The 262,944-nt window shown below is 52.8% G+C and overlaps 11 protein-coding genes and 2 long non-coding RNA genes across 35 annotated transcripts; 6 read left to right on the forward strand and 7 right to left on the reverse strand.

Moving 5' to 3' along the window:
- Window positions 1–8,361: 8,361 nt before the first annotated feature.
- Window positions 8,362–11,946, reverse strand: CRYBB2 (crystallin beta B2). 2 transcript variants are annotated; one of them, XM_038152930.1, is made up of 6 exons: window positions 11,863–11,946; window positions 11,060–11,135; window positions 10,228–10,346; window positions 9,326–9,500; window positions 8,799–8,941; window positions 8,362–8,677 (listed from the first exon to the last, which is right to left on the reverse strand). In XM_038152930.1, the coding sequence occupies exons 2-6, from the start codon at window positions 11,114–11,116 to the stop codon at window positions 8,509–8,511; spliced, it is 663 nt and encodes a 220-aa protein (XP_038008858.1). In that variant the 5' UTR covers window positions 11,117–11,135; window positions 11,863–11,946; the 3' UTR covers window positions 8,362–8,508. The 2 variants fall into 2 exon arrangements, with proteins under 2 accessions (XP_038008858.1, XP_038008859.1); XM_038152931.1 differs by having other exon boundaries at window positions 9,368–9,500; window positions 11,863–11,945.
- A 2,229-nt stretch (window positions 11,947–14,175) lies between these two features.
- Window positions 14,176–17,947, reverse strand: CRYBB3 (crystallin beta B3). Of its 4 annotated transcripts, none has more exons than XM_038152934.1 (6): window positions 17,486–17,947; window positions 16,766–16,845; window positions 15,381–15,499; window positions 15,170–15,302; window positions 14,950–15,092; window positions 14,176–14,443 (listed from the first exon to the last, which is right to left on the reverse strand). In XM_038152934.1, exons 2-6 carry the CDS (start codon window positions 16,838–16,840, stop codon window positions 14,278–14,280), a joined length of 636 nt encoding a protein of 211 aa, XP_038008862.1. In that variant the 5' UTR covers window positions 16,841–16,845; window positions 17,486–17,947; the 3' UTR covers window positions 14,176–14,277. The 4 variants fall into 4 exon arrangements, with proteins under 4 accessions (XP_038008862.1, XP_038008863.1, XP_038008860.1 ...); XM_038152935.1 differs by having other exon boundaries at window positions 17,527–17,946; XM_038152932.1 differs by lacking the exon at window positions 17,486–17,947 and adding an exon at window positions 17,231–17,458.
- A 3,042-nt stretch (window positions 17,948–20,989) lies between these two features.
- On the reverse strand, window positions 20,990–86,021 carry KIAA1671 (KIAA1671 ortholog). 4 transcript variants are annotated; one of them, XM_038152065.1, is made up of 13 exons: window positions 85,740–86,021; window positions 65,531–65,659; window positions 63,627–65,265; window positions 62,968–63,061; window positions 58,352–61,552; window positions 57,484–57,606; window positions 30,632–30,750; window positions 26,392–26,644; window positions 24,738–24,912; window positions 24,420–24,547; window positions 24,133–24,266; window positions 23,900–23,982; window positions 20,990–23,488 (listed from the first exon to the last, which is right to left on the reverse strand). In XM_038152065.1, exons 3-12 carry the CDS (start codon window positions 65,210–65,212, stop codon window positions 23,904–23,906), a joined length of 5,892 nt encoding a protein of 1,963 aa, XP_038007993.1. In that variant the 5' UTR covers window positions 65,213–65,265; window positions 65,531–65,659; window positions 85,740–86,021; the 3' UTR covers window positions 20,990–23,488; window positions 23,900–23,903. The 4 variants fall into 4 exon arrangements, with proteins under 4 accessions (XP_038007993.1, XP_038007995.1, XP_038007994.1 ...); XM_038152067.1 differs by lacking the exons at window positions 57,484–57,606; window positions 58,352–61,552; window positions 62,968–63,061; ... (1 more) ...; window positions 65,531–65,659; window positions 85,740–86,021 and adding an exon at window positions 52,935–53,404; XM_038152066.1 differs by lacking the exons at window positions 57,484–57,606; window positions 58,352–61,552; window positions 62,968–63,061; ... (1 more) ...; window positions 65,531–65,659; window positions 85,740–86,021 and adding an exon at window positions 41,576–42,089.
- An 8,146-nt stretch (window positions 86,022–94,167) lies between these two features.
- On the reverse strand, window positions 94,168–130,453 carry SGSM1 (small G protein signaling modulator 1). 4 transcript variants are annotated; one of them, XM_038152652.1, is made up of 27 exons: window positions 130,404–130,453; window positions 130,256–130,299; window positions 120,439–120,514; window positions 116,880–117,042; window positions 115,972–116,124; window positions 115,434–115,501; window positions 115,150–115,295; window positions 114,600–114,731; window positions 113,954–114,078; window positions 113,346–113,408; window positions 112,475–112,542; window positions 111,942–112,105; window positions 111,447–111,576; window positions 109,967–110,137; window positions 108,967–109,105; window positions 108,641–108,705; window positions 108,186–108,331; window positions 107,110–107,238; window positions 106,398–106,580; window positions 104,664–104,735; window positions 103,579–104,160; window positions 102,776–102,900; window positions 101,546–101,628; window positions 101,214–101,323; window positions 100,892–100,988; window positions 100,369–100,536; window positions 94,168–100,072 (listed from the first exon to the last, which is right to left on the reverse strand). In XM_038152652.1, exons 1-27 carry the CDS (start codon window positions 130,420–130,422, stop codon window positions 99,984–99,986), a joined length of 3,510 nt encoding a protein of 1,169 aa, XP_038008580.1. In that variant the 5' UTR covers window positions 130,423–130,453; the 3' UTR covers window positions 94,168–99,983. The 4 variants fall into 4 exon arrangements, with proteins under 4 accessions (XP_038008580.1, XP_038008581.1, XP_038008582.1 ...); XM_038152653.1 differs by lacking the exon at window positions 113,346–113,408; XM_038152654.1 differs by lacking the exon at window positions 109,967–110,137.
- A 4,741-nt stretch (window positions 130,454–135,194) lies between these two features.
- LOC119707627 (sodium-dependent serotonin transporter-like) lies at window positions 135,195–143,339 on the forward strand. Its single transcript, XM_038152883.1, has 13 exons — window positions 135,195–135,369; window positions 137,026–137,160; window positions 137,251–137,470; window positions 137,607–137,745; window positions 137,940–138,074; window positions 138,767–138,870; window positions 139,479–139,606; window positions 139,687–139,799; window positions 140,001–140,132; window positions 140,223–140,322; window positions 140,534–140,634; window positions 142,004–142,171; window positions 142,380–143,339. The coding sequence occupies exons 1-13, from the start codon at window positions 135,195–135,197 to the stop codon at window positions 142,458–142,460; spliced, it is 1,731 nt and encodes a 576-aa protein (XP_038008811.1). The 3' UTR covers window positions 142,461–143,339.
- Window positions 143,340–143,485: 146 nt separating this feature from the next.
- LOC119707339 lies at window positions 143,486–145,471 on the forward strand. Its single transcript, XR_005258750.1, has 2 exons — window positions 143,486–143,646; window positions 143,765–145,471. It is a non-coding gene; the product is annotated as an uncharacterized LOC119707339 (long non-coding RNA).
- Window positions 145,472–146,472: 1,001 nt separating this feature from the next.
- ANKRD13A (ankyrin repeat domain 13A) lies at window positions 146,473–159,805 on the reverse strand. 3 transcript variants are annotated; one of them, XM_038152118.1, is made up of 16 exons: window positions 159,509–159,647; window positions 159,008–159,160; window positions 156,813–156,945; window positions 156,570–156,694; window positions 156,075–156,120; window positions 155,348–155,491; window positions 153,954–154,149; window positions 153,310–153,376; window positions 152,301–152,382; window positions 151,572–151,630; window positions 150,844–150,980; window positions 150,390–150,547; window positions 149,895–149,999; window positions 149,558–149,709; window positions 149,305–149,369; window positions 146,473–148,543 (listed from the first exon to the last, which is right to left on the reverse strand). In XM_038152118.1, exons 2-16 carry the CDS (start codon window positions 159,101–159,103, stop codon window positions 148,345–148,347), a joined length of 1,764 nt encoding a protein of 587 aa, XP_038008046.1. In that variant the 5' UTR covers window positions 159,104–159,160; window positions 159,509–159,647; the 3' UTR covers window positions 146,473–148,344. The 3 variants fall into 3 exon arrangements, with proteins under 3 accessions (XP_038008046.1, XP_038008047.1, XP_038008045.1); XM_038152119.1 differs by lacking the exon at window positions 159,509–159,647 and adding an exon at window positions 157,504–157,557 and having other exon boundaries at window positions 159,008–159,428; XM_038152117.1 differs by lacking the exon at window positions 159,008–159,160 and having other exon boundaries at window positions 159,509–159,805.
- A 77-nt stretch (window positions 159,806–159,882) lies between these two features.
- Window positions 159,883–184,522, forward strand: GIT2 (GIT ArfGAP 2). Of its 10 annotated transcripts, none has more exons than XM_038152105.1 (22): window positions 159,883–160,082; window positions 164,429–164,562; window positions 165,075–165,187; window positions 165,874–165,979; window positions 166,295–166,381; window positions 166,525–166,655; window positions 167,087–167,181; window positions 167,724–167,769; window positions 168,202–168,207; window positions 168,553–168,601; window positions 169,071–169,143; window positions 169,463–169,560; window positions 169,841–169,952; window positions 170,414–170,556; window positions 171,277–171,426; window positions 172,865–173,113; window positions 174,481–174,570; window positions 176,877–176,959; window positions 177,046–177,228; window positions 179,179–179,298; window positions 181,453–181,516; window positions 182,292–184,522. In XM_038152105.1, exons 1-22 carry the CDS (start codon window positions 159,917–159,919, stop codon window positions 182,502–182,504), a joined length of 2,511 nt encoding a protein of 836 aa, XP_038008033.1. In that variant the 5' UTR covers window positions 159,883–159,916; the 3' UTR covers window positions 182,505–184,522. The 10 variants fall into 10 exon arrangements, with proteins under 10 accessions (XP_038008033.1, XP_038008034.1, XP_038008037.1 ...); XM_038152106.1 differs by having other exon boundaries at window positions 159,884–160,082; window positions 168,550–168,601; window positions 179,182–179,298; XM_038152109.1 differs by lacking the exon at window positions 168,202–168,207 and having other exon boundaries at window positions 159,889–160,082.
- LOC119707338 (trichoplein keratin filament binding) lies at window positions 184,414–189,633 on the reverse strand. Its single transcript, XM_038152121.1, has 11 exons — window positions 189,269–189,633; window positions 189,020–189,200; window positions 188,767–188,823; window positions 188,123–188,191; window positions 187,759–187,923; window positions 187,426–187,538; window positions 187,055–187,121; window positions 186,622–186,794; window positions 186,328–186,409; window positions 185,961–186,146; window positions 184,414–185,313 (listed from the first exon to the last, which is right to left on the reverse strand). The coding sequence occupies exons 1-11, from the start codon at window positions 189,439–189,441 to the stop codon at window positions 185,281–185,283; spliced, it is 1,299 nt and encodes a 432-aa protein (XP_038008049.1). The 5' UTR covers window positions 189,442–189,633; the 3' UTR covers window positions 184,414–185,280.
- A 912-nt stretch (window positions 189,634–190,545) lies between these two features.
- On the forward strand, window positions 190,546–193,378 carry LOC119707337 (glycolipid transfer protein). Its single transcript, XM_038152120.1, has 5 exons — window positions 190,546–190,743; window positions 191,430–191,491; window positions 191,686–191,819; window positions 192,314–192,464; window positions 192,628–193,378. Exons 1-5 carry the CDS (start codon window positions 190,641–190,643, stop codon window positions 192,808–192,810), a joined length of 633 nt encoding a protein of 210 aa, XP_038008048.1. The 5' UTR covers window positions 190,546–190,640; the 3' UTR covers window positions 192,811–193,378.
- A 293-nt stretch (window positions 193,379–193,671) lies between these two features.
- Window positions 193,672–203,059, forward strand: TRPV4 (transient receptor potential cation channel subfamily V member 4). The gene is made up of 16 exons (XM_038152922.1): window positions 193,672–196,013; window positions 196,109–196,551; window positions 197,682–197,854; window positions 198,017–198,169; window positions 198,304–198,444; window positions 198,545–198,843; window positions 199,289–199,468; window positions 199,553–199,711; window positions 199,825–199,917; window positions 200,081–200,154; window positions 200,240–200,405; window positions 200,605–200,671; window positions 200,886–201,199; window positions 201,331–201,458; window positions 201,658–201,779; window positions 201,915–203,059. The coding sequence occupies exons 2-16, from the start codon at window positions 196,187–196,189 to the stop codon at window positions 202,055–202,057; spliced, it is 2,577 nt and encodes an 858-aa protein (XP_038008850.1). The 5' UTR covers window positions 193,672–196,013; window positions 196,109–196,186; the 3' UTR covers window positions 202,058–203,059.
- Window positions 203,060–207,023: 3,964 nt separating this feature from the next.
- Window positions 207,024–236,659, reverse strand: FAM222A (family with sequence similarity 222 member A). 2 transcript variants are annotated; one of them, XM_038152632.1, is made up of 3 exons: window positions 236,239–236,659; window positions 220,710–220,828; window positions 207,024–209,652 (listed from the first exon to the last, which is right to left on the reverse strand). In XM_038152632.1, exons 2-3 carry the CDS (start codon window positions 220,789–220,791, stop codon window positions 208,445–208,447), a joined length of 1,290 nt encoding a protein of 429 aa, XP_038008560.1. In that variant the 5' UTR covers window positions 220,792–220,828; window positions 236,239–236,659; the 3' UTR covers window positions 207,024–208,444. The 2 variants fall into 2 exon arrangements, with proteins under 2 accessions (XP_038008560.1, XP_038008559.1); XM_038152631.1 differs by lacking the exon at window positions 236,239–236,659 and adding an exon at window positions 235,063–235,849.
- On the forward strand, window positions 235,529–236,037 carry LOC119707517. Its single transcript, XR_005258776.1, has 2 exons — window positions 235,529–235,668; window positions 235,844–236,037. It is a non-coding gene; the product is annotated as an uncharacterized LOC119707517 (long non-coding RNA).
- Window positions 236,660–262,944: the final 26,285 nt, after the last annotated feature.

Raw genomic sequence — 262,944 nt, forward strand, 5'->3', positions numbered from 1 at the left:
GGCACCTTCCCCGTGTCCCCCAGCCTGTGACATCCCATGCCCAGCTCAGAACTGACCCATCCTCAAGAACTCCCCGGTTTAAAATCAGTAGAGTGTGTTGTTACAAGCTAAAGCAAATAAACCCAATGAGGATGGAAGAGCAAATGTCTCAAAGCCCCACAAAGAGTCAAAGTGTCCCTGTTCAGCGCTGTGGTGGGATCAGACACTGCAGGAGCATTTTCCCTGCACAGATTGATCAGACAAACAGATGTCAAGAGGGACCCATTGAGCATTTGCTGTTCCACAGGCTGGCTTGAATGTAACTTGATAAAGAGAAAAAAAAAAATCAATAATTGCCTAATTTGGCTATAAATTCTGAGGGACAGAAGGAGAAAAACCAACAACTGTGCAGATATTGAAGCAGTAGAAGGTAATTCAGATTCTGTCACGGCATCTATGAAAGGTAAATTGTGCAGTGCTGGGAATGAGAGCCTTTCTCCCCTGGGAGGTTCTGCTGGGTGGATCAGGATCACAGGGGTGGATCAGGACAGGGTCAGTGCTGGAGGTGCTGGGAGGGCTCAGAGCTCACTCCAGCCACAGCAGTGCCAGACCAGGCACAGGGAGAGGGGGTCAGCAGCCAGAGGATGTGGGGCTGAAATCCCCCCAGAGCTCTGGAGAGGCTGTCTCTGCTCCTTGGAAACGAATCTGGTTGTGTGGGAAATGCTTTCCAGTTATTTCTCTTCCCTGGCTCTTTGTGCTCCAGGTCTGTTTACACACAAATTGGCATTTGCTGCCCTGGCTGATCATTCACCCGCAGCCGACCTCACCCCTCTGGTCTCAGCGCTGGCCCCGGGCTCCTGATGTCACCACAGACAGGGGCAGTGACAGCTGAAAGGGGCACCACAGGCTGCTCCTCCACCTTGGCTGCCTGGCCCTGGAGCTGCCAGGAGCTGCTGGTTCAGCCCTCAGCCAGGCAAAGCCAGCAGAACATGGGAATGCACTGCCTGCTTGGGAGCGAAATGGCACGGGGTTTATTTGTACTTCTGTCACATCAAAGGGGCCCTTGTTTGAATTCTTCTGCCTTTAGCCTGGAGAAGAGAGAAGGGGAAAGATTGGGTCCTATTAATAGCCTCGCATCCCACAAGATCCGAGCCTCACAAGAAGCCATGAAAGACTGCGGCATCTGATTCCCTGAATAAATGAGGTAATTTAGGGAGAAGTGCGTGCTCAGCAGCCTTCATTACTGCCTTCTGCAGCTCAGTGGGAGATGACACTGACAACTCACTTCAGTATCAGCAGCACCCAGGTCCCGGAAGAGCTGTGCTGTGCCCAAAAGTATGGGCAAGGCTGCTGGGTGCCACCTCTCCCACAGAATTCCTGATGCTGCAGCAAAAATCTCCAGGACTGGCACGGAACGAGTGGAAGGAGCACTCCAGCAAGCTGAAGGGGGGCACAGCTTCCTGCACGGATGCCAAGAGACTGGTGCAGGTGGCAGGGCACAGGGATGTTTGGGAATTCACTGCGCTGGGAAGGAGCCAGCAGGGAGCAGGGCTGTATGTGAGGCTCCAGTCCTGCATCCCCAGGGACTGAGGAGGCAAAGCCACTGGGGACAAAGAATTGCTTTTTTCCTTCCAGGGAAGGGCTGGGAGCTGTAGATGGGCTTGGCACGGCAGGGACATCTGCTGCAGGCCCCTGACATCATCCCACACCAGGAATTTTCACTCGAGGGCGGTGGGATGTGTGGATCGCAGCTGTGGGTGACACCCGCTGGGGCACCAACCTCGGATCAGCCGGAGTGCAGGGAGACTCCTGACCCTGCTCCACAGCACAGCTCCTGGCAGCGCTGAGGTTTGTGTCAGCTTTCCCTTAAGCAGATTTTCGGGCTCTAAGTGTCAAGTTTAATCCCCACTCTGAAGGTCCGTGTCGCAGCCGGTGCCTCCAGCTGCGTCACCGCCCCGCACGCAGGTGCTGGGGACTGAGCTGCCCTGTGCATGTCGTGCTGAGGTCACCAGAGCCACCAGCCGTGCTGTCCCCAGGCTGCTGCATCTGCCCTTGTGCCAGCTCCCAAATCCGTGGCCAGCTGGTCTGGAGGGAGGCTGGGGAAAGGAGCCCTGATCCCAGCGGTGCCTTGCAAGCAGCAAAACAGAAGGATTTGAGGATCATAGCCCGTCCTATCTGCAGCCCCATATGCCGAACAATTAATCTTCCCTCTCGGTGCCCTTGTAAAGCAGAGCAGTAAATTGCCTTCCTTTCACAGCCGAGGGGACCAGTGAGGCCACAGCCCGGGCGAGTGGCCGCGGGGGCTCTCCGGAGGGGCTCAGTGCCACATCCACACCGGTGGGTGGCCGCAGCCCCCCAGGACAGCCTTCCCTGGGGCAACAGGGACTATCCTCAGAGAGATTTACACGTCAGAGAGCACAGTGAATAAACCCTCAGTGACCTCAAAAGCATCCTGCTGCTAAAATGCATCCCCATGGTCTCAGCATCGGCAGCTCAGCTCGGCCCTGTGGCCGGGAAGAGGCACCTCCAACGGGAGGTCTGGCAACAGCCAGTGCCAGGTGATCCATAAGGGAATTAGGGCAAATTCGGGCACCAAAATCCCATGACAGGGGGAAGGGGCCTGCTGTGGTCCTGATGCCACCATGCCTGGAGCGGCCACTGTCCCCACGGCGGGGTGAGGGTTAAAGCGCCCCACTTCCCGTTCCGCATGGCCTCTGCCTGGGCGGCTCATCGGGGCAGATAATGGACTTTGCCTTCTGACTTAATCTGCTGTAAATCTCTCCCGTAATTGCTCATCATCCGGAAACCTGGAGAGAACCCGGACGGACATTCCCTGCGAGACAGCCATCCTCTCCCTCGCTGCCCTCCTCCTGCTGCCAGCCTGTGCCCAGAGCCCCCGGCACATCCAGCACATCAGGGCACCCGCACCTCCATCCAGGGGGGGATCTCCCGGTGGGAAATGAAACGCAGCTCTCTCTTTTATCCCCCACAACCAAAGGGCTCTGTCCCCCCCACCCTGCCTCAGCTTCTTGCACCCCTAAAAGAGCCGAGGCTCCACGGGCAGGGGCAGCTCAGGAGCTCACAGCACCCAAACCCTGCCCAGAACAGGGGCACAAGCCCAGCTCGGCAGCTGGGTGTTGATGGGGGCTGCTCACAGCACCCAAACCCTGCCCAGAACAGGGGCACAAGCCCACCTCAGCAGCTGGGTGTTGGTAGGGGCTGCTCACAGCACCCGAACCCTACACCTCAGCATCTGGGAGCTGCTCCCAGCCCAAAGCGCCTCTCCCGGCAGCTGCGAGCAGCGTTTTTGTTCTCTGCGGCTGCCGAAGGAGCAATCCCGTCCTGCAGAGGAACACCAGACGTCACACGCGGGAAGGTTGCTAAGTGAGCTGGTCCCTCCTCATGATGCACGACTTCATTACGCGGCTCCCTAAATGGATCTTGCACACAAATGACATTTGCCTTGGAGCATATGAGCTCCCAAAATAGCGGGCGGCTCCCGGCGTTATTGCTTTGCTTTGCCCAAGAATGTCCCCATTGTCTGCGGGGCCGCTGTGCCCATGCCTGGCACGGCCCTCCGGGGTTGTGGTGTAGGGTACAAAGGGATGGAGACCCCCAAACCGGCCCAGCTGTGCCCGGGGTGGCCCCCTGGCCAGGATGGGGCGAGTAAGCTGAGCAATAAATATCAGAATAAATGCAGGCCCCTTTGTTGTTCCTACCTGAAACTTCTTTCCTGATGCTTCACTCAGGGTTTTTCTGCAGCCTGGGTGTTTCCCCTGAGGGAAAAGAGCCCCGGGGATGCTCCAGACAGAGCCCTGCTCCTGCATGAGCCTCCCACCACCCCAAAGGGACCGAACCCGGCTCGTGACACACCTCCCAACACCTACAGAGGTGACAGAGGGGACAGGCCACCGTGTCATACCCCGGGCTCCCAGCTTAAACCACTTCTCCCGGCCTGTGGCCACGGCTGTGGTGGCAGCACCAGGACTGGCTGCTCACATGGCCATTTCATCTAAAATCGCTTAAACTCAGCCCCAGCTTCCTTTGAGATGAGCTGAACCGTGCAGAGAGAAGGTCTGGCTCCAGCTCTGCTCCGTGCATGAGGTACAAATAAAAAAAGAAACATAAAGGTTATGTCCGTGGCGAAGAGAGAAATTTGCTTTTCCTTTTTTTTTCCCCCAAGAACATCCAGGGCAGCTGATCTGTGCAGTGCTGCCCTAAGCCGGTGATACATTTTAATCCCATTACGTTGCCATGCGCTCGCCCGCAGCCCGGGCTGGGAGGAACAGATGTTTCCTAATTGCCACTTGTGCTGCCCAGGGGTTTCCAGCTCGGACAGCGTTCCTCGGCCTCTGCTGGCACTGACAGGACTCCCTGCAGCTGCATTTGCAGGAGGTGACAGCGCTGGCTGCTGCTGTGCCAGTGCCCCACCTGGAGCTGCTCTTCTCCGTGGTGTCCCCGTGGAGGGGTCACAGTGTCACTGCTGGTTGTCCCCGAGGGTGAACCCGGAGCAATCGGGGCTCATCCAGAGGGAAACGCAACATTTGCTTTTTTCTATTTGTTTGGAAAAGGTGTCGGACGTGGAGGGAGCCCCGTCCCAGGGCAGCACAGCTCCTCGCTGGAGGATGTGCTCCCCAGCTCCTCGCTGGAAGATGAGCTCCCCAGCTCCTCACCGGAGGATGCGCTCCCCAGCTCCTCACAGGAGGATGTGCTCCCCAGCTCCTCAGTGGAGGATGCACTCCCCAGCTCCTCCCTGGAGGATGCACTCCCCAGCTCCTCCCTGGAGGATGTGCTCCCCAGCTCCTCACAGGAGGATGTGCTCCCCAGCTCCTCACTGGAGAACGTGTTCCCCAGCTCCTCACTGGAGGATGTGCTCCCCAGCTCCTCACTGGAGGATGTGCTCCCCAGCTCCTCACTGGAGAACGTGTTCCCCAGCTCCTCACTGGAGAACGTGTTCCCCAGCTCCTCACTGGAGGATGTGCTCCCCAGCTCCTCGCTGGAGGATGTGCTCCCCAGCTCCTCGCTGGAGGATGTGCTCCCCAGCTCCTCGCTGGAGGATGTGCTCCCCAGCTCCTCACTGGAGGATGTGCTCCCCAGCTCCTCGCTGGAGGATGTGCTCCCCAGCTCATCCCCTCGTGTTAGTGTGGAGTTTTGGGCTGGTCCTGAGGGTTTCATCATCGCAGGGCCGCAGCGTGGACGGCTGCAATCCCCTGATCCCCGGTAATCCCATTATGTCTCCACGAGGCTGCTTCCAATTCTGGCCGCTGGAGAAGCCATGTTTCTTAATTAGCTTTTCAACCGGACAGGGATTTTGCTGGCTGTAAGGAGCTGAAGAGGTTTCATTGCTTCCTTTCTCTGCCTCATCACACTGATGTCAGGAACAAAAACAAGGAGCAGAAAGCAAATGGGAGCCTGGCACTGAGGACAAGAATGCCCGTTCTTGGGGACAGCCAGAGCCAAAGCTCCTCTCTCTCTCTCTCTCTCTCTCTCTCTCTCTCTCTCTCTCTCTCCGGGATGTTTCACTCCTGCCTCAGCCCTCGCATTAATCAGAGCAGAGATTACTTTTCCACATGCCAGAGCTGAACATTGATAAATCACAAAATCTGCCCTGAAAACCACAAGGCTTTAATAATACATGCTGGGTTCCTGCTTGGTTTTCCTTCCTTAAACCTCCAGTGTTTGTGGCTGGGTCTGTGCATGGAGGCACAAACATGAGCCTGGAGGCTCCATTTAATGCGAAGAAGAAGAGCAAAAAAAAACCTGAAGCTAGGAATCTCATGTAATCACGTGGCTCCTGAAGATGGAGAATTAAACATAACAATAATTTTCAGAGGATAAAAATCTGTGAAACCCACAGTAAAGCCCTCACAGCTGGCAAGGCACTTTAGGTACCAAAGCACCCAGGCTGCAGGTGCGGCTGAGCTCAGTCGGCTGTATTTTAGTAAAAAACAATTCATATTTTTCAAGAGTGTTGTTTTTTTTAGCCCGTGATTCTCCAACCTGGGGTGTCCCGAGGGGGAGACCACCCGGCTTCCGCTGGCAAAGGCAAAGGCAAAGCCAGGGCACATCTTCATCTCTTCTCTGCTTTTGCCTCCTCCTCCTCACCAGCCCATCCCGCATCTCCCACGGTCGTGAAGGAGGCACTTCCCGAGGACAGCCAGCGGCTGCTGCTCCAGTTGGGAAAGAAAACAGGAAGGAAAAGACACCTCGGTGTCGGATTTAGCCAAGGTTTGCATCATTCTTACTCTTCCATTAATTTCTCCGCGGCAAATTGCTGCTGCTCCCCTGCAGGCAGCCCCTCCCGTGTGGGGTTCACCTGCCGGGGGTCGCGGGGATCCCCCCGCCCACCCCAGCACCGCAGGAACCGGGGGCTGGAACCGGCACGGCTCGCAGCGATGGGGTCTGAACCCCCCCCCGTTCTTTTCGCTGGGTGAAAAATAAATTAATAAATAAATCCCTTCCCCAGCCTGCAGAACAGCTTCAGCTCTGCCGGCTGTTGGCACGACGGCAAAACCACCCACCCGCACCCGTGGCACCGCTGACATCGCCCCGGCCCCGGCAGCCCCGCGGTCCCCGCAGCCCCGGCGGCAGCGGGGGACCGTGGCCAGCGGGAGGGAGGGCACAGGGACACGGCTGGGGTGGCCGGGGGGCTCCGGGCTGCTGAGGCGACGAGCGCAGTAGCAGCGAGCCAGATGGCAGCGGGCGTGGGACGGAGGCGATCTTTTCTGCTTCTGAATAAAAATTTAAAAAAAACCAAATTATTCTCTCAGCACATTTCCCCTGAGCCAGCGAGGGAAAAACCCTCCTCGGCAGAGCTGAAGCTGCTTCCAGGTGACCCGAGGGCGCCCACCTGGGTGCACCCAGCCACCAGATGAGGAATTTCCCCCAGCGGGTCCCACGGGAGCTGCTCTGGGCTCGTTCACATTTCCCACTTCTGCTTTCGGTGTTTTTTCCCCCAGAACTCTCCCAGCCCACCCAGAGCCAGCCTCCGGTGTCCCCGGGGAGCTGCCCTGGCCCCCGACTGTCAGCTTGGACAGGGCTTGGGGCAACCTGGGCTAGTGGAAGGTGGCCCTGCTCATGGCAGGGGAGCCGAAGGAGATGAGCTCTAAAGTCCCTTCCAGCCCAAACCGTTCCAGGGTTCCACGGCTGGGAATCTCTGACTCCGTGATTTGGGGTCTCTGCTCCCCACCCCGCTGCTCCTTCAGCAGTTTGCCCCCAGCAGCCGCCGTTTCCCAGCGGCTCTCCCGGCACGCACAGAGCACCGCCAGCACTGCCGCTAAAACCCCATCTTCCACAAAAACGTTCGGGTCTGGGACGATCCTGAATCCTCCCTGGCGAAGGAAAGGCGCAGCTTTCCGCAGGGACGCAGCGCGGTGGCTGCCGAAGCCTCGCCGAGGAGCTGGAAATTCACAGCAGCGTGTGGCGAGTGACACATCGGGCTGGTCGCCCGTGGGCTGGGCTGTGCCCGCCGGGGGCTCCTCCGGAGCGCAGGGAAAAGCCTCTGGCACACGGTGGATTCGGGGGCAAACCCCACTCTGCGCGGGAGCTGACGGGGAGGATGCTGTGCATCCCTGACTCCCTGAGATTCCCGGGTTTGCGGGGATTCACACCCAAACCCCGCAGCCGGGCAGGTCCCTGCGCGGCCAGGAGAGCGGCAGGAGCCGCGGGGTGCCCGGAGTGTCCCGTCAGGTGCCCCTCACCTGTGCCGCGGGGTGCCCGGAGTGTCCCGTCAGGTGCCCCTCACCTGTGCCCCGGAGTGTCCCGTCAGGTGCCCCTCACCGGTGCCCCCCGCGCCCACACACTGCCGCAGTGACACGGAGCGGCTGCCACGGCCACGTCCTGCCGCCCCCGCCACCGCGTCTGTCACCGCCACCGCCGCTGCCGCCACCCGGAGCCGCCGGCCAGGCAGGTGCGGCTGCGCTCCTCCGCTTCCTCTGCCCGATTTATGACATGCTCCTAAAAGCGTCCTCTAGCACCGTGACTGCTAAATTAAAGCATTGTTACTAATTAAAGCTTTCAGAGGCAATAACGAACGGCTTATTCGGCTCGGAGGTGCCCCGACCGAGAGGGCGATTCCTCCCCTGGCCCCTCCAGCACCTGTGGCATCCGCCCCGGTGCTCAGGGGACACCTTAGTCCCCGCAGCAGGATGCGACCCGCGGCCTTGGCCGTGCACCCAGCACAGGGCTGAGCCCCAGAGCCCCCAGGTCACCTCCCTCACCCCGGACACTCGGGTGACCCGCCAGCACCGGCGCTGGGTGGCACTGAGAGCATCGGGGGCGCGGCGATGAGCCCCCTCCCCACCCAGGAGCACGGAGGGCAGGGCGGGCATGCCATCCCGCCCAGCGGGGTCCCTCCGCACGCCGCGGATGAAAGGGCAGAGCTGGGACTTTGAAACTCCAAGCTTTATTGAGTTGCTTCGGCAGCGTGTGCATCACACGGGGGGAGGCGGGAGGCGAGGCCGCGGGGGCACAGCGGCGGCCGGGGGAACGCTTGCTCCGCTCCCCGCGCCCCGGCACGGGCCGGGGGCTTTAGTTGGTGGGGTGGTAGGCACCGCGCTGGTGCCACTGCATGTCCCGGATGCGCCTGACCGACTGGATCTGGGGGTGCTGAGCGCCGAAGTCTGAGCTGTCCTTGTAGTCCCCCTTTTCAAACAGGTACTGGTAGCCCCGGTAGCCAGGGTACTGGTATCCCACCCACCTGGCAAGGCAAGCGGAGGAGGAGGGGAGGGTCATACAACACGCGCGCCGCAAGCATCGCCCGAGCCCCGCGGGGATGACGGGCCCCGGCCGGGAGCCGCCCCCGCGGCCCCGGTACTCACGTTCCGCTCTGCACCCGCACGGATGAGACCTTCTCCTGGTAGCCGTGTGCGTGGAAGCTGGGCACATCGTCGTCTATGATTTCGATCTTCTTGCCGGTGAAGCTGGGGTTTTCGTACAGCACGATCTTGTGCTCCTGGCTGTCCTGCAGCCGGGAGAGCAGAGACGGCGGTCAGCGGCTGCCGGCCCCGCGGGGCTGGGCAGGGGGGCAGAGCCCAGGGCTTGGGGGGATCCCGAGGCCGGGGCCGACACCGTGTGCCGCCGCTCCCACCGGTGCCGGGGGTGCTCCGCGCCCCTCCATCCATCCGGCTCACAGAGCCGCTGCCTGCGCGGGCACTGCCAGACTTACCCGCAGACGTCCTCCGCTCTGGGGTCACCTGCCACTGCCCCCGTCCCCGCGCCCCCTCCGACCCCCCCACGGCTCCCCGGGCCCCGAGGGCTGGGGCGAGGGTGCGCAGGAGGGGGTGCCCCTCGGCCCGCGGGGCTGGGGAGGGCGGGGGAAGGCTGGGGAAGACTTCTGGCTGCAGACCTTGGTCTGGCGGGTGGGTAGTGGCTGTCTGGGTGCTCTCACCACTTTGATGGGTCTCAGGGAAGTGATGCTGTCGCTTCTCCGGCTGTTGGTCCAGGAGTCCCAGCGGGGGTACTCCCCCTTCTCAAACACAAACTGCTCCCCTTTGCAGCTTGCCTGCTCGTAGCCCACCCAGCTGGAAGAGAGCAGGGGACGCGCTTCAGAGGGGGCAGCGGAGTGGGGATCGGCCCCTGGCACCGCCCCGGCGAGCGCCCGGGCTGAGCCCCAGCCGTGTCCCCTGCTCCCTGCCAGCACGGGAGAGGTGCCAGCGAGGTGCCAGCGAGGTGCCAGGCGGGACTGCGGTGCCTCCGGCCGCAGGGCTTCCCGCTGGGGATGCTCCGACGTGGTGGCCACCCATCCTTGGTCCCTGGGGACTCACGGGGTCACCCAAATGTCCCAGCTGGGGTTGTGCTCCTACCCGCTGCCCCGTGGTTCTGGGAGCAGCACTGCTGGGGACACTGCAGGGGCTTTTCGGGGGCTCTCCCTTGCCCGGAGCCCGTGGCTTGGAGAGCACGCTCAGGGCCAGCAGGTGGGGAGAGGGCACCAGGCGGGTCCCAGTCTCACCTGTCCCTGCACCCAGAGGGAGGGAAACCAAACTGGGGGTAACGCTGTGATCTCTGCCCACGCCCACACCCCTCCACTCTCCTGCCTGTCCAGGTGGCAGTGTCACCCCCGCGGTCACCCGCTGTGTCCCCTGCTCACCTGCTGGCACCGGGCACTCACTGGGCTGAGCTGGGCGAGCAGCTCAGCGGCGTTGGAAATCCGCAGGAAATCCGCGGTGCGGTGCGGGTGTGGCAGCGGGGAGACCCTTCCTCCCCAGCCCACTCCCTCCCGGCCCCGCAGGCCCCCGGTCCCTCACGTACGGTCCGGAGTGCACCAGGATGGAGCCCACTTTGTCCACGCCGGCTTCCTTCAGGTTGGGGCAGGCCCCGCTGAGCTCATGGCAGCGGCCCTGGAAGTTCTCCTGCTCGAAGATGGCAATCTGCAAGAGAGCAGGGCCTCAGCACGGGTGTCGCCCGCCCCTGCTGTCACTGCGGGGGGCACACGCTGTCCCCAGCCACGGGGCAGCACATCTGCAGCAGTCCCGACCTCTCCCTCTCCCAAAACTGCACTCCAGGGGCTTTTCTAAAGGAGCTTGCAAGTGCAAGCCACCGCTGCCACCCCTCTGAGGATGCAGGTGTCACTCACGGGTGCCCAGGAGGCCCTGCCAGCTCTGTCCCAGTGCCCCCGTGCTCCTGGCAGAGGGATGCTCATGCTCAAACAGCATCAAACAGCTGAGGGGCTCGGGCTGTGGCCGGAGCACCGCAGCCAGCAGAGGGACACGGCGACCCAGGCACCCGGGGACAGCTCGGGGACAGCCCCGGGGCCACCAGCCCAGCACAGGTCTCAGGGGTCAGCGGAGGTGGGGACAGATCTGCTGTGTCTGCAGAGGTGGTGGGAGATCAGCACTTGATCTGTTCCCAACCACCTGCCGCGAGGCTGCGGGATGCCAATAAAATCCCATTCCCCATCCCCTGGTCCTGCTGCAAAGGCTCAGCAGCGCTGCCGGCCGTGCTTGGCACCAGCCAGGAGTGCTGGGGATGCTGGCAAGCGCAGCTCAGCTGCTCCCAGCAGTGCCTCCGGGTATGATTTGGGCACCCAGAGAGGCTGAGGGTGCCCTGGCCCCCCTGCAGGGCTGGGCAGCATCCCACTGACCTTGGAGCTGGCTTGCTGCTGCTTGGAGGCTGGCATTTGGTGCTCGGAAGCCATCATCAGCTGGGTTGTCTGCTGCCTTGGGAGGGAAACTCAGCACGTTAAACTCTGCTCCTGAGGACGTGCTGGGGACCCTGCTCAGAGCCCCGTGCCCCGTGTCCGTGCCCCCATCCATACCCTGCAGTCTGCCCAGGGAAGAGGGTGGTGGGACCAGGGCTTGTAGCAGGATGGGCTCAGCCTGGGGGTGCCAGGGACAAACTCTGCTGAGGATGCTCAGCACCCCAAACCTCCCCAGGCTCAGAGCACAGGCAGTGGTCCTTAGGACCTGCCCAGGGTCTCCAGCGCAGGGAACTGTGAGCCCAGGGAATTCCTAAATCATTCCCAGTGGAGCCCAGGCCCTGTGGTGGAGGATTTCCTGCTGTCCCTGTCCAGCTGAGCATCCCGGTGCCACGTGGGCGCTGGAAGGGGTGATGGAGAGAAGCACTGGGGCTCCCCCCGCCAGCCCCAGGAGCCTGTGCCGAGCCCTCCCGCCCCAGCCTGGCACTGCCACTCCTGGGAAGGAGCCCCGTCCTCAAGCCCAGAGGGACCCTCAGTGTCTGAGCAGCTCCAAAGCAGGTGAAAATTCACTCCTGACAAAAAGAAACGCAGCGTGGCCGGTGCTGATATCCTGCTCCGGGCTGCGGGGACGGGACCGTCCCCGGCTCCGCCGCTGCGTGCCCACAGCCGGTGGCACCGGGAAGGGACCCGGCCCGGGGGTCGGGAGGAGGCTTCGGCAAGAGAGAGGACAGTAAGTAGCAAAGTCTTACCAGTTGTACCAGTACCCGCTTGAGCCAGTGACGGGCCGGGGCCGGGAGGTGGAATTTATACCGAGCCGCAGCAGAGAGGTGCCAAAACTATTTACAAGATAGTTAAAGCCTGATTCAAAGCGAGAATGCTGGATTAAACCCCAATGAAAACCAGGGTCAGCTGATCCGCCGCAGCCTTTGTCTGCCCGAGCACCGAGCCCGAGTTATTTCATTACCTGTCACATTCGAGTCACCCGCTTTGTCGGGTTGGTGGCGAGGAGATTTGGACTTTGCAAGCATCAGCCGAACGCGTGCCAAGAGCCGGGGCGGGCCGGGCCAACAAAGCCCCGCCAGCCCCGCTTCAGGCGTTTCGGGGCCAGAGAGCTGATCCCCCCGACAGCCCGGCAGCCGCCGCCGGAGCTGCTGAGCTCGGCTCTTTCCATGCGCGATAAAACGCCTCAAAGAGCCGGTGAAGCTGGCTTTGCCCGTCTGCAGCCCGGGCAGGGAGCGCCCGCGGCCGTGCCAGCACCGGGGGCACCGGGGGAGCCGCCCCGACCCCGGCCCGGGGCCTCGGGGATGGGCAGGGGCTGCGGGGGCAGTTCAGCGGGGTAGCACCCTGGGGCTGGGGTGCACTCGGTGCTGGGGTCCTCCCGTGTTACCCCCGTGCTTTTGGGGTCCCCGAGAAGCACCCCAGGGGTCCCCCGGTGACAGCAGGACAAAGCTGAGGTCATGAGGGGATCACAGTCCGCAGGGCTGGGATGGGCAGCACAGGGCTGGGCTGGGGGGCGAGGGCAGCAGCAGGGTCCCTTTGCTGGCATTGTCCCTTTGCTGGCATTGTCCCTTTGCTGGCATTGTCCCTGCAGCTGAGCCAGGAGGCTGCACGGGGCTGGGGGCTGCAGCAAAGGAGGTTTCGCAGACAGGGGACACTGCTGCAGCACCCACAGCCCCACAGAGGAGCTGGATCCCCCCTGTCACCCCAGCAAGTGTCACCCAGCATGAACAGACCCCTCACCTGCCCCTTCCCCCTACAGGGTCCCGCAGCAGGAGATGGGCTGCAGCCCCCCCCGGGTCACCTCTGCCCCATGCCCTGCCCCAGGATGGCTGCACACAGGGTCACCCACAGCGTGTTGTCACCAGAGCCTACCCTGGTAGTGATTTTGGGGGGGTCAGTCCCCCAGGTCAGCAGCTGTCCCAGCTCCAGGTGCTGGAGTTTCCAGGTGCCAGAGGGGCCAAGGTGACCTTGCAGCTCTGCAGGGAACCCATCAGGGCATGGACAGGCCAGGGTGTGATCCGGAGTTTCCAGCATGCCCAGCCCTGGAGTCCTCCTTTCTTGCCTGTGTCTCCTGCTGCAGCTGAGATGGACCCAGTATCGCCCTCCCCATCTCCTGGGTTAATCCATTCAGGTAATCCCGAGCCCTGGACCCTCATGGACCCGTCCCAGGTCCCAGTGCAGCCCTGCAGCCACATCCCATCCCCTCAGCAGGGTGCTGTCACAGTGCTCAGCACGGCCCCAGTGATCCCCTCCCTTGGCTGGGCTGCTTTAGCTCATCCCAGCCCAGCCGTGGCAGCCTCGGGGACTGTTCTGGAAGCAGCTTTTGCCTCTTGGGGCCAGGCACTCGCCTTCCACAGCCACAAACTGCCCCCCCCAAAAAAGGAAAAACCTCCAGGGGGGTGCTCAGGGACCTGCACAAACCCCTCGGGTGGACTCAAGCCCATCTCCCATCTCTGCCCCAGCCCAGTGGGTCCCCAAGCGTGGCCACAGATGCCCCTGAAGGGCATTGCCAGGGCAGCTCAGTGTCCCACCAGCACCCTGTGGCACCCCTGAACCCCCCACCTCTACCCCCAGGACAGCCCCCCCGTGTCAGAGCTCATTCCCGTGGGAGAAACACCCCAGGACTGTGGGAAACTTCCTTGGGGACAGGCTGGGGACCCTTCAGGACGCTGAGGTTGGGCACAGCCATCCCGCCACGGGATGAGCCCCCCTTGGAGTGCACAGGGCCTGGCAGCACCCAGGGATGGCTGCTCCACATCCCCCCCGGCCCCCTCCCTGCCCTGGGACTGGCTAGCAGCCCTGGGAGCGGGCAGTAGATGCTGTGAAAAGGGACAGAGGCGCTGGAAAAACCCTGACACGGCAGCACCAGGGGTTATTTTTGGAAAGCTGCAGCCTTTATGTAACACTGCAAACACTGGCACGTCCCCCTCGGCCCTGTGGGGGGGTGCTGGGCACGGCCATAGCCCCATCCCCATCCCCATCCCCATCCCCATGCCCCTGCCCCCCTCCCTGCCCCCCTCCCTGCCCTCCCCCAGCCCAGGACCAGGCAGGCCCCGGCAGCCTCCAGCTCAGAGCTTTATTGAGGTTTTTGCACAGAAAACACCACCACGGTCACGGCAGCAGCCGGGGGAGCCCGCGAGCGGCCCCGGGGGGCTGGGGGGCCCTCAGCTGTTCTCGAAGCAGCCCCGCTGGTGCCACTGCTGGTCCCTGACGCGGCGCACGGACTGGATCAGGGGCTGGTTGGCGTCCCACTCGTTCCAGTGCCGGTACTCGCCCTTCTCAAAGACGTGCTGGCGGCCCCGGTACCCGGGGTACTCGTAGCCCACCCACCTGTGGGGACCAAGGCAGTGCTCAGCGGTGCCCACCCCACACCCCCACAGCCCCTGGAGCTGGGGCAGTGTCCCCATCCCCATCCCGGTGTCCCCGTCCCGGTGTCCCCATCTACTGGCCTGCCACAGCCAGGTGATGCTGCCCAGGGCCACCCCTGTGTCACCAAGTGCCACAGCACAGGCTGCAGCGCCCCGGTGGGAAATGCCACGTGCCAGGAGGGGATGGAGAGTTCATGGAGAAGGGACCGCAGCTCGGGTGGTGGGTTAGGGCAAGGAGCCATCAGCCAGCCCCAGGGACACTGCCATGGTCCCCGTTACTCCCTGGGGGCCAGGGAAAAGGTGGCAGCAGGGAGGGAACAAGGGGCACGACGGGCAGGAGCAGCACCATGGGAGCGGCCTCCCCTCTGCAGCGGCTGCGCCGGGTGCCCCAGCCACCACCCTGGGGGGACCAACCACAGTGCCACGGGCAGGAAGCTGTCGGGGTGTCCCCTGCGTCCCCATCCTTACGTTCCGTTCAGGGCCTTGACGCTGGCCACGCGGTCCTGGAAGCCGTGGGCCCAGAGGCTGGGCACGTCGTCATCCACGATCTCCATCTTGCGCCCGGTGTAGCCCGCGTTCTCAAACAGGTGGATCTTGTGGTCAGCGCTGTCCTGGGGGAAAGGGCGGGTCAGGGGCTGTCCCCTGGCGGTCCCCAGCGCCGTGGCCACCCCAGCGCAGCCCTACTCACAATCTGGAGGGGCCGGAGGGACATCAGGCTGTCGCTGCTGTGGCTGTTGGACCACGAGTCCCAGCGGGGGTAGTCGCCCTTCTCCAGCACGAACTGCTCCCCGGCGTAGGCCTGGCGCTCGAAGCCCAGCCACCTGCAGGAGCCCAGGGTCAGGGGGATGCTCTCCCTGCCACCCCCCGGGGCTGCTCCGCCTTCCCCACCCCAGACTTACGGGCCAGACTCCACCTGGATGGAGCCCACCTTCTCCATCTCCTTCTCGGTGATGTTGGGCAGCTCCTCTGTCAGCTCACACCTTTTCCCCTGGAAATTCTCCAGCTCGTAGATCGTGATCTAAGGTGGGGAGAGATGCTGTCAGCCACCGCAGCACGAGAACACCCCAGGAAATGGGGGCAGCAAAGGGCTCTGGCAGTGTCCCCCCATCCCGGCCATCCTGTGCCAGTGTCACTCCTGGCCCAGCAGAGCCGGGTCCTGCCAGTGCCTCTGCCCTGACAGAGCTCCAAGGGTGTTTGTTTGGTAAAGCACAAGCTGGAATTTTGTCCGTGACAGGCTGAAAACCAGATCAAACACAGCACTGCAAACATGAAAGGTTTGGGCTAAGAGAATTCCTGAGCCGTGGGCTGCCTCTCCTACCCCCAGCCTGGTCATTGTCCATCATCATTTTCTTATCACTGCTCCCTCCAGCTCCAACCATCCCCTTGACCTGGCCTGGCACGAGCTCTTCGTTCAGTGTTTCCTTCTAAGCCCTCTTAGGGGCAGAGGCCCCAGTGCCTCCCCAGGCTGCCCTGTCCTCAGCAGAGCCTCGAGGCTGAGCTGGATGGCTGGAGCCAGTCCCAGCAGCCAGTGCATGGCATGGGGCAGGGCCCAGGGTGCCCAGCGCCACTCAGGGACCAGAGGGTCAGTGGGGTGACCAGGCACCCCTGTCACTGTCCCAAAGGGGTCCCAGCTGCAACACCTGAGTCTGGGACAAGGGCAGAGCCTCCTGCACACACCACATAATGGGGGGCTCAAGGGACAGAGGTGACACCCACATTCCTCAGAAGCCTCTGTGCATCCCAAAGCAACAAACAGCCCCAGCTCCTGGCGCCCCTCTCCCACTGGCAGGATCTGCCCCCACCTCCAGCCTTCCCTGTCCAGCTTTGTGGGAAGCTCTGCACCCACCCCATCTCTCCAGCTGATTTACCTTCAACCACCCTACGAGCTGAATCCCAGCCTACAAACACACCCGGGGAGCTTCAGTGCCTGGGCCCACAGCTGATCCTGCTGTGCTGGGATGCTTCGTGTCCCGGATTAAACCCCTGGGTAGCTGCACGCCAGCCTGGCCAGCCAATGGCCTCGGCAGCCACGCGGGCAGGGAGCAGTGTCCCTCCTGCAGGCAGCAGCAGCAGATTCCCAGCCCCAGCTGCTTCCCAACCTGCAGCCCCCCCTGGGCTCAGCACCAGAGCGGGGCCACCACCCACTGCTGCTGTGGGAGAGCTGGGGGCCACTCCTGTCCCCAGCAGCACCTGCAGTGCTGGCACTGGTTCCAGCCTGGTGCCTCCACACCGCATCCCACGGCTCCACCCAGCATCCAGTTGTCCCCAGTATAGCCCAGTATACCTTGTAGTTGCCACCTCGCTCGCCAGCACCCTCCCCAGTCGCCATCTGCTCGGGGGGACTTTGCTGCTCGGTCATTGTGCCTGGAAAACCCAAATTGCAGGAGGTTAAGGCTGGAGCCACCAGGACTTACAGCTGATAAGGAAACAGAGGATGAAGCTGGCATGGAGCAGGCAGCAGGGGTTAGCCCAGACCCCGATGCAGCAGCTGTAAATCCCCAGGGATGTCCAGGCTGGGAGCAAGCTCCGTTATCTCTCCTCCTCTCCCTCCTGCACACAGGCCCCAGATCCTCACCCTGGCACACACAGGACTGAACTGAGCCACGTCCCAGGCGACACGGAGCCCTCTGCCCAGGGCAGCTCGCCCAGTTGCCACTAAGCTCCCATCTCACAGCCCCGCCTTTGTTCCCAGCAGGAATTTCTCAGCTTCCAGCTGCTGACATCTTTCCCCACAACATAAACCTGACACCTCTCCCTTGCTCCAGCATCCCGGGGGACACCAAACCCGGCAGCTGGAGCTGCTGCCGCCGCCTTGGCCGGGGGGGATGGCGGTGAGAGCCCCCTCTTCACTGTCCAGGAACATCCACAAAACTCTGCTCCAACATTGGAACACGCCACGCTGACGAGGGGCTTAAGAGACGAATAAAGGAGTTGGATAACGTCCTGAATCAAACCCTGCAGCTTCACTTCTCGCCAAACCCTTCGCTGGGGGCCTCAGACACACCAAGTCTTTGTGCAAGCCCCTTGCAGTCCCAGCAGTGCTACCTCTCGGCGCGGTTCCGCTGTGCCGGGCGGCGCGGGCGGCCCCGCTATTTATGGGTTGCTTCTGAACAGAACAGCAGAATTCCCCGGGCGCTGATACAGCAGCTGCGTCCACGGAATTCCAGCCATGAGATTTCCTCTCAATAGCGCGGGCGCGCAGCGAGCTATGGAAACGTCACGCAGATTTCTCCCGGCTGTCCCTCGCACACGGGCCGCCCGCTTCACAGAAGATTAACGTGGAAATTCACATCAGCACGTTCACGCTGCTTCTTGCCAGGTTCTCTGGAAAACTCTGCCGTCAGCAGTTCACGGGAGGGTTTAGCCTGGAAACCGAGCGCAGCGCGAAGCAAAAACCGGGCAGAATATCCCCGTTTGTGAGGGCTGCAGGCAAGGCGTGATGCGGGGCCGACCCCTGTCACCACGACGTTTGAACGAAAATCCTTTGCTGGGATTTTCTTCTCCTGAGAAGCTGAGGAGCCTCAGGAAAGAAATGCAAACAATAACTATCGGCTGCTGTGGAATGCAGCAGGTGCATCCTTGATTGGTTATTAAGTAGAAACACCTCACATGGACCAATCCCAGATGCACCTGCTGCATTCCACAGCAGCCGATAGTTATTGTTTGCATTTCTTTCCTGAGGCTCCTCAGCTTCTCAGGAGAAGAAAATCCCAGCAAAGGATTTTCGTTCAAACGTCGTGGTGACAGGGGTCGGCTCTGAGAGCTCGGCGGGAAGCTGCAGCAGCTCAGCAATTCCAGATTGGTGCTCTTGCTTTCACTTTGGCCCTAAGCAGGTTCTCTCCATCGAGCTCCTTTTCTTTCTCTGCCTCCAGTCTGGCTCCCTGCCCGGCATTTCCCAGGAACAAGCTGGGAACACATCCTGGGGTGTGTGATGAGGCATTTCTGGAGCCTGGCACGAGGGTTTGTCCATCTTCACAGGCACAGGGTGATGTAAGGCGTCAAACTGGGAGCATTTCACACCAAGCACCAAACTGGGAGCAGGCCTGACTCCCTCTTCACCTCTGAGAGTCTCTTCAGACCCAAACCATCCTGATTCCTCAGGGAACATTTTATTCAGCTGCACATATCCCCGTTTACTACAGCCCTTGCAGGTTTTTCTACCTGCTCTGAGTGTGGCTCATCTTGAAACCAAGAGACACACACAAAACCTTAATGGAAATTGCCAGGAAAGTGAATTCCCTGGGCCAGGCTGGACAAACTGAATGGGAGAGGGATGGAAACCTCTCCTGCTGTGCATGTCAGAACGGGGTCCTTCAGCCCTACCCCATCCCTGCCTCGCTGGGTGATGCTCCAGGCCTGGTGGGACAGGGATGACCCAGGGATGTCCAGCTGACTCTTCCTCACTCTGCCCATCCTGTGGCTCCTGATGAAGATTTGCTGTTCCCAGCAGAGCTGTCTCACAGCTCCAACAGGCACAGACTGAGGAGGAACGGATTCATTTCTGTCTCACCAAACACAACATCAGCCGTCCTCAACAAATCAGAAACACAGAATTCCTCGTGCCAGTCCCTTCCTTCCCAGCAGCCTCATTCACTGAGCTCCGCCACAGCCTCAGGGCCCTGGATCTGCCTCTCCCAGCTCTCCACACTGACAAGGCAACTCCAAAAACATGACAGAAGGGGCACTGGATCTCCTTGATGCCTTTCCCAAACCGACCTCAATTTCCTCTCGCTGTCAGCCTCTTAAATCCCTTTGAAAAATGACTGCTAGAAAATAGATTTTTTTTTCCTTAATACCTGGCAAAGCTAAACTGGAACTGTAATGGTACAGAACAAAATACAGCCAGAATATCTTTATTCCCTAGGAAACTGTGTAACACAAAGTACAGGATTTTGATCACACTATCTGTGTGATTTCTATCTGTGTATTTATTGTGACCCACATTGACAGACTCTATAAGGTTATGTGGAGCAACACAGAAGCTTAATCTCCACAAGAGCTCCTTCAAAACCAGATTTGATACCAGTTTGTTTAATATGGAATGAGAAAAACCCATAAACCACCAGACCTTGGCTCTCCCTCTCCTCCTCTGCCAATCCCACCAGAGGAACCAGAAGTTATTTCAGATTGTATTTTTGCAAGACATTTCTACTTGAGTGAACAGGACAGCCATGGAACAGCTCACCACCAGCTGGGGAAGGATCCCCACCCTCCACCCTCTCCACTCCCAGGGGGAGCAGAACTAGGCCTGGACTCTGCAGTCCCTGCCAGAACACCCCAAATCCCTTTAAAGCTCCATGGAGGTGGTTTCATAGAATCACAGGATTATTTGGGTTGGAAGGGACCTCAAAGCTCATCTCATTCTGTCCCCCTGCTCCCCCAACCTTCCACTAGACCAGGCTGCTCCGAGCCCTGTCCAACCTGGCCCCAAAGGTCTTCACCTCCTAAAAGTCCATTTTTAAAAGGAATTAAAGCAAATACCTGTTTTTCCCTCTCAGCACTGGGCTGAAGGGATGGATCCAGCACTTCCCTCACTTGGCTGCAGCTGCTCTTGCACCAGTGTCCTTCAGGGAGGTGCAGACAGTGACCTGGGGCTGACAGGGAGCACAGTTATGGTGACAGCTCTGGATTTCACTGGAATAGTTTGTTTTGTCCCCAAAGCTGGCTTGGGGACAGCAGTGACAGCTCTGGGAACTGGCCCCAGAGGTTCTGTACCTGGATACACCTTGTGGGGCACAGCCACACCCTGTGGCAGCACCCCAGAACTGCCCACCTGCCCCTGAAACACAGCACCCCTGCAGAAATCAGGGATGTGCTGCTCCAAACCTTCCACAGGCCACGCTCTGTATTCCCAAATCTGCCCCACGTGCATTTCAGCGTGCAAACAAGGAACAGGGTGAATCTAACTTCTGTGGGAGTGGAAAGGGGATGGTGCGTGGGGGTTAAGTCCTGTGGAAAGGCTGGGGATGTCAAAGGCTGGAGAAGCAAGCATTGCTCCTTTCTCTGCAGGAAGTGAAAGGCTCTGGTGGACGAGGACCAAATTGATTTACAGATGTTAAAAAGGTGAATTTGAAAACAGAAAAATAAAAAGGAAGAAATCCACAACTGGGAATTCCAATAAAAAGCAACGGAGCAGCCGTGCAAGTCCCTGACACACCACCTGGAGCAGGGATTGCTGGGGATCAAGAGAGGAGGGCAGTCAGAAAGTGTTCCTGAATTCCACAACACACATCATCCCACCTGCAAAACCCAACATTGACGTGGCTTTTTAAGCAAGGAGAAACAGCTGAGGAGCTGTCAGGGGAGAAAGGACATGAGAGGGCCTCCATCACCTTCAGCATCATTTTTTGGACAAGAGCTGAACCTGATCCAGGGCAGGATCCAGGAGTGAAGGAAGCAGCACATCTGAAGGAACCTTAAAGCTCACTTCCATCTCCAATAAAGAGTCAGAAAAGCACATGGCAACAAAAGTGAAAGCACAAAAAATTCCAAGAAGCATTATTTGGAATTAAAATAGAATTATATAAAGTGTATTACAGTCTGTTCTATCATTTAAGAAGTAATAACATATTTATATATCTTTTATTACAGAGCGATAACCCGAAGAGAAGGAAGTCGATATTTAATCCATGTACAATATAAAGAAATAACAGAGCAGAAAAAAACACTTTCCCATTCAACGACATTCTAAAGATGCTCTTTAATTAGACATTTAAGCATTAAACATTTCTCAGTAGTAGGTTAAACTACTCAATACAGTAATTTCAGTGCATTGTCCAAGCAGATGTGGAAATGCAAACACATTCAAGGGCTGTGTGGAAACCTCGTGTCAATCCCCTCAGTTTCCTCAACACAAACAGTCACAGAATTCCTGGCCTCGACCAAGAACCAGCAAATCCTCCAACTGCTGGGAACACAACACTGTCACCTGTGGAAGTGGGAAACGCAGCCTGTGTGGATGTTCCTGTGAGCAGGGACTGATTTCTGGACGTGGGAGGCCCCACTTGTTGTGAGTGAGAACAGGCACCATCATCCTCCTCACCTGCACCTGCTGCTCAGGCTGGCCCAGGTGAGCGTCACACACCACGGCACCCTTGGGTGCTGCCACAGGAACACATCCCAAAAAAACCACGCCAAGAGTCACCTTTCCCACCATCATCTAAAGGAGAGGGAGGGAAATCTGTGCAAGGTTTTCAAAGGAGCTGGTCAATGGTGGTGGCTGCACCGACACGGCCCATCCCAAAATTCCATCAGAATCCTGGGGATCACTGCTCCGTGGGGAGCAGAGGGGCTGCCAAACTAACAGTGGCAGCAGCTCCCACGAGAAACGGGGCAAAGCAACAGGGAAAAGACTTTTACATCAGACAGACATCTCCATCTCATCTCCAGGGAGCACAGGGAGCTGCCACCGGAATAAAATCCGCGAGCGAGAGATGTGCAGATGGGACTTGTCTCCTGCCATCCTGCTGCTATTTCATCCTGCTGCTACTTCCTGCAGGCTGGGACTGCAAATCCTTCCCCTGTGACTCCTCCAGGAGGTGAATTGGCACATGGTTTTGGCAGCTCCAAGCCTGACAGACACTGGCCTGGGCAGGCCCCGCGGGAGCCGCGCTCCCGAAACGCTGATTGGGAATAAAAAAAAGACAAAAAGGAAAAGGAGCTGAAGTGCTGGTGCTTTATGGTTTGTATCCAGAGGAGCCCCTCAGCAGGACGTGGGAATGCAGCCCAAGGAGCTCTGCCAGGTGAGGAGAGCTCTCCACTCTCCTTTTCCCTCTTCCACGTTTTCCTGGTTGAGCCTGAGGAACACCCGGAGTCACCTCCCTCCCTGGGCTACGACACTTTGAAAGGCCACTGAAAGAGCACTTATCTGGGGCAAGAATGGAGTCTGTCTTCCATGGCCATGGCGGTTGGTGTTTCAGAATGAGTGTCCAGAGACAGGGAATATCTGAGAATTAGGGATACCCAAACACCCGTGTGGTCCAGGAGATCTCTACTCTGCTATCAGCACATCTTGCCAAAGGAAAGACAGGAAATCATCTGAGAAACTGAAGATCACATTTAGGTTATCCCACAAAATCGGCATAAAAATAAAAACTTAAACCTGGTATTTACAGATTAACAAATAAAAATATGAAGTGGGACTATCTGAACTGCTATTAAAGTGACATTCAACAATTAACTGGAACCCTGATATGAGTGTAACATCCTCCCTCTTCCCTTCCTTTTTGTTATAAAAACAGTATTTACATATTTTTACTTTTTTTTTTTTTTTTAAAGAGAACTGGTTGACATTATTGCTTGATCCTTTTTAGGAAAGACATTCCAATGAAGCAATTATTCCACATGCTGACAAAACACAGAGTATACCACTTCAAGAGTGACAAAAGTTAACATTTTGTTCATCTAAAAATTATCTCCATCTGCCAGGTCAGCAGATCACATGTAAATACAAGCCAATCAAAAATACATTTTACAAAAAATAATCAAGTTTCCTTTTTCAATATGGCAGTAAACATGATTTGTTCTTCCACTCTCACCTTCCACAAATTTCATTCTAAATAGGAGCTTACTATTTGTTCACCAAAAAAAAAAAAAAAAGGATAAATTTGATTAAAATTATTATTTTCATAAACAAACACAAAGCCCAGCCAGACACAACTCCCAGAGGTGAACACCTACAGAGTCTGTTCCACAGCGAGGGGAGTTCCCTGGATCACTGCACTCCCAAATATCTCTGTTTTCCAAGACTTTCTGAAGTGCTAAGCGTGACCCAGGGGGGTTCTCCTGGCAGGCAGCTCTGAAGTGCCACTGTCCCCCCCGACCTGACAGACACAGCTTTGTATTTGACTATGAATTGAAGCAGCTTTTCTCCACAAAACAGGAAGGCACCATGCACAGAGCAGTTGAGGCAGGAAGCAAACAGCAGCAACATGACATGGGGGTTTAGGTTCAGATGAGTTAAGGCTTCTGTTAAACTTCTTTATCTTCTCCTAGTCAGAATCACTGTCTGGAAAGGAAAACAGAAGGAAGGGTGTGATATGGTCAGCTGGAACAGGAAAACCTTACAATGTGTTTTCTGTTGTAGTGCCACCTTGGTCGTGTCTATTTAATGCATTAAATGTTTAAGAGCCACCCAGAACTGTGCTGAAACCACACCAAGCTTTGGGAAACCCCAAACTTCAAACTTCAAACTTTGGGAAACCCCAACAGAGTGAGCATTATGGAAATCAAATCATGTGCAGAGAATCAGTGAACTGGGACTGGGAGTGGAGGGGCACCAGTCCCTACAGCCCTGGTGCACAGGGCAGGGTAAGGCAGTGTTGGTGGGGGCACAGTGGTGACACCAACACATCTAAGGAAATGTGAGTTTGTCACTGCACACCTGCACCCAGCCAAGCCCCCCTTCCTACCCAAGTACCTTTTCAAACCTGATTCTCATAATGGCTCTGTCTCTTCTTTGATTTCAGCTCCTTCAGCCACTGAGGAGACTTTTCTTCTGACCTAAGATATGAAAAAGAAAAAAACTCTTTATTCTTTCATTATAAAAACTCCTGCCAGAAACAACAAAAAAGGAATGTACAGCTTGCTGCATTATTTTTCCCTTCCACTAAGAAGAGCATGAGGCTTTTCCTGACGCTGGGATTCTCTCACCTGTCCTCCTTTTCCACACTGGAGGGCAGCACTCTGCTGCCGGGAGTGCCGAGCTGTGCTTTGGGGGACTTGAAGAGCTGAGCAGAGCCGATGTCACCAGTGCTCTCAGACTCCTGTCTTTTCCGCAGCTGGGCCTAAAGATCAAAATAAAGAAAGCCTTTCAAGCCAGCATCCAGGCTTTATAACAACAAAAAAATGTCCTGAAATGAGTGAGGGGATTCCTTATAAAGCACCTGCTGGTACTGAATTGGTTCATCTCCCACCTGCTGGGCTCTGCCTGAGCTCACCTTGAGAGCAGAGTGATCCATCCCTGGGAACACGGGCAGTCTCTGGGCTTGCACAGAAGATGACCTCGGAGTGTGCTGGATCTTGTCTTCCTCCTCAGAATCTTCCTGTTGCATAGTTTTCTTCTCCTCTAATTAATTGTTTAAAAAAAAAGGCAAAGGGAGAAACCATGAGCTGGCTTTTCATCTCTGCCTTGTTCAACACCTCTTCCTGCACTCAAGCAGGAATGAAGGGCAGTATTTAAAAAACACCTTTCACAAACTCCTGCCCTTGCACCCAGGCTGACCACAACCAACTATTCCAGCTAGCTGAGGGGTTACCTGTGGAATCTTTGAACATCCAGCCATTATCTGACTCTTCTGTCAAGGAAAACCTGTTCTCCAGGTCCAGCCCTCTGCTCCTGCGCAGCGAGTGCGACGCGGGCGCCCGGCACCGGCGCTTCTTGCTCAGCTGCACCCGAGTCTTCAGAGCACTGGAGTCCAGGACAGCTGTGTGCTGCAGAAACACACACCTGGCAATGAGCCCCCAGCTGCTCCACAGTGAAATCCCAACCCACTTGATTGCATTCACCAATTCAAATGAGTATTTGCCTGATTGTTATTATTGTAGTCATTTAAAATCATATTAAAGAGAGCGTATGATGAGGACATGGCACTTCGTGGCTAACTGGGTGTAATCCTTTGATCTCTCTAGGCTGTGGATACCTGAGTTGCATGAATAATTTGCACTAAATTAATATAAAAAATAACTGCAATAATCAGGAGTTTAGTTCCTAGAGTGTTTTATAAATACAGGCCTTACTAGCTGGTGGCAGCTGAAGGCAAATCCCAAGACTGGGATCTAAAAAGAACTACTACACAAAATTCCCTTGGAGAGCAGAGCTGCAGCTTCCCTGCCAGCCACAAACACTCAAAGCCACTCACCAGCAACAAGGACACCCCAAGTTTAGTGTCCCAGCATTCAGAAACCTTCTGTGATCAGTCACTTCCAACACATCCCATCAGCAGTAACATTTACAGAGCAAAATAAGGAGCTGTAATTTATTTACTTGCTTAAAGCAATGTGCTGTCACGGATTTGCCTGTAACCACCAAATATCCTTGAGCCTCCCCTTCTCCAGAAGATGTGGATTTGCTCCTTTTTTCAAAAGATTTCAGGTCAGGAATAAACTACTCATCACACAGCATTTGCCAGCTGCATTTAGAGCTATTAATGTTTTACAGACACACCTTTAGTGGCCCAGGGAGAAAACAAAACCTTCTGGAAGTGTTAAAACACCATGTGGATGTGGCCCTCGGGGACATGGTAGGGGTGGCTTTGGCAGTGCTGGGGGAACAGTTGGACTCAATGATCTTAGAGGGGTTTTCCAAACTAAACAAAGTTCTTTCAGCACTAGACCTCATTAACTGTGTATGGTCAGAAACTCCTGGTCTTACACCAACTGCAAGACTCTTCAATTAAAAAAAATCCTTTAAAATGCAACTGTGGAAAGAAACCAATTGTTAATAAGCAAAATATTAGTGAAGGTCCTTATAGTCTTAAATCTGCATGGCTGACAGCACAGCAGTCACTGACTGTTTGTGTTATTTACTTATATAATATTTAATTATGCTTCCAATATTCATCTCTGGAAGTGTCCAAGGCCAGGTTAGATGGGGCTTGGAGAAAATCTGGTTGAGTGGAAAGTGTCCCTGCCCATGGCAGAGGGTGGAACTGAATGAGCTTTAGGATCCCTCCAACCCAAACCAGTCTGGGATTCCATGATTGATTATCCAAGGCCAGCAGCTCTATGCAATCTCTCAGAACCTAAACACCATAGAGAATTAAAGAACTCTGTAGTTCTGATCCTAAACTTTTCAGGCAGGAAAGCACCTGGGAAAATTCAGTGTGGGAAAGGCAAAAAAAAAACTGGTTGCAAAGTTTCCAGAAGGAACTGGGGAGGGCTTAAGTGAGGGAACACGCGAAGGCAACTTACATCAATGAAGGAGAAATAACTCTTGTCCTCAGGGAGCGTGTCCCCCGGAGGAGGCACATCAGTGCCATCAGTGGAGTCCATGTCTGTGCTGGAACGGTCCAGGCTGGTGCTCCTTGGCTCTTTGGAGAAGTCATGGTGCTCAGGCAGGGAGGGAGGCTCCGTCTGCGAGGACAGCGAGGATGGGTGGCTGCCCGCGGGCGCCTTCCGCCCTGACACGCCCTCATTGTCCAGGGAAGGAGATTCTCCCACAAAGCTGCAAGTGGAGCAAATGGAATCTGTGAGAGCTCAGGGCAAACAGAGACCTGCAAGGCCAGGCTGGATCACACCTGGTCAGCAGGGGTTAAATAAAAGTGGAACAGACGGTTTGAGTACCAGCAGCAGGGTGGGGATCCCTTCCACTGGCACAGCCCTCACCCCTGGGATTCTGTGTGTTGGGGATTGGGGTGGATTCCAGCCAGCCAGAGGATTTTTTCCTTCAGGAATGCTGGAGCTGAAGAGAGCTGGGCACCAGGTGGCAGCCTAAGGCAGGGCTCCGCGGGCAGAGCTTCTCCTGCCTCACAAAGGAGGGCAGCAGCACCTGCTCCCTGCTGCTGGGATGCTCCCAGTGTATTCCTGGAATTCCTCCCGTGGCCTGAACTGACAGGAATGAGCTGCAGGGTCAGGACTGAAAGCTGGACACAGTTGTGTCTGCCTTTGTCACAAAGGCTGGAGTATTCCTTGAAATAGGAACACTCTACTATCAGTGAAAATTGGGCTGTCTTGCTTCTAACTCCCAGTTTGAAAAAAACCAAAACCTAAAGGATTTAGTTCTGATTTTTTTTCTCCTCTTGATAGAAGTCTTTTGCCACTAAGCAGCATTTCTTGGGCACATATCTAGGAAAACTGTTCTAAACCTAAAAAACTCCCATATATATCAACATATGCACATCTTTTATGCAATAAACCTCAGTATTTGGTACAGCAATCCCAGGAGAAAACCCCTCAGGAGTTTACTGCTGGATAACAGCATTCCATCAGCACCAGCACACGGTACAGTGTCCAGTCTGGCAGAGCAGACACTGCCCAGAGGGTTTCCAGCACACAAGCAGAGGGAATGCTGCTTCCCTCCTTCACCAGTGGGCCCCAGGATAATTAAGAATGGCACTAATGAGCTCTGGGGGAAAGTTTTTGTCTGGGGTTTTTGCTTCAAATGACATTTGGTATCTGCAGAATGGAAGAATGGGGAGAGGAGGGACAATCTGCAGGACCTTTCATGGAAATTAAAGTGTGTGTTGAAAGGATCCTGTTGGATTTGCACATCTCCAAAAAGTCTCTTCCCTGCTACATGCCAGGGCTGCAGCTGATACAATTCACTGAGGTTTTTAAAACTGAAATATCTGAGAGCAAGATGTAATAGAAATCCAGCTGAATTAGCACTGATTTGTGGTGCCTCGTTCCCAAACCTTCCCAATGGATTTTCCTTTGGAGTTTCTGCACAATTACAGCCCCATACACCAACCCCTGTGGCACAGCTCATCCTCAAATGTGGGAGGGATTCCTGGAGTCCAAACCCAGTTAAGTGCAGTGGATTTTTTCCAGTGAACAGCTAATTAGGGGGAAAATTCCCTTCAGAAAAATGAAATCGAAAACATATTTTCAGTTCTCATTACTGAGATGCATCATGCACCTCTGTCTGTTACTTCATTAGGATTTCAGGGTTTGTGAGCATATCCATGAGCTGCCCCTGATGCTCCACAGGTACATTTATAGACACTTCTCTGAGAAATCATCCCTCATGTGGAGCACACAAACCCAGCAGGATGGTTATCACAATGGAAAACAAACTGACAGCAATCCTCACTTTCAGCTGCAATTAAATTTAATTAGTTTTAGCAAGACAGTGTGTAGAGGCCATAAAAAGGTGTTGCTTCAGCCTGTGAAATGAAGAGTCAGAGCTGTATGGCTCCACTGTCTAAAACCAATTCCTTTCCTGTAAAAAACATTAATTTTCCTTATGAAGATTGTTCTAACCTAAAAGAGTTTTCTACAGTGCCAAATTGGAAAAGCTTATTCAAGCACTTGAGAAAAATTAAGGTAAAATATTTTAGATAAACTATGAAAAATCCAATTCCTGCCTCCAAATGGGAGGAGATGGTTTCATCCCTGTCCATCCCAAGGAGTTACTGGCCAAAGCCCACTGGAACCAGCCCAGAGGAGCTCCCTATGCTAATTCCTGCAGGGACTCAGTTCTAGAAGAAAATCTGCCTTCACCTTCCGAAAGCTCATCTAGGAAAAGGACAGTGCTCATCCTGTTGCCATCAAGTTATGGCTTTTGATTTCAAAATTCCCTTCCTCTCCCAGAGTAGCAGTGGGGTCACCACCCCTGGAAATGTCCAAATGCCAAGCAGAGGTGGCACTGCTTGGTTTAATGGCCACAGTGGGATTCAGGTGAAGGCTGGACTCAGTCATCTTGGAGGTCTTTTCCAACCTTAAGGACTCTGTGATTCCATGCAGATGACGTCATTCACTAATGGAACACTCCTAAAATAATCCCTCCGTGGCTGCAATAGTGGGAAATGCCCCAGCCTGGAGGTTCCCCCAGCACAGCAGGAGGCTGTGACACCGTTTTGTCCCCGCGGGATGTGACACCGTGGGGCTGGCAGTGGGAATGCTCCGAGGGAAGGCAGCCAGGCCAAACAGGAAAACTGAACCAGCAACATCTCCTGTGAGTTCCTGCCTCCAGCTGGGGGGAGGAGGAGGCACCAAAGGCAGAGCCCTGCTCAGAGCACCCACAGCAACGTGAGGAGAATGTCTGCACTGCTCCTGGCAGGGACTTCACCCAAAATAAACTGCAGACAAAATGCACGTTCAATACATTCCAGGAAGACTTCCATTATTTTAAAGTACATTAATCCCATTTCTCTTCAAGTGCCTGAATTAATACAGCAGTAATTCCCCTGCAATGAGCTGTAAGTCAAAATAAAGCAGAGCAATGGGGTGGCAAAATGCTGAAGAGTCTCTACACTGTCACCATTATACTGTAAAAAAGGCAACAGCTAAACATTTCTTGCAGTGCAAACAAAATTCCAGCACATGGGATTGAGTCCAATCCTTCAGTGAACTGGAATGTTTAGGTGGAGCTGTTCTAATCAGGATGGATGGATTGAAATAACTCTCCAGTACTGTCTGCTGTGAAGCTGAGACAAGCACCTTTGTTAAGAAACTGATCTCAGAAATGTCTGTACCATCCTGGAATCCAAGTTAATTTTACAGCAGCCTGACTGACACTGTTGGCACTCACTTGGCTGCTGAACCTCGAGCTGGTCCTTACCCTGATTTCATACGCAATAAAAATATTCATAACACACAGTTCTCAAGTGCAGAACAAACCGAACGTAACTGACATTAATGTCTGCTGTAAGATCCCAACAAGCATAGCATTAAAAACCAAATAAAATGCTATTTTCATACCACACTGAGCAGACATGATACAAGTTCAGGGTAGATCAAGCTGCAATTTACACAACAGGTGTGAACTATAAAAAACCTCACACTTTGCTGCTCTAGGTTTATTTCACTAAATCAGTCTAAGAGCAGAAAAGCATCAGCAATACTCAAGATCAGTTTCACTCAGCTGATATTCCATTTCATCCTCCACTTCATCACCAATAAAACACTTGAGAGTCTGAGACGTGGGCATGGAGAGATGCACGCTGTGTCACCCCACCTGAGCCCCAGAGTCCCTGCTCCAGAGGGATTTTGCCACTCTGCTATTCCAGAGGGATTTTGCCATTCAGCCCACCTGGCAGTATTTTTAAAGGAAAGGCAGAATGACAGAAAATCAGACTTAAAAACAAAGAAAACAAATAGAAGTGTGTTAGAATGTTGGGGGATGCAAGACAGACGATGGACTTTGGACTTGGTGAACGTAAGAGATTTGATAACAGGATGCTTTGGCAAAAGCAAACGAAACTTTGAAAATTAGACTTAGATTGCAAGAAGATTAATTTAAACAGGTTTACTGGAAAAAGAAATCTCATTAAACTTTGCAAGAGATGTTATATGCATAAATTTGTGTACGTGATTTTAACTTAATCATTGTAGTTCACCAACAGAACTGTCCAAGAACAGAGCTAGGAGCAACCCGCTCTAGCAGAAGGTGTCCCACGGCCAAGGGCTGGAATGAGAAGACCTTTAAGGCCATTCCAGCATGAAATCACTCTGGGATGGTGGCATTGCAGCATTCCCCTCCTCCCCTCACCTGTCTCCGCTGTGCCGCTGCTCGTTCCAGGTGCCGTACTGGCTGTCGGGCTCCTGCACCAGCGTGTCCGTGTCCTTCGCCCCCGGCGGCTGCCTGGAGAAGCATTGCCTCAGCTGGTCCTGCAAAAACACCTCCAAGTCAGTGCTCCAGCCCCTGGCTGAGGCATTGACAGGTTTTACTGGCAATAACAGCTTGGAATCTGAGAGTTAAACTCGGCCGACTGGGAATGAACCTAAACACGAAGAGCTGCTGTGCAGTCAGAGCGACAATTCTCTGCGCAGTACTTCTCTGTACAATAATTACAATAATTGTTTTCCTGGGCAAATAAAGGATTCCAGGGGCTGGAGATGACTCCCCGGGTTCAGGAACTCCATGCTGCTTTAATATTGTTCTTATGTCAGGTTGCACAGAGCTTCTCAAAGCACCTATGCAAGCACAAGGAATTGTGCTGGGAATGATATTTCATCTCCTCAAGCACAGCAGGCAAACACTGACTCCACTGCTCTTTTCCCGGGTTTAATAAAATGATCCCTTTTTTTTTTAAGCTTTCTTTGGAAGGCATTAAAAATAAAATGCAGAAATACATAAATAAATAAATAAGCACAGGGCCAGACACAAAAAGCCTTCTACAAACTGGTGTAACATCCAAACCCAACCCAGGACAGACCACGGTGGGTTTGTTTTACCCTGACCTCTCCTTTCCTGACTGTGTTTCTTTCACGGATCTGCTGCTTTCCTAAGAAGGAATGAGTGGATCCCAGGCCCTGAGCTTCCCAGAGAGAGAAGTGGGTCAGTGCTGGCATCCCAGATTTGCAGCACACCAATGTCAACCCAGCCCTGCAGTTGTGCAGAGTTATTCAGGGAGCTTCAAGAGTTCCTGAAATCCTACAGCGAGAGCAGATAATTAACTGTTGGTCTCTTTCACCTTCATTACCCCGAACAAATACAAACATGGCTTTCAGCTCCAGATCAGTTTTGCTTATCAAGATTTTATCTGACAGCAAATTACATGGTTTTCCACCTGCCCTTGGAAAAATGCAAGGATTTTTCTCTCTTTGCAAGTACCCCCTGCCTCCAACTCACTGAACAGAACATGCTGCTGGACTAGAACACATCCCTTCTCCTTCAGGCAGCACACACAAAGAAGCAATAATTAAGAAATCCCATATTTAATACGTAGAATTCCTTCATATTATTGGGGGGAAAAAAGTGAGATTGCACATTTACTTATTTCCTTAATTTTGTACACCTAAAGAATGCTGCCCTAAGACTATAAAACCATTAAGAACAATTCAGCAGTGCTGACACCTGGCTACTGAAGAAGTCCCACAACACTTCCAGTTGTCATAACCACTTCTTATTTCCCAGTGGCCACAGCCACTCTCCAGCCCTGTTGTTCTCTTTGCTGCTGACAAAGTGTTTGTGTTTTAATGCAAAGAAAATACAAGAGGCTCCACCATTTATTCCAACCATCAACTTGCATTTCAAAGTTAAAGACCAAGTTAAATTCTGTTTGCAATACTCAAGTCAAACAGGCTTGGTGTCTGAGTTACATGGAACAGACGTTTCCTGCTTTTCATACTCCAGATGTTCCTGCAGCCCCAGAATTCGCTGGTTCTTACACTTTATGCAATCATAGGATCTTAAGGTTGGAAAAAACCCTCAAAGAGATGGAGTCCAACCTATCCTACATAGATATCTAAATAGAGATAAGTACATGAATGCCTGGAGGCGAGTTGAGCTCTTACATCTCCCAGTCCATGCCAGGTACAAGATTCCAAATGCGAGCCAGGCACACGCTGCTTCCAACACAGGAGACAGTCTGCTATTTCCTAGAAACCACAGGGCATTTCCTCCTGCTTGGCTTGGCTGTATGTTTTGCCTTCCACAAATTCCCTCTGCAGCTTCCCAATCCCATGATTTGCTCCAGGGACTCCTGGGCTCAGCTCTCACCCAGTGGCCACGCTACCTTTGGCCGGTGGCTGCCCTTCTAGGAAAGGCACTAACAAATACCAGTGGCTCTTCTCACTTCCCTCCCAACTGTCCGTGCTCTTTCAGGGTTGTTTTTTTTTTCCACCTTGATGCTTATTATGAATTTTTTTCAATGCCAATCCCACATCATGAGTTACCTTATTCTTATAATCAATTTGTACAGTGTTTTCAACTGGTTACAACCAAAGCCCATTAGCTCTACACAAGGCACCATTTTATTTGTAATCACTCATGCTGTTCCTGCTAGAAATTAAGACTATGAAGCTTAGAAGCAGGACCAGGAGAGCAGAGGAGCAGCTTTTGTCGTGCTGCAGTGGGGAGCCCTTGTTTACACAGCAGTGAGTTATCGGGGCCCTGGGGGCTGTGCAGGAGGGGTGTGGACAGCCCAGATAACAACGGCTCAGCAGCCACAGGGGTCAAGTTTAGATGCAAAAGACACCACTCCTGTGAAGGCTCAGCAATACCTAACAACATTTTACACTGCTGCCCAGAATCACACCATTAGCAGAGTTATTTCTGTGCGCTGAACCCAAAACAAGCCTGAAAAAAAAATAAAATTACTGCTTCTGAAGGCACTGTGAAGTTGAGTTCAATACAACAAACAAAGTCTAAATGTCAGGAATAAAACACTCCAAACTCTAGGAAATCTAGAGTTCTCTGCATTCTAAAGACTTTGTTATATTCAGAATCATTATTTCATTTTGCTTCTGGAGGAAGCTGCTGATTTCAAGACGATTGTGTCCTTCCCTGACAGGCCCCTTCAACACGTACTTTTTAAGGTGCCAAATGATTAATTGGAAAAAAAATAAATGCTCTCTAGGTACCAAGCAGAAAAATAAGGAGTGGGAAGAGGAGCTGATCCTCTCCTTGGCTGGTGGAGGAGGTGTTGGCTGGGGCCACTGAGAGCAGTGCAGAAAAGCAATTTATAGCCTGTGCAGCAGCTCAGGGGAGAGGGGGGGCTGAGGAAGGAAGTGACAACAAACCAGGAAGATTTTCCTTGCCAGAAGGTGATTTTTAGCAAGAATGAAGAGTTTCAGCTTTTCTTTTGAAGATCTCTTTTCTATTATTGTCATCACACTCCTGAAAGACTCAAGGCAGTCAACGCATGAAGCCAGGCAAGGTACAGACGTTTCCTCCATGAACAGAATACTCAGGAAACTGGAAAAACCAATAATTCCAAAGGAAAAAGCAGTAGAGAGGGGTCTGGTGTCTTTTTAGCGCACAAGATAAACTCAAATTAGAACTTTTCTAATTTATGATGACAGAAAAATCTCCCAAATCAAATAAAACCTACGCCTGACCCACGTTTCAAATGCTGTAATTCTCCAAGCTTTCATCTTTAACTTCCCAATTCTTACACCAGGAGCTAGGGAAAAAAAACTACTTAATTTTTCTATAAAATTAAGCAGCTGAGCTGTGTCCTGCTTTGCCTCTGGTTCTTCTAAAATGAGCCATTATGATTATGCCTCTTTCAGTCCTCCCTTGGAATGAAGCTGGGCTTGGCTACAGTCCAGGGCTGATTACTCCTGCAATTTCCCGTTCCTGAAAACGATGCACACGCAGCATTGGTCCCACCAGCCCCAAAATTACCCCGAACTCTGGGTCAATGCAGACATTTATGTGCAAAACGCTCCTGCACTGATGGGAAATGAAGAACCTGGCACAGGAGGAACACCAGCTCTGAGAGATCTCCTGAGTCAGAAGCTGCACAGACAGTTTCAAAAATATCTTTGTTTGCCAAGGAGCCCGAGACATCAGCCAGCCAAAGTGACAGCCCACAGCTTGAGTGTGAATGTTCAGAGCTAAATTCCACTGGCATGGATTGGGTATGAAGAGGAACTGCACAATGGAAGGAAGTTTTGACCATCTGCCTTGTTAATATACAACTCAGAGAAAAAAAATCTGCTGAGTTCTTGAAAAAGGCTGCTTTTTATTTTTTTTCCATTTCTCCCTCTCCTTGCTTTAATTAAAGAAGTAAAAAATGTGGTTAAATTGCCCCTTAAGTGTGACAATGCATTTTAGCAGAGCTCACAAGTTCTTACAAATCCCAAAAAGTATTCCAGCTGTTCCCCTGCAGCACGCCATGAAGACAGCAACAGACTCCACCTATTCATATCTTAGGGTATTATTTTGTAGTGGACTCTGCTTTGAATGGGATGCTGGGCTTGTGAGCACAAGAAGTCCTTTATAACCTAAATTATTCCACAATTCCTCTAAGAATTCAAAGGACTAAGAGGTGAATTATATATTTTGGAGCACTAACAGAATTATCAGAACATTAACATCAGATTGAAACCAACCAACACTGAAAACCCCACCACAATATGAGGGCTTGTGGGTCACAGCCCACAGATTTTAATTTGGAAGGACCCAAATGCCAAGACAGCAAGTGGGAAGGGGATCCCAGGATTTCCATTGTACTTACTATCCATCCAATGAATGCTGCCCATAAGGAGTAAGTCATGGCTCCAGCTCCTCTCAATTCCCAGCAATCAGGTGGGATTCAGACTGGTGAGATCAGCCAGCTCTGTGCTTTAATTAATTGCTGAATGGAGTCAGTGCCTAGGGGAGTGCTCCAGGCTGAGGCAGAACCTTCTGCCCCCACCCTCCCTGCTGCAGCCCCAGATAAAGAGTTCCAGGAACTGCCCAGCTGAGCTCAGGGATGAGCTCCAGACCTCCCCAGCTCTCCCCAACACTCCTGCCAGCACAACAGCCCCAAACAGGGCAGCACTGCCCCATCCCTGAGACCAGCCCCAGGAGCAGGGACAGAATTAAGGGAATTAATCCATCTCAGAACCTCCAGGGCTTCCCACCCTGCCCCAGCCACCTCCAGGGTGGTCAGCAGGTAAGGAGGTGGCAGTGGGTGGCTGTGGTGTCTGCTCAGGTGGAGCATCCCTCTGGGGGGTGTCCAGCTCTGGGGTCCCAGCACAGGGAGGACGTGGAGATGTTGGAGTGAGTCCAGAGGAGGCCGTGAAGATGATTAGAGGGATGGAGCAGCTCTCCCGTGAGGAAAGGCTGAGAATTGGGGTTGCTCAGCCTGGAGAAGAGAAGGCTCCAGAGATAGCTTACTATGGCCTTGCAGTATCTAAAGGGGCTCCAAGAGAGCTGGGGAGGGACTTTGGACAAGGGGGAATGGCTTCCCACTGACAGAGAGCAGGTTCAGATTCATGTCAGGAAGAAATGCTTCCCTGCCCTGCAAGTGTCCCAGGCCAGGCTGGAGCAGCCTGGGACAGTGGAAGGGGTCCCTGCTCATGGCAGGGGCTGGAATGGGATGAGCTTTAAGGTCCCTCCCAGCCCAGACCATTCCGTGATCCCTCTGGCCCCGGTGCATCCTGGGCTGAGCAGCACAAGCTGGTTTTATGTGAAAAAATTGGAGCTGCTGCTGCTGCTGAATGCACAAACAGTGCCTGGAGAAACACACGTGTGCCCCATGTGACTGAGAGCACTCACACAGCACATTCAGCTCTCTCAGATCCTAAGGAGCTCCACTGCTCTGCTCAAAAATCCTTTAAATAATGGATGTTTCCCTCTCCCATGGGCAGTGGAGTACGTTCCAGTCCCACAGTACCAAGCATCTCATAAATGCCAGCAGGCCCAACAGCCTCCCTGTTGCTATGCAACCCTGGGCTGCCTTTCCATGCTCTTCCACAGGGATATGATACCCAACCACCAATTGCATCCCTGATGCTAAAGGCTGACAGCATCCCCCTTACGAAACAAGAGTTGTTTTTAGAGGGTGACTGGTCTGATTCTCCACCTTCCCATTGCTTCCCCATCGCTGCACAGGGCTGGATCCCGAGCCTTCCTCCCTGGAAAGGCACAGCAAAAATTACAGCTGTACTAAAGGAGCTCCAAGAGAGCTGGGGAGGGACTTTGGACAGGGACGTGGAGGGGAATGGTTTTAAACTGGCACAGGGCAGGTTCAGATCAGATATTAGGAAGAAATTCTTGCCTGTGAGGGTGGTGAAGCCCTGGCACTGGCTGCAGCACCAAAGAGAGAGCCAGAGTCTGCCCTGCATTGATTCTGGCCACAGCAGAGAACGTGGTCAGATGAATGCAGCTGAAGCTGGGTTTGCCAGGGATCTGGTTATGATCACGCAGTGACACCAGCTCCCTGCTCCTGCAGGGACTCCTGCATCCTCCTCTTTCCACCGAGGATTTCAAAGACATTTGAGAGTTTGTCATTTTTTTCTACTCTGCAAATCGAGCTGCTCTGCCTGGCTGTGAACACTCACCACACACAGGTCAGGAGGTTCAGGCCAAGGCTGAAGATGGAGCAGAGGTTGACCCGATGTGCAAAAAGCAGACGAGAATCTAATTCTAAATATAAGCCCTGCAAGGGCTGAGTGAGCCACAACAGCACTTCCTCTGAGAGGTGGGAGTGTACAACACCACAGCAGAGGAACCAGCTTTAAATCTTTAAAACCTCTCCTATATCATCAGATCACATTTCCTTTTCAGCCCCAGGCAGCCAAGCTGATAAGGAATGAACCCCTAAGAAAGCCAAAGCAGCAGGAAGGAGCCGGGGCTCGGTCAGGAAGATCCTGAGCAGTGAGAGGGAATCCAGGCTCTCCCCAGGGCACGTGTAACTCCCATCAGAGTTAATAAAACCTGGAACAGGATCCCTCTCTTCAACACTGCAGGAGGCACAAGCCAGAACAAGGCAATTTCATTCTGGGATGCCAAGGAGGGAATAGATTTGCTTTTTTTTTGAAAAGCTGCATAGTTGAAATCAACACCTCCTACTCCAAATGCTGCATTTCACAGCTCTTCTACACAGTTAAAAGTCTCTCCACATGAGACACAAGTTAAACTTCAAACAAACATTCCTGGGAAAAAAAGCTCTCCTTAGCTTAAAGCCTGGAATTAAAGATGTAGAGAAAGTGATAGGATTTCCTGACAACAAGTGAATAACAAACATGCTCGTTTCAACACACAGCTCAGGAGATGTTTTAGGAGACAGCAGTCAAAACACACACACAGTCACCCCCCAGAGAATGCCAGGAGTGTTTCCCAAAACTTTCACAATATTACCAATTTCAATAAAAATGGATTGCCAGGATAGGGAGGCTGTGAGGGTGGGCAGGCCCTGGCTCAGGGTGCCCAGGGAAGCTGTGGCTGCCCCTGGAGCCCTGGAAGTGTCCAAGGCCAGGCTGGAAAAACCTGGGATACCACAAGGTGTCCCAGCCCATGGCATGAGGTGGGACTGAGTAATTTTAAGCCTCCTTTCAACACAAATTCTTCTGGGAGTCTATGATTCTAAGGCTTGAGTTCAGAGAAGTTTTTGTATGATACAATTTATTTCCCCTGAAAGCTGTCACTTAGAGCTTTTTTTTTTTTAAAAAAAAAAAAGAGGCAGCAAGGTGGATGAGCACAAAATATCAGCTCAAAATCTATTTATGCTATTTTCTTCTTGAAGAGCATGGTAAAGATCAACTCCTTGCAGTCAGCATAAGTGAAATCACAGAGTATAAGTCCTTTAAATAATTATTCCTGCCAAAATAATGAGAGAGCAACAAAGGCAGCCACCAAATGCCCATCACTATGGGTTTCTGGCCCAGATTTATCTGCCAGCTACGTTCATGGCCTGTTAAACCAAAGAGAAGTTATTAAGAATGAAAAAGCAGGAACTGTTTCAGCACTGGCCCTTGTATCTTCATTAATTAAACTGAACAGCTTCACTCCTCCCCCCAGCCCCAAACAAGACAAACAACTCATTTTTAAAGCCTGCTTGCTGCAAACTTGCTTCCCCCTACCCTAACAGCTCCCTGGGAATTTAAAGATTAAATTTAAAGATTAAAATTCCATTTAGTGATAGTACCAAAATATTATTTTTGAGAACAACTCACTGTGTTCTCAGTGAATATTAGGGCAGAACAATTCAGCAACTAATCACTGTGGGGCCTGTACCTATTCCAAATTCAGAATCAAAGTGCCAACTTGTAGTAATTTCTCTTTACAAATCATTTGTTGAAGGATGTTCACCACAAAGGACAAACTTTTTGCAGCTAGATTAGGGTGCAACATAAGAGGCACTGCAGATCAAAGCTCTTTTATAAGCAGAGACACTGGCCCAGGTGAATGCAGGTGTGGAACTCAAACCAGGGTCCTGTCCTGCTCCAGAAAGGGATCCTGTTTGATGGGGAAAGGTAGGGTCCACCAGCTTTCCCCAGCAAAAAGCTGTACAAGCTTAGAATGAAATGTCTGGGAGGGAGGATTAATAAAAACTAGGATGGGAATTTCAGGCTCTAGCAGGGAAAGGGCTGTGGGATGCAACAAAAACCCTCAAAAGGACTAAGTGCCCTCCCAGGACATCTGGGACACATGTATCAAACAAATCACTCCACTTCCATCTTTATTTTGGAATTAAAAACTGAATCCAAACTAGGTACCAGATGAATTTTGAATGAAAACAAGATTTTCTTTGACTGCCTGGTATACCAAAAGCAAGCCACTACTAAATGCACTTAGGTGTTATTTTTAGCATGTATCAGAGCAATTCAGGTAAAACACATCGACCACTCTCAGCCCCAGAATTCATCTTTCCTGTTCTGTGTGAAACACCTCTGAGGTTTTCCATGACTTTTTTTAGCAGTGTTAAGTGGAGCCAAGGGAATCAAACAGCTTGCCCTGGTTTTATTGTATGGCAACAAACCTCGAGACCTAGAACAGTGCTGGCTGTGAAACCAGATCTCACACCTATAATAGAACCATGACCGAAAGACCCTGATTAAATCTGAGGCCATGTTTAATGCATGTATCTCTGCTCCTCTTACAAAGACACCAGGCTGATGACACAAGATGAAAATGGACAATTAACTCCATTAAAATACCTGAAAGAAAAATCAGCTTCTATTTAAAAGGTCTCACTGCAAAGTAAAAACTTCTGCAAGCTCAGCTATGGATTCACAGATGTGAGGGTGAAGAAGTTTACTCACACTGACTTAAATTGTGCTGCCTGGGGGGAATTTGAGAGCTTTCTGTGCTTTGTATGATGCCAAGTTCTCCACCAGTGGCAGCAGGAAGGGAGCTGGAAGCCCCTGGCTGTGTCAGGCAGGGGTTCACGGGCACGGCTGCTCCTTCTTTAAAAACTCCAGTGACTGCTCTACACTGCAGCCCTAAAGCAGCACAGAAACCAGTTTACATGGATTACACTTTTTACTCATTCCATGGCTTTTTGTAGCACAATGTCAGTAGTTCCAAGGACTAAGACAGGACCCTGTTGCAAAAAAAAGCTAAAAAATACCAGCTCCAGGTCTGTATTCAGCAGTCGTTTACCACAGACACAATGGCACCAACCACAAACTTCTTGGAGTGCTCAGCGCTTAAGTTTGAGCCCAAGTGAAACCAAATTCACACAGAAAGCCAAGCACAAGCAGAATTCCTGCTGAAACAGAGGAACAGCATTTCCAGCACTGTTACCAGTGACTTAAGTGAAAAGGTCACCCCGTGTCTCCTGATTTCTGCTCCGTAAGCAGTGCTGTGTAGGACAGCAGAACGTTTGTCCTCTGCTGGTTTCACATTCCCATTTTTCAGCCTTCTTCTACAGGAGTTTTTCATTCAGATGATTCCAATAAATCTAAAACACCAGCTTAAAAAAAAAAAAAAGCCAAGAGCACTTCACCATGCTAACACTGTAACAGTGGTTACCAAATATTTTCATCTTCATTCTTTTGTGCTTACTTGACACTCTTTTCTTTCCCAGTCTGTCCAAACAGGACATGCATAGCAAGCTGGGACAGAAATGCTCTACCCAGTGCTGATAGAGAGCAGTGGAAAGAGCCATATTCAAACACCACACCTGCCCAAGGAATGCAGCGTCACCTGCACTCATTCCCTGAGCAAACCCCACCAGAGCTGCCTGTGTTTACACTTCACAGTGAGTAACTGTTTTGTTTAATAACAAAAAAAAAAAGAAACAAAAACATTTCAGCCACTTCAGAGAGTTTGGATTTACCCGCATGTTGGCACCAAGGCTTGGGGCCCCTTTCCACACAACTCAACCACAGTCAACTGGTCAAACATTGGGCTTAAATCACCAGTTTCAGCTACAACTCAAACCACTGGCTTCAGCTCCTTTCCATGAAATAAACAGAATAAACCAGATTTGCTTCCCTTTCGCTCCCTATCACCCCAAACCTTTGCTGCTTTGCAGGATGTGCCAGACTAGAACTGGGGGTGTCAATACTGGCCAGGAAGGTCATGGCAGCTGCAGCCCTCAGGAAACCAGCCCTTCCTCCACCTCTTTGCCATGCCACGAATATAGACAGCCCTTCCTGAAAATAACCTGGAGACCAATGGAGAAGGGAGGGGAAAGGGCTCTGTGTGGCACAGAACAGTGGAGAACCAAGAGCTCTTCACCTTTCCTTTGCCCCCAGGAAGTGCACCCTGCCTCTGCCACGCCACTGCCTCCACAAGTCACATTGACCCTACTGCTTCCATGGCATGACAAAGTAGGAAGCATTCTGAGAAAAAAACATATATTTTTCAATAAAAGAAGGAAATAATTATCTTGTAGGTTGCCTGCACAGTGACGGCACTTCACCCTTCTTTGTACAAATTTAGCTTCAGGCATTTTTTTACTAGAAAATCACAAATACTGAAGCACATCCAAAGCTGTGCTGGGGAGCTGACCAAGACCAGCCCAGTTTCAGCTTAACTTTCTAATTTCAGACCAATAGTGTCCTACCTTACTGTCTTGCTTCAAAATCAACCACATTTTTCCCATTCCCCAAACCCTGATTCCCTGGCAAATGAAAACATCCACCTGTGCTGCAGGCAGAAAGCAGCTGGGAGCAGACAGACAGACAGCACTATCTGGAGGTGTTTTGGGGGCTGTTTTTAGATGGAAAAGCAGACAGGAGGGAGGTTTTGTTAGAAGATAAAATGCTGCAACAAACCCGAGGGTTTGCGCTGAATTCTCTCCCTTGAGGGTCTCAAAAAGGTGCTTACAAGCTCGGGGGGCTCTGAGCTGGGCTGCCTCTTCCTCAGAGAGGAAAACCTCTGCTGACTCCGCACTGAAAACCTTCGGAAGGACTCTCTGCTCCGGGATGCAAAGTGCCTGAAGGAAGAGGTTCTCTTGAAGGGAGTCCTGGTGCCACCTTCCCCTCCACTCCGCTCATGAGCCACCGCAGTAGTGACTAAATTTAGTGCTTCCTGCAAGGATCTCCGCACTGTGCCCATCCACTGGGTCATGTGAGTTTGTGCCACTGTCAGTTTGTCTCCAAGGTAATCCATTTTTTTTTTCCAGGAGAGATGAAATATCAATATTCAGTAGCAATTAAAATATATTCTCCTTAACAACCCTGATTTATTTTGCGAAAAGTGATTCCGTGTATAAAATATTTCCAGCTAAGGTAAACAGCATTGCACTATCACCCTCAGCATATTCCTAAAATTAAAGAACCAAAGATGCGAGGTGGGAGATTGGTATTTGTCAAGTAGGAAAAAATAAAAGACTTTTCCTACTTACAATCGGCTTTGCAGAGTTCCATCAAAATATGTTTAATTCAGCCATGTTAAAGAGATAAATCAATGTTTAAATCCTGACACAGTCACTTGAAACGAGTCCATTTGCAAGCAGAGAATTAGGTTTTCACTCTCTCATTTCAGAGCAGGAAAAGCAACTCCCTTTTTCAGCCAAGTTTTTGTTCTGCTGTAAATATCAGAAGGACAAAACAAATCTTATTCTCCTGGCTCGGCCACTCGACAGGTGAGAGTACATTGACCAAAGTTCTGGTGCTCCTATACAATCCATTTAGCAGCAAATCGATTGGATCTTCTAAACAATAAATCCAGCTTCTCCTCAGAAAACTCTGCAGCAGGGTGTCAGCAGCAGAATCCCCTCCTCACCATCCCTGCTGCCTTCGGAGCCATCCTGGAGCTCTCCCCGGCAGAACTGCGGAGCGCAGCCGGGGGAGGCTGAAGGGGAAGCGTGTCCAGCCCTCCCCGCGGGGCTGCTCAGAGCCTGCCAAAAGAGCTGCTGGATGACATCAGCTCCTCTGCTTCCAGGGGGGCTCCCAGCCCAGGGACAAACGCAGGGACTGTCCCCACTCCTCCTCTCCTCACATGGCTCTGGATGCGCAGCTGTTTGCAGCCCGGCTGCCTCCCAGGCAGGCTCTGCCACGCTCCAGGCTAAGGCACACGAGGTTACAAGCAGGAGAAGGCTGCTGCTGCTGCTGCCTCTGGAATGCCAAGCCCTCCTCTCGGTCCCTGTGCTCCGGGGAGGAAACAATGAGGAGGTGACCAGCCGCAGAGGTCTGCCCAAGGAAGGATCTGGGCTGGGCTTTATTATAGTACAGGCAGGGTTCCCATGGCAACGCGGGGAACAGCATCTGCTGGCTCCGGAGCAGGCAGGAGTTGCACAGATCTATTGGAATGATTCATAGTTTGCATACGTCACGTGGACTTCGTGATTTTAACCCTTCCTGGGGAACGTGGTTCTGCCAGGGGATGTCTCACACCCCCACACCAGAAGATTCCCACTGGGAATCCTACACCCACACCCCCTCGTCCTGCTGCTCAACGGGCACCTGGGCAGAGCCAGCACCTGTACCTGGTTCACTGTGCCACTCGTGGCCTCAAAGACAACACGTCCCAGCCAGTGACTGCTATCAGCACAGGATAATGATTAAGCCAGAGGCTCAAACCAAAGCTGAACAGGTCTGACCATTGGAAGCTGGTTTTTTCCACTTTTCTACACCGTTCCCTGCGTGAGGAACGGCTCCGTGTCCTTCCTAAGCTCTGCTCCCTCCAGCTGCTGGGAGACCACGGGGTCGGGTACCACAAACCCAAAATGATTGAGGGTAACGAGAGGACCCCAAGTGTCACCAGCCATGGAATCCTGGAACAGCCCACTTGGGAGGACAGCAGGAATAAAAGCTGCGGGTTTAAATCAATAAATCTCAGCTCATGACGTAAGTTTGGACTTAAAAGTCCAAAGTCAAGCCGTGACTAGTTCAGGACCAAGGGGAAAGAGGCAAGACAGGCACGTCGGGAGCTGCTCGCTCTCTTGTTTGTTCAAGGGGGTTTGTGGCTGTTGCTTAATTTGCCATACAAAGTACCATGAACTTGCATCACCCTCTGCTCCTCTGAACTATCCAGGAAGAGATTCAATGGGACAAAGAATTTCTAGATAACATTTGATGCAACGGTTCTTGCGTAAGGTTTATTGTATCAGAAATGTGCCTTGCAGACACGAATGAACCCAAGATGCCCTGAGGCAACAGGGTGCCTTCCCTTTTAATCCCTGTTTTTAGGAGCTCAGCTCCACCAACCTGTAACTTATCTCCAGGAAAACTTCAGTGACAACTATGTAGCATTCCCTAACTTATCCGAATTTCTGAATGTATTTGTTTTGAACATTTGCACATTAGCAGCCTTATAAAAGCCCTCAGTAATCAAAGAAAATCCAGCCAACAGAGAAAATCTTTTTTTGCCCCCCTCCCAGCTCTTCTCTTAAGGAGCTGCAGGGTTATTTTTGTATAGAGATAGTTTTGACCAGCACCCAAGAGCAGGGTGTTTCTTAGATTTGTAAAGAAATCAGAAAAAAATAAATTTATCTACCAGAGTTATGGATAATGCTTCACCAACGATGGAGATCCTGCATCCAAGGCTGGAATTTAGGACTTACTGCACATTTTCATGCTGTTAAATATAAGTGTGATATTTGAAACATCTGCGCCTTTGCAAGTGCAGCTCTGTGCCTGCTGCAGTGCAGGGACTGTGCACGGGGCACTCTGCCATTCCAGAGGGTTTCAGGCTCCATCTGATGCAGCAGCCCCTGAAATAGCAGCCCAAGAGCTCTGCCTGGAGCTGCCATGTGAGTTAGTCAGCAGTGCCTTCACCTCACCAGGATGGGCAGAGCAGAACCCGAATTTAACTCCCCATCTGGAATATCACCTGGGGCAAACGGGGAGAGGCACAGCCAGACTTCACCCAGGATGCACAGAGCAAAACGTTCCTACAGCTCTCTGCAGGGACTCCTCACATGTGCATGGAACTTGAAGGATCTGAAAATGCTCTACAAAATATATTCTACTTTTTTATTATACTTCCCCTGAAAAAGAATGTTACACCAAATACACAATTTTTGTCCTCAGAAGATTGGAAAACTGCTGACTTGAGTCCTTCTGCAATACTAAATTTAGGATCTTCTGGCACCACGTGAACACACTGCTGGGTATTGAAGCATCTAAATTACTGCTCAGATTTACACCTCAATTAACATCAGGGCAAAATGCTCTGGAGAACAATCCAGATGCACCTTTACCATCAAATTCAAACAGTCAGAGATTTTCCCAGCTCTTCAGGTAGACTTGCAGGGGAGTGGAACAAGATGAGTTTTAAAGTCCTTTCCCTTGGAGGCACCTTCCACTATCCCAGGTTGCTCCAAGCCTCATCCAGCCTGGCCTGGGACACTTCCAGGGATCCAGGGCAACCACAGCTTCTCTGGGCACCCTGTGCCAGGGCCTCACCACCCTCCCAGGGAAGGATTCTCTAACTGGCCCCCAGCCCAGCAGTCCTGGCTGAGTGAGGGTTTGTTCCTGAACAAGAACAGCACAAGATGATCTTCTGCCCTTGACAAATCTGAGTGATTATCTCACTCTGGGGCTGTCAGGGATCTGCAGCTCCAGAAAACAGAGCACATACACACAGCTACCCAAACTGCATGACTAATTACCTCAGTATAAATGGGACCTCGTTATTCAAACATTGCTGGATACTTCCATTATTAACATCTATTCCACCTACAGCTCAAAAACACAACCCTGCACAAAGGCCTAACAGCCCTTGTTTCTCCCCTTATTCAGTAGAAAACAAAATTCCATGGTTACATTATATTTTCCAAAAGCCTCTTACAGCTCATTTGGAGCTTCTCAAATACATGTAATTATGTTAATGACTCTGTGGGATTGCGAGGTCAATTTAAAGAAGGCCTGCAAGCAGCAGAGCACAGAACACACAGCCCAGCAGGGGCAGGTGGGACTGGCAGCCTCTCTATGGGGATGAGTCCTTCCAGCCCAGGGGGTTCCCCTGCCACCAGCTCCATCCCAGCACCATGGAACAGGGAAGGAAATCCAGCTGAAGACCCACTAAGACACCTGGGAGTAGTTTTCCCCTCAACTGAGTCCTCAGAAGGATCCTTTGCCAGCAAAGCAGACGAGACAGAAGGATGGGCAACCTAAGTCTGGACTAAGTGTGACAACAGTTTCTGCTCTTCCCATGGGGCAACCTCAGCCAGGAATTCACTCTCTGATGGGTTCCCCTCCCCCCTATCACTCCATTCCAATTAACAATTAGCATTAATTCAGGCATTTCCAAAGGGTTTCCTGTGAGCCATCATCCCACCCACAAACAGCAGCACCCAGCACTTGTGAGGACCACGGGCAGCTCCAGTCCCACCTTGTGACACCCGTGGCAGCAGAGCCTGCCCTTGTAAGGCTGTCCCAGCCCTGCATTCCACACAACTCTCCTTCTGCTTCATTAGTAAGAGAACTTAATTTAACCTCTTGTGCTTGGCATGATGGACTATTTAAAGATGCAGCACTGGGCTGGGCTCGGTTGCACGGCTCCAGACTAAATTACTCTCGGGCTCCTCAGACATGACAAACAACCCATGGTTTTATGGGCTCCTTATTTTTGCCTCTGTGTTCTGTGTTTTGCCAATGGAATTGCTGCATTCCAAGAAGGAGCAGCGAGCATTCCTAACTACAGCCTGAATTTCTCACACGCGTCACCCCCATCATGATGATTTTACCATGTCATCTTCCAATTCTCATTTAAAGGAAAAAAGAAATGCCTGGCTGCACCTCTGGCAGATTCAGACCAGAGCTCAACAGCTGGAGCACAGGATCTGCTCCATGGCAGATACCCAGCTTGCCACCATCCCAATCCAGGAATTCCCATGACGCTTAAACCACCAAGGCCTTTTGTTTTTGGCTGTGTTACCTGTTCTGATTGGTGGGTTTTTTAAAATTCTGATGGTGATATAATAATGCAGTTCACTGAGATGCCCAAATGGCCTCACCTGTATACAGTTACACCCAGTCAAAAGAAAAAAGGGGAAAAAACCAAGAGAAAGCAAAAAGAGTGGAATGGATGGAGTGTTTTAACACAAGGACTTTGGACAGTGTCCATACAGAGAAATCTCTTTTGTAACCTGAAACCCCAGGTATCTCAATATTTGCACCAAATATTTGGTTTTGATTCCTACTTTTGGTTTCTACTGAAATTAAGCAAGTTACACTCATGGCCACAGTTCTAATTAAAGGTTATTCACAATCGTGGACAACTTACAGAGAGACCTTGGTGTTAAAGGTGTTCCCCTTGCACATACCAGCTACAAGAGGCTGAAATTCCATACTTTTTATTTCTGGTAGGCAATTTTAAAAGCCCCCAGAGGCCTCACAAACCAGTGAATAAGGAGAGGCTGTGAAAGCAACAGGCTCTGGGATCAATACTGGGAAAGTTTACACAAGCACACACTGATATGAGAGGTTTTTAAAGAAAGGTGCAAAAAGCATTTCATAAAAGATCCCATCAATGGCTACTTTAAAAATATTTTTTTTAAACAGAGATGAAATGTAAAAAAAAAAAAAAATTAAATCTGCATTCCTTGTCTTCCTTGCAGAAGTACCCTTGTGATAAAGAAAACACATTAATAGTTTTCATGACTGAACGAATGCTCCACATACTTGCTTATACCTGTCAGAGTAATTTTTCCATTCTACTGCCATGGTGATCCTGGACAGGATCAGCAAAAAAATGAACTTTCCCATTTTATTTGTAATAAAAAAGCCAACCATCCTTTCTCTGCCCAGGATTCTGGGCACTTTTGCAGTAGCACGTCATTATTTCAAGATTAACAAAAATCTGTAAATAAGAGTAACTGTGAAATAAAATTTTTACTCCAAGTTTTTAAACAATTTAAATGCAACTACCAGTCATAATAGCAACAACTAAAGTACAACAGAAAATGCCAATTCTTTTGTTCCCCACTCTAGGTTTCTCCTGAACCTAAGCAAGGCCCAGTTAAACATCCTGAACATACACAGCTTTTGTGCCTTGAATTGTTTTGGTGTAAAACAAAGCTATCAATGTTAAAGCTGAGGAAACCAGCTAAAAATACACGAGGTTGTTTGCAAGCCCATGTCCATAATCCTGCAGCACTTCCCTTCTAGCTCAATGGAGAAGGAAAAACTGAAAAAACAGAAACAGGAAATTCCTACAGCACAAATACACTGGAAAGGACTAAAACAATTTTCTTTACATTTGTTTATGTCCAAGGGACCAAGCCAAGCAAAAGATGGATGGCTACAAGGTTGTTTTTAATTTGTACAAACAAAAATCCAGGATGAAGATGTCTGCAGTGGATCTCCCTGCCCCAGGGAGGGAAAACAAAGTAATGCCATAACCAGGGATCTCCTGGCAAGTCCAACACGGAACAGTTGCTGCTCCACCACTTGACCCAATGGACATGCTAAGCACAGATAACCACAGAACATCTTCAAAAGAGACTTCCTGGGCACAGAACATGGCCTAAAATACCTTCACCTGCTGAACTTTTCTCCCAGGGCACTCAGGGTGAGTGGAGTGCACAGAAACAAGCAGGAGAACACGCTGCTCCTGCTCCACACCTGCCTGAGATGTCAGAGCATTTGCTCTCCTCACTGAGGGTGCTCAGGAAATCTCCAACTATTGAGGGCTCAGACCTGACTCACAAAATTCAGAGAACACTCTGAAGGAAGAGCTTTTTTTTCACACAAGGGATTCCTTCTTCAAAGATCAGTAACAAGGAGCTGCTTCTAAACCCATTCCAGCTGTTCCTGCTGTGATCACACACTGCCCAAGGCCTCTCTGAACACTGCTCTTCCATCTTCTCCCTACAAAACACCATTCCATGTGTCTTCCACTCACTTCAGGCACTTGATGGCAGTAAATTGACCAAACATCAGCTGTAATACAGTAATTCCTTCACCCATTTTAACCCACTTGATGAGAGCAGAGGATTTATTTGAGACAGCTGTATAACCCTGAGGGCACACACCTTCCTTTACTTCCAGGTCTCTCAGCTCTTACTGCCTCCTCCTCCTCCTCCTCCCAGACCCAGCACAACAGCCCCATGCTCCCACATTCCCCAGGACATGGACAGCACTCACTCCATTCTGCCTCCCCTTAAGAGCCATGGATTTATTGCTGTCCACCATGAATCACCAAACCAAACACTGCATTTTTCCAAGCTTCATTCAGGCCCCAGATTTCCCTGAAGTCACACTTTAAGAACACCTGTGCCCTGCAGTACAAATCCTGTGGTATCCTGAGGAAAGTCCTCTACAAAGAGCTACTTTCCCTGTGCTCAAGTAGCTCCCTAAAATTGCTGTTTCCTTTCAGCACAGTAAACACACACTGGCTGCACGAACAGCTCACCACCGCTGAAGGGACAGGAACAATAGTGGGAACTTGGCTGTCTCCCAGCATCAGCAACACGGACAACAGCTTGGGAAAGCAGGAACTGAGTCAAAACAACTTTAGATCAAAATATTAGGAGGGAGGCAGCGAAGTTACCTCCGCTTTGTGTGCGTAAATGAGGTTTAACAATTGTCTTTAGCCTCGTGTTACAGAATGGTTTGGGTTGGAAAGGACCTTAAAGATCACCCCTGCCATGGGCAGGGACACCTTCCACTATCTCAGGTTGCTCCAAGCCCTGTCCAACCTGGCCTTGGACACTTCCAGGGATGGGGCAGGCACAGCTGCTCTGGGCACCCTCACAGGAAAGAACTTTTTCAGAAGTATATTCACAATTCCAGATTTAAAATGAGGGGAGCGAGGGCAGGCACAGTCAGCCCCACCTCCAGCTGCTCTGAACATGGAACAACACAGTCACTACAAAAAAACGACCAGGTCCATAAATGATTACATCTTACTCAATGAAACCCTAATTGCAACAAGTTAACCTAGAATGTGCTATTCCATGTGAGCATTTTATGGTAAATTAAACTTAATACCACACCTCATTAGAACAAACTGCTGTGCACGGAGCACGTGGCCTTGGGCTGGGAGCAGGGATGTGGCCGCGGGCCAGCAGCACTGCGTGGTGGAACAGCACTCCCTCGTGTTCCCACTGGGAATGGGGCTCCTCAGCCAGGCTGACCTGTCTGCCTGCTCTCAGCAATGCCACAGACACCACAATTCCTCTTCTACAGCAGCAGCCGGGAATTGGGGAAAATGCCCTTCCAGATTTTCCTGCGCAAGGGCGTCATTCACCCAGGTTATCCGAGAGGTAACCCGGGTTATCAGCTCCTGCTGGCAGCAGGAGAGCAGACACCTGGGTGGGAGAGGTTTTTAACTCTTTGCAAGAAACATCCCCGCCACCAAGGGAAGAGCAGAACAGTCCACAGGAACTTTCCAGAAGTGCAGAGAGAGGGAAGGCACAGCACACCTGCACAGAGCCCCTTCCCTCCCTCAGAGCAGGGATAACCCCCTTGAGAGCAGGATAACCCCCCTTTAGAGCAGGATGATCATCACCCGTGGCTCCAGACAATGATTTCAGTTTCCTTCCATCACCAACCCACCTCCTCTCACAGTGACACAGTCAGGACAGTGACGTGTTATTAACCAGCTGCCGCTTCCTTCAGAGTCACCTGACAAAACACATCAAAACTTCTCTTTAAAGGCAGCAACCAAAATCTTGTCAAAACAAACTCTAACTCTTACTTCTTCCTTAAAAACGCCAATTTTCTTTTGATTTTGCAATTGTTCAATTCATGACTATCAATAAAGAACAAGGTCTTTTTAAACCATCACACTGCTGCAGAGGCACATTTTATTTAAAACAAGCATTTGCTTCGAGTGCTTTCAGGATGTAACATTTCTTTGCTGTTTGAAAAATGACAAGTGCCAGACTGGGAAAAAAAACCCAGTCCATCAGGACTGGTAGCAGCATGGGCAGGAGACTCACCACCATCCTTTCCAGAAAGCCAAAACTGAGCAAGAACTGCTGACAACTGAGAAGGCCAAGGGCAGGAACAGAACCACCAGAGCAGTCCAGGAGAGGTTGTGTCCACCAGGAAGCCAAAAATCTGGTTCTCGGACAAAGGGCATTGGAACAGGAAACCCCAGAGCTGTGGCTGCACGCCTGGCACGACCAGTCTGACCCTGTGACTGATGGAAGGCCATGGAGCTGCATCTACAGGACTTCCTGTGCAAGCCAGACCTGAAGATGACTTGTACCACCTGCAGCAGAGCTCCTCACCGGCTGGAAAAGGGGTGATGGATACTCCGTGCACACTGGAAAACACTCAAATGTACACAAGCTGTGGGGAAAAAAAGTGTCACTGGACACAAAAGGCACTTCTCAGAAACCCAGAGGTGTCACCCACACAGAGGACACAGACGTGTGGTGGTCACACCACTGCACATGGACTGGGGCAGAACACAGACCCTGCTGTGCTCAGGAAATGCAGTTTGTCACAGTCAGACACATCCTGCCCAGAGATCAGGAGAGGAATTAGCAGAGAGCTGGCACTGAGTGGGTCCAGTGATGTCCCACAACTCCACCACTCAGGAGTAAAGCAAATACACACAGAGGAGATGGAACCCAACAGTAACTCCAGAGAGCAGCTTTAAAAGCAGATTTTTGTTACAGTATTTTTAAATTAAGAGTTGTAGCTTCTTCAGGTATGTCTGCCTAATGAATAAAGCATCTTAGCTCCCCAAGACAGATTAAATAACACTTGACAACCAACCCCAGCATCTCTGGTTACTCCTGACTGTAAGTAGAGAGAACAGATAAGTATCTCCTCAGTAGCCTCCAGCTGCAACAGCAGCACAGAAAGTGACAGAAGGCACAGTTGTGCATGTCCCTTAAATTTCTTTTCTTAACATCACGAATATCAGAACTGCCATTCTAATATTTTCTTGCAGTAAATCAGGAAGTGTGCATGAATAAAAGTGAGTAAGGAATGCTCCAGGGCCCCTGAAAGAGAATGTACACCCAGAAAATACAACATCCAGTTCTGTGACAGCCTAGAACTGCACAATACTGGAGCCCACCATCCCAGGCACCTTCTGGGCTAATCCAAAGTTTGGGTTGGCTTGGGATTTTTCCCCTGGCCTTATGGAAAATCCCACGTCAAAGCAAGAGTAGGGACAGAGCTCTTTCATATTTCTCACATCGACAAACCAGGAAAAACATCCACCCCCTCCTCACACTAATGACTAATTTTCAGTTTGCAATTTAAAGGAAGCTTTTCTCTTAAAAATACAGCTGGTCAAATAAAAAAAATGAATTAATGTCCAAGCACTTCCATGTTTTATGCTACTAGAGCCTCCAGCAAGAAAAGGTTTTCAATAAAATCCCCAGTTCTTCAAGCACAATTTTCTCCCTCAGCTGCAAGAAATTCACAGCGGGCAATCTCACCTCACAGCTGATCAAAGGACATACCAGCAAGGATTGCAAAAGTAAACTCAAAATGAGGGAAGGAAACTCTTTGCTACAGTTTTAAAACGTAGTAGCAAATAGCTAACACGAAAAGGTTTGGTGCTGATCACACACTGAATTGACAGCTGAAAAAATGAAGATCAATGCAAACTACAACAAGCAAATGAAACCTGATCTTTGATGAGTACAGGAGAAATTAAAGCATTAATTAGTTCAAAGCAGTACAGTATTTATTCATAAAGGCTTTTCAGCTCAAATTCATGTTTTATAAATGTGGAAGTTTCAGACACAGCAGTCCCTGTGCAAAGCTGGCAGGGCAGCACAGTCAGAGCCTGCTAAAAAGAGCTTTTCATGACAGACAGCCCTGAGGAGTGCTGGAAGAGGAAGTGCTCACTGAGACATCGAAACCCACGAAGAGTCAAATTAAAAACAAGTGAGGAACTGTAAAATGACACACTCCTAAAGCCATGGGCACGGCTGCTTTCCTGGAATAGCAGTGGCTGTAGCAGCAGCAGGGCAGGAGGGTTCTGGGGCAGCAACCCCAGAGCCAGGCAGAGCTTTTACACAAAGAGGGAAGAATATTCCTAACACACATGAAACTAAACCACAACTCCCATGGTTCTGCATAAACAAGGAAGAAACGTCGATTCCTGAAAGGGTTTTCCAAGGCACATTCGGGTAGTCTACAGTTTTAAATATCAGAGATAAAACAGCCTTTCTCACCCAAAATAAATCCTACTCAAAAAGGAGTTACTACTCAAAAAGGAACTGCTGAGGAAAGCTTCAGCACACAGGAACACGCCCAGGATTTCTGAAAAGAGTGGAAACAGGCAGCTCTGGGAGCACACGGACATTCCAGAGCACACTTACCCACAGATACTGCAGGAACTTCAGCAGACGTGGACAGTAATAATACTCCATTTTCCACAGCTCCGAGTTAACGCCAACCCATCCCTGTCAGAGGCAGCTCCCGGCTCTCCCCGCCTCCAGCACCAGTTAAAAGCAGAGCGGAGCAATTAAAATCACCATGAATAATGTAATAATGTACTGAGTGTGTCTGGCCCCACGTCACCACCACCACCACGAGCTGGGGCTCCTCAGGAGCAGTCGCTGAGCTACCGGCAGCACGTGACTTAACCACTTGTTATTGAGCAGCCCACTGCTCCCAACTCCGTAATCTGGAGTGGCTCAGGCTGGAATTAGTGACAGGACTTTGGGTTTTGCAGTAAAGGCCCTGCAGAAGGAAAGGGAAGCTCTAAAGCCCCTCAGTTATGAAACGCTCTGAGCAGCGGCGGGGTCGCTCGCTGACCTTGTTTTGGGTGATGTCCAGGAAAGACAAAAACCCACACACGTAACAAGAGGAGCTGCTGGTTTTATGGTCTTCGAATATAAAAATGTTTTTTTGTGAACGAGAAGAAATAGACACAACCAAGTGGCTTTTTATACACCCCTGGAATGTTCCCAGGCAATGAAAAACTGCCAAAAAAGGAAGAAAGCCCAGGCAGAGCTTTACCCACCCCCGGGTCGTCCTCCTCGGGCTGGGTCTAAAATAGAGAGTGGTGGAGTTGTTGGACATCAGCAGTGGGTGGTTTGTGAAGAGCAAAAATGGGAATTGTAACACTGTTTTTTTTTTTTTACTTACTTCCTTTTTTTAATAGGAAAGGGAAAGATAAGTGACAGGAGCCCATCCAGGGAGGGCGCCCCTGCAGCCTGTCCCCTCTCAGCACTGCTCCAGCTCCCACCCTTCCCAGGGAGGGACAAGGTGTGGGTGACATAAAACAGCTTCCAGGATGCTGCAGCCTCCCCTCCTTGAAATTTTGATACTTCAAGGAAACTACCTCTCACTTTCCTAATCATCACTTATGAATTTCTGCAGAGTTCAACCAAAGTATTTTGATTTTCTTCAAGGTTGGATCAGTTTTTGGGGTAACAGAACAACTCAAGATGGGTTTCAGAAGGAACAAAGCTCCAGTATTAGAGGCTTTACACAATTCAGAAAAAGAGAAGGTGTGGTTTTCAGTGGGCAGGAGACAGACCTGTCATGGGCAGAACTGAAAACAACTGGTGAACTGTGAAAAGCCAAACCATAAATTCATCTGCACATGTTTATAAAATATTTATCTTCTCTCCCTTGCACTTCATTTCCAAGATATTTTAGGAGTCAGCTCATGATTTTCTTCAACAAATCCTTCTCCACCCACACATCTCAGTCTCATATAAATGCATCTTTCTATGGAGACCATTAGAGAGATTTTCCTCCCTAAATGACAAAAAATCCCCAGACTTTATTATAAAATAAATAAATAAAATGTTGAGAGACTTCAAAATAACTCCTACCTACACCAGTTCTAGTAGAAGTGCTCTGTTTCAACTCCCCAAAGCAGCAGTTTGGGCTATAACCCACAGCTGCACTCAAGCTGCTCCATCTCCAGCTGAAGGTGCAGTCCCTCCAGCCCCACAGCACAACTGCAGCTCCTTTACTTGGAGGATGATCCCAGCACACATTCCTCAGGTTTTCATTCCCAACACTCTTATCTGGATGACTCAATCAGGAATCCAGGCTCGTGACTGAGCGTCAGCTCTGATGGCATCACACAATTTATGGAAACACCTCCTGAGCTCTGTGGCTGCCCCTGGATGTGCAGGTACAGCACAGAGAGGGAACAGCCCCACATTTACCACAGGTGCCAGCCCAGAGAGGGTTTGACTGCTCAGTGCTCACACCTGTCCCTTCACCTGCATTCCAGGTCAAAGGAAAAGATCCCTACAAGAGCCCAAGGCCCTGAGCCTGCTGCAGGCTCTGAGATTTGCAGCTGAGCTGGTGAGAGAAACCTCTTGCTGTCCAAAGCACAGAGCTTAATTTTTATACCTACTCAGTGCTGCAGCAGGGCTAAAAGAGAGGGAACTACCAGCCGTAGTAAAACCACAGATGACGACAGTCAGGCAGTGATGCTGGAATCTTTGTAAAAGCCTTACTCTGTTTTTTAATCAATACAAACTTCAAACAGCTGAACAATGTGATCTAGATGAGTGTTAAATCTCCAAAGTATCATCCTTTGCAATTTCAAATACCAATCCCATATTAACACTTGTATTTTGCAATGGTTGACTTCAAAGTCATCCTATGTAATGTTCTAAAAGCCTAATTACAAGCAGATTCTCTGGAATATAATCACCAAAAAATGACTTCTCCAGAGGTAAATTATGCTACTGAACCTTGCTTCCATTTGGAATTGTGTTTATCCATAAGAACCTAGCTCATCAGCTGTCCTGAAAAATGCCATTCAAGCAGTTGTTTACTATCACAGACAGATGTGGAATAGTGCAACAAATTGATTCTTGTAAACTCATTTGGCAAATATAAAAGGGTATCAATATCAGTTCTTCACTGCTGAATGTGAAACCAGAAATAATTGTTTATTCTACAACAAGACTTGTCACTTTGAGCACTCAGTCTCACTACAACAATCCCAATATACCCTCACTGACCAGCAATACGGACTGGAGAATCTATTTTGTCACTAAGCCACAAGGAAAAATAAGTAACTTCCCAACCACACAGACCAGAAACTGCTCAAAGCAAAAAGCAGCACGATGTCACATTTCCATCCAATCCCCCTTTCAAGGGAAATAGAGACTGTGTTGGGATTTCAGGGGAAGAGGGGATTTAACTGTGGCTCCCGTGGCTCTTTCCTGACCCCTCGTGTCTGTCCAGCTCACACAGCTCGGATGTGTCTCCAGCAGAGGGGAGTGTTGGAACGTGCTGACGGAACTGGGAACGGCGACTCCGCACCCAAAATCTGTTTTCTCCAAGGAAAACAAAGGCATAGCCTTGGTGCAGAAGAAACGGTTTGGTTTTACATAATCTTCTGCAGTACCTCTGGGGGGCTTTGGAAAACATCAGTGTGGTGTGTTTTCCACCTCCCAAATGTAAGTCAATGCCCTTTCCATGCACTCACTCACAGGTTACACCCAGGAGGAGCAGGCTGCCCTTTGGCTCCCATGGCACTGCACAACAATCACACCCCGAGGAGCCTTGCCAAAGCAACACCAAGGAGCAAAGCACTCAGATCTCCTGAATTCCACACAGCTCAGCCTTCTCTTTTCATGGAGCTGAGTCTCCCTTTCCCACCTTCCCTTCCTGTCTCAGTCTACACTTGGGGAAGCTGAAGGATTATCCTGAGTAACCTCCCAGTCAACAATGAAGTTGGAGAACAACAGCTGTATTTAACTGAGTACAGCCCCTGAACAGTTCAGTTATCCCAGCACTACTTCCAACAGCCCTTCTGTCCCATATTTCCCACCTGGCCAAGACTACCTTTACATATTTGCACTATAAACTGATGGCACATAACTTTTAGGGGTTGGATAAATGCCCATTCTGTCAATAACCTAAATTATCTAAGATGAACCAAGCTAAAAATGGGAAAGAAAGAGGGACATTAGCCCTTGGATACCTTCCATGAAGCTTAAAGATTAGAACTGAAGAACAATCTGAGCCCACTTCCAAAACTCCAATTAGGAAACTTGTTTATAAAATCCTTATAGGTTTAGGTGTTCTCTTTTTCTTTGGTAGAAGGAAAGAAAACACTGAGTTTCTTTTCTTTTTTCTTTTATATTTTTGTGTGTTCTCTGCTAAAGAGCTGCAAAGAGCAGAGTGAGCCATGCCAGAACAGGGCAGTGCAGCACCTCACTGCAGTGTGCTGGCAGAGACAGGACAGGGGAGGTGTGACCTTGGGACAGTCCATGGGACAACATCCTTCAGTCTCCACTTTCCAAATCCTTTACTTCCCTCAGGAAATGTTGGTATTTTATTCATTGCACATCTTTTGGAACATCCAGACCTTTGTTTCTTATTTCAGAACAGCAGCTGGATGTAGGATGCTATTTCACAACATAACATTTTTCTGAGGGCTAAAGTCAGGACATCCTTCTGAAACTGAAGAGAACAGCACCCAACAACATCAAGCAGGAATTCACCCAACAATTTGTGTGCTAGAGACAAATCAAACCACCCAAAATGTCAGCTGTGATCTTTCACAGAAACCCTTCTCTGTGTGCTGCTGACAGAAAGACAATTAAACCCATCATTTCTCAGGCTGAGACACAGTTCTATTTGTCTGCACAAGCTGAGAAAACAACAAAAACCGTAATGCTCTAGAGCCATCTTGAGTTCAGGATGAAAATTCTTCACTCAGAAAGTAAACTGAACAAGCTGCAAGGCTGAGGCTTCGTGTTGGAAGCTTTGGCAGGGAGCAGTGGGGTGGGACCCAGGGAGGAGCAGCTTCACCAGTTCAACCCCCAGCAAATGCTTCTCTGCTTGGCAGACACATCCTTCTAGCACAGCCCTTTGCCAGAAGGAAAACAGAGCTGCAGCTCCCCTGATCCTACCCCAAACCCCTCCTCCAGGGTCACATACCATCCCAAAATCTGCTCTTCTCTCCTTGTAGAAACTGTGGTGGCTCCTCTGTGCAGACACTGAGGAAAAGTCTGTTCCCTCTGCTTTGTCTGAGCTCTGCTTGCTCCACTCTTTCCTGGGAGCCTGTAAAATACAGATATGAATGTGATTAAATATACATGCACATGCACATACATATTTTCTATAAACATATAAAATGCCTTTTGGGAAGAAAAAAAAAGAAACCAGAGGAAACTCAAAGCTGAAAACACAAAATAGGAAAACATGATAGCCATGAACATCCTACACTTTAATCACAGAATTATAGGACCATCAAGGTCTTTTCCAACCAAATCCAACCTCTGGATTTCATTCACATGTCACAGTGTGAAGGGAATCTCTTGCCCACCACCCAGGTCAGGAAAGCAATGGAGTTTCACAGACAAATGAAGGCCATTCACCCAGTAAAAATAAAAATAAAATTTGATTCCTAAGATGAAGACAAAAATCAAAGAGAGGTCCAAAAAGATCACTGCTGACAATTCGTAAAATAAACCCAAATTACTTCTTTTCAAGTAAATATAAAATTGCAGAGTTAACAATTTAACCTCCCAGGTTCACAGCATTACAAAAATAATAGGCACACTTTTTAAAGCTTTTTCAAGCTCTCCACAGAAACATCAAGAAGTATTTCTAGACTTGAAGCAAAAATGAGGTCATCTAGTGCAATAGCCATTGCTCAAGAAAAGAAATGAACTCCAGAGAAAAGAATGGATCTGCTGCCTTGCTGCAGCGTGCCGAGAAGTGCTGCAAGGACACAATAAAAATCCCTAATAAAGAGAAGTTCAGTTACAGCTACCTGACACACTTGGCTACCATCTGAAAATACCTTTTTATCCTCATGGAAGAATGGTTCTGACGGAGCTGACACCCTGTGTTTCCACGAGTTATCCCCACTTTCCAAGGGGAAGCTTGGCCTGGATCGATGCAGGTCCTTCCTTGCCCTCATCTCCTGCATGAGGGGCAGGCTGTCCCTCCCTTGGCGGCATTTTTCCGAGTAGCATCGTCTGAGATCCGCGGGGACAGTCCCAAACCCAGACACGTATCCCTTCCAATCAGTCTTACTTTTGAAAGAGTCACCCTCACACATTTTACTTGAGCTGTCTTTGCTTCTCAGTGTAGAGCTCCTCACTAGGTTTTTGCTCCAATCTCCCTCTGGAGACACCTCCAAGAACTGTTCTTTTGTCACCAACTTCTTCTGCAAGAGCCCATCATCAGCCTTTAGGGACAACTTGGAGGCCAGATTGACTTCCAGCCTCTGCTCTGTACTCACTGCATTTATGGGCTGTACTTTTTCAATTACAAATTTTGCACCCTGATTTCTGGAGGTCAAGTTCACTTCCTCGTCCTCATCAACAATGAAGGTTTTTTTCCTAGCAAATTCCACAGGTGAATTTACAAACTTCTCTGGAAAAATGCTGCTGGGGTTTCCCCAGTAGGGAGGGCTGACCTTTCTGTCCTTGGACTTCTGCTTATCAAATTCAGGGCTCCGTAATTCCAGTTTCTCTTTGCTCTTTTCATTTAGGATTAGTTTCTCTGGCCTGTGCTGCTCTTCTGCACGTTCACCTGGTTTGTTATTAACTGAATAGTGGTCTGATCCACTCTTCCACTCATTCCAGCTGTAGGTAAGAGTCATTCTCTCTGACACATTTCTTTTGTTCTTTGATTTCTCCCTACTCAGTGAGCCAAGATCTTCAGAGAGCTTCTCCTGAACTTTACTGGCCTTTGCTGATTCCTCTTTATATTCTGCCATAAGCGCGTCAATATCGAGAATTTGGGATCTGTACCCATCCTCAGCTTTCCTTCCAGGCAGATCAGAATTATTGTCACTCCTTTTCTGGGGGCCCAGCTCACTGTCCTTCCGCACCTGCGCGGAACGCGGCGGCGACCGGGCTTCGTGGTAAGAGGAGATCTTCCTTCTGCCGCTCTTGAGATCAGCTTGAGCTGGACTTTCCAGGTCACGTTTTAACAGGAAAGCATCAACATCTATAATTTTCTCTTTAGAATGATCCAGACCTTTCTCGTGATGCTGTTGGTTATCTTTCCTAGACACATTAAAATTACCAAATGCAACATTTTTGGAGAAAACGGCATCTTTTTCATCTTCTTTGACCCAATCCTTGCTAATACGTGCTTCCCAGGAGTCTTCTCTACAAGTTGAACTTGTCACATTTTTATTTGGTTGCTGCAATAAAGGTTTGGACCTTCCAGGAAAAACAGGGTCCAGATTAATTGCTGCTGCCTCGTTTGAACCAGAAACCGTATTAATTTCACTTGCACTGGGAGCACCAACAAAGCTTTTCTCTTTTTTGATACCAGGAATCTGATAAGTCACTGCAAAGTAAGTTGCCTTTGGCTCAAAGACAGAACTCTGATGTTTCATGTAATCATCAGGACTGCCAAGAACAGCTTGGTTAGCCTCACTCCCCTCCACCCCATCTTTGATATTTTTGCTTCTCTTTTTAAGTAAATTTTCATTCAATTGCAATGAATCTGTCCGGCTCAGCTTCTTGATATTTTCGGGAGTGAGCCACACAACTTCTTCCACCTTGAGTGACTCCTGAGGCAAGGTCCTCCTCCTCCACCTTTCAGAAATCTTCAAGTCAGAAACACTACTCCTGCTTCTCCTGACTTTCTCTTCTGGATCTGCTCCTCGGAGTTTCTCGTTGTTTTCAGGAGCTGCACCAGCCGAGCTGAAGTCCTGCTCTTTGCAGTTTAAGTCCAGACTTTTCCTCAACCCAAAAGCCCCAGATTCCTCTTTAGTAACGTTCAGTCCTCTTGTATCAGGGGGGTGGCTACTGGAAGATTTAAAATATTGCCCGCAGGCAAGCACTGACCCCTGAGCCCCGTGTTTACCGACACTTGTGGAAATCACTTCACGATCCAAGTTGGTTCGGAATTCATGGATGTCTGTCCCACCTGCCCTGAAACTCCTTTTCTCAGAAGAGCATTTCACAACATTAATCCTCTCTGACTTCTCTACAGAAGAGACTTCACTCTTATCACCTTTAATTTCAGCATGTAGCTTGCTGACTTTTTCACTCATTCCCAAACCTTTACTTTTGTTTGTGGAATAAGGAATTTTCTCAGCTATGAACAGTGGCTCAGCATCGGGTTTATCAGAGTCTCTTTTCTGTTCAGGTAAAGTGCTTTCACTGGAGAGAAAACCAGCAGGTTCTCTCAACACAGCCTTACTTGTGAGAACTTTTGCCTCTCTGGCTTCTGAAGTAACATTATCTTCTTTCAAGTAAAGAGTGTGACTACTTGCCTTAACCGACTGCCCTGTGGGTACAACGTCCTCATCAGTTTTATTCTCTTTCACAGATGATTTTCTAGTTCTGAGTGTCATGGCCTTTTTCTCAGGAGCCATTGTGATGGCTTCACTAAGAGCCCTTTCACCACAAGTCTGAAAGATTTCATACCTGGGCTCTATTCTTTGGTAAATTTGAGAATCTTCTGCATTTTTGGGAGTGGGTTTTTCACTTTTCTCAACCAAAGATTTTTCTAAGAAAATTCCTGCACTCATTTTCTTGTCTTCACTTGAATAAGCAGGTTTTGGACTTTTCTCTACATGTGCTGGATGTTTTGATGGCTCAGGCTGCTTGTGATTCTCCTTTGCAGTGGTGCTTTCCTCCCCTTCTCCCATCCACGAGCGTCTGCTGTGCCCCGAAACCACCAGGTCCTGCTTTGCCTCAGGCTCCTGGTTCCTTTTTGGTGCAGGATCAGCCCCAGAATGCTCAGCAACAACGCTGTGCTTCTGCACGTTGTGCTCAAACAAGGTGGCCCGGACAGTTTTAATGAAGGGCTTTTCCAGAAGAGCTGGGTTTAATTTCTTTTCAAAGTTGCTTGTGAATGAGACAGAACTCTCAGTCTGCTGTGAGAAATGCTGACCATCTCCCAGGAAGCTCCCTTTCCTCTCCAGCTGATCAGGTTTGTTGGTTATCTTTAAAACCTGCCGTGATTTCCAAGGCTTCCCAGGAGAGAATGCCTCGGTGACATCTGTGCCATGGGTGAGCTTCAGCTCCTTGCTCTGGAACAACAAAATCCAACAGTTATCTCGAGTTTATTTTAAAAATGTGCAATAACATTTATTTTAAAACTTATTTGTACCTACTTTGTGCAACAGAGCCTGTACAAGTCAAGCACATCCACATTCCCTGAACACAAACTCCACTGAGACCAAGGTAACCTAAGGGAATGTGTAGCTCCAGCTCCTAAATCTTGATTTTAACAGAATTATCTCCCTAATAACCAGCTACATGGTCAAACTGCAAGGAACATGAAGATCCGAGTAAATATCACAGCTGGAGCTGCTCAGCTATGAGAAATGTTAAGATGGGCCGAAGTAAAAAAGGAAAGATGAAAATTAATATTTATTACCAATGCTTCACTATTATCTACTCACAGGAAATACAAGCAGCATCCTAAAAGATGGTATTTTTAATAGCACTTGTTGAAAAAGCACAGCATGTGAATAATAAATGGAATCAAAGAATATCAGAGGTCTTACAGGAGTACAATCTTTTATTCAAGTTTTAAAATTTAAAAATCAGAGTTGACTTAAGATTGTCTTAAAAAAAAAGCTAAAGAACATCAGAAAATTAATACCAAATGTATTTATAAATGGAGATTTTTAAGTCTGAGCTATATTCTTCAAGGAATTTCTTTAATCCTACTTCATTGTCAGATTCTGAAAACAGCACTTCCATTAATGAAAGATTTTCTTTTTAAAACAAATTGCTCTCCTTGAAAACAACACTGAACTACAGAAACTTTGCACCTGTAGCTTTTCCTCACCACATATTCCTATCTTGGACAGGAAAAAAAGCCATGAGAACTCATTACAAACACCTTTAAAATACATTAAATCTCCTCTACCAAGAACTGTCACCAGAGAAGTTCTGTTTCACAACATTGAAGTGTTGCTTAGAAACAGAGAGAGCCTAAAGCTTCCCCAGCAAATCCCCATTTTCCCTGGAACACTTTGTTGTCTAAACTGCTCAGGTAAATGTTGTTGAGGAGATTGACCAAGGTTCAGGCTGGAATTTATCAGGAGCTGGGAAATGGATGCAGGAAAGCACAATCTTAATGCTCTGCTTGGAGAAAATCAAGAATAATCACTGCACAAACCCACCACAGCCACAGGCAGTTCACTGGGGTTTCATGCATCAGAAAACCCTTAAAAACAGTGCACAAAATATTCTTCCCTCTCTACCACTCCTACACTGAACAGTGTGCACACAGAGCTGGACAAACTCAGCTGAAACAACACTCCTGAACTTTTCTCTGCACATCCTAAAGACAAACTCACACCAGCAAATCCACTGGGGTTGTGCCAGCCCTAATAATTTCCATGCCTATTAAAAAGTCACTGATTGATAAAGCCACAAAGAACAGGACCTTGCAGAGCCAGCTGGAGCCCACCAGCTGCTGCCAGCTCCTTACTTTTGGATTTTCCTGCAGGTCGTGGATCGAGTCAGCTCCAGCCTCCCCAGGTTTCTCAGGCTTTGCTTCACCCCCTGATGTTGGACTTGAAAACCTAAAAAAAAAAGGACTGGTGTTATTTCTTTAGTCCAGCTGGTCAGTGAGCAGGGTGGCTTCCTACCAAAGCAGGCTGGTAAAAATTATCCATCAAATTACATTTCCTAAAGGAGAAATATCACTATTTCATAGTAAATGACTGTATTTGGTGGTTAAATTGTATCTAGACCAAAGGACTTTCCAAAATATTAATATATTAATTATTAATATAACAAAATTAAGTATCATTAATATAAATAATATTGTTAATTATGCACCTTAATTGTTAATAGAGGATTTAGATATGCATAACAAGCTACAATATCTCTCATTGACAGTTACATTTACATGCAAAGGTCACAATATTGACAGCTTCATTTTTTTCAGCTGTTGTCAGAGCATATTTAACTTTCTCTTTTTCACACTAAAAAAGGCAGGAAAGGAGCTTAAGAATAATACTAAAAAAAAAAAAATCACATTAAGTGAAAGCAAAATGATCAAGCTTTTTTTACTGGCCTGAGAGAGCAAGTTTTACTGAACAACATGAAGCCAAGAGGATTAAAGAGAATTTCCCTGTAACCTACATCTTGGTTAAGTCTGCAGAGAGTGGCCGTGACTGCAGTGACCGGCGCAGATTTCCTCCCTTAACGTCAGGATTTTCTGTTGTCAGCTCCTTGATCCTCTGCTGGATGGTCACACACCTGTTCTCCTTCTCAGCAGCTGCTGGGAGAAGCTCTGTCTCCACTGTGGCACTGGCATTTTCTGAAGTAAACAAACTAATGTGTTTTTTAACACTACCTCTTAAGATATTATTCTCTTTTTCCGAGGAGGCTGCAGGACTTTCACAGCCCTGGAACGTGTACGTTTCCTTCTGATCTGCTCTTTTCCCCCCCTTATTAGTTCTGCTTTCAGTGGTTGTTTCAGGGCTTCTTTCAGGACCATGCAAGTTAATAATTATTTCTGGTTTTGTCTCAGTTTGTTCACTTTTAGATTTAAGTTTTGTTTCCCAGGTGTATTTCCCATTATTTAGGATGCCAATGTCCTGACTACTGCACTTCAGATTTGTTTTAGAAGAACTGCTTTTATTCAATTCAGTTTCTTCATGTTTTGGCCCCGTTTCAGACTGATCATGACTACCCACATCAGTAAAAGCAACTATGGATACATTCTCCTTGCTTTCATGGGATGAACCAGCCTTCTTGCAAGAAGAAAGATCTTTATGTTCAAACTTAGCTGTCAGGTCCATGGACAAAGGCCTTGGTTTTCTAACCCCGGATTTCTCCGTAGGAGATTTTTCCTCAGAAGCTTCCACAGCGTGATGCTTTTGATCCCGTAATGATTCCAGAAAAATTGCAGACACTGGTCTATGTTTTGCCCTTTGCTGGACATCAACAGAGAAATCTACTTTATTGTTGAGGCTATTTGCATCATCATTGCTCTTCTCCCCCGGATGAACCTCACGAGCATCTTTCTTGTCCCCGGTTTTGAGGGAGTTCCAGGATTCTGGTCTGAGACTGGAGGAGAATGACACGTGCCTATGGAGAGCCCCATCAGGATTCCTGGGTGTCTCTGCTGCTTTCACAGAGCCCTGGAGGTCCTTGCTTTGCAGAGCAGAGAATCCCCTGCGCTCCTGAGCCCTCTTCTCCTGGGCCAGGCTGACCTTGGTCTGCTCGGGGCCACCCGGCTCAAACAGAATGACCGTGTTGGCACTGGGCCCCGTGTAGAAAGTCACATTTGTCACCATGTCACTGCCAGCCTGATGTTCAGTGTCAATGGCTTTCTGATCCACTAAGGGAGGAACATTCCCACTCAACACCTTCACAGAGGACGTTTCCTCAGTGGTCTTTCTCACCATGCTGCTGGATCTGAACGCTGGGACGGGCGGTTTGACATTTGTAAAAGTATCCGAGGATTTCTCTTTACAAAAAGGCTTTGGGAAAAGTCTTGGCCTTGATCCCAGCGAGGGCATCGTTGCAGATCTCAAGGAATTCCCAAATTTCTTGTTCTCCTCGAGAGTCAGGGATGCTGAGGCCTCCTTTGCCTTGTTGCTGGCATCTGAAAGCACGCTGACATACACACGCTGTGCCTTCTCCTCAGCCCTGAGCTCAGCTAGGTCAGGGACTGTCGTCAAAGACGCCAAAGTAGAATTTATTTCTACTCTTGTTGCCATAGTTGGAATTACACATTCAACAGAACCGAAAAACTCCAGCAGGGAAAAAGAATCTGAAAAAAAAAAAAAAAGGGAAAAATGCAAGTATTGATGTAGAGTCAGCATGAACATCAAATAACATCACTCTCACATAAATTCACAAGGAAGCAAACTCAGATTAAGGTGCCTTTCAGATATGCTGATCCCAGAGTTTATCACACTGAAAGACACAGTGTTCCTTCTCTAAAAAGCAAGAAACACCATTATTTACTGACTTGGCCCAACAACCAAATACAATGGAAATAAACATATCCTACAAATTTCCACGCTCCCACTTACCATAATTTGCTGCTGCAACCAATCCATAGGGCCTGAATCCTTTCTCATAGTGACAACAAGAGCTTGGTCACCAAGGGCACATTAAGGACAGGGAATGTGATCACTCCAGAGACACTGCCCAGACCTCACCTGCAAATAAACAAAATATTCCATCTCAGGTGTGGCACGTACCCAGACAATGCCATGTGGGACAAAAATCCAGAACATTCAAAGGAGAAAAAGCTGGTTCTCCAGCAAAAGTGACCTCATGCAACTGTAAAAAACAGAAGAATGCTTGTTTTTAAAACAGCCATTAAAGAATCGACAAGAAATTACTACTTAAAACTGTAACTGAAAGGTGAAGGGGGAATAACTCAGACTGCACAACAGACACACCAAATCTGAGCAGTTAAAACCACATTTAGGTAAGACTGTTTGCATATTCAAGTGCTGTCAATCACTGGTTAAACACAGAGCTTTGCATCACTCTAATCTCAATTACTGTAATTTACTTTCTATTGTAAAGCTCTTTTCTGGGGCAGCAGTCTGTGAAGTGCTACCTGAGCAGCTGACCTGCAAACGGCTGATTTTCCATCAAAATGGAACTTTTACCATGACAAAGCAGTTTTGTATCTCGAGAAGAGCTCTGGCTTTAATTATATTCTTACTGCAGAGAAGTGGGAAAACCAGCAGTAATTAGAATTTCAGCTACAAGAAGTAACCTGAATCTTTCCTAACAGAAGTATATTTAAACTCGTAGCAGATGCAGGCAGCTATGTAAGGTTAGATTATTTTTTTCCTTCAAAAGCTGTCATACTCTTCATTTTTAGAAAACTCACACTGTACTTCATAACCAGGGCCCCAAATTTATGTTGCCACCCTCTTGTCTCTTCTGGGCAGCCTTTGAAGGGGCAGTTTTGGACTCCTCTCACTGAACCCTATATTGGTGTGAATTTACCAGGCAATTAAACTTATTTGTAGATTCTGTGGAATATGGAGCTTCCTGCTTGTGATTATTTAAAAAACCCAACCAGGATCTTGCCTTCCTGAGTCTGCAGCCTGGAGAAATGGTTATTTCACCTTCAGCTTCCCTTGACCACACTTAGCCCACACTGGCACTGAAGTTGCAGGGATTTATTTTTGTCCCTGCTTGTGCTCCCTCTCTCAGGCAGGAGAATGAACTCCACTCACCTTGTCCGTTCCCTTTCATCTTCCAATCCACTTGGAGTTCTGTCTCAACCACTTATCCCTGATGCCATCCCCCTCCTCCCAAGTCCATGACCTCGTCTTTCCAAAATAGCCACTAACCCAATCAGCTTATCCACATCAATCTGCCCTTTCCACCATCTCACAGATCTCCATGAAATCTTCCTCCCTCTCCCACTTCTTGTTCTAAGAAACACCACCAAAATCCGATTTAAATGCTCTCACATTCCAAGGATGCAAAGGTTTGGGAGGTGCTCTAAAAGGAAACTTGCTGGAATGAGGCTGATGCTCACAGGCAACATTGCAAAGGGAAAAATTCAGCTGTGAAAACAGCATCGGTCTTGCAGTAGCTGAGAATAAATTCTCTATCATTCTGTAGTCCCTGTTTCTCTGGAAAAGAAGAAGGGGTCACAGAGGTTCTTAAATGGACTAAAACTTGATCCTCAATGGAACGCAGGGCAGTGAATTTACAATGTGGGACCTAATCCCTGGTAACAGAGTGCAACTTGCTTCTCCAGCCAATATTCCCAACACAAAATTTACCCCCTCCTCAGTTTCATTATACTCCAGCTTTACAGGACCCCATTTTCCCCTACATAATCTACCCAAGTCAGTTTTCATGTTTTAAATTCAGATACCCTACAACAGATATGTGGCCCCAAACAGACAAGTGTTTGAAAAAGAACAAAAATTTAATGGAAAAAATAATCACCCAACTTTGAAAATGATAGAACTCCTTGATACAAGTACACTTGATAAAGAGGAATCATGTCATCAATGCCAAGTGTAACATACACTAGACACTGTGTCTCAGTTTTGAAACATATCTTGTTTTAGATAAACCTGTTTCTTTCTTAATCCAATACCTCTAGTCCACTTGGCAACGTACAAGTTTTGGGGCAATTTATAAAGATCAACTGTAAATTGTACTGCAGGAGGATTTCAGATGCTATTAATATTTAATAATACTACTGTAATCCTACTACTACAGTTGCAAATCCCTCACCATCAGCTACATCATGTCATTGCCTCCCTGACCTCCTCTGCCCAGGGACAGTCAGCCAAGCTGCCCATGCTGCTCCTGCATGTCCCCATCCTGTGTGGCACAGCCTCAAAGCCACCTTGTCCCTATTTCTGGGCACCTTATCCCCATTTCTGGGCACTGTTTCTCTCCGTGCCTCCCAAGCAGTGCCCACGCTCCCCTTGGCTGTGGCAGGCACATTCTGCACACAAATGAAATTATAAATGCCACTGAGGTGTCTCTTGAAATCCTCCTGCTTTTATCAGAAAGGCTGGCATATGAAGGCCTGGCTCTTCCCTGCTGCTCCTCTTCCTCAGCTTCCAAACACCTGCGACTGGGATTTTTTTTTTCCCTGGGCCAAGCTGAGCCACCACAGGGTGTCACAGAGATGCAAACACTGCTCCAGGCCCCTTCAAACCTTCATGCCCTCTGGTGTAGCCTGCATTTTTAATTAAAGACCATTACAAAAGTTGTCAACAATTTCCTTGTGAGAAATCAAAATGTATTTTTCACTTCACAGGGTTATTTTTGCAGAGAAGATCATTTGGGAAGGGCTGCACCCCAAACACGCCCTCGCTTTGGCACTTGCCCACCCACCACACACACAACTATTATTTACATCACTGCTAATTCCTTTAAGCCTATTAAGGCAACAGCAACAGCCTGCAGATAATTTTTCCACCATGAATCACGTGACTATTGCCAACTTCCTTGCTCTGAAACAAGAATGTTTTAAATGACACGAAGCAAAATCATCTATAATCTGGCCCTAAACCTCACAGCAGATAAACAAGTCCATCTGTCTTCTCTAAGGGTGGAAAGCATAAAAATTCCACTAAGAAAATCTCCCTGCTATTAAAAAACCCAAACAAACAAAAAACAAAACCAAATATGTTTATGACATGGAGACCACGCAGAAAGCCTGGCTCCAGCAGCGAATACCCACTAAAAATACTCCACAGAAAATCACCTAATAAACATGAAGTTTTTCTTCTTTATATATAACTTTATCAGCAAATCTGCTCCCAGTATCAAAAATTTATTCCCTCATTGTGTAGATACAGGAAGAAATTTGTACAACATATATTAGCAACTCCTGAAAACATGGCTTTGTCCATGACTGTGGCTGGGAGATTGGGACTGGATGATGTCTAAGGACTCTTCCAGCCCTAACTAGTCTGGGATTCCATGATTCTGTACATTCCCCTGGCCCAACAACCCACAGGAGCTACTGGGAGCAATGACCATAAAGCAAGATTTATTTCATCCCTCCTACAAAATGCTGCCCCACTGTCTAATATTATTCAGTCTTTACAAACATTTTTCTTCTCTCCTTTCTCCTTCCTGTCCTTACTGATCAAACCCTGGGGTCAGTCTGCAGCAATCCCTGTCCATTCTCCCCAGAAATCCTCCTTCTGCTGCTTCCTGCACTTGGAGAGGTGCTGATTGGATTAAATAAGAATTAACAGAGCAGATCCTATCACTTACTGTGCACGTACCAGTATGAGTGCTGACAAGAACGTAACTTACTACAGTGCAACAAAAATAACACAAAAAACCTTACTCTGAAACTTTCATAACCGAGTAGACCATGAAACTAATTCAGTAAAAAGCAGGCTTTTTCTATTTTTGGGTTTAAGCCTGATTCACGTTATTATTCATTGCAGTGGGATTCATCAGTAGTATTTAAGAGGACATTTAGGGTCTCTTAAAGGGAGAGATTATCAAAAATACTTTCATAATGGCTCTAATTTTTAATTTGCCTGGCCAAGTTTATTCACAAAGTAAAAACAGCTAATAAAATGCATTTAAATTATCTTTTCCCAGATTCACAGTAACTCAGTTCTGCTTCTCAATGATGAAAACTAGAAGGCTGAGAATTAAAACTACATATTCCAAATCTCACAAGCCAGATAGATCTGCAAAGCCCCACAGATCACTAATATTAGAATTCTAAAGTACTGCAAAATTCAAAATATTCTTCCCCCATTTCCCAGGTCCAAGTCTCTTGAAAAACCTCTAGTTCTTCTCTTTTACAAAAAGAACTAAGTGCTGTTCTTTTGGACATTATGGTCCAGTCCCAACCCAAGGATGGAAGACTCCACACTGACATTTCCTCCCAGCGCAGAAAAGATTAGCATTTCGTTAAATAAAGTGTCCATCCTATAAATAGCAGCATTTACAAGCACTTGTAAATCTCTAATTGCTCCTGCCAGTACAATTGCATAACGATCATCACCTGCCAGAGCTTCACCCCCATGCAGCTGCACTAAAGAGCTGCAACATTTCCAACCACCCTTTCCATTAAGTGCTGCCATCTCAGTCCCACGGTGAGAACTTTGTATTTTAATCTCCATGCCGCAAAGATTGAGCAGTTAAAACGGTAACAAGTTACAGAAAAGCAGTTTCAGTAATTCAAACTGGCCCCATAGAGGCTGTAATATTTATTTATTAAAGCGAAAGTTCGATGTTAAATACACTGGAATGGTCAGTATGAATTGAAGATCACACTCCTGATGTAGCAGGACAATCAGCTGAGTCAGGAATACACCATAAGGGTGGGGAGGCCCTGGCACAGGTTGCCCCATCCCTAGAAATGTCCAAGGCCAGGTTGGACACAGCTTGGAACACCCTGGGCTAGTGGAAGCTGTCCCTGACCCTCCCAACATAAACCAGTCTGGGATTCTGTGCTTAATTTATGGTAGAGTAGGATTCAGCAAAATGCTACTGTGGGTAACCAGGACAGAATGCACCATGATGGCTGTGGGGCACAGGGGGTCATCCTCCAAATTTCCTTGAATTCATGAGACAGATGTGTATGGAGAGAATGATTTGGGTAAAAAATTACATGTAATAATCTGTTTCCACAGCTGTCAGTTTGGGCTATTTTCATAACAATGTGGGTCACATATAAAACGTAACCCAACAGGATTAATGTACAAAAAGGGGAGATTGCTCCAGTTCTTTCTAGAAAACAGCTTCAGAATATCACCCTTTAGAAAGGTACAGTTTGCAGCCATAGATTTAGTATCAAGTACCCATTTTTTGGGTATTCAGCTCCAAAAATTTCTGCACTGGGTTTTGGGGGCAATGACCTCTACAAACAATTCAGGACAACACCTTGGTCAAGATCAACTTTGTCCAAGCCAGGTCTTGGCTGGAGATTTTCCTCTTTGTACATGGTGTTCTACACAAGAGATCCCTCAAGAGCACAGGGACTGACAGAACACGCTTGGCATTTCCTCTGACCTGCACAACTGCCTCATCACACCCCAATCTTCCACAATTTCCTTCTCCCCAACCCTCTCATTGACAGTTTCAGAGGAAACTCTCTTCCCTTTCCAGATTCACAGTAGGCCCTAATTTGTTTTGAAAGTCTCTTGAGTCTCAGGTAGAAAAAAAAAAAACCCAACCAAATGAAAATTACATTAAATGTTGGTGAATCACCATTTTTTGGTACCAAAAGCTGCATATCCTCATCCTCCTGTGTGAATCATCTTCTACTTCCAACATTCCACACAAGGGATTCCACCCAGCTCATTACTGGGTGGGTATTTTCAGAAAGTCCAATTCTTTTGGCAGCTGAAATAGGGAATAAAAGCAAAATCCTGATTTCTGCCAGCTAAGGATGACATTCTGCAGAAGAACATGAATTATGGGATAAGGCTGAAGCGAGGCTAAAAGTGTGTTTGTGCAGAAGGTGGCTATTCCCAGCAGGCCTCAGAATGCTGTTCTGTTTGCTTCTCTCATCAAACCTTTACTTTTGTGGTCAGCTTCAACTCCTGCTAATGTTCTTTTAGGTTTCATCCTTGCAAATGCTTTTAAACCACAAACAAGACCTGCAAATAACCTCCCCATGCAGTTTAGCAGGGAAAAAAAAAAAAAAGGACATTCCAGAAACAACTGCATTGCGTGCCAGATAAAATATTAATGATCAGGTTTGGCTACAAGCAAGAAAAACTGACTACGGAAAAGAAAAAAGATAAGTCAAATTAAGGCTCTTCCAGGAAGATATTTGGTTGTTTCAGGGAGGACTTTATTCTATCTGCAGCTCCCAAAGGTCAACGGGGTCACGTCCTGGACACAGCAGAGGGTGGGTACTTGAATTTGCAATTTGGCAAATTTCTCCTCATACCTTTTCAAAATCATCATGGAACTTCCTGCTGGCTAATTGCAACAGAGTCTTCTTTTTGAAGGAAGCTTAACTTCACTTTTAACTGTATTTAAAATAAATTTTGGCTAGAGTTTCGTTTTTCTGCACAGATTCTGAAGGAATGGGTTAAATCCCTGACTCCCTTTTTCATAGCTTATACTACACATCCTGAATATGATGGAATTAATCAAAATCTAATTTATTTATGCGTCCTTTGAGTGTATTTCCTCCACGACCTTGCTTTAAAAAGGTGAAATTTGCCTCATTATAGTTTCAGAAATTCATCAGGCAGCTACTGATCCCTCTGACCTCGAGCAGGCAGCGCTTTCCAAAGCCCCAGAGCTGAGGCAGGGCTGTGTTTCTCCAGAGGCTCCAGCTTTGGGTGGGAACGCTCTCGTTTGGCAGGCACACCATGGACACAGCTGAAGGAGTGCAAGGAGATGGATGAGCCAGCTGCAGCACAGACAGAAATATGGGATTGAAAAACAACTTTGGCATTCTTCCATTTGATACTCCCCTCCACAACACCACGCTCGGTACCATGTTCCAGCAGTAAAAGGAGCTTAGAGACCACCCACACCTGGAAATATTTACTGTAACTGTGCATATTTCTCATCCTCTTGGCAACAAGAGAAGAGGAAGGACAACTGTTTGATCTCAGAGGATCAGGACATGTATATCACCACTGGACTTTGTTTTATTTGCTGCCTTCAAAGCCACCAGCGCTGCAAATGCTTTAAAAGCAGCAACGATATAACTGGGACAGTTTCCTCCTAAAACAGTGGTGGAAGCGACTTGGACATTGACATTGGAACTCCTTGATGAGCAAAGGTGCAGTAAAAATAGCCCTGCAGCACGGCACCTTGCTAAGCCTGGCAGCCAGCGTGGGGACACCAAAGCTCATGTGAATTGTGGGAGGTGCAGCACTCCCGTGGGAGACAGGGCTTGGCTGACCTGCTGAGGAATTCAAGACAAAGGATCGAGTGAAGCAGATCCGTGGGCTTTGGTTTATTGAAAAAAATCCACCTACTTGTTACAAAAATAGGCAAGTGCCTCCACAGCACTTTGAAGCCTTCAGAAATAAAGCTGACCCATGGCCCTGTGCCCCCAGGCAGGAATCAGGGGAAGATCTCCTCACACCAACCCAGCCTCTGAAGGTCACTGGAACACAGAAATAGCATGAGGTGAGAAGACATTTCCTGCTTGCCTTCATGCACAGCAGGTGCTTTTGTGTCAGAAGGACAAAGCCCCTAATCCTCTGATCTGCCTCCTCAAATTCTAATGGATTTCCAGCGCTGGAAAATGCATTTGTGGCCTGGCACAGTAAGCCACCTTCAGAAAGTACAACCAGCTCAAGCTGTCCTGTGATTGACGCGGGGTCACCAGGACAAATTTATAAATACTGAGCCTTTATATATTCACCTGAGTGCTGAAAAATTAATTAAGGTTATGCCATATGGAGAGAAAAAAAAAAGGTGGTTTCATCCAGAAAACTTAAGGCTACTGGCCTTGGAGCATGACCTTGAACACACTGAGGTCACTTCACCAGTTCAACCATCTGGAGAAAACCTGAACCTGTAAAACTGGAGGACAAAGGAAAGAGAATGATGGGCTAGAAGACCAAAATAATGACATTAAAAATTATATATGTGTATGCACAGCTATGGTGACTAACATGTATCCAAGGGCTAAGAATTAACACTCCTTTGCTTCTGCAAAAACAAGAAAGCAGGTTTACAGTGCATTATTTTTATACCTGTACTTTTCCTGACAGACACATTTGGAAGCTGCACAGTCGCCAGCAAAGACTCATTCACAAAGAGCACGTGGCAGCTACTGATAAAACACTCAGAGCAGAGATGCTGCAATAGATTACACTGCTCCTAAGCTTTCACCTGGACGAAAAGAAATCACATGATCTCTGGCTCAGGCTGGAGGGTACCACAGAAGGTCATCTGGTCCCATCTTCCTGCTCAAGCAGGGTCATTTCAGAGCACATGGCACATGGCTCTGGAATAACTCCACTGAGGGAGATCTGGGGAAAACTCTCACTGCACATTCTTGATAGGAATATTTATGTACTGCTTCAGCTCTCACAGCTCTGCCATCAGATGCCTTCTCTGATGGCTGGTTTGCTACTTGTGATCTTAAATCATATGCAAAAAGCTCTGTGTTCAACAGCTTTTGATTTGGCTGCTAATGACACATTTTCTATCAAAACAGAGAGCCAACACTGTGTCACAGCAATTTCTCCACTCAGTCCATCACTCCACCTTTCAGATATTTGATTAGTCAGAGCATAAGCATGTAGTCAAGTTCACTCAACAAGCAAATAACACTCGAGCCCAAAATACTGGTACCAGGCACTGCTCTAGAAATGAACTGCAGCTGCACGGGAGCGAGACACTGATAAACAGGGGGCTGGACCAGGTGCTTCCCAGGAACAGATGATTCTGTTCTTCAACAAATGAACCATTTCAAAGCCTGCTCCTCTGAGTCACAACAACCTCTGCCCTGAAGATGAAGCCTGCAAAGCTGCAGCACAGCAGTGCTGAGCTGGAGATAAGGAGATCTCCCTGGTACTGCTGCAGGAGACAAGCACTGTGACAAAAGACTGGCAGAGCTGGCACTAATAAACAACACAGCTCCATCTCCCAGGCAGCACCTCCATCCTCAGCTCCACAGCAGCAATTCAAGTGCTTCACAGAAAAGACGACCCAACGTGGAACTAGAAAATTATTAACAGTATAAAATTGGATTAATTTTACTCCAGTTATGTCTTTCAGGGTACTGATGAAGCCATTAAAACTCATTCAGATCAAATGGACACGACCCTCAGATTTACCATTTCCTCTCCTGTCTCACAGATAGTAAAAAAGCATTGGACTAAGGAGAGATGGGTGGATCTATTCTGAGTCAAATAAAATATTGTTATAAAAGCCAAATACTTGGTGGCATATATCATTCCCTGAGCCAAATCCCTTATGTCACCCTCTGCCCCAAACACACTGACATACTGAGACATGAAATCCTTTTGCCTTTCAGGTTGTTCTCAGTGTTCTAACAGCCCTTTGATCTCTTCCTTGTGAATCTGGCATTAAGTCAGGTAGGATACGGTGCTGCAGCAGGGTGCTGCCTCCTGCCAGCCATCAATAATCTGCCCTGAGCTGCACACCCAGAACAAACCTGCTCTGTCAACAAAGCCTGACGCTGTGCCAGAGGAGCTCCTGCTGCTGCCTTGATGATAAGGCTCCTCTTTTTCCTCCAGTGGGCACATCTGGCTTTTCACATATGCAGGAAATAGGTTTTTCCCCCACATTAATGCAAATGCCCACCTCAGAATCACTGGCTGGGTACTGCCAGCTTGTACAAGCGTTCCTTTGGTTGCCTGTGAGCAGGGCATTGTTACCAGCAATCCACAAAGGAGCTTCCTCTCCCCCCAAAGCCCCACGAACGGAACAGAACACAGAGGGTCGTGTGTGACTGAGGAACCAGAGCAGTGACGCTGCATTTCTCCTCATTTCTGAACAAAAGGATGTTTAAGCCAAGAACTCTGACAGCAACAAGCCTGCACATGCATTGTACACTACCTTGTTCTTCAGAAACACAACATTATTCAGCAAAATCGAGGCCTGTAATGAATTATTGATAACACGTACACTATCCAAAAGCTTTGTGAGTACTAAACAATCTCCTCCACCTCCCTACATGCTTGAGAAAGCACAGAAAGGGAAAAAATGCCTATTAATTGAAAGACAACAGTTCAGGCACTAAAAACATTAATGTATTTATTGAGGGGGGTGAAAGATAAAGAAATAGCTGGAGTGGGAAAACCAGCTCTGAAATCCAAACAGTGGCACTGGGAACCTGGGAGTGCCTGGATGTGCACGAGCACTGGTGTGGAACATCCCCAGCACAGGGACAGGAGGCCCAGGGAACCCCAGGGGCTGCTCAAACCACACTCACAGCTTTGGCACAAAAGGGAATTTTTAACCACAAGTGAACCCTGGGGGCTTTTTAACTTTTTGGGAAGTTTTAAGCACAGAGAGCAGAGAGGCACTTAAACATAAAAATGAAGATGGAAGAGTAACATGAAAGCGCTTGAAACTCCTGGTCCAATGTAGAGATCACCTACATTTTAAGGCAGGGTAATAATGAATAGCTGACACAGACATATTTTGCAGCTCGCAAAAATTAGGAGGAGTGAAAGATCACAGGTTTGTCCTCACCAGTTCATCCAGACCTGAGTGCCTAAGCATGAGCACTCACTTGCCCATGAGCAGCCAGACCATGAAGCTTCCCTCAAATCACCCCCACCCAGCCACACTCACACCACAATTACAGCAGCCCTGGCACCTGATCCCAGTTTCTCAGAGCATATCCAAGAAAGGGATTTAGTAACCTGAAAACGATCTCACAGTCAATTTAGAAACACCCTTCTGAAGTTATTACAAAGAAGGATTCTTGGACTGAAATCTGACTCAAAAGAAAACCGGAATACACCAAGTCCTCCCAGCTCCCCACCTCTGTTCATGCCTGTCCCCACAAAGCCCCACAGTGAAGCATGACCCACTGATCCCACTGAGATCCCTGTTAACACCACTGGAGGCCTCTGGAAGGCAGAGACATTCCCCAGCCCCCAGAGGCACAGCAAGTCCTGCAGCTGCTGAGAAATCTGCTGAGCCAACTCCCCCACTGGCCTTTTGGGTACAGATCTGCAAGTTCAAAGGGTGGCATAAAGTTGTCACAAAGACAGATAACTGGCACTGCATCAAGAATTTCTGAAGGAGGAATCCCACCTGAGCCGAATTGCTTACAGAACAGGAGCCACACTAATCCAAGCAACTGAATGTGAAGTGGCAAAGCTGGAAAGAAAATTAAAGATCCACATGTCCCAACATCTTTGATGGGACAGCAGCTGGTGAAGGATGCTTCAGAAGTGACTTAGGCACAAAATCTAATTTCTTTTCATTTTCTAGTAATCTGCAGCTTTGAGACTTGACAAGCCAACAGGAGACACCTGCTCACTGAAGAAGATTGGGCAATTTTTTCATTTTGTTTCATCACGTATGAATCAACCGGCAAACCACGGACAAAAGGTCCACATGAACTACCGGACACAAACTCTGCCCAGGAACTGCCCTGGTCAGCCTGATGAGTTCTCCTCCCCAGAGTCATCAGATTCAAGAGCCAAAGTGTTCAAAAATCAGCATTAACAAAAAGCAGCCAGACAGGCTGGAAGAGCTCTGCCTGACCAAACCTGCCCAGGGCTCAGGCAGTGTGTGGCCTGTTTGCTCTGCAGCAGAGTGATAAACGCCACAGATTCTGAAGTCTAATAAAAGCCAGTCCAACCTACTACAAACACTGTCTTGCACATTGGTAAACAGTTATAAACAACCTTCTGTTAATTACATATTTTTAAATATACACTGATGACTTAACAAGTTTTTCACTCCAGCCTTCAGTCCAAATGTGAGCAGGAGCAGAGCCATTAGATTTGACAAATTGTGGTGCTGATTCTCGGTGAGCAGCTCCAACCCTGGGCTCTGGGAGCTCAGTTCAAGCTCAGCTTTCCAGGGTTATTAGACAAGACATGACAGAGAAGAGAGCACAACCACTTCTACAGTCAAGATGAACAAAGATAGAAAAAGCTTTAACCTTAAAGTAACCATTTTCAGCATTTTTGAGGCGTGCAAATCTGGCACGAAAGCCGCTAAATTAAAAATAAAATAAACACAATGGAAGTGAAACAAGAATTTGAGACAATTTGAAAAATATATGAACCTGCTCCCTTACAGAGCCAAGCTTGTGAAAACACCATCTTAGCCAGCCATAAATCTACAGTAGAACAAACCTGGATTCCAGATCAATTGCTTTGTACATTGTGTGCAACAGTCCAATATCAACAAAGACAATACTCTGTGTGATCATTACTTTACACACAGATCACACACAGAGCACAAAACAATCTCTGAAGATTCTACACGTGTTGGTGTGGAAGCAATACTAAAACACACTTCCAGTATTTAAGAAGAAGTAAGAGAGAAAAGGCTCGGTGTGGTTCCTCAGAGGTGTCAGTACTGGGGACTGAGTTACACAGGTACTTCAGTGAAGTGCCTTTGGGAGAGGAAAATACGTATTTCATCCTTCAATTTCCTCCTCATGCATGAGCACCAACATGACAGTGACACTATTCAAGCAAATATTTCACAAGAAGAACAGATCCACACTGAGACCTACAGACACATTTCCTGTGACTACAACACAGGCTACAAGAAAGCCTCTCCCTGCCCAAAACTAACCCTCTGTGCTCCGAGCACAGGGAAAAGGCTCCCGTGGAATCTGCAAGCACTGCAGAAGCAAAAGGAAGCACAATTCCAGTATGTTTAACGAGTGAATTAGCATAATGCTCATCAGGCAGAAAGCAGCCTCCCTGACCTTCTTGAAATGCTGACCTGTAACTATTGATAAGCATTTCCAATGGGTGCTGTGATTCACCCAGCTGGGGAAGGAGGCAAGGAAACATCACTGCCCTGTCAAGTGAGAGCAGGTCAGACACGGGGAGACCTCTCCAGCAGCCTCGCACATCCACACAGGAACAGTGACTAAAACTGTGCTTAGGAGAGTAACAAACACCTGAGGTTGTACTGGAAACTCTGCTGTAATCAGAGTGATTCATTTAATCTCTCCTTAGCAGACAGCAACCACAGAGCTGCAGTGATTTAATTATTTTTTTAAATATTCATTTTGTGAAGAACATTAACTGAACATTACGATGACTTGTAAGAATTATGATCCATAAATCCATACATTTTAGAAATATCTAATACTACTTGGATAAATGAATGTATGTATTATAGAAGAATAGAAGTGTTAGAAGGGACCTTAAAGCTCACCTGCCATGGGCAGGGACACCAGGTTGTCCCAAGCCCTGTCCAACCTGGCCTTGAACACTTCCAAGGATGGGGCAGCCACGGCTTCTCTTGGACAGAACAGTTACAGCTGCTCAAACATGCAAAAAGCCCACACTGCATTATGTTTACAGCAGGAACAGGATGGTATTTAGATAACTCTGCAGCCATCATGTTGCTGAAAACATTCGAATGACAGATTACACTAATATTTGACATTCAATAGTGCCAATACAGTAAGACACTGTTTGACAACAATAACAACAGTGACATTTCTGTAAGGTCCCTCAGTTAGGGAGCGAGCCAGCCGTGCTGCTCAGCTTCAGCAGAAAGGCCTCTTGTGCTCCTTTGGGTCAATGAAGAATTCCCAGTGTTCTCATGAAATATCAAACAGTTACAGTGGCCAGAAATTCCAACTCTGTTTAAAACACATCCTGGTTTGCTGGCCTCCTTATGGATGAGGCAGCTTTGTCCATCGAAAGCCTTGTATGGTTGAACATACTCCCAGCAGATAAACATCCCTCCTAAATGCTGGCACAACTCCCTCCCTGCGAGGAGCCGCCGGTGCTGCTGCACTGAGACAGCCAAGCCTAGCACAGGCTCAAGGCTGAGCTCATTAACAGAGCAAAATAAAGACAAACTTAAAATTCCGCTCCTGTTCGTGCCTTTCAAAGTCTCACCAACACTGTAAAATAATGATGGTCCTCGTTTTACAACAGCAGGAATAACCAGTTCTAGAACTTGACATTTATTAACATCACTTGTTGAAAGGCACTGAATGCACATATTTAACCAATACTGTGATTACAAAAACAGTCACTATGAAAATATAAACGGAAGAGGCTGCTGTGTATGACAACAATGTTGCAGCACTAAAACCACACACAAATCCTCTTCTTTTCATGCATTTCACTAAAACACTGGCAGCTTCCTACCCTTGGAAATGGGTAGGAAGGGTTATGAAGGGTAACTACCAAAATCAAAGAAAAACTAACAAAGCACAGGCCGAGCATCTTCACTTCTTCACCTCCTCCCCAATGCACTAAACTACATTTAAACAACAGAATTGATAAATTTTAAATTAAAAGAAAAAAACCAACAAAATTTTAAATTTTGATTTTAAATGCAGCTAACTCCTTTTCCCTCTCTCTCTGCCATCCATCTCCTGCACACCCCAGCCCAGCAGCAGAGCTGGAATTGCCTTTCCCGAGCTCTGTGCAGGAACTGGGTCAAGCCCAGAGCTGGAGTTAACAGCCCACAGCCCACTCGGCTCCTGGCGATTCCCAGCCCCCAGCCAAATGAAAGGGGTGTTTTGACCTGGAAATAAGGCTCAGATCTCCTCCCTGCCCACATGAAAGCCCATCTGAGTACAGCAAGACAAGCCTCACTCCAAAGCTGCCCATGCTGCGGCATCGCTCTTTGGAGGAGCTGCTGGAGCGCGAACGCTTCTTCCCTCCCAGTGAAAACTGGGGAGACACCAAACCTCCAGCAGCTGAGTTGTTATCTTTCCCTGCTCGTTACACCAGCCTAATGACCATTCTGACTCGTAATTACTACAGTAGTAAGAAGCTTTCAGTTCTCACACTGCTCCAAGACCAACACTATCTCCTTTCAGGCAAGCAGAGGCTTTACTCTAGCCCAAAACTGGAAGTTTTGGCACTTAATTCTGATAAGAACTTTTAATGAACAGCTCTGTAAGTGGCTTTAGAAGAGCCCAGATCCCCCCACCCCCAATGTTTAAGTGTGTGCTCATTGGACATGACTCAACCACAAACAAGCAGTGTTTTGGATAATAACCCTCTCTGTGCCCTGGACGGCTCAAGCTGCATCACCACAATCACACAACCCTCAGAAAACATTCATTTCCTCTCCTCAAGCGTGTTTTGAAGAGCATAAAAAGAAAACTCAACTCCCATTGTCTCAATGTAGAGTGTAAGGCATTCAGGAACTGCAAAAATATGTATTAATGATCTCCTATTTATACAGATGCACTGAAAAATACCCCCAAGCTGTTTGAAAGTGTCTTTGTTTGCAGAAGTTCCAGTATTACATATTCCCAGAACAAAGACAGTGGGAACCAACAAAATAAACCTCCTTGATTTGAGAAAAGAATCTAAAGATGAAGTATGCTCCCATCAACAGCTTAATTTTAAGATCTGAATTCTTTAAGCCTAGGTCTGAGGAAAATCATCACCCAGCAGACTTAAATATCCTTTTGTGATCAGATGTTCAGGTGATACCAACCACGAGAATAAAAGGGAAACATTAGGGAGGTTTTTTTAAGCAATAGCTGAAAATAGATAAAACAGTCACCACACTAAATTTAGTATGTTTTGGAAACACTCAATATCCAGGTTTTCATATGAATTCGGTTTTCATGCCAGTTCAGAGAATTCAAGACATGGAAAGTCCTCCTCACCTACAGAAGCCCTCTCAAGGCAAAGAGTAATTGCTCTGGCTTTGTTACTTGTAAATATTTTAATTATTCCTGCAACACAGCTTGAAAGGAATGGCCTGAGAGTTCAGGAGTTCATGGATGTCCTTCAATCTCACTGAGAGTCAATGAAGGACAAGAGAACAGAGAACCAACTTCACTTCTAACCCAGCAAGAAGAGCATCTCCTCAGAATTCATCACTGGAAGCATATCCAGGCAACCCAAGAGCCAATTCCTGGACATTTTTAGGAAAAGTCTGCACATCCAGCTGCCTAGGGCAGGTGCATCTCGAGTTTGGTCAAGCATGGAGTCTTCCAGTTAAGCTGCTAAACCTACCAAGCCTGTGGTCACTCCAAGGGCCATGATTGGGATTCAAGACTGGTTGCTGTGGAGAGAATTCCTCAGCTCTCCTGATGCTATTATTCCAGTCTCTTTGGCTGCAAGCTCAAGACAACCACGCAGTGGTTTACACTGCAAACCATACTACCACAACCAGGGACTTTTCATTTAAAGAGATTTCTGAAGCAAAAGCAAAAAATCTGTGGCTTTTGCCCTACAATGCCTTTGGGCATTACACACAAAACTAAAAACACACCTAAAAACATTGCAACATTCCCAGGTTCCAGTCACCCCTGTGCACCAAACACAAACCAGTGATACAGACTGGGCTCACAGCATCACCACAAGCCTCATGCCTGGGCTTGCAGCACTGAGCATTTATTTCAGTCTCACTTTTCCAAGCAGCCCACAGCACACAGCAGGATCTCCTGCTCCATATAAAGGATTCACTGGAATGGTCCCTTCCTCCTCAAATGCTGCCTGCTACTTGAGAGTTGAACAAGCTGCACTTACCCTAAGAAATAAATAAATTAATAAAATCAATGAGCAGAAAGGCTGCAGCACTGCACACCTCCCTATGATCAACAGCATCATGGATATTCACCCAGCTGGGGAAGTGAAAGACTTCAAACCTCATGCAAGAAAACATTCCGTTAAAATAAACAGCTTGAAAATAAGGAAAGAACAGCAACTTTACACATAAATGGATGCAGAACACGTCAATCTGCATTTAGGCACACCCTTTTACTAGTCAAATTTTTCACTAACTACCCAGCATGACCAATTCACTGCCAAAGGACACTCCCCTGGATAGGGACAGTGCCAGGTTATCAACTTCTGTGGAGTATCAATTTGAGAAATCACAGCACTGCTTGGACAAATACCTTGATCTGTGAAACTGCCCAGTAAGAAACCAGCAAGATTTATAAGAACATGAGCAGCCAGGAGAGGAAGTCACAACTGTAAGGTGTCCCTAGCTGACACACTCGGGGAAATCTTCTCCAGTGTGATCCTGAGCCCTGTCCCTGATCTGCACAGCACTCCCCACAAACAAAACTACACCAGAATTTTCAGGATTGTGGGAAGTTTCCTTATCTCTGTTTACAAACACATCGACAGAGAAATCATATCAATTTGATTCACATGTTACTTGGAAAATCTGCCAGAAGGGAGGAAGCTCCACGAGCAACAACCAAACGGGGAATAACTCCAGGGCAAGGACCAGAGAGTGAAGAGCAACACATTCATTACCACAGAGCCTGAGCTCCTTTTTCACTCTGCAGTAACCAAACACGTGCCAAAGAGAGGGCAGGTGACAGGACTGGTTTCAAAATTATCTAATAGCCAGAGAAACATGAGTGCTGAATGGAGCAGAGTCCAGGACAACACCCAAGCGAAATCACAGAGCTGTGCAAAGAATCCCAGGAGCAGGAATACCTCAGCTCTCCATCCACCTGGGACCTGCTGGTCAGGACTTGCTTCTTTCACATGTGGTCTGAATGTCACCTTGAGCACATGGGGCAGGAAGGGCTGGTAAACTTAGGAAACACAAAGTCTGAAATTCCTGCTTTCAGTAAAGCCTATTTTCAAGTTGTAACCAGGTTTTCTCCCATTTGGATGAAATCAGGCATTTGGGAAGCCTATTGCCTCTGCCAGAGGAGTCTGCACACTGAAGGGGCTCAACTAACATCCAAGGTGATGGTGCTGCACGTGGCTGAAAATGAAATTAAAAAAAAAAAAAAATCCTGCAGCTACACAAAACCTCAGTATGGCAAAGGGAAAAACTGCTTCATCATCAGCCATGGAAATTTTCTGAATCCCTGGTTATCTCGTCAGGCCAGAGCCGCGTGAGGAGGAGCACAGATGGGTACTGTGCCCTTTCTCCTGCCATAAGAGCAGCAGCTCCAGAACTGCAGCGTGAGCACAACCCTGGGGCTGGGGCCACGCACGTCCTTTACTGCCACATATAAAATGAGACAGCAAAAAATGACAAACCAAAGTATTCGAGTTGGAAACAGTCCTAGACTTTGCCTCCTTTTAGGGACTTTCCATCCTGTGACACTCCAGAGTGACTTGGTTCTGTGTCTTCTATCCATTGGGAAGGAAACATTTAGCTTAGAATTAGCTCAGGGCATTGTCTGAAACAGAGGAAAAGTTTACACACCCATTTTCAATAAACTCTACACCTATCAAAAGGGAATTACAGGCTACAACATCTATTTAAATAGGATTCCAACCTCCTTAACTACTCTGAAGCACAAAGGCTTTATAGCTTTGCTTACTAATAAATATCCTTGATAATTCTTACAGGAAAAGGCAGAGTACACTGTGAAGAAAATCCTAGCCAAAAACAAAAGAGGGGAAAAGTTTATAAAGTCTTGAAAGATTTTTTTTTTTTTTTCCTGAGAAAGTCTTTACCTGGATTAAGCTGCCAGGCAACTTTATTAGCATTTCTGCCACACAACCGTCTGCTTCCCTACACACCCTGCAAACGTCACAGGAAAACAAAGAAAACTCCCATTTTTATGTGGTCGTTAGAAAGATGCAAATCCTTCTGGTTTGTGGAGGAGAGACAAGGAAAAGAAAATGCCAACAACCTTCAGCTCTGGCAAAAAAGTACCTCAGAAGCAGCTGAACAACTTCCCAGTTACCCTGGAAACAGAGTTTACCCCTCAGCAGACAGGGAAAATTGCCTGCAATTACCACCCTGGAGTAAAGCACCAGTTTGGACAAAACATCAATTTCTGTTTGCTGCAGCTCCTTTAATGTGATCCCAGTAATTTATCATGAGCAATATTTGATCTGGAATGGAATTCTATTACCAAACCCCAGCGAGCCTGAGCTCTATTACCAGACCTGCAGGTATAATCAAAGGTTACAATATCTCCTGATGGCACAGAAGAGCTCCGCCATCTGCCAAGTGTGATTTCCCCTAATCCCATTCCTCACACACAAATCAGAATCGCCCGGATTACGCCACAGAAATAGAAGTCAAGTCAATACCTGAATCCACGGGATTAATCTCCCACCTCCAGACAGGAGAAAGGCAAGAACAGCAACAATGCTGCAGGCAGGCTCAGGAAAGCAAAGCTTTCCACCCCGCTCCGTGCAGCACCACACAGGAAATTCTGGGATTTCACTGATTAGCTTCACCCATCCACAATCCCAGTGCTGCTCCCTCCCAAATCTAAGCACAGGACTCCGTGCAAATTCAAGGAACTGACCTCCACGTGATCTTTTGGAGCAGCTATTTCCACCCAGAAGCAGCACGCCACATCTCTCCGTGCACGTATAAACCGCTTGGTTTTGGAGTCAGGAGGCAAAATTAACAAATGAGCTGCATATCACCAGAATAACACAGATCTGTCCACCCAAGTGCTTCCAAAAGAAAAATATATGCCCCTAGCAGGGGGGTGGAATGAGATGAGCTTTAAGATCCTCTCCAACTCAAACTATCCTGAGATTCTACGCACACACGATGCCAACAAACAAAGCTACGTGCATCTTCAATTAAAAAGCAGCATGATGACTTTAAACTGGCACTTCGAAGTAATTTTAACGAGCAGATAATATATTTCCTGAAATCCAAGGCAGTAAGGAGTCACATACCACTCTGGGGAAAGCCTGAATCCCTCCTGCTCTGCCCAAGGAGCCGTCGCCCGGCTGTAAACCAGGGGGGAGAAAGGGGGGAGCATCTTTATTTGTCCATTTAAGACCTCCAAGCACATTATCATCCCTAATCCAACGAGGAACAGATAATTGCAGCCCTCGTGGATTACAAAATTACGCTCTAATCCTCAGAACCACCAGCAACAACACCATCCACCAAAACCCACCAACAACGCCTCCCCACCGAATCAGAACCACAGAAAGGGTTTTTTTGGAGGGGGGCTTTTCCCTTCTTTTTAACCCACGAGGACTCCAGCCCTTGGCTCTGACGCAGTGAGAAAGAAGCAGCCAGGAGGTCCGGCAGCCGGGCGAGGGGCCACGCGGGAGCGGCGAGCGCACCCCTGGGCACAGGACCCCCTCCCCGATCCCCCGGAGCCGCCGAGGAGGGCGAGGCACCCCCGGGGAAGCGGGGAAGGGACTCCCGTGCCGGCCCTAAGGCTGAGCGAGCACTGCCCGCCTTTGTCCCCACTCCCGTGGCCTCGCCAGCAGCACTCACCCAGCCAAAGCACCGGCTGCCCGCTCCGCATAAACCGGGCGCCGGCTCCGCCGCACCGGGGAAGTTGCTTGAAGTGAAGTTGGGCGCGCAGCGGCCTTTCCCCCGCGGCGGCGGCGAGCGGCGGCCGGGCACGGCCGGGGGCGGGGCGGGCGGGGGGCCGTCCCTCGGCGCTTCCCCGGAGCGAGGGGCTGCGGGAAGGCGGCGGGAGGGCGGCGGGAGGCGGGAATGTCCCGCCCCGGTGCCGGTCCGGCCCCTTCGCCCCGGCGGCCGCGGGGCCCCGCGGGAAGCGCCGCTGTTGCCATGGTGACCGCGCGGTGCGGGCCGTGGGCGGGGCTTCCCCCGCGCAGCGCGGCCGCGATTGGCTCCGCCCCGCTCCACCTGCTCCGCGTGGGGCGCGGGTTCGAATCCCGGCACCGCCGTCCCGAGGGACGGGCTGGGCGCGGGTAGGGCTGTAAAATGTGGGGTGTGTCAAGATTATCTTATTGTGTCCAGCTCTGGACAAGATAAATGAAAAAGGGAGATACTGGGGAGCGTCCAGCAGAGGCCACAAGGGTAATGAAGGATCTGGAGCATTTTTGTGATGAGGAGAGACTGCAGGAGCTGGGCCTGGTCAGTCGGGAAGGAATCTCATCAGCCCATATAAACATCTCAAATCGTGTGCCAAGAGGTTCTGTTCAGTGGTGCCCGGTGATAAGGAGCAGTAAACACAAGATCCACCTCAGTATGAGGAAGAAGCTCTTCCCATGGAGGGTGGCCCAGCACTGGGACAGCTGCCCAGGGAGGAGTCTCCCTTTCTGGTCACACTCCAAACCCACCTGGATGCAATCCTGTGTCACCTGCTCCAGGTGACCCTGGCTTGGTGGAGGGGTTAGACTGGATATGATCTCCAGAGGGCCCTTCCCACCACAACTGCTCTGGGATTCTATGATTCTAAGCAGTGGAGCAGGCAACAGCTGCGTCCCTTAGTCAAGGACACCCTGAAAACTCCAAGCTTTAAGGACCTGAATTAAAAAGTTGATATATGTTTATGTAAACACTGGTAACTTTCAAAGCCGGTAAATTCTATATCTGAACTATGTTTGTTACAATAATAAAAATCACACCTGCAGGTCAGAAAGATCCTGCTCAGGTGAAGACCCTTCCCCTGGGTGTGTGGAGAAGCAAATTGTATGGAAATTACCGACAGACTCTAATAAAGGACTGGGATTGGAAAGTTACTAACTCTGAACTTCTGTGTATAAATAACAGCAGGAAAGTCCAATGGGGTGTGCTGGATTTGTGGAATACACTGAGCTCCCAGGCTGCAAACCCTGAAATAAATAATCAATGTCTCTCTCAATTGTGTCATTATTAGCTTGAAACGCACTAGGTTAAAAAATCCAATTTTGTGGCTACCAGTGGCAGCCCCTTGGCCACCACTGTCCTTCTGTCACCCTCAGGGCAGCACAGCTGTGGAGTCCCGTCCAGGGAACATTGCCTCAGAGCAGAGAGAATCAGAAAGAAAACATTTCTGCTCAGACTAGGGAGTGTTCTTTAGTCCCCTCAGGAATGGCACCCAAGTCATGAGATCTGCCCACTGGCATCCTCTCCATGCCACAGCTGTCACAGTTCAAAAGCTCCAAATGCTGCTTTTTGTCATTACCAAAGGTGTGGCTCCCTGCCGAGGAGGCCAAAGTCAGCTCCGAGGCGAGGCCATGACTCACAGCAGGAGGAAGGAGAGTGTGGATGATGGGCTGGCCATGGGCCAGGGTGATGCCATGGCACAAGGAAAATGCATCTCCATGTCCTCATCCCAGCTCTTGGCAGGACAGGGAAAGACCAGGCAGCAGGTCCTGTGTCCCTGCTCTCCATGAGGAACTCATTCATCTGCCTTTCACCAGCCCAAATCTCCTTCTGTTGCTGGCACAAGGCTCCTGAGCCAGTGGAGCCACTGCCATCTCTCCATGATCCATTCCAAGGAAACCAGACAGAGTCACTGTAGCTGCCCCTTAGCAGGTGCATGGATGGGAGCAAGAGGAAAAGTTTCAGCAGCAAAACCATCCAGCCCTGTAACAACAGCAGGAATATGGAGCTCGCCTTGCCTCCTCTGTTCCCACCCACATCCCATTTAAATTAAGATCGCTTTCCCACAGCTTCCCCCCTTGCTCCCAAATCAGAATAATATAGGTGTTTCCCCCACCTTAGCAACCCTTTCATCTTCACCACACCAAGGGATCCCAATTCCATGACTCATTTGCCTTTTCACTTTTCCAGAAGCCAAGCCATAACCCATCCCCTCGGCCACCTTTCCCCTCCCTGCAGCTCCGGCACGGATGAGGCCGATCCATGGCTCGGATCAGCGCCGCTGCAAGGAGGCTGTTCCTGCCTCTCACACCTCTTTGAAGCGCTTCTTGTTCCACCCATGGCTGGGAACCCCTGCTCCAGCACACGGGGCTCTCAGCAAAGTCATAAGGAACGAGAAAAGCGCCTGATCAGTTATTCAGGAGCCACTTAATGGCAGCTCCCTCCACAAAAACACCCACACAGCGACAGAGCCGGAGAACTGGGCACGCCAGGCTCCGGAGGCTCCTCAGCCCTGGGAGCTGCATTCAAATGGACGCTTCAAGAGAGCAGCCCTGTTCCCAAGGAGCTGCTGTCTTGTTTCCCACTGTGTGAGGAGGAGCCTCAGCGGGTTCCTTTGTGAACGCCCGGGGAGATGAGACCAGGGAGCTTCAAAGTGGCCACAGAAACTCGGGCTGGCTGGAGCCGCGGCGGGCCCGGGGCGGAGCTGCGCCGGCGGGATGGCAGCGCTGAGGGGCACGGGGCAGGCCTGGGCCCGACCCGTGTGGGGCCGCGGGGGCCAGATCCTCACCCTCACCCCGCCCTTCTTGCCTTGGGGACACCCTGAACCTGTGAGAAAGGGAATGGATGTGTGTGGGGCCAGCACGGAACTGTGGGAATGGCGGTGCTGCGCTGGGGAGATGGGAACCCCCCAGGCCGTCACAGCCAGCCCTTGCACCCCAGCTCTGGCACCAGGCAGGAGAATTACCACCCCACTGCCACCCCAGTGACACCCCACTGCTGCTGCTTCCTTAGAATCATAGAATTATTTGGGTTGGAAAAGCCCCCTAAAACCATTGAGCCCAACCCCAGCCCTGCCCAAGCCACCAATGTCCCCAGGCTCCACATTGATGCATCCATTAAATCCCTTCAGGGATGGAACTCCACCACCTCCCTGGGCAGACTGTTCCAGTGCCTGGCAATCCTTTCTATGAAGAAATTTCCACAATATCCAATCTCAACCTCCCCTGGCACAGCCTGAAGCCATTTCCTGTCCCTTGTTCCCCGGAGCAGAGCCTGACCCTGGCTGCACCCTCCTGTCAGGGAGCTGTGGAGAGCCAGAAGGTTCCCCCTGAGCCCCCCAACTCCCTCAGCTGCTCCTGGTGCTCCAGACCCTTTCCCAGCTCTTTTCCCTTTCCTGGACATGCTCCAACACCCAAGTGTGTGTCCTGCAGTGAGCAGAGGGCAAGGACAGGACCTGGCGGGTGGCACAGCCCTGCCCCTGGAAAGGTTCTTCCCCTGTGCTCTGTCCCCACCTGAGACCCTGCGTGAATCTTTGTCCCACTGCGTTTATCAGCACTTAGCAGAGCAGAGGTGACCCCAAAAGGGGCAGAGTTAAATGCAGAGCCCTGGCCTCTCACCCCATGTATATGAATTAGGGCTGTAATTCCACCCTGCAGTGTGGATGGCAATAGTGAACAGACACACTTCCAGACCCATCTTGCAGACATCTGAGCTTTGACCCCCTGTTTTATGACTCCACTGGAGCCGTCAGAGGGATGGCAAGCAGCAATCTACAGTGAAGGAGTGCCTGCACTCAGAAAAAAATGACAGGTCCCTTATCTATGAAGTTTTCATTCTTCAGATACAGTTTTCAAACAAAAGGTTCCACTCCTCAGATGAGTAATGCCACTGTTTCTCCTCTCCACCATACAATTAACTTCCAGGCTGGGATCTGTTCAGAACTGAGCTAAGAATGGCACAAAGCAGGGAGCAGCAGTGAATGTTCTGTGCACCAGTGGGGCTGCTCGGGTGATTTAGCTCCTCTCACACAGCCTGTCAGTGCCCTGCAGTGGAGAAATGGGTTAATTGCAAATGGCACATGGACACTGCCCGTGACACACCTGCACAGTGAGGGCAGGGACAAACGCCGGGGGGGCCCAGGCAGACCCCCCCAGCCCCTGCTCTCACTCCTGTCTCACCTCTGACTTTGGTGGGTGCGACAAAATCCTCTCCTTTGTTCCAGCCAGGAACAGTCTCTGTCTCTTCCTGCTGAGCCAGTTGCTCCTGTTATATGAAAAGGTGGAGGTGTATGCAAAAAGAGCCTGTCTGGGTCAGGGGAACACTGATCTTCCAGTGCTCCCCTGCTACCCTTCCCAGGCCCACGTGGCACTGAAATGCTCTGGCCCTCAGCAGGGAAGCACTTCAGTGTCCTGCCCTGCAACCTTCCACCAGGTAACTGCTCCCACGAAATCCAGAACTGTTGGTGACAGCTCAGGATGAGCCCCAGGAGGAAACAGGCTCCCCACACACCTCAGGCACTGAGCACTGCAGGAAGGTGCTCCACTGCCCACTTCATATAATCTGCATAGAGGAAAACAGGAAATCCTCCCACTCTCCATCACCACCACGGCAACTATCCTTAAAAGTTCCTTTCCCACCTCTTCCTGCTCATCCACCATGGAAATCAGTGCAGAGCTACACAGAGAGCAGGTGCCTGGCTCAGAGCACAGGGAGGGCACAGCCCTGGCACTGCCTTCCCAATGAAACCCCACTGGCCATGAGGCCCCATTGCTGCCTCTCCCATCCTCAAGTTCAACTCGGGAACAGGGCTGGGAGGAGGAAGGCAGGAGAGAGAGTCCTGTTTTAAAGGGAATAGTCTGTTAAACACACGATCCAATGTCCTTGTGAAGGCTGAGCTCTGCCAGGCCCTGGAAAGGGCATCACCCCTCTGAGGGGGTGTGGAGCCTGTGGGATTACACCATGGTGTCCACACAATATTTCTTCCTCCAGAAAGGTGAGTTTGGGAAGGCAGAGGCTGTCAAACCTCAGCTGCTGAAAGCATAGCCAAGGAATCCTTGACTAAAAAACAAGGATAATTGAGTGTCAAATTTGTATGTATAATGCTCTCCAGTAGGAAGGAGTTGTTAGATTGCACCGTCACGGAGGTTTCAGTGCAACAGAGGGAAGAACCAGTGGGTGTGGGATTGCTGCCAGTTATATAATCCCTGGTGGTTTTGCCTGCACTGGTTTGGGTGAGGACATGGCCCCATCCTGATCCCTGTGCTATCAGCCAGCAGCACATGGCCAGGCTTGGGGGGCTGTGGGGAGAACAAAGGGATGCAGATTTCCTGGGAGTCTGCTTTTGTTTTGCCAAGCAGAAGAGTGACTCAGATTTCAGCGCACTCCTGTAACTCAGCCAACAACAACACGTCCTTAGTCACGGCGATAAAGCCCAGGATCTCTGTTCCATTTGCTGGACTAAAAAAAGCTCAAACTCATCCACCCAAGGGCCAGGTCAGTCACTAAAGCAGAGACTGAACCCCGAGCTGTGCGCAGTGACGGCAGCATCTTCCTCCCCAACAACCTCTCCACTCCTGGAAACTACTCAGAAAATCTACTGAACCAGCACAGATAATCTTGGTGCTGCACTATCACAGAGCTCTCTGATAACTCCTAAGCACTCACATGTTGTTCCAACACGGCTGCCAAAGCCTTGCAGAAATGCTTTCACTTCCTGAGAAATGCTCCAGGAAACAGCACCATACTTCCTTGTGCTTAAGGACTGGCTTAACACATCCCTGTGCTGTTGTCTCCTGGATCTGAGCTCATTTTTCATGGCTGTGAGGTACATCCACAGCTCATTGGAAATGCCAGAGCATGGATTGCTCCACCTCAGTCGTTGCACTCAAAGCAAGTAAAAGGAGAACTTAAATTGACAAAGGGGAGGTTTAGATTTGAGTTTAGGAAGAAATGCTTCCTTGTGAGGGTGCTGAGGCCCTGGTACAGGTTGCCCAGAGAAGCTGGGGCTGTCCCACCCCTGGAGGTGTCCAAGACCAGGTTAGAATGGGGCTTGGAGCAACCTGGGATAGTGGAAGGTGCCTCTGTGAATGAGATGAACTTTAAGGTCTCTTCCATCCCAGTTTGTGTTGCCCTGAGATTCCCAATCCCAGGCTAACAAAATCCCTGTCGTACAGGCCTCCATCCCCCAGTGCTGCAGGGCTGGGTAGGGACCCAGGGCTGTCAGCCCCTTACCCTGCATCAGTCAGGGGGGTGCCTGTCCAAACTTGGCCTCTCTGCAGGATTTACCCTGGGATTGCTACAGCTATGGATTAGCTTTTGAATTTTCAGCTTCATTTTCCTTTGCAAAAGGGCTCTGTGGAATAGTTGCTGGAGCACCTTAAGAGGGAGCACAGGGTGTTGCCAGGACAGCACCCACCTGGGCAGATGTTTGTGCCAGGACTCAGCGTGTCCATTCATGCATGTTAACAAGGGCTATAAATACTCTGGGTCCTTCAGCGCCACGTGCCCCTGCCTGGCAGGAGGGTGTGTGAGGACGTGCACTCCCAGCTGGGCTCACCAGCACAGCCCCCAGTGCCCCCCATCACACCCAGCCCTGGGCAGGGGCCACAGCCAAACATTCATCTGCCACGGCCACCTGGAGCCAAAGGATTGGGCTTTGGAGCAGAGGAGCAAAACAGAGCATGGAAAGTCCTGGTGCTGCGACCACCCCTCGGAGGAACTCCCATAATCCAACCCCAGCTGCTGGTGAACATCTGAGGAGCCCTTGTTGGCGAGGGGTTGGAAAGGCTTCTCTGCCTGCACAGGACAGAGCTGCTGGCTCTCCAGAGCTGCTGCACCAGCTGCTGTCTCCTGCACTGCATGGAGGTGGCAAGTGATGGAAATTTCCATGCACTTCAAAGCACAACCTCAGGATAGCTGCTTTTGTGAGAAACTATCCCAAGTTAAAAATTAATGAAATTCACTTTTAGGATCATTTACTTTCCTCCATCCGAAAGGCAGGAATTTTGCCAGTCTCTTCTGCTCAGAACACAGAGCATTCCTGCTTTGGCACCTTGGGGATGTGGCCTCTGGTGGTTAGGTTGCCAATTAATATCAGGTAATTAACACATTTGCAAGGGCTGGTTGAATCCCACCCTGGCATTTTGCAAACTCTGCGTGTTTGGGGAGTGTCTTCATCAGCTTTTGAAGTTCTGAGCTGTGAGCTCCCTGCAAACCTCAGCCTGCACTGGAAACTGGGGCTGGGCCATTAGAGCAAACATGCCTCAAGAAGCAAACATATTAAGGATTAATTAAATACCAGGATTTATTTAATTAAGCCTCTTCTCATAAGTAGGTAGAGGCAGGAATCTGGAGTGAGCATCCAGCCTTCCTTGCATTCCCATTTTTAGAAATGCAGTTAAATTCTGTGCTGCTTAAAACAGGACATTGGGGTCATGTAGACCCCTCCAAGAGCAGTTCAGGAACCGACACCACAGAAAGGAGGTTGGGGACACTCTTCCCTCTTCCCACACGTGGCATCCCCCCATGGAACAGCTGGAAGACCCACAAGCACCCACAGATCTTGTGGAGTCCAGAGGGGTGACAAGTGCCAGCCCTGAGCAGGGAGCACAGGCAGCTTGTCCTCTTCACATTTTTGATGAAACACTTGTCCCTCCTATTCCCTGCAAGAAAGGCACCACAGCCCATCCTATCACTGCCAGTTTAAAGGTCTGGAGACTGATCCAGGAAATTCTGAGGCAAGAGAACGGCATCAAGTCCAAGGTCATTTTGAGCACCGTTGCAGAATGCACTCCCTCACCTCCTGCACAGCTCACCTGGCAGCACAGGATCACACACAGGTATAAACCATCCCCACCATGGCCCAGCTCTGGGCTGTCACCATGCCAGGGCCCTCTGTCACCTTCCCATCTGCTCTGTCTGGGGCAGTTCACTCCAAGCAGCACCAAGGACCTGGCCCAGCCCTTCCCCAGTGCTTTTCCTCCTCTTCCATCGCTCTGTTTCACCATCAGTTTAAATCTCCACATTACAGGGGGGGTACAGCAAGAGAAAGGACAGAGGTGACAGTGCCAGCAGAGCCAAGGAGGTGTCACTGCCACACATGTGCCCAGAAGGACAGGCTCAGCAAAGCTGGACTGAGCAGGCCAAGGGATGGGGGAAAGCGAGGACCAAGGAGGGTGCAAAAAGGAGCCCAGGTGACAGCAGAGTCCCCAGGACAGGGGACACTCACCACAAGCAACAGGGAGCTCTGAAATCTGTGAGCAGTGTGGAAATACAGAGCATTTTGGGCACTCCCTGCTCAGGGTATCCCCATTCACTGCCTTCCCAGGAACCACGCAGACAGAAAGAACCACCACGGTCTGATTGATTTGAAAATACATTAACCATAGAGAATAGAGCTTTAATTTTTTCCTTCTCAACAACAATAAGGAACAGTTTACATTAAAAAAAAAAATAAAGAGCATGAATAAAATAATATAAAACAGATATTATACCACAGTGTGGAATTCAGATAATCTAAGAACATTAGCAGCACTTCTACAAATAGATTAAAAGCTGTAAGTGCTCATTAAGCTCAGATCGAGCAACTCCCAGAGACCAAAATGGCATCCAACAGAGAAAAGCAGCAATTCTGTGTAGGGCAACAGAAAAGTCTAATGCCAGGACACCAGATACATTCAAATCCCTGTGCTGAGGGGTAATTCCCTGTCCCACAGAGCCCCCACGATTGCTGTCACACCCTGCTGCCCTGCCTGGCTCTCCAGAACACTCCTTCAACAAGGGAAGTGACAATCGTGGGTCTGAGGTTACATCCATGTTGCATTTTCAAAGCTTTTCATTAATTCTGTTTGGGAAAACAATTTCTTCCCTGGCTTCTGGGAATTACTCTCCAGAGAGAATGAATTTCTGAGAATTTAAGTCAATCTTACACAGTCACAACAATGACATTTTTATTCTCTCAGTATCCAGGATCAGGATTTTCAATTCTTTATCGTCCTTAGCAGCAAAGCCATACTCATTCCTAAAACTTCCATGTATTTAAGATCTTGTGCATAGTTTAATCTTTAGTGTTAATTTGTTAAAAAATAAATTAAAAAAAAAAAAAGAATAAATGGTGCTTTTTCCCCCTCATCAAAGCACTGATGCAAAGTGCCCTTGCTCCCAGTCATGTCCCACTGCTGATGGCTCAGGAGCCACCGTGGAGAAGGGACTGTCCCCTGCAGCACCATCCACGGGTTCTGCTCAGCCTCCATGTGCAAAATCCATCTATAAAAGGAAGCTATTAAACTACTGAACAGGAATTTAAGGTGGAATATGCACCAATCTAAAATTAAATTAGAAATTAGATTAGACACATTAAACGACTTCCATGGCTATTCATGTACATTCTCCAGGAAGTTCAGGATTTGGGCAAAGTTGGGAAGGAATCCACACACTGAGCTGTGTGAATGTGCAGCTATGGCACCAAATGGCCTCAGCCATGGCCCACGTGGCCACCAGAGGACAGAAATGTGGTCACACTAAGAACCAAAATTGTTTAGATGCCTTAATCAGTGAAATACTGCTTATTCAAGGCAATGAGGATTCTGACCTTGAGTGGAAAAGCAGGAACAATCAGTGGCATTTGATCTACTTCAGGGCATCTGAAAAAGCTTTTACAGGAATTTCTGACACAGGTTCTGGTGAGTTCAACCCTTCCATAGTGCTAGGAAGGGCTGGAAGTCCATCTCTACATTGTGCTCTATCAATTTGTGCTCACACAACAGTAAAATGCTGAAGACAAGCCCAGAACTGCTCAGTACTCAGGGAAATTCCCAACTGGAATGAGAAATAAGACAGAGGTTTTGATGACATGACCATCATTTTGGTCCTACTGATCAAATGTTCAGTGGTTCCCACCGTGCCTCTAGAGAAAAGGGATTTAAATATTGTAAGGTATTTCAAAAGCAGACTTAGGGGATGAGAATCCCAAAACTAAAAGGGATTTAGATATTGTAAGGTATTTCAAAAGCAGACTTAGGGGATGAGAATCCCAAAACTAAAAGGGATTTAGATATTGTAAGGTATTTCAAAAGCAGACTTAGGGGATGAGAACCCCAAAACTGGTCCCATCCATGGTCAGAGACCCATTGGCTACTGTGGCTCTCAGGGCAGGGGACCAAGCTCAGGAAAATCCAGGAATGAGAGGGGAAACAGTCAGGCAAAATAAGTAATAAATAAATAAATAAAAAAACAAAGAATAAGAAGAACTTCATCCCATAAACTGCTCTTGGCCACAAGGCTTGTGTCTCCAGGGATTTTGGGACCCACCTCTTCAAGAGTTCCATCTCTCAGCCTTTTCTCCACCTGTCAGTGACAAGGGCTCACACCTGCAGTTCAACTGATGGCTCACATTGCACTACCAGGTGCATTTGGATGAGTTAAGGGATGCTCCCCATGCCAGGGGCTGGATGAGAGCAGGACAGGGACACAGCAGGAAGTTCCCACATAAAAAAAAAAACCCTATCAGTCTTCATGAAAAACATTCACAGCAAAGCAATTCAGGGACTCGACACAGCAAGAGAAAAACTCCCAGGAAAATCTCACATTTAGGAACAAACACAACTTCTAAAGGGTCTGCACAGGTGACACCAAAAGAGATGGGCACCAGGAGCTTGTTGGAAGGTTGCATGAGCAGAAAGCTCAAATGCAGGAAGAGAATCCATTTGTCACTCCCTCAGGGGAACACAGGGCCAGGATACAAACACTCAGTGGATTTACACACACTGAGATCACCTGGGCTCGGCACAAACCCCACAGCAATGTGGGTGCTCAGTGAGGGTGTGATGGGAGCTGAACTCAGCCCATGGAGCCCATCCTTCCTTCCTCAGGCTCAGCTTGGAGTGACTGGGGCAGAGAACGTGGGCTGGCAGCTCAAGCCACCCTTGCAGCAGTCTCCTCAGAAGGTGTGGAGTTATGGAATGGTTTGGGCTGGAAGGAAACTTAGAGATCACCCAGTTCGCCCCCCTGCCATGGGCAGGGACACCTTCCACTATTCCAGGTTGCTCCAAGCCCTGTCCAACCTGGCCTGGGGCACTTTCAGGGATCCAGGGTGTGCCAGTGCCTTATAGTGCAGAATTTCTCCCTAAAATCCAGTCTAACCCTGCTCTCTGTCAGTTTAAGGCACAGAGCTCCAGTCCCTGTTCCCACAGAGCCAACAACAGGCTAAAATAGTCCTGGGCTGGCAGTGCCATTGTGGGGGGGATTTCAGCTGCACAGAGCTGCTGGGATGAGACATTCCTCTTCCCCAAGGGGCCAGACAAGATTACTGTATATGGACAAGCCTGGTGACAGGCCTCCCCTGCGTGGCAAACAGGCCATCCTGGGCTGCACAGCTGGGACAGATCCCTGCTGGCTTCCAGCACCACGACTGCCCCTGTCAGAATTCCAGAACAAGGCTTTATCTCATGGGGATCCAGCAGGGGGGCAGAGCCAGGCAGGAGAGGCTGAGCCCAGAGAGAGCCCACAAACAGCTGTACAGCAAAACCTTTGCTTTTCAGCTTCTTAGCAGCTTTTAAGCATCAAAGAGAGCCCCAGGCTCCTGGTGGGGTCTCACTGTGGGCCTCCACAAGCAAAAGAACTTGCTCAGCAACACAGCTGAAACAAAGCATTTTTATAATATTTTTTCCTCTTTTTTTTCCCCTCTTTTGTCCAGTCTTAAAGCCAGAACCAAGATGAAGCCAAACTGAGGTTGTGATGGTGGCTCTGCTCTGAGCTTCCTGTTGCCCCACCAGAACAACTCTCCCAGCACAGGGACAGTGACAGATTGGCACATCATGGAATAGGTGCTATAGAAACCACACAGTTCTTAGAAGCAAAAGATTTCTCACCCCCCCTCCCCTCAAAAAATAACCCACTTAGTTGAGATATTTTCTCTCTATACTGTATATATATTATATATAGACACAATTCTCTGGTAAACATTTACAAGATATTGTAAATAACATTGAAAATTTCTATCTCCATTTGCACAACAGCACACTCACACGCCAGCACACAAGGACACACTGTCAGGTACAATCAATAAATAAATACTTTTTTCCCCCCCTCCCAGAAATTATTCAAAAAAAAACACTGCTATTGAGCGGCCCAAAGACACTCTCAGTTAATACAGACAGCAAATATTGTGCAGAATTTCTTGGCTGTTTTTGTTTAGAAACCAAGGAAAGAAGCTTGAAAGGTTTAGTGTCAGCAATGTTGCTTGGTCAGGTGGTGTTTAGGGTGACCCTGGCCCTCAGGAAAGGGAGAACAGACACTTCCCTGTCCCTCTAGACAGGTGACAGATCTGTCCTAGAGTCCTGAGGGAACAGGAGCAGCCTGGAAGGAGGGAGGACACGAGCTTTTCACTCTGCTTGGTGCAAAGATGAAAGATTCTCACAGGAACAGGCAGATCTCCAGCTCTTTGTTTCCTGTGCTACTGCAGCCCAGCACCCTTTGGGGTTTTACTGCTTCAGGGAATTTCCCAGATTGTTGCACACATCTGTTGGGATTATGAGGAGTGAAGGGCTGCCCATTGCTCTGCTGCCCCAGCCCCTTCCCCAAAGGGTTCAGGATGTGCCACTGCCTTTTCCAGCTGTGACCTCCATGTCCCAGAATACAGAAATTGCTGATCTGCTCAGAAACAGCAAACCACTCCACCACGCTGTTCAGACCTTCCCTGAAGCAGCAGTTTTCTCTGGTGCAGACTGACAACCACCTTTTTTTCTGCCAGCAACATCTGACATGTGCCACGAGCCAACACAAACCAACACAGACAGATGTTCCACAGGAGGAGGAAGGGCCCCTTTCCCTCCTGTGGGAGCACTCCAGCAGCAAGGCAGGAGCAGGGCCAGAGGAGAGCACACACACAGCACACATTGCACCAGGGAGGAACACAAATGTTTGCAGCAAAACTTGAGAGAAAGTACCCTCAGAGAGAGCTCCAGCCCAGCACCCCCAGCATTGCCCTGCCTGGCTGGGCTGGACCCTCCATCCACTCCTCTCCTTTTCCTGTATAGTTTTTACCTGAGTTGAAAAATGACTCTGAAGCCTCTGCAGGGCAGCCTGTGTGGGACACAGCAGCTGGAGAGGCACTTCATGCAGTGGGCTCCAGGCTGTGCAGGAAAAATGGCCACACAAGGGCATCTTCCCAAAGCAAAGCCCACTCAGCGACCTTGGGCTAATTTCCTCTCACAGGCCTGTGGGAAAAGCCCACCAAGACCTAACTGGAGATGCTCAGTGGGTTTAGGGGACTCAACAGCCAGCCCTGAAGCTGTCAGAGGGAAAGTCAGGATCATCAGGAGCTCTGACTTGCCTTCTGAGGAGCCCTTCCCTCACAAGCGCTCAGAGGAGCAACAAGAGACCAGACTCCTACCACAAGCAGCTAAAGTAAGGCAGGTAAGAAAACCTCCAGCCTGGAGTTCCCAGAGGAGGTCAGGACCAGATTTCCCAGTGTTCAGAGAACATTACAGAGGCTGGATTTTGAAAAATAACCCCAATGCTGAATTTGGAGCTGTTCTGAAAATCCATCCAGACACGAACCTCTCGTGTGCTCAGATATTGTAGGAACAATGTAAAATCCCAGGGAGAAAACAGCCCTAAAAAAAAGAAAATACCAAAGGGGAAGCAATGCATTGAGGGACAAGATCAAAAGAGGAATTTCTGTGATCAAAGTCCCCCCCATTACTGGCAGAACCTCGTTGTGTTGGTAAGGAGCTGAGCACTGGCAGCATCCCGATGCTGCCTGGGCTCGCAGGGCTGGCTGCCTTCCCACACCACAGGGAAGGGCTGCCCAAGGAAGCAGCTTTCCAAGGAATCGGCTTTCCCTCTGTGCCACCAAGCTCTGCTCCCCCAGCCCCCGAGCTCCACCCTGGGATGTGGCAATGCCTGGGCAGTTTTGGTGGCCATGGCAGCTGCTCTGAGGCCAGGAAGCCACTGCCTGGTCCTGCTCCAGGCACAGGAACACACCTGGAGGGATCTTTGGTTGAGTCACTGCAGAAGGTCTGAGCCTGGGCCTGTGCTGAGCCCAGGGGACTCCCAGCTCACATAGCAGCACGTGTCCCACCACCTGAGTCCCACAGGTGTGGCACTTGGAGAGACAGGAGAAGGGAGGAAGCGTCGGAGGGGAGTCCTGGCTCTTTGGGTGCCTCGTCTGCCCCAGGTCCTTCATTTGTTCTCAATCAGAGTCTGCACTTTATAGACCAGGTCCCGAGCCAGCTTCAGGATCTGCTTGGTGTTGTGGCGCTCGGCCATTTCTGCAACACACACCAGACAGGTCAGAGCAGAGCAGCCCCCACCCCACAGCTCTGCTGCCACATTCCCAAGCTCCCCTCTCAGGGACACCTGGCTCTGGAGAGCCATCCTTAACCAACCCCTCAGGATGGGCAAATTACAGCCCAAACCTCAGCTCCCTCCAACACATCCAGGTTGGCCACTGCTGAGGAGGGCAGCTGGATTCCAGCCCCACCAGATCCCTCAGAGCTCTGGGTGTTAAGCATTCCCACACCTGAGCAGCTGCCCCAAACTCAGACCGACAGAGTGTGAGCTGTACCATTGAAAAACTTGATGATGTCTGTAAAATCCATGTTGTTCTCCAGGATGATGTCCCGGTACATCTCCACCAGGGCCAGGGCTATGAAGAGCACGTAGTGAGCAGAGGAGACGTGAGCAGCAGCCCAGATGGTCTCCCAGACAGCAAAGACATCATCGTACACCAGCTCTGTGAGCAGAGAACAGCAGTTACCACTCCACTCACCCCACCCTGGCTCACAGAGCTCACAGCAGCGCTGGGGAGACACGCTGGGTGCTTCCTTCCCACAGGAACCTGCTCCAGCTGGAAGCAGAAGTCAGTCATCTGTAGGGAAAAATATTCTGCCCAGCAGCAGGTGACACAGGCCCCAGGACACACTCATGGAAAAGCTCAGCAGCAGCTCTGGAACAACAGGTTCTGTATCTAGACAGAACAATCAGCCAGACATGAACCAGGGAAAAGTGAAAAGGAATTAAAATTAAGTTTAAACCTGCTGAGAAGCTTGGAAGCAGACCCTGCCCCACCCTTGGGTGGTCTCACACACCTCTCTTGAAGTCCAGGAGAAACCATCGGTAGCAGAAGTAGAAATGAGTGTAATCCCCATTCTGGTGCATCAGCTCAAAGAGCTCCGAGTCCAGAATCTGTCAAGAAAAGCAAAAGGAAACTCAGGAATAAGGCACCAACCATCCCTCTATCCCACTCCACCAGCTCCTCCCTCCCTTTCCTGGCACACACTGCTCCAGGCTGTCCTTAGAGCCCCTGCTGTCCCCCCTGTTCCCCAGCACTGAACCCCCACCCCAGCCCCTCCAGGACCAGCTTTCCCCCCGGGTGTGAGGAGCTGCCATCCCCATGCCAGGAGCTCTCACCTGGATCAGCGACCTCATGTTGGCAAAGTGGGTGTCCATGGCTCCTCCGTGGGGGAAGTTCTGGTTCATCCTCTTCATCAGCTCGGTGAAGCAGCTGAAAGCCAGAGCCTCTGTGCAGGGAGGGGAGACATCACTGCAGGGCTGCACGGCCACTGCTGCTCCTGCAGCAGCAACATCCCTCCAGAATGTCCAGGGTGGGCTCCTGGGAGCCAGGCAGCATCACAGGCAAACAGCATCCTGCTCCACACCTCCAGGCACTCCACTGCAAAGGGCCACCACCCACCTGGCACATCCCCACACAGGGACAGGGAAAGCAGAGCAGAGCCACTCACCATCATCCAGGATGACCAGGAGAGGGGCCAGCAGGTCACACATGCCCTGCACGTAGCCAATCTCAATGTGCTGCCAGATGTAGCTGTGTGAGAGAGCAGGAGAGGTGACCTGGGACCTGAGTGCCACAACCTGCCACCTCCTTTGCCCATGCCCTGTCTCCCTTCCCAGGATGCTGGGGCAAATCACATCTGTTCATTCTGTTATCCCTGTGATGCAAATGATTAAATTCTTGTGGTGCCTCCCAGGTAAGGCGTGCGTGGCACAGTCCTGGATCAACACCCTGCCATGGCCACATCCAGGGACAATCCAGGGCTGTGCCACGGCCATTACAGGGCAAATCAGCACAGAGAAAAGCAAAATGGGAAAGCACAGCACAGTGGGGTCATTGGTTAAAGGGCAGAGACTGACAGAACTTGTTCACCTCTCATTCTCATCCTTCTCCCTCCATTCATCCCCTTGGTTCTCTCTGCAGACACTGCCTGCCTCCCCTTCCCATTCCCAGTGTCCCAGGAAGCACCAGCCCCGCAGGGATATCTTCCCTTTTTTGGTAGCAAGGCAAATCGTGTTCAGAGGGGACTCAGATCTGCTGCTGGCACAAGGGAAGGATCTTTTCCATCCTGCCCACTGGTTTTCCAAAATGTGCTGTGCTGAAGGTCTAATCTCAGCAGAGATCTCCAGCTCTGGCTGTCGGGTGAAGTGACAGCAGTGATGGAACAGCAGCTTCTCCTCATGTTTGCAAGATGAGTAATAATATTTCAGCCTTTGCTGCCTGTGAAGCAGGAGCTGAGCTGGAGCTGGTCTGAGCCTGTGAGTGTCACTAGGCAAGCTCTGAGTCACAAGGACTCAGAAATGCACCCAGGTCTGGCTCTCTCCTGGGATTTTGGGCAGGCACAAACCATGCCGGTGCTTCAGGCACTTTCTCATTAGCACTACAGCTCTGTGGGCTGATCCTCATTAAAACTTTTACCAGGCATGCTCCAGGAAGCAGGTGGGCTGCACTGGTTCCTGGGCAGCCCAGGGAGCCCCTGCCTTGTCCAAAACCCCAGGACGCAGCAGTGACGGGGAAGGACAGCCGGACACCTCGGTCTGGGAACCGCCGCGTTCTTGGAGCTGCGGCCCCAGTGCTGGGTGACGAGGGGAGGAAGGCAAGGAGCAAAACTCCATAACCACACCCCAGTTTGAGGCTGCAGCCTGCAGGTGAATCCCAGGAAGGCCCCCACAGCCCCCACCTGCACATGACGTTGCGGAGCTTCTCCAGGTTGGCGGGGGTGAAGTACCAGTAGTTGCGGTCGCAGCGCTGCACATCCTTCTCGATGCGGTGCAGGTTCACTGTGTACATGTCCAGCAGCTCTGGCTGCCCAAAACAAGAGCAGAGTTGATTTGTTTTCCAGTAAAAAGCAAGGAGAGAGCTGCAAGGGCAGTGGAGAGACAGGGCAGAGTTTGGGTGGAAGGTGAGAGCCCTTCTAAGCCCAACTGCTGGATCAGCACAGGGTAAATGCAGGTAAATCCTGCCCCTCCACTCAGCCCCAGTGAGGCACATCTGGAGTGTGGTGCTCAGTTCTGGGCTTCACAGCTAAAGAAAGACAAGAGAGATTATTTGGGGTCCAAAGTATCTCTCTGATGAGGAGAGACTGCGGAAGCTGGGCCTGGTCAGTCTAGAGAAGACTGAGAGGAAATCTCATCAATCCATACAAACATCTCAAATCAAAAAGAGAGTGCCAGACTCTTTTCAGTGGTGCTGAGTGACAGCACAAGGAGCAATGGCCATAAAGTAAAATACAACATCATGAATTGAAACTTCTTCCCATGCAGAGTGGCAGAGCCCTGGAACAGCTGCCCAGGGAATGCATGGAACTTCCCTCTATGGAGACATCCCAAACCCACCTGGGCAGGATCCTGTGTCACCTACCCCAGGTGACCCTCCCTTGGCAGGGGATGATCTCCAGAGGGCCCTTCCCACTTCCCACCCCAGCTGCTCTGGGGTCCTGGAGGCAGCCAGGAAGGAGGCCCCCCATGCCAGGTCTGTACTTACAGAGTAGGTGACACCCGTGGAGGAGAGAGCAGCTGGTTCACTGCTGGTCAGATCAGTCACAGTCAGAGAGTCCAGTTGTGGGTACAGACTCTCCATCTCTGGCTCCTCAGAGAGGTTGTCCTCACTCTCCACCAGGCTCTGCTTCTCAGCCTCGCTGTCTGCCCAGCTCTCCACCACAGTCAGGGCCACAGTGTCACTGTCACGCAGGAGCCCCTCCGAGCCCTCACCCACGGGGACAAAATCCACGCTTCCACCAGTGGGAAATTCGCCTTCCAGGCTGTCTTGGCCCTGCAGCTTCTCCTCCTGGCCCCTGTCCGTGTCTGGTGGGGCTGGCAGGTCGGACCCAGCAGCCTTGCCCTGGGAGCTGGATGAGGATTTGGTGTTTTCCAGGGCACTGTCCTCGTTGCTGAAGCTGCGCTCCGAGAACCCCGATGTGATGGAGAAGTTTTGGGAAGAGGGGTGCCCAGAATCAGGGGAACACGTGCCGTTGGGGACTGTCCCATTGGGGATCTTGCTTTGTTTGCCATCTTCCAGCTGAGAATCTACTTCAGTCTGTTCCACCTCATCCACAGATTCAAACACCTGCAAAGTGGGAAGACATCCCAGGCATTCAGCAAATGTTAGCAACATGGGCACTACATCCCCAAGAGCTGTGTACTCATAGTGCCCATGTTCCCAGCAGTGGAGAGGGAGGAAAATCCCCCTTTAGCTTCTTCTGCCTGGATTTGAGTCAGTGCTTGGTCATTCGCACAGCTCCAAGCCTACAAATCCCTGCTCTAAAGCACTATGCTTTGCTTGGCATTATACACTGGGCAGAAATTTCAAGGGTGTTAAACACCTGGGCATGAGCAGAGAGCAGCCATGGGCCTTCAGGAGTGAGGCCACGGGGCAGAGCTGGCAGGTGAACATTGAACACCCCAAGCAGAGCACAGTTCTGACATTAGCAGCCCCAAAGCAGGTTGGGGACTCATTGACCTCTTCCAACACTGGTTCTGTTTGCCAGAAATCACCGTGGTTGTGGTGAGGGGTCAGCCCAAGCCAAGGCAGAGCCGTGGGGACAAGGAATGGAGGGACAAGGTGCTCACCTGGGTGCTGGAGCTGGAGTCGCTCTGCAGCCGGGCGTGGTTCTGCCGGCCGGAGCTGCAGCTCTGCGAGGACTGCAGGGGACAGGGAAGAAGGCAGTGAGAAAGAAAAGAAAAGAAAAGAAAAGGGGTCAGGCTGAGGGAACTCAAGCAGAGCTGGCACGTCTGCGGGTGAAGAACAAGGAGAAAATGCATCCAGTAAATATCTGACCCGTGGTTTTCCTGTCACATCCATGGTGCTGCATCACCCAGCACAGCGCCCTGCCTCGGCCCCTGACACTGCTGGGAAGGTGACAAAGCCAAAACTTTCTCAGGTCAATACACTTGTTCGAGTGCTGTGTGTTGGGTCTGAAGGAGCTGCTTTCCTCTGGCCTGAACGGAGGTCACTCCTCCCTGGAGTGCGAATTTCTACAAATCTCTGTCCTAATTTGGCAGCAATGCAGCTCAGCCCAGCTCCGTTTACATAAACGATGAAGTCAGGCTATAAAACAGTCCCTCCAAGCACATTCATGCTTTTTTCCTTTTCTTCAAGGACAAATATTGATGTTTTAAGCCAGACTCGGTGGAAGCAGCTCCTCTCAAAAGTCACGAGCACCCTGTTCTGGCTTCCAGCTGAAGCACAGAGGGAAGAGCTGGGCTTTGCAGGCACCAGCCTGGCTCCGTGGAGTCCCTCTGAGCAACCAGCCCACAATGAGAGCAAGTTCTCCCCCTGAACTGAGCAGAGGTGCAGAGCGTGGCCACGACATCACACACAAACAATAGGATTCTAAGAAAATACAGCACATTCAGAACAGCAGTTGTCCCCACCCTTGTATTGTGGGTGTTTGCTGGGCAGGGCTCTGGTGGGGAAAGGAAGGGCGACAGTTTTCCTCCATTACCATGGGAGCACTTAAAACAGGAAATTTCAGGTTGAGATGGGAAAAGGGGGGAACTTTTTGTGTGTTCACTCTGCCAGCTCCCTTCCCACACGTGGGTCCAAAGGAAGAGCCACGGTGGAGATGCTGAGGGGATAGGAACAATTCCTAGGGCTTCGGCCAATGGAGCAGCACCTCTGAGAGCTGCATCATCCAGTTCCACCCTGCCTCTGGCTCAGACCTGCCTTCCCTGCACCTCTCCCTCTCTGGGCACACACGTAGCCTGCAGGACTGGGGCTGAGCTCATCTCTTTCCCAAAGCACCCACATAAACTTCCCAGAGGGAAGCAGATCAAATCTCTAGCGCTCACCTCCCCTCTGGGGCAGCAGCCTGAGGTCAGGGAATGCTCTGCCATGCTGGGCTCTTCTCCTCCAAGGACAAAAGTCATGGAAACACTCCCTGGACTCTGTTCCCAGAGCTGCCTTTCCTTTCACAGGCTTTTCCCTCCACACCCTTTGGTTTGGGCTGTGGATCTCATTCCTCACTGCATTGCTAAAACCGAGTCCCAAGGTGCTGAGTGTCCCCATGCATTACACAGTGTACTGAGGCTATGCTGAGGCTTCTTCCATGCTGGAAAAGGGAGCCAGGAAGCCCAGTGCCCTGCTTCACAGCCCCTTAGTGCCAGGAACAGGCTCTTCCTCCTCAACCCTACTCCATGGAGGTATTCCTGCCCCAGGAGTTCACCAGGTAATGAATATTTCACTTCCACAGAAGACAGTGAGCAACAAAACACACAGGTGGGCACAGGGCAGGGCAGGAGGCTGGGCAGGACCTGTGTCTGCACCCCACAGGGACTCTGCGTGGGCACTGCCCAAGCCCTCACCTCGTTGCTGATGGTCGAGTCCCTGTGCATCATCCTCTGGATGTGGGAGTCCAGACTGGCCCCCGAGGAGCACTTGGCCAGGGCTGCGGCGTGGGACTCCTTCTCGCGCTGCCGGACGATGGCCTCGCAGCCCAGCCACTCTGCCATGGTGTGCTCGTAGCACGCCCGGGTCTGCTCGTCAGCCTGGGACACAGGGGGACAGGGGCTGGCAATGGCTGTCCCTGCAGAGCCCCAAACCAGCCCCAACTGTACCCCACGCAGGGTGGTGCACATTTGTGTGAACTCGTGGGACACAGCCACCCTTACCCTGCACAAAACGTGGCCAAAATTCGGATGGAAAAACGCCCATCCATCTCCTCCCTGCCCTCCCAAGGTGCACAAGGCACTGAACATGAGGAGCTGCACAGGCCAGGGACAAGCTTGGCCCTACCAATTCCTGCTGATCCAAGGGTTTGTCCCACTCCTACCTACAGCCCAGTCCAGAGTGGACATGAGGGCCAATGGGCTCACAGGGGTGTGCTGAGGCTTCTTCCATGCTGGAAAAGGGAGCCAGGAAGCCCAGTGCCATGCTTCACAACCCCTTAGTGCCAGGAACAGGCTCTTCCTCCTCAGCCCTACTTCATACCATCTTCCTAACAGACCTCTGCTAGCAGACTGGGCAGGGCCAGTGAGCACACGGGGCTGCTGTTGTCAGCAGCACACCCTCACCAACCTCCTTCCTCTCTGCTTCTGTCATCCCAAACTGGTAATGGCCCAGCAGGAAGGGCCACACAGCCTTCCTGATCTCGTGCTGGATCCCGCCGTAGTAGATCAGCCGCAGCAGCTCCTGGTCCTCGTAGCTCTGTGGGAAGAGAAGAGCCTGGGTCAGGGCACAGACACAGCCAGGAGGTACAGGTGCCCCCAGCCTGGCTGTGCCACCCATCAGCACCACAGCTGATGCCTCAGGTTTTAGCTTTTATGTTTTTCAGATTCTGTGCTGCTTTGGTGTTCTGAGCTTCGTATTAGGGGATGGTGAGCTCTCTTCATGGAGTAGGGAGACAAAACAATTCCTCCTCCAGCTGGGGACCAAGGACAACTGATCCGAATCTCAGGCCCAAGAGCATAAACAACATGGGCTGAAGAGAGGAAAACAAGGATGGGACTGCATGGGCTGGAGCTGTAATTGGACAATTAACTCCAATATGCAAACAGAGCAGAACTTATAAAAGTGTGAGACCTCATGACCAGTCATCCATTTTGTGACCATTCTGGGTTCATCTTGGGTGTAGCCCTGGCTGGGCTCTTGTGCTGCCCAAGGTGTATCCACTGAGGCCTTCTAATTAATTCTTTAACTCTTTCTAGTCTCTGTGTCAGAGAGCCCCCATCCCCACTGCCCATGATCCCTCAGACCCCTGCCTGGGCTTAGGCAGAGCCAGAGGCTGAGGGTGGACATTTTGCTCTCCACACCAAAGAATGCCCCACAAAATCACTGAGGGCCACTGCTGTGCCCCTGAGGTGGCAGCACGTCAGGACCCCACTCAGGACAGCAGCACCTGGGTGACAGCCACTGCTGCAGGCAGGCTCTGAGCAGGAGCACTTGAAGAGGAGCAGTGCTCACTCCTCAGCTCTCACATGCCAAGGATTAGGAGCCTCAGGCTCCGTGCAGCCTGGGACAGCCTGGCTGACTTCCCTCCTCGAGGAACTTCTTGACGTGCTTCCCTACTCCCCCATGCTACACCCACTTCAGTGCCACTGCCCCGGGCTCCCTGAGGCCAGCAGAGCTGGTGTGTCCCCAGGGCATGGCCCTACCGAGCTGTCCTGCAGGTATCTGTGCCAGATGTCCACGGTGAGCCCCGCGCTGGCGCTGCAGGGGACGTCGGGGGACACGATGCTGTGGTTCACCAGCGCCGACAGGTGGGTCCTCACCGTGGACAGGTGTCTGCAGTAGGCCAACCCTGCAGCAGGAACACCGCACCTTCAGCTGGGGAACTCCAGGAAACACGAGGATGAAGAGCAGGAGAATGCTCTGGTCTCCTGGGGGAGACTTGGAGCAGGGAGTCTCCCGGGACAGGTCCCTCATGTTGTACCCCCAGTGCTGCTGCTCACAGGGCTCCAGGCTGAGAGTCAGAGCCCAGCTGTTTGCTCCCCACCCTGAGCACGTGCAGCAGGCTGGTGCCAGCTCCCCCAGCACCACTGCCAGCCCAGGACCTCACCCCTCACCTGTCACACAACCCAAGGCAGCAGGGGGGGTGACAAGTACTCACATCCATAGAAGGCCCGGGACAGGATCTGGTACTTCATGTTGTCACACAACAGCTTCAGGGGAGCTCTGCCAACAGAAACACACAGGATGTGAGGGGAGAAAATGCTCCTGTGCATCCCCTCAGCCTGGCTTTGGTCCCACTGATCCAGCTTTGCCTGCAGGGATTCACCAGGGATGCTGCCTGGGTTCAGAGCAGCAATTCCTGCTGCCAGGCTATGGAGCAGCTGAGATGTCCCAGATGCAGGGACAAGCCTCACCTCAGCCACATCCCAGTGACCCTGCCATGGCTCCTGGACACTGAGCCCTGGCTCTGCTGTGCCCTCGTACCTCTCGTGGCTGCAGCCGTTGGCCGGGCCCCCGTCGGAGGAGCCGCTCTGGGAGCAGGAGGAGCAGGAGGATTTGCGGGTGCTGGGCTGCCACATGGGGGGCAGGACAGCCCCCGGAGCATCCATCAGGTCCTGGGGCACTGCAGGAGGGCAGAGAGGAGCATCAGCTACAGCCTGGCACTGCCCTGCAGTCAGGGAGCTACAGAGAGAGCTTTGATTGGCAAATGCAGCATCCCACTCTTGCCAAGGAGGCTCCAGCAACCAAGCAGGAGCCACCATGGGGAATCGCAGCACTGGTGAGCTCAGGAGAAAGGAAAGGGAACAAAGAGCACTGATGAGAGAGAACCATTGCTAATTAACCAGCTAATCCAGAAAGCTGATCTTAAACTGCTTCGTGCTGACCAAGGCAGAAACCCAGCACCCAACGCAGAGGTTCCAGAGAGAAAACAGGGTTGAAATCAGCTGCTGTCCCAGGAAGAGTGGATTACTGGAAGGGAAAAGGCCCATTCCTCAAAGGATCCCATCCAAAGTTCAGGGAAAGAAGGGAGCATCCAAATCACAAGGCAGAGATGAAGGCTTGGATGAAGAGGTTGAGAGGCACAGCAGGAGCTCTGCTTGTTGTCACTTGTTAATCCCTGCTTAAATTCTAAGTGCTGCTGCAAAGGCCTCGGGTCCTGCTCAGGTACCACCCACACACAGCCCAGGCCATGGGGAATAATCCTTTTTACTCCTCCTTGGAAATTAAATGGTGGTAGAAATTTCATTTTCTGGCTGGGCAAAGGTGTCCTCGCTCTCCCTTGGTCTCACTGGCTCTCCCTGCTTGTGATAAGGAATAAATGACATTGGCAGGAAAAATACTGAATTATTCCTACAGAAGTCCCTTCCCCTCCCACTGAGCTGATGGGTCAGTGACAGTCAGTGGTGACAGGGACAGCTCTGCAGGAGCTCTCAAGTGACAACACAGGTGAGCTGAGCACCAGACCCAACCAAGAGCTCATTACACTGATGCCAAGAGGTGCCCAGAGCAGCACGGAGAGCTCGGGATCTGCCAGGGAGACTCAGACACCATTTGGGGATCACCACCATCTTGCTTCCAGCTGGAATCTTCATTATCTTCCCTCTCCCAGCAGTCACAGGTGCAAGGAGTGGGTGAAAAGCACCATTAATGGCAACTAGAGACACAGAGAGAGGACAAAGGCACCAGTGAAAGGGGAGAAAGGAAGAATCTGTGGAGAAGAGAGAATGATGCAGTTCCACCCCTAGCTGAGGAGGTGCACAGGAACAGCACAGGCTGTGATGATGCCAGCTGAGGAGGTGGCAGCAATTCATTTCCCAGAAAATGTGGCCCCCAGCATGGAATTTTAAGGAAGGGGTAGATCAAAAGGCAGCCCCAGAAAGGCACATCTCTATCTGCTGTTTTAGCTCCAATCAGGTTTTTATCTGACTCACTGAATTGTGTTAGTCAGCTGAAGGCAGGGAGAACCAAGTATAATCTCAGCTGACGTTACGGAGGAGTCACAACGGATGTAATTTCTCCCTCATAGCCTCCAAAATGTGGGAAAAAGGTTTCCATCCGATTTCAGAGCTTTTTTAAAGAACACTCCACAAGTCTTCCATCTCAAACTCATGCTCTCCCCCCTCTAAAGTCATCTATAATGTCCCCAGAGGTCAGAAAACAGTTCCTGGCACCTCACAGAAGAGTGAGGGGATATGTACAGACATTTCAGCCAGGTTCAGATCATTCACCACCAGACATGAAGAGGCATTTCTGCTTTGGAGAACCCAGCAGCATCCCCTCCCTCGAGTTAGGGACTGAAGGCAGTGGGTGCAGCCTGGCAGCACCCAGAGCAGGGTGCTGGGACCTCCCCTTTGTGCTGCAGGAGCCACACTGGAGGAACATCACTGGATTTAGTGCAGCATGGGGGCAGCAAGAGAAGAATCAGCCCTGGGGACTTGTGATGGCAGAAGGTGGCCCCCAAGTGACCAAAGTGAACCTTTTTACTCATATTATGTGGGTATTATTAAGAGGGGTTTTTGCTGACCATTAATGCTGTTGTGCAGCTGCAGGAACAAAGGACTCAGCAGCAAGTGGAAGATATAACAAAAAAAAAAAAAACAAAAAAAAACCCAAACAAACAAAAAAAAACCCATAAAAATAAAATACAAAATCATGGAATGATTGGGTTGGAAGGGAATTTAGAGATTCTTCAGTTCCACCCCTTGCCATGGGCAGGGACACCTTCCATGATCCCAGGCTGCTCCAAGCCCTGTCCAACCTGGCCTTGGACCCTTCCAGGGATGGAGCATCCACATCTGGCTGTTCTCTGTGCCAGGGCCTCCCACCCTCCCGGGGAGGAACGATGACATTTAAATCAGGCAGCACTGGCACGAGCAGAGCCCCTCCCCTGGAGCCACCTCCCAGTTTGCCCCGTGCCCATCTCCCAGCTCCTCCAACCCCCCCAAAGGCTGCCCTGCACTCACCAAACTCTGTCTGTGTCCCGGGGTAGATGATCCTGAAGACATAATCCGTGGCTTCGTCATCTTCCTTGTCGGACGCGGACTCGGAGGAGCCCTGGGGGCTTCGCTTCTTCAGTTTGGGGAACACCTTTCCCTGGGGAGCAGAACCTGCCCTTCACGAGCCACCCACGGCCAGCCACTCCCTTCCCAAGCTCCTGCCCCATGTCTGCACATTCCCTGGGCTGGAGCAGCCCCTGGATCAAGCTTCCAGTGGCAGGTGAATCCATAACCCTGCTGGGCACAGGGTAGGCACACCCCAGAGAGCCAAACCCTGATGGGCAGCCCTCCCACAGCACCCCCAGCTTTCCAGAAGGGTCTGTTTAGCTGGGCAAGGCCATGAGCTAAACCCAACCACCACATTTTAATATTATTTAATTGAATTTATTAATTTTGGGGAGGATCATTTAAAACACAGCAGCCACTAATTGCCAGAGGGTCCCAGCAGGAACAGGCACCCACCTTTCCCCGCTGTGACCAGAGGGGTGGATCCAGCTGCCCGTGGGGCAGGAGGCCATTCTCCAGGCAGGACAGGAACTGCAGCAAGTGTCCTCCACGGGGGAAGCGCAGAGGTGGCCTCTGGATGCCATCCTGGCTCACCAGGACAACTGTGCCACCGCTGTCTACTGTTGGCAACAGCGAGAGCAGACACAGCCATCAGTGAGGGAAACAGCACGGGCAGGAAAGCTCAGGGAGAGGAAAAGAAGGACTTTCTTCCTTGTGTGGATTCTTCTCTAAGTCCATGATAAGACAGGCCATGGAAAAGGCTTGCTGGGATCACCCCCTCGGCAAAAAGAGCCCTGCTCTGCAGGCAGCACCCCCAGCCACGCACCAGAGCCAGGAGCTGGGGAAAGGCTTTTCTAGAAGCTCTTAAATCACAGTCACCACCCAGAGCTCTGAGGAAGTGCCCTGGAGCCAAAGCAGAACCGTGTCCCAGAGGTAAGGGATCAAGTGCCAGGTGACACAGCCCCCAGCAGCCCCAGCTGTGGCCTTACCCTGCTGGTGGCAGTGCAGATACACGATCTCCTCCAGGCGAATGGTCATGGCATAGTCCCAGTACACGCTGCAACAGAGGGACAGGGAAGCTGTGAGCCTCAAGGGTGTGAGGGGCTCTGCTGCTGCTCACAGCAGCTCCAAACCCTGCTCCTCTCCCCCTGGCAGCAGCCAAAGCCACAGAAAGGATGAGATCCCAGAGCAGTGATGCCAGCCTGATGAGTGACAACATGCCTCCAGAGCCAGGAATTGTCCCTGCCACCTCAGCTCAGCCAGGGCCAGTCCTGTCCCACCTGCCCTGGGTGGTTTCTCTGCTCTCACGCTGTTCCCAGACACAGGAAATGTGTCCATGCATCCTGGCAACTGCAGGGAGGGACTGGAGCCCTGCAGAGCTGAGCACTCTCCTCTGAGCACCCCAAGAGTCCCTCAGGAGCAGCCCTGGAGCCCCAAGGAAATGTGCAGTGAGGTCCAAGCCTGGGCTGCTGCTCTGGCCCGGGGAGGGGAAATGAACCCTCACAATTTATGGGGTTTCTTCAGAGCTCCCAACAGATTTGGTCTCAGCTGCTTCTGTTCAAGAACTGTCTCAGCACAGGCACCTCAAGGAGTCTGAGCAGATCTAGAACCTGCTGGAGAGCTGGCGGCCACCAGACAGAGCAGAGAGGCAGGGTTTCATTCCTGTGGAGAGCCCAGCACTGCTGTCCAAGGGTAGCAGCACTCAATCACATCCCACTTCTTTGCAACAAAGCAAATTTCCAGATTCTGAGCAGCAGCAGCATCTGCCACTTCGTAAAAATAGTGCTTAAATAACATTAAAAACAGCTCGTGAAGGACAGGAAGGTGTGCAAGAGTGACTCCTTGTACAGTCATACTTACTGTGCCATCTGCCTCCTCTCTTCCTTGGTCACGTCTTGACACTGGGAATTTTTAGAGCTTAGGCTGATGCCCAAGGCAAGAACTCAGAAAAGGAGTGCAGAGATGAAAACAGATTTTAGGGGAGGGTACCAGGCTCAAGTGAATGGCCCAGGGGCCAAGAAGAAAGGGGAGATGAAAAGCACACAGGTAAACAAAACCCAAAAAACCACAACTGACACTGAACAAAACTGAGACCAAGCTCTGCTGAAGAAGATCTCTACTCTACTTTAGGATGCTACATCAGTGCCCTAAACACTCCCATTTTCCTGGAGCCAGGAGAAACCTGGGAGCCCAATGTGCTGGGAGGGAGGGAGAGCATTTCCCTCAGGGCAACAAACAAAACCACTTTGTGTGTTTTGGAACAAGCCCCACTCCCTCTCTCTGAGCACTTCCCAGCAGAGACACATCTCACACCACCTCCTGCCACCCTCTCCCTGCCTCCTTCCCATTACAGGCTCAAGGGTGATGGTGTTTCTCTGGGAAAACAGTGATGGCTTTGCATCCCAGATGCAAACTCTGACCCAGGGGAACATTTCCCCCCCTGCTCTGGCACACTCAGAGCCAGTCACCTCTTCTCGTAGTCCAGGTCCCCCACGGAGCCGTTCATCAGCTGGTTGGGGGTCCACTTCAGTGCCATGATGTCAGCAGTCTGGTGAAGGGACAGATATCCTGGGATTGCCTCCATGTCATCTCGCTTGGGAGGAGAAACACAGTGACACACTGAGCTGGAAGAAGCACAAACCCCTGGAGCCCCATTGTGGCCCCTCACACAGCCCTGCCCACCCAGTCACAAACAGGGAGGAACCCCCTGTGGCCCTGGAAAACCTCCCAGCAGAGACTCCAGGACACCTCAAGGCCTTGGAAAAGGGCTGAGAGCAGCTGCCCAGCAAGGAAAACCTAACAGCTCCACCTAAAAGCACTTTGCACTTCGTTTATTTGACTACAAGGAGCAGGAGGGGACAGGAGAAGGAGTTTTGTGGCAAAGAACGGGCAGGGAGAAGAGTCTGTGTTTCCACCCAGGCTGGAGCAGAGCTCCTCCATCCCACTGGGAGCATCCATATCACAAGACCTCCACAAACACAATCCACTCAGTGTCTTCCCGGATGGAAAATGTGCTTTTCTCCATCCAAGAGCAGTTTGGGACAGAACAAGGTGCTGAGGGGCAGAGCAAGCCCAGGCAAGAGTTTCCAAGCCCAGGTTCCCAGCAGAGCTCACCGGCTGCACCAGGACGTTGTTCTTGCCGTACAGGAGCGTGGCTCGGGAATTCTGGTGCAGGGACTCCACGTAGTCCCTGGCAGACAGGGATGGCCTGTCATCCATGCTGCCACTGGAATGTCTTTTCTGAATCTGCAAGAGACACACTCACAAATGTGAGGTGAGCACAGACACCCTCTGGCTTCCCAAAAGCTTCTCTTGAACCTCATTCCCTCCTCACTTACTAGAGTCACTACTAGAAATCTTTCCCTCAGGGTCCTCTAAGGGGATTCCTGACTGTGTCCAAGCTCAGAGAAGCCCCAGGAGTGAATTTTGTTTGCAATGCACAGAGCAGATTCAGCTTTCTGTTCATACATGATGATCTCAGGGATGCAGAGCCTGGCATGCAGTGCCAGGAGAGGCTGGCACGCCAGTGCTCTCCATGGGCCACGTTCCCAGCACCTCTGCCTCAAAGACTTCCCTCATCAGAGGGCTCCACAGGCCTTTCCAAGCAAAGGGAGCCCAGATGCTGTGGATGTGGGAGGAGCAGAGGGGATTATCCCCCACTCACGCAGAGCGCCGGGCGCTTGGTGGGCGAGTCCTGGCGGCAGTGGGAGCTGTGGATCCTGTGCCTCTGGACCAGCTCATCTGCAGAGGGGTCTGTCCAGAAGTGGTCAGCAGTCTTCATCTTGGTGTATTCCAGTGCACAGGGCCCCACTGTGGAGAGGAACACCCCAAACATAAGGGAACCATCCTTGATCCCATGGCCGCGGTCACCTCCCGGATCTGCAGATCACAGATTAGGGAGCATGGGTTTGGAAAGCAAGGAGGGAAAGCAAGGAAAGCAAGTGTTACCCAATAAAGATGCTAGAATTGGCCCATCCACAGGATCCATCAGGAGAGCTTCCTTCTCATAGTACTTACTAGAAGAAATAAAGGACAGCAGAATGCTGGAGCACTGCAAAGTTACAGACAGTGGTTTAAATCCCCATCATGCCCTTCTCTTTCTGTATCTCCCCTTCATGGGAAGAGGGCAAGAAGCCCTAAACAGGCTGAGAAATTCCTGGGGAGCAGCAACCCTCCTGCAGCACATTGCAAGCATCACCATCTCCTAACTAACCTGTCCCAGCACAGGACACCTGAGCATGCAGATCCCAGAAGACGAGGACAATGCAGCCCTGACAACCCAGCCATCACCAGGGCCAGTGTGGCCTGTCTGTGTTTTAGGGAGTGCACAGTGGTCACCAGCAGCAGGGCATCCATCAGAGTCCCCACGATGGGCACTGAGTGACACAGCTGGCCTGTGCCATGCAGGGACTTCCCTGGCCCCCATGGATACAGCAACACCCCCAGTGCCACGGGCAGGACACGGGTGGCCCGTGCCGGCGCTCACCTGCTGTTCTCCACCAGGTAGTGCACGATTTTATCCAGGACCTTTTCGAAGAGGGCTGTGCGGATCCAGAGGTGCTTGATGGCCTGAGGAGACAGGTTGGGCAGCTTCGGCACCTTGCGCACGTTCTCCGGGGCCCCCTGGGCTTGGTTTCTCCTTTAGGTACAAGACAAGAGACAACAACACCACAGGCTCACCCCTGAACTCTGAGGGAGCCCAGGGCACCCCTGCCACCAGAGGTTTGGGGGTGTTAACCGTGTTGGCTGGGGGATCCCAGGGAATTGCCTGGGACAGAGCTCTGGAGGTGCTTCCTGTCCCATCCCCTGCTCCAGAGGGGCCACACCTGCATCTGAAATCAGACATCACCAAATCAGTTCCCCACTGTAAAGACACCCCAGAACTCTGCTCTCCCTCAGCACAGTCCTCCAGCCCACACACATTTCCACGGCTGAGCTCACAGGCAAAGCAGCTCATCTTAGGACAGCTTAAAATTCCTGCCCGCAGGTAGCTGCTCCATCCATCTCCCTGCTAATTGTCCAAGGATGAGTAATCCTCTCCCAAACAGCAGCTGAGTTACTGCAGCTTCGAGCCCTGCACACTGAGACAGGCCAAACGTGGTTCCAGCTGGCTTGGTGAACTGCTCCATAAACTGTGACAGCTCAGGAGCAGCGTGCTCAGCTCTCCCTGAAGCACCAGAGCAGAGGCAGAGAGATTTAGAACTTGTCCATCCCTGCTTAAACCATGACCACAACTCCTAGAACAGCAACCAGTTTGGTCAGGATACAACAAACCCAGGAGAGAAGACTGAAGGAGAAATTCCTCCTGTCGAGGCTCAAGTTGGACCCAAACCACACTTCCCACCCCAAAACCCGAGTGAGCAGAGAGGACTGGCAGCCACGCTGGTGCCTTACGCGTTCTCAATGAGCTGCTCCAGGTCCTGCACCTTCCTGCAGAGCTCCTCTGCCAGGGGGAAGCTCTTGCCCACCTTCATGAAGAGCGCCGCGATCTTGTTGCTGCGCAGGAACCCGGCCGCCCTCCGCTTCAGCCCGAACAGCACACAGCACTCCACGGCAGCTGCAGAGAGCACAGGCCTCAGGATCAGGGTATTCCCGCTGGGAATGAGCCACAGGGATCATCCAGTCCAGCTCTTTGAGGGATTGGCCCATCAATGGAACACACAGTTATAGCACCACGCAATCCTGGCTTGAGTTGCACCCTGCTCCACCCAACTGAGCCAGCCTCGGGGTCACTGCAGCACCTTCCCTGTGGAGCCAGGCTGAGAGAGGTGGAGCTGTTCAGCCCGGGGAAGAGAAGGGTGTGTGGAGACCTCACAGCACCCCCCAGGATCTGAGGGGGTGACAAGGAATCCAGAAAAAGACTGCTCATCAGGACCCCTCCTACTAGACCAAGTTGCTCTAAGCCCCATCCAACCTATCCTTGAACACTTCCATAGATGGAGGCTCCTAAAATGCCTCAGACAGTAGATCTGAAGGCAGAGACATCCCAACCTTGGCTTCAGGAAATTGTAATCCCATCCCACATGGGAATTAACAACAAGCACCACAGCTTCTCCAGGCAGGGCAATTGCTGTGCTGGGCAAACAGGTTGACACTACTCTTTTTGTAGGTTGTTTTTTTTTTTTGTTGTTGTTGAAGTTTCTTGTGGATTGTGGAGAATCCAGCATCTCCCTGATGTTTTCCCTTCAGCCCAGTCTGAGGGATGGGCACAGCTGGAACAGGAGGTTTCACTCCCTGTGCTGGGATGGTGCAAGTCAGGAGGACAAAGCTCAGGAGCAAGGACAGGCACCCTGAGGGTTTCTAAAGCAGCACAGGAAATGGGGCAATTTTCCCCAAAAAATCTCAATGATCATGCAAACATTCTTCTGAAAAGCTGAAAGGAACAAAGTCCCTGTGGATGAACCACAGGCAATGCCATCAGCTCAGTCTGGCTTTGGGGACTCTGTTGGTACCTGGGGACACGAGGACTCATTAAGCCCCTGTGGAAGGCTGTGCCTGACTCCATGACCTGATCTGTGCCCAGAGGCACTCACCAAACCCCAGTGAGTGCCCAGACAGCCCCAGACACCTTCCCTGCCCTGCCAGGGTGAGCAGGGATCCCAGGAATCAGCGATGACTCCACAGAAAGGCGTGCACACGCACAGGCTCAGCCAGCAGCTCATTCCCAAAGCCCCCTGGGAGGGCTCAGGATGGATGTCTGGTGCCAAACACAGACTGATTAAACAGGCTGATCAAAGCCCTGGAAAAATCACACAGACCCACAGTCCCCAGGCCCTTGATCCAGGTCTGACAAGGAGTTCTGCTCCCTCCTCCCTGGAAAGGCAGCACTGCTGAGCCGAGCCCGGATGCTGCTTCCTCTCCTGCCTGGAAAGGCACACTTCCCTACAGCTGAACAACTCCATGGAGACACAGGAAAAGGCATTCCACGCAGCCCCATCTCAGCAGCTCCCAGGCTGGGAGAGGCTCATTATCCTGCCCTGATCCGTGCCTGAGCTCGGTGCCCAGCAGCAGCATCCGGGGGGCGGTGAGACACAGCCTGTGCTGGCAGAACAACAACAGATTTGGGCCAGCCCAGCCCTGCTGACCCCCAGCAGCCAGGCAGAGCCACTGCAGGGACATCTGGCTTTGAAACCAGGCCCTGCACAAGCCCTCCCAAAGCCCAAAGGGCTTCGTCTGTCCCAGGATTATGTGCAGCTGCAAATAAAATGAAACCCAAACTGCTCCATGGCTTTGCCAGAAAAGCCAACATCTCCCTCATTTGTCCTATGCTCCATGGCTGAAACATGAGTGACAAACAGCCCCACCTGCCTGGGACTGCACCCAGGGGTGCCCATTTGGAGTGCCCAGCTCAGGGGGGTGCTGAAAGCTCAGGTACCCACGGGGGGTGAGCAGCCAGGGCTGCTCCTGCTGCACTCCCAAGGAAGGGAGCTCCCAGTGCCACCAGTTCCATTCCAAATTCCCAGCAGACAAACAGGAGCACCGGTGCTCTCGCTGTGCTCAGGTCACAGGCAGCACATCCCAGCTCCTGCCAGGCAGGGGGAAATCTCAGCTCCTGACAGGCCCCTGGCACAGACACGAAGGCAGAGCTGTCAGCAGCATCTGTTCCCCATGCCAGATCTGAACCCATGCAAAACACCTCTCCTGCTGGCAAACTACAGGGAAATGTGCAGCTTCCACAGGAAAAACTCTCCCCGTGCTCTACTAAATCCAGGGGTGATGGCAGCATTTTTAAACAGGATGAGTTTTGGAGCTCAGTTTTGTCACCACTGCAAAGAGATCCTCCTCATCCCTTGGGATACAACTTAGAGCAGAGCCAGGATATACAGGATATAATCGACAGCAGATGCACATGGTGCAGGGGCCCTGCTCAGCTACACCCAGCTAAGGGGGCAGCTTTGACTCCTGGCAAAAGACTGAAAATATTCCAGAGCTGCCCAGAGCTCTGACATGATCCAAACCCCTCGGGCTGAGCAGCCTTGGCTGCCGTGGACACCAAACCCTGGGCTCCCCATCAGCCTCCCAGGGCAGCCTGGACATGACAGATGCCAGCTCGTGTTTGTCTGCTCCAAACCCCCCCTCCCAGCACCACGGGGGCTGCTGCCCTTCCCTGCCAGCCCACTGGCTCCATCCCCAGGGGTTTGCACTGCGCAGGGCTCCGTGAGGAGGGCTCTGCTGGGAAGGGAAGGCAGCTCTCTCCAGGGAAAAGGGCAGCTCTGGCAGCCAGAGCCAGGCTTGCAGCACGCTCTGCTTGGCAGGGAAAGAGGTTATTTATAAGCTCACCCAGCTCCTGGAGAGCCCCAGCACTGGGGAAGGTGAAGGGAGCATTGCAGTGAGAGGAACAGCGGATGGAGCAGGAGGGGGACACCAGGAACCAGGGAAATGCAGCAGCATCTTAAGAGGCCCGAAGGAACCAAGGAGCCCTTGGTGCCTGGATGCCTCAGCTCCCTGTCACAGGAGCCTATAAATAATGCCACTTTGGGAAGCCTCGTGCTGCACAGAAAAGCAGGGAATGAGTCACACCTGGAGGTCTGCTCTGCTCTTTCGAAGCCACACAGGGGCCACGGGCTGGGAACAGGCTCCTGGGTGTCTTTGATGTGAGGGCCCAGCAGGAAAGGAGAAAGCCCAGCCTCCTTTCCATAAACTCCTATTCCATAACAGCAAAGAAAAGGTTTGGACTTGACAGACTTTCGGCTGGATCAATTCTCGAGGGAATTTAAAAATAAAATATTGTTTCTAGTCCTTCCTCAACGCCAGCATCCCTCCCTCTTTTGACACATCCCTGTATATTTTAAGCACAAAGAGCTCAGGGACTGGGACCTCTGCCAGAACAATCCATCCTCTGGCACTCCCCACTCCCCCAGCCCAAGGTCCTGGAGCTGGAGAGTGTTCCCAGGAGTGTTCCCACCTGGCACAGCACCAAAAGCCCCAGTCCAGGCCAGCACAGGGGACTCACCACAAAAGGAGATGATGTGGCTGCTGTCCTCATGCACAAACTTCCTCGTCACAGCCTCCTCCATGATCTGCTTCACCTGCAGGACAGAGGCAGTCAGGAAAAACATGGAATTTCAGCCATGGACCTGAGGTGGGGTGGGTGCACGGGAGCCTCCTCTGCTCCCAGGTTTTCCCAATGGCACAGGAGAGCTCATGGAGGATTGATGCAGCTCTGCCTGCTGAGCATCACCAGCTACCTCAAAAAGTCAGGTATAACAAAAGGGTTGTTTCATTTCTGAGAAACTTCACAGAAGGAAAACGATGAGCTGAGGATTACCTGAGGGAACTGAGCATCACTTAGACAAAAGTCATCTAATAAAGGCACCCAAATCTCATATTCAAGGGTTTTACAGCATTGTGCTGTTCTCTAATTTTGTTTGACAAATTTCCTGTGACACAGCTGTCCCAAATGGCTGCAATTCTCCATCAATGCCTAATTCAGTGATCACCTGGCACCAGCTGTGCCCAGGAATTCCATTTGCACAGCAGTGCCAGCAGCTCTGCCCTCTCTGACTCACAACTGGCACTCAGCTGCTCCGGAGGAAGCTGTCACTTAGCGCTCATCGGGGGCACATTAGGGGACAAAAACAAACAGGACCCCACACAAACCAGGAGGGTAATTGTTGCAGGGGGCAGGCAGGAGGTCAGAGCCAGCAGGTCGGGTCTGGCAGCAGAGGGGTGGCTTCCATCCCCAGCTGTCACTCTCCCTAATCCCGCTGCCAGCAGCCAAAGCCCAGCTGAATCTTTGCTCCTCGAACGTTCACTTCCCAACCACTTTTCCTTTCAAACACAGCTGCCAGCGTGCCTGGATCTCATCTTCCAGTGCCTCTGTAACATCTTGGTTTTGGGAAACACGGGGGAAAGTGTTGCCAGCACAGAGCCGAGGGTGTGAGGGAAGCTGAGCTTAGCAAGGTGCTCTCCCCGAGGGCACAGGGAGGAGGGAAATACAGCAGGTCAAGACTCGGCCAAGCAAACCTTGGCATGGATGAGAGACCTTTAATGGCATCATTTGGGGAATTAAACTGCTCTGCAAGGTATAATCAAGGCCAGTTATGCACAGCTTACAGCTCCATAAAGGAAATCCTGAGTATGGATTAAGAGCAGAGTCTCTGTGAGCCAAGAGCTGCTCTGCCAGAGCCCTCAGGTGAGATCCCAGCACTGCTCCCTGCTCGGTGACTAACAGAGCCCTGACACTTCCCTGGATGCCAGCAGCTCGGATGAGCTGGTGCTGAGTCAGGAAGTCACAGCAAGGAATGGCACTGAGATGTGGAACTCGGGACTGGAGGTGCCTCGGAGCACTGGGAAATTCCTCATGGTCCAGCTCCTGCACCTTCCACGCCTCCCACATCCCAGCCCTGTGCTCAGAGCAGCGACTCCACCTGCAGGAACACCCCAGCGACCAGGACAAAGCTCCATCTTCCACCTCAGTGCTCTACTGTGTCCTAAAACTGCAGCTGTCCCTGGTCAGGGCACCTCCTGGTGCTCCTTCCTTCCTCACCTCCCATCTTCAGTTTTCTGCTGGTGCTCCTTCCTTCCTCACCTCCCATCTGCAGTTTTCTCCTGGTGCTCCTTCCTTCCTCACCTCCCATCTGCAGTTTTCTCCTCGTTTTTCAGTTCCTTCCTTCCTCACCTCCCTCCTGCAGCTTCCCCCTGTCCCAGTGCCCCACGCTGGGCACCAGGGAAGGGGCAGCTGCAATCCTCACTGAGGGCTCCTTGCTCCAGCACCATTCCATTTTACACTTCAGCAACAGAAACAGGGACAGAGGCAGTCCCAGCAAGAGGAGAGGAGCCTCTGTCTCCCACACATCCCCTGGCGTGGCTGCAGGGCTGGAGCAGGGATGGGGAGCAGCACACTGTCCACCACGTGCTGCCCAGAGCTGCCCCTTCTCCTCCACCTGGAATGTCCACCAGAGATATTCTGGCATCCTGCCCAACCCGGGAGCCATCCCTGGTAGGGATGTTCACATCTTGGGGCCCTCAGGGATTCCCTGAAATTTGGCTGAGCCACCCTTGTCCAGATGGCTCCTGACCCTCACCCAGGCAGGCTGAGCTTCCTCTGGCAGCAGGACTCAGCCCTTCTCCCTCACACATCCAACTGACCACACACAAATATTAAATGTACTCACGGCAGCACTGGTGGTATCAGGATTTTACCCTCCCACCTTCACAAAATATGCCTGAAAATCAACTTGCAGAGTTGATTTTTTGCAAGTTGCAGAGTTGATTTTTTTGCAAGTTGCAGAGTCAACTTGCAGTCTTTACCAGCCTCTGATTCAATCAGGAAATATTCCAATATAAGCAGTATATTCAAATATTTGACATTTCAGTGCATTGACACCATGCCTGCAGTGCCACAGGGCCTTCCCCAGGGCAGTGACCATCTGTCTGTCCAGGGCCTGGGGACCATCCAGGACAGCAGGACACGGCTCTGAGAGGGCATTTCAGTGCCAACGCTGCACAAGCCACCTGCACGCTCGAGGCACAAACAAAACACCTTCCAAGAGACACAGTTTAGTGGAAAATTACTCATTAAATGTTAAAAAAAATTAAAAAATAAAAAATTGTACTGCGTTGAGTGAGGTTGTAACAGTAAAAATAAATCAAGTCTAAAGGCCTGGAAGTGGAAAGAGCAACAAGGGCACTCACCTGGTGTGTGACAAACACAGACACCAGCCCCAGCACAGACAGACAGACAGACATGGCCTTGTGACACAAAATAAGGGGTATCTTGGAATCCTGGAATGGTTTGGGTGGGAAAAAACTTCAAGCTCATCCCATTCCAGCCCCTGCAGTGCAGGGACAGCCTCCCCTAGCCCAGGCTGCTCCAAGCCCCATCCAAGCTGGCCTTGGGCACTTCCAGGGAACAGAATCAACACTTCCAGGGAATGGAGCCAAGAGATGCCAACTTTCTCTACGTACCAAGAAAGTTTTCCAACAAAACCATCTCAAATTTGCCCAAACAGACACAGTTGGCATCTGTAGGACAGCTCAGAGCCAGAAAACCCCAAAACTCCTGACAGATTTCCTGTGCTGTTGTCTGCAGACCCCAAAGGGCTCTCCCACAGCCAGCTGGGATCACCAGGAGCACAGCTGGGATCTGCCAGGGGATTTGTGACACCCCTTGGCTCCCTCCACAGAGCAGACTTGAACAGCCTCTGAATGTGCTGCATTTTAATGCTAATTCTCAGACTGCAGCCAGAACAATCCCAACAGATGAAGCTGCCCACTCTGCATCTCATGCCAGCCTAGAGAAATGAGATGTTTGCTCTTCTTTTATTAGAAAGGAAATTAAAAACAGCAACTAATAATTTTGCTGTAGGTAAACTCGAGAAGAATCTCATCAAGTATTCCACAACAGCACAAGCAGCCCCCCTGGCTCCAGCTGGGAGCACAGGACAAGTCTCCCCTGGAAAGGGAAATCAAACCTCACCTGTCCAACAACCCCAGGGAGGGATGAAGGATGAAGGCTTAAACCTCTCTGCTACAAAATTCCCAGGGATATTCATCATCCAAAGTCCAGCTTTGCTGTCACCCAGCCCTGCTGTCATTTACACTGCTGGAACAAGCCAAATATTATCACAGCCACAGCCACCACCGAGGTGCAGGGACCAGGAGCACACCAAGAACTGCAGGTTTAATTAGCCCAAGGCAATATTGACTCTCAACTGCTCTACCTGGTCAGATTTTCCCCCGCAGAACCTGTACTCTGCATCATTTGCAGTCTATTTTCCTGCCTCTTGCAGAGCCTTTCACTGGTTTTTCAGGCATTTCTGGGGGTGCACAGCACCTCCTGTCTATTTGGCCATGCTCAGAACTCTGTGGAATTGTTTACAGCAAGCCAGATGCAAACAGAGTCCCCAGGGAGATCCTTTTCCCAGTCCTGCTCCAGGGTCAAGCTCGCTCACGTTGCCACAGGCTGAGGGCAGCTGTGGGGCTGCTCCTGGCCACCAGATCCAGGAATGGGCCTGGCTGCCACATCCAGCACCAAAAAATGCCTGGATGAGCAAAAAAATGGGGCACAGCAGCCCCACACAGGAGCCAAAGCAGTGGGAGAGCATCCCATCCCATCCCATCCCATCCCCAAAGGATTTACAGCTAAAAATAGGGATGATGGAGATGGAGATGAAGATGAAGATGGAGATGGAGATGTCTCCTGCTCCTTCTGAACATCCACCTCTATGCAGGATCAGGTGGATGAGATGCTACAGGACCAGAGCCATGAAGCTGCACTGTCTGTACCCCCTCAGAATCATGGAATTCATCACAGAATCATGGAATTTCGGTTGGAAGAGACCTCCAAGATCACTGAGCCAAATCATTTACCCAGCACTTCCAGGCTCACTGCTCCTGTTCAATCCACCTGGCCCAGGAGAACCAGCAAGCCCTCAAAAGCCATCAAACAAACACCAAAATAATTAAAAAAAAAAAAACCAAAACCACCCAACCCACTGATGAAAGAGGCTTTAAACTTGATTTGCTTTTGTACATTTGCTTTTCAAATTCTTTTCCAAGCTGGAGCTTTCTCGTTCTCATCACTGCTTTGATTATGTGTTTGAAGTTAATTCTTGCACTTAAAAAAAATCCCATTTTTCCTTGTCAGTTCTGGTGCAACGAGTGCATGTGGGCACTCCCTGCTGTGGTCTGAGCTCTCCTGTAGCTGCTGCTCCCAACCAAGGTCTCTTTCCCCAAAAACCTCCCCGGGAAGCAGCTCCCCATGGGACACTGCAGCACTTCTCAGGTGATACAAAACCTGAGGATCACTGAGATGCAACACCAGGACATCCCCAGGCAGGGCTGTATTTGCAAGGACAAACAGCCTCCCCTGCACTGCAGGGGGATATTTCCCAGCAGGAATGCAAGCCTGGTTTTGCTGGATGTAACAAAGGCATCCCAGGCAAAGCAAGTGCAGAATTCCTGCTCAGCTCCAGGACACAAAGACATTATTCCAAATCCTTCTGATGCCCACAGGAAAGTTCAGGGAATGCTGGATGGAAATCCTGGGATATTTCACCACATTGCTAAAGCCACTTTTCCAGCTACAGCAGAACTTCTCAGACTGAAACCTCTCACCAGCCAGCTTCATCTGCTCATTTGAAAATGAAATGTCTGCCTGTTGCCTGTCTTGTTGCTACAAGGCCCTTTTTTAGCAGCCTTGTTGATAAAATTCACATTTTCAGGCTCGGTGCTGCAGGATTTCCTGTTTCTCCTGCCTCACACCGTTCCTCATCTTTCCAGCAGCAAACACCCTGATGATCCCCAAAGCAGGTGCCAGACACACTGCTCAGCACCACCCCCAGCTGCAGCCGCTCCTCCAAGAGTTCACTGGCTGACCACTACATAAAAAACCCCAATTAATTGTGCTGGGATCAGTTAAAACAGCCCCAGCTGCAGGGCACGGGCAGCATTTACACCCAGAGGCATTTTGGTGGCCCCTGGCACGGGGGGGACAGCACAGGGACAGCTCTGGTGGCACCAGGCACTTGCCTTGAAAGCCATTTGGCAGCTCCCTGTTCTTGCTGCCTCGGAAACATCGATCACCCTCCAGCCCACTGAGACCTCTGGCTTCTCTAAAAGTCCTGTTTCATTATTTATGAGCACTCGCTGAATAAAACATGGCACCTCCTGCAGCTGAGGGATCCTCCACGTGACACACACAGGAGGGAATTCCAGGCCAGCCCTTCCCCAGGAACCACCTGTGCTCACAGCTGGGGACTGGGGTGAGGCTCCAGGGAGGAGAAGAACTCTGAATATTTGCGCAGTTTGCTGGAAAATGAATTTAAAATACATTAATGGAAGGATCCATAATGCAGCATTGCACCCTGGGGGACACAGGGGGTGATCCCAGCCACGTGTATTTGCTGAGAGCGTTTTGCAGCAGACTTTCTTCACAGAGCATCAACTTTTGGCCCAAAATCCCAGCTTGCAACACTAATTTAAGCTGCCTGAGATCACGTTCTAGCTGGTTCTATTCCTGTTGTGCTTGTCAAAGGCACATTTCCACGCCATCTGTGGGCCCTGCTCGCTGTAAATGCTCAATAGAGACATTTAGGGAAACATTTAAGGCAAACTTTAGTCATTTCTGTGTTTCCAGCACACCCAAACCTCGAAGCTGGGCTCTGCTCCCACCACATCCCAAAGCTCCTGTTTCTCCAAGGTAGTGATGGCACCCTGAGGAGTCTTTTGGATGCACTGAAACATGGCAAGGGATGATGCTGAAACCAAGGGCAACTCCCGGCTCCAAACTGCCCTGAAGTCCTGAATCCGTGCAAAGCCAGGTATTCCCATGGCAACAGCCAGGATGCAGGCGGGGAGGAGGGCAGGAAATTTTGGCAGCAGGGGACAGAGGCTCCCCTGGCCCCGGGGAAGGTGTGAGGAAGGGGGAAAGCAGCACAAAACCTGCCCTGGGGAGGAAGGCTCGAGCCAGGGGCTTCTGGAGCACGAGAGCTCTTGAGCAAAGCCCTGCTTTCATCTGTGAAAGGAGAGGAAATGGTCCCCAGTGATCAGAGCTGCTCTTCAGAGCAGATCGATGCAGGCAATCGAGAAATGCTGCATTAAGGGCCCTCTGCTCTCTCTTGCTACAGAAATATCTGAAAAAGGCTGCCCTGGGTGCTTGACAGACATCAGAGGGTCCCTCTGCCAACAGCAGCTTTCATTACCAACCTGCAGCTCATCATCCTCATCCTTATCTTGCCTGAACACTTTTGACAGCTGCACAAAGGCCTTTTCCCTTTTTTCTTTTTTTTTTTTTTAATAAACTGGCCTTGAGAACACTTAAAGCTCTCAACATTAATTTTTCAAATCCTAGTAACATTAAATTAATTTACAATTTTCTACCCATCCAGAATGAAATAGCTGGCACCGGTGCCTGCAATCTGATATTTTGGAATAGCAGGCACGCAGAAAAACAAACCCAAGCTGCAAAAACAATGCTCTTACCAGTCATTTGTGTTATTTAGCCACAAACCAGGCAACATGGCTGCAAAGCAGGGGCTCCTCTGAAAGGGTGGGAGGAAGAGACTGACTGCTGTTCCCATGACACATGATGAAGGAATTAGTCAACAGCTACACAGTGACAACCATTCCAGCTACTGAAAAATAAACAATATATCTGGCAGAAGACAAGCAGGCTGTGGTCAACCCCAATATTTGAAAGAATTCTTAGAACAGGCAGCAAAATATTCAATTCAGGTTCAACAGTTACTGATGAGTAAGGACTCAAGAGCTGCTTCCTGAGTGGCAAGTTAAACATAAACTAAGTTTTTGCAGAAGAAAGACCAAGATGACTGTTTGCTTTCACACACCACCCAGCTTTTCACTCAGCTCACACTCCAGGGACACGTGTGCAGGTGGACTGCACAGGTAACACCTGCTTCCCTTCCTCTGTGCCCTGCAGCTGCCTGCAGGGAGCTGAAAACAGAGCTCAGGACTCTCCTCCACGCAAAACAAAACTTGTGGAAGCAGGAGGAGCACAGGTTGCAAGAGGAACATTTCTAGCTGCAAACCCACACCCCTCCAAACCTGGGTATTTCTGGCTCAGTAAAAAAGCCTCATTCCATCTGATAGAAGCCCTAAAAAGTCAGAGAATGCTGGCCATGCTGCTTCTCCTGCAGAACAGCGCACAGGATGCCTCACAAAGCCAGACTCCGCTCCTTCCCTCGCAGCCTTGCTGACAAACAGTCAATCTTGCAGCTTCCAGGGCTGGTTTGATTTATTATGGCCATATGGGCTCAGGGGGGGAGGAAGAAGATGGTGACAGATAACACAGCTCATCTCAACCTGCACATCCACTGCAGCACAGGACTTCTCCAGAACCTTAACCATGGCAACAGCCAAATACTGAGGGCTGCTCAGTGCCCTGGCTAATTCCAGTTTATTGTTTCTGTCCCTGCTCAGATCAGACCTTCTCCCCAGTGTTTGTGTTCTCAGTTGTGGCCCTGGGGTGACAGAAGTGGCACAGCTCCCCCAGGACAGCCCTGCCTGTCCCTGCTCCCAGCTGGGCTCACCTGCACGGAGGGCTGCAGCAAAACCAGGTGTGGCCTCGTGAAATGAGAATGACACAGGTTTGAGAAAGGTTAAAATTCTGGGAGTGGGGGGGGGGGGGGGGGGGGCCCCCAAACCCCCAAATTTCTGCAACTGGCCCTTTCTACTGCTCCCTGGAGTCTGCACAAGCTCCTGACTTAACCTGAGGTCAGCCTAGAAGAGGAAGGAAAACCAAAAGCTTGAGCAGAGAGCAACAGGCAGAAGAATGCCCCACCTGCTCCTGGTTTCAGGGACGGTGCTGAATAATTAACCCCATAACCTACAGGATCATGTCTCCCCGGGTTTTTAATTCCTACCAGAGCATAGGTCCTCCATGGAATTCCCCAGCCTGTGTGGCTGTGCACCCACAGCCCCTGCCCAAGCTCTTCCAGCAGGAGTGGAAGGCAAATCCCAAGGGAATGGCAACCACTTGGTACCTGCAGGGAACCCACACCAACATCCTGAGCAATGGGATCACCAGGAAAAAGCCTCAGCTCTGCGTCAGCACCAAGGGGCTGCTGGAGAGAGCCCCGAGAGTGACAAACACCCAGCTCACAGCACTGTGGTGGCCCTTCCCAGGGCAGGAGGGCTTTCCCCACACACCCCTCCCTCCCTCAGGCTTTAGCCACGTTCACCAAACCCACATTATCCCCCCCCAAAGCCAGCAGAAGGGCAGGAACCAAGCCCAGCCCTGCTCCCTGAGGTACCAGCTCCACTTTCCCCAGCCCTGGGAGCCAGCAGAGCCAGGCACTGAAGGCCAGCACAGGAGAGGCTCTGGGGGAAGCCAGGAGCAGCCCTGGCTGCCACCCTGCAGCAGCTGTCTCTGCACTCAGGAGCTGCCACAGACAGCAATAACGAGATGGCAGCTCCATCCACCACGCTAAATAAATGTCATACCCTTTTCCTGGTTTAATAGCCGTTGCTGAGGCAACCAGCAGTATTCCTTAGCACCACACCCGGCACAGGATTAAAGGTGGGAAGTGGTCTGGATGGGCAGCGCTGTCACCCTCCCCAGACCCACCACCCACCCCGGGTCTGCTCCTCCCGGCTCCAAGCAGCGCCTTCCACTCCCCGGAGCCTGTAAAGCGGATAGCGAGATGCTCGTAACACCAGAAACGAAGCACCGCACGCCTCCCCGCCTCCGGCATCCCGGGAGGTGACCTGCGGGGACAGAGCTGGGCAGGACATGACAACAGCCCCCGGTGACCCAGCCCCGGGCAGGACCGCGGGCTCAGGTGTGACACACGGGAGAAACACGGAGCTCCAGGCAGCTCAGCATCAAAGAACGCACAAACTAAGAGAGTTGAAGATGCCTGAGAAGGGGGAGATGCGGAACGCCATCACCCCGCACCGGGCACACGCATTGGGGCCCCCCCTTCCCCTGGCCGGGGTCCCCAGAAGCCCCCCCCGCCCTGCCGAGCCGCGGGAGGGCTCGTCCCATCCCGGCTCCCAGGGGAAGGATGCAGCACCGGGAGTCGCCCCTTTTCCCTGCGGAAAATCCCGAGTCGCGGCGTGCTCTGCCCCCAGCCAAAGGCGATTTCCCAAGGATGCCGGGCACTGGCGCTGCAGGGATGCTCCTCCGCCCCCCGGGACCCGCAACCGCGCCCGGCCGGGCTCTCGGCCCCGCTCCGGGCTGGTTTTTGGGGGCTCTGAACCCCTCGGCAGCAGCAGCAGCCGGAGCCAGCGATGCCGCGGGCGGGCGGGCGCGGGGCTCCCCGCGGGCACCGGGCCGGGGCTGCTCCCGGGGGTCCCGCACCCACCTCCTTCTTCACGGTGCGCAGCAGCCGCTGCCGGGTCTCCGCCTCTGCGGGGAGAAACGAGCAGAAGAGACCCATTAGCGCGGCCCGGCCCGGCCCTGCCCCGCCACCCCCGCTCGCGGTCCCCGGTGCCGGTGCCCGCCCGCCGTACCCGCCGGGGCCGCCGCCATGGCCGCGCTCGCTCCGCAGCGCCCGCAGACTGCCGGGCACCGGGCCGGGCCCGCCGGGCCGCACCGCCCCCGCCCCGCCGGGGAGGGGCCGCGCCGCCGCCAATCCGCGACGGCACCGGCACCCCGGGAGCCGCGGCTCCGCTGCCCCGGCACCGGCATCCGCGCCGCTCCCGGCAGCCGCAGCCCCGGCTCGCCCCGTGCCCCCCACACCCCCGGCACCGGCACCCCCGGCACCCCCGGCACCCCGGCCGGTGCTCTCGCCCGGGTCTCAGCCGGGGCCGGTCCCACGGTGCGGTCACAGCTGTCCCCCGGCTCCCGGTGTCGCCACCAGCCCCCCCCCAGCAGCGGACCCCCGTTACCCCAGCCAGGTCCCCGCACCCCCGGCCCAGCCCCGCGGTGCCCGGGGACGGTGGTGGCGGGGCTGGGTGACACCGCACCGGGAGAGCCCTAGGGTGTCCCGGCAGGTGGGGACGGCTGGGGCAGTGTGTGGCCTCGGACAGGGGTCAGGGCTCTGGGGGTCCCTCGCAGGGGCGAAACAACCGCGTCCTTTCAGGCGTGAGCCCTCCAGGCCCGCTCCGGTGAGCTCCAGCACAGCGGGAAGGTGACAACGAAGAGACCCCCGACGCTTCTTCTCAAAATCACACCACAGCCCCTCGGGGATGCCCTGCCTGCCGCTCCATTACCATCTCCTGTGTTTTTCTCTTCCCTGGTTTACTGTTCCAGGACATTTCCATAGAAACAGCATCCTGGCTCCTCCGCAGTCCGGTTTCCAATAACTACACACCGGGTTGTGCCAGGGCAGCGGCCACCGGCACGGCCCCGCTGGCTCGGGACTCCACCCCGGCAAGAACGGCAGGGACACGCTGTCACACCCGGCAGCCCCCAGCCTGACCCCAGCGCTGGGCTGCATCCTGTGCCTCGGAGCCCTGCTCCTCCTCAGTGGCCCTAATGACAGCAGGGACCATCATCCCAATGGCTCCCAGGCTGGCAGGAGAACAGGAGGGAGCTCCGGCCTCGGGATTAATCCGAATTTGGTCCCTCCTGTGCCTTCCAGGGGCCAGGAGGAAGCCTGGGCCATACCCGTATTTCCGCGTACTCTGTTTGCTTTTCACTGTTTATTTGCTTGTTAAATACCCATTGAGCACAAATGGAACTCGGGGGAATGTGATTGCTGGACCAGATGGGTTGCAGAATCTCTGGGAGAAAATCTGAAAAAAGCACAGGGACAAACTCCCCCCAAGCCCTGCTGGTTCCTTTTCCTTGGAAAATTCTGCTTCTGCCCAGATTAAAGACAGGTGGGAGACGATTGGCCCCTGTTTTCTGGAGCTTGGAGAGCTTAAATGAGAGCACGTTGATCTATACTTAATGTGATTAAGTTACATCTCCGAGTATCATGCTAATTAAATTAAACTTCCCACTGCTGCCTCTGAGGCTTAAAAGGATAGTTGTTTTAAGACCACAATTCACTTCCCTGCACGGATGAGCAGGTGGGATAAAAGCATTCTGCTGATCAAGCCATCGTGGTGTTTAGAAACAACTTCTAAAGCAAGGGATATTCAAATTTAAATCTGATTTGAGGTGGATTTAAACTCTGCATTTTCAGTCTGAAGTGATTTGTGCTTTGAATAAGGAAAATAACAGGGGAAAAGCAGAAGTAAGAGGCTGAGGCAGTGCTCAGACTGTCTGACCGTGGTGTCTCAGGTGTAGAAACAGGATATTGGGAAGGAATTCCTCCCTGTGAGGGTGGTGAGGCCCTGGCACAGGTCCCCAGAGCAGCTGTGGATCCCTGGCAGTGCCCAAGGCCAGGCTGCACGGGGCTTGGAGCCGCCTGGGACAGTGGAAGGTGTCCCTGCCATGGCAGGAGTGGCACTGGCTGATCTTTAAGGTCCCTTCCAACCCAAACCGTTCCATGACCTCCCCAAGACGCCTCTCCCCGTGCCCTCCTCCCACCTCCCGCAGCTCTTTCCACCTTGCAGCCTCTGGAAGCCGGTGGAGATGTCAAAGCTCGCCGCGGATGGATGTGACAGCCCGGCCCTGCCCCGCTGCCCCGGGGGAGCCGCAGCCGCATGAGCGGCGCTGGGAGAGCGGGACGGGAGCACCGGGAACCTTCACGGCTCAGTCCCCAGCGAGCCCGGGGGGGTCTGTCAGGGATGGAGGTACCGAACCGACGGCTCGGCTCAGCCCTGGGCTGGAGCAGGGCATCCGCCGTGCCCGGTCCGTGCCTGAGCGCAGCGAGCTGCCGGGCAGCAGCGTGCACATCCCTGCGCTGCAAACCCTGCACGGGAGCAGCTCCGGCGCTCCTGCAGGCCCAGCTCTGCCCCCCCGAGCGTGGTTTCATAGCTCCGTGTGAGGGAAACGAGGAGGGAAACTCTTCAGGAGAGAAAGGAGCTTAGTTTTAAACAGATGCCGGAGCTTGACCAGCTGCTGCTTCACACTGCGAAAGGGGTCCCTGACCAGTGCTCGAGGGATGCTGGGGGCTCTGCCTGCTCCCCACAGACCCCTGAGACCCCTGGCAGTGCCTGAGCCCATCTGCTGAGCCCTCCTGAGCAGGGGCAGGACGTGGGCACAGGGGGGGTCTCCCACTTGTCCCACCGAGCCACTCCTCATAAACCACCCGGAGAAAAGAAGGGCCAGCAGCAGAGAAAGAGCTATTCTCTATTCTCTATTCCCTATTCTCTATGATCTATTATTTTTCACAGTTGTTGGGGCACCAGCTGCCTGAGTTCTGTTATTTACACCTCGAGATGGTTTTTGGTCAGGGGGTTAAACACAGCAGGGATTTCTCCCCTTCTCCAAAAAAAAAAGACAGGGATTTCTCCCAAAACCCGGCACAAGGGCGGCCCCCACAGCCTCGGCTTTCATCTCCCCTCCCGCGCTGAAGGATTGGGATGCACGGCTCTGGAAAGTGCCAGGAGGGGCACAAATCCCGTATAAACCAGAGCAGATTAACTCTCCCCCACCTGTGCTGGGGCTGGGCTCGGGGGGAGCCACACCGGGGTTAGGAGCAGGGGCTGATGGAGGGGCTGTGCTGGGACCCCCCAATCTCCCCTCGCTCCCCCCGAGCCCAGGGACCACCCTGAGCCCCTTCACTCAACCCCTTCACTCAGGGAAAATCCTCGTGGCTCCACGTAACCCCACCAGCAGAAAGCTGCTGCGTTTCACAGGAGAGGTGCTCAAACAACAATTATTTCACCTTAAAGTAACAATAATTTCAGGTTCCTCGGTGGAGAGGGAGAAGCCTGTGGAGTGCAGTCCACCCTGTGGAGGGACTGACAGGACTTGGACCCACATTTAGGCTTTTCCAACCCAAACAATTCCATGATTCTGTGATTCCATTCTATGACAGCCAAAGCAGCCAGGGCCAGACACAAAAGAAAAAACAAACAAACAAAAAAAAAAAAAAAAAACCAAAGCAAAACAAAACAAAAAAAAAATACACAAATGTGCTTTTAACTAGAGGTTTCTAACGGGTCCCCGTGTGTGTGCCTGAGGGATTAACGGTGTCCAGAGGCTTCCCGTGCCGGGCAGCTGCGTCACGTCGTCACAGCAACCCGCTCACCATGGCCCTGGAGCCGCAGCTCCGGCTCCGGCTCTCCTGTAGCTTCTTTTAATTAAAGATGGAAAAGGCTGTGGAAGCCAGGGCTGGAGGCCCCCAGAGCCCCGGGAGAAGCCGGTGACCCCAGGTCTGTGCACGGCCTGCACAGACACGTCTCACTGCAATGAATTTTGCTGTGGAACTGTCACAGGGCAGAGCGGTGGCTTTGGGGATGCTGCCATCCCCCTCTGGTCACAGCTCAGCTGTGAAAGTTATTTCACTTTCCTGTGGCTTTTTCCCAGCAATTCACACCCCAGAGAGACCTGTCGAGCCCAGATGGATGAGACGACCTTTAAAGGTCCCTTCCATCCCAAACCACTCCACGATTCCCGAATTTCCCCTGCAAGCATCAATGTCACCTCCTTAGCAAAACACACCGTGGAGAGAGAAATAAGGATTTGGCAGGAGGGACGAGGAAACACAGTCCAATTTTACCACCTCAACCCCAAAAACTGAGCTGGAATCCCCTCCCCTGGGTGGGACCCACGGGGTGATGTTTAGTCACACAAGGTGAGGCTGGTCCCCATGAGGTGATGCCGGTCCCTGCAGGGTCAGGCTGGTCCCTGTGGGATGATGCCGGTCCCTGCAGGGTCAGGCTGGTCCCTGTGGGATGATGGCAGTCCCTGCAGGGTCAGGCTGGTCCCTGTGAGGTGATGCCGGTCCCTGCAGGGTCAGGCTGGTCCCTGTGAGGTGATGCTGATCCCTGTGGGATGATGCCGGTCCCTGCAGGGTCAGGCTGGTCCCTGTGAGGTGATGCTGGTCCCTGTGGGATGATGCTGGTCCCTGCAGGGTCAGGCTGGTCCCTGTGGGATGATGCCGGTCCCTGCAGGGTCAGGCTGGTCCCTGTGGGATGATGCTGGTCCCTGTGGGATGATGCCGGTCCCTGCAGGGTCATGCTGGTCCCTGTGGGATGATGCTGGTCCCTGTGGGATGATGCTGGTCCCTGCAGGGTCAGGCTGGTCCCCACGCTCGGGGGCTGCCCTCCCCGGCTGCCTTTGATCAGGGCACGGCTCTGTTTCCCTGCCGGCTGCTCTCCGTGCCGTGCCGTGGGTTTCCAGCGGGAGGTGGGGAAGCGCAGTCAGCCTGACCCTCCCCTCCTCGGATCTGTCATCAGCAACACAGAAATCCTCCCCAAGTTACTCAGCCTGAATCCTGCAGGATTTGCCGGGGTGGCAGGATGGCAGAGCAGCCCTGCCTGGGTCCCCCTGCCAGCCCTGCACCCCCAAACCCCCACACCCACCCCAGGGACAAGTGGAGCAAAAAGATGGATTTCCTCCTCTCCGTCGTCGGGTTCGCCGTCGATCTGGGCAACGTCTGGCGCTTCCCTTACATCTGCTACCAGAACGGAGGGGGTAAGGACACCACTGGGTTTGTTTAAGTCTTCTTTTGGAGAAAAGATGCCTTTTTCCTCGTTTTCCACCTTTCCCACCCCGAAGAATTCACTGTTTCTTCTCCTTCTTTGTTTCCAGCTGCTCCGCTTCAGACAGGGCGGTTTAAAGACCGACCCAACTTCTCCCGACATCTGTCTCTTTTCTGTTTGTGTCTTTCTTCATTCAAAATCCTCCTCCTCTCCCTCCATCCTCCTTCCCCGGTGTCCTTTCCTCATTTCCTGGTCTTTCCCTCCTCTCCCTTTGGGGTTAGAGGTGCGTTGGCAGCTCTAGGATCACAAAGGGAACATTCGCATGGTCCAAATTGGGTAAAAGGATAAAGATCCGTGAATTTGGGCTGGGAGGTTCACACACCTAATGATTTTGGGACTCTGGGAAGCTGCTCTTTGGGATGGCTCCTGGTTTAAAATCATCCTCATGAGCATCCCACCCTCCTGCTGTGGGTCCTGGCTGGCAGTGCTGCACCTCACGAGCAGCCCCAGCTTTGAGGCATCAACAGCAAGTGAAGACACAGAAACACCACAAAGGCAAAAACCTTCAACAACCAAACAAATTGCTGGGAATGGAGCGGGATACAAACCCCCCTCACGTGGAAATGAAAAAGGAGGGATGAGAGTTTTGTGCTGTTTGGGATTTAATTGCCAAAGTTGGCTTTCGGGGAGCATCCTCCACTGCTTGGGAAAATTAGAAAGAGATAATTAGTTCCATACTCAAGGCAAAACTGTGGATCCCAGGTGCCCACGTTGAAATGGAGTTATTTGTGAGTTGCTCCTGTGGGACTGGGAGCAGAGCTGAGCCCCTCTGCGTGCCTGTGGTTCGGGTGGGAGGTTTTACCTGCCCCACGCACAGGGGAGGGTGAGGAGTTCAGGGAGCAGCTCTGGGGGAGCACAGCCCCGTGGAGGGGGAACACTGGGATGGGCAGCACTGGTCTCACCCACAATTCAGGCTCTGCCTGGGAGGAAAACACTGAAAACACTTTGGTCCTGTTGGGCCAGTCCTGCCAGGCAGACAGGGGGGCTGCAGGAGGGTGCTGGGGGTATTTGGGATGCTGGAGGTGCTGGGGGTTTTGGGGATACTGGGAATGTTGGGGCGCACCACACACACACACACATCTGTCAGAGGGAGGAGCCGTGGGGGTTAAATTAACTAATCCCAGCAGAACTCAGAGAGCAGTTCCACTTCCAAAAGCTCCATGGGGTACAAGTGTAGCCCCAGTAAAAATGAGGATGTTATGAATAATGCAGATTACAGCACTAATTATGCGTCTTGGGGTGGCTGTGCGTATTCAGTCAGATTTTCCTCCGAAATTCTTCCAGACCTGAGGGGTGCTGGGTGTCCCCTCCCCCGTGTCCCAATGGTTTGTGTGGTTCTTTGTTCCATCCTGGCCAAATGGTGCCTCCCCAGCAAGGGCTGGGACTCCAGCAGGGCTGTCCTGGGAGCCCAGGAAGCTGGAACACCAAGCGGGGTCTCACATCTCTGAGCTCCTCTGACCAGATCATTCCCAAAGCTTCTCACGGACACATCCAGACCTGCTGGGGCAGTGCCAGGAGGGAGGGAGGTGACAATACCATGGTCCCCTGGCAGCCTGGTGTTCACCTTGCTCTGCTCCCCACCCTGCAGGAGCCTTCCTCATCCCCTACACGCTGATGGCTGTTTTTGGGGGGGTGCCCCTCTTCTACATGGAGCTGGCCCTGGGGCAGTTCCACAGGACAGGTGCCATCCCCATCTGGAGGCGCATCTGCCCCATCTTTAAAGGTGAGAGACGCCCAGCTGGGGTGACACCGTGACCCCCAGCGGGTCCCCAAAGCCGTGTCCCAAAGCTGAGCCCGATCCTGCTTTTCCCAGGCATCGGCTTTGCCATCTGCATCATCGGCCTCTACGTCTCCTTCTACTACAACACCATCATTGCCTGGGCTCTCTACTACTTCTACTCGTCCTTCTCGGGCACCCTGCCCTGGGCGAGCTGTGACAACCCCTGGAACACCCCTGACTGCACCAACTACTTTGGGAAGAGCAACGTGACCTGGACCAACTTCTCCAGGTCCCCCGCCGAGGAGTTTTACACGTAAGTGCTCGGACATGGGTGGCGTGAGCTGGGCACGTCCCTGAGGGGGCTCTGAGGTGGGAATGCTCCTGAGGAGCTCAGGGACTGCCTGCCAGGGGCTGAGCCTGCTCCCAGCCATGGGGATCCCTGCCTGCAGGAGGAAGGTCCTGGAGATCCAGAAATCCGGGGGTCTGTATGACATCGGGGGGATCCGCTGGCAGCTGCTCCTCTGCCTCTTCCTCATCTTCACCATCGTCTACTTCAGCCTGTGGAAAGGGGTGAAAACCTCTGGGAAGGTGAGGAGGGCTCCAGCACTGCCCTGCCACGGCAGGAGGGACCCCTCACCTGGTAGGATCTTGCCACCCACCTGACTGTGGAAGAGGGAATGTCACCTCCTGCTCATCCCCTGCCTCTGAGGCCACCCCGAGTGAGCCCAACACAGGGTTTGGGTGCTTGGCGGTGACACGGGGTGACAGCTGCCTCCCCCCAGGTGGTGTGGGTGACAGCCACGCTGCCCTACGTCGTCCTGCTCATCCTGCTCATCCGAGGGGCCACCCTGCCTGGAGCCTGGAGAGGAGTTGTCTTCTACCTGCGCCCAGACTGGGGCAAGCTCCTGAGCACCGCGGTGAGTGAGGATGGGACCCCCTGCCCGGGGCATGGCAGCACCCAGAGCCCTCCAGAGCACACCCACCCACCCATCGGGGCAGGGCAGCACCCAAAACCCCTTGCCAGGACACCCACCCAACCCTGCCCACGGCTCTGGCCCCGCCACAGGGCAGTGGGGCCCTTGTTCCCACAGAAACGAGGGGTCCTGGACAGGCTCTTGGAAATGTAAATCCGTAATTGAATCACCCATCTCATTCTGGCCGGTTTTGTTTGTGCTGTGCTCCCCCCTGGGCTGACAATGGGCTTCCTGTGGGTAATTACCAGGCAGCACTTGAGAATTCTCATTAAAGGTAATGAGGGCCGTGCTGCCAGCACTGAATGTGCCAGGCAGGAGTGGGCATGGATCGGGGCTCCCCTCCATCCACCCCTGCTCTGAGCGTGGGTGAGCACGGGTGATGCTGCTGAGTCCGGCTGCTGCAGGAGCCCAGGGTGGGAACGAGCTCACTCCACGCCACAGCAGCTCCTCAGCCCCCAGGACATCTCCTGGGGACACGGGGCAGGCAGGACAGGAGGTCTGGACACTCCTCTCTGACAGTCCCACCCCTGTGCCATGGGGTGTCCATGCCATTGGTACCATGGGGCACCTCCCAGCTCTGTCCCAGCCCCAAGGACCTCCTGCCCTGCCCATCCTCCTGCTGTTTCTCCCTCCAGGTTTGGGTGGATGCTGCTGCACAGATTTTCTTCTCCTTGGGCCCTGGATTTGGAGTCCTCCTCGCTCTGGCCAGTTACAACCACTTCCACAACAACTGCTACCGGTGAGGGTCCATCCCAGCGGGCACAGCTGCAGTGGAGGCACGTTCTGGCAGCCCCTGGTCCCCACTGCCACATCCCAACAGCCCCTGGTCCCCACTGCTAAGTCCCAACACCTCCTGGTCCCCACTGCCACGTCCCAACAGCCCCTGGTCCCCACTGCCACATCCCAACAGCCCCTGGTCCCCACTGCCATATCCCAACAGCCCCTGGTCCCCACTGCCATATCCCAACAGCCCCTGGTCCCCACTGCCATATCCCAACAGCCCCTGGTCCCCACTGCACCATCCCAACAGCCCCTGGTCCCCACTGCCATATCCCAACAGCCCCTGGTCCCCACTGCCACATCCCAACAGCCTCTGGTCCCCACTGCCACATCCCAACAGCCCCTGGTCCCCACTGCCACATCCCAACAGCCTCTGGTCCCCACTGCACCATCCCAACAGCCCCTGGTCCCCGTGGCTGCAGGCTGGGCATCTTTCCCCATTTCACTGATGGTTTTGGTGCGACAGGCCAGGAGAGGGAACTGGATGGAGTGGGGGAAGGCCAGGGCAGCTGGAGCGGGGTGAGGGCTGACCTGGAGTGGGGTCTCTGCCTCTTTTCTGCCTTCCAGGGATGCGCTGGTCACCAGTGCTGTGAACTGCCTCACCAGCTTCCTCTCGGGCTTCGTCATCTTCACCGTGCTGGGCTACATGGCCGAGATGAGGGACGTGGAGGTGGAGGATGTCGCCAGAGATAAAGGTTCTCCTCCCTCCAGCAGCCTCTTCCCACCCCCAGGGCTGTGCCAGGGAACAGCCAACCAAGCCAGTGTCCCCTCCTAGGGCCCAGCCTCCTCTTCATCACCTACCCTGAAGCAATTGCCAACATGGTGGGATCCACCTTCTTCGCCATCATTTTCTTCCTGATGATGATCACCCTGGGGCTGGACAGCACGGTAGGAGGGGACAGCCCAGCTGTGTCCCCAGCAGGGACCGGGGGTGGCCATGTCCCATGGCTGATGGGGGGTGACAAGGGGAGTTCTGGCCTGGGATGGTGATGGGATGGGACATCCCCGCTCTGCCATGCAGATTTTCTTGGAGAGCAGGACTGTCCCCACATCCCATTTCTCCACCCCACACCAGCATTTCCTTTGCAGTTTGGAGGCCTGGAGGCCGTGATCACGGCCGTGATGGACGAGTACCCCCAGGTCCTGGCAGGGCGACGGGAGCTCTTCGTCCTCGGCCTCATCACAGTCTGTTTCCTGGGCTCCCTCAGCACCCTCACCTACGTGAGTTCCACTGGCACCACCCTGCCCTGCCCCACATCCCCTCCTTCACCCCGTGGGGTCTGCAGCCTCCCCCTCCTCCTGCCGCTCCAGGGGGGAGCCTATGTGGTGAAGCTGCTGGAGGAGTTCGGCGCTGGCTGCTCCATCCTGGCAGTGGTGCTGCTGGAAACCATCGCTGTCTCCTGGTTTTATGGTAAGAAACTGCCTCTGTCATGGAAAACACTCCATGGGCACCCGCACGGGTGTGTGACCCTGCACAGGTGAGTAAATCCCGGGCACTGGATCCCGTGTGTGGCTCCTGGCCAGGCTGGGATGGGAACAGAGGCCGTTGTGTCCGCGTGGATACCCCTGACCCCACGTCCCCAGCGGGATCCCGGGGCTGTGAGGGCTCTCTCCTCTGGCAGGGATCCAGAGGTTCTCCCACGATGTCAAAGCCATGCTGGGCTTCACCCCGGGGCTCTTCTGGAAGCTGTGCTGGGTCGCCATCAGCCCAGCCTTGCTGGCGGTGAGTATCCATGGCCAAGGTCATCGCTGTGCCTCTGGACACCCAGCAGGACAGCCACTCCCCTCTGCTGCCCAGCTCTCCCTGCCATGGATAACTCCCCTCTCACCCACACGAGGTGACCAAGCTGCCAGGAGAGCGGACAGGGCTGTGGGACCTCATGCCAGCCCTCCCCGTGCTGCTGCCCCAGCCAGGGGCACTGCCACAGTGCCCACATCCCCAGGGCCTCACCAAGAAAGGGAGCTGGAAGTTCATTTTCCAGCCTTTTCCACAGCGCCAGGGCAAAGCTGGGTGCTCACACAGGTGCAAGCTCAGCTTTGCCTCATCCTCCCAGCACCCCTGGCAGGGCTGGCCACGGGTGCATCTCCCGTGTGCTGGGCTGGATGTGTCCCTTTGAAACGGCAGCTCCCAGGGCACTTCAAAGGCTGCTGCCAGCAGAGGGGTCTAATCTCACTGGATCTGCAGGAGAAGAGGCCTTGTGAGGATTAATTATGGCTCTAAGCACTTTGCCCTGGTTATTAAGAGAGGAGCATTATCATCAAAGCACACAGCAGAGGGTTTTGTTCCAGCACAGGGCTGAGCAGCCCTCGCAGGCCGGCGGCTCACGGGGCTTGTTAGACAGAGCCTCCCAACCCTCACCCAGCCAGGGGTGGCAGCCTGGGAGATGTCCCTGTGATGTCCATGCTGGCTGGGATGTGGGATGACAGGGGGAGCAGCAGGACGTGGAGGGTGCTCATGGAATCATGGAATCACAGAACGGTTTGGGTTGGAAGGGATCTCAAAGATCATCTTGTTCCATCCCTGTACCCTGCTAACCTGTGGGGTGAGCTGCCATCAGTGCCAGGGCTGGGGAGATCAGGAATTATTTAGGTTGGAAAAGCCCTCTAAGATCAAAGAGTTCAAGCATTACCCAGCCCTGCCAAGGCCAGCACTAACCCATGTCCCCAAGGCCCACATCCACACATCTGTAAAAGCCCTCCAGGGATGGGGACTCCGCCACTGCCCTGGGCAGCTGTGCCAGGGCTGGACAGCCCTTTTGGTGAGGAAATTTTCCCTGATGTCCAACATAACCTGGCACAACTTGAGGCCATTTCCTCTGGTTCTGTCCCTTGTTCCCTGGAAGCAGAGCCCAACCCCCATCTGGCTGCACCCTCCTATCAGAGAGTTGTGGGGAGATAGAAAATCCTCCCTGAGCCCCCTTTTCTCCAGGCTGAGCCCCTTTCCCAGCTCCCTCAGCTGCTCCTGGTGCTCCAGCCCCTTCCCCAGCTCCTTCCCTTCTCTGGACACGCTCCATCCCCTCCATGTCTGTCTGGGTGTGAGGGGCCCAAACTGCTCACAGGACTCAAGGCCCCCGTGGCTCTGCTCGTTACAGTTCATCGTCATCAGCTCCCTGCTGGAGCAGCCACCCCTGACCCTCTTTGACTACCAGTACCCCGAGTGGAGCAGCTCCGTGGGATTCCTCATCGGGGCATCGTCCTTCGTCTGCATCCCCCTGTACATGGTGTACAAGCTCGTCTGGACACCGGGCTCCCTCAAGCAGGTCAGCAGCAGGACTGACAATCCCACGGCTCCTGGGTGGGCTGGGGTGGGCAGGGACCGCCCTGGGGTCAGCCCGAGGCTGGGGAGCCGGGCTGTGGATGCATCCTCAGCATCTTTGCTCCAGTGGCAATCAAATCCCAGCTGGGGAGGGCTCGCAGCAGCGCGGCTCCAGGGCAGGGAGGAAACGCGCTGTGTTTTGTCTCAATCAGCGCCTCGCCGTCTGCGTTCGGCCCGAGAAGCTCATGCGAGCCCCCCCGGCAGAAGGGCTGGGCATGGCCCCCGTCCTGTAGCGGGGGGGACACGGAGCTGCTCGGGCTCCCTGGCACAGCGATGGGGCAGCTGCCATCGCCCTCCTCACCACGGACCGGACCTGGCATCTCCACGAGCATCCCGGTGGAAGCGGCAGGTCCTGGCGGAGCAGAGCCCGTTCTCGCTGCTGCAGGAAAAGCACGACAGGGAGAACGGGACCAGGGCTGCGGCCCCTGGGCAAAACGACCGGGGCTGGAGGAGAACCCCAACTCCCGGAGCAGGTGGAGGAATTGCCTCGCTCGGAGGTTCCCCCGTGCATGTCTGTAGCTGTGCCGTGAGTGTTTTGGAAAATAAAGCTGCTGCTGATGCTCGGAGATGAGGGCAGGGAGAGAGAGGAGCCGGAGCTCGCAGTGCTGTGTTCATGGAGCGCCGTGCGCGTCTCAGAGCTCGGGCTGGGCTGGGGGACAGAGGGGCTGTCGCTGTCCGGACACGCCTTGTCCTGATACAAAGACCCAAACTCCGGCGGAGGAATTTGGGGAGCCCGGGGGTGGCTCCCAGGTGCTGCTGAAGCCGGGCAGGTCGGTGCCTCCTGCCGCCCCATCCCGGGGGATCCAGGGAATAGGCATTCGAAGAGGGAAAAGACCCTAATAGATCTCATTTTAAAACCAAACCCTGGGTCGGGGCGAGGCATCCCAGCGCCGGTGTCAATCAGCCACCCGCCGCGGCTTCCCAGCCCCGTCACTCCCAGAGCAGCATCACCGTTCCTCGCTGTTTGGGGCCCTTAAAACACCGGAAAGAACCCACGCCCGTGACAGCGGGGGCTCGTGGGGGGGCACACGGGGCCGGGGGGGACACACGGGGCTTGGGGGGGACACACGGGGCTGGGGAGGAGAAGATGCCCACGGGGGTGCAGGGACGCGCGGGGTGGACGCGCGGGTCTGCCCCGGGCGGGCGCGGGGCGCAGCGCTCCCGGTGCCGGTGCCGCCGCCGGTGCCGCCGCCGGTGCCGCTCGGTCGCCCCGCTCCCCCGGAAGGCCGGTGCCGGGGCGGGGCGGGCGGCAGGAAGGGGCAGGGCCGGGCCCGGCGCACAAAGCCCGGGGCCGGCGGGTCCGTGCGTGTCGCGGCGCGATGGGGCTGGCGGCGGCGCGGGGCTGGGCGCTGTCCCCGCTGTCCCCAGGCCCGGCGGAGCGCAGCCGGCCCTACGCTGTGCTGCAGCACCAGAACCTGGGTGAGAAGCGAGGGGCGCCGGGTACAGCCCCGCCACGACCCGGCCGGGGGCTCGGGGGTTGCTCAGGGAGGGTTTAATTGGGAGTGTTTAATGATTGTTCTTTCTCTTGCCGCCGCAGTGCTGCTGGGCAGCATCCTCAGCGCTCTCCTGCTCACCATCATCCTCATGGCCATCTGTGTCTACCGGCCCGTCCGGCGGCGGTAGCGGAACGGGACCCGCCGGGGCATCGAGAGGATGCTGCATCCCACCCAGTTCTCCCACCTGGCATCCGCCATCCCAGCACCGCTTCAGTCCTGCCGGTTCTCCCGTCTGGTACCCACCGTCCCGGCACTGCTCCGGACCCAGCAGCTTCTTCCCTCCGGTACCCACCGTGCCACCGCTGCTCCGGTCCCGCCCGGTTCTCCCCTCCGCTCCCGTCAGCTGCTGGGGATGCCCTGAGGATTCGAGCGTGGCTTTTCACCCATCTCTGCCCGTGCCGTATCACACGGCTCCATCGTGATGTGGCTCCGGGTGCTGGAAATCACCCTGTTCCTCTGCAAGCAGACTCCTGGAGCTCCTGGGGCGTGTCCGCAGCAAACCCGCCTGGCTCGGAGCAGGGGCTGAGCAACGCCTCCGAAATCCCAGCGTTTTGGCGAGGCTGATCCGACCCCGTGTGCTCCAGAGCATCCCCGGGACGCGCAGGCAGCCGGGGCCTCGGCTGGCACAAGAACAGAGCAAAACATTGTCCGAGGAGCAGCTCCACGTGCTCGGTCACAGCACGTCTGCTTTTTGCTTTCTGATTAATTCAGGTCCTTGTTTGAACGCTGAGTCCTGGGGGTTGGACGAGGCTTGGAGCAGCCTGGGGTAGTGGGGGCTGGCCCTGTCAGGGCAGGGGGTAGAACAGGATGAGCTTTAAGGTCCCGTTCAAAAATATTCCAAAGGTAAAAGCTCAGTGACCCAGCCAGCAGTAGGTGGAGGGTCTGGTCTATTCCTGCCTCTGAGCAGAAACACTAATGCATGACCTGATCCTGCTGTAGTTTTCCCAAGCCAGGCTTCTCATTCCCAACGTTATTTGCTTTAACTCCTGGCTAAAAAGCCCCAGATAACCTCCCATCAAACCAGCCCTGCTGAACCTTTGGGAACTGGGGTGCAAGCGAGGGATTCCAGCATGTGCTGGTCACTGTTCTCCTGGAAACAGGAGCCTCCAAAGCTCTGCAAGCCAGGCAGATGCTCTGGAAGAGCTTGAGCTCCAGCCAGACCCATTTTATGCAGTTTCAGTAACAAGTGTTTACACTGAATCCCACTTCCATACAAATGCTGCTATTTTGTTTTGCACTGCTAAAAGTAGTAACTGGATTTTTACTAATTACTTTGATATTTAACATAGGGGTGTTTTGTTTAGTAATTTATTTAGAGTTTTAAAATGTAACTTCCAGAACACTTATTCTTGACCTGTTCTCAAGTCCTCGTGCTGCATCTGAGGTGTTTTCTGTTCTGTTTCAAGGACTGAGTGCTGGCGTTGAACAGGGATTTTCTTTGTTTTGAGAAATGACAGAGTGAGCCTGGCCTTGAGCAGATGGAGTTGTTAATCCAAGAGTGAGGCAGCAAGGCAGCACTGTTCTTTCTATTGCTTTCTGCTCCTCCTTTTGCTCACTGATTCCCGTGTTCCTGATTTCCCTTGGTCCTTCGTCGCTGTGAAGCCTGGCCTGCAGCCTGTGCTGCTCGTGGGGGTGGATGGTGAAGCTCCCAGCCCCAGCTCTGCATTCCCAGGAGCAGAATTCCTGTTTGCTCTCATTCCTCACTCCCTGCTATGCCTCTTTGTACAAATAAAACGCTCAGTAAACAATCCAGGCTCTTATTTATTCATGGCTGTGCTGTTTGTTATTAACTGGGCTGGAAGGGGGTGAGGCTGTCCTGATTCCCACCTCTGGTCCCCTCATGGCTCCAACTTGTTTTCAGTGGGAAGCCAGGGAACAGGATGGCAGTGCTGGGACAATGTTTCCATGGATGTTTGTCAGCAAGGAGCCCTTTAACAGCACACTGGAAGCACATCCTACAACGGCTGTGCAGTTTCCAGCAGCTCAGCTATGAATCAAAACTCAGCTGAAGCAGTGTAAGAAGGGTTTCCAAATAAACAAAATCTTGAATTGCTGATGTAAAAAGCCTTGAAATGGGGTCAAAAGCACAAAAAAGCACACGGTCTTGCTTTCAGGAACTAACAGCATCAACTTAAAGAACTTTTCAAGCTGGTTATAGTTTTAGAAGAAGCTACAGGTGTTTGTACCTGGGCTTCTCTTTCCTAGATCAGCCTCAAGCTGCCTTAGATTGAGAGGCTGGACTGTTCACACAACAGTCTTGGCCTCAATATTAAACACACCCTGAACCCTCTGCTCCTCTCTTTCAAGAAGGTGCAGAGAGAAATTAATAGGGTTTCCTGCTTTTCACTGCCTTAACTTCCGTGTTGTACTGACTCCCCCTTCTCAAGACAGGGAGGCTCAAAACTTGGCTGAAAATGTCCAAAAAGTGGTTCTGGGGATTATGTGTCTGATTCACACTAAGCCAGAACTACCTTGGAGAATTTCAGAGATGATAATGTCACTTTAATGTAGAAAAAGACAGATCATTAGTAAAAAAAAGACTCCAAATAAAGTGAGAAAAAATACCTGTGTGTGCTGTAATGTGCAGTACCTTTGGTTTTTCTTCCAGCACACAGAGCATGTCCATCTTACACTCAAAGGGTTAATGTAGGCTTTAAGAGAAGCAGCACCTGGCTGAGGGAAGCAGGGCCTTCTACTTTTAGCTGGAATGATACAAATGTCAAAGAAAGACAAAAAAAAAAAACCAGCCTAAAAGCTAATCCAATTTATTTTACAGTCCCAGACTAAGAAGCAGGAGCGTAACAAAACTTTAACCAAAAGTGCTCAATGTTCTTTAGTTTAAATATAAAACCAGAACAAGTCAGCTTGAAAAATGCTATTTTTACCCCTCTTGTAACCTTTGAAAAGCTTAGCAGAAGACAGGCAATGCCAGGCAGGCAGGTTTGTAAAGGCAACAGCACTTTTTATTCCCACTGGAGGAATGCCCACGGCTCCATCTCCTACCACCCACTCTGTCAGGAGCTCAACACGAGGCCTCTTCCCTTCTCCCAGCTGTGACAGTCACAAGAATCCCCTTTGCAAAGAAAGAAATCCCAACCCAGCCCCCTGCCCCTGTGCAGGGCAGCTCCCATTCCAGCAGCACCCAGGAAGGTGTTTTCAGGGATGCAAGTTGTGCCAGGGAACAAAACCAGTGTGGAGAGGCCAGTCCTGGTGTATACACTGAAGAACTGTAATAATTTCCTATGTAGAACAATGGATTATTGGTTTAAAATAGGGTTCCAACTGCCCCCCTGGTTATAATCAAGTCCATTTTAGAGTGATTTTACATTGGTTAATTAATAGTTGGTCACCCAGAACTGCCCTGTTCAGCCTGAGGAACGGGAGCAGTGTCAGGAGCAAGCTCAGAGCAGCTGTACCAAAGGTTCCTCCAGCCCTGCCAGCCAGAGCAGAGGGATATTGCTCACGTTTAACAACTGTAAGGCTTTCCTGTGGCTGTTCATCGTGTACCTGTGGAGTGCACTTGAGAGTCACAGTGTGAGTACTGTAAACACTGAGAGGAGTGCAGATAAAAGAGCTACAAAGATCCTGTACGGCCAAAAACCTGAGGAAAGCTGGTTAAAACTGGTTACAAGACCAGTTGGATGAGTGTAGGCCTAGTGGTTTGGTTTTAAATCAATAAAAATATTCAGGTAAAAAAATAGATGTATTCACATGAAGGACAAGCGCTGGGGTTTTACAAAGCAACACACGTTTCCCTTGCAGAATTAAACTTCTCTTCCAATAAGGACACATGAAAATCTCCCCTGAATTCTTTTCCTGGCTGCATTTAGCACCCACACTCAGCCACGCACACCAAGAGATCCCAAAAGAAGCACCTGTATCTATCCCTTGATTTCTTGCTGCCCTCTGAGCAGGGGAATGAGCTGGTTTGGAATCACTGCAGAAACTGCTGCTGTACTGGACAGATGGTCCCATTTCAGCATCAAAAATGTTACTGGCTACTTGTTTTGTCCTTTTTTCAGAAAGCACTGGTTTAATCTGGAGCTTGGATGAGCTGTTCAAGTATAAATTATCCCTCTTAAGCCAAAAGTCTCATTAACTAGAGGAGAGATAACCATATCTAAACAAAACTAACAGAAAACATCTGTCAGCATGAAGAACTACTGTGTGTGATGAGGCAGGGAGATGCTCTCCCATAAAACAGCTGGAAAAACAGGCAATGGCTTTGAATTATTGAGAAATAATGAAGCAGATGAGTATTTCTTTGGTAAGTAATGAAGTTTCCCTCCTGAACTCTCCATAAATCAGGCTTTCAAGCTTTACTGCAATCCTACATCCTGATGCAAAGCAAAATTTCCATCTGCTCGTCAATAAATAAGTTTAGGAAAAAAAACCATTTCCTTCAAAGCTAAGACTGCATGGTTGGGGAGCCAAATGTGGAGTCCTGTGATCTACAACTCCCCCAAACAAAAATAAATCAGGTTTTTGCAGCTGATGCCAACTTAGAAGGCAGTAAAATGTTTCCTTAAGCAATCCAGGAGTGGTCTTCAGACTGACAGCTCTGACAATCTCCAGTTTTACACAGATTTGGTCATCCCTGCTTCAGGAGGTCACTTAGGAGCTATTTTTCCACGAGAGAGAGCTGTAAAACTTGCTGAAGCTCTGCATCTTCCTTTTCCCGACGCTGCTTCTCCTGCTCCTCCTGCTCCCTCACTGACAATTCCATGGCAAGCTGCAAGTCCTTCTCAAAGCTGGAGGCTTCACTGGAGCTGCTGCTGTGGGAGTTCCCTGATCTTGACAGAAAGCTCTCCTGCAGTGCCCTGATGGAAAAGAACAACTCTGAGAAGTAAAAGAGACAGAGCCTGTCTCATATTCCTTGCAATGATCCTCCCTGGCAACTGGTTTAGACTCACAAACCTGAAAATCTCTCCCAGAGGGGAGAAAACAGTTTGAGGATATGAGAGCAGCTGTTCCAACACTTGTAAAATTCCCAAAGACAAACAGGGATTCCGTTGAATCTTTCATAGATGCCAACAGTGATATTTTCAATGGGCCTCTAAAAGCATCCTCACCTGGTTTAAAGGATTTTTCATAGGCAGAAGAACCCAGAAGATTCAGTTCTTGGTTTCTTTGCACTTAACTGCAGAAAGACTCCACAGACACCAGAGCCCATTTTTAAGGGTCCATTAAATCTATGTTTTTAAGGATTACATAAGGATTTTGAAAAGAAAGAAGAGCTGCCTTGAAGTGTGCAGCTTTTAATAACCCTCAATGTAGAGGGCTCAAATTCAGAGTTTTAGGAGCAGAAGAGAAGGACTGGGTTTGTATGTTGGGTAAAGAATCTGCTGTGTGCACAGACCAGCCCCACAGCTGGAAAGAACTACAAAACACAAACCAGGGAGGCCCAGTTTGGAGTTCTTGTTTCTTGGAGAAGTTGGAAGAAGTACAAGAAGAAACCTTGAGTTTTGTGCATTTGCTACTGATACACACCAAAAAAAAATTTGTCAAATTGCTTAATGCTACTGCTGGGGCTATTTTTGCTCTGTCACCGCATGGTCTGATGTGAAAAAAGGTTACTTACTTCTGATACTGCATGTTGAAGTCTGAGGAATATGCAACTGCTCCATTGGAAAGCACCTCCAATTCCTAGAGACGGCCAAAGAGACAATTCCACAGCAGTTATCAGATCTGCAGAGGAACTTGCTGAAAGTAACCCTTAAACCACCTTTATTTCTTCTTTGAAATACATTATTTTTATCCTCTAAAGTCTTGAAAAGCTGAGCCTACACTGGTTTCCTTGCCCAAGCTGCCACTGTACAGACCCCAGCACTTACTTTATTTGCACCAGATTCCAACAAGCTCTGCTGGATGGCAAACTGCATGATCTCATTATCCTCATCCTGCACGTGGATGTTCCTGCCATCATCCTGGATGAGGTAGGATTTGGGGATCTCAAACACCGACTGGTCAACCTCAAAATTAGCACCTACAGAAGCCAAACAAATTAAAAACTCACTGCGCCCTGTTTGTAACGAGTTGCGACTGAAAAGATTCTGATGAATGTTTTTGCAGTAACGCCTTGCAGCTCCCCCTGTTCCATTCCCTGCAGTCCAGCTTCTCCCTCCTCTGTGCATTCCAGGGGCAGGGATGTAAAAAGGTGGGATCCCTTACCTGCATCACTCTGTGCACCTCCAGGAGAGGTTCTCTCAGCTGTCCTGCAGCTGTTGACATTTTCAAAAGTAATTCGGGCATTCAGCACGTGAAACAAGGGAATTTCTGTAAGAACACAAGATTTCTGTCAAAATGAGAACGCCTATTTGCTTCCACAACAGCTTCCTATAATGACAAAGCACAGAGGAACTCAACTCGCCAAGAAAGTGGCTTTAGTTGTTCTCAATCACTCTCTAAATCTCTTATTTTAAAATAAGATTTGCCAAATTTAAGGCACTGAAGCTAAGAGGAATGGGGGTGACAACAGCTCATTGTCACAGAAATGACATTGTGTTTAAAATGATATTTCTGGATTGACTCCAGATGTACAAAACAATGTTTTAGGTGGCAGTGAGACAACTAAAAGGCCAATTCTGGTTTTTTGTAAATAACATAATGCAAAACCAAAGGGAAAAAAATGGACAAGATATTACGATAAAAATTACTAAATATTACCGATTTTGACAGGAAATCCTGGTGGAAATTCCAGAGTGATGAAATCCCTAAGTCTGGCAAAATGAGCACTGGTTCTGGCCATCAGGTCAATGATTGGAGTGACTTGTTCCATAAGAGACAAGGGGAACTCTTCACTCATCCACAAGGTTGCTTTAAATCTTAAAGACAAAGTAGGATAAAAACATCCTAAATTCACAGTTCAGGAACAGATGCAAAGCAAAACAGGCAGCTGGGCAGGGACAGGAGGTTACTAACAAGTTACAGCACCAGCCCAAATGTTTGCTTTGACTCAGTAGAATTAAAAATAGATTATAGCTGAATACTTCAAGATCTCTTTTCTAATTAATTGTGAAAACTGGCAGAAAAACAACACTGGATATTTGTAAAAATGGTTTCCAGGGATTAGATAACTGGGAAGAGACGAACTAGAAATAGTTAAAATGGTATTTCTCACTTCTGTGTTCTAACAGTGACTTCTTTTGGTCTTCCTATGTCTCTGCCTTTCAAATCAAATTCTGGGTCAAAGTATTCCTCCAGAGTAATAGCAGTGGGATTGTTGGTTGCAGCATATTCTGTAGTCCTGGATGTACTCTAGAAGGAAAGAGAGGAAAATGAACAGTGGTTCCTACAAGAAACTTTTAATTTACCCTTTGTGAAGTAACTCCTTCCCTATTTCACACATAGTGACACACAGCCATAAACAGCAGCTGTTATTAGGCTGAGGTTTTACTCTGTTTTACTGAGGTTTAAAATCTCCACATTTTTAGAGACAGGAAAAAAATCTTAGACACTTTAAAGCTGGAAACCAACTAGAAATACACACAGGAGCCACAGCATTTCCAGGCTCCAAACCCTTTAGTAAAGTCAAAACTTGGATGGAGAATTTGAACCCAAAATCTCTAAATCCCTGTAAATGTGCAATGCCATCCTGACAGAGAGCAGCAAATCCTTTATCCACTGTTCTTTCACAGCTTAAAGCAAGGGAGCTTCTAAAGCCAGGTGGAATCATGGAATGGTCTGGGTTGGAAGGGATCTCAAAGTTCACCTATTTCCAGCCAAACTGAAACATCCTCAGGGCAAATGAAAACCTCATAATCAAAACAAACTAAGGAAACCAGAGGTGACTCCACGCACCAGGAATTCCTACTGGCACAGTGACCTGTGCTGACACCAGACACTCACCTGAGCACCACATTCATGCTCCACTGTCCCCAGGAATGATTCCAGAGGGCTCCTATCAGCTTCAGGTAACAGGAGGGAAAACAAAAACAGCCAATTAGCATTAATTAGCAGTAAAACTGGCACTCAGGCCAGGCTTCCCACCCAAAGGGAAGCTGTTCAGATCTCCTGTGAGCTTTACCAGGCAAGCCCAGGACCTACAGCTGACGGTATAAAACAGGTACAACACACAGAACAGAGCACAGATTTTCAGTGGTTTCTATAATTAGCAGACACCTTTATGAGTCCCAGTGCCTCAGTGGCCCCAGGGTAGGAGAATTTCCATATAAAGTTACTGGCTGGTCACCCTTTACTCTTAATTCAAACACCAGAAGAAATTAGTAGACCAAAACAAAAAATCCAAGCAAACAAAGCCTCTGTGAATATTGTATCCATGGCCAAAATGAAGTAAGGGCAGGAATACATTCCAGAGCAGGAAAGTGCAGCCTTTTAAAACTGTCAGCAAACTTTCAACAGGTTTGAAGGGTTTCTCCTTCCTCTAAATACAGCTGGGATAAAACCAGGTTCATTGGTAGGTTAAGAGTGAAAGAATGAGCTGCCTCAGACATAGAACGCGTCAAAGAAAATCAGGGCAAAGTCAGCAAGAAGGGAATTTCCTTGTTTGTCTGCCCAGTTCTTCAGACACAAAGGAGGTGTTTGTAATTATTCCAAATTTTCCTATGGGGAAGATACCTTTATATCTCCTCTTCTCCTCTTCTGTTAAATGCTCTGTTCTGATCCTTGTGACCACGTTCACGTTGTTTGCCGTGTAGACCTTACGAAAAATACAGGGACAAAAACCAAGCAGCATCACAGGTTAAAAAAGAGTTCACCAGTAAAATATCATGTACACAAAACTAGCTGAACCAACCTCAACACCAGACAGGCATTTCCAAGAGATTTTAAGAAGGAATGGAAAAGGAAAGTCAGGGAACACTATTTCTAATCAGAGATTAGTTATAAAACCTCAGAAATTATATTTAGTGACAGTTTGGGAACACTAATGAACCCTCTTTCCAGCTGAACAGCTCTGCAGTCTTATCAGGAAAAACCTTCAGATAAATGCAAAAGCTTCTCAGCACTTACTCTTCTGGTGAATGAAAGTACAAAATGTAATTTATTGCACCAATTCCCAAACCTGGAGTACACACAGAATCGGGGAAATTAAATCTTGTGATTCTGAACCTAAATTCTTCCCACAGTAAGGTTGCAAAACCACCTTGAAAAATATTTCACTGAGGTGAAACAGAGGTCAAAACCAGTGTCGGGTGGAACCATTCTAAGCAGGTGTGGCTCAGGGGCAGGGCAGAGCCCAGTTCATGAATTCCTGATGCCACTCAAGGCTGCTGGTCCCTTGCAGTGCTGTTATTACCAGCAGGTTCCTCAGCTTTCACCCACTGAAACAATGGCAGCGTTCAAGTGTGAGTTAAGTGGCAGCCTTTGCAAGGGAAGGACTGCAGGCAGCTCTGCTGACTCTTCTGTCCCTCTTCTCCCCTATTTGATCCCCCTGGTGACATTCCTGTACACAAGCTCCATCCCTCCCACAAGCCTGGACGTTCCTCACTCCAGCCCAATTCTGCTGGCAACACAATGAATGTCCCAATAGGAATTTTAAGACCTGAAATAGTCAGGAAATACAGAAAAAGCACAGCCAGACTTCAATTTACTGCAAAATCTGCAAGAAGAATAGAACAGGCTTTACCTTGGCTTCATAACCATTGACACCTTCTGATTTTTCTGTCCTCCATACCCAGAATCCAGATGTGGTTCTGACAAAAAGGGAACACCACAAGTGTTTGCACAGCTGCATTTCATACAACCCCCAGCTGGTTCTTCTAAATCTCATTTTAAACAACATTTGACAGGTTATTAATCCCAGATACCTGCATAATAGGCGTAGTCATGAAGAAAGACAAATATGTGTCTGTTAAAAGACACACTGTGCACGTTTACTTAAAGTATTCATGTGAGAGTTGACTTATTTGTTACCTAATCCAAGTTCTTGTCCATCTGTTCCAGCACATGGATTTGAGTGAAATGCAAATTTGCAGTGAGCAATTGACTCAATCCTGGAGGTTTTTTCCAACCTTAATGATTCTATCCCACTCATATGACAAACTGGAAGCTTTCTGCCACTGATTTCTTTCATCTGGGAACTTTTTGCCAAGCAATAGTGGCAATTTGACCAACTCAAATTTCTTCCTCTAGCGATTTATGAAGCTTAAATTCATTTCAGACCTAGCCCTGAAAGTTTTGATTATCAAAGCTTTGGCGAGTTTGCCATTAAAGCTTTTTTCAGACGTAACATCAAAATGTTTATTTGCTAAGAGAAACTCTGAGCCTTACCTTTCAAAAGCGATGTTTTTGGTATCAAGGCACGTGCTGATGATTGGGGATGTAAGGCGCCTCTCCACGTCTTTCCTCTTGGGCGTCATCGATCCCAAAGTCAAACGCTTCATGTGCTGGGAGATCTCAAACCTCTCCGTGGTGACAAACTTGTCATCGTGGTTGATCTCGATGAGCTCTGCCCAGCCACCCGTGTCTGGTGGAAGAAAAAGAACATTTCAAGTTAAAAAACTCAGCAAGTGCTCCAGGGTGAAAAGCTGGGGGTATATGGTGTATCAAACACGGATGTTTCTGCACTCAGCTGGGATCAAACTTGGAGATGGAACAAAAATTATTTTTTATATGTAGGGCAGCAAAAAAGGAGGGAAACAGGAAAATACTGACATTTTACCCCATCACCAAATTTTTATCTCAGATTTATTCAAAGCAAAGAAGTTAAGCCATCATAAAACAGTATCTCTATGAGACACAAACATAAGCATAAAACCTCCATAAAACACAAGTGTCACTATCATATTTTCTGAAAAATCCTCTTTGCCCAGGATTCCTCTCCTAGGAAGCTGAGAAGCCTCAGAGGAAAATGAAAATAATAATCTGACTTGGTTCTCCTGTGTTTTGCTGCTTTGGAATGTGGGTAGAGATTGTTTATCCAACAAGTGAATTGTTTTAACTTAATGACCAATCACAGCCAGGCTGTGTCGGGACTCTGGAAGAGAGATTCACAGGTTTGTCATTAGTATCTTGTTAAGCTTTTTGTAAGTATCCTTTCTCTATTCTTTAGTATAGTTTTAATATAGCACTCTTTTAATATAATATAGTACTATAAAATAATAAATTCATTTTCTAAGAGCATGGAGTTAGATTTATTCCTTCCTCCTCCGACAGGGACCAGAAAAATACCACACACAAGAGGCCTTTTTGGTGTAAAATCAGGATTTCTCACTGTGCTCACACAGTATTTGGGGGTCAGTGGTGCAGACAGGTGTGGTTGTGGTATTTTGTGAAAATCCTTTTGCTAGGATTTTCTTTTCTTGAGAAGAGCCTCAGCTTCAAGTGTAAATAATTTGTTATCTGCTACTGTGGAATGCAGCAGGTGCTTCCTCGATTGGTCGATGCGGAATGTTTTTACTTAGTGACCAATCAAGAAAGCAGCAGCTCTCGGACCCTCTGGGAGTCACAGAACTTTGTTATTCATTCTTTTCTATTCCTGTCTTGCTTTTTAATGAATCTTTCTCTCTGTTCTTTATAGTATAGTAATAATGTGGTCTTTTTAATATAATATATATCATAATATAATAAACCAGCCTTCTGAAATGGAGTCAAGATCTCTCCTTCCCTTCACCAAGTCCTGACTGCCCAGCAGACCCACAGCAGTAGACAGGTGAACTCTTTACCTTCTCCCTTGAAGATGACAGTCCTCCTGCCCCTCTCCCAGCTCATGTTCTCAAAGCCCAGCAAGGTGATGTCCACGCGCAGCTTGGCCCGGCTCTTCCAGATGCGGCACACGTCGCTCGGGCACACCCTGGAAACCAGGGGCACTGGGAGAGACGGGAGAAATGGAAAGGGAAAATGTGCAACAGGCGCAGCACAGAGGAAATGAGCTCAGGCACAGGGATGGCTCACTCCTGGGAATGGCATTCCAGAGGAGGTGAGACACCGATCCTCTTCAGCTTTAAGAACAACCAGCTTAGGGCAAAAGTGGCTTAATTTAAAGATGAATATGAAAAGGAAGAAGATATTTGTGTGAAATGGCATAAACCTCGTGCCTGGTAGTCTAATAGTTTGATATTTGAAATATTTAGTGAGCTGTGAGGATTAGTGTTCATTCCTTTCAGGGAAAAGCAGGTACTTCCCAAACAACCAGTGCATCCATGGATAACACATGACCAGATGGCCAGGGACAGGTAAAAAACCCCAAGAAAAGTCTTCAGCAACAGCTAAATTCTCCACTACCAAAAACAACCACACAGGAAACAATGACTAATTGTGCAACAAAAGCACGAGAGGTCATTTTGAGATGGAGGAGAGGAGGATTCCAGGGTTATTTCCCTGCCTGTGCTGTGGGACATTTGTAACTCATTTTTACAGCTTGGAATTGGTAACAAGGAGCAAGATTCTTACCCCAGCTAGTGAACTCCCATTTCATTTCCACGTAAAAGTCAGGAGTCTGCAGAAAGAAAACATCTGATGAATACCTCATGAAATAGTTTGTCATTCCTTGCAGCATTTCCTGTGAACATTTTAGATAAAGGGAAAAAAAAAAAAAGGAGAGCAGAACTGGAGAAATTATTAGCAAATGCTAAAACTGAAATTGAAAGTAGCAACAACAGGCACTGCCCTGTCTCTGCTGGTTTCTGGGGAGCTGTTCTTCCTTGTTTTACTGGAGGGGCAGTAATGCCTTCAAAATTCAGCCTCCAATGTTAGAGTACATAACAAAGGATTTAAATCAAGTCAAGGAATAGCCTCCATATCCCTCAGCACTATGGAATATGCAGGTGGGAACAAAACACAACAGCCCAGCTGACTGCAATAGTTCACTCAACTGAGCTACTCAAATGAGAATTCAAGCAGTGATTTCAGTCTGGAGTGAGAGTCTACTCTTCAATAAATCATTACCTCGTTAATTTTCTGCAGTAACTCAGGAACTCCTCCGAGGGTCATGGAGGTCTGCTGGTAGTCCCGATGCTGCAGGATCAGCTGGACCATCTCTGGATCCCCCGTGCTGACAGCCTCGTGCAAAACTGAAAGAAACCCAGCCACAGCCTCGTGTCGCTTTGCTGACCAAAATTCCCCAGGAAAACACAGAACGTGTGCTACTGAAGGAATTACAGCCCAGGTGGCTGCCCAGGCTGTCCTCACCCGTCCATCCCTGCGCGTTCTCCTTGGTCACATCTGCCTTGTGCTGCAGGAGGACCTTGGCAGACTCGATGTAACCCAAGGAAACAGCCAGGTGCAGCAAGGTCCGGCCCCGTGGATCCCGCTGGTCAACATCCTGCCAGTGTCCAAGAGAGAAGGAACAGAGCTCATCAGAGCCTGCACAAACAGAGGGTTAATCCAGGAGTCAACATTCCCTGCCGTTCCCACGGATCCGCTCCCAAACTCTCCTGCGCCGCCCTTCTGCGGGGCTGGCTCGCTTCCCCACGGGAATAAAAGGAGAAGCAGAACGGGGCCTAAGAAATGACACACAATCTGTAGCACAGGAGTTCTTGTTGGTGCTTTTCATTTCTTTTTCTGTCATTATATCCCCTCCGGCTCCCCCCAGAAGGCTCAGGAGGAGATGGGAGCTCTCATCCCCACGGACAGCCGAGAGCCCGAGACCCCACAGAGGGCTGGAACTGTACAACAAAATGGGGGAAAAGGGGGAAAAAAGGCAACGGGGCGTACAACACAGCTTTTGGACAGCACTTTTGGAAAGGACAGAAGCAGATGGTGTTTCACAAAGCACACACAGCACAATGAGGAGTGAGGGCATTCTCTACGAGTCACTAAAATCAAAAATAAACTACGCAGGCACAAATATCCAAAACATGCAAGCACAACATACTCATACCTTACACATTTTTCACTATTAGCTTAGAGATTTGAAACAGAAGAGCATCTATAACTAAAGGAAAAGGGGAAAGTCAATAGCAGAATGAGAAAGGAAGGTTATTATGCACGTTAACAGCGTTATCTGACAGCTTTGAGTCGGAACATCTCACAGAGAGTGGGAAAGCTTCGCTTTAAAGCATCTTCACTTCCGGGGTGGAACATTAATTCATTTGCTTCCCCACCTCCTGCAGCTCCAACACTGCAGCACCAAAGAGCTCCAAGGGTCCCTCCCCACTGTGTTTGGTGCTGTTCCCTGGTCCCCACACGCCCGACCCCGTCTGCCACTCCAGCTGCAGCTGGGAGGTGCCTTTGATCCCTTCCCGCGTCCCTCCGGCAGCAGGAAGCTCATCCCAAAGAAGCAGGGGGGAAATACATCTTTGGAATACTTAAAAAAAAAAATATATATATATGTTTAAGAGCAGGTAAAGGAAGTAAGAGAGACAGTCCATCTTCACACACTCCTGGTTCCCACAGGGAATGGAAGGAGGAAGCAGCATTCCACAGGTGGGAGCTGCTGAGTGATCCCTCTTCAACCACAAACTCTCACAGGTGTCAGAAGTAAACACACAGCAGCAAGGTCCCAGTGAGGTTAAAGATTTTTGTTAATGCAGAAGGTGACATAAATTAAGATAAAAAGTGACTGCATTCCAAAGATTCTCCCAAACCAGGGCAGGAACATGCTCTGAGCAGGAATTAGTAAGTCAGGTGCACCGTTAGAGCTGCAGGTGACAGTCCGGAGGTGGCACAGCTGGTCCTGGGCTCACGTACTTGTGGTGTCAGGTATAATTAATTCATCAGCTCTGCTTATTAACTGTACCTCACTCCAGCCCCTGTCAGAGCTTCTCCACAGCAGCTCAGCCAGAAGGATTTTTGCTGCTCGAGCTCTGCTGCAGCTTTCAGGCCATTTCCTTACGTCACCATGTCCCAGAGAGGGGACAGCTTTGTGTTTTCTACTCTCCAGCACAGAACAATGATCCATTTTTTCTTTTTTTTTTTACCAGAGATGCTGAAAACATTCCAACCAATACAAAAACTCTGCCCCCAATCTTGGGCAGCAACAAACCTATGAGAACTGATGGTGCTCAGCAAAGTGGGGGCTGGTTTGATGTCCACCTTTGCTGCACGCTGACTTCCCATTAAGATAACCACTATTTATTGCTTTAATAAATAAATTAATGTCCATCACAGCTGCTCTCCTTGAGCCACTCCTAATTCCCCCAAAGCTGCAACTGCACTTTGCTCACAGCAAAGCCTTACCCGTGGGAAGCCAACATTTAGTATCTGCCATAAAAGTATATTCCTACACCTTCTGACATCACTCCCACACCACAAATAAACAGGTAACCAAGAGCAGGCATCCCTCCAGCCCAGCGAACGCTCCTGGCAGTACCACCAGGGTGCTTCTCCCCGGCACAGCGGCGAGCGAGGCCCAGCAGCCCCCGCAGGGCCCGGGCCCCCGTTACCTGGTCCTGCAGCTCCTCGTCCAGCCGCCTGTAGTCGTTATTCCACACCAGGACGTGCAGGGGGAAGGCGCTGCTGGCCCCGCCAGGGGAGCTCATCCCGGCACACACCTGGGCAGGGGCAGCCAGGGCCCCTCACGCTTCCCTCTCTGGATGCTGGAGACCCCAAGTTACTCGAGCCCTGACCCCTTCAGCTTCTGGCCTCTGCTGGCACCCGCCTGGCCCAGGTGTGTGTGTGTGAGCCCGGACCGCAACCCCTGCGAACCGTTCGCCCCTCTCCAAGGGGAGCCCCATGCAAAACCCCACCGCGGGGGTCTCCCCTGCTCCCGGTGCCCCTGGCAGCCCCCCGCTCCCGAGGGTCTCCTCCCTGAGCCCCCTCAGCGCCGCTCCCGGGGCTCTCCCCGCTCTCGCCCCCTCAGCGCCGCTCCCGGGGCTCTCCCCGCTCTCGCCCCCTCAGCCGTCCCGTCCCTCTTCCCTGTCCCTCCGGGGACGGCTGGCACGAACCACAGCGTGGCCGGAGCAGGGGGGATTCCTCGCTGTCTCCCGCACTCCACCGCCACCGCCAACCGCACGGAAAGCGGAAGGCGCTCCCCCTCCCCCTCTGCGGGCGGACAGATGGAACGTCCCGCCCGCAGCGGTCCCATTGCCTTCCGCGCGGGGGGAGCGCTCAGCGCCGGCTGCTCTCACCCCGCCTTCGCCCGGCCTTGGTTTCGCTCGCCCGCCCGCCATGGCGGGTGAGGGCAGGGCTTGCCGCACAGCGGCCTCTTCCACCAGGCTTCCGAAGCCCCGTCTCTCCTGTCACCGCGCTGAGAGGGCGCAGCGGGCGGGCGGGCGCGGCCCCGGGCGGGAGCGCTCGGTGCCGCGCCGCTGAAGCAGAGCTGAGTTGAAGGCAGGCCGGTGCCAGCAGTAAAGATGGCGGCACGGGCGACATGCGGAGCGGCACAGGGTGGCTCGGCGCGCATGCGCGGGGCCGGCCCGGGGCTGGCGGGGCCCGTTACCGGCCCCGCTGCCGCCGCCGGTCCCGCGATGGCGAAGCGCCTGAGGAGCAGCGAGGTGTGCGCCGACTGCAGCGCTCAGGGTAGGCACGGCACCGCCGCCGGCACCGCGCGGGCTCCTCCCGCCCACCCCTCTCGGGCCGGGGGCCGCGGGGGCGCCGCTGGCCCGGGGGTGTCACCGCCCCGGAGCGGCCGCCGCCGCACCTGCGATGGAGCGGGAGGGTTTGGGTGGGAAGGGTCATAAAGCCCATGGGCAGGACAGCTTCCAGCAGCCTGGGCTGCTCCGAGCCGCGTCCAGCCTGGCCTGGGACGCCGGCAGGGCTGGGAGGTTAATCCGCGTCCCAGCGCCCGGGTCCCGCCGGCACCGCCGCCCCTCCCGAGCCCGGGGCAGCGGAGCTCCGGGAGCAGCCTGGGGATCTCCGGCGGCGCGGAGGAAATGCGGAGCTCCCCAGGTTAGCAAGGAGGAAAGGTGACAGAAATGCACCTTCCCGTCACGGGGCTTCAAGGTGGGAGCAGGGCGTGGGCTGGCAGTGTGTCCCTGGAAGGGACGGGGCTCTTGGGGGAGCTGGGCTCGGAGCTCTGCATCCATCCCGAATTCCCCGGGGCAGCGGGAGGTAAACCGGGAGTTGACCCGCGGCCGGGGTTGGGTGTAGGTGTTCCAGACTTCCAAGGAAAGTTGTGCCGGGGTGTCTGGAGACGCTCAGGGAGCAGTGTCTGCTCTGGGCTGAACCATATCCCACTGCAGATCAGTTTGGGAGCGAATGGAAACGGATCTTGTGTTTAGAAAGGCTGTTGCACCTCCTGACCATCTGTAGTTGTGCTGCTCTTGTATTTAAAACTGTCCTGCTTTATTTTATCAGCTCTTTCTGCCTCTCTGGTTTTTGCTGTTTGTGTTCTGGGCAGGTTCTTCCAATATAATTAATTAATTATGCGCGTACTGAAATGAATTAAAACACTGTAATGTAGATAACACTTGAATTGGGAGATGGGAGAACAAATTTAATAAATCTGAATTATGTTTAAAAAACGGCAAAAATTCCAAATTAACTTCCAGGAAGTTACTTTCTTCTTTTTACAGAAGGAATTCTCCCCTGGGAGGGTCGTGAGGCCCTGGCACAGGTTGCCTAGAGAAGGTTGCCCTATTCCTGGAAGTGTCCAAGGCCAGCTTGGACAGGGCTTGGGATAACGGATGGTGTCCCTGCCCATGGTAGGGAGTGGAAGTGGGTGAGCTTTAAGCTCCCTCCAACCCAAACCAGTCTGGATTCTACTTGTATCCCTGTAGAATTTGGTTTTACAGTCAATGGAGCTGGCATCTCTCAGGCAGGCTGTTTTCCCTGTCACACAGGGTAGCCTATCTATGCTTGCACACCTCAGGGGTGTCGTGACTCTGAGATAAAGCTGTGTGAATTGTGTTCCTTAAGCTCCTGGGGGTATCAGAACCACTGCCTGGTAATCCTGTAACCCTGCCTTTTATCGTGACATTAGAGCACTGCCAGCTTTTTACTTATTTACTAGAAATCCACTGGCTTGTCCACGTATGTAAAGAAATCTTAACTTTATTTATTTACTAGAAATCTGCTGGCTTATCCACATATATAAAGAAATCTTTACTTATTTACTAGAAATCTGCTGGCTTGTCCACGTATATAAAGAAATCTTAACTTTACTTATTTACTAGAAATCTGCTGGCTTGTCCACGTATATAAAGAAGTCTTCATTTAATCTTTTTGTGAATAAAACCAATCAAGCCCTTGCTTTAGCTAAACCAGAGGGTTTGTCCCTGGCTGCAGGGGGGCTGTGTCAGGAGACCTGGGGGCTGCAGCCTTTGCACCAGGGTGGGTGTGCCCAGCACCTGCATTAATTATTGCTTCTTCTGGAAGCTCATCAATGCCCCCTTTGTCTCTGCAGAGCGTGGAGGGTTTTCTTTGACTGGGGGTGATCTTACAGGAGCTCTTGTGCTGCACTTCCTATCCCGAGGCAGGAGCTGACTTCTCAAAGCCACGGCCGGGTTTGTCTTCGTCTCACGCTTCCTGTTTTGAACCACCCTGCAGGTTCCTGAAAGCGCCAGCCCGGCCCTGCAGCTTCTCCCCGATTGTCCCTTGTGTCAAAAGCAGCGTGGGCAGCAGGGCCAGGCTGTGACCACCCCTGAGCTGGACACTGAGGCCCCTCAGTTGCTTTGTCCAGCTCTGGGCCCCTCGCTCCATGACATGGAGGGGCTGGAGCGTGTCCAGGAAAGGGAACGGAGCTGAGAAGGGGCTGGAGCAGCAGGAGAGGATGAGAGAGCTGGGAAAGGAGCTCAGCCTGGAGAAAAGAGGCTCAGGGGGGACCTTGTGGCTCTGCACAACTCCCTGACAGGAGGGGACAGCTTGGGAGGAGTCAGGCTCTGCTCCCAGGGAACAGGGACAGGAGGAGAGGAAACTGCATCAAACTGTGCCAGGGGAGGGTCAGGTTGGACAGCAGGAGGAATTCCCTCATGGAAAGGTGGTCAGGGACTGGAAGGGGCTGCCCAGGGAGGTTTGGAGTCCCCATCCCTGGAGGTGTCCGAGGAAGGACTGGACATGGCACTCAGTGCTCTGGGCTGGTGACAGGGGATGATCAGTCACAGGCTGGACTCAGTGGTCTCAGGGGTCTTTTCCAACCTCAGTGATTGTGGGATTCTCTGTATTTTGGTACTGGCTTAAATATATTCTGATCAAGGCCATAATTAGGTCTCTCTTAAAAATTACTCAAATTCCAGGACAGATACTTCACTGCTTTAAATTTAAACCTGAAATATCCAGGGGCATTGGGTGTTGAGGTGGAAATAAAGAAAACCCCCAGTGCTGACTGTTGATGATGCAGAGCAATGCTCACAAACAGCCTGGGAAGGGCAAGGGAAAGGATCCCTAAGGATCCCATCCATGTGTGATGAGGTTGTCTCTAACAAGAAGGGACCAGGCTCATTAATCTGGAAGGCTGCCTCAGTTTGGGTGATTAGGTTGCCATGAATGCATCTCACTGCACTGCTGTTCTTTTTCTTCTTGGAAATCCAACTTGTTAAATAATGGAATGATTAAACAAGGAGTTCAATGTGCTTGCTGTAATTTGTTGTTTAACAAATGGATTATTTTTTTTGTCTCACCTGCTTTAATTTGGCTTTGGGCCGGGCTGGTTCTGGTGGGTCAGGAGATGCTGCTGACCCTCGTGGCTCGGGCAGGTTTGCCTGCAGCACCCCCAGATCATCAGCTCTGCTCAGAAACCTGGGAAATCACATCTCATTTGCAGGGATTCAGTCCATTCGTTGTGTGGGTCAGAGGAGGCTTTTCCCTACGATGCACCAGTGCTCAGATGTGTTCTGACAGAACTCAGAAGTTCTCTCATCAGATACCAGGCAGCCTTGTACTCACTTATTTGGCCTCAGACTCATCTCTGCATTTGAAATTAAGGTTTTTCCAAAATAAAAGAGATCTCGATTTCCTTTTTTGTCCTCCTGGGAGGTGCTAGGTCTGAAGCTCTGTCTGACTGCTCAGCTGCCTGTTCCTGCAGGGTTCTGGCACATTGAGTTTCACGTGTCACTGGCAGAAATTGGAATTTCTTCTGGAGACTGAGCTCTGAGCAGCCAAGGGACCTGTTTGGTCTCCTGTGGGCATTTATTGTTTCAACCTAATCTACCATTCCTACTTGATTTTATGCCTTTTGATGTTTGTTGCTCATATATATTATTTACTACTTCACTTCCCATCAGTTTTCTTTCTGGGCTGCTTATAAGATGATTCAGTTTGGATCTGCTGCGAGATGAAGTTATTTTGCTTGAGAATTTTGGATTTTATGGAGCCCTTGACTTGGCACATATGTATCCTTCTTTATTATGACACTCTTGTGCGTTTTTATTATTTAAAGTGGAAATTTAAAAGGTGTTGTTATAATATAGAAGTGAAAACTGAGTAGTAGGGGAAAGGCTGAGTGCTGTGGCAACTTTGTGTGTAGATTCTGTGGTTTTGAAAAGTATTTTTTGACAAGTTTAAAAAAAAATCCCCAAAAAAACCAGAGTTTTTTTCAAAGAGCAAGTAGGCACTGTTGTTAGGAACACTTCTGTGGGAGTCCACAAAATAACAAGTGAAGCACTTCAAGGTGGTGATAAATTCCATGTTTTGTTATGTTTAGAAAGGAAAGTATTTTCACAAGAAGAACTGCAAGCAGTGAGCCTTTTCCCCAAATTTCCACTGCAGATCTTCTCACTGTCCTTGGAATCCCGCATCCCCCATGAGTGCCAGGACTGGTGTTCCCCATTTTCCCAGCATCCAGAGCCCCAGCGAGGCTGTGCCATTCCCAGGCTCGCACAGTGGCTGAGCAGGGAGGGTTAAAAGGCAAAGCTGCTCATGTTAGACTCTGCTTTTGCAATCCAAGGTCGTGTTGCTTCCTGTGCTATAATGGACGGCTTCTTTTGCAGATCCTTGCTGGGCATCCATAAACAGGGGGATCCTGATCTGTGATGAGTGCTGCAGTGTGCACAGGAGCCTGGGCCGTCACATCTCCCAAGTGAGGCATCTCAAACACACCCCCTGGCCTCCAACACTGCTGCAGGTACAGGAACTGTTTTCCTCCATTAAAACCAGATACAGTGATTTTTAATATCATTTAATTCACTGAACTTTTTTTTTTTTTTTTTGAGGGCTAGTCCTTTTAAGCTTTGTTTTTCTAAGTTACTCTCACTTTGTTTCTCTTGTTTTGTTGTGGTGGACCACTAGAGTCAGAATTATCTTTGCATTTTGAATTTGGTACCTTTACTTTGGAAGGTCACTCCAACTTTTCTTTCACAGTACATCTGTGAAAGAAATTCCACTATACATCTGCTTCAACCTGAATGTTCTTTTCACTGGAGGAGCTGTTGGGAAGAGCAGAGAATTTTAAGGGGGTTCTCACTAAATTCCACCTCACAACACCCTAAGCACGTGCCCAGTTATGATACCCCAGCAGGTTACAGACGCTGGCACACAGAGTGGGAATCTGTCGTCTTGATACCTGCTTGAAAATAAAATTCCAGATTGTTGATTAATGCAGCCAGCAGCAAAATATCTGTGTGTTCTGGCTTTCAGATGGTGGAAACTCTGTACAACAATGGTGCTAATTCCATCTGGGAGCACTCCCTGCTGGACCCTGCCTCCGTGATGAGCGGGCGGCGCAAGGCCAGCCCCCAGGATAAAGTGCAGTAAGTGGCAAATGCAGAATTGTTCTCTTAGAGAAGTGGGATTATTTTATTCACTGGTGACAGGGCAACGAGGAATCCATAGGAACCTCTGTGTGTTTGGTAGTTACTCTTTTCTTTCATTTCCAGGTATTAATTTGTTTAAAATTTATTGCAGAAATAGGAGTGCGGTGCTTGAATTCTCTGAATTATTGATTCCTGTTGAACAGTCAGGAGCTCTGCTTGCACTTTAGTCAAAGGACTTTTCTTTGTCAGATGCTTCAGTTAACTGAATGCTTTCAACAAAATGGAGTTTGGTTGAGGAATTAAATAAAAGTTCAGAGATTTTTGTCCCTGACTATGGTGCTTGGTTTTAAAATGTAAATAAATACTGTGCAGAGTAAGTATAGATCTTAGGTTGACATGATTTTAAAGTCTGTATTTCTTTTAAGAAACAGACACCACATGCTACAGTCTGCAGATATTTGATGGTTGTAACAGACTTTTTCTCTGTATAGTCAGGCAATCTGCACTGGGTTGTTTTTTAATGAAAATATTTTTCCATGCCTAACTTTGCCATCAGCAACACGCAAATCTCTGATTCAGTCTTCACTTGTGAAATTTTTCTTTTTCTGGAGTGTCTGTATTACTTATGAAAGCAATGATATTTCTTTCCTTTCCCTTCTTGTTGCCTGGATTTCTCTTTGCAGTCCCAACAAAGCAGAGTTCATCAGAGCTAAATATCAAATGTTAGCGTTTGTGCATCGCCTGCCATGCCGGGAGGACGACAGTGTCACTGCCAAGGATCTCAGCAAGGTCAGTGCCTCCTGGGACAGCACAGGCAGATCCCACTGACTTCCCTTGCTTGCTTTTGGCTTAACTGTTTCTGGTTTTCTGCACGATCACATAAATAAATAAAGCTTGACTTCAACTTGAAGCCCCTTTTTTGTGGGTGTCACTGGAGGTGATGATTGAGAGGCATTAATTGAGGGGAACTTGGAGAAAACCCTTTACACAAAAGAGCTGTAGCGAGAGCTCTGCATACTCTTGTTTCTCAAAGCATGGTTGAAAAACAACTGCTGAATCACTGTTGTTGCTGCTGTGTTAAATACAATTCTGCTTCTTTTTCAGCAACTCCATTCCAGTGTGAGGACAGGGAATCTGGAGACCTGTTTGCGACTGCTCTCCTTAGGAGCTCAAGCCAACTTCTTCCATCCTGTAGGAACTTTTTCATTATTTTGATGCTACACAATCAATTCCAGTTCATATTATTTACACTCATTTCAGCTGATTGATGTTATATTTCAATCTTCTACTCAGACCTGTTGATTAAGTAGATATTTTTCCTTAATCTCTTGCAGGAGAAAGGAAACACCCCGCTGCACGTTGCTGCTAAGGCAGGACAGACTTTGCAAGCAGAGCTGTTGGCAGTTTATGGTGCTGATCCTGGCACACAAGATTCCAATGGGAAAACTCCAGTTGATTATGCAAGGTAGGAGCCTCTGATGCCCATAAATCACACGATGGACCTGCTGAGATATGTTTCTGGCCTGAAATAATTTGTCTGCTAAATGCTAATAATACTTTTCCCAGACAGAATGAACGAATAAAAATGAGGAGTAAGTATTTTCATCAGATCACAGCCTGTGTTCTGTGTGCCTGAGACATCAGCTATGATGCCAATGACACAGGCTGTGCCAATCTAGCAGCTCACAGGAAATTAATTAGAGGAGAGTTTCTGCAAGTTCAGGCTCCAGGAGTGAGGGTTAGCTCGGGAATTGCTGCAGGAATGTCCCAGACTGCAGAGATGCTGCACACGGGGTGGAACTGGGCTGAGTCTGTGATGGGCAGTGTTGGCTTGTGCTAAATGTATTTGAGCATTTCTGAGTGTCACTGACTGTCCCTGTCCCTGTGTGTGAGCAGGCAAGGGGGGCACCACGAGCTGGCAGAGAGGCTGGTGGAGATCCAGTACGAGCTCACAGACAGGTTGGCTTTCTACCTCTGTGGCAGGAAACCAGGTGAGCACCACACCTGCACCCTCAGACCTGTCACTGTCACTTACAGGACATTCAGGCTGTGCTGTGTCATATTTGTGCACTGCACTTTTGGTAACCCTTCCAAATAGTCAAATAAAATACACATAACCAAAGAAAGTAAAGATGCATGATTAGGGATGATGCATTTGAAGTTGGGATAAAACTGCAGGGTTTTAAACAGACAGAAATTAAAAACAAAATTCCTTCCTGGTTTTCCACAAATACATGTTCTTTACATACTGTAGAAATTCTTCCAAGCAGTTTCTTCTAATTAAAGTGTAACAGCAGGGGAGTGTTCTGTTAAGTGGGTGCCTTTTGAACACAAGGACACTTAGAGATTTTTAACCATAAAGGTACCTGTGTAAGAACTTAATTTTCTTTTTTTAATGGAATTTCAACACAACTAATAAGCCTTATTTGAGTAATTACATGCAAGATAAATTATTTAGTGTTGCCTGATGCTTATTATTGATAACTGTAGGCCAGTACCAACCTAGTAAAGTGCAATTTGTTTTCAACTCTAGAGCACAAAAACGGGCAGCACTTTGTTATACCTCAGATGGCAGACAGGTAAGTTGCTGATTCCATCACATGTCTGGAAACATCAGAGTAAAAAACCTTAATAATTAAGTTTTCTCTCCTTTCTGAAACACCTTTTAAGCTTGTTGCTATTCTGAATTTTTTATGTGTGCCTTTATCAGTCTTGAAACCTTTTTTCATTTAAGAATATTGAGACATCAACAAAATCAGAAAATTTTAGGAGCTGATTGTATTTATTAAAATGCAGGGAGAAGGTGAGACATTTCTGGGAAGGGAACACATGTGGGGAATTCCTAAGAAACAGATTGTGGAAATAATTTAAGGACCAATTGAGTCTTTTCTTGAGTTTTGTAATGCTTTTGACTTTTGGTTGTGATCAGTGAAATCAGATTTGTATAAGAAGTATCAAGTACTAATTTTAAGTTCCTGTTCCTCTTTTATTGCTGTGCAATTGGAAATAAGACGTCTGTAAGTAAACCACTGTCCAACCTCCTGCTTGCAAAACTTCTGTGGAAAACTTCAGTAACTTAAAAGTTGTGTGGGTAAAAACCTGTGGGTATTCATATTCCAAATAATTTTTGTATTATTTTGTTTTAAATTTAAAAAGAAAGCTTAATAATATGCTAATTGTGATGTTATAGTAGCAGTATTAATACATCAGTGTGTTAAAAACAATGCTAAAAATACTGAAATATTAGGGGGTTTAAGGTAAAAGTGACATTTTAATCACTGAGTTACCAAAATGTAGAATTTGGATGTGCAGAAGCCATGAAATGCTGTAGATGTAATGATCACTTCTTGTTTTCATAGCAGTCTGGATGTATCAGAACTGGCAAAAGCAGCCAAGAAGAAGCTTCAGTCTGTAAGTAAAACTGCTTTTCTAGATGTGGCAAACATCTCATCTCGGGCTCCCTAGCTCAAGTATCTCTTGACCCATCTGCTGTAGGAGTAGCTTGAAACACACAAATATTCTGTGAGCCTCCACTGTTCACTGGAGTTCACATCTCCAGTCCTCATTCCCACAGTGCCTCTGCCTCACCCCAAACACAAAAGGTCTTTTTGTTATCAGATGGGAGAGGGGGAAAAAAAAAAATCCATTGACCAGGAAAGGAGGAGTGTAGAACAGGCTGGTTGTTTCTGTACCTAGAAATGGGGTGGTCATGCATGTCTGCTGCCTGTGCAGGCTGAGAAAGGAGCTTTTCTGTGGATTGCAGAGGCTGGAGAAGAGAGCAGAGTTGTGCTGTTACATTTTTCTCTGTTATTTTCTGTTATCAGAGATCTTGCTGGGTTTCGTTTCTTTTCAAACTGTAATCATTCTCCTCTACCCTTAGCTAAGCAACCACTTATTTGAAGAACTTGCCATGGATGTGTATGATGAAGTTGACAGAAGGGAAACAGATGCAGGTGAGTGAGACTTTCTGGAATGAAATAAAACAAGTCTGGATTGTCACTTTTCACATGAGATTCCAATCCAAGCACACGTTCTGTTCAGGTGCTTCTGCTGAGGGGAGTTTCTTTGTCTTGCATTGCCTGAAGGGGATGTTAATTGAAAAAAATCTCATGTTTTTTACAGAGTAGAGAACCCTCTGGGGAAGAGCTTTCCTCTGAATCGATTGTGTTTGTGTTTGAAATTGCAGTCTTTTATTTGACAAAGAAATACTGTCAAGCAGTACAGGAAGGTTATTCCCTCTTGTTTTGTTTTTTTTTTTTTCCTCTGGAGCAGTTTGGCTTGCTACTCAGAACCACAGCACACTCGTGACAGAGACCACTGTGGTCCCTTTTCTTCCTGTAAATCCTGAATATTCCTCAACCAGGAATCAGGTATGCAATCTTAATACTGTAAAAAATAATGTAACAGCCCAGGTAATCAAGTAGGCCTAAGTTCTAATATTGCTTTACTGCATTTCATTATTGTAGAAGAGTTGCATCTACTTGGAAAGAGGTTCAAATAATTTCACATTTCCCCTTTAAATCACACTTTTTGCAATAAATGTAGTTGAACAGTCAACCCCAAGTGTGTAGTTTTAGTTTTTGCTGGGGACTCTGCTGCTCTTCTGATACAGGATGTGCTTTTCTTTCCTCTGCTTTATCCTGTATTTAGGGAAGGCAGAAACTGGCTCGATTTAATGCCCACGAGTTTGCTACACTGGTTATAGACATTTTAAGTGATGCCAAACGAAGACAACAGGGGAATTCTCTCACTGGTTCCAAAGGTGAGTGAGCTTTTCTTGTCAGCTCCTTTGCAGGCACTTCTTCAGTAGTTCAGTCACTCCCAGAGCCCCTCAGCAGAGCTGAATTATGAGAGAGATCTATATATTGTTTTAATATGTATTTTTCCCTCTGGAGACAAAATACCAAAAAAATATTTTCTAACTCTTAATATTTCCCTATGTTTTTCATTTGGATGCTGACATCCATTTGTCCAATGTAGTCTGTTGGGATTTTTTTTAATTTATATGAATTTTATTAAGCTGCTAAAGGATTCTCACTACTTTTTTTTTTAACTTGCCTAAACACTTGGAAGAAATAAAAAGACAAAACCATAAATACTTTAAAGTTTTGGACAGTAATCATTCATTCCTTCTAGGTGGATCTAAATTAAATTTTTTCCAAATTATGAACTTATATTTCTTCTCCAGCCTTACTAGTATGTGTTTCATGTGTTGATCTACAGAAAATGTGGAGCTGATACTGAAATCAATCAGCAATCAGCACAGCAGTGAAAGTCAGGACAATGACCAGCCTGATTATGACAGTGTTGCTTCAGATGAAGATACAGATCTGGAAACAAATGCAGCTAAATCAAACAGGCAGAAGGTAGGCTTGAAATAGTGATACACCCCCCAAGTGTTATTCATGAAGGTAATTTGCATAAATGATCAGAAAATTAATATTTTAATTAATTTTGCAATCATGCCTCAGTCTGTGAACTTTCTTAAATGTTGTTGCTTAAGGATTTTTTATTGAAAAAAAAAAAAAAGCCTCTCTAGAAAAGTAATGTGTATGGCTGGAGACAAGATACAGATTTAATTGCACAGATGAAATAATTGGATCTGCCAAAAATCTCTAAATCAGTGGTTCCATGGTATTTCAAAAACATTTACTGCTTCTTACTGGAGAAATACTCACAGCAGACCAACGGCGTCCAAGTGAGTCAAAGCATTCCTGGGATAATGCAGAATGGCAGCAAGGGGCAGTAAAACCTGGTGGCTCTTCTTCAATCTTCCCTGGGAATGCACACTGGGTGTTTAGCAGTCTGTCTTTCATAGCTTTGCAGTTCTTTGTTGCATATTTTTAAAAACCCTTATAAAACAGTATTTTATCACTGAAATGCTGATGCAAATGTTTTTGGAGAGCTGATTGACATCAGGTTGCTTTTCTAGAGGACTTCAAATGATTCTGGTTAATGACTCTTATTAATTTCAACTTAATTTGAACTGTGATGCCTTTAAAGTAAGTACATGAAAAGCTGTTTGAAATCTCATGAGCTTATTTTCTTCTTCATGGTGTAAGTATTTTTCTCTTCCTTTTTCCTAGAGCTTGGATTCAGACTTGTCAGATGGACCAGTGACAGCCCAGGAATATATGCAGGTTAAGAATGCCTTGGTGGCTTCTGAGGTGAAGATTCAGCAGTTAATGAAAGTGAACATCAACCTGAGTGATGAGCTGAGGATTATGCAGAAAAAGGTAACAGAAGAACCCTCCCTCCAGCTCTTGGGGTATCTGAAATTGTCAGGATAAAACTGCTGGAACTGAGGATGAAATAATCCAGTATTAGGATAGTGAGAAAACTCATTTTGAAGGGGAGCTGCTTTGGGATCAGACATGAGACTGTAAATATTTATGTGCAACGCTTGCTTTAAATCTTGTTTTTTGTGGTGCTGGTGGTGATCCAGCCTGCAAATCACAAGGATGATTTGACTTATGTCAAAACTTTAGCATCAGTTTTCCAAGTGACAGGACAGTTGTTGCAAGTCTTGGGTGTTTTTACTGTCTTGCTTCAATCTAAGCAGCTTTAAACAATGAGGAATCAAGGGCCAGCACACCTTGTGTGTGTGCACTTACCTATGTTTTTGTGGGGTAAAGGACAATTTATATCTGAGTTCACTATCCTGGCTGGCTGGCTGGAAAGGGCTGGCTGCTTACCCTCAGATTAATTGGAATATCCCTGTCTGTTAAGTACCAATTCTCTTCTATTCTGTTGGAATGGTGAACACTGGGAGATCTCAGGGTGTTTATTTAGTCTTTCAACAGCTTGTACTGATTTCAGCATTTCTCTTGCTTCAATTGAATTAATTTTTCACTTACATTGGGTTTCGTTAGACAGATATAATCATTTAGGGTAAAAAAAAAACCACCTTTGGGGCCTATGAATTGATGAGGCTTTAGGATATTTTCATGATGTAGCAGAAGGGAAATTCTTGCTGTCCTGCAGTTTTTCTTTACTTCATCTTTTCTTTCCGATGTGTTAATATAGCAAACTTACTCCAAGTCCACAAAACAATCACAATTGGTACATTTTCACTATCAAATAAATACATAATAATAAAAAGCTTTAAAATGTTTTCTTGTTGGCTTTTTAGGTAGCAATGCCTAATTTTCATAAGCTGAACTCTCCTTGCTTTGCAGAGCAAGCTCAAGTTCCTTTGTGCTGCCTCTGGTGTCTGTGCTGCAGTTCTGGCATTGTCAGATTTCACTGGCCTTATGTTAAAGTCTTCTAAGTCCTTGTATTGGCTGCTGCAATGGATGCCTTTGCTTGGAAAACTGTTGTGTTGGCAGTCCTTCCCCCACAGCCTCCTTCTATCCCAGGATTCCTGTGCCAGTAGAGCAGGCTGGAGGGAATGGGCCGTGTGTTCGTGAACTACAGCAGCCAATTTTAACATCTAACTTGAGTTTACATCCCAGCAGCTGCTGGAAATCAGCACCTAAATATTTCCAGATCTGGAACAATGGTGTTTCTATGCTTGTACCAAGCAAGTCAAGTAGATTTTGAAAAAGAAATGAACCCCCCAGGCAGCAGGACCTGGATTTTCTGCTACGGCTGACAAGCGAGTGTCGCGTGGTCACTTTGCTTTGGGCACTTGCTCTTGGGAAACCAAATCCCACTGCTAAACATTTCTTTCAGCTCCAAACTCTACAGAGTGAAAATACCAACCTCAGAAGACAGGCCACAACCAATATCTATCAGGTGCAAAGTGGTTCTGAGTACCCAGACCCCAGCAGCAATTCCTCCCTAAAGCGGCGCCCGTCGGCCCGGGGCAGCAGGCCCATGTCCATGTACGAGACTGGCTCGGGGCAGAAGCCCTACCTGCCCATGGGGGAGGTCACCTACCCAGAGGAAAACATCACCAGGCTGCAGCCCTTCCCTCCACACGTGAGTAAAACTGCTGCTGCTTCTGCACTGCCTCTCGTGTTCAGCTTTGCTGTCTCTTCCGACGCCGCTCGTTCACTCAGCTTCTGCCTCGGAGGGGAATAAAAACCAGGGGGGGATAAAACTGTGAGAGTTGTTCATGTTTGCTGTATTAACATGTCTGCAGGAGCCTGATGGTTTGAAAAGCAGAAGCTGTAGCAGTTCTGAAATATGGAAACTGGAGCTTTTGGCTTCTGCTCAGCTGCTTTTTTAACCACACTATATATATGTAAAAAATATCAATATGTGATTGTCTGAAAACCAGGAAGGGAGGGGGAAATAGTATTCCAAGAAGGTAGGTAAAGTTCATGTATTTCTGGAGATAAACATGCAGGTATCAATTTGTGGAATTTCATAACCACCTTACAAAAATAAAATAAAATTGAAAAATTTTCCCCAGACTACCAATTTCTTATTCTGAATTTGTAACTGGAGGCTGGAGATGGTTTAGATCTGCCAGTCAAGCAGATTCCTCTGGTTTAGTATTTTTCTGTGTGGTGTGGAGAGGGAGTTCTCTGTTGGCCAGAGGGATTTTGCACTGAAGTGTTCACACTTTACAGAAGTGACCCAACACACACTAGTGCATTTAATTAACAAGTGCATTTAATTAATTAGCACAGTTAATTTTTTGTTTCACCTTCTTAGATTGCCCTGTGGGCTGGAACACAGGACACTGTTTTAGACACATGTTGAAAATGTGTGGATTTTTGACAATAGCTTTCCCTCTTAGTAGCAATGTCTTTTACGTCCTTCCAGTCAAATCATTAAGACCTTTAAAATGTATTTTGAAGTTACTTTTGGCATGAGGGAGGGCAAATATTCCATGCACATTCCACACAACTCAGTTGAATTCACCAAGGGAGTCAATCCTCACCTTCAATTAAATTAATTTCAGCTATGAAATCTAGAGAATTTTAAATGATATTGTCATGTTGATATGATGGCAGTTCTGGCAGCAAGGAATGTCAGAAGTCATTTGTGTGTGACAGTGTGTGCAAAATGTGACAGTGCTTTGTAGAGGTCCTTTGGTATTTGGGTGGAAATTTGGATAGCAGTAGCAGTTCTGAAGCATTGATTTGTTTTGTGGAATTAGTTAATTCGGCATGTGGTGAATTTTATTTGTTCTCCATGGAATTTGGCACCTCTGGAATCTCAGTATAGAGTGAGCATGAATTCAATTGTATTTTGAAAGAATGAAGTCCTCTCAGCCTAAGCCAGATTCTCAACGTCGTTCTTTCTTTATGTCATCTCCATGGTTTGCAGAATGTTCCTTTGATTTCAGTTAAGAGTTTGTTTGTGTTTTGGTTTTGGTTTTTCTCTCCCATTTTTAGATCGGGAGGAGTGCGTTTGTGACCTCCTCTTCATCTCTACCTTCCTTCCCCTCCACGCTTTCCTGGTCGAGGGATGAGAGCACACGAAGGGTTAAGTACCTTCCCAATCGGTCTTTTCCCTGGAGGAGGTGCCAATCTCCCCAGAACCACATCCTCTCTCTTCCCCCTCTCACTGCCTGGCCTTCCAGCCTGCATGGAGCAGAACTTCCTTCCTTCCATTCCTGCTGCCACCAGCTCTGGGCTCTTGCCTCTCTCTAACTTCACATCTCCAGCCTTTAACCCCACGCACAGTTCTCCAGGTCACTCTTCCAGCTGCACAACAGCCCCAAGACAAGCTGGCTGCTGTTTGGACACTGATTTTCCAGGCTCTCACTGATATTTCTAAGCCAATGTACAACTCTCCTGCTGACTAAAAGCACTGCATGAGGCCCAGCTTCAGAGCTGCTTTCCTTGGGGGCTGGTGGCTTGCACCTCTCCAGGTGGTCCTGATTGACTGTTTGCCTTACAGATAACAAATTTGGGGGTTTAAATGTTTATTCTGGTCTCTCTCCCTTCCAGGACACAGATCCTGCTTTTAAATTCCTTCTGTCCCCATTTTATTTTGACTGTACTGTATTTGGACGTATTAGTTCAGAAAATATTAGATTTGCAAGTAGGGATAAAATAAAATAAAAAACTTTCAAGGGAATATCCTGCTTGGCCAAATGGAAATCTGGTACTGGAAACGTGCACAGGGATTGGGTGGTTGTTTTTATTCTCCACTGATTATATTACTGATTCCATAGTGGCCTCTTCTTGTAATCCATCACTGTTGTTTGTATTTCTGACCAGCTTTGCCACTATTAGGGTTGTTGTCTCTGTACACCTGGGAGTGGGGAAAAGGTCAGACTCTACATAAAATAGTTTCTTATCTTCAAAATACATTTCACTTTTACAGCTGATCTTTACCAGCTGTCCTGAGAGAGGAGTGTTCAAAAAAATGCTGTTTTTTCCTTCTGTGCAGAGTAACTTTAAAATTGAAAAGGGGTTCCTAACTCCAGGTGCTTCACTTAAGAATTGATAGGTTTAACATCAGATGAGTGCTTAACAAATGTACTAAATCTCAGCCAGTGAAAACCAGTTCCTGGTCACACTTTTGGTCTGTCCTTGAGGCAGAAATAGTATTTGGTAAGCAGATTGAAGGAGTCCTTTACAGTTAACCCTGGAGACTCCCTCATGGTGACTTCAGAGTTTCTGTAAGAGCCCCAGGGCTGGTTATTGGGGCTGTGAAGGACTCTGAGCTGCTGCTCTGTGATCAGAGTGACACCAGCGTGGTGTATTTGACACCAGACAGACCGTGCTGGGCACTGAGTGAAGTTTTGCAGTTTTTAGAAGACTTGAGGAAGCAAATGTGTGGTGATCCCAGGGCCTGGCTGAGGATTTGCCCTCCAAGCTCATTCTGGTATCCCTTTCTTCATTCAGCCTTTGCTCTGGGATCAGCCTCCCACTTTGCAGTGGGCCTACAGACTCAATCCAGCCTCTGCTTCCCTGCATTCCTCCTGCTCTCATCTCAGCTTCCACTTTGGAGTTGGCCCCTCTCCTTTTTTTGACACTCTTCTTCTGTGACTCTCTGCTCTCATGGTTGGCCTCCTGCCCTTGTTGCATCCAGTGCTCTGGGACACAACTCTCACTTTGGTCTTCCACCTCTGCACCAGTGTTAAGCATTCATTGGGCCTCAGTTCCTCACACTTTGTCCTTCCACCTTGTTTTGGGCTTCACTTTGCAATGGGCTTTAACCCCTCTGGCCCCAAATTGTGATGAGCTCGAGGTCTCATCAGTCCCTCAGTCTTCCACCTGTAGTTTGGGCTCCCCCATCTCTGTCTCCTGCCTTTATTTTGGCTTTCCCATTGCCACAAGTCTTCAGCCCTTGTTGTGGGCTCCCATTTTGCAGTGGCCTCTCCACTCTGCATTCAGCCTCCCCGCCGTGGTCTCTGGCCTCTGCTCTGCTCTCTTGGTCTGGCCTCTTTTTCTCTGGGGTTCTCTCCCTCTCCAGTGGTTCTTACTCACTGTTCAGGCTCCTGTTTCATGGTGCTGCTTCTCCGTTTGCCCTCTGCTCCTGGTGGCCTCTCAGAGTGTGTCCCTGGGGCAGTTTCAGTGGCAGGGAAGGATGCTGTGCTCTGTCTGTCCGTCTGTCCTGCCGTGCTGGGTGTTCAGGGGCTGGTGGGGCTGTGCTGGCAGTGCCCAGGGCCTCGGGTACAAGCTGGGCAGCAGGCTGGCATGGGGAGAGGGGCACAGCAGCTCTGGGGTGATGCAGGAGCTGTTGTGCAAGGAGCAAATCCCCACGCACAGCACGTGGCTCTGGCCCAGCCCAGGGCTGCTCTCTCCTGCTCAGGCTGAAGTGAATCTGTTCCTTGCAGGCCTCGAAGCTGGAGAAGCAGAGCAGCGTGTCTGAGAGCGACTATGACAACCCCACCACCCCCGTGGAGCTGGAGGAGCCAGGGTAGGTGCTGTGCCACAGCTGCCACAGCTCGGGGGTGGCAGGGGACTGCTGCGTCCCCGGGCCAAGCCCTGCTTTGCTCCCTGCAGGTCGGGCAGGAAGGGCCGGCAGCGCAGCGTGGTGTGGCAGGGGGAGGGCTCCATCCCCGAGGACACAGACCCAGCCCCCAGCTCCAGTCTGCCCAGTACAGAAGATGTGATTCGGAAAACAGAGCAGATCACCAAGAACATCCAGGAGCTGCTGCGAGCAGCACAGGAGAACAAACATGACAGGTGAGGAGGGAGAGCTGGAAAAGCTCTGGAGTTGGTGAGAAAACAAATAATGTATTTGTGTTTTCCCCAGATGAAGGAAGGAATGATGAATCTGACTCCTGAATCTGAATCTGTTCTCAGAAGGCTAATTTATTATTTTATGATACTATATTATATTAATACTAAACTATACTATACTAAAGAATACAGCAAGGCTACTTAGAGAATGTTAAAAGGTAATAATGAAAACTCATGACTCTTTCCAGAGTCCTGACACAGCTTGGCACTGATTGGCCTGACAGTGAAAACACACAGCAGAATCCAATGGAACAATCACCTGTGGGTAACAATCTCCAAAGACATTCCACATGAGCAAAACACAGGAGAAGCAAATGAGATAATTATTGTTTTCGTTTTTCTCTGAGGCTTCTCAGCAGCCCAGGAGAAAAGTCCTGGGCGAAGGTATTTTTCAGAAAATGTGAATGTCACAAACAAAGGAAATTCTTCAGGTGTTTTCACCTGTTGCACAGGTGAAAGTGAAATACAGCTCCTCTATTTCACACCTGTAAAATGTGTAGGTCTGTGGTGTTCCCTGGTGTCCTTAGTGCCACTGGGCAAGTTGGGGACAAGTGACCTGCCCCTTGTGGAGTGGGTTCTGGCTGCAGTGCTGCCTGCCCTCCTCTTAACTTGTGATTCCTGTTGCAAAACCAGGGTTGTATTAGACACAAATCAAACATGTTGTAGAAAACTCACTGCAGGTTTTTCTTGGGTCTTCACCCCTCTGTGTCCATAGGTAATTACACCCTGCAGAATGTGATAGCAACACCAAGCCTTGCTTCAGGGGCAAATTGTGAAAGGGAGAGAATTTGGCTTTCCCTATTGAGGTATTAGTACAAATTATGTACCAGCAAAAGTATTTTGAACTATTGGTTTTAGATACAGAGCCAGCTGAGTAAGCAAAGCACTGACTGAGCACATCAGGCTGCAGCAGCTTCTGCTCCCTCAGGGAAATTCTGGCCCACCTGAACAAGTTCCAGAATAGCTGGAAATTGGGTGGCAAAAAGTGATACTGCCCTTGCTGATCATGAGCTGCTGCTCCCCACCCAGCTCTTTTAGGAGGCTGTAAATCAAAGTTACACATTCCCAGGTGTGAGCACATTTTGGGGCTGGAACACCCTGGGCTCCACAGCCCTGGCCCTGCAGGCTGGTGGCTCTGGCTCTGCTGTGGCCCCAGCTCGGTGCCCTCTGTGCCTGGGAGGAGCAGCAGAGGTTTGTGTTGAGCCCTCACTTCCTGCCTCGCTCAGAGAAGTGAACAACAATGGGGCCACTTTTGTTCTGTGTTTTTTCCTTCTTGTACTTTGCTATTTTTAGCAGGGCTGGCGTGGCTTCTCCTTCTCACCCGAGTGACGACTTCTGCCGTGTTTGTGCTGAGCTCTTTGCCCTTGGTGTAACCTTTCCCAGTGCAATCTCTTGGTGCTTGTTTCACACAGAGAGCTTTCAATGAGTGTAGTTTTTATGCATATCACACTATACAGTTGTGAATACTTTTAAAAGTCATTGAAAGAAACAATGCAGCATACCTGGCTTTTGTTGTTGAATTGATCAGGTTTTTAAAAAGCCTGTTATGCTGCATTTTTGTTTTCTGTACCACACGTGGAGTGAGGTGTTTGCCTATGCTTAAATGAGTGTTATCTTGCAAAACACTGAACTAGGAAGCTGTTGTTCTTTGTTTTCCTCTTCCCTGGTCTCCTTAACACAGGGGAATGCTTCCTTACCAAAATGAGACGCTTGAGGATGTAAAAACACATCCTCCAAACTCGTGCTGGGAGCGTTGTAGAGAAAAATCACGTGCTGCATAGCTAACCAGAGAGTAAAACAATACAGTGCAAGAGTATCATCTATTAATGAAACCCCTTCTTCCTTTTGTTTCTCACTCTCTCCCATCCCTTTCCCTGTGCTCCGTGGGCTCAGCAGGCCCTTGGAGCGTGGGGGCTCATCCCAGCTCAGACACAGCCTCGGCACGCGGCTCCCCGGGGCTGAGCGAGCGCCCCTGCAGCCTCTGAGCAGCCAGCAGCCCGGCCCTGCCTCCTGGTACTCTGGCCTCTGTCCCTGCCTCCCAGGCACAGTGTCCTTTCTCCTTCTCTCTGCTGCCTCTTTCCCTCCCTCTCTGGCCACACGGGGGTCGTGGAAGGCGATGCATGAAATGCTGCAGGGGATGAGGGAACTGCAGGCAGCCCCTCCAGGCCAGGGGTGTGGCACAGCCCCTTCAGCTCCCAGTAGGTATCAGTGGGGAACAGAACCACAGCTGGCTCTGGTGTATTCTCCTGGCTCTGTTTTGGTTTTTATTGCCTGTCAAGATAAATGAAATTACAGCTTGGTTGGTTCGTGGAATCACAAATAGTTGGGGTTAGAAGGGACCTTAGAGCCCACCTTGTTCCACTCCCTCCATGGGCAGGGACACCTTCCACTATCCCAGGTTGTTCCAAGCCCCATCCAGCCTGGCCTTGGACACTTCCAGGGATGGGACAGCCACAGCTTCTCTTTGCCAGGGCCTCCTCACCCTCACAGGGAAGAATTTCTTCCTTTAGGAAGAAATCTTTGAGGTTTGCAGGTCCCTTCCAACCCAAACCATTCCATGATTTTATGAACAAAGCACGTGGTTGCTGCTTCTTAGCACCATTGCAAAAGCAGCAGGAGTTTCACATTTCCAAGGTGGAACATTCACACCTGACAGCTGAGGCCCCTCAAGTGTTTATACAGCTGGGGATCAAATGAGATCATTTGTATCCCAAATCCATGAAAAAAGATGTCTGTTTATATGGTATCTTCCATCCAAGCCGACCAAAACATTGCTTATTAGTGCCTAAAATAAAAGTGACATTTGCCTGAGAGGCTCTTTAAAACAGAGCTGCCCAGGTTCAAACCCCAGCCAACAAATGTCAGGATTGGAGGAAGAGATTAACACAAGTTACTGCTAATGAGGGATTCCTTTTCCAAGCTGTCACTACTTGAATATCTTCCTGATGTCTCACTGGAATGTGTGTAAACCCAACACAGTGTCAGCATCTCACAGTGAGTGTTTAGACATTAAACTAAAGCCATTCCTCCAGGCCACACTGGAAACTTTGCAGCTGACCTAGAGAACATACAGTGAAACATGTTACTCACCTCATTCAGGTCTCATTCAGGTTATTCTCAGGGCTTTCTCTGCCTTGTTAGTGAAGGGTTTAATCAGTAAATTGACTTCTTAATGAGGTAGGGTGCTGGTCACTGTGGCTGCAGGGAGCAGATTAATCATTAACTCCACAGCAGAAGGGGAATTGTGAACTTGGAAGACCTCTCTCCACTTTTAGTTTATTTGGAAGAACTCATGTGACTTGAGACACATGGAAATACTACTTTTAAAGCAATTTTCCTGCATTGCCAAAATGACCCCAGTGTGTTGCTTTTCTCTCAGTGCATTTGCAAGTGACTGATTTTTTTTGCACCTTTGGTGTTGCAAGAAGATCAAATAAATAATTACTTGGGGGGGGAGGAGGGTTGGTTTTGGGGGCTCTTTTTGCTTGAAAGGGCACTGACCTACCATAACCCACACATGCTGAATAGTTTTCTTGAATGCTTTGTGAGTTTTGAGATTCTCTTGCTTAAGATTGGATCGTGTGAACTAACTTATGCTAAAATTGAGTCTTTGAAGCATAAAAGTGAGTCTGCTGCAATGAGACTTGTGAGAGAGCACACTAACACTTCACTATTCACAGCAGTTTATGGGAAATAGTTCTATTTTGAACAGACCAGTTTTCATTTGGTATACAAATCAGAAGTGAAATCTGTGAGGATTCATGGAATCTGCCTTTGTTTTATTAACTCATCAGAATTTGTGAATGTTTAGGCTGGAATTCACAGACTGTGAATGCAGTTAAGTAGTTTGGGGATGCATGCGTGTGAGAACTCTGCCTAGTCTGTTTACTGGGTATTAATTAATCCGAGAAGGCATTTTGGTGTTCTGAAGTTGCACACAAATGGAGACTTTCCTGACAAAGTTTTATATAAAAAGTACGGACAATTATTCCTTCGAACCAAGTCTGAAAAACAGTGAAAATCTAAGAAATAATTTTGCGCTGATGATTAAGTTCTTGCTTTTTCTGAAGTCACGTGGTTGCTTTTAGAATAACAGTCACTGAGCAGTGAAGTGGAAGAGGGAGGGGAGTCTCTGCACAGTGAATAACCCAGGGCATCTTTCTGCAGCTATATACCGTGCTCCGAGAGAATACATGTGGCAGTGACAGAAATGGCAGCCCTGTTCCCAAAAGTAAGTACCTGCCACCCTCAGAATGGTTTTGACCTCGTTCTTGATGTGTAATTCCCCTTCAGAATGAAAATCAAAAATTTTTTTCCCTTGAAAATGAAAACGGTGGGGAGAAATGATGGGGTTGTGATGCACCTTTGTATTTATCAGCATGGCAACTGGTAAAGGCTAAAGTGTGATTCCAGGCCTTTAGTTGTACTCCTGAATGTAAAACTCTTAAGAATTGTACAAAACTGGAGGTGCTTGGATCTGGCGTGAAGAGTTGTGTGGTTATGTGGGGATCTCACCAGACCCATCAGCCCCTTTTCCATCCGAGTGCCATCGCCTGGATTTCTTTCCTGCAGCCACGTTTAGATCTGTTATCCACCCATCCATCAAAGTGATCTGTTTGCTCACAGCAGATTTAGGGAGCGAAATCCCCACGACCAAGTTCTTGTAAAGTCTGTACCCACCTCTCCAAAACTGCAAGGAAAGAGCCAAGGCTGCTGTCCCGCCTGCGCCCATCATCCTGAACATGCTGTCCCCTCCTGCCAGCCAGGACGTGGGCTGGGACAGTAAACAGGCACCAGAAATGTGCATGAGTAACTTCCTAAGGGAGGGCACGGAGCAATATTCCCTGCCTGCTGCCTGGCAGCCCTTGGGGATCTCCCCGAGAGGAGGGAGAAATCCCGCCCGCTGCCACCAGGGGAATCAGGGCTTGGCCGCATCAAAGAACCCTTGTGAGCGCTCAAAGGTTGTGTTGTTCTGCCTTGTTCCAGCGTCTGTTTTCCCTTCCCAGAAGCCCAAGTCGGAGCTGGTGAGGACTTCCCTGCGCCTGCTGACATCCAGTGCCTACAGGCTGCAGTCGGAGTGCAGGAAAGCGCTGCCCGCCGAGCCCAGCCCCGCGCCCGACATCCAGCTGGTGACACAGCAGGTCATCCAGTGCGCCTACGACATCGCCAAGGCTGCCAAGCAGCTGGTCACCATCACAACCAAAGAGAACAACAACTGAGGCACTCGGGGCTTTTTACTCTGGGGTTTTTTAAAGGTCGGATTTCAACATATAGGTGTGGAACTATGCGCATTTTTACGAGGAAAAAAAAAACAAACTTCAAGGGGCAAGAAACTTTTTTTTTGTTTTGTTTTTAAACTCAGTATTATTTTTGCATGTTTTCTAACAATTTAATGATTAATTTAACCCACTGCCTTATTTTGTGCCTGTGTTGCCAGTGTAGTTATGGATAATAGCATGTTGCAAGTAGCTGTCGAGCCACTCTCATGTCCCAGCGCTGTACCGAGCTCTCGTAGATGTTTCCTTGGGGCCACGCTCTGCTTTCAGATCCTGCTGGTGGAACTGCTCTGACACCACTGCACGGATGGGAGAGCAGCATCTCCATCCCTCTGGAGCCTCCCCTGCTGGGATCCTGCTGGCTGAGGCTCCCCAGGCTCCAGGACTGCTCCCAGCAGGAAGGTTTGTCCTGGTAACGGGGTGCAAGCCCAACGTTCTCTGTTCCCATATCAACTGTTGTGCAATATGTTGTTTTTTTTTTTTAGTCTGCTAAACCAGTAGTAGTTGTGGGCATCCAAGCTTGTTATGTGTAACTCTACAAGGTCTTTGTCACTTTATCTGTTTTGGAAGGAATTTGAAACTTAATAGTTATTTCTTTTAGTTGTCACTATGCCATTAATATATATGTTTGATGTTACTTTAGGGCATTAGTGGTTAAAATATTATCCTTTGTTTCCGAGTTAGTAATTCATTGTTAAGTTTCCTGCAGAATTTTCCTGTCATCTTTGAGGCACCGTCTTGTTTGCAGCAGCATTTCTCAGTAACTCCAGATGCAATTTCACTAAAGATTTCTGTGCTTATTAACAAAAAAAAAAAGGAAGTTAGAAGAGTGCCAGTGCAAAAGCAGCTGTGTCTGCCACAGCACATAACCTCTGTACCTCAACATATCCAAATGTGAAAACATTTCTCGTATCTCCTAAGTTTTTTATGCAAATCTTTCAAAATTTGACAACTTGCTGAGTAACCCCTGCCAGGCTGCCTGGCCCCGGTGGCCATGTGTGCTCCAGGTTTCTTCCTCCATAACAGCTCACAGAAGTGTGTCAGTCCATAATTTAAAAACTGAGAATATTTTTAGGAGTCTGAATTTCAGAAGGTGCAGGAAATCACCGATTTTTGCCTCTGCCTCTGTTGTCCCTGCCCAGGAGCCAGCCACGGTGTGTTTGTGTGGATATATCCAAGCACAAGTGCCACAGCACTGCTGGATTCCTGGTGCTGTCTGGCTCACAGAGTCTGAGGGAGGGAAGGAATGGAGAGAGGAGATGACAGCCCAGTAAATTAATGTTTTTCATTGTGGGGTTTTATTTCCTTTCTGCCCTTCTGAACCCCAGAAGCAGCTCTAGCCTGACAGCAGAGGTAGGCTGGGATTAAAACTGCAAATGACCTTTGTGAAACCTACTTCAAAATAATGCAAATGGCAATTAATTAAATACATTGAGAACCTTCTAGGATCTTTTCCCTAAATAATGTCTGAAAGGCAGCAGATGGTATTTTTCAGTCTCTCAGGACACCACTGTGTGCTGTTCTTTAACATATCTTACCTGCTTTCCAGAGCAGGGTGACACTGAGCTATGGTGTAATTTATCTCTTATTTAAACCTGCCTTTGATCCAAAACCAAGGGACACTTTAGCAACTGCCAGCCCCTGCTCCAGCTACACTGAAATCAGAGTGGTCCACACCCCACAGGAACCCCCAGCAGCAAGTTCATGAACGCTGCACTCACAGCACTGCAGTCACAGAGTTTGTAGCACCTCAAGTAACAAAGGTGTGTTTTTCTTTTAGGACTAGATCTCTTGTTCCCCTGTAAACAAACTTGCTCTTCCTTTACAAAATGCTGCAGAGGAAAGGAAAAGCTTTTTTTGCCTTTTTCCAAACCTTGTATTTATCAGTGTCATTCTGTCTGTACAATATTTTGACTTTTAATCTTTTGTTTACAGTATTACTATAAAATGCTAAAACCCTTTCAGTGTGTGAAATAACGTGGGCTTATTTGACTGCTGGTTCTTTTAAGATCTCTGGAAAGGTTTCTACTCTTGAGGAAAATGCCAGTCTTTGTAACAGCTCCTTGTGCACTGTGACAGGACTGATGTCAAGCTGCGATGGTAACAGCAAGGAACAAACTGCAATAATCAACTCAATCTCCTCTCCTGTTGCTGCAGTACTTTGCTCATGTAACAAAACCAAATCCTTGTTCAGGTTTCAGTTATTCATTATTTATGAAACAAGTGAAAAACAATGTTTATGTGTTCAGCACCTTCTGGAGAGGAACTGGACAGGCACTGCTGCCACAGCACACATGATCTGATTTGCAATATACATTATTAATTAACTCCTCACAGCCTGATTCTCCAAGGTGGGAGTCTGACACAAGCCCACAGCTCTTCTTCCTGGGGAGACACAGATTCTTTGGTGGCTCAGGTCCATAGGGCCCTTCCATTTGCTGGGTTGCTTCAGCCTCTCATGTGCTAAAATACACGAGCACAACTCCAGAATGCAAAGTGAAGCAGTTCACTTCTCTGAAGGTGCTCACACCTCCACATTCCTGAAGACAGTAGGACTTTTCTCCTCTTCAGCTTGGCCACAACTAAATGTTCTCAGAAATCTACTGAGTCAAGTCTTGATCTCACTGTAGGCTATTCCAGAGGCACCATTATTTCAGGAGTTCCTTGAGTCCTCAGAGTTTTGTCTCTGTAGTCTAGAGCTGCATCTTATGCTCATTCCTCAGGTCCAAGCTGCCCTTGGGTAACTGTAGAACTAATGAGGTCAAAACAAAGATCAGCACAGGTTTATGGGTTTTGGAATTATTCCACACAGTCTTGAGCATGCACAGGAGCTGATGAGCTGGGCAGGGACTTTAGGTAGGGTTACTCAATTTTGATTTTGGAGCCAGACAAAGCAGGACAGTCAACAAAGACACTGAGCAGGGGAGTTGCACTGTACCAACTGCACTAATGCAGTTAAAATAAATCCCTTTCAGCACTGAGCAACATTTGAGGCATCTGCAACACGTCTGCCTCAAAAATTCTTTCAAAGTTAGGGCCTAGTATCTCAATATCAGCAAAAAAAGGAAAGTGAGAAGTGTAGAGCTCTGTGAGGGGAAGGAAGAGCCCAGTGTTGTGCCCTGGCACTGTGATGACTAAAGTGCAGATCACAATGATGGTGTCACCCTCCAGGATGGGCTCGTGTGTGACCCCTGTGCCAGGTGACCCAGCTGTGACCTTACCCTGCTGTGCCAGCCCTGCTTGCCCTCCCGCTGCTCCAGCTCCTTGGCGTGCTGCCGGGCTGATCCCTCCTGCTGCTGCTCCTCCTCTGCCAAGCTGTGCTCTGTCCCCTGCGCAGGGGAAATGGGGTGAGATGGGGCAGCCTCAGCAGGCAGGTGTGTGCTGGGGAGCTCAGCCTACCTGTGCCTGCAGCTCCCTCCTCTGGGCTCTCTGCTCTTCCTCCTCCGGCTCCTTCTCCCGACGAGTCCCTTCCTTGGCCTCCTCGAGTTCTTTGATCAGCTGCTCTCGATATTTAATGGATTCTTCTTGGGCCCTTCTGTTTAGCTCCATCTTCTCTTTGATCTGGCGCTGCCTGCCTGCAAGGACCTGCGCAAAGGGAGGGGATGGAAGGAGAAGATGGTTAAAGAGTTCCCAGGAAACACACCAGGCAAGCAAGAAAATCCCACCCTAGTATGGAAAGCTCTAACTCTCCACAGGGTGGTGGGTTACAAGGGGAATGATGGATTCATTGAGCCAAGGGGGACACATCATCAACAGAGGTCATCACCTCACTCATCAGGCGATCTCTGGCCACCTTCTCTCTTTCCCACTCTTCTTCTCTCTTCTCCCACATTTTTTTTGCTTCTTCCCTAAAGGAGAGAGAAAGAATTATCTCTGAGGTTAACCCCCCTGTATACCCCACAGGCACAGACAAGCTATCCTGTGCTTTAGAGGAGACCTTGGTTTCTCTTCAGGTTTGTTCCCTGCCAGCTGATGCGTCCATCCCACCTGTGCCTCTCAGTGACCCCCTGACCTGGAACATTCAGCACACATGGACTGTTCAGGTGAGGTTCAGACTCACCTGAAGATAGTCTCGAGCTCTGCTTCCCTCTCCTTTTCCAGCTGGAGCTGTTCCTCGATGACCTTCTTCATCCAGGCCACGTCTGCCACTGCCCGTCCCCGCCGCGCGCTCTGCCGGCTCTGATCCTCCTCTTCTTTCTCCAGGAGGGCTGATAAGATTTGCCTGTCTGTCTCCTGGAGAAAAAACCACGAGATTAACAACTATCAACAGCCTCAGCCTGTGTGCAGGGCTCCTCTAGGCATTACTGGTGACAGTGTCAAGGGTGTGCTCAGCAAGATGCTCCATCTGCTGCTTCCCCGTGAGCTTTGTGCTCCAGCCCTGTGCACAAGCTGGAAGGGGCCTCCTGATCTGTAGGAAGCAGAGGCAGACACAAACCACACACAACAAGTTTTTTCAGCACATGGCATCTATAAAGTATCAATGAATCTCTTACCAGCTCCTCCTGTACCTGCTGCGCTCGTCTCCTTAACTGGACGTCACACTGATGCTTCAAGAAGCGACTGAAGGAGGAAAAAAAAGCAAAATTAAAAAGAAAAAACAACACAGTACCCCCTGACTCTAAAGCACCACATCATTGCACAGCAGCACCTGGGGAGGTACATCTGTGACAATGAGGAACCTGCTACCAGAAACAAAAGGCAGTAACAGCACCAGTGCCTCTGCTCCTTGGCTGCTGTGGGCAAGTCCACCAAAACACAGATGTTTATCCTACCACTGCTGGCTGGAATACCTCCTTGTGCCCCAAGTACTGCTGTGGGCACAGGAACAGATTCTATCCAAAACAAGCTCCACTTGATGTCCTACCCGAGCTCTTTCTTCCTCCGGTGTTCTTCCATTTGTTTCCTTTCTTCTTCCAAATTCTCCAGCTCCCACTGCTGCTTTAACAAATTCTCTTGTTCCTTTTTCAGCTTTGTTGCCTAAAAAGGAAAACACAAGCACCAAGAGAGAGTACATCAGAGAGCTACAACATCCCAGAGAGCATGCTTGACCGGAGTTTGTACCCTGCTCCGCTCCTCTGCAGGCAGGGAAAACCCTCCCCGCAGTGCAAACATGGAGAGAAGAGGTCAGGTCAGCCTTGCTGTATTTCCAAGTGAAGCAACACATTCCTTTCTCCAATGAGGAGAAAGTCAAGATTACCTTTGTCTCCTGCAGTTTCAGTTCTTCTATCTGCTGAAGCAAGGTGTCTGCTTGCTGCTTCTCCAGCTTCTCTTCCTCTTGTCTCGTTCTTTCCAGCGCTTCCCCTCGTGCCGTTTCGCACTCGTTTCCATAACGTTTCTTCTCTTCAAGTTTGGTCACATCTTCCTTTCCCAAAGAAAAGAAAACAGCATTTCAGGTTAGCCTGACACAAAGAAACAACTTCTGGCTCAGAAAATCCACAGAGCAAGCTGGATGGCTTTATTAACAGTGCCCAGCCTGGCAGCAGTTCCCATGGCACCAGTGTCACCTCTCCACCCACACACACATTTCAGAGCCCTCCCAGGGACCAGGGCTGCCCCCATACCTTGTTTTGTTGTGTTAGCTGATCATCCCAAGCCTCCCTCACATGCTTCCTGTGCAGCTCAGACTCTGCCTGGAGACACAACAGATGCAGCAGGGTCATCACTGCCAGAGGTTCTGTCCCCCAGGATCTTCCAGACTCCCTGGAGCACCACCTGAAATCCCAGGAGGATCTGCCTCTGCAGAGGTGGGCTCATCTGAGTGTCCAAGGTGCCCACCAGGTCCTGAGGGTCATTGTCACATGGGAAACACCACAGTGACAGTGATACAGGACTGTGATGATGGAGCAGCACATGGGTGAAATGAAGAATGAGAAGCACCACAGCATGGCAGGTGCAGCTGAGATACAAAGATTTATATTTTTTATATTATTGCTATTTTATGTGCCTGAGATATTTACATTGTGAGCTCAGAAAATTTGCTCAGAGTCTGAACAGATGTCTGACTTTTAAAAAAAACAGCTTTGAGAGGGCATCTTAAAACTATTTAAATTTAAACCCTTTCACTTCTTTGCCTTTCGTTTACCAGAACTTAGGGCGGTTGCTGTGATACGAGATGAGTGACCACAGTAGAGATATGATGACTTTCAAGTTAAAAACTGGTTTAATAAATACAAGGCAGCAGGGACTCAAAAGAAAGCAGCATCACCTCTCGGAGCTCCGCGTTGTTTTTGTTCCAGCGCTCCTGCAGCGGCGGCTCAGCAAACTGGGAACACAGAGCTGGGTCAGGTCAGGGGTCGGGAGTGCTCGGCATCCCAAACCCCGCCGAGGCTGACACGGGTTCAGGGCACCAAGCGGTGGCGACTCCAGCAAGTCCCGCTGGTACAGCTGAAGCACGGCAGCGGCCCTTCACCGGACGAGCCCCGGCATGCGGGACGAGCAGGGCCGGGCCGCTCCCTCACCTTCCTCCCGCACTCTCCGGAGCCGTCCCGCAGCTCCCGGCTCCGCATCCCGCCCCGCCGCCGCTCCCGCAGCTCCGCCGCCAGCGCCTCCCGCTCCTCGCCCAGCAGCCGCCGCAGCCGCTCCCGCCGCCGCTCCAGCCGCGCCGCCGCCTCCTCCGCGTCCCGCCGCGCCGCCGCCGCGCTGCCGCACACGCCGCCGGTCAGCGGGATCCCCGCGCCGCCCCGGGACCCGCCGGGCCGCGGCCCTACCTTGGCGGGGGGACGCGGGGCTCGCTCCACCGCGCCTGCAGGGAGCAGCAGGCGGCGGCGCGGGCGAAGGCGCGGCTGGTGCTCTCCCACTGCTGCCGGCTGCGCTCCTGCAGCTCCCGCCGCTCGGCCGCCCAGCGCTCCGGGCCGCGGCCCCGCCGCAGCCACAGCGACATCGCGACGCGCCCGCCCGCGACGGCTCCCGCCGAGGGACACGGCGAGACGGGCTCCGCGAGCACGGAGGGAGGCGGGGACCCACGGAGGGAGGCGGGGAGAGAGGGAGGGACGGGAGATGCAGCGGCGGCGGGGATCGGTTCGCTCCGAGCCGGCCCGGCGGTGCCGCCGCGCCCCGAGCGAGCGCTCGCAGGATGTGCGGGTAGAGCCCGGGCCGGGCGCGGTGCCGGCACCGCGGGGGTTGCGGCGCTGTAACTATCTCAGGGGTTAAAGGTTGTGTTTCTGCCCGCCTTGGCAGGGCACCAGCGCGGCGCCGCCCGCAGCGAACCCAAGCGGACCGGCCGCTGCGTGACCCGGGACAGCCCGGGCACCGCCGGAGGGGCTGCGGGCATCCCGAGATGGCTCCGGCCATCCCGAAGTGAGCGCTGGATATCCCGGGACACGCTCCCAGCACCCTGGGGTGGGCTCAGGGCCCCGCAGGCACCGCGGAACTGGCTCCTGGCACCCCGGGAGGGGCTTCAGGAGGGGCTCCGGGCACCGCGAGGGTCTGGCAGCGGGGAGGGAGGCGGCACCAGCCGGCAGCCCCCGCCGGTGACCCGCAGCTCCCCGCACCCGCCTTGGGTCCGCACCCGCCCTGCCAGCCACCGATCGCTATCGCCCCACGACCTGTTTTTCCAGAATAACCGGTGAAAACACCGTATTTGGGGCCCTGCCACCGGCAAGTGCGCTCCCCACGCAGCGGACGGGCTGAGCCTCCCTCCGCTCCCACCTCTCCTTCACCTCTCCGTGTCCCCGCTCGGTGTCATTTTCCCACCCAACCCCTCGCTAAGGTGTGTCATCACTCCCGCGCGTTGAGGTTTGTTTTCCATCTGTTGCCTATAAAATATTTATCTCCCGTGAATAATTAACGCCGGCCCGCCCGGCGCTCGGAACGCGGCCAGGGCAGCGCACGGCCCCGGGCACGGCCAGGCCCCGACTCTGAGGGGGCGATGGGGGCGTGGTCTCCTTCTTGGGCTGAAAGTCCCGCCCCCGCCGCTCCGACCAATGGCTGCGCATCAGCCGTACGGGAGGTGCGCAGCCATTGGTCGGAGCGGCAGGGGGCGGAGCGTGGCGTGGGCGCGCTGCCGGGTCGGCCCCCGCTGCCTCAGAGCCCCCTCAGCCGGGGAGCGGTGAGGGGGAAAGGGGGAGAGGTTCGCCGGTCATGGCGCTGCTGCTGGAACACGAGTTCAAGCCGCTGCCGGCTGATAAGCAGATCGAGACTTTGCCCTTCCTGGAGGCCGTGGCGCACCTGCCGCCGTTCTTCGGTGAGACCGGGGTGGCCGGGTCTGGGAGATGCGGGCTGGGACCAGGCCTGCTGCGGGCTCAGCCGCCCCGGGTGCCCCCTCCCCTGTTCTGGGTGGTGCCCCCCTACCTGATCCAGGGCTCACGCCGGGCTTGGCTGCTCTGCCCGGACCAGGGTTGCATCACGATCCTGTCAAACCCGCCGAGCAGCCCCGTTGGGAAGCGTCCTGCCGTCCCCTGGAGCACCCCATGCAGAGGCATCGCCCGGGGCAGGAGCTGCCATCCCACCCATGGGTCCCACCCCGTGTCGGGACACGGGTGGGTGTCGGCGTGGCCGCCCTCGTGGCACAGTGTGCCCGCTGCCCTCCACAATGTCAGCTATTGTGTGGCGGCTCGGTGGCAGCCCCGGAAGGGCAGGACGTGGGGCTGCCTGCCTGCCTGCGGACGGGCAGCGTCCGGTGCCGGTCAGGCCGTTCCAGGATGTTCTGCCAGGGCTGTGTCCCGGAGCCACGGGGATTGGAGGTCACTGGTGGGGCCGCAGTAGGTGGCAGGGCTGTCCCAAGGGCCAACGGACATGTATGAAGCTCAGAGATCCCTTTCTAGTCTCAGTGCTCGGGCTGTGCTTTAAGCAAAACCTGTTGGTTTCGGGAAGTCTGCGGTGTCCCCTGTGTCACCAATGTCTGACTGTCCTCCCTCCCTGTCTCCACAGATTGCCTGGGGACTCCCATCGTATACTCGCCAGTCAAAGCAGACCTGACTGGAAATATCAAGGTAGGAAGGGACTTAGGAGGGCTCAGAGAGTAGAATCCCTGGGGAGAGATGCTGTGGGGCTGGAGGTGTTTCAAAAGGCTTTTCTTCCCACGGGGACTTTGGGTTCAGCAGTGGCTCACCCAGACACAGTTTATTCCCAGAGTTCCTGCCCAAAATCCCTGCTCCCGCGTGCCAATCCCCTTTTCTGCCCTCAGAAAATCCGGGCGGTTTATGACTCCAACCCTGCCAAGTTCAAAACGCTGCAGAACATCCTGGAGGTGGAGAAGGAGCTGCACGGCTCGGCCTGGCCCAAGACGGGCGCGACGCTGGCGCTGATGTGGTTGAAAAGGTGACTCACGGCGTCGGGAGCTGCTCTGGCTGTGTCCCGGCATGTGGGGAGCTGGAGAGCTGCAAAAGGAGGCTGCGTGTGCCGGGCTGGTCCCTGTGGGCTGGGGCTGGGCAGCTGGCAGTGGGGTGCTGTGTTTGGGGAGCACAGCTGTTGGGAACCCCCTCCTCAAATCTCCACCCTGGGGATGCACAGGGGAATTCAGCCTCAGAGCGTGAACCCACAAGTCGGACAGGAGGATCCACAGGGCTGCCTGGAGGATCCACAGGGCTGCACCTGACCCTGCCCAGCTCAGCTCGCAGCCCTGGCCTCACCTGGGGGCTCCATCCTGCCCTTCTCTCTCTCTTCCCTGGGTGGACACACAGGGACAGGCACCAGCTCTGCGAGAGGGATGCGCTGCTGGGACCGTGGGGTTTTGGCACTCTTGGAAACACCAGGCTGGAAGCTGGGAAGCAGCACCCACTTCCCTGAGCCAAACATCTCTGCTCTCCTCCCAGGGGTCTGAAATTCATTCTGGTGTTGCTGCAGAGCATCTCTGACGGGGAGAGGGATGAGGAGCATCCCAACCTCATCCGAGTGAACGCCTTGAAGGCTTACGAGATCGCGCTGAAGAAATACCACGGCTGGATGCTGCAGAAGCTCTTCACGGTGAGCGTTCCCTCCCTCTCCAAGCATCCAGCCACCATCCCTAAGGCTGTTCCCGTGCACTGACAAGTGGCTGGAGATTCCACGGTGTTGGCACATAGGAACAACCCAACCCATGGTGTCTGTTGGGTTTGTGGGAGTCAAACACCCTCTCCCTGTTTTATAGGGCTCGGTCTATGCTCTTCCTTACAAATCCGATTTGCTGAAGGCCTTGGAGAAGGGTAAAGAAGTCAAGGAAGAGGAAAGCATAGAAAAAATCCACCAGTTTCTCACGAGGGTCACTCCAATCCTGGATGCAATTTATGAGATGTACACGAAGATGAACGCTGAGCTGAGCTACAAAGCCTGAAGCTGGCACAGGATTGGCACAGATTAAATAACGTGTGATGGGTGTTACCTATGTCTTCATCACTGAGGCAGCTGGGGCGGCTCCCAGCTCTCCGGTGACTTCGGTTCCTCTCTGGATCTGCAGTGGATAATGTCTTTTCTAACCAAAAAATAACAGTAATTAACTTCCTATTAAGAATACGGCAATAAAACAATTGTGGGTGTCACCCTTGGATTTCCCAAGAGGAAGAACAAGTGTTTCTAGTCCCAGCTCCTGGATTCCTGTCTTCAGTGGGGCAGGGAATGAAGTGTCCTGCTGATGAATGAAGTGGCACTCGGACTGTGCCTGGAACCCCCCGACGGGCACCCCGTGTTGATTGGCACTGGATTGTCCGGAATGATGCCCATGGAGGAGGAGCTGATGACTTTCCTGGGTGATCCCAACTCCTCCAGTGCTGGCGTGGGATCAAGCCCCTGTGCTGGCATTCAGAAACCAGGGACTGTCCCCCGTGGTGTTTGTGGTGCCTTATGAGCCCCCTCACCTCCTGAGCCCCAGGAGCAGCAATTAATAAAAACTGACAGTACCTGTGGCCTGGGAGCCTCATTTGGGGCTGTGTCAGCCCCAGAGGGTGTTTGGGGAGACTGTTTTAGGGAAGGTGTTTTGGGGCGGGGCTGTTTCGGGTAGGGAGATTCGGGGTTTTTTTCCTAGGGGAGCTGTTTTCAGGAGGGTTTTAAGGAGGATGTTTTGGAGCTGTTCCTAGGAGGCTCTTTTGAAGCTGTGTCCTGGGAGGGCTGTTTATGGAAGGGATTTTGGAGCTGTTCTTTGGGAGGGCTGTTCCAGAGACGTTTTTCCTGGGGGCTTATTTTTTGAAGGGTATTTTGGGGCTGTTCCTTCTGGGCTGTTTTGTGGCCGCTGCTCCCGGGAGACTGCCCGGGGGCGGGCGGGGGCCGATCCCGAGGGCGGGTCCCGGTGGCGCCTCCGCCGCTGGAGCCGGGGCCGGGGCGGGGAGGGGCCGCTCTGGGGACCGGCCCCGGGCGACTCGGCGGCGCCGGAGCTTACGGGACTTTCCACGGGACCTTTGGCGGTACGGAACCGGGGCAGCGGGCAGCGGGGGGCACGACCGGGAGTGGGACGGGCCGGGACACGGGCACCGGGGCTGGATGGAGCCTCCGGTGCGGGGACACGGAAACTGGGGCAGGATGGGGCTCTCCGGGCAGCACACGGGGAGGGGGGCACGATGGAGACCCCAGGTGAGGCCGGGGTCGAGGGCTGAGCTGGGCAGGGCCAGGTGGACCCTCATGGATGCCCCGGCACTGTCTGGACAGCCTGAGGACTCATGATCTGAGATTGAGGTGCCGGGTGGGTTCCCAGGTGGAGCTTTGAGGAGGGGGCTTCCACCGGCTCCGAACCTCCCATGCTGCCCACACCCAGCTCCTGGCTGTTGCCGAGGTGAGCACGGGCCCAGCAGTGAGGATGATTTTGGGAAGCAGCTGCATCGCTGGGGATGAGCATTTCCGAGTAGAAGCCGCTGTGGTTTCAGTGATTCACTCCCCCTGGATCACCCTTTGATGTCATGGGACCCTCCCTGCCGCCCACCCGCAGATGTCCCCGCACATCCCGGTGTTGGTGACAGCGTCCGTGCTGCCCTGCTGGGCAGGAGCGGGCACTGGCTGGGGACACTGGTCCAACTGGGAGGTACCTTGGTGGGATGCTGGGAAGAGGTGGGAGCACAGGTGGGGTTTGTGTTGGATGCGAGAGCTGTGCCTTGACTCAGTTATTCCATGAGGTGAGGAAGTCTGAAAAATCCAAACCCAAATAACCAAGGGGCCAAATCAAACCCCTGTGACAGCACCTTTCCTGGCAGCACCCGGGCTGACGGCACCAGCCCCGAGTCCCTCATTTCCCACAAAAGCTTCAAGCTGTCCCCTTCGCACAGCAGGTGTGGGACAGCCTGTGCTGTGTCCGGGTTTTCCCTAAAGCTGCACTTTCCCGGGTCCCAGCACAGTTTGGGCAGGTCAGGTGCTCCGTCCCCATTCCCAGCCCGCAGGGTCCGTGTTCTTGGCAATTCCCTCTCCTCCCTGGTCCAAGGTCAAACCGGCCATGAGGGCCCCTGTTTGCATGGGGTCGGGATGTGGGACCTGCGGGCTTTGGCAGGTGCTTGTGGAATTTCTTACAGAGGTGGGGATGGCAGGAAAGTCAGCAAAGAGGAGAATCTGTCAGCTCTGCGTCCCTCGGGGTTGCACCAGCCCTGCTGGGTGTCCCCAAGGGTGGCAGGGAGAAGGGATCACTTGCCTGAGCCCCCTCCCTGTCGCTGCAGGATTTGGGGCCGTTTGTCACCCTCATCCCCCGTGCCCACGGGAGCACCACGTGGCTGCCAGCCCCCTCTGCCTCATTCGAGCCCTTTCCCCGCCCGGGCTGCCCTCCCGCCAGGGCCCAGCCTGCCACTGTGGCTTGTCGCACAGAGCTGCAGCCCGGCACAAAATGACACGTTTCCCGCTGCTTTTTCTGTCCCGGGAGGGCTGAGATCCCCGCGGGCAGGAGCCGGGCTGAGCCCTAACGCTGCTGGGTTTCTCCGGAGGGTTTTGGTGGAAAGCAGGGCTGGGGGAGTGCCGGGGGTCAGTCACCTGTCCGTGCCCCGGACGTGGCGGGCAGGACGCGGTGACACGGTACAGTGCTCTGCTGGCCGCGCCGATGGCACGTCTCTCATTCATCTCCACGTCCCTCTGGGCAACCTAAACCCGTAATTTCTTGTCCCAGCCGCTGCTCCTGCCCTGCCGCGGGCTGCAGCCCCCCCCGGGCCGCGCCCGTCCCCTCCCGGTGCCCAGATCGGGGTCCCACCGAGCCCCCCCGGCTTGCGGAGCATCAGGAGCAGCCCTGGCCCCGCTCCCAGCCCCGCTGCGGTGGCAGCTCCTGCTGCCTCTGGGCGCTTCCCTGGGCGCTTCCTTGGATGTGGGGAGTATCCCAAGGAATGTTTTCTTTCCTTGGGCGGCAGATCGCAGCGCACAGGGTCTGCTCTGTGCCCTGTCCTGGGCTGCACCCCGGCTGACCGCAGCGGGGCCGGGCTCGCCCTCGCCCAGCGCGGCAGCGCCGCAGCCGGAGGGGCCCCCGCAGACGTGAGGGGTCCCCGCTGCGGGTAGGTGGCTGCCGAGGAGAGCCGGGACAAGGCGGGACCGTCCGGGAGACTCTGCGCTACAGCGGTCCTGCCGGCCCCAACCTCTGCCAGGGTGGGTGTGGGACCTGTCCCGCCGCGGGGCTACGAGCCCCGCGCAGAGGATGGAAGAGGGTATTTTGGGGGTGACAAGGGGTTTTCCTCTGCCAGGTCTCCTGCTCTCGTGGAAGGAGCCGGGAGACAGCCAGCCAGGCAGGACAGTCGTGCCCGTCCCTCCGGGCAGGGACCATGGCAGACAGCGAAGACGCCCCGCGCGATGCCGCGGAGGGCGCGGGGGAGGACGGCTCCCTGCAGAACGAATCCTTCCCGCTCTCCTCTCTGGCCAACCTGTTCGAGAGCGAGGACACCCCGAGCCCCGCCGAGGCAGCCCGGGGTCCCCCCGGCGCCGGGGATGGAAAGCAAAACCTCCGCATGAAATTCCACGGGGCCTTTCGGAAAGGCGCCCCGAAGCCCATGGAGCTGCTGGAGGCCACCATCTACGAGTCGCCCGTGGTCCCCACGCCCAAGAAAGCCCCCATGGACTCCCTGTTCGACTACGGCACCTACCGCCACCACCCCAGCGAGAACAAGCGCTGGCGCAGGAGGATCGTGGAGTGAGTACGGGACTCCCGCGCCCCCCGGTGTGGCGGGGAGTGGGGACACCCCGGCGGGGATGGGGACGTTCAGCTGAGGACACCCCGGTGGGGATGAGGACATTCAGCTGAGGACATCCCGGCGGGGATGGGGATGTTCAGTGGCTGGGGACAGCCCGGTGGGGATGGGGATGTTCAGCTGGGGACACCCCCGTGGGGATGTTCAGTAGCTGGGGACACCCCGGTGGGGATGGGGATGTTCAGCTGGGGACACCCCCGTGGGGATGTTCAGTAGCTGGGGACACCCCGGTGGGGATGGGGATGTTCAGTGGCTGGGGACGTGGGCGGACCTCCGAGCGGCACTTTGGGGTGTTTTGGGCAGAGGTGCCGCGCACAGGGAGCAGCTCCCAGTCAGTCCCAGTGGCTGGGCTGTGCCGTGCCGTGGAGGGGCTCCGCAGCCCCCGGTACCGCGGGGCCGGAGCGCGCTCCCCTTCCCCCTGACGGGCGCCATGAAAGAGGCTCTGTGCGCCCGGCCGCTCCCCTGGCCGGTGCTGCCGTCTGGCTGCGGCATGAAAGGGCTTTTCAGGAGGGCCTCCACCCTGCCCGCGCCAGGAAACCGGAGCCGGGGGGGGGCAGCCCGCGGCCGGACGCACAATGCCCCTCTGTGCCGGGCACCTGGGGCGGCCCGCCAGTGTCCCCACCCAGGGGTGCAACCGGCTTAGGAGAGCGGCATGTTCCCGTGGAGGGGGCCAGGACGCCCCATGAGCTCTCAGACTGGAAGTCCCCGGCTGGGGCAGCCGCCAAACGTCCTGCCCCCATTCCTGCCGGAGCTGCCCCCGGTCCATCCCCCCGCCCTGCTGCCGACCGCTCCGACCGGTCTGGCTTCACCCGTGGCGCCGGAGCGTGACAAACCCGCGGGCCGTTCCTCGCGGGGGGCACAGCCGGGGGCCCCAAGCGCTGCAGCACCTGGGTGGGAGCTGGAAAGGCACCGGGCTGCTGTGGATGGGGAGGCTGCCCTGGCCTCACAGGTGGCCCCGGCCGGGAGGTGTCCCCACGTGCCTGTCCCCAGTGGCTGAGCACCCTCAAGCTCGTCGCGCAGGTGGAAGCCGAGGCAGCGGCTGCTGTTCCCAGCGCCGGCGTTTCTCCCGCAGGAAGCAGCCTCCCGCCGCAAAGGGGCCGGCTCCCGACCCGCCCCCCGTCCTCAAGGTCTTCAACAGACCCATCCTCTTCGACATCGTCTCCCGAGGGTCCCCGGCCGGCCTGGAGGGGCTCCTCTCCTTCCTGCTCACCCACAAGAAGCGCCTGACGGACGAGGAGTTCCGAGGTGAGGAGCTGGCTATTCTTTGCCTGGCTGCCAGGGCTGGGCTGGGACCGCTGGCGATCCCTGTGTTCCTGAGGGATGGGGATGCGCAGCTCTGGCATGGGGAGCCGGCGGTTTGCCCTGAGGGGCTTGCCCTGGCGCCCCCTCAGCACCCTCCACTCGCAGAGCCCTCCACGGGAAAGACCTGCCTGCCCAAAGCCCTGCTCAACCTCAGCGGGGGCAAGAACGACACCATCCCGGTGCTGCTGGACATCGCCGAGAAGACGGGAAACATGCGCGAGTTCATCAACTCGCCCTTCAGGGACGTCTACTACCGAGGTGGGGGGCGTGGGGCCACCCGCCCGGGCATGGGGGACACTGGGGTGTCGGGGACCGGAGAAGGGACCTGGGAAGGCTAGGGCGCGGGGGAAGTCGCGGGGCACGGCGGTGGCTGACGGGCGGTGGTGGCGCAGGTCAGACGGCCCTGCACATCGCCATCGAGCGCCGCTGCAAGCACTACGTGGAGCTGCTGGTGGAGAAGGGAGCAGACGTCCATGCCCAGGCCCGCGGCCGCTTCTTCCAGCCCAAGGGCGAGGGCGGCTACTTCTACTTCGGTGAGCAGGGAGGGACCCGGGGGGGGCTGCACCCCAAAGGTGTCCCCGCAGCGGGGAAGGGGTGACAAGAGTGACAAGAGCCGCGGTGTTGTCGCCGCAGGTGAGCTGCCCCTCTCGCTGGCCGCCTGCACCAACCAGCCGCACATCGTGCACTACCTGACGGAGAACGGGCACAAGCAGGCGGACCTGCGGCGCCAGGACTCCCGCGGCAACACCGTGCTGCACGCCCTGGTGGCCATCGCCGACAACACCCGCGAGAACACCAAGTTTGTCACCAAGATGTACGACCTGCTCCTCGTCAAGTGCGCCAAGCTCTTCCCCGACACCAACCTGGAGGCTCTGCTCAACAACGACGGCCTCTCCCCGCTCATGATGGCGGCCAAGACCGGCAAGATCGGGGTACGGTGTCCCCCCGTATTGGGGACGCCTCCCTGGCGTCCCTGCTGAGCCCTGTCACACTCAGTGCATGCACAGCTTCTCTCTGCAGATGCTGGTGGAAACCTGGATGTGCAGCCCAATTAACCTGGTTAATTAACACCCCTTTGCGTTCTGGCCCTTTCCCAATTAACTCCAGACCCTCACACAGCCCATCTTCTCCGCTGACCTGCCCTTGGCCTCTGGTGGGGCAGGCAGGGGAGTCACCAGAAATGCAAAAGCTGCATCCTGCAGGGCTGCGACAGCACCTGCATCACCCCAGCAGCACCTGGGAGCACCCTGAGCCCACTGGGGTGCAGGGAGGGGGTTGGGGATGCACCCAAGATGGGGTGGGAGGAGGGCAGGGTGCCCCAAGCAGGTAGGGCCAGTTCTGTGGGTAGCAGTCCTCCCTCCCTCCCTTCTCTGGCAGATCTTCCAGCACATCATCCGGAGGGAAATCACGGATGAGGACGCCCGGCACCTCTCCAGGAAGTTCAAGGACTGGGCCTACGGCCCCGTCTACTCCTCCCTCTATGACCTCTCCTCGCTGGACACCTGTGGGGAGGAGGTGTCCGTGCTGGAGATCCTCGTCTACAACAGCAAGATCGAGGTGTGCAGGGCTGGGGGGGACTGGGAGGGGTCTGGAGGGCACTGGGTGGCCCTGTCCCCTCTGCCATCACCCATGTCCCACCAGAACCGGCACGAGATGCTGGCCGTGGAGCCCATCAATGAGCTGCTGAGGGACAAGTGGCGCAAGTTTGGGGCTGTCTCCTTCTACATCAGCGTGGTCTCCTACCTCAGCGCCATGATCATCTTCACCCTCGTTGCCTACTACCGCCCCATGGAAGGCCCCGTGAGTCCCCAGGCTGGCACAGCCCCACGAGCCTGCACTGCCCCACAGGGGCATCAGCCAGGGCCCTGTGCCAGGGGACGGGGGAGCAGCTCAGCTCTGTCCTCTCCCCACAGCCGCCCTACCCCTACACCAGCACCGCCGACTACCTGCGCCTGGCCGGGGAGATCATCACCCTCCTCACTGGAATCCTCTTCTTCTGCACAAACGTCAGTGTGGCAAGGCAGGGGGTCCTCCCGTGGGACCACTGAACTCTTTGGGGTCTCCAGGGGGCACAGCCCCGTCCCCTGAGGCATCCACCCCCGCCAAAGTGGCCCCAGACATGGGGACCCTGCCACTTGAGAGCCTCCAACCTCTGCCTCTGTCCCACAGATTAAAGACCTGTTCATGAAGAAGTGCCCAGGTGTGAACTCCTTCTTCATAGACGGCTCCTTCCAGCTGCTCTAGTACGTGGGGAACCCCCGGGGCCACCACGAGCCACCGTGCCCCCCAGGCTCGTGGCTGCAGGGTCTGACCCCCACTCTCCTCCAGCTTCATCTACTCGGTGCTGGTGATTGTCACGGCGGGGCTGTACCTGGGTGGCATCGAGGCCTACCTGGCTGTCATGGTCTTTGCACTGGTCCTGGGCTGGATGAACGCCCTGTACTTCACCCGCGGGCTCAAGCTGACAGGGACCTACAGCATCATGATCCAGAAGGTCTGGTGGGGTCATGGGTCTTGTCCTTCTCCAGGGGTGATCCTCCCGTGGAAGTGCAGCCTCAAGAGGTCCCTCCAGGCTTTGTGAAGGGTTCCTGTGGCTCTCCACTGCCCTGCTCCCAGCCCAGTTGTGCCAGTGGCACAGCTTGGTGATGATGCTGTGATCCAGAGCACCTCACCCTGCTCTCCATGACTTTCAGATCCTCTTCAAAGACTTGTTCCGCTTCCTCCTGGTCTACCTGCTCTTCATGATCGGCTATGCCTCAGGTAATGCCTGGGGAGGGACAAGCCCTGTGGCTCAGCATGGCTGGGCAGGGGGCTGCAGACCCCCAGCTCCATCCCACCTGCCCACAGGCTCAGCCTCTGCCTCCTCCCATGGTGGAGAAGGTCTCAGCCAGCACGGAGCCACCCTGGGGCCCGTTGTGGATCCTGTCCTTCCACTGCCCCTGCGGACTCGCTGTCCCTGTCCCTTCTCCCGCAGCCCTGGTGTCCCTCCTCAACCCGTGCCCCAGCAGTGAGTCCTGCAGCGAGAAGTCCAACTGCACAGTGCCCACCTACCCATCCTGCCGGGACAGCCAGACCTTCAGCACCTTCCTGCTCGACCTCTTCAAGCTCACCATCGGCATGGGCGACCTGGAGATGCTCGAGAGCGCCAAGTACCCCGGCGTCTTCATCATCCTCCTTGTCACCTACATCATCCTCACCTTTGTGCTCCTCCTCAACATGCTTATCGCCCTCATGGGCGAGACCGTGGGCCAAGTCTCCAAGGAGAGCAAGCACATCTGGAAGCTGCAGGTACCCCCCAGGGGGTGGCGGGATGGGGGCTCCAGGAGCTGCCTGTGCCTGGGGGGCTGCAGCATGGAGGCATCCCGAGCTCCACGGGCAAGGCACCTCCATGCTCAAGCAGTCCCTGGTGTCCCTGGCAGTGGGCCACCACCATCCTGGACATCGAGCGCTCCTTCCCAGTGTTCCTGCGGAAAGCCTTCCGCTCGGGGGAGATGGTCACCGTGGGGAAGGGCACGGACGGGACCCCTGACCGCCGCTGGTGCTTCAGGTAAAGGTGGGCTCCCTCAGAGGCTGGGGAGCAGCTGAGCCTCTCCCAGCACCATTTTTGGGGGGCTGGCACCATGCACTCATTTGCTGGGCGCTTTGTGGTGGTCTGGAGGCGGCTGGCGTTGCTGGTGGGTGCCGGAGGTCCCGCCCCGGCTCCCGGGCGCTCCGTGCAGCCCCTGCGGGTCTGACCTTCCCCACAGGGTGGACGAGGTGAACTGGTCCCACTGGAACCAGAACCTGGGCATCATCAGTGAGGACCCGGGCAAGAGCGACACATACCAGTACTACGGCTTCTCCCACACCATGGGCCGGCTGCGAAGAGGTGAGCGCCCTGCTGCGGGCTGGGACATCCCCCGGGATGCTGCTTGCAGCCTCCGATGAGCCCCAGGAGCAGATCTGGGGGCCTGGCGAGCAGCCGCAGGCTCCCGGCTTTGCGCATCTCCCACCCTCTCCGCAGATCGGTGGTCCACGGTGGTGCCACGCGTGGTGGAGCTGAACAAGAGCTGCCCGCCGGAGGAGGTGGTGGTGCCCCTGGGGACCATGGGCACAGCGGAGCCGCGGGAGCGGCGGCACGGCCACGCCCCGAGCTCCCCGCTCTAGCACGGCGGCACCGGCGGCCGATGGACTCTGCCCGGGCCCCCGGAGCGGCTCCGGAACCGCGACTGAGCTGGATGGTGCTTGTCTGCTCCTCAGGGATTCGCGCAGCCTCTGTCCCCTCCGGCAGCCGCTGTCCCGCCCGGATGGGGGCCTGGCGCTGCCCCGGCCGTGCCCGCGGTCTCGGCTCTCACCGGCGAGCGCCGCCGCTCCTCTTCGCCGTGCCGGGGCCGTGGCCGCGCCGTGCCCGGAGTCCCGGGGTGGGAGCGCGGCCCCCGCCGAGGCCGATGGTTTTGCCACAGAGTTTTGCACAAGATTTATACGTTTATTTATTTAGTAATAAAGACTGACCCGCCACCGCCGCCTCCCCCCGGCGCTGGGTGACTCCGCACGGCGCAGCCAGGCTGCCGGCAGAGCTCGGGGAGGGACAGGATGGAGGAGCTGCTCGCTCCCCGGCCGTGCTAACCAAGCCAAACCGTGCCAGGCCGTGCCGTGCCTTTGGGCACGGTCACACATCGCGCTGAGCTCAGGTGTGGCGCAGGGCCGGGGCGCACAGGGGTGTGATGATGCACGGGGGCCGTGCACGGTTATGATGCACAGGGGTGATGCAGGGATACGATGCACAGGTGGGGTACAGGGATATGATGCACAGGGGTGATACAGAGCAGCTGGAAGGAGCCATCTATGAAGAAGGAGTTCACACCTGGGCACTTCTTCATGAACAAACGCTTTAGCAGCAGAGGGGACACTTCATCTTCCACACAGGGCTGATACAGGCATATGAGGATGCACAGGTGTGACCCATGGATGCAATGTGCAGGTGTGACACATGGACACAATGCTCAGGTGTGACACATGGATACGATGCACAGGTGTGATACAGGGATATGATGCACAGGTGCGGTGCAGGGATATGATGTACAGGTGTGACACACGGATGCAATGTGCATGTGTGGCACATGGATACGATGCACAGGTGGGTGCAGGGATGCGGTGCACGGTTACGATGCTCAGGGGCAGGCAGGGATGCGGTGCACGGTTGCGATGCTCTGGTGGGTGCAGGGATGCGGGGCACGGTTACGATGCTCAGGTGCAGGCAGGAATGCAGTGCAAGGATGCGGTGCACGGTTACGATGCTCAGGTGCGGGCAGGGATGCGGGGCAGGGATGCGGTGCACGGTTACGATGCTCAGGTGCGGGCAGGGATGCGGTGCAGGGATGCGGTGCACGGTTACGATGCTCAGGAGCAGGCAGGGATGCGGTGCTCGGTCGCCCCACTGGAGGGCAGCACACACCGCGCGATGCGGGCCCGGCCCGGCCCGGGCTGACCCCGCACCCCGAGCGCAGGGCCGGGGCCGCTGCCTGGCCTTGGCAAACCGGCTCTCCGCATCCCCACAGCATCCATACCCCATCCCCGCCCCTCCCTAGCCCATCCCCATGGATCCCCATCCCATTCCCATCCTCAGCCCATCCCATCCGTCACCCCTCTGTCGTTCCTGTCCTCCTCATCCTCCCCAGCTGCAGTGGTGAGCGTTCCTTTAACAGCTGGGCATCGTGAGGGTGTGAAGAAGCGCTTTGGGTGGGCACCAGTGGCATGGTGACACGGTGGCACCGACGGAGACCCTGGCCACGCTGCTGGGGATGGCCCAGCTCTCTCAGCAAACGCTTTAGCAGCAGAGGGGACACTTCATCTTCCAACGTGATGAGTCGCCGTCAGCGTTAGCGGCACCGTCTCCGTTTAAATGTGATTTACATACATCTCTCATATTGTGGTTTAAGTATTTCCCCAGGGTGAGGGATGAATATGTTTCATTATCGCTCCCTGGGAGAGGCGGAGGTGGCGGCTCCTGCTTCATAATCGAATGAGGAGCTGAGCTGCTCTGCTTCCAGGCTGCCTCTTGGGTGGAAACAATAAACTTGGCTTTCACCCGACTGGGTGGCCACAGGTCCACAGTGGGCAGTCCTGGCTGGGCCGTGTGTGGTGGCTGGGGAGCCCTGGAGCAGGGCGCAGACAGAGACGGGCTCAGCGCCGTGGCTGCCCCCGGCTGCAGCACCAGAGATGGGATTTTCCAGTAAAATGAGACATAAGCCAATTTTCTCCCCTCCCGTGCAGACCTGGAGGCCACGAAGCCAAGAGGCCACATATCAGCGAGCTCTAAAAAGATTCGGGGTGTGGGAAGGACAGCTGTCACCAAGCCCCTGCACCATCACTCTGCACCCCACAGTGGCTCTGTGAGGACAGGGCCACCACAGCCACCATGGTGACATCCCAACACATCTCTGCCACCTTCAGGGATTGACTTTGGTCCTTCTACCCCCTGCCCCACCAAGCCTGGAGCTGTTTCACCCTCAGCTGTGGTGACGGGGGCCGGTGAACGGGGGGTGCTTGGCCCCAGCCCCCTCCCGCCCCTCCCCGCGCCGCCCTGCCAGAGATGACAAACCCAACAAAGGGAAGAGAAAAGCACTTGTCACCCAGAATGCGGAGCGTGGAAGCAAATTTATTTTTAGATAAATCTAAAGCTTAATTTGTGAAGCTAATATCAATCAAAATGAGAGATGGGGTTTTTTTAAGTCCTTTTGCAGCCGTGCAATTTATACTGCCTGTCTCTCCTCCTCGCTCCCAAACAGCAAAGGCGGCCGCTAAGTTTAATACCAGCCTCATGCACACCTGCTTTGGAAATTTGTGTTATTGTTGGTATTGTCACGGGTACAATTGGAATAGAAAGGTATTTGTAGGCCAGAAGCAGCATCGTTTCCCTCAGTGTGTTCCCACAGCACTCGTGGGTGCTGCACCCCCCGGAATGGAAGGGCAATGGGCTGTGGTGTCTTCATCCTCGGTGCTGGGATGCACCTCGGGTGTCCTTGCCCCATCTCTCACCAGTGTCTGTGCACATTTTGGGTCCCCCTGTGCTCACCTGCACCTGCCAGAGCTGGCACTGCAGCAGGTGCCCACCAAGGAGGAATCCCTTTATTTTGCGTTCCACACTTGAAGCCTCCCCAGCGAAATCCTCCTCCCAAGGAGCGATCTGAGGGGAGAATTAACCTGCTAAATAATAAAAACCCCCGCACACCTCCTAATGAAATATAATGACTTGGAGACCTGCAAGATGGATCGCGCCGTTGCTCCCAGCCGCTCGCCCTGATTTATGGCGAGCTGGGAAATCTGATGGAGGCAGCGCTAATGAATCCTCCTCCCACGGGCACCACTGACGGAGCAAAGTTTCTCCTGGAGCCCCCAGCACGGCTCCGTGCACCCCAGCCTTTGTAGAGCCCCCCTTTGGTGCAGGGGGTCCCCAAGGAGGGGCTGCCCTGCACAGAGGGACCCGCCAGCAGCCCCGCCGCGCTGCAGCCTCACATTCCTTTGATGTGGCATCTTTTTAATGACAAAGATCTGAGCAGAGATCTTCCTCCAGACGGAATAATTTTAACGCACAGGCAGGCAGTGGCACCCCCCCATCAGTAATGTTAACCTCTGAGAAAATTTCCTTTTGTCCCAATTTCTCTTTGTTCCCCGGATCGGCTGTCACGCTGCACACTGCCGGTGACAGAGAGGTCCCCTCCCGGTGTGCCATAAATACCGGCGGAGCCACACGTGCCCTTGTGGTGAGTGAGCAAAGGAGACAAATGGAGCTGCCAGCCCCGGCCTCAGCCACGGCCACGGGGCAGCTCCAGGAACGTGGCTGTGTCCCCATCACCGCACCTGTCCTTGATCCCATCCACCCCATCGCCATCTTCATCCCCTTCCCCATTCTTATCCCATCCTATCCACATCCCTGTCTCCATTCCTCATCCCATCCTCAACCCATCCCCATCATCATCCTCATCCCATCCCATCCCATCGGTCCCCATCCCATCCCATCCCATCCTATCCCATCCCATCCCATCCCATCCCATCCCATCCCATCCCATCCCATCCCATCCCATCCCATCCCATCCCATCCCATCCCATCCCATCCCATCCCATCCCATCCCATCCCCATCCTGTTCTCATCCCTGTCCCCATCCTCAACCCTTCCCCATTCTTATCCCATCCTATCCACATCCCTGTCTCCATCTCATTCCCATCTTCATCCCTGTCCTGCCGACACCCCTATCCCATCTCATCCCATCGCATCACCACCCTTATCCCATCCCCATCCCCATCCCCATCCCCATCCCCATCCCCATCCTCATTCCCATCCCATCCCATCCCATCCCATCCCATCCCATCCCATCCCATCCCATCCCATCCCATCCCATCCCATCACCACCCTTATCCCATCCCCATCCTCATTCCCATCCCATCCTCATCAGTTCCCATCAGTTCCCATTGGTTCCCTTCACATCCCATCCCATCCCATCCCATCCCATCCCATCCCATCCCATCCCACCCCTGTACCCTCTTGGTCATGCACAGAAGGCAGCTGAGCCTCTGCCACCCTCAGTCCCCTCTCTGGCTGGGACAAGGCCACACCGTGTGTCCCACCACGGGACACGGAGGCCGGGGAGATTCATCCACAGCCGGGAGCAATTTGGGATTCAGTCCCATCATCCTGCTGCGATTGCAGCTGCCGGGCAGAGCAGCAGGGTCGGATTTAGGGCCATCAGAGAGCCCCCACCTCAGCTGGGCACCAGGAATGGCCCTGCAATGGAAACCCAGTGGGTAACAGGAGTGAGGGATGGCAGCGGAGATGCCACCCCCTGCGCCGGTGACAGGATGGGGACGTGCTGCCTGACCCTGGCACCCGCTGCCCCACGAGGGACGGGTGTCCCCCGGGTGCACGTGAGGCCACAGCCCTAATCCCAGATCCCAGGGATTTGTCCCATGTGCCACCCCTTGGGTGTGAGGTAGAGGCTGGTGCGGGATTAATGGCTCAGCATCGTTAACAGGTTATTTATAGGTGCTCCTCCGTGCCCTAAAAATCTCTGGGAGCAGGGGGGTGTCCCAGCTCTGGGGGAGGCCACAGCAAAGCAAAGAGACTCCAGAGCACACATCCAGCGAGATCCTGGTTTTACTTTGGGAAAAACACCATCCGGACACACGGCTTGCGGGTTTTGTGTTGGTTTTTTTTTTTTTTTCTTTCTTTTTTCTTTTTTTTTCATTTTGTTTTCTCATTTTTAAAACAATATAGTGCAGCCAGCACTTCTCACAGTAGAATATAATGGTCAATTTTAGTATAAAAAAAAAACATTCTCAGAGATTTGTAAATGCACTTAGTGCTTGAACAGGCTTTCAGGGATACAGTACCTCTTTTCCGAGCACAATCGCCTTGGGTTTCATCGGGATATTATTCTTCTTTTACCTTTAAACATCAAAACACTTTGTATTTCATGGTGAGGAGCCTTTTGTAAATGAACAAATCTATTAAACACAGTATTACACAGAGTGAATAACAGACCGTAATAATTTTGGATTTGTCTGGGTTTTTTTCTTTAAAAAAAAAAAAAAAAAGAGAAAAAAAAGGAGGTATGTGAGCGCCCCAGTACCGTGACCCAGAACCAAGGTAGAACTGACAGTAAGGGGGGAAATAAAACAGCCTGGAAGTGTGAGAGCCGGGGGTTCCCAGGAGAGAGGGGCTGAGGGGGTCCCAAACCTCCTGGCTGAGTGGGAATAGGAGCCGTGGCCACTGTTGGGCCGGGCGAGAGGAGGAGGATGAGGAGGAAGAGGGGTGGGAGAGGAGACTCTGTAGCAGCCAACACGTAGATGTACAGCCTAGTCAACTTAAAAAAAAAAAAACAAACAAACCAAACAAAATTAAAAAAAAAAAAATCTGTTCAAGTTTTCAAGTGTTTTTTCTTAAATAGCCTCCAGACTGTCCCCAGTTATTAGCTTTAATCAAAGCAGTGCAAGTTACGGACTTCAGCTACAGGTCAGGCGCCAGCTCCCTGCGGCCACGCACCGGCCACACGCCGGGCTGGCACCGGCCACCACTAGGCTGGCACTGGCCACTACGGAGCCTCCCGGCCACTGCCGTGCCAGGACCGGCCACTGTGGAGCCTCCTGGACAGCTGCCAGGTCAGCACTGGCCACCACGGAGCCACACACCGGGCTGGGACCCACCCTGGAGCCTCCCGGCCGGCCACGGCACCGGGCTCTGCCCCGCTCTGGGCACCGCCAGCACAGCAGAGCCTCCCCTCCCTGGATAGCAGCAACTCGTAGCAATTCCCTGTTCACATTCGTGGAGATAAAATGATTTCTGAGCTATATAGACAAGCGGTCCTTCGGCCTCGGCTTCCAGCGGGTCGCGGGTGTGTCCAGTCTGGGGACCCCGGTGCAATGCCAGCGTCCCGGGAGCCCTTCCGGCAGCCGACCCCGCGTCCCCCTCCCCGTCCCCCGCCCTCGCTGCCGCGGTCCGCTACCCGCAGCTCGCGCCAAAGTCCTCGCCCTGGGTTTGGGAAGAGCAGCATCGGTCCCTTATCTGTAGACGGGCAGGCGGATGTGGGCGTGCTGGTGGTCCAAGAGCCTTGGCACAGACACGGTCTCGTAGCCCTTGCCCAGCATCTGCTCCTTGATGCAGGGCGGGTGGATGTCGTTGATGAGATACTCCAGGGACTGGAGGCTGCTGCTGAGGATGGAGGTATTGCAGAGGGTCTTGCTGGGCAGCCCCTCGGCCGGGGGCACCCCCAGCTCGCGGGGCGCGGCCCCCAGCTCCGGCGGGTTGTAACAGTCGCTGTTGGGGGTCACCAGGATGCTGTTCCAGGGGGGAGCGAAGTACTGCCCCACCGCGAAGTTGCCGTGCATGCAGTTCAAGGGGGACGAGCTCACCTTGTCGGCGGCGCCGCCCAGGCCGTAGGGCCGCGAGGCGCCCGCGCACGTCTCGGGGGACTTGCTGAGAGCCCCCCCGCCGCCGCTGCCCCCGCTGTACATTCGCAGGTGCTGCTGCTGCTGCTTCTGCTGCCACACCAGGTAGTCCATGCCCTCGGGGTAAACGCCCGCCTTGGGTCCCAGGGCGGCGGCCGGGTTGGAGCCCAGCGGCAGCTCGGCGCCCTTGCGGCACTCGGGCAGGACGGTGCCGCCGTAGCCGGGGCCGAAGGCGCCGTGCTTGGCGGGGCTGGGGTGGGCGGCCACGACGGCCGGGCAGCCGGGCTGGGCACCCTGCGCCTGGCACTGCTGATTGATCTGGTAGATGATGCTCTGGATGGAGGGCAGGTTGGAGGGCGGCAGGGCCAGGCTCCTGCCCGCCAGCGGCAGCACCGAGGCCGCCACCGTCACGTTGGGGGGCACGGGACCCTCCAGCTGCTTCTGGCCGCCGTGGTAGCTCAGCTGCCCGGCGCAGGAGGGACCTTGAGCTAAAGTGCTTGAGGCGGGGTAGGGAGCGACGCCCACCTGGGCGGGCGAGAGCTTAGTCCGCTTCCCCTCCGAGTTCTTCACCACGCTTTTGCCGGAGGCTTTGACGATGGCCAGCAGCCCCTGGTAGCCGCCGGCGTGCAGGGGGTAGGGGCTGTACCTCTGCCCCGTGGTGTCGTAGCCGTTCACCGTCCGGTTAAGGTGCTTGTGCTGGGGGACCCTGATGTTGGTGGGGAAGATCTTGATGGTCAGCGGGCTGTTGGCCACCTTCTGTGCGTAGGCGTCCAGCTCGGCGGGGCTGGGGTAGCGCGGGGAATGCATGGGGGCTGTCTCGCCTGCGGGAGCAAAGCTCGGGGTGAATCCAGTGCCACCAGGATGAGGGGACCCAGTGGCCCAGCGCCGTCCTCCCCCAGCCGGATCCCACCCGCTCCCGGCAGAAACCAGGTCACGGCACCGAGCTGTCCCCTCCCGCTGATGGGAGTCACTTGTAAGTGGCCTAAAATAAACTCGGTGTGGAGAATGGAAATGTCACTTTACCCAACGGGGGAATCTTTCTCTGAGATTGGATTTAAACTACATTATACAAGCAATTTCATGGGTGCTTTGCGCTGCTACGAGAACCTCACCAAAAATGGAAAAGCATTGCATTTACCAGCCATAAATCAGCAGTTCCTATAATGAGCACAAAAATGTCACTTTTATGCAATTTTACAGATGAACAAAACTGGTGAAATTAACTGTGGTAACCTACTGGAGTCAGCAAAAGCCACTGCAGAAAAAAAAATTATATATGTATATAGTTTTGTTCCTTTCAAACTCTTTCCTGAGCAAGTTTCTGCCATTCTGGTGTGAAAACTCATTTGTCGTTCCCATTATACTTTCATTTGGAGTTTATCTTGAGTATCCAATGAGCCACCAACTGTGAAAATGATTAAATCTACAAAATCTATCTAATAGATGGAATAAATTAGGTGTTTAAAATCTCCACACACACTCACACACACACACACACACGCAGGCACGTGCACGTACACGTTGGAACAAGGGAATGATGGTTGGTTCCCAGCTGACTCCCAAAATTCCCAGCCCTGCCAAGGGATGTCTACCAGACCTGGTGCCTGCCCAGAGGAAGGTTTTGCAAGGGAGAGATGGTAAAACTGGGGGGTTTTGGGAGGCCGTTTGGGGGCAGTTCAGCCCCCCAGTAGTACCTAGAGCACTCTGCTCCTGATGCCACCAGCATCAGCAACCCCCGATGCCACCACATCCTGCGTGGCAAATCACCACGGAAGAGCTGCACCTCTGGGTACATTCCACATTCCCTGTGAGAGGATTTCCTGTCCCAGCTCCACTCTGAGTGACATTCCCATGGCTGTGACACGCTCGGGTGAATCAGGCTTTGGCTAAAACCAGGATTGAGCAAGAGGGAATCTGTGACTGTCCACATCACCCCTGCTCCCAGCAGCAGAGGGGGCACGCAGCAGCGAGGCTGTGGCTGCTCTCCATGCTCTCCATCCATGGCCACTCTCCGTGCTCCCCGTGCTCTCCATCAGGGCAGGGATTGCCCAGGCAGGACGCAGCGCCTGCGCCAGCCATTGCTCCCATTAAGCTGATGTTATGGGCTTTTTACAGGTGTCTTAAATAGACATTGTTATTAACGAGTGTAGTAAGCCAATTAAAACCAGCGCCTTTGAGGAGGATTTAGAGGAGCTGTTGGAACACAGGAGGAACAGCACCAGCGGCTCCCTCTGGCAGGACACGTGAGGACGTGTGGCACCAGGACATCCCAAGCACTGAACCTCCGGCCTCTGGGAAGCTCCTGCAGAGCCAGCAGGGCAGTGAGGGCACACTGAGGGGGCACGGTGGGCTCTGCTGGGCACGGGCACCCCCGAGCCAGTGGGTGCAGGGGGCTGAGAACGGGACCCCTCTGCCCAGAGGCACGGCACGGAATGGCACGGCACGGAACGGCACAGCACACGCATCTGCATTCCCCTTCATGCCAGCACCACTGTCCTTGGAGGTGGCAGCATCGTGAATACTCAATTAACATGACACTAATTAGCTGGTGACACTTGCAGAATCCCTAATGAGCCCATACCGTGGAAATGCTCCTTTCCGAGGAAAAAATATTAAAAATCCAAGGGGCCGTTGCAGGAGGGAGGGAAGGAGGTGGTGTCACCTGTGGGCACCACGGTTCCCTGATGGGGATAACCAAAACCCTGTCCTCAAGCACTGGGGCTGCAGGTGACACTTTAGGGCTGGCCCTGTGCCACGGGACAAGCCCGGGGATCCGAGCCTGGCCGAGGGCACTGCCACCCGCCAGCCCCGGCGCGTGCCCGGAGCAGCCTTTGTCGCCTCTTTGCCCCAGCTGCGTTGGATGTGACAAGCCACCAATTCGGTGTGTTGTCACATCTCAGGGTGACGCACCGCACCCCCGCCGGGAAAATTACAGAGAGCCGCTCTCCCGGCGGCGGCGGGGCTGCTGCTCTCCGCAGTAATTACTGCTTTTCCAGCGGGCTGTAATTGCTGTGAGATGCAAACTCGCCCGAGCCACCGTGGCACCGGCGGGCGCAGCCGGCCCCGACACTGCCACTTGCTGCTTGTCCTCCGTGTCCCTCTATCCTGAACCTCGAGCACTGCAGCCAGCCCTGACACAGCTGCTCACTGTGCTCCGTATCCCTGTCCTACTGAACCTAGAGCATTGCAGCCAGCCCCGACACTGCTACTTGCTGCTTGTGCTCTGCGTCCATCTCCTCCTGAACCTGGAGCATCAGAGCCAGCCCCGACACTGCCACTTGCTGTTTGTCCTCCATGTCCCTCTCCTCCTGAACCTCGAGCATCACAGCCAGCCCCGACACTGCCACTTGCTGCTTGTCCTCCGTGTCCATCTCCTTCTGAACCTGGAGCATTGCAGCCAGCCCTGACACAGCTGCTCACTGTGCTCCGTGTCCCTCTCCTCCTGAACCTGGAGCATCGGAGCCAGCCCCGACACTGCCACTTGCTGCTTGTCCTCCATGTCCCTCTCCTCCTGTACCATCAGAGCCAGCCCTGACACAGCCGCTCACTGTGCTCCGTGTCCTTGTCCTCCTGAACCTAGAGCATTGCAGCCAGCCCTGACACTGCCACTCACTGTGCTCCGTGTCCCTCTATCCTGAACCTTGAGCATCACAGACAGCCCCGACACTGCCACTTGCTGTTTGTGCTCCATGTCCCTCTCCTCCTGAACCTGGAGCATCAGAGCCAGCCCTAACACTGCCACTTGCTGCTTGTCCTCCATGTCCCTCTCCTCCTGTTCCTGGAGCATCAGAGCCAGCCCTGACACAGCCGCTCTCTGCTTGTGCTCCTTGTCCCTGTCCTCCTGAATTCCCAGCCTGGGATGCATGGCAGATCCCCCAGCTGCTGGCACAGCCACCACCACCACTTACCATCCCTAAACCCAGCCCGGGCACTGCCAGCAGCCGGCCCCTCCTCCCAGATGTTTCCCTGCCTCCCAGCTCCCTCCCTCCTCACTGGCATTCCCATGGGATGCATCCGGCACCCCCCAGCTCCCCCTCCCTCCCTGACCTGCTCTATTTTTCCAGCCTGCACTCAATAACGGCTAAATAATTGAATCTGCTCAGCAGCCAAAGATTTGGTTTGAATTTTATTGGAATTTTAAATTGTTTTGTTTCTTCAGTATTTTATTACTGTAAATGGAAAATGCATCGCCCGCAGTAATAATCCGATGGCTTTTTATATTACTCTGAGCTTCTGCTTGGAGCATTATTGGAAAGCCAGGCAGCGAGGAGACCCCAGCTAATGGCAGCACGGGCTTATGAGATTACGCCTCCAGCTAAACAACTTTTTACTTCAGCAAATTGGCCACCAAACCCAGTCCCAGACACAGATGTAAATCCCAGGCCCCGCTGGGGCCACGGTCTGGGATAAATCTCCGGTTTATGGAGAAGGGAGCTCCAGCCCTGCTGAGCCCAGAGCAGCAGGATGAGGCAAAATGTCCCACAGGAACCAGGGATGGCTGCAGGAAGGGTGGGAGAAACCCCTCCCAAAACCTCCTCAAATGTGCCCACCTGCTAGCATCACTCACATCCCCCACATTCCCCACACATCCAGCATTCCCTGCATCTCCCAAAGCCCCCCATGCACAGTATTCCTTGCATCCCCTGCATTCCTCTGACCCCTGGTGTCCCCAGGGACCCCCACACCAAGCCTGGCTACAGCCACAGCCCACAAGGTCTAGGGAAAAAAACAAAGATGGGAAGAAAGGAGGGAAAGGGAAGCTAAGCAGGGTCTGCTTGGCTAAAGAAGTTGAGGGATCAAAATGGCACCAGGAAGGATGCCCAGGAGCAGGAAGGAGAGGAATGATGCCCAGGACCAGGAAGGACGCCCAATCCTGGGAAGGATGCTCTGGACCAGGAAGGGAAGGATGGACACAGCACACAGAAGGAAGCTCCACTCTGCTCCCACAGCCCAGGTGCCTGGGCTGGAACAACATCCCTGGCTGGGCTCCCTCTTCCCTGGAGGAGGATGAGCACGGGCACCAGCAATTTGTGCCTTTAACTTCCAGTCCATGAGCTGCACTGCCTGGCAGCTCGGGAAGGGGATGGGGAGCAGGATGTTTGGGTGCACAGAAGGAACAATTCGGGGATCAGCACCAGCAGCACCACAGCCCTGAGCAAGGATCCTCAGGGAGAAGCTGAAAGGGAATGCGGCAGGACATGGCACCTCACTGGTTAACAGCAGCACGAGAGACACGTGCTGCTCCCTCCCTCCCCCCATTCCTTCCGAGATAAGATGGGACAATCCTTATTTTTACCCATCGAAGGCGCTACAATATTTTGCAATAAATGAAAGAAGTAATCTCGGCAGGCAATCTTTATAAAGCTGCCGAAGGCGACGTGTGGCTGGCTGGAAGCTTCGCTGAGCAGGGGATGGGCCTGGCCTTCCCCGTGGTCCCAAAGGAAAAGGCTTCTCACCCCTTTTTCAGATGGGAAAAAAGCTGCAATGGAGGGCTCGACCCCAAAAAAGCAGCTCAAGGGAAGCGTCTGCCCCAGCTCTGTCTTCACGAGGTCCCATTGCCACATTCAGCCTGGGAAGGGGCATTTTCCTGGGGTCCTGAGCATCCTACCCAACCTCACCCTCCCTGCTCATCCTCACCCTCCATCCCTGTCCTGCCCTGCCCCGCTTCCAGAATAGCACTGGCACTTCCAGCCCTGAGCTCCTGGTGTGTTCCTGCCCGGCCTCTCTGAGCTGGCAGGGCAGAAGGGCAGCAATTAGGCAGGATTTTTAATTGGCACAGGGGCAGGAGGGGTGGGAAGGGGAGCGAGGCAGGAGCACACTGGGGACCTGAGCAGCCGTGCCAATGGCTCTTATTAAAAAATAATAGTGCTGCAGCCTCCAAATGAATTAAATTCTGTGAGAGCAGAGAGCTCGTCCCCAGCTTTGGGACCAGGATGCCTGTTCCCCTCGCAGCAAGGCGATCCCAATGCCTTCAAAGCTTCAAAAAGCATCAAAAATCCCCTTTTTCTCTGCCTGCCACGCTGGGAACAGATTTTGTAAAAGCTAAACCCTAAATATTTGCAAAACACTTGGAAGAAACCTCAATATTTGGAAAACACTTGCAAGAAAACAAACAAAAGCTGCTACATTTAACAAATCAAGACAGTCCTTCAAGTTTTGGGCCTGTGCCCCAAGTAGCAAAGCTGCCTGGCAGGATCTGGCAGCCCTGGAGGGCAGAGCCTGGCACAGCTGGCACACGGAGCCAGTGACCTCAGCCAAGGGCAGGGCAGATTCCAGGGGGTCCCAGATGGAGCTGGGGGGTGGCCGGGGGATGCTGCCCTGCCCAGAGCGGGGTGCCCAATGGGTGGGCACGGGGGGTGCACGGGGGGAGCAGCCACGTGGTTTTTGGGTGCTGCCAGGCAGGGGGGCTGCGGGCACCGTGCCCCCCGCTCCGGGCGCGTTGGGCGGCTGCCACGTCCCCCGGCCCTCCCAGCCCGCGTGAGCAGCGGTTTCTATGGTGACAGTGTCCCCAGGATGGGTGGCGCAGAGTGCTGACAATGTCCCCAGGATGGGTGGCGCAGAGGCCGCCGATGCCGTGGGGGTCCCTGCCTGCCCTCCCCACCACTGAAGGGACGGCACCACCCGTGACCCGCGCTGTCCCCAAAACCGCTGTGTCCCCACGGCACAGCCCCCTCTGCGGGACCCCCCGGCCCCGGCGTGGAGCGTCCCCGGTGCCAGGAGCCGAGACAAACCCTCCCTGGCTCCGGGGGCTTAAATTAAACCAACTACAGCAATAATAGCGGGAGAAATCCATCTGAATAACCGTAGGTGGCAAACCCCGCGCGGCAGCGCCGGAATCTGCAAAGACAACAAAATTCATGACAAAGCACAAAGGGAAGCGCTGGGCTCGCCGTCCCCAGATATTCATCCGTTAACACGTTCCCTTTTTAGGCTGACATGTCATTTCAGACGGGCCTTTCTTCCTCCCCTTTCTTCTCCCCCTCGTCGCGCGCGGCTCTGCCGAGGCGGCTGCTGAATTGGATCACCTCGGGGCGAGCACTTTATTATCTGCAGTCAAAGCGTCACCACAAATACCCGTCTACACACACACGTGTCACTTCCCATTTGTCTCCTCCACGAGGTATTAGCCCGGCACAGGCACCGTGCTCTGTGCCACCACAGCCACCGTGCCACTGCGCGAGGACGCCCTGGTGCCACCCCAAAGCCATCCTGATGCTGTCCCACTGTCATCACCCCAAAGCCATCCTGATGCTGTCCCACTGTTGTCAACCCAAAGCCATCCTGATGCTGTCTCACTGTCAGCCCAGTGCCATCCTGATGCTACCCCAATGCCACCCAAATGCTGTCCTGATGCCACCCTCACGACACTCAAGTGCCACCTCAGCACCACCATGATGCTGCCACAATACTGCCCTAATGTCACCTGTGTCACCCAACGCTGCCCAAGCACAGCCCTGAGGGCACCCCAGCACAAGTGCCACCCCAGTGCCACCCATCTGAAGCCAACAGAGCCCTAAAAAGCCACTCCAAAGGCACCCTGAGGCCACCCAACACAACTGCCACCCCAATGCCATACCGGTGCTGTCCCAGTGCCACCTTTCAGAAGCTCTGATGCCATCCTGATGCCATTTCACCACAGAGCCTCCAAGGGACCCCGGCACCAGGAGGGGACCCCAGCACCTCTGTTGGCTCTGCAGCTCATCCCAGCTGGCCCCAGCCCCTCTGCTCACTCACTCATCCACAGCCAATTCATATTTTAATTTATTTAAGACATAGGTTCTGTATCTGCCAAGGGGAGCAGGGTGGGCACCTCCAAAGCAGGGTGCCCCATCCTGGGGTCTGCTCATGCCCAGGAACCTGCTCTGTGGCCAATGGACCATCACAATCCTGGGAAGTTTGGACACAAACCAAACCTCCTCGTGCGCTGCACCATTACCAGCCAAGGCCACCCCAAATCCAGGGCTCTGACCTGGCAGGAGATGGGCACTGAGCAGCCCCACCTCACCCTCCACACATGACCAATGGAAAAGTGTTTTTGCAGCAATTCCTGGCAGGGAAAGTGCAAGTCAACAGCACATTTTGGGCCCAGCAGTTAATTGAACTCCTTTTTATGGCACGTATATAAATACACAGAACCATCATTAACCGATCCCTTCCAGAAACTGAAAATGAAAGAATTAATCTTACTTCACTCATGTGTAACCCCTCATGAAATTAAAATGATATTTTATGGGTGTGTACAAAAGCAAAGCCTCGCTGCAGCCACTTTAATGGAAATGCCCTTGGAACAAGCAGAATTGGGTAAGGAGAGGCCATTAAATGGGGCCTCATCCCGTGTGCAATTAACTGGTTTGTCACTGATGAGAGTCCCCACAGGTGCAGGGAGAGCTGTGGGTGACCCTGGAGCTGAGTCCTTGGCAGGGAGCCCTGGCCATCACCTCTCATTAGGAGCATCCCCTCGTTAGTGTTTAAATACTCAGATGGGCCCCGGGAGGGTTTGTGCCACCCTCAAAGAGCCATTTATCACACTGTCCCCGTGGGGCCGAGGTGACAGCTCCCATGGGACCCCCGGCATGGAGGATGTGAATGGTGAAAGAATCCCCAGCTGGTTTGGGTTGCAGGGACCTTAAAGCTCATCCAGTGCCACCCCCTGCCATGGGCAGGGACACTTCCCACTATCTCAGCTCCAAACCCCATCCAACCTGGCCTGGGACACTTCCAGGGATGGGGCAGCCCCAGCTTCTCTGGGCAATCTGTGCCAGGGCCTCGCCTCCCTCACAAGGAAGAATTTTTTCCTAAAATCCATCTATCCCTTCCCTCTGCTAGTGTGAGGCCATTCCCACTCATCCTGCCATTCCACAGTCTTGTAAATAACCCCTCTCCATCTTCCCTGTGGGCCACGGAGGATGCTCACGAGGTTCACCTCTGTGAACTCCCCATGGCTCCCAGCCCTTTCGGGGGACACACATCCTGCTCCCTGCCACACTCCCAGCCCCAGGCTGGCTGGAGGAGGGCACACGGAAAATAACATTTCATTAAATACCATCCGCTGCTCCGTGACTGCTGAGAGTGGGAGCAGCACAGAGTTTGGCCAAGCTGAGAGGGGCATTATTTGATTTATAATTTAAATAAAGCTCAGGATTCCTGTAATGCGCCCCGGATAAAATCAAAAGGGACCAGGCTGCTGGAGTTAATTGGACGTGATATTTTCCTGAGGATGCTGCTGCTCTGCAGGCTCCTGCTCCTCTGTTGGAGGAGGGAGGCACAGGCAGGGCTGGAAGGGCTCTGGCACCTTCCTGCATCCTCCTCAGGGCATGCCAGGCTGGTTCCTACAGAACAGCCTTGGGGACACCGCTGGCAGCAGCAGCAAAGTCACCTCCAGCTCTGTCAGGATGGATTTTGTGGGATGCTCTGGGCCCGCTGGGATGCAGCCACACCGATGTGGGGGGCAGAGAGATGAGGGGACAACAATCAGCAGGAAAGGCCAGCGGCAGAACCGGGGGGTGAAGGCGCCAGCAGCTCCCTGCATGGGCAGGAAAATGAGTCAGCTCACCTTTTACGTGAAATTAATCCCAAAATTAATCAGCGGCGCGGGCAGGATAATAGGATTTCACAGTGGTGCCGGGCCAGACGGCCAATGTGCCGAGAGCCAGACTCATTTAATATCGACAGAAACAATGCCAGAGGACAGAAATAAGACCCATAAAGATAATTACTGGGATACTCAGGAGCAAATTAAGTAATCAGAGGCACTTCTAAATTGCGCCTGGTTTGAAGAGCGCGCTCTCCGTGCCGATTCCCCGCGCGGGCGCTCCGCTGGCAGCAGGAGCTCGGCCCCGTGCCTGCTCCCAGCCCCTCCACCCTGCTTCCCACAGGTGCCATAAATAAGGAAGGGAAAATTGTATTCCAAGCCAGATGCGTGGCCCTGGATGTCACCTGCAATTTAATTTGCGCTGGCAGGAGGCAGAGAGGAGCGAGACGTGCCGGATTTGCCCATAATGAGCGGAAACATACGGGCAGCTAAACTTTGATTAAGGTGACCTGGCTGGTGGCAGCCGGTGGTGAGTGCAGCGTGGGGGTCTGGGCAGCAGCTTGGCTGCTGCCACCCACCCCGGGGGACACAAGTCTCTTGGAGATCTCAGGGAAGCACGGTCCTGCCCGAGGGATGGGGTGAGACCAGTCAAAAACTCTGTCTCCTGGGTACCCCACGCTGCCAGGTCTGGGGTGGGGTCAAAACTCTGTCTTCATCCCACTGGAACAACTCCAGGAGCACCGGGACCCTGGGGATGGGACCCTCCCAGGACACAGGCAGCTGTATCCAAGAGCTTCTCTCACACCCATGGCACTGTTTGTGACACCACATAAGGGCCCCTGCTTCCCAAACCCTCCTTATTTCAGCTCCTATGGCAGGGTGGGAAACGCTAGAAAGCACCAGCATCCCCAGCAGGAAGGTGCCTCTGGGCTTTGTTCCAAGAGCTGAGATGGTCCCTAGCTCTGTTGGGAATGCTGTGGGGACCAGCAGGTGCATCCTGACCTCAGGATCACAACGAGCTCACACAGATTCTCAATGCTGAACATCTCCCCCCTCCAGAAAACCCTGTCAGGCTCATCCTGCCCGTGGGTCTCAGACCATGTGGGCATGGCTGAGCTCATTATTCCATGGCAATGAGGTGCTCCAGGACACCTCTTGCCAGCCCTGTGCTGCCGCAATGCTCGGGCGTGATGGATTACAAATAATTTTACAAGAGCAGCATCCTTTTTCCTTCCAGACACCAATAAGGAGGAGCCCTGGGAGGCACTGCATGCTCCAGTGCAGTGCCAGCTGCGCTGTGACACCTGGGTGCCCAAAACCCCACCTCTGCTCTGGGTGTCCTACTCCCTGTGCTGGCCACTGGGGAGCTTCACACAAAAAATCATGGAATGGTTTGTGTTGGAAATGACCTTAAAGATCACCCACTTCCCCCCCCCTACCATGGCCAGGCACATTTGTTCAAGCCCTGTCCACGGCCATGAACATTTTAAGTTTCAAGGGATAAAGTTTTAAGGGATAAGGGATAAATTTAAGTTTTAAGGGCTACATAACCCTCCTGGCTGGCAGCGCAATGCTGAAGCAATGCTGGAAATCCCCAGAGAGGCTGAGCATCGTCCAAAATCCATGCCCAGCTTGCCCAAACCCCATGCCCAGCTCACCTGGCTGCTCAGAGTGCCCAGGTAGAGGGGGAAAAAAACATCTAGAGGAAAATCCAGCTCATTAAACAAACACCCGGGGGCTGTCACAGCCTAACAAGCAGAGCTTTAGCAGCTGATTTGTCTTCAGCCGGCAATGTTTAAAAATCCAACTGAGACCAGCAGAAAAATATCCACTCCCCTCTTTAAAACACACATTCATCACTTGAGAATCTTAATGCGTCTTTCCCAGCCGGGGAGGTCAACACGCCTGCCTAAAGCAGGCTCATTAAATATACATTTAATCACGGTTTGGATTGAGAGACAAAGGCTGGGAGAGACAGGTGCTTTGCTGGAGTGACCTTTTGGATCCCATTTTAATGTAACTAGTTTACAGCTTATCTGAAAGGCCAGCTCCTGGGGAAGGCGAGCTGCAGCACAAATGGGGAAAGTAATTAGGGGGGGAAGGGCCGGGGAGGTTTGGGGGGCTGACTGCACCATCCTCTGCTGCCGCCACGCTTCCCAGGCAGCCCTGCAACATTTGCTGAAGTTGGACTTATCAACCACAGAACCCAATTTAATTTGCTTATCTTGGCTCCTTCCTCCCCCACTCCTCTCCGCTTCTCCTGCTCTTTTTAATTATCGGTTAAATAAATGTCTTTTTCAATAAGGGAAACAGCATCAAAGCGGGCACCCGCCCCTGGGCACTTACACTTGCGTGGCTCCAGTGCCTTGTTGGGGCAGGGGAGGTGCTGGGCTGGGGGGTTCTGGGTCCTCTGCAGGCAGGCCAGCATGGTCCGGGCTTCCCTGCGGGCGTTGCCGCCCCGTGCCCTGTGAGAGAGGAGACACACGGTGAGCCAGGGACCTGCCACCCCCTGCCACCACCCCCTGCCACCACCCCCGGCAGGAGCTCCCCGGCACTCAGTGCCTTCACTCCTCTGGAGACAAACAACTAACTCTGAAAGCCTGGAATGAATAGGGATGTATATAAAATAAATATGAGGGTCTCAGCGGGTGATCTGCGCTCCCTGCAGAGCTTTCCGCCCTTCCCGCCGGGAATGCGGCGCAGCCGGGGCGCCGCGGCGGTGCCAGACCGCTCCGCCGGCGTGCCAGCCGCTGCCTCCTGGCACGGAGTGACCCCGGCCAAGGCTGGGGAAAGACAGTGTTAACATCCCACTCAGGGGTTCTGGGATCTGTCGCCAGCTCCCAGCTGGCATCAAAATCTGCTCGACAAAAGCTGGAGGGGTCAGGCCAAAGTCGTCGTCACCACGGTGCTGCTCACTGTACATCCTTCCCCAGCCGCCGCCGGGGCCCTGAGTTATAACCAGTTGCTGCTGACACCCTCCCACTGCTCCAGCTGGCACAGGGAGTGATATTCCCACACGGAGAGGGCAGGGAGACGTGGGCAGCAGCAGCAGAAAAGCAGGCGTGGTGCCCATCCGCCAGCGTCTCAGCTCCTGCGCCGTTGCTCTCCGGCTGAGCGTTCATGGATGGCTGGGGGTCACAACTGGACATCATGGACGGGTGTCACCGCTGGGTACATCACTCCATCTTCTCCATTGTGGGGGAATCGTGCCCTCCTGCAGCCATCCAGGGTGTTTCCCACATGTCCCAGTGCTGGCACCAGCGTGCAGGGGAGTGATGCGGTGGCCTCAGGCACGTGGTGGCCTCTGGCAGAGCCCGTGACCATCAGCACCAGGAAACAAAGCATGGATTGATGCTCCCTGAGCTGTGCCCAGGGCTCTCCAAGCTCTGCTGGTTTCAATGTCACAATTTAAAACACCTTCGCAGCCTCCAGGGGTGCACACAACGGGACCTGCACTGCGTGCTCCTGCTCTGTGCCCTCCACCAGGCAGGGGGTGCCAGGCTCTGGGATAATCCCCGGGATGGGATCCATGCAGGGTGTCCAGGCCTCAGCTGGGCTCATGTGGCTCAGGGTCTCACCCTGACTCCCCCAGCAAACCAGGGACAAGGAGAGACTTGTCGGCAAAAGGTGTGAGGAAGAGGAGGAGGAGGAGGAAGAGGAGAATGAGGAGGAGGAGGAGGGGAGGAAGTCATCTAATACCGAGCAGGTGTCTGGAGAACCCAAATTGTGCTGTTTTCTCCTAATAATGAAGTATTCATGAGTAAAAGCCTTTTTCACTACTTTCTTAAGATACTAATTTCACAACAAGCGCCTTGTTACCATGCAATTATTCCAATCGTGCATTTCTCCCAGATTCCATCTGTCCTCGCGCTCTCTAAATGAAAGACAATCATGTAACCACCTTTCATTATTCACTATTTTACTTTCAGCAAAGGTACCCTGAAAGAAATGATTTCCTCTGAAAGGGACTTTTATTCAGTTTCAAAACCAATTTTCTCCTATTACTGTCTTTAAAAAAAAAAAAGGAGGGGGGCAGGGAGGTGTTTTTATTTCATGCATTACATATCCTTTGTTAACGCAGCTCGCAGTAAAAGCAGCCGTATCCATTTTCTGGCTTCGATTTCTGGTAATTTTAAAATATGCCATTACAATCAGGCAGAAATTATACAATTTGAAAAGAGAATGAAGTGCTTCTTATTCAGAGCCTGAACGTACTTGACTGCCAGGAGTTCTCCTCTCCCCGCCGGGACTCGGGGCTCATTACGCAGCCCCGCTCCCGGCGCCTCGGCTCCCCCAGAACGTGCCCAGCACCCGGATTTTCCATGATGGGAGCTGCCACCCCGACCTCATCCCCCCCCTTGTCCCTGTCCCCAAAGGGTGGCCCTGGATCAAAGCACCCACGGCCGTGCAGGAGATGGATGATGGCACAGCTCCTGCCGTACCTGAGCCCGAGCTCCGCGGTGACCTCAGGGCTGGCGTCCCGCCGGGTGTCACCATCTGGCCGATTAGCAGCGGACGTCACCCGCTCCTCGCGGGGACACTGACCCTGTCCCCGGCGGACACGGGCGGCGTGGGCGGCTCGTGCCACTGCCGGATGCGGATCGGGTCCCTGCTGGTCCCTGGGGCACGCGGGGCTGAGAGCGAGGAGAAAGCACCCAGGGGGCCACCAAACCCATGTGCTGGCACAGGGAGGGCATGGATGCAGCCTGTCACGGGAGCTGAGGGCACCCTGAGGGCCCAGCAGAGCCCTGGGGACACCCCCACGCCAGCACGGGTTGTCCCCACCACCGCTCTCTGCGCCCTGCCATGCACAGCCCAGCTCCCTCCTGGAGCCATCCTGAGCCTGGGCTCGGAGCAGGCGGGAGAGGCGCGGGAGCCACACGCCAAAGCAAATAAAGCCACCGATTCATTCAGACCCTGCTGCTGCCCCCATCTCCGGGCGTCTCGCAGCCCGGATGATTTTTCCGACAGCCACGCTGCGCCTCGCCCCACCTTCACAGGCACGCTCAGAACCGGGAAGGCTCTGGTGCCACAACCCCAGAACGGCATCCATCTGTCCAGCCCGGCACCCCGCCGGGAGCCCCAAGCCCCAGAAGGCCCGTGGGCGAGCGGGTGGGCGCCTGGCACAATGGGCATCTGTGCCACGGTGGCATTTCGCTAATGCCGCTCCGAAAAGCCCCTGAATCAGCTGATGGGAATTGGGCGCTGGGCTGTCCAACGCTTAGCGCCGGCTTAGTTAGCTCCATCTGCATTTGAACTAATTCCAATCAGCAGGATCCGATTTAGTTCAAGCTGCTCTGGCTCTTCATGGCAGGAAAGGCAACACTCAGCAGTTTTGCTGGAACGCCCCGAGTTCGCACAGCCTCTGCCCAGGCTGTGCACGTGGACCCACCATCATCCAGCACTGGGGCACAGGGCGAGTCCCACCAACAGTGGGGTCCCCTGGGGACATCTGGAGCAAGGTCCCCCAGGAGCCCCAACCCCACATCCCACAAGCCTGGCATCATAGAATCACCAAATGTTTTGGGTTGGAAGGGACATTAAAGCCCATTCTGTCCCACTCCCTGCCACGCACAGGGATGTCTTCCACCAGACCAGGCTGCTCCAATCCCTGTCCAACCTGGCCTTGAACACTTCCAGGGATGGGGGAGCCACAACTCCATCCTTCGCCTCTCCCACCACTCCATCCTGCCCCACACCCAGCTAATCCATCTCGACATCACACTATTTATAAGCCCAAGGTCTTTGTGACTTTAATAAAAACCACCACCCTCTAAGTCTAAAGCCCCAGTGATGGGAGGGTTTGGCACCTCCTCTGACATCAGCAGCTGATAAGTCAGGCTTATCTCCTCCGAGAGCCCTGCAAAGGTCCCTCCCGCGAGATAAGGCCAGCGCAGCTGTCGATAGAGGCTTTTGCAGGCGAGGATTTAGATAAAAGAAAATGTGACGGGAGGGGGGAGAAAAGAAAAAAGGAACTTTTAAAGTCTCAGCCCCAAGTGGGTCTGTGTGGCTGCTGAGCTGTGGCAGGGCAGGGATGGTGAGGGACAAGGTCTTGGTCACCATGCAGGCTGTGGTGGAATACATCCATCCAGATCCTTCCCCGGGTGTTATCGGGGTGCAATCCCATCAAAAGGGAGCTTTTGAGGTTAGGAGAGGAAAGGGGGGCAGGACCAGGGATGCTGCAAAGCTGTTTGAGTCACACCACGGCTGTGTCCCCCCCCGCTATCAAAAGCCAGCACTGGGTTTGGCACATGAACAGGAGGTGAGGGGTGACCCCGGCTGGGAGAGGCACAGGAGGCTCCTGACAGTGCCAGACAGACACACGGACAGCACGGGGCAAGGCCAAGGCTGGCAGCAACCAGAGAAACAAAGCAAAAGCCCTCACGGGCCCCTGGTGTGCAGAGAGAAACTGGGAACACCCCTGTCCCTCGTCCCTCCACGGATGGAGGAGAATCCAACCACACCAACAGGGAGCAACCCTTCCTCACAGCCCCGGGGACATTGGAGCTCCCTGTCACCACCTCCCGCCACTGCCACCACCACTGGTCACACGGACACTGATTTCCTACCCCATGGCAAGGGGGAGGAGGTGCCAGAGGAGGAAGGATTCCCCTCTGCACACAGTGGATGCCCGCCCCATTGCAGGACGAGCAGGATTTTGGCTGGTGCTGCTGCCTGGCACTGCCGTACCCATCTCCCATCCAGATTTAGGGTGGAGGGGATGCAGCGGTGCCACAGCTCAGCCCTAAAGGGGTGAGCACAGAAATGTCACCCCACTGCGAACCACGGGGAGCATCAGGTAAAATAAAACCCAAAGTTTGTCACCAAAGGTCACCCCACGACCTTCCCTCGCCCGACCTTCCCTCATCCCGCCCGGCTAATCCGCTCCCCTCCGCGTGCTCCAGCCCCGGGCCTTTCAGGGGGCCCTGTTAATAATTAAATGTTAATCTAAAAAGCAATTTTAGCTGCAGTGCTGCAGATCTGGTTAGAGATTACATTAGCATGTAAGAGTCAAGGGTAATTTTCTCTAACCCCTCTTGTGATCTTTAAAACCCGCAGATCTTAAAGCAACACCAGCTCCTCTGATTAAAATTGGAAGCTAGGGTTTGCGATGGATAATGATGCTGGAAGTGATTATTTTGCTGCTCAGGGTCTTGCTGGGATGTGGGGATTGTGGGGGGCTGGGGGAGAGACCCAGAGCAGCTAAGTGGCTTCTCCCAGCCCATGCTCTGTGGAAATGCTGGGAAGGTGCTGGGGCGAGCCCCAGAGCCGGTGCTGAGCAGAGCTGTGACACCCTGAGCATCCTCATTTCCCACTTTTTTGGGCTGCTGTGACACCAGGATGGCACGGAGCCCACCAGCCATGGCACAGTGCCAGGGACAGAGTGGCACTGGACCAGGACCCTCACTGCTGGCATCCTACAGCAGCATCTCATGTCTCTCCCATCCCACTCAGAGATGAGGTTTCTGCTCTTGTGGCAGCTCCAAGGAGAAACCCCTCGGACTGTTCAAGGGAGTCAACATGAAAAAATACCCCAAAATAACCTTTTGCTCACAAGCAGGGTGAAAGGACCTGGGACAGGGCATGGCAAATCACCTCCTGAGCACTTCCAAAGACCCTAAGGAAGAAACAGGGCATCAGAAGTGTCCGCAAGGATGGAATTAAAAAAAACCCAACAATTCGAGTGCTGTTGAGCATTTGCAGACGTCCCTGTGCAGGGCTCGGGCGGCCTGGTTAAATTTATGTGTCAGCTTTAAGGAGGCCTCTCATCAAATGAGCTATTTTGGGCAGAGATTAAAGATCTATTTTCGCTGCAAGCGGGAACAGCTCTCGAACAGGTTAATAATGATTCTGGAAAGCCAAGCGCCTCCAGCACCCCGGGGCAGGACCCCAGAGCCCTGGGTGCTTTTGGGGGGGCTCCTGAGGCTCCCTGAGCCAGGAGGGTGGGGGATCACAGTGCAGCATCCCCCCGCCCTGCTGCCATCCTGCCGGGGAGGAAGGAACCCCGCGTGCCGCGGCGGGCGCCGAGCAGCCGTGGGTAATTGGAAGTGGCAGACGCTGGCACGGCGCTGCCGAGAAGGTCATTACGTGGGACTGGGAACAAAATGCCAGGAGCAAGGGGGGAGCAGCCCTGTTAGCAAAGGTCAGGGCCCCGCTCGGGTGCCGCCGGTGTTTTTGGCAGGGCTCAGCCCTGGCTGTGCGCACCGAGGTCCCGGCAGGGCCAGCGCACAGCGGGCGGGCAGGATCTGCCAGGTCCTGCCAGACATGTACAGACGCGGCCCCTCGGATGTGGCACCAGCTCCCCAAAGCAAAACCTCACTGATACGACACAGTCGTGCCGTGCCCTCCTCCTGCACACGGATTGGGGAGCTGTCCCTCATGGATCCTGGCATGCTCACGGGCTTTAGTCCCAGCCCCAGCACAGACCTGGGATCAACCAGCAGAAAAGCCAAGTGGCTCCATGCAGCAGCAACTAAAAGCACTCTGGATCCCAACAAGCCAGGAGCCAACTCCAGCAGGGGCAACCACGCCATGGGCACTGGCAGCACCCACGGCTCCAGCTGAGACCCAAAAAACTCAGCAGTGCAGAGAGCAAAGCTCCCATCACAGCTCCTGTCCCATCCTGGCTGGCTCCTGCCTCAACCCAGGGGTTTGATTGTCCCCTGCAGTGACAGTTCCTGTGCTCCCATGGCCATAGTGCCCGTCCAGCTGCCCCACACTTGGCAGCCGGGTGCGCTCCACTCCGTAATTACAGCCCCAAGTGCTGGAGCTGTGAAAGAATCTGACGAAGGAATCCAGGGTAGATCGCGCTGCTGAAATTACTATAATCAAAGGCTTTCACAAAGGCTTCAAATGCAACCAATTACCCTGAAAGGCGAGGCAAGAAAGAAAACAAATTAACATGTTTGCACAGAGCCTCGGCATGGCGCGCACATCGCCCCGCGCCACCCTCGACCCTGGCCGGCCGCTGCTCTCCATCCCCGGTCCTGCTCCCCATCCACGGCTACCTCTCCTCATCCCTGGCTACCAGCTCCCCATCCCCACGGCTGGGCCCTATCCCACATCCTGCTCTGCTCACAGCTGCACACAAAGGGGCTCTGTGCCTGTCCCTCGCCCCGCAGCCGCCCACTGCCCCGCCGGCACACAAAAGCCCTGCCTGTGCCACGGCCGGCTCCGGCGCAGGCTCAGGGGCTTGCCAGGGTGGCCTGGGGAAACCTCCCTCGCTCCCTCCCTCCTCCCCCAGAGCTGGAGGGGTCCCCAGGCCAAGGGAGGAGTGGGGGGTCCTCAAAGGCACCCATTGAGCGCAGCCCTGTGTCGCCCACCAGCAGCTGGGGAAGCTTCTCACAGCAACGACCCCTCACCCTCCCCTCCTTATGTTCCACTTCATCTGTGCTGCCGGTCTGGGGGGAAAAAAGGGGGAAAAAAAATAAAAATCAACTTCTTCCTTTTAATATTTAACACGAGTCCATCACCCTCAGTCTATTTGGTAACACAAAGCTCTGGAGATTTAAACCCTTCTCACCCGGAGAGATGGAAATGAATGGTGCTCTTTAATGAGCTGGTTCAGCAGAAAAGATAGATTTCCAAGATTACTGTAGGAATTCTTATAATTGATGTGTACTTTTGTAACAAGGATTATACCACCATCCGGCCAAGTAATTCCAGCTCTTCCCCCCCTTCTCCCAAGCTCACCCTGCTTTTGGGGTTCCCTGAGGAGAGGGACCAGGATTTGTCCTGGTGGGGAGAAAGCAACTCGGGAGGGGGAGGAAGAAAAAGACAAAGAAAAAAACTAAGCAGGTTTTTCTTATTTAGCCACAGACAACCTAAAGCAGCCACTGAATGGGAAAATAAGGCATCTCTCCAGATTTCTCAATTTGTTTTACAAATCCCTACTTTCCCCACCGATCGGAGGCCGGATGAGCCGCTGAATGCCGAGTAATTAAAAGGAACACAGAACAATACTCAGCGCTGCCGAAGAACACGGAGTTTCCCCTCAGATGTTTATAGCAATTGTATGAAAATGTACCAGGCGGGATGGGGAGAGCTGACAGCCGGGATTGGGAGCAGCCGGGATCGGAGCTGGCTGCCTCCCCCGCCTGATTGGCATTAATTGTGCGCGTTTGCAAAGCAGAACGGAAAGTCTGACACGAGCTGCGAGCCAACATTTCTTTCTAATAGTCTTAATGATTACGACGAGAGCTGATGATCATCGCGGGGTGTTAATAGCCTGGAGAGCGGCTCCACGGTGGGGACAGGCAGGGATGTCCCAGCCCAGCTCCCACGGGTGGGCTGGGGTGTGCCGGGATGAGCTCAAGCGGTCCCATGCAGCCACACCGCTGCCTGTCAGGCTGTAAAACTCTGGCAAGGGGACAGGAAGGACACGGAGGGGACAGGAAGGACACGGAGGGGACAGCAGCCTCCTACTCCATCCATCCCCAGGCTCTGCCCTATCGGAGGGGTGGCTGCAGGGGGGGCAACATCAGGAGGGAGAATGTCATCCACACTGAGCCCCCCGTGCAGCTGGAGTGTCCCCAGGCTGAGGGGGACACCCTGCTCCCACAAGTGCCCCAAAGCAGCTGCCACAGCCCCATCCCCAGTGGGTACCACAGGAGGGGCTGGGGCTGCTGCCCTGGGGAGCGAGGACAGAGACTGCAAATACCCCACGGAGCAGCAGAGCCCATCATGAACAGCTGATTAATGAAACCCCAGTTTTCCCGACTCTTTACGAGGCCGTTTTTCCGGATGTCCTTGAGTTTCACTGCTGCAGAGGCGAGCTGGAGCTGGGTGGGACCGGGGACAAGCACGGGCTGCTCCGACCACGGCAGAGACAGAGCCAGACGTGCACAAAAACCCGACCCGGCCAGGTTTACACGGCAGCAAAAATCGATGGCCATCGATCCGCGATACAAAGGGACCGCGGCGCTGGCAGACGGCAGGCGGCTGCCATCTGACCGGGGCTGTGCAGGGGACACGGCTCGGGGTCACCCACCGTGGGACACACCCGGAGCACAGCCAGCAGCACCGATGGCCACCCCACCTGCCCCAGGGGCCTGCGGGCGGCACGGCCAGGCCATGTGCCACAAAGCCTCGCAGCAGCACATCCACCGTGAGTGGGTGGCCCTCGGCCGTGTCCTTGCCAGGACACGGCTGTCACCTGCTCAGCCTCCCCCAGCTGGATGGAGAGATGGCCTCAGCCCAGCTCTGAGCTGTTTGATTTGTTTCATCATCTGCACTGGCCAACAGATCACTCAGCTTCGGGCTTTCTGAGCTCACTAATAATTGTTCCCTGATGAAAAGAAATCTAGACTCGGTCCCTTTCTTCTTTCCCCCCCCTTTCCAAAAAAAAAGTCCGTAAAGAAGAGCTATAAAAATGGCTTGTTATCTCACCTAGCGAGGCTCGGGCTGTATGTTATTGCTAATTGGGTATAACATCCTTGTCTTGTTCTGCTCTCTGAAGCTAAATCAAGAAAGCACCACTGCTGCGAACTAATTATATCTCTGGACTGCAGACTCCAGCTTGTCTTCCCCTTTATTGAGTTAAAAAATGGTCACTAACCTTAATCTCTCATATTCCCAAGAATTAGGGCTGCTGGAAACACACCACTTCCACCTGCATCCTGCTCTGTGCTGGGAAAGACAGAGCACATGGCCTGATGAAGGGTTTGTGCTGCTCTGGGACACAGCCCTGAGCCAGGTCCCAGAGCTGTCCACCCCTGTGGCATCCCGTGACAATCACAGGCACTGCTCAGGTCCCTGTGCCATGGAGACCTTCTCACACACAGCTCGGAGCCTTCCTGTGCCGCACACACTCAAAGCTTGGCCATGTCTCCTCCTTAAACAAGACCTTAACCCTCTTTCAGTGGGATGTTTCTAAAATCTGTCCCCACCTCAGCATTCCCAGGCTTGGCAGATGTGAACACGGGGCTCACGTGTGCAGAAACCGAGGGGAGCAGATGCTGCTCCAGTTCATCCACATCAGCTCCCAATCCCAGCCCGGGATGGACCCCCCTGAACCTGCTAAAGCTGCTGCTCACCCTCGGGTCCCCCACGGGAGCAGGACACTGCAGCCACCCAGCTGTGCCACTACACGTGGCTATGGATGAACCTCTCTGGTTACTGGCACGGCTGCACCCTCTGGCACTGCAGTCATGGCACGGACCCCAGGAGAGAGGACAACCAGAGCCACAAGGGACACTGAGATGACCAGTGGAGCTTGGGCCACACGGGACAGCCCTGTCCCTGCTTGTCCCAGCGACTCCCTCAGCGCCAGCAAGCTGGGGTCAGAAATACCAGCAGCAATGTGAGGCTGTGGGACAGGAACTGGAGCAGTGACACCAAGCTGAGCATCCTACCTGGCTCCATCCTCCTGCCCGACTCCATCTCCCTGATGGGCTCCATCTCCCTGCCCGGCTCCATCCCCCTGCCTGTGGGCACCCACCCGTGCAGACTGTGTTACTTTCCAAAGGCAAAGTCAAACTCCAGTTCTCCCTGAGAGCCAAGAGCATCCCTTAAAAAAATTGATACTTCCCTGACTATTAATTAACCTGAACCACTTAAAACTGCCTTCAATTTGTCAGGTTTAACTGCCAGCTCTCCTCGGTAAATCAAGCGTCGCGTGCAGATGGAGGCTGCGTGCGCGAGGCGGCGGCGAAGGAGGAGGCGGGGAGCACGGCGAGAGGGGCACCCTGTGCCACGCTCACCATCCTGTCCCCTGAGAGCCCTGGGCATGATATTCACACCCCACAATTAGCCAGGGCACGGTATTAAACACGGCAGGCAGGCAGGAGCAGGCAGGGCAGCCAGCGGGGCTCGGAGCACCCCACACCGCAGCCTTCCCGTCTCCCCCCACGGCGCCCTTGTCGTGCAGCCAAGGCTGAATTGGAAAGCAATATGAATATTTATCTCTGACAGTGAAATCTCCCCGCTGCAGGGTATTAAGGCTTTATTAGTGTGTGGTTACCAGCCACGCTAAGCCAGCCCCCGCTCTTGCCTGGAGCGCAGAGAGATGACCTACAAGAGGCAGATGGCAAAGCCTCGGAGAGCCCCCGACGCCGGGACGTGCCTCCTCAAAAGGGGCTGTGCATCCCAGTCCCACGCAGGGAGACAGAGTCAAGGTCCCCCGGCCAAAGCCCCCTCCTCACCCAGCAGCAGCCCCTCTGAAATGCCTCCCCCAGGCTGGGGCTGTCCCCCCGCCCCCGCAGCGCGCGGCTCTCGCCGTTTTGGGTTAAAACGCTGATGTATTCTCTCTTTAGCAAAAGGAGTCCCAGGGGCTATAAAAACTCCCAGCAGGCTCCTGTCAGTCTCAGGTCATTAACTTTCTTTCATTGGGAGTTTGTTTACAGCCAGCCATAAATAGCGGCGCCCGCGCCGCTTGCTCGCCAGAGGGACAGGCTGGGATGGGATGGGATGGGGCTGCCTGTGCAGGGGATCCAGCAGCCCAGGCTCCAAGGTGTGGGGTCCAGCACTCGCTCTCCTCTATCAACTTTTCACACGCCCCGCATTTACCTGCACCCCGTCCTGCTCAGAACAGCAGCTACGGAGCCACCTCAGCCCTGCAAATGGATGGGGTCACCTTGTGCACGGCCTCAGGGAGCTGCAACGTGCCTGCAGCTCAGTCCCGGCCTTTCCTGGAGGAGGAGGAAGGAGGCAGCTGGCTGAAGCTGTCCCCGTGGGTGACCTGCCCCACACTTTCACCCAGCCCAGCCCCTGAGCCTGTCACAAGCACCAACCTCAGCTCAGGACCTCTGCGTGTTTGAGGTGACCCATTCCCAGTGCACAGAGCCCTGGGGGGACCCCGAGACCCCTCGTCTCACCACTGCCTGCACCTCAGAGCTCTGCTTTTCCAGTAGCACAGACAGAAACATGAAATCCAGCGTGCCACTGGCACGGCTAGCCCGGCGTTCCTGCCAGGATGTTTCCCACACGTGGCTCCTCTGCACCCAGGCACCCACGGGACAATCTCAGAGCACCCACATCCTGCTGTCTGTCCAGGACAGCACCCACAGCTCTGCCAATGCCCCTAGCAGGGGGAGCTCACCCTGGACCCTGTTGATGCCTCGGCAGCTCCAGCGAGCCACCCTGCTGGGATCCCGCTGGATGCAGGTGCCCAGGGCTGGCACAGGTGCTCGGGAGCTTTGTTTGCCATGGCTGTGTGAGCTCATCCCATGTGAACCCAGCTGGGGCTTCGACGGTTCCACAGGCTACCCCAGACACCACTTCCACAGGTACTCCCTGCAAGGGGGGCTGAACGAGCAGCTCAGGCTGTCCCCTCGCTGGCACTGCCAGCTCCCTGTGCCACCCCCATCAGCCCCACGCTGGCACAGATGGCTGGAGTGGGGGGACTCAGTGGCACAGCCCTTCAATGCCTCATCCCAGGCTGCAGAGGGGGGTCCTGGGGGTCCAGCTGGCTCTGGCAGCAGCCAGGAGCCCACCTCGTGTTGAATTTCACGGGATGGCTGCAGGACCGGCACCACAACAGTCTGTGCACCGGGCTGAGGGATTAAACCCCAAACTCACACACGGCGACTTGTGCTCTTCCACCCATCCCTAGGCGAGCAGGGACTTGCCAAAAATCCCAGCCTCATCCCTGCCGGTGCCCCGCATCTATGGAAATATCTGTATTTTAACCCATAGAGTCGCCCAACCTGTAATCAGAGCAACACAAATAGCCCCTGCTTCCCATGTAAATTAAAAACACCCATTAGGCAGATTTCAAAAGATGTCAGTAGGCTTATAATTATACACGACATCCTTCCGAGATAAAAGCGATTACCGGGGATGCAAATCACTTAGCAACCAATCAGTGCCCCCAGAGTGCGGAGCACTGACCAGCCATCCATTTTCGCCTCGTCCTTTTATTCCCTGCATCGAGCAAATACAAACACAGATAAAGAGAGGCACAATAGCTCTTGACACGCAAATAGGTTAACATAATAAAGCCAGCTTTAGCCGGCTCACTCGAGGGAGAAAAGCAATTCTCAGGCAAGCAGGAGGTAATAAAACAGGGCTTTTGTGTTCCTGGCTCCCATTCTCACCCCTGCGCCAGCTTTGCTGCATTAGCTGATAGGCATCGTGGTTTGATTGAATTACCTTTCATGAATATTAGCTTTTTGAGGAATGCGCAGGCAGAAGAGAAAGAAGAAATGTCTTATTTTTTGCATGCATGCGCCTGCTGCAGACGGACATGCGGCGGCATAGATGCCGGCGGGGGCCGGGAGAGGGGTCCCGGCAGGTGCAGCCCCCGGCCCACCCTGCCAGCTGCAGCATCCCCAGCCTTGGGGGGTCACGCACACACTGCCTCCATGCCGGGATGAGACCCCACCAGCAAAGGACCGTACCCAGGGACACATATCCTGCTGTCCCCACACGGACAGGAGACTTCTGCCATCACCCTCCACCCTCAGCACCCCGCATCCCTGCCCGTGGTACCCCGACAGCAGGAGGGGGCTGGGGTGGGCTGGCTCCCAGCACACATTCCCGAGCCCACCGCTCCCTGTGCCGCAGGATCACGCCGGAGAGGGAGCGGGGCTGCCCAGCTCCACCGCAGATTTTCCCACACAAGTTGAGGCCACGCAGGAAACCTGCTCCAGGCAAAAATTAACTCCGGCGCCTGGCAGGGATGCAAGCGCCCGGCACTAATGCCGCACGCACGGCGGGGAACGCGGGGACTGCTCGGGGACAGCTCGGGGACCCGGCTCGAGGACACCACCCCCACGGGGTCGTAGGAGCGGGAGACCCTCGGTCCCACTGCCAGAGCCCTTCCCCGGGCAACCTGCAATTAAAAACCAGCCCCAGGAGGGAAGGGGCTAATCCACAGCCTGCTCAGGGATGGACGAATTTCAGGCTCAAATAAAACAGACAACCAGAGGGGCTAAAAAACCGAGGTGACGTGGCCTCAGCAGCCTGGCAGCAGCCACTCATGTCCTCCCTCCATGGGCTTCCCTGCTCCAGCCTGAGGGTAAATATTCACACCGAGATATTGCCATTTTTAACGACACGCTCGGCTGAAACCGGGCCCAGCTCGCAGCCGCTGCTGCTCCGGCATCGAGAACGTGCCCCGCCGGTACCGAGCCTCAAACCAGCAGGAAAGCTGGTCCTGGAGCTGGGAAAACAAGCCGTGCTCGCAGGGAATGGCTCTCCCTTCCCCTGCTCTACACACAGGGTAAGCAGAAGGCATCGAGGCGAGAGCTTCCCTGTCCTTCCACCACGGCTTCGATGCCGCCTGACCGCACCCGGCTCACACCGGCACCAACCATCCACTCCTCAAAGTTTGATGGATCTTTCATAAGAAAAATCCCTCGCAGGATGCCGAGTGCCCTCTGCCAGGGACGTTTCCCACCTCGCCCCCAGCACCACAGCCTGGGTGGGAGAGCTTTGCCGGCCAGGGTCCCACCAGAGCCATGGCCACGTGTGGCCACTGACCTGCGACATGTGCCCGGCACGGCGGGCACTCCAACCCCACCACGGGGGCACGAGAAGGGGTGAAACTGCCAAATCCCACTAAATTATCCCGAGAACGATGCTGGACGCTCCTTGTTGAGAGAGGGGCCACGTGGCTCTGTCCCCATGCCCGCAGAGCCCCACGGCCACTCCACCCTCCGTGAAAGCTCCTCACCCACCCGGACAAGCTGCCCGCAGCCAGGGCATCCCGAGCAGGAGGATGCACGCATAAATATATATCTAAAATATATATACACACACATAAATACGCATCAAAATCCTCCCTACGGAGATCCTGACAACCAGAGCCGGGCTAACCACCACTGCCAATGAATTCATCCCTTGGCAAACACCAAGCACGGCTGGAAAACTTTGCCACTGCCTGTCCTCGGAAATACCCCGCAGGGCCGGAGCCGAGCCCCGGTTGCAGCCGTGCCCTGCAGCGAGCCGTGCCGTGCCGTGCCGCCGCCGGCTCGCTGCGTCCAGGCCCTGCCTCTCCAGCCATTAAATCTCCACGATGTGACGGCTCTCCCCGGAGCTGGATCGGGACGCTGGGGCTGAGCTGCTGGCACCGGCAACACCTCATTTCTGCCGGGGACCGAGCCGGAGAGGCGGCACAGCTCGCTCGTCCCCGGCTGGAGCCGGCGGCCGCTCCGGTGGATACCCAGCCGTGCTGCCCAGGAGATCTCGGGGACCACGATGCCTCGTCCCCGGTGAATCGTATTCCCAGCGCCGATGGTCCAGAAGACGCCACAGGGATGCTGCCTCAGCAGCTGAGCTTTTTCCAGGGGGGATTTTCCCCGGCAGAGCCTCCTGACCCGGCGGAGGCAGCCAGGGAGACGGGTGTTAAATAAACCATCGCTGGGTGGGTCCTTCTTCCCTCTCCTTTGTGACCGGCGGGATCCACACCAGGCGCGGGGTCCATGGCGGGGTCCTGCTCTGCCACCACCCGCTCCGGTGTCGCGGTGGGATCGGGCGCTTTCCTGCCCGGGATGGAGGAGAAAACGGCTTTTTTTTCTTTTTTTTTTTTTTTTCCCCAGGCGAAAAGGGGCAGAAAAGGGTCGCAGCAAAGGTGGCAGCTCCCGGTCGGCTCCCGCTGGAAGTGTCTCAGCTTTCCTCCTGGAGGCACCCGTGGATATTTTATTTCCACTTATGAGTCAGGCGACCCAAAAAGCCATTTAAAAAAAATCAAAAATCGGATGAAAAAAAAAAAAAACCAACAAAAAAACCAAAAGTTGTTCGCGTTCCTCTCCGGTAGCGACGGGCGAGCCGGGCCGCGGCGGCGACAGCTCCGCGGGCACCACCGGGCACCACCGGGCACCGCGCTGCGGCGGCACCGCCTCCGCTGCGCTCCGGGAGCCGGCGGAGCCCCCCGCTCCCCGCGTCCCCGCCCGGTAACCCCCCCCGACCTCCCCGGTGCCCGGACCCCCGTTACCGTCAGAGCTGGATCCGGGCCGGCTGCGGGCGCTGCGTTGCGGGGCGCGCCGGGCCGCCCCCCCCCGGGCCGCGCAGCAGCAGCGGCGGCGCCCGCCCGGCCCCGCGCCCCGCCGGCGGCCCGCCCCGCCCCGTGCGCGGCCAGCGTGCGGGTCCCGGCGCTCGGCCCCGGGGGGGGACGGCGGGGAGCACCGCGGGGAAAGGAGGTGGGGAGGGGGGAGAACAGGAAGCGCAAAAAATATCCGCGGACAGAGAGAAAAAAAAAAAAAAAAAAATCAACCCCGAATCCACCCGGCGCGGCCGAGCTGGGGCGGCGCGGCGACCCCGCGGGGCATCACACCGCGGCTGCCCCCGGTTCCTTTGTGCGGCGGCGGTCGGTGCCCGGCGGGGCGGGGCGGGGGGGGGGGGGGCGGTGGTGTGGCGGGGGGCAGCGGCGGCGGCGGCTCAGCGCTCCATGGCGGCGGCGGCGGCGGCGGGCGGGGGTCGCGGCGGGGCGGGGCGGGGCGGGGGGCGCTGGCGGGGCGGCCCCGGCGCGCGCGGCTCGCGGCTCCCGCCCGGCGCGCGGCTGCGGCGGCTCTGAGCGCCCCGCGCGGGGCCCGGCGGCCGCACGCGGCTCGGCCCCCGCCCCCGGCGCGTTGCCATGGCCACGGCGCCGCGTCCTGCGGGGAGGGGGAGGAGGAGAGAAAGGGGGCGGGGCGTCCCCTCCGGACGTGTGGGCTGCCCACCACCCCCCCCCCCCAAGCATCGTCTTCTCGAGCGGGAAAATCCGAACGGCGGGACTGCGCTTCCCGGCGTGCCCCGCGCGCCGCCGCCGCGCCGCGGGGCTGAGCGGCGCCGTGAGGCATCATGGGAGTTGTGGTCCTGCTGGCGTGAGGGGGACCCCCGTGGGGACAGCGAGGTGACGAGTCCGGAGCTAACGGGGGATGAGAGCCATGCTGGAGCTCACCTGGAGGCCCCAATGGCCATGGCCACAGACACCCCTGAAATCTGTGCACCATGAGGCGTCATGGGAGTTGTGGTCCTGCTGGCGTGAGGGGGACCCCCGTGGGGACAGCGAGGTGACGAGTCTGGAGCTAACGGGGGATGAGAGCCGTGCTGGAGCTCACCTGGAGGCCCCAGTGGCCATGGCCACAGACACCCCTAAAGCCTGTGCACTGTGAGGTGGGAGTGAGCACTGCTGCGGCTGAGGCTGCCCCCGTTAGCACAAGTGCTGATATCCATTATTGCTTCCCCAAAATCCCTGCCACAGGTTCTTTGTGGCGCTTCGCGTGTGCGAGGGTCTGTGGGAAGGGGGCAGCCTGCTCACTCTTGTCTATAATGGTCCCACATGGGCACGGACAGCTCCCTCAGCAGCCCAGTGTGAGCTTCTAGGGCTCATCCACTCCCTCCATCCCGGCTCCTGCCTCACAGCACTGAGGTTTGGCCACTTTTGGGGAGATCTGGCTTCTCTACTGAGTTTTGAGGAGTTTTGAGTGGATCTGGCTTATTCTTGGGGCCTCTCCACCTCCTCCACTGAGGGAAGCGCCAGCAGCTTTCCAGGCATCCATAATCAGGGGTGGCAAGGGGAGAGCTGACACCCAGGGCCCATTTTCCAAAAACGTGAAGCTGCTCCAGTCACCACTCCTGATCCAGCAAATGCTGAATGTTGGGAAATTAAAATAATAGCTAGATCTGCTTTCAGGAGAGCGACTCCTCTGTGCAATTATAACACGTATTATCCTCCCTGTGAAAATACATTATATTGAATAAATTCCCTCTCGGAGCAGGGCTATTCATACTGCTCATTTGTTTCAGTTCAAACATTTTTAGCTCATCTCTCTGGCAGGTTCTGGTGCAGTTTTATACCTTCTCTGCAGCTTATTTATCTGCTTCCCCGTGTTGCAATGGAGGCCGGCGATAAGAATAAAACCATTACAGATTTGCGAACAGCACTTAGATTTTTCAGAGATAATTTAATCAAAGCTATTAGGAAAGCAGGAAGAAAGATTGCTCTTTAGTCGGGGGGGAAAAAAGAGATATAAAAAGGAGCCTTCATTCTTCTCAGAAAATGTTTTAGCCACCTGAAGTCATTCAGAAGGACTTGAAAGGGTGACGGCGTCTTTGCCAGGGAAGAGATCCGTCCCGGAATAGCAAACTTCAAAAGGTGGGTGTTTTGGCACTGCCTTCAAGGAGATACTATTAAGCAGTTCTGACCTCCCCATTTCCATCCTTTTTCTCCTTTTTTTTTTCTTTTTTTTTTTTTGAAGACTTTACAGAGGAGAAACACTTTTGTGATTCAGGGAACCCGTGAATACTTTGCCGGAACATAAATTTCCTCCAGCGATGTTGGGAACACAAGGAGAGCCTTAATCTGCTAATGAATGAGCTCTGCAAAGTGAGACCGGCTCCGCTGCCACTTCCAGAGGGATTGAATTGCAGGGAGGAAGCTGGAGGAGAGAGATTTTTAAAAGTCCTTCTGCTTTAGCACAAATAAATAATGCATCAGCACGTCTGGGGTGGCGGCGGGTGAGTCCCTCCCCTGAGGCACTGGGGAGCCCACCCGAAGTTTTCCATGCTCCCAAAACAAGAGTAATGTAGTGACAGGGCAACGGGAATGGCTTCAAATTGACAGAGAGCAGGTTAAGATTAAATGTGAGGAGGAAATTCTTCCTTGTGAGGCATGTCAGGCCCTGGCAGAGGTTGCTCAGAGAAGCTGTGGCTGCCCCATTCCTGGAAGTGTCCAGGGCCAGGTTGGACAGGGCTTGGAGCAACCTGGGCTAGTGGAAGGGTGTCCCTGTCCATGTCAGGGGGTGGAACAGGATGAGCTTTAATGTCCCTCCCAACTCCAACCATTCATTGATTCTCCTCTCTGATTCTGTGCTCTTTCACATAACGATATCCCTTTAATTTAATATCATTATTTTTGACCGGCACTGGCGATTTGGAGCACGGAGCGTCTCCATCTCTCATCCTGACAAATGCACACTGTAATTCTTTGCCCAAAATGTCACTCTGCCCTGGCAATACCTGGCCCTTGGAAGGAGGAAGATTTCCCGGGGATTAAAACCGGGCCATTACTCTCTGCTTTAAATGCATTCAAGGTTCTGAAAGCTGTATCTGCTCTCGTTCTTTTTGTACGAAAAGTTATTGACTTATCAAGGTTAAAATCCATTCCGAATGGCCCAATAAAACAGGGATATCTCCGCATCCGTGCTGTCATTTGCAGGTCCGTTTTCATGGCAACAGGGCTCTTTTCTGCACATTAAACGGTTCAGTTGTGCAAAGTTCAGACATTACATAAACACAGAGGTAACAACAACAAAAAAAAAAATCAATGAGCTCATAGGCATGGAAAGAGGAGATAGCATTGATCGGGGCCGCTGTCGATATTTGGGATCGCTGGCTCCTGCCCCGCACGCAGCCCTCCCGTGCTGCCAGCAGGGACACAAAGGGATGATGAAGGACACGGAGGGGGAAATGGCACCTTCAGCTCCATGCCAGCTCCTGCCTGCATTTAATGTCACCAGGGCACAGCAAGGGACGCAGGGATACCCACCCACCCACCCCACTGAGGTTTATCCGTGCCAGGGGTGCTGTCGTCACTCCAGTGGGTCCTTGCCGTGGCTGGTTTTGGCTCACAACCCCACTTCCCATTCCCATCAAATCCTTAGAGCTTTCCCCCAGCTCCCAGCTGTTTCCAAACGGAGCACTCCAGGGGATGGGGGTCTAAGAGGTGGCTCCAGGCAAGGACAGGACCCATGGGGGACACAAACACTGCCCTGGCACACCACACCGAGGACACGGAGCACTGGTGGGGCGCAGGGTGTTGGGGCGAGGGACTTTGATGCTGATGGGAGATGTCAAGCTTTTTGCTTCCCAGTCAGAGGGGAGAGAGACATTCCTGTGTTAAAATGCTCGTTAGAGGAGAGACACCAACATCTGTTGGGAAAGCAAACGGAGAGCGGAGTGAGACGGCCAGGGGCAGCCAGGCGTGAACAGGAGGAGGAGGAGGAGGAGGAGGAGGAGGAAGGAAGGAAGGCAGGCGTGGGGGGTCTCTCCAAGCTGCTGCTGTGGCTCAGAGGATCTGCTGTCCCTCGCCCTATGCCAGTGCATGGGCACATTCCTAGATCCCACATCTCACCAGAGTGAGAGCAGAATTTGCCCACAAAGGAAAACTGGTCCCTTATGGCTCCTTTCTCCTCAGGGCCAGAAGCTCCCCGAGGGCTGGGGCTAGACTGGGACAGCAGGATCCAGGGAGCACAGAGGGCACGGAGGGCACAGAGGGCATGGAGGGCACAAAGGGCACAGGGGGCAGGTGGCTGATCCAGGCTCAGAAAGCTCCTGTGTCTGTGTCCAGCAGCATCGTCCCTGCTGTCCCCCCAGGTGCCACTGCTGTGGGTGGGCACAGAGGTGGAGCTGGGCAGCATTCAGGGGCAGTGCCTGGGGTGCTGCAGGGTCAGCAAGGCAGAAGCTCCCGTGCTCTGCGCTTGCTTCCCCCCGGTTTATTTATAGATTCAGCAAATTATTCAGCTGAAACAAATCCCCATTCCAGCCAGGTCCTGGGGCCAGCGGCACCTGCGTCCTCTCCCAGTGCATCAGGCTGCATTTTCTGGGGGCACTGGCAGCCCCACAACACCACCCTGGCATCTGCAGGGCCAGGGGGTGGTCTGGGCAGGGTGACAGTCCCCAGGGACTGGTGGTGACACAAAAGCCACCCTGAGAGCAAGCCAGGATGGACAGTCCATGGTGGGGGGATCAGGGTGTGGGGTGAGGGGTGGGCTGGATGGAGTGAGGGGCTGGAGTCCACCCTGCCCCTCCTCCCAGCCCCCAGCCCCCTTGACAGTGATGCTAGGAGTGAGTGCTTGCTGCCAGCCTGAGTCTATTTTTATTCCCTGCTTAAAAATATCCCCGTCCGGGTCACTGGCACATGATGGATCATCATTCCTGTGACTCCCCTCAGGGTCTTCCCAGCTCCAACACAAGAAGCAGAGTCCAGCTTCCTGCAAGAGCCCCCCTCACCTTTCCCATCCTGTAAAAGCACTGAGGGGACACCACAGCCACACTGTGGGGGCACAGAAAGATCCACGTGCTCCTGGGGCTGGAGTGTGATGAACAGCCCCAGCCCTGCCCCAGCGTGGCCCTGTGCCAGCTCTGCATCCTGGCAGTGACCGGGAGCATCCTGAGGTCACTGTGACCTCGCTCTCTGCTGTCACTGCCCGAGCAGATCCTGTGCCTTTTTCTTCCCTTTTGATGGTATTTTGTGAAAAATTCAACCTATTTCACCAAAATCTTGGGTGAAAGCCCTTGTGAGCAGAGCTGGGAGCATAAGGAGGAGCCAGTTCCAGCCTGTGGAGCATTTTCTATCCCTGTTAGTCCTGAGGCTCTGATGCCACCCGAGATAAGGTGCTGACTGACAGGTGATTTGGTTTTATCTCACTGGGGATGTTTCACATCCAGCACCAGCCGTGTCCCACAGCCTCTTTGTGCTGGAGTGCTCAAAACCATCACTTCGTGGAGGCAAGGCCAAGAGATTTCAGGGGGTTCCCAGGCTCCAGCTGCAGAGGGGACTCTCTGTGGGCACAGCAAAAGTGCCGCTCTCAGGGAGGGCTCGGTGGGCACAGCTGGATGTTGCCCTGTGCCATCGCCTCCTCCCTGCTGGTCCCCAGGGTGCCAGGACCTCAGAGCCCATCACAGGGAATTCACCAGCTCCTTGGCAAAGCCTTTTGGCTCTGTGAGTGACCATTTTCTGGAAGGGGACACGATCAGGGCCAGGTCTGATGGTGCTGCTGGGCTTGTTCCTGCCCCATCCCTCCCCTCAATATTTTATTTCCCTAGCACGTAGTGTTCCCTTCCCACCCAAGCAGGTGGTGTTCCCTCCCTTCTCCCCCTCCTCCCAATATTTTATTTCCCTCCCCTTGCTCTTTAACCAATTTCCTTCTGCCCCAAGAGTCTCGACTGGGGTGTTTAACTGCATTTATGGAGCAGTGCTGGGATGTGCTGCCAGCCTGGCTCACAGGGTGGTCCCTGCCAAGGGGGGCAGCCCCAGGAAGCTGAGCTAAGGGAACGAAAGCAGAGGGAGCTGGAGATTCCCAGGAGATCTTCACCTTTAACTTATTTGCTTCTTTCTCCTCCAAATCTGCTGACATTTGGAAAAGGGGAATCATTGCAATTTGCTTGTTTCAGCAGGTTCCCCCTCTCCCCTGTGCTGCTCCCGGCTCTGCCGGGCTGTCAGCAGCCTCAGCACCGTGGAAGGCACCGACTGTGGTGGGAGAAGGAAGGTGAATGATCCCTGAACCTTCCACAGCGGGACAGAGCAGTGCCCAGGGCACCGGGCAACACCCAGCGGCTCCAAGCAATGCCACATGGTGGGATCAGAGCCCCTGTGCCCTCCATCAGGGCTGCCAGGAGAGTTGGCACAGCCCTCAGCCTTTCAGCCAGGGAAGCACCCGATTCAATCCTCCTGCCAGCCAGGAATTTCAAATGATTTATTAAAAATGTATAGAGCCGGGTTGTCGGTGTCGCTGCTCTGATAAGAGCGTCGTCTCCCGTGGCAGCCGCCGGGTTTGTGTTCCCCTCACTCAGCCAGCTCCAGGGGGAAGGATCCTTCCACCCACATATTAATTTTTGGCACATTGCTGCAGGCAAACCTATCCAGGTTCCATGAGGTGCTACAGCTGAGCCATGACCTCTGGGAAGGCACCACTGAGTCCCCTGCCCATATCTCTGCCTGTCCCCTGACCAGCCTGGCTGTGGCACTGTGGCCAGAACAGCACCAGGCCTGGCTCCTCCTGCACCCTCTGCCCCCTTTGGCTCCTCGGGATATGGGGGGTCCCTTCCTGATGACCCACAGCACCCAGGAAAGATAATGGAGACAGGGAGAGCACAAGGAGCTCCATTCCCACGTGGTGTATTCCAGAGAAGGAGGAATGGGACATTTTGGCAGCTCTGCCATCTCTCCATCCCAATCCTGTCCCTGTTACCTGGCACTGGGACCTGCCCGTGTCCTCAGCAGGGTGTGTCCATCACCTCCACAGCAGATTATCAATTTAAATCAGGATTTTCTCCTGTTTTTTCAAAAGAATTCTTTCTCTGCAGCACCCTTGGCTTTCCCTGGAAGCCCAGCTGGCAGCATTGGGCATCCCCAGCCCTGCTTGGGCTGTGATTGTTCCATGGGACCATCCTCACCATGCTCAGCTTGGGGCTGGGGATGAGGCAGCCAGCTCTTGGTGACCAAGCACATTTGTCACCATCAGCACGGCTCTGCCTTTGTGTGACACCAGGACCGTGCAAATCAGGCTCTGTGTGCCCCCGAGCCAGGCTCTGCGTGCAGCCAGCCCCAAAATCCCTCCTGGAAAAGGCACAGCACTCTTGGGCAAGAGCCTTGTTGTTCCAGGATAACGGGAGCCTGGCAGGGCTCCCACATGAGAGCTGCCAAGCCCAGTGGATTGGCAGGACCACCCCACCTCCTGTGGCATCCTGCTCCCAGAACCCTGCTCCCAATATCCATCTTCTGGAAGTCAGCTCCCAGCACCCAGCTCACAGCACCATGTCCCCAGGAATGTGCTCCCGACATCCCACTCCCAGCATCCCTCCTCTCACAGCCCAGTCGCGCCACCCCCTCTCCCAGTTTTGAGGCCAATTATGGCTCAGAAACTAGCACGGTGCCCAGGTGTACAATCCCAATTAGGCTTTGCTTAAAACCAATTAACCACCATGATAAGTTTAGCATTTTGGAGCAGGTTTCCATGGGACGGCTGCTGTCCTGCTGGGCCTCTCGGAGCTGGGTGCCAGCAGAGCTGCCAAAACCTGGGGCTGCCCTTGTGTGGGGGGGACACTCCTGACCCCACCTCGTCACCCCAGGGTGGCTTCCCAGCCCTGAATCCCTGTGGATTGTGCTGAGCACCAGTGTGGTCCCTGTCCCACCCCTGGGGACACACGGGGACACCCACATTGGGCTGGCAGCCGTGATGGAGCGCTGGAGGCCTCGGCCCCTGCTGCACCCCACGGCGGTGGGGATCCCGTGGGAACAGGGAGGAGGTGGCAGCTCTGGATGGTGCCGGGCACCTCCGGGCTCTGGGGCCGGGGGGCCCCGCGCTTGGCTGAGCTTTGCGTGCGCTGCCGGTGCCCTCCCGCCGCGGGCTTTGATCCGCACGGCCAAAGAGCAAAAGCAGCGCCTTTGTGCGCCGGGAGGCTTTGAAGTCTCCCAAAATGGGGCACAGGGGAGTGACTGGCCCCTCTCTGCCGGCCCAGCCCCACTTTCACTCCCGTTTTATTTCCTTCTTCCCAATTAGGAGCCACCTCCGGCAATAAAACCTGTAAACTTTCCCTGGCTGGGGCTGGGGGCTGTGACACCTCACAGAACCCCCTGTGGGGTCCCAAAATGCTCCCTCCCACCCTCTGTGGCCACACTGATGTGTTCCTCCAGCACAGGACTTCGAGTGACTTCCCCCGCTCTGGGAGGCAACAGGCAGGTCCTGCCCAGCGGGTGACACTAATTATCTCTGTCCTTAATTCTCATCCTGTTTTTAATTTCCCATTCCAAAAGCAAAGAGCGGCTCTTTTCCAACCCCCCCCTTTCCCTTTCGGTGGCTCCGCTGAGCCCGGGAGGTTGAGCGGAGCCCGGTGGGGACGTGCGAGCCTGGGTTTTTTTGAGAGAAAAATGCGCATTGATCATTTCTGGGAATCAGGCTGTGTTTTTTACTCTGAAGCATCCATTATACACAGCTGCTTAATTGACGAGCGCTGCCGAGTCACCTCGGCTGCCGGAGTAAAACAGCCTAAAAGCTCCAGCGCAGAGGAAGTCCGCGCTTTATAAATTGATTCAGTGGGAGAGAGAGAGAGAGAGCGAGTGAAAAAAAACATTAATTACAGATGCTTCTGTGGGCACTGTTTTATGGCAGCGAGACCAGGATGTGGGCAATTCTCCTAAATGTGCTGATTAGACAGCACTTCATGTCTGGGAGCACATTAAATGGGCTCTGTAAAGCTATTAAAGATGCAGCGCCATAAAGAATTGACAAGAGCGAGCGACAGCGGCGCGGCCCCGGGCTCTTGCCGGGCTCCAGCTCAGCTCCTGCCCCACTCCTGCCCCATTCCTGCCCCAGGCTCCTCTCCAGCTCCTGCCCCACTCCCGTCCCGGGTTCCTGCCAGCTTCTGGAAACTCCCGCTGTCCAGAGGAGCCCCTGAGACCAAACAGTCTGACATGAAAGTCAGGGGGCTTTGGGAGCTGCTCTGGCTTCACCCCCAGTCTTTGCCCACCCAGGGGGGGCAGGAGCCAGGGAGGAAGGAGCCATCCGTGCCCTGGCTCTGGGATCTGCTCCCGGCAGGCCGGAGTGACCCCAGCGGGGTGGGCGCAGGCCGGCCGGGCGTGCGTGCGATGTTAACACAGCGCAAATCAATTTGTCAGGACACAGCTCACCAATTAGCACTGCTGGGATTATTACTCATTTGCGCACTGCAGGTTTCAGGGAATTAATCAAGGGCTCACGGGTAGCTGGGACAGCCAGGGTGGGAAGGGTGATGCTGGCACTCGGCACAGCCGATGGTGGCTGGAGCTGTGCTGGAGGAATCGGTGTTTCCCTGGAACCAGGGGGATTTGGCCCTTGGAGGACACCCCAAAATAACAGCCGCCCCTTCCCTGGAGCCCCACATCCCCACCCACACCCCAGATCCTGGCTGTGGCGGGACATGGAGCGGAAAGAAGTGGACCCACGGTAAAGTGACGCTTCCCATATCATCCCAGGGAGGTGACACTGAGCAGTGTCCCCCAGCCACACCTGGCTTGGGAAGCAAGCAGGGCCCTGGTCCTGGCATGGCGGGGGGGGGTACTGAGGGAAGCAGGTGCTGGTGCCAGGGGTTTTTGGCATCAAATGGGTCACCCAGGCGGGATTGTGAGCAGGAACGGAGTCACAAGGTGTGAGCAAACAGGACAGGAATTCACAACCCGGGCTATCAACTAAAACAGCGTGGGCTGGGCTGTTCTCCCCTGGATGCCACTCTCCAGCACAGGGACATCCGGCTTCCCAGGGACCTTGTCCCTGCCCTGCTCAGGGACACACTGGATCCAGGCGCCCTGGGGGTTCCCCCGGCCCTGCCCCGGGCGGGGGTCCCTGGGCTGCCTGGCTGTGGATACCAAAGGGAGCTGGGAGCTGTGTGCAGTGCCAGCTCCAGCCGCCGTCCCTCTGATGGATAATCGATCCCTCCGAGCCGGGGAGAGACACCCTGTCCAAATGCATCAGCCTTGAAATGCCAACCTCCCTAATGCGATTTTACAATCTCCTATAATCGAGTGGCAGCGAAACTTCCCTTTCCCCAGGCTCCCCTCCCGTCACAGGGCACGTGGATTGTGGCTGCCTCTCCCCAAAGCTGTGCTCTCCGCGGGGGTCAGCTCCCCTCTGGGATGAGACGTGGCCTCAGGGTGCCAGGGGCAACCTTCTGCCAGCCCCCAGGACTGATGAACCTCTGCCCCAAAATATGGTGGTGCTGATCTGCAGCCATCCCAAATCCACAGCCATCCCAAATCCACCTCCCTGGGGTCCCTGCAGCTGAATGAGCACCCCTTGCCTTCCCAGCCCCCCAAAATTGCAAATGAAGCCCCGAGCACTGCCTTGGGTGTTTGGGTGTCTTGTACCCCACCCCAGGCTCCACAACCTCTCCCAGGGCCCAGGGGAAGGTGCAGAGCTGTCAGCACTGAGATCCCAACACCTTTTTTTTTGTGGGAACAAAGCCACAGCAGCCCCTTGAGCCCGTGTAAACCCCAAAGTCAGGCTGGGGGCTGCAGGGGGGTCTGGCAGGACCACGAGGCTGAGGCTGCTGGGAGCCCCAGCGCAGCTCAAGGTTAGTGCCGGTAATTAAGGGCTGGGATTTGCATGCGGCAAATGACTCCAGCTAATTGCAGGTTTAAAAGGAAAATGATCGGAGAGAGGATTGTTTGCAAAATTGGGGCACGGGCGGAGGAAGGGAGGTGGAGGAAGGGACGCTCTGCTCAGCTCTGGAGGTCACCAGGCTGGCTGAGCCATCACCCTGCACCGCTGGGGACAGCACACCTGGGTGGCCGTGGCAAGTGCTGGCAGCGCCACGACGGCCCCAGGGTTGGACCGCCAGGTCAATGAGCCCCGAGGGATGCAGAGTGACCCCCAGCTCCAGAGCTGCTCCTTTCAGGACCCCCAGCCCCAGGCCAGGCTCCCAGACCCCCACACGTGGGCAGAGCGTGGCACTGTGGCTGCTGGGCCACTGCCAATCTACACCCCACCCCTCCCCAAAAAATAATAGTTACAAATGCCAAGGTGCTGAATTGATTCATTTAATTTTCCCTTCTCATTTGATCAAGAGCAGGGTGACATTTGGCAAAAGTTGCTGATGAGGGATTGAATGATTAATTGTCATGACAACCATTCCTGGTTAATGACAGGGATGAGATTGTGCCGGCACAAAAGCCGGAGAGTGGCCTTGAGTGCCGCGGTGCTAAATTACCAGGCATGTCACTGTTTGTGCTTTTGGTAAAACGTGGCCATGCGTTTCTAATGAGAGGTTAACTGTGTCCCCAAAGTAATTACAACTGATTGAAGAGGTAGTTAGTAATTAGAGGATTAACTGTAATGAGTCTCACCTGCAGCTGTTGCCATAGTTACAGTATTTTAGATGATCGGAGTTAAAATAGGACGAGGTGCTGGCAGAGGTGGTTCTGCCCCTTGGGGTACCCTGGGGGCTTGGGTGGGCCGGTGCCCCCCCTGCACTCACTGCCCCGTGGGGTGTCCCATGGGCTGGGCATGGAGCTGCCAGGGAATCCCATCCCAAACCCTGGGATGCCAGAGCAGAGCATCCCCCTGGCCCTGCCGGCCCTGGGCAGCGGGGCAGAGCAGCAGGTGGGAGCCCCGGGGCTGACTCTGCCAACAAGAGATTTCCAAGGGCAGGAAAGTCACCAAAAAAGCCTAAATCCTCAAATTCTGACTGCCAGGGCTGGGAATGGGGGAGCACAAGCAGGGATGGGGATGTCCCCAGAGCATCGCTGGCATCCTCCAGGGTCCCTGAGCCCTGACTGCACCAAGTGCCACCTCCGCTGCCCAACCCGAGCTGGTGCCAACTCTCCTGATTCTCTGCTTTCACGGCAGACAATTTACAGGCCCATGTAAAACCTCCAAGTACAGTATCTTTAATTATTCCATCCATAAATGATAAGAGCCATTCATTTCAGGGCTCTCATTACGAATTTATACCCCTGTTTAATGCGCTCACTAGCAGCAGACATCCCACAGCTCGCAGAGAAATATTGAACAATCCTTTCTGGAAGAGCCAAGCAGATACCGCCGGAGCTATTTTGGACTTGGGAAGAGAGATGGGCAAAGCAGGGGGGATTGGGCTTTAAAATCAAGAGTGAACCCCTCACCCCAGGAAGGTCTGAGGGCTCCGAGGGCAGGTGGCTCAAAGCTTTTCATACAGGTGCTTCCCAAGTGGAATTCTGCTGCTGGCTTTTTTTTTTTTTTTCTTTCTGGATGTGCTGATGGTTAAAAGTGAGCTTCATTTTGATAGAAGTATAAAAATAGAGCTTCGTATTTATATGTATGACTGTGACTACGGGGAGGCTTTTGCAAAGGCTTAACTTGAAATAAAAAAATAAAATAAAATAAAATAAAAAAGGAGAGAAAAATCCCAAATATTCATATTTCCAAGCAAATACCCTGAGTTGCTTTGACCTTTCACAGTTTTTTTCCTGGATTATTTTCCAACACCAAACCCCTGTGCTCCCAGGTTGGAATCAACCCTTCCCACACTATTTGCCTTTGGGAGCTGCCACCTCTGTTTCTTTTCCACAAGGATGGGGTGGTCCAAGTGCATTTGCCCAGTTTTCATTTTCCCGGGATTTCAAGGCATTTCCCCTCCTGCCCTGTCCTGCCGGTGATGTCCTGAGCGCCACAGGTGGGACCAGAGCGATGGGGAGAAGGAGGGGGCATCATCCAGCCCCCAGCACCGCATCCATCAGCCACGCCGGTGTTTTCCAGCCACCAGTGGTGGAATCATGGAATCCCAGACTGGTTCGGGTGGGAAGGGACCTTAAAGCTCATCCAGTTCCCCCTGCCGTGGGCTGGAACACCTTGCACTAGACCAGGTTGCTCCAAGCTTGTCCCCAAACTTTGGGGCAGGACATGTCTTTATGGAGACTTTCAAGTCCCTTCTGTGGAGCCTGGAGGGAAAACACGCCGTGTCTGCTGCAAATTGGCAAAAAATCCCAAATGTAACACAATTATCGGGAATATTGGCTCTCAGGTCTCCGGGTTTTTTCAACAAATCTTAAATTTAGAAGCTGCCAGGGCTCCTTTAAAGAGGAATTAATCGGAGGTGCTGTAATTGCCCACGAGGAGTAGCCTCTGCGAGAGATAAGCTCATAATGAGCTGTCACTGCTGGGCGGCTTTGGAGTATGAACACCCAAATTAATAAACAGGGATAATTGGAAGGAATCAGGAAGCCTTGCTGGTCCCTGCAATCCCTGCTGGAGCTGGAGGTCACTGGGTGCAATGCTGGAGGGATGGATGGAGGGATGGATGGATGGATGGATGGATGGATGGATGGATGGATGGATGATGGATGGATGGATGGAGGGATGATGGATGGATGGATGGGTGGATGGATGGATGGATGGATGGATGGATGGATGATGGATGGATGGATGGAGGGATGGATGGATGGAGGGATGGATGGATGATGGATGGATGGATGGATGGATGGATGGATGGATGGAGGGATGGATGGATGGATGGATGGATAGATGGAGGGATGATGGATGGATGGATGGATGGATGGATGATGGATGAAGGGATGGACGGATGGATGGATGGATGATGGATGGAGGGATGGACGGATGGACGGATGGATCTATGGATGGATGGATGGAGGGATGATGGATGATGGATGGAGGGATGGATGGATGGATGGACGGATGGATCTATGGATGATGGATGGACGGATGGATGAGGAGCTCTCCAGGTGGGATGTTCCCTGGAGGCGACGGTGCCTGGCTGTGGTGCCTGGTGGGTGGGATGCAGCCCAGATGCAAAGCCTGATGTTTGGGATGCTCAGTGGATGGGATGCCCAACAGGTGGGATATTCATGGGATTGGATGCTCACTGGACGGGATGCTCACCAGGTAGCATGGAACACCCGGTGGGTGGCACACCCCCTGGATGGGCTGCTCTCCGGACAGGGCAGCCACTGGAGGTGATTCTCCCACAGGACACATGGAATGCTCACCAGGTTCTCCCTGGACACGATGGGATGCAGCGTGCCCTGCTCACCTCCCCTTCCACCTCAGCTCCCACCCCTGCCCTGGGCTGAGCAGCACCCAGAGCATCCCAGCCACGCCAGCTCCGTTTTCCACTTTGAAATTAAAAATATAACTCATGGAAGCCCTTCCACTTGTGCCGGGCTCGGAAAACACCAGGCTCCCTCCCCCTCCTTTTTAATAACATCCAAACTGTGGAGCTAAACTACTTGACAGAGGCCTTTAAATATGTGCAAATATATATTTGGACTCAGTCGGGGTTTTTTTTCCCCTTTTCCCGGAGGCTCTTCCATTAGGTAATATTTGTTGCCAACATTAATTTCATTAGATTTTCATGGCATTTTAATAGGAGCCCCGGTGGTTTTTTGCATATATTAGCATGCGGGAGGAAGGAGAGTCACCAAATTAGAGTAAAAAAATAAAAAAAATCTGGTGTAGAGGCAGCAAAGGGAAATTCCTGGGAGTGGGGGAGAAAGGGAGCCGTGGCATTCCAGGTCTGGCATTCCAGTTCTGGAGCTTTCCCGTCGGCTCCGGAGCCTGCCAGCCCTTAATGAAGATATTTCCACCCCGATTGTCAGCGGCGAGCGGAGCCTGATTAGAGCCCGAACCCGCGTGGAAGAGCTCGCAAATTAAATACGCGTTGATTATGCAAACTCGATCCCGGGTTTATCCCTCATAAATAAGGCATGAGCCGGGCTCGGCTCTCCGAGGGCGATATTTATTGTATGCAAATCGGGCACGGGGCTGGGAGGAGAAGTAATCAAGTGTTTATCAGGCGGGGACTGCCAGAAGCTTGGGAATAATCACCCGGGAAGAGCTGGGAATGGGTGGAGGAGGAGGCTGGATGGGGGCGGACAGGGGTGGCACCGGCAGGTGACAGAAATGCCCGCGGGCACCTGCCTGGCACCTGCAGGGGGAGGATTGTGAGGTGGACAGGGGTATTCTGGTGTCTAAAGGGATATTTCGGTGTCTAAAAGGATATTTCGGGGTGTATAGGGGTATTTCAGGAATGTATGGGGTATTTCGGGGTGTATAGGGGTATTTCGGGGTGTATAGGGTATTTTGGGCTGTATAGGGGTATTTCGGGGTGTATGGGGTATTTTGGGCTGTATAGGGGTATTTCGGGGTGTATGGGGTATTTCGGGGTGTATAGGGGTATTTCGGGGTGTATGGGGTATTTTGGGCTGTATAGAGTATTTTGGGCTGTATAGGGGTATTTCGGGGTGTATAGGGGTATTTCGGGGTGTATGGGGTATTTTGGGCTGTATAGGGGTATTTCGGGGTGTATAGGGGTATTTCGGGGTGTATAAACTGGCACCAAGCCGAGAGTCTGCAGGGAGGGATTTTAGGGTGGACGTGAATATTTTGGTGTCTAAAGGGATGTTTCAGGGTGTGCAGGAGCATCTTACTCAGCGTGGGGATGTTTTAATGTGTATAGGGGAATTTTGGGGTGCACGGGGATATTTCAGGGTGTACAGGAGTACTTTTAGGTGTATAGGTGTATTTTAGAGTACATAGGGATCTTTTGGGGTCCACAGGAATATTTTGGTGTGTATAGAAGTATTTTACTCGGCACAGGAGTATTTTGGTGTGTATACCTGTATTTTAGGGTACAAACAGGTATTTTAGAGAGCACAGGACACTTTCAGCGTGCACAGGGGTATTTCAGCATGTTATAAGTGCATTTTAGGGTGTGTAGGGGTATTTTACTCAGCGCAGGGGCATTTCACCACCCACAGGTGCCTGTTCCTGCGCTCACCTGTGCTCCGTTCGATGCCATGCAATTCCCAGGAGCCAGGCTCCAGAATGCCCAGCACCTCCAGAGCTCCCACAGGCTTCCAGCGGAATGAAAAATGGCATTTAAAGTTTTTTAGAAAAACCAGCCCTGGCAGCCTGTGTGGTCCTGCCCAGCGGTGCCCCTTCAGGGAGCTCTGGCAAGGAACCTGTGATGATGATAAATGCATCCAGGGCGAGTTTTTCTTTTCTTTTTTTTCCTTTTTTTTTTTTTTTTTTCCCTTTCCCCCCACATCATTTCATAGGAAATACATGTTGGAAATGAAATTGAAATGAAAATGAATAAATATTTCATAGAATACAATTACCGTGGCTCAGGACCAAGACAACTGCAGCAGCTCCTGCTGCACGCAGCACGTTTGCAATTCCGTGGCAAAGAATTGCTCTCTGGGCTTTTAATCTGCTTTTTTTGGCCAACACAAATAATCCCCCGGCCCTCAGCAGGGAGCTGCCCATGGCAAGGCCTGGATCCAGGCATTCCCCATCACCCCAGGGGCACCTTGGGTGCACGCCGGATTTGCCACCCCATTAAAAGAAGTCAAGTTGAATTCAATTCTTCGCCATAAAAGTGAAAAAGAGCGAAAACCCAGCAGGGGACGGCCTGGAAGGGCTCGGCTTCAATAAGAGGTGACTCGGTGTCTGCCCTCTCCCTGCTGCTGCAGCTCCCGCGGAGCCAGGGACAAACACCCGAGCACCGGGACACGGCGTGCTTTCCAGCCACCACCAGTCAATGGAGAAGAAAAAAAGAGCTTTTTTTTCCGGAGCGCAGCGGGAAGCGGAGGATTTATGGGAAACAATTTGGTGGCGAGAGTCGGGTTTGTTTGTTTGCTTTGGCGACCCCGGGCTGCGACAGCAGCTGGGGCTGGGGCAGGCGCAGGGGCCTCATCCCCAGGGATGCTGTTGGGATATCCCAGCTTCTCTGGCTCCGGGGGCATCAGTGGGTGCCCAAGCCAGGGCTGACTGGCGCTTCCCAGATCGCCAGGAGCATCCTCCTCCTCTCCCGGGGGGACACTGGGCGCTGTCACCCGGAGGGCTCGCCTTGCCCGGGAATCCTCCCCATCCTCCTCCTCTCCCGGGGGGACACTGGGTGCCGTCATCCAGAGGGGTCGCCTTGCCCGGGAATCCTCCCCATCCTCCTCATCCCGGGCCTTCAAACCCGAGGAGAAGCGCAGAACCCCCGCAGAACCCGGCACCCCTTCCCCAGCGCGGCCCCCCCGTGCTCCCGGTGGGGCTTTGATGCCGGCGGCGGCGGGAGGCGGGCGGGAGCGCGGGGCCGCGGCGCCGCTTTGAACAGGAATTACAGGGAAAACTCAACAAAATGGCACAGCCGCGGCGGCGGCGTCGTGTTCTCCCAAAGCAGGAATAAAACAGACGCGCAGACGGTGCTTTGCAAACAATTTAATTTGCCTGATGCTTTGATATAGATGAGGATGCGGCGAGGCGGGCGCGGGGAGAGATGAAACGCGCTGTCGGAGGAGGGGGGGCTGCGCCGTGTGAGATGTGCCGAGCACCGGGAGAGATGTGAGGTGTGCCCGTGTGAGGTGTGCCCGTGTGAGGTGTGCCCGTGTGAGGTGTGCCCATGAGAGATGTGCCCCTGGGAGATGTGAGGTGTGCCCGTGTGAGATGTGTCCTGCAGGGTGTGAGAGGTGCCCGTGTGAGGTGCGCCTGTGTAAGATGTGCCCATGAGAGATGTGCCCCTGGGAGATGCGAGATGTGCCCGTGTGAGATGTGCCCGTGTAAATTGTGCCCATGTGAGGTGTGCCTGGGAGAGATGTGTCCTGCATGGTGTGAGGTGTGCCCATGTGAGATGTGTCCTGCAGGGTGTGAGGTGTGCCCATGTGAGATGTGTCCTGCAGGGTGTGAGAGGTGCCCGTGTGAGGTGTGCCTGTGTAAATTGTGCCCGTGTGAGATGTGCCCTGCAGGATGTGAGCTGTGCCTGTGTGAGATGTGTCCTGCAGGATGTGAGCTGTGCCTGTGTGAGATGTGTTCTGCAGGGTGTGAGAGGTGCCCGTGTGAGGTGTGCCCGTGTAAATTGTGCCCATGTGAGATGTGTCCATGTGAGGTGTGCCCATGAGAGATGTGCCCTGCATGGTGTGAGATGTGCCCGTGTGGGGTGTGCCCATGAGAGATGTGCCCGTGTGGGGTGTGCCCTACACAGTGTGAGAGGTGCCACTGGAGGCCAAAAGTGCCTCTGCCCATCTCCGACCTGCTGAAGTGACCACAAGCTCCTGCAGGACTGGAGCATCACGTGGAGCGGGGACACCGCTCCAGTGCCACCCAGGGACATCCAGTGCCACTCAGGGGCACTCTCTGTGACCAGGGCGATGTGACACTCCAGGCTGTGACAGATCCGGGGCTGGGGCAGGTGCAAAGACCTCACATCCTGTTGGGATATCCAAATATGCCCAGCTGTGAGTGGACAGGAGCCAGTGTCACCCAGCCCTGCCCAATGCCCACACCGGGCTGGGGCTGTGAGGAACCTCCCCCTCCCACCCCCTGCCATCGGTGCCAGGGTGACTCCAAGCTCTTGCAGGGCCAGCACTGCACCCTGAGCATCACGTGCTGGGACACGGGTGCCACTCAGGGACACCCTCGGTGCCACCCAGCCCTGCCCTGCCCACGCCGGGCTGGGGCTGTGGGAAACCTCCACCCCCAGCAGCTAAAGAGGCAGGGCTGGGAGCGTGTGAGGAGCACTGCTGTCAGATATGGGGCACGCTGAAATATTAATGGAACTAACATTTCAATTACCTTTTATCTGTACAGGCTCAGGCTGCGGCGAGGGGGTTGGGGCGGGCCCCCCCCCGCGGGCTGTCACCCAGACATTCATGCTGTGCTGGTTCTTTTTATTGGTTTTCATCACTTTTGACATTGCCAACAATGAACCTTGAAGTAAATTTTCAGTAGTGACTGTGTCAGTGGAAAACCGTCTCCCTGTCATTTTTCTAAATTAGGCAATGATTCCACTCCTCGGGGCTGGGGTGGGAGGGGGAGCCATGGGGCTGAGCAGCAGCGAGGGGTGGCCATGGGGAGCCTCCTCTGAGCGCCCCCAGCCCAAGCACCAGGACCTCACCAGGACTGTCACCTCCTGCAGATGCCTCACCTCCTCCTGACACTGCCCTGAGCTGCTCCCAGATGTGCCCCAGCGCCAGATGTGCCCTGAGCAGCGCCCAGGTGGGCCTTGGGGCAGGGCCAGCAGCAGAGCCACGGTCCAGCCACCCACCCTGGCCCCCCATGGCACCTGTGACCCCGTCCCTGCTGTGCCAGCAGGCTCCAGCCATCGGTCACCCCACACCCCGGCACTGCCACCCCTGTGTGACAGCCCTCAGGGCTGCAGCTCCTCAATCCAGGGCTGGCTCCCAGCTCCCAGCATCGCCTTCGCAGGCCCTGGGAGCATTCAGGGCTGCAATGCCTCCTCTCCACCCCCACCCATCCCACCCCACACCCCTCGGCGGTGCCAGGATCCAGCCTGGCAGAGCTGCCTGGCACAGGGACACACCTCACCTCTGCTCCGCCGCGGCCCCTCCTCGCCCCCAGGGTGGGGGGACTGAGCAGAACTTTAATTTTAATGTTCATTGAGCATGTAAAGGGAAAAAAAAAAATCAATTTAATAACCTCTCTCCACAAACAGTGCCCGGAGGCTGCTCGGCACACGCGGCTCCGGGAAGTTCACAAAATCTTTTGTGCCGTTTTTTTATGGCGGGGATTCAATGGAGCCGGGAGGGGCAGCAGCTCCGCGTTCCCCAGGGGAGCTGGGGCGGCTCCAGCCCCACACCGGCAGCACGAGCTCCTGGAGATGAAGCCAAGAGGGCGCGGAGGGGTGTGAGGGCTCATACACATCACCGGGAAAAACCCCTCCCTCGCCTTTTCCAAAAGGAATGCTGCCCCTCCATCACCCACTCCCCAAAAGCAGCTTCAGGGGACCCCGAGGATGAGGCGGGAGCGGGGGGCTCTGGCTGGACACCCAGGGAAGGATTTACTGTCGAGCTCAATGTGATTCCTGGAGAAATCATTCAGCAAATGCAGCTCGATGCAGGGCAGGAGCCCCGGCGCTGTGGCGGGAGCAGTTTGCTTCCCAAAATCCAGCCCCAGAGCCGTGATGGAGTGATGGGCAGCGTCCCCATCCCTGCAGCACCGTCCCCACCTGCTCAGAAACAAGTGTTTGCCACCAGCTTTTGATGGCAGCCTCCTTGCCTGCAAGTTTCGGCAGGGTTACAAATCCCAGTGTTATTCAAGTTGCATCAATTATTCAATTCCTGCTGCCGGGAGGGTGATGGAAAGGTGGCTGGCGCTGAGCAGCGCCCACCCAGCCTCCTTGGAGCGATTCCTGATCCCGTGGGATCCCTTGGATCCTGTTAACCTGTGCCTCTGGCTCCTGCGGCATCAGCGAACTGCTCCAGAACCACTCACAAGTTCCTATCCAGAGGGATTTTGCGGTGGGAATGATTTGAATAAACTTTCCGTTGGCTTCGTGAGCATTTTTCCCAGCCATTTTCCCAGCCCGGCACCTGTCACCCGCCTCGCAGTGCGGCTTGAACAGCAGCGGGGAACGCTGCCAGGGTCCTGTCCCCCCGATCCCATCCCCGTTCCAGCCCCAGGGCAGGGCCCTGCTCCAGAATCACTTCCAGGGGGAAAATCCACTCCCAGCACCATCCCCGCGAGGGTCTTGGCCCCGAGGTGCCACCAGCACAGGGATGCCACCACGAGCCCCGCCGTGCCACCCCTCTCCCGCCCCGTTTGTGCCCCGGTGTCACTCACGGGAATTGTCGCTGTCATCGCCCGTCCTGCCCCGAGGAGGTGTGACCGGGATTCGTGGCACAGCCCCAGGCCCTGCTTGTCACCGGGATTCGTGGCACAGCCCCAGGCCCTGCTTGTCCCCGGGGTCGGCTCTGGGGACACCGGGCCTGTCCCCGCGGGGCTCTGGGGACTGCGGGTGCTGCCGGTTCTTCCCGCGGGGAGCTGGGGGCCATAAATCCCATTTCTGGGGGCGCTGAAAAGGGAGCTCGGGGCTCCTCTGGGGCTGCTGCGGGGTGAGCCCGCTGCAGCATTCCCGGGAGAGGAACAATCCCAGATTCCGTGCGTCCCCCCGCCTCACTGCCTCTATTCTCAAGGCTGAGATTCCCGGTGGGATTGAGGAGGAACAGGGGAATGCTCCGGGGAGCTGCGAGCTCCCGCGTTCACCCAAAGGACCCACCGAGGCTGAAATACCCCCTTGGTGCTCCAGATTCTGCTCTGCACACCCCCCCCCCACTTCATTTTATTCTTCTGGAGGAAACCAGAGGCAGGTTTTGCCCGAGATCTCCAATATTGGTTCTTTCCCACTGGGAAATTGTATAAAATTCCAGAGAAAACGACGCAGCCGGCGCTGGCAGCCACAGACCCAGAGCTGCTCAGAAATTGCCTCAGTTAAATGAAATCGAAATAAAACCAGAGACGTGGATGACATGCAAAGGTGGCTGATGGCACACGGGTCCCCCTCCACCCCCTCCCGCCCTGCTCCGTCCCCATCCCACCGCAGCGCCCCGACCCCGCTCCTGCCAGCCCTGTGTCGCTGCCGCCCCTCAAGCGGGGGCCCAGATTTCTTTGCTTTCGGTGACTTTTTCCAGGCACGAGGATGATTAACACATCAAAAGGCTGTTTTGCTTTGCTTAACAATATTATCTGCTTAACTGCCCCGTTAATTGAATCAGGCAGCGTTTGTTTGCGCAGGGGGAGTCACCCCAACAAGTCTGTTTTATTTTGATGACTTTTGTGTCCTATTAGCGGTTTTTAATGCTGCCTCTGCCTCGCAGCAGAGCTGGGCAAGGAAAGCAGGACGGACGTGGAGCAGCCGCAGTGTTTTATCCATTAAATCCTGGCTGCTGGATTCTCTCCAGCACCTGAGGGCGAGGCTGGCACAAGGGGCAGGGATGGGACCCTCAGGGAGGACAGGGCCACTCCTGCTGCCCTGCAAGTGCCAGGAGAGCGCCTCGCGTGCCCCGAGTGTCCCCAGCCCCTCAGTCGGGCAGATTCGTCCCCAGCCCCGAGTGTCCCCAGCCCGTGCCAGTGCCAGCATCCTTCCTGCCTCCAGAGCTGGCAGACCCCGCTCCAGGGCCGGGAGCAGCGACGGGGACAGCGTCACCGCCGGGGTTGTGCTGGTTGGGGTCCCTCAGTGGCACCACAGGGACGGCCGGGGGTGGGGTGGGGTGGGTGCCCTGCAGCCCCAGCTGGTGTCCCAGCTTCCCAGTCCCTCTGCCGCCCCTCCGTCTCGGGGTGGAAACCAGGAAACCCGGCCGGACTGGGAGAACGGCCCCGGGGGTCCCCCCCAAAGCAGCCGCTGAGGTTTCCCCCTCCCCGGGCGCTGCGGCGGAGCCTCTGAGACCCCCCTGGAGCCCCCCCGGCCCGCTCTCCCCTCCCCTCCCAAGGCTCCTACGCCTGAACTGCACGAAATCAGATTAAGGGCAGCAGACAAAGCCCCGCGCAGGAACAAACACCGCGGAGCGGGACGGCCCCGGGAACGGGGTGGCTGGGCCGGGAAAGGAGCCCCGTGTCCCCCACGGGGTCCCTGTCCCATACCAGGGGACACAGGGACATCCCCCAGATGGACACGGAGCCTCCCGGAGCGGCCACGCCGTGCCCGGAGGGTTTCCGGGCCCTGCCGGCGACAGGAGGAGATGCGGGGATGTCTCGGGGGTGATGGGGACACGTGAGGGCAGCTGGGGACAGTGACCCGCGGCAGGACCCAGCCAGCAGCTTCAGGTGCTCACGGCTCGGCCGTGGGTTTTATCCTTCCCCTGCAACCGGGGCCGCCACGTCCCTGCTCCGATTGCCGCTGTTCCAGCCGGGATGGGCTGGGACAGGCTGGGGACAGGCGGGGGACAGGCGGGGGACAGGCGGGGGACAGGCTGGGTAACGCTGGGAGCGGAGGAGACGGGATCGCTGGAGAATCCAGACAGCAAATAATCTGGCTCTGAAAAGAGCTGCTGATGCCTCATTAGCAACTTTGAAAAGCATCCGGTGAAAAAGCCTCTGCCCTTGTGCTGGGGGGTTTCTGCTCATTCCTCCTCTTGTCCTTGATTAATAAGGACATTTGCATGTAAATTGGCTCCTGGATCCTTCCCAGCGGTGCCGGCTCCGGGCTGGCCCCACCTGAGGCTCTCCCAGCCCGCAGCCGCTGCCCCGGGAAGGTCTGTGTGCCCCCGGCACGGCCTGGCACGGCACGGCCTGGCACGGCACGGCCCTGTCCAGGATGGCACACGGGGCTGGGACACGAATCTCTCCTCTGCTCTGCAGGGAGCGGCTCGAGTCACCATCGTCTGCAGGGCTGGGACACGGAGCAGGGACACAGGACGGGGACACGGGACAGGGATGCAGGGCAGGAACATGCAGCTGGGGCACGGGGTTGGGACAGGGAGCTGGGACACAGGACAAGGACAGAGCTGGGACGTGGAATGGGGACACAGAGCAGTGAGAGGGAGCAGGGACAGGGAGTTGGGGCAGAGTGTGGGGACTCAGGGCCCCCTGGGGGAGCTGCCAGCCCAGCAGTGCCCGGATTCCTGCTGCTGCTGCCCAGCCGTGCGAGCAGCTCCGCTGTGGATCCCACAGAGGCTTTTCCAGTTGTTGGAACTCGCTCCCTGTCCTGCCCACACTCCCCCGGGATGGCATTTTCCAAAACAAATGCGTTTGCTGGATGCATATGGGGAAGTGCCTCTCTGCCGGGTGACCTGCCTGTTCCCACATCGTTTTAAAAGGCAACTTTTTGTTCATGGAAAACACTGCCTGGCTCTTCCCTCTCCTCTCTCCCACCCTCATGGGATGAGGGGCAGGACACAGGGGACAGGCCACGTGCCACCAGCGCTGCCCACATGCCACTGCTGCTGCCCCTTTCAGAGCAGTGGTGTGAGGAGGAGCAGAAGCCACCCTGACTGTGGGAAGGCAGCACAGGAGCAAAGCTGGGGGCAGCCAGGGGACAGGGGTGTCAGCCAGGGGTGTCACCTGCACCCTCCCATTGGGTACAGCCAGACGCCCACGGCAGGAGCTGCTCCTCCGGGGTCCCGCAGAGCTGGAGGGGTCCCACACCCCTGGAAGGCACAGCCAGGCTCCATCTGCACCCCGAGCCAGCCTCGGGGACCCCAACAGCCGTCAGGGCAAAGCCAAGCCCGCGAGGGGCCGCGGAGCCACCAACCGTGTGACAGCAGCGCCAACAGGGGCTGGAGGCAATTCAACAGCAGAAGGGCACTATTTCTAGCTGGGCACAGAGTGCCACCACCACTGCCGTCGCTGTCACAGCTGTCACACCCTGGGCGATGGATGGAGGGGCCGGCTCTGGGCGCGGTGCAGCAGGGATGGCCAGAGACCAGCGCTGCCACCGCTCGGGTGACGCTGATTCCCCAAGCACGGACCACAGCGCGTTCCCCAGGCCCCGCTAACCAGTGCTGCTTCATTGGCACATTTCTGCCCGGCTGGGGTCTCTGCCAAGGAGGGAACCTCGGCGCTGCTGGCGGCCGTGGCCTGCCGTGCCCTCGGTGGGGACAGAGCTGGGACAGGCCGGGCCGGCTGCGGCCACCCAGGGCGGCTTGGCTCGGCCGCACGGCTCAGCCTTGGAGGTTCCCGTGCCGGTGGCGGCAGCGTGTCCCCCAAAGCGGCCGTGCCGCGGCAGGAGTGACGCGGGTGACGGCGGCGGTGGCGCGCGCGGGGGTGACGGCGCTGGCGCGAGCCCCCGGTTGTGTCGCTCCCGAGCTGCCAGCGCGAATCAAAGGAGCTGCCACGCACGCCGCAGCCCTTTCTTCTCATATCACTCACACCACTGCCACGCTGCATTGTGACAATGGGGTGTAATTAAGGTGTCAGCATATCATTTAGCCTTTTCAATATAAAACCGGGAGACAGGCTGGGAAATCTGCGGTGTTCTCTTTAATGAGGAACGCAGGGGGGAAAGAGGAGAAGTGGAGGTAGTGGCTGGCAAAGGGTGGGACAAAAGGCACCTCTGTGGTGTGGGGTTCTGGAGGATGCGGGGCACTGGGCTGGCACGCTGCTGGGCTCTGCTGGGACCGTCCTGTCTGGGAGGGAGAGGGGACCCTGCTGGGGCCAGGCACTGCCGAGGCTCTGGGAGCATCCCTGGGGGCTGCAGGAGCCACCAGCACCCGGAGAAAGGGACTGGCAGCGCCGTGCAGGGCATTCCAGGTGTGTCCCACCTGGAAGACATGCTCAGATGCCACTCCCACCCCGTGGGGGCCTGGCAGAGCTGTGTGGGACACACAACGAGCTCATGGCACGACCAGCGACAAGGGATGGAGCCACGTGTGCCAGGAGCTCACTCTGGTGCCACAGCAGCACCAGGTCTGGTCAGGGCTGTGCCCACCACATTGCAGGTGGGGCCATCCTGGCCCCGTTAATATTTTTCCCAAATCCTGGCAGTTCATAAGCAGGGAGACTCCAGCTGCATCCCCACAAGAGTCACACATCCCTGCTGCCCCCGTGGGCACCACAGCGCTCCGGGGCCGGCTGCAATCCAGAGGGCAGCGAGCGGGTTCAACGCCATCAATAATCCCTGATGGCTACAGAAAGAGCTTTCCCGAGGAATAAATTCTTGCTGCATCAAAAGGAAGCTGCAAATCAATGCGGGAATCGCTCATTCTGAACGATGGGAACTCGTCTCGCTACAGTGGGAAGCGTTAGCTGGGAACGGGGGGGACACGGGGCCGGGAGCACCAGTCCCCTCCATAAAACAGGAACAAAAATTAATGACGGGCTGGAACGGGAGCGGGATGATCCATCCCGGAGTCCCTGCTCATCCCGCCGCCGTGCCAGCCCTGGGAGCGTGGCTGCAAACTCCTGACCCTGCTGCTTACGGAGCGAATTCCAAATTCCATTAGGATTTTTTTGTTTTGTTTTTGTCTTGTATGATCCCTGACAACTTTTCCGTGCGGCGCATCCCGCTCGGGCCGGGCGGCTCAAAGCCGCAGCGGTGGTCCCGGAGCTGCCTCCTCCTCCATCCCCGCCTTTGTCTGCGCCGGCTCCGGCTCTCAGGGCACTTTGGGAGAGATGGATGCGCGGCCCCGCCGAGGCAGACATGTTCCAGGCGAGATCCCGGGAAGAGGTTTCCTTAGCAACAATAATGAAGTGTGAGCGAGAGAAAAGCTCTCCCGGCTCCGCTCTCTCCTCTGGGGACTCCCAGCAGGTTTGGGGACCCCAGGAAGAGGCATTCCAAGTGTCCGGGGTGAGTGCTGGAGCGGGAGCGGAGCTGCTGCAGATCCCGGCACCGGGATCAGCCGGGAGAGGGGATCTGGGTGCCAGTGCTGCGTGTGTGGAGGAGCCAAACCAGAGCAGGAGTGGTGACCCCGGCGCTGCCCGAGCATCCCGTGGAGCAGCCTCACCTCCCAAATCTCCGAGCTGCCTCTGCTCAAGAGGATGGAGATGTGCCATGGAAGCAGCCCCTGAATCCCAGCTCCAGTGGGAAACTGGAGTGCATGAACCCACCCCTGGCAGCATCAGGAGGCCCAACCTGCCTGGCAGCTCCTGCTGGGATGCTTGGGAAGTGGGATGCGCTGTCCATACTCCAGGAAACATCTGCTGGAGTAAGGAGCAGGGGTGGCTGTGCCAGGACAGCCCCTGCTCCACGCCCCAGGTGCAGCAGGACCCTCCAGACTCCTCAGGGAGCCCTGGCTCCTCTGCTGCTCCAG

The sequence above is a fragment of the Motacilla alba genome, chromosome 15, assembly GCF_015832195.1.
Source record: "Motacilla alba alba isolate MOTALB_02 chromosome 15, Motacilla_alba_V1.0_pri, whole genome shotgun sequence".
In the NCBI taxonomy this organism is placed as follows: Eukaryota; Metazoa; Chordata; class Aves; order Passeriformes; family Motacillidae; genus Motacilla; species Motacilla alba.

What these genes read in the sequence shown, in the direction of transcription:
- CRYBB2 (XM_038152930.1), bottom strand. Translation starts at nt 11,116, where the DNA reads ATGATGGCTTCCGAGCACCAAATGCCAGCCTCCAAGCAGCAGCAAGCC. An exon ending in AGCAGCAAGCCAGCTCCAAG is followed by an intron (nt 10,347 to 11,059) that starts GTCAGTGGGATG and finishes GCTCTCTTGCAG; the next exon opens with ATTGCCATCTTCGAGCAGGA. An exon ending in GTGCGGGTGCAGAGCGGAAC is followed by an intron (nt 8,678 to 8,798) that starts GTGAGTACCGGG and finishes TTGCCTTGCCAG; the next exon opens with GTGGGTGGGATACCAGTACC.
- CRYBB3 (XM_038152932.1), bottom strand. An exon ending in AGCGAGGTGGCAACTACAAG is followed by an intron (nt 15,500 to 16,765) that starts GTATACTGGGCT and finishes TCCCCACCTTAG; the next exon opens with ATCACGATCTACGAGCTGGA. An exon ending in ATCCAGGTGGAGTCTGGCCC is followed by an intron (nt 15,303 to 15,380) that starts GTAAGTCTGGGG and finishes GGGCTCCTGCAG; the next exon opens with GTGGCTGGGCTTCGAGCGCC.
- KIAA1671 (XM_038152065.1), bottom strand. Translation starts at nt 65,212, where the DNA reads ATGGCAACAAGAGTAGAAATAAATTCTACTTTGGCGTCTTTGACGACA. An exon ending in GATGTTCAAAGATTCCACAG is followed by an intron (nt 24,548 to 24,737) that starts GTAACCCCTCAG and finishes ACAATTAATTAG; the next exon opens with AGGAGAAGAAAACTATGCAA. An exon ending in AGTGTGGAAAAGGAGGACAG is followed by an intron (nt 23,983 to 24,132) that starts GTGAGAGAATCC and finishes TTCATATCTTAG; the next exon opens with GTCAGAAGAAAAGTCTCCTC.
- SGSM1 (XM_038152652.1), bottom strand. An exon ending in GGGCACCTCTTGGCATCAGT is followed by an intron (nt 109,106 to 109,966) that starts GTAATGAGCTCT and finishes GCCCTCCTGCAG; the next exon opens with TGCCCCAGGACCTGATGGAT. An exon ending in CTCCGCAACGTCATGTGCAG is followed by an intron (nt 101,629 to 102,775) that starts GTGGGGGCTGTG and finishes TCTCTCACACAG; the next exon opens with CTACATCTGGCAGCACATTG.
- LOC119707627 (XM_038152883.1), top strand. Translation starts at nt 135,195, where the DNA reads ATGGCAGAGCAGCCCTGCCTGGGTCCCCCTGCCAGCCCTGCACCCCCA. An exon ending in CCCGCCGAGGAGTTTTACAC is followed by an intron (nt 137,471 to 137,606) that starts GTAAGTGCTCGG and finishes CCCTGCCTGCAG; the next exon opens with GAGGAAGGTCCTGGAGATCC. An exon ending in CCCTGGGGCTGGACAGCACG is followed by an intron (nt 139,800 to 140,000) that starts GTAGGAGGGGAC and finishes TTTCCTTTGCAG; the next exon opens with TTTGGAGGCCTGGAGGCCGT.
- ANKRD13A (XM_038152117.1), bottom strand. Translation starts at nt 159,733, where the DNA reads ATGGCGGGCGGGCGAGCGAAACCAAGGCCGGGCGAAGGCGGGGTGAGA. An exon ending in GAACGCGCAGGGATGGACGG is followed by an intron (nt 156,695 to 156,812) that starts GTGAGGACAGCC and finishes GGTTTCTTTCAG; the next exon opens with TTTTGCACGAGGCTGTCAGC. An exon ending in AGGATTTCCTGTCAAAATCG is followed by an intron (nt 150,000 to 150,389) that starts GTAATATTTAGT and finishes GTGTTCTTACAG; the next exon opens with AAATTCCCTTGTTTCACGTG.
- GIT2 (XM_038152105.1), top strand. Translation starts at nt 159,917, where the DNA reads ATGGCGGCACGGGCGACATGCGGAGCGGCACAGGGTGGCTCGGCGCGC. An exon ending in TGCAGCCCTTCCCTCCACAC is followed by an intron (nt 173,114 to 174,480) that starts GTGAGTAAAACT and finishes TCCCATTTTTAG; the next exon opens with ATCGGGAGGAGTGCGTTTGT. An exon ending in CAGCCCGGCCCTGCCTCCTG is followed by an intron (nt 179,299 to 181,452) that starts GTACTCTGGCCT and finishes ATCTTTCTGCAG; the next exon opens with CTATATACCGTGCTCCGAGA.
- LOC119707338 (XM_038152121.1), bottom strand. Translation starts at nt 189,441, where the DNA reads ATGTCGCTGTGGCTGCGGCGGGGCCGCGGCCCGGAGCGCTGGGCGGCC. An exon ending in AGCTAACACAACAAAACAAG is followed by an intron (nt 187,924 to 188,122) that starts GTATGGGGGCAG and finishes TCTTTGGGAAAG; the next exon opens with GAAGATGTGACCAAACTTGA. An exon ending in AGCAGGTACAGGAGGAGCTG is followed by an intron (nt 186,795 to 187,054) that starts GTAAGAGATTCA and finishes TTTTTTCTCCAG; the next exon opens with GAGACAGACAGGCAAATCTT.
- LOC119707337 (XM_038152120.1), top strand. Translation starts at nt 190,641, where the DNA reads ATGGCGCTGCTGCTGGAACACGAGTTCAAGCCGCTGCCGGCTGATAAG. An exon ending in GCGCTGATGTGGTTGAAAAG is followed by an intron (nt 191,820 to 192,313) that starts GTGACTCACGGC and finishes CTCTCCTCCCAG; the next exon opens with GGGTCTGAAATTCATTCTGG. An exon ending in TGCTGCAGAAGCTCTTCACG is followed by an intron (nt 192,465 to 192,627) that starts GTGAGCGTTCCC and finishes CCTGTTTTATAG; the next exon opens with GGCTCGGTCTATGCTCTTCC.
- TRPV4 (XM_038152922.1), top strand. Translation starts at nt 196,187, where the DNA reads ATGGCAGACAGCGAAGACGCCCCGCGCGATGCCGCGGAGGGCGCGGGG. An exon ending in ACAGCATCATGATCCAGAAG is followed by an intron (nt 200,406 to 200,604) that starts GTCTGGTGGGGT and finishes CATGACTTTCAG; the next exon opens with ATCCTCTTCAAAGACTTGTT. An exon ending in CATGGGCCGGCTGCGAAGAG is followed by an intron (nt 201,780 to 201,914) that starts GTGAGCGCCCTG and finishes CCCTCTCCGCAG; the next exon opens with ATCGGTGGTCCACGGTGGTG.
- FAM222A (XM_038152631.1), bottom strand. Translation starts at nt 235,142, where the DNA reads ATGAATTCATTGGCAGTGGTGGTTAGCCCGGCTCTGGTTGTCAGGATC. An exon ending in ATTTTGATGCGTATTTATGT is followed by an intron (nt 220,829 to 235,062) that starts GTGTGTATATAT and finishes CCTCTCTCACAG; the next exon opens with GGCACGGGGCGGCAACGCCC. An exon ending in GGCACTGGAGCCACGCAAGT is followed by an intron (nt 209,653 to 220,709) that starts GTAAGTGCCCAG and finishes TTGCTCCCGCAG; the next exon opens with GCGAGACAGCCCCCATGCAT.